Source organism: Agelaius phoeniceus, chromosome 5, assembly GCF_051311805.1.
Source record: "Agelaius phoeniceus isolate bAgePho1 chromosome 5, bAgePho1.hap1, whole genome shotgun sequence".
NCBI classification, from domain to species: Eukaryota; Metazoa; Chordata; class Aves; order Passeriformes; family Icteridae; genus Agelaius; species Agelaius phoeniceus.
Genome location: NC_135269.1, coordinates 69,239,959 through 69,526,125, shown reverse-complemented (window position 1 = coordinate 69,526,125; position 286,167 = coordinate 69,239,959). Strand labels below are relative to the sequence as shown.

The 286,167-nt window shown below is 43.7% G+C and overlaps 6 protein-coding genes across 8 annotated transcripts; 4 read left to right on the top strand and 2 right to left on the bottom strand.

Moving 5' to 3' along the window:
- The first annotated feature begins 2,757 nt into the window (after window positions 1-2,757).
- LOC129119794 (store-operated calcium entry regulator STIMATE-like) lies at window positions 2,758-39,216 on the top strand. Its single transcript, XM_054631983.2, has 8 exons — window positions 2,758-2,969; window positions 17,252-17,300; window positions 17,518-17,613; window positions 19,340-19,461; window positions 29,510-29,622; window positions 30,682-30,765; window positions 31,758-31,874; window positions 38,588-39,216. Exons 1-8 carry the CDS (start codon window positions 2,861-2,863, stop codon window positions 38,699-38,701), a joined length of 804 nt encoding a protein of 267 aa, XP_054487958.2. The 5' UTR covers window positions 2,758-2,860; the 3' UTR covers window positions 38,702-39,216.
- Window positions 39,217-41,465: 2,249 nt separating this feature from the next.
- ITIH5 (inter-alpha-trypsin inhibitor heavy chain 5) lies at window positions 41,466-89,976 on the bottom strand. The gene is made up of 14 exons (XM_054631815.2): window positions 89,766-89,976; window positions 85,969-86,013; window positions 80,612-80,775; window positions 79,136-79,243; window positions 78,085-78,335; window positions 70,532-70,701; window positions 69,795-69,911; window positions 54,483-54,654; window positions 51,669-51,978; window positions 48,406-48,959; window positions 47,991-48,041; window positions 46,820-46,936; window positions 45,147-45,524; window positions 41,466-44,132 (listed from the first exon to the last, which is right to left on the bottom strand). Exons 1-14 carry the CDS (start codon window positions 89,883-89,885, stop codon window positions 43,834-43,836), a joined length of 2,856 nt encoding a protein of 951 aa, XP_054487790.1. The 5' UTR covers window positions 89,886-89,976; the 3' UTR covers window positions 41,466-43,833.
- A 7,876-nt stretch (window positions 89,977-97,852) lies between these two features.
- Window positions 97,853-125,224, top strand: ITIH2 (inter-alpha-trypsin inhibitor heavy chain 2). Its single transcript, XM_054632060.2, has 21 exons — window positions 97,853-98,097; window positions 99,633-99,707; window positions 104,757-104,792; window positions 105,520-105,692; window positions 107,170-107,274; window positions 107,593-107,755; window positions 108,258-108,365; window positions 109,073-109,201; window positions 109,865-109,981; window positions 111,239-111,407; window positions 113,029-113,154; window positions 114,155-114,336; window positions 115,540-115,725; window positions 116,682-116,821; window positions 117,034-117,206; window positions 118,264-118,398; window positions 120,171-120,284; window positions 121,931-122,129; window positions 122,556-122,728; window positions 123,603-123,714; window positions 124,618-125,224. The coding sequence occupies exons 1-21, from the start codon at window positions 98,014-98,016 to the stop codon at window positions 124,763-124,765; spliced, it is 2,847 nt and encodes a 948-aa protein (XP_054488035.2). The 5' UTR covers window positions 97,853-98,013; the 3' UTR covers window positions 124,766-125,224.
- Window positions 125,225-126,465: 1,241 nt separating this feature from the next.
- Window positions 126,466-136,757, bottom strand: KIN (Kin17 DNA and RNA binding protein). Of its 2 annotated transcripts, none has more exons than XM_054632040.2 (13): window positions 136,595-136,757; window positions 135,924-136,018; window positions 135,052-135,095; window positions 134,819-134,941; window positions 133,584-133,765; window positions 132,654-132,702; window positions 132,236-132,293; window positions 130,193-130,316; window positions 129,660-129,710; window positions 129,219-129,287; window positions 128,625-128,724; window positions 128,266-128,366; window positions 126,466-127,406 (listed from the first exon to the last, which is right to left on the bottom strand). In XM_054632040.2, the coding sequence occupies exons 1-13, from the start codon at window positions 136,706-136,708 to the stop codon at window positions 127,344-127,346; spliced, it is 1,173 nt and encodes a 390-aa protein (XP_054488015.1). In that variant the 5' UTR covers window positions 136,709-136,757; the 3' UTR covers window positions 126,466-127,343. The 2 variants fall into 2 exon arrangements, with proteins under 2 accessions (XP_054488015.1, XP_054488016.1); XM_054632041.2 differs by having other exon boundaries at window positions 130,193-130,313.
- Window positions 136,758-136,765: 8 nt separating this feature from the next.
- ATP5F1C (ATP synthase F1 subunit gamma) lies at window positions 136,766-144,369 on the top strand. 2 transcript variants are annotated; one of them, XM_054631088.2, is made up of 10 exons: window positions 136,766-136,896; window positions 138,294-138,328; window positions 139,232-139,363; window positions 139,716-139,920; window positions 140,359-140,502; window positions 140,881-140,945; window positions 141,561-141,716; window positions 142,729-142,825; window positions 143,636-143,673; window positions 144,231-144,369. In XM_054631088.2, the coding sequence occupies exons 1-9, from the start codon at window positions 136,853-136,855 to the stop codon at window positions 143,640-143,642; spliced, it is 885 nt and encodes a 294-aa protein (XP_054487063.1). In that variant the 5' UTR covers window positions 136,766-136,852; the 3' UTR covers window positions 143,643-143,673; window positions 144,231-144,369. The 2 variants fall into 2 exon arrangements, with proteins under 2 accessions (XP_054487063.1, XP_054487064.1); XM_054631089.2 differs by lacking the exons at window positions 143,636-143,673; window positions 144,231-144,369 and having other exon boundaries at window positions 142,729-142,829.
- Window positions 144,370-146,289: 1,920 nt separating this feature from the next.
- TAF3 (TATA-box binding protein associated factor 3) lies at window positions 146,290-262,424 on the top strand. The gene is made up of 7 exons (XM_054631444.2): window positions 146,290-146,554; window positions 156,542-156,784; window positions 234,587-236,403; window positions 241,310-241,392; window positions 255,291-255,546; window positions 259,464-259,570; window positions 260,311-262,424. Exons 1-7 carry the CDS (start codon window positions 146,389-146,391, stop codon window positions 260,423-260,425), a joined length of 2,787 nt encoding a protein of 928 aa, XP_054487419.2. The 5' UTR covers window positions 146,290-146,388; the 3' UTR covers window positions 260,426-262,424.
- Window positions 262,425-286,167: the final 23,743 nt, after the last annotated feature.

The following is a 286,167-nucleotide window of genomic DNA, read 5'->3' as shown; positions in this document are numbered from 1 at the left end:
TATTTCTTATTTCAGTGATGTGCTGACTGAGTTGTGGAAGGACAAGGCTCCAGCCTAAACTGCCTGGCACTAATGACCTCCCCAGAACAGGGGATTCCCAAGCCCAGGAACAACACAATTCCCTCCTGTGCTGTAAACTGGACCTATTTGGGAAGCAGGCCAGCTCCCATGATTTTCTTTTCTCATAACATTTACTGCTGTTTCTAAGGCCATCCCTCAGAGTCATATGACAGGATAAGATTCGCAGCCTCTCTGGTTTTGTAACTGAACACAGGCTCCTACCCTGCAAAATCAGGGAGGGAAATTTCACCATGTGACCCCAGTGCTCCCTGAAGATGGCCTCAAGGGTATTGAAAAGAGAGAGAAAATGAAACCTGCCCTGTGGGGAGGAAGCTGTAGAGGGGGGTGGCAGCAGTGTTACGCAGAGGAGCAAAAAAAAAAACAAAAAAAGAGATTTGAGGCTGAAGTTTGAGACCACAACCCTATCAAAAGACCCAGGACTATCCCCAGCCCAGCACTCTAAACTCTGCTGGGATCCTCTCCAGCCTGGTGCCCCAAACCCTGCTGTGACCTCCCAAACCCAGCACCCCCATCCCTGCTGGAACCCCCCAACCTGACACCCCAATCTTGGCCAGGATCCCTACCAATCCTCCCCAGCCAAGCATCCCAGACTTTGCGAGGATCTCTGCATCCAGGGCAACCCAAATCCTGCTGGACCTGCACATCCTGCCACCTGAAACACTTCTGGGACTCCCTCAGTCCAGCATCTCAAATCCCAACAGGATCCCAACCACACTCCCCAGCCCAGCACCCCTGTCCCACCAGGACTCCCCATCCCAGCTCTCCAAACCTCAGCACAATTTCCAGCACCGCCATTCACTCCAGGGCCTCACATCCTCATCTCCATCATCCTCCCCACCTCTGTCTCTGTCCTCACCCACATCCATAACTCCTTTCCTCATCAGTGTCTCTGCCTGCATCTCCATCCTGATTTCCCTCTTCATCTCCATCTCCTTCCCTATCCCAATCCTCATTCCATGTCCAACCTCATCTACATCCACATTGTCATCTCCATCTCTGTCTCACCCATTTCCATCTTCATCCCCATTGCATCCCTGCCTCCCACCCCTTCCACATCCACCCTTCCATCTTAATTTCCATCCTCAACTCCATGCCTCTCTCTGTCTGCCTGTTCCCATTGCATCCCCATCTCCAACCTCTTCCCCATCCCCATCCTTATCCCCTTCCCTATCACCACACTCATCCCCATCTCTGTTCCCATTTCCATCCCTGTCCCCATCTCCATACCCATTCCCATGGCTGCCTCTGTCTCAATGTCTGTGTCCACTGTATCCCCATCTCCAACCCCTTCCACATCCTCATCTCTGTCTTGGTCCCATCTTTGTCCCTGTCCCCATCCCCAACTCAACTCCATTTCCATTCTTGTCCTCATTCCCCTTCATCTCCATCTCTGTCTGTCTCCATTTTTATCTCTCCATCCCCTTTGTATCCTCATCTCCAACTTCTTCCACATCCCAATATCCTCCTCTGTCCCCATCCTTGTACCCTTCCCCATCCCTATCCTGATCCTCATTCCCATCCCCAACACAGCTCCATTCCCATCCCTGTCTCCATCTTCATCCCCATCCCTCTGTGTCTGTCTCTCTGTCCCTTTTGTATCCTCATCTCCAACTTCTTCCACATCCCAATCTCTACCTCTGTCCCCATCCTTGTCCCCTTCCCCATCCCTGTCCTGATCCTCATCCCTGTCTCTAACTCAACTCCATTTCCACTCTCATCCCCATTCCCATCTCTGTCTGTCTCCATCATTATCTCTGTCCCCTTTGTATCCTAATCTCCAACTTCTTCCATATCCCAATCTCCACCTCTGCCCCCTTCCCCATCCCTGTCCTGATCCTCATGCCCATCCCCAACTCCATCTTCATCCCCATCCCTCTGTCTCTGTTCCCTTTGTATCCTCATCTCCAACTTCTTCTACATCCCAACCTCTGCCTCTGTCCCCATCCTTGTCCCCTGATCCTCATCCTTGTCCTTAATTCCATTTCCATTCTTGTCCTCATTCCCATCTCTGTCTGTCTCCATCTCAATCTCTGTCCCCTTTGTATCCTCATCTCCGACTTCTTCCTCATCCCAATCTCCGCCTCTGTCCCCATCCCCGGCTCCATCTTCATCCCTCTGTGTCTCTGTCCCCTTTGTATCCTCATCTCCAACTTCTCCCACATCCCCATCTCCATGCCCATCCATGTCCCTTTTCCTGGTCCCTCTCCCCATCTCCATCCATGTCCCTTTTCTCGGTCCCTCTCCCCATCTCCATCCATGTCCCTTTTCCCTGTCCCTCTCCCCATCCCCATCCATGTCCCTTTCCCCTGTCCCTCTCCCCATTTCCATTTCCATCCCCATCCATGTCCCTTTTCCCTCTCCCTCTCCCCATTTCCATCTCCATCCCCATCTGTGTCCCTTTTCCCAGCCCCTCTCCCCATTTCCATTTCCATCCCCATCCATGTCCCTTTTCCCTCTCCCCATCTCCATCCCCATCCATGTCCCTTTTCCCTGTCCCTCTCCCCATCTCCATCCCCATCCATGTCCCTTTTCCCGGTCCCTGTCCCCATCCCCACCCATGTCCCTTTTCCCTGTCCCCATCTCCATGCCCTCCTCCGTCCCTCCCCTCCCGCCCCGCCCCGGGCGCTGCTGCCGGCGGGGCGGGCCGTGGGGCGGGAGCGGCGGCTCGGGGCCGCCTTTGTGCGGGTCGGGGCTGTCCCATCCCCATTCCCACCCCCGTTCCCGCTTCGTCCCGGGCTCTCCCGCACCTCTCCGCACTTTCCCGTCCCACGGCATCCCCATGGCCGCCCCCCGGCCGGCGCACGGCTGCGGCAGCGGAGCGCTGCTGGGGCGCTTCGGGGTGCTGCTGCAGGCGCTGCTGGCTCTCTGCGCCTTCAGCACCCTCATGCGTGAGTAGCGGGGGGACCAGGGACACCTCGGTGGGATGGGGTGGGTGCCCGTTCTCTTAAAAAGCACCAAGTTTGGGTTGGGGAGGAAGGGACGCGCTGGGGATGTTCCCCAGCAGCAGGAGCAGCGCCAGATGCTCCTTCTTCCAAACTCCCTAATCTGATGGTAATGAAGCTCCGCGGAAAGCGAGGCTGTAATCTCTTAAAATTGGCCTCGCTTGTGTGAGCCATTGCTCAGTCGCTTAGAAAATTTTAATGAGGGGTAAAAAAAAGCTCTTGGTGTGACCCCGCGAGTGGCCGGGGAGGAGCTGATAAAAACGGGGCGGGTGTCCGACACGGCGCTGCGTGCTCGGGGGGATTGCATTGCTCTGTTATACTGTTTTTGTTGAATTTTCGCTCAAGTTTTAGGGCTTGAGCGGCTGGGGAAGGAGGTTACAGAGAGAGAACGTGTTTTTCTGGTTACTGGGAAGGGCTGGTAGTGGGAGAAATCAGCTGAGGAGTGAGAAAAATCACCCGGGGTGTGATTTGCAGAGCCAGAGAGAACGGCCCCAAGTTACGCTGTAGAAAGTTCAGAGTGGGTATTTGGGAAAAAGCTTCTTCCCCGGAAGGGGAAGGCATTGGAACCGGCTGCCCAGGGCAGTGCTGGAGCCTCCGTCCCAGGAGATATTTAAAATACGTGTGGATGTGGTTTGGTAGAGCACTTGGCAGTGCTGGGTTAATGATTGCACTTGATGATTTTAGAATTCTTTCCCAGCCTCGGTGATCCTGCGGTCCTGTGAAAAGGTGCGGAACGCTGAGGCTGAAGGAGCCGTGAAAATTCACTGTTGCTCTGTGCCGCAGCTGCGTCTTGCTCAGAGCGATGTGTGTGTGTTGCTGCTCTTCAGGGTTAAGTGGTTTAGCACAAGTTGAATCAACATGCCAGAACCCGATCTGTTTTCCTTGTTTGAAAGCCTGTGGTGACAGTGAACCGAAACTTCCAAGTTTTCTGGCTAAGTAGCTGCAGATTTTGAGGTTCTCTTGCCCCCTCTGCCTTTTGGAAACCGCTTTCAAAGGCTCCAGCGCTGCGGTTAACGCCGAGCTGCCAGAGAAAATTGCAACAAGTTCTTCCAGGGATAACTGATACCTTCTTCCAGCTGGAGCAGCCCAGTTGCAACATGCCGCTGCTTGTGTTTCACCAAATATTTTCAGTAAGAATAGTGGTAATTTCGTTTTCTGTTCCTGTTCCCCCTAGTGATGTGTGCATGTGGGTTAAAAATTCTCCCATAAACGCCATGGGGTGTCCCATAAAATCAAGGACTTGGGTAAATCATGTTGGAATACCTCTGGGGATGAGGCTGCATAACCCCTGCCAGAAAATCAGCAGCTCTGGGCTAAACGCTGGTGCAGGGGCTAATATTTCTGTGAACATTAACAGCCTCTTGGTTAATGGAGAGAAACTGAAAGCTGATCCTGTGTGGTTTTGTTGTGCCTCAGCTGAGGAGGAACTGCTGCCTGGGACCCCGAGGGCAGATGTGTTTACAGCCCTGGGATCCCAACCACAGCCCCTCCGTGGCTGCAGCTGGGCTGGTGGTCCCTGACCCACCCCAGCTGGTCCTTACCTGTGCCCCAGGCTCACACTTCCAGCTGGAGGCTCCCTTGGATCTGCTGGAGGGGGCTGTGTGTGCTGACTCCTAACCCACGGCGGTTGTGGGCTCACCAACAGTTTTGTTTTGGGCATCAACCTTCAGCTTTTGGGTTGTTTCTGTGGCACGTTCAGCTGGCAAGGAGAAGGCTCCAGTGCCTGGGAGGCGTGGAAGCTTCTGGAGCTGAGACAAAAAACTTCCTGGGAATTTTGGTTGCACCTTCATTTCACCCAGCCAGGCAGTCCCAGCTGGGTGACTCATGTAGAGTTTAGGATGACTAAATGACATCATGTAGATCCTAGTTTAGGATGACTCATGACATCATGTAGGATTTAGGGCGTTGCTGTTGTTGGAGTCAGCCCTTTGATAGTTCTTTCCTTCAGTACTTTCTTCTTTCCTTCAGTGTTTCTGTTGGTTTTATTACTGTGATTTCTTCTTCTCCAGAATGTTGCAGGCCATGGGTTAATAAGTGGAAACAAGGACCAAGAGGGTGGTGAGGCCCTGGAACAGGGTGCTCAGGGAAGCTGTGGCTGTCCCTGGATCCCTGGAAGTGTCCAAGGCCAGGTTGGATGGGGCTTGGAGCAACCTCAGATAATGGAAGGTGTCCCTGTCCATGGCAGGGAGGTGAAACTTGGTGATCTTTAAGGTCCCTTCTGACCCAAAACCATGGAACAGAATTCCTGTCCAAACTCAAACCAATGCCTTTCTATTCCTTCTACTTTAAAGTACCAGCTCAGCTATAGGAACACCTGGATATGCATGGAAAAAATTTCCAGATTGTGGAGAAACTGTTCAGAGCTCTTGAAAACATGCAGAGAAACTCAGACTAACAATAACATTTGGCATTCTGCAAAGTTTTGCAGGTGTATCTGCATGGATGTGCTCAGAGTATCCCCTCCAGAATGTGGATCCCAAGCATGGCCATTGCAGGGAGGATAAATTTGTTTTTATCAGAGCAATTCGTGTCCTTGAATTTGTGTTTTTTTGGGGCTGTGGAAAGATTCTCTTCTGCCAACCTGGTAGGAAAACCTAATGGAGGAGGAAATTAGTTTTGAATGATTGAGTGGGGTGGTTGCTCCCCATTGCTGTGGATTCTGTGAAATGGATTCTTTGAGTGGTGAAAACAGGACCCAGAAGTAAATGATGCCCAGCCTTGGCAGGGAGTCAGGACAGCTGTTTAGTGGGGTTTTATTGTTCTGTCAACTCCCATGAGCAATAGTGCTAACAGTTCATTTTAGCCTACAAACACTCTCTTGCTTTTCCAGCAAGGTCTTCAAGGCTGTATTCAAACCTAATCCCAGTATGACCAGAGCTTGCTCTGGTTGCAGCTTTGCCCCATTTGGGAGTCAAATGGCAAAGGGGTGTCACCCTTTCCACCTGCCTGGGGTGGCTGTGGAGGCTCTTTGGCCTTTGCCTGTAAGGACAGTCCTAGAATGATCACAAACACTTGAAGGCAGAGGCAGAGGAGCCCAGCAGCTGTGTGTGTGTGGCAATCTGTATTCCTGTGCAAGAACCTCCCCTGGGGAGGTCATGGCCCTGAGGAGTGGGGATCATTGTGCAATCCCATCTGAAGCGCTTTGCAATGCTTTTCCTTGAGCATCACTCAGCTGGGTGGGGAAAGCTCCTTGCAGTTACCTCAGCTGTAAGGACTGGGTGAGCCCCTGCAGCTGGGGCTATTCATTCTATTCTTTTTTTTTGAGGAAGGGGTTGTTATAAATGATCAAATCGTGAGCCAAAATTATCAAAAACTTAGCAAAGATTCATTAATTTGTCTGCGAGACCGAAGTTCGGGCTTCGAAACCACCACAGCCAAGGAGACAGCGTCGAGCCCGGGATCAGTGCCGGGTGAATGAACACGGATCTGACCTCCCGAGTGTCAGAGTGTCCCCCTCGGGTCACACATGGGTGGTTCACAAATGCTGCTTCTTGCAGTGAGGTTTTATACAGTTTATTCTGCCCGAGGCAAAGATGACCAAGTTTCCTTTGTGTCTCTTCACGTGCATCGCTGCTGTTTCCATGTGCAGAGCTGGACAGAGGCTGAGTCCAGGTGTGCCATTGGCGTCAATGGCATCGGAGGAGGAGCCAGGTGTTCAGGTGTGTCGGGTGGCTCACTGGCTATCTTGACAGATGCAATCAGCAAGGTGATAATTGCTCTTGGGTGGCTCCCGAGGAGAGAAACCGGTGATCATCACCCTGGAAGCTTCTATTCTTATGCCAAGGCATCAATCTTATCTTAACTTGTGTCATAACTTGTGTCTGGGAGCTAGTTGAATCTAAATCGACAGCTGCTTCTGGCCAGGGGGTCAAAAGACATGGTTTGGATTTCCATATTTTATACCATACATTAATAGCATGAATTATCCCTACCATATATTACAGGGCTCTAGACTAGCAAAAGTTGTCCAGGTTTGCACAGGGGACAACAAAACTCTTTGAAATGAGGGAAGATCTTTTCTACAAATTACATCCATAGCCTTCTTTGTGAATTAACTAGAGTGCAGGATTTGAGGAGCTCAAGAATTTTTGTCTCCATTGTGAATGGAAAAAACTTTTCCCTGGAGCTGGTATCCTCATTTTCTACTCTACCACAAACAGCATTGAGAAAATGCATGAACCTTTGTTTTTCTTCCAGCTTTTTCTGAAACTGGCTTGGCAGCCCTCTGAGCTGCTGGATGAGGTGTAGTAGCACTTGTGATGTTGGTATGAAAATAGATGTTGCTCTTGGAAAACACTCCTACTGCCAGGCAAGGAGTGCTGGACTGGACTGAGCTCCCACAGCCCTGTGGGAAATCTGGTTTTCAGCTTTACTTCTGAAAATGTCTTGATCCTGCCTCGTGTTACAGCAGTGTCCCTCTCTCCTCTTGCATGTCACTGCTGGACATGCTCTTCCAGCACATCTTGCCTTGAGCTTAGTCTTAAGAAGGCCCAGTTTGCATTAGGGACCCTGGTGCTGAGCCCCAGGCAGGAATTGGAGCTGGAGATGCTCTGTGAGCACCTGGGATGGTGTTCTAGACCCTGGTCCAAGTAGCTTGTCCAGAGGCAGAGCCACAGAATAGGAATTTACCAGACTTCCTTTAAAAGAAGTAGTGTCTCTGTGGTAGAAAACAGTTGTCAAAGAACATCAGAAGGATCCCCTTGATCTGTGGCCTGTGTTTTCCTGATCCCTGTGGATTTTCCAGCTGAGCTTTCAACGTTGATTTTGTCCTGGATGGTGAAATGGGAGAGAGCATCCTCGTGTTGAGAAGTGTCTGAACTTCAAGAGGGACTCATGGAAGCTGTTGCATTCATCTCCACCAGATAAATCAAACTTAACCCAACTTTTGTGACTTTTTACTGGGCCCTGTAGTGATAGGGAAAGGGGCATTGGTTTTAAACTGAAAGAAGATATATTTAGACTAAATACAAGAGGAATTTTTTTACAATGAGAATGCTGAAGCACTGTAACAGGTTGCCCAGCAGAATGATGGATGCCCTATCCCTGGAAACATTTAAGGTCAGGTTGGATGGGTCTCTGGGTGTAGTGGAAGGTGTCCCTGTCCATGGCAGGGGATTTGAATGAGGTGACCATCAAAGGACCCTTCCAACTCAAACCACACTGTGATTCTGCCCCAGTGCTCAGTTCAGGCTGGTACAGAGTTTGTTGTACACAGTTTGTTGTACATATGGTATTTGTACATAGTTTGTTGTAGATATGGTATTTGTACATATGCTTTGTTGTACATATGGTTTGTTGTCCATGGTTTGTTGTAGATATGGTATTTGTACATAGTTTGTTGTATATAGTTTGCTGTACATATGGTATTTGTACATAGTTTGTTGTATATAGTTTGTTGTAGATATGGTATTTGTACATAGTTTGTATATAGTTTGTTGTAGATATGGTATTTGTACATAGTTTGTTGTACATATGGTTTGTTGTACATATGGTATTTGTCCATGGTTTGTTGTACATATGATATTTGTCCATGGTTGGTTGTATATAGTTTGTTGTCCATATGGTATTTGTACATAGTTTGTTGTATATAGTTTGTTGTAGATATGGCATTTGTACATAGTTTGTTGTATATAGTTTGTTGTCAGTTGCTGTACATGGTTTGAAGTGAAGTGCTGTCTCAGGGCTTCAAAAGTATCCCAAGTGCTTTCTGGTTTGTGTTTTGACTTTATACTGAAAATACCTCATAAGGGTGGGTGAAAGTGCGAGTTCCTGCCAAGAAAAAGAAGAAGTAAATGCTAGAGCACTTGATCTGTCCAGACTTCCATTCTGTTCTGAAACAGATCTGCCCAAGACACAAAACCCCACTGCAGGCTTCCCCTGCCCAAGGCAGGCTCTGCTGCCTTTGCTTGCAGTCACACGAGTGCGTAACTGTGTGTGCTTTTAATTGTTCACACACAAGAGCATGCAAATTCCAACTTCACCCCTGTAAATGCTTTTCCCTCTGGAGAAAAACAAAGCCACAGAGGTTAACCGTGTCTGGCAGTGTGAAGCTTGGGTCCTTGCTGATTTACATGTAGGTTTGTGGGTTAAGCTGCACATGGCAGGGCTCTCAGCACGTTTCTCTTCTGCTTCAGTACATCTGAAAACTGGATGAGCTGGAGAACATGTGTTGCACTTTGTGGGCTGGAAGGTCTGTGCAGCACTCAGTGTGCTTCATTAAGCTGCACACAGCTTTCCACAAAGCTTTAGAATTGCAGCTGTTGGTTGCTCTGACCTCTCCTCGGCCGTCGCCCCTCGAGCGGCCGAGCTGAGCAGGGACTGGGAATGATTTATTAAAAAAATTATGGGTATTGATCTAGTACCAATATCCAAGTGTGATGGACAAAAACTCTCTAACAGTTTAGAGTTGGAAAGTGTGTGTTTATTGCTACAGGTGATCACAGAGTCCTTTTATGTATACAGTTATTGAATACCCAAAATACCAATACATTTTCATAACTTTGGTACATCCCATTCCCAATATGGATATTGATCTAGTACCTGTATCCAAAAACTCTCTAACAGTTTAGAGCTAGAAAGTGTATGTTTATTGTGGGATAGCTCCCAAATACACACCACAATTTACAGGTGATTCCAGAGTCCTTTTATCAATACAAGTATTGAATACCCAAAATACAAATACAGATTCACATCTTTGGTACATCCCATTCCCTGCTCCATGTGGTAATTAGTTCAAAAGCTATTAAGCATTTGTTCCTTGAAATGGGTCCGTGGTCCCTTTTATGGGGAGGGCTCCCAAAATGAGGAAGTAAATGAAGTCTTCCTCTTTCTGACCTTTCTACCTTTTCAGTGCAAATATGACAAATGAACCCTTGGTAGGATTCCCATTCCCCATCTTCAATTGTTTCAGAACACAGGAGGCCTACAATTGTCTTATGTTCCTAAAAGCTATTTATCAGTTTCTATATTCTTCATTATAAATCCAGCTAACCAAACATTGTGTTGACAAGTAATCAGTTATTCGTATTAAAACTACTAACTCTTAACTTCATCACAGCCTACCCATTTATTTTAATTAACTCCAAAAAAGTTTAACTAAAATCTTAGCTCCTCTAAAATCTCTAAATTCCTTAAAGTTTATGTCTCTGGAAACTCCTGGTTTCTGAGAGAACAAAGGCATTGGGGAAGATGGAAAATGAGCTGGCAGAGTAGAGCTCCATGAGAAGTTACCTGTGATCCTTCACCCTGCACCTTTCTGAGTTGGTTCTGCCACGTGTGGTGAGGAGTTGATGTTATGGGTGACTTAATGAGACAAAAATCTGTACAGGGAAATTAGTATTTTATAATTATGAGGTGGAGCATGCAAAGCTTTAAGGAGTCTCTTAAATTTACAGCTTGTTTTTTTAAACAGCATTTGTAAGAAAACTGTATGGCAGAGAGACTTTAATGTTAAAAGTTGAGTTGGGATAAAATGCTGTCTTTAATGCTAAAAGGGAGTAGAAAGAAGATGATGGTTAAGGTCCCTTCCAACCCAAACCATCTGTGAGTCTATAATAACTGCTTGTGCATCACTTCATCCTTCAGGTGGTCTTCTCTTAGTGATCTTGGATTTTATTGCCTTACTTTTATCCTTCCTTGTCTAAACTCCATTTTTCAAGGGACTGGCTTGCAATGCATTATATGGGGAGTCACAACTGCCTCCCCAGGATGCTCTGCATTGAGTTGGAGCCCAGCCTCAGTCCAGGTGTCCTGTAGGACCTGCTGTGTCAGTAAATAATATGTTCTGTTCTCAATGTGCAAAGCTGATGGTTGTTGTCTCACAGCTTTGCTTGGTGACCACCTGGCGCTTGGCTAAAATAACAGCTTTAAAAATCTGTGCAAAAATAAGACACAAAGGGTAGAGCTTAAGGCTGAGAACCATGGCAGGATCCTCTGTGGCCTTTATTTGGGGCAGTTGGAGTCTCCAGAAGGATGAGTGTTCCAGCTGAGGCTCCTGAGCCAGCCTGGTTTTGTGAAAGGGGTCCCTGCCCATGGCAGGGAATTGGAACAAGATGTCTTTAAAGACCCTTCCCATCAAACCATCCAGTGATTCCATGAGCACAGTCTCAGTTTCTGTTCCTTCCTCTGCCACTGTTGCTGGAGGTGCTCTCATTCTCCTCACACTGGTACCAGGCTCTTTGGGAGGGAATGCAGAATACACCCAGTGCAGACCTGAGGATGGAAGCCAGCAGCAGTCCGTGCCCTCAAACCACTGACAGCTGTTCTGAGGAGGAAAACCAGGACTTTGGCTACTCCCTGAACTGATGGGGGATATAATTTCACACTTTTCTGGCTGCTCTCTGCAAACAGTGGCTGCTGCTGCTTCCTCCCATTGTGTCTGGGGTCGAGCTGTCTGAGTGGCTGCTCAGGCTAAGAATAGTGCAGACCCCAGGGTTTTGGCTCTGTATCCTGAATGTTGGCTTCTTTCCTGCCTGGGGCTTGGAAAGAGCCTGGGAAAGGGTGTGTCCTGCAAAATAGGTTGAGATGTGTTATTGGAGACTGTACTGCTGAAAATAACACAGGGGTTGGGCAGGGGAAGAGCTTCTGTTTCCTCCCTGGTACAGTAGCTCCGAGTCCTTTTTGGCACAGGCCAGAAATGAAGTCCTAACCCTCTTGCTAGTGGGATGTGGCCCTGGATGTGGGGTTTGTGGCAGTCAGTTTAGTCCCCTCTTAAAAGCAAGTAGCAGTATCACCAGCTTGGGGTATTTCAGACTTTATTTTTGATGGACCTTTCACAATTTAGGTGTATTAATGCATCTAAAAGTGCTTTTATATCAGGTTCATCTTCAGTATCCATCCCCCCCAGGCCTGCTGCTGAGCTCAGTGGGGTCAGGCTTGGATCCCTGTAAATCAAATCCCAAAAGTTCTGTCTGTTGAGTCAACACCTCCCTCCCAAACCTCAGCTTCACACTCCTGTGGTTGGTTGCAGTAAGATTTGTCAGGGAGGTGGTCTGGCTCTCAGCCAAGCATGTCTAACCATATCCCAGGGAGATAAGTTTCCCCCTATAATTTCATGGAAACCTGTGGAAACCCATGGCACTGGGAATATTTCTGTGTCTGCTCTGGGGTGCCCTGACCCCCAGGGCAGCACTGACTTTGGCCCTCATTCATGGAGAAAGTTTCCCAGACTTCAAGATGGACTGGAATCCACAAAAGTGTGAAATAGATTATGGAGAGCAGTGCAGGTGTATCACTTGGTGAGAAATTTAGGTTTTGGGATTTTTAGTCTGTTGTGGATGGAAGCAAGATGGAGGGCACAGGGTGTCATCCTGGGTTTCTTCTTCATGCTTCTTCCTTCTTCTTCATGGGTTTGGGTGGCATTTTGTAATTGGGCAGGAAAGTCCCCATTGGAGGCTCTTTGGGATCAGTTATTGGGTTAAAAGGGAAAATAATCCAGGTGTCAGTTCTTAATTGGATAGTTTAGCCTTAAAAGCCCTTGTACCAAGAGATTGTTGGCCATTTTGTGCCTTCTAATGAAAAGCTGCAGAACTCACAGTAGTGAGACTGTTTTACTGATAAGAAATAATAAACAGCTGATCCTGAACATGAACTGCCATCTCAAGTGCCTTCAATCCAGACCCAGAGAAACCCACAACTGGGACCCCCACAGAAACCTGACTTGGTAGCCTGTTTTGCTGATCAGCAGCTGGTTGATGCTGCAGCTAATTCTGATTAAATTAGGGGTTTTTTTTACCTGTGCTGGTGCACAAATCTGCAGCAGATCTGCCTGACTGCAGTGTGGGGTCAATGGGGGATGCAGGGAGGATGTTCCAGCAGGGGTGAGGAACAGCACAAGGGCATAGGGCTGTTGTTGCTACTGTCCTTGTCTTAATTATTAGAATCAGAGAATTTGTTCAAAAGCAGAAGTAGGCTGTGGGACATTGACTGTGACAAGCTCTGGTAACTTCACAGCCCTTGTCTTGGTGTAAGGCAGGCAAAGCTGTCTGTCCCCTTTCTATTGCATCAAGAGAACAAACAACATAATGAATATTAACCTCTGTATTATACTGGAAAAAGAGTGAGGGCAGCTGTCATTGTGCTTTTATCTTTTAGCTTTCTGACTATTTCCAGATCTAGATTGAAAGACTCCAACAAATACTGTTTTTTTTCCTTTTAACTTTTCACAGGTTCTCATTCAGTTGTCAGCTTCCACCCAGCCTGGTGGCTCTGAGGGGATTTCAAGCATGTTTGATCTTTATTGTCCTTACCTGAAGAGGAAGGGCTGGGAAGCATTTTATTTCCTGCCCTCCCCTCTCTCTGCTGTGGTCAGGGGACCTCTCAGATTGTCCCTCATCTTCCTTCCCTTCTGCTTCAGCCTCACAGCTTTTTGTCTGCAGCAGCTGGAGCCAGGCAGGGCAGAGCCTGCAGAAGGCAGGCACCATCCCAGTGGTGCTCTGCTTATGTTTAATGGGACAGACCTGGCTCCCCTTCTCCTGGCTCCTATAGAACCTCAGTTGTTATCATTATATTGCAAAGGGTTCATATTCTTGTCTCCTTAGTGCAAGAGTTCCACACCTCCTTGATGTTTCTCATAGGCAGCTCCTCCAAGCACTAACTCTTTCTTCTTCTCACAGCAGCCAACTGACTCCAATTCCCCTTCAACCACCCAATCCACTCTTTTATAGCACTTTTTTTCTCATTGGCTACAGCTGTGGCCTGTTAAAAGTCAGGCCTGCTCCTAATCTTTAATAATTAGCCCAGCTGCAACTCCTTAGGGGTAAGATTACTTTCTGTACTACCTTTATTTTCTTATATTCTATCCTCCTACACTCAGTCACAGAATGGTGAGCACAGTTTGGATCCAATGGTGGATCCAGTGCCACCCCTGCCATGGGCAGGGACACCTTCCACTATCCCAGGCTGCTCCAAGCCCTGTCCAGCCTGGCCTTGGACACTTCCAGGGATCCAGGGGCAGCCACAGCTGCTCTGGGCACCCTGTGCCAGGGCCTCACCACCCTCACAGGGAAGAATTTCTTCCCAAGATGTGCAATAACATTGCTTCCTTGCACATGGACACAGCTGAGAAGGGAAGCAGCATTAAAATATTCAGTACTGTGGTTTTGGGACACAAATTCCTGATGCTTTCTGATCTAGAGCAGCTGCATTCCAGTCTCATTGTCAATCTAATTGAATTTGGGTTCTCTTCCATTTTGTGCAACTCTGTGTGCAGTAAACTGCATTTTTAATTTGTTTCAGGTGTTTTTATGGAGTTTCATTTGGTCATAGGTGCTAGAACTCAAATATCACTTATTTTTTTTTGTCCTTGATGTATGCATAACTTCCCTTAAAGTAAATATTAAGGATGGACTGGTCTGTCTGAGCCAGGGTAGCAAACCCCCCTACAGCTGGTGGAAAACTGAGTGATTTGAAACACATTTTGAGAAGAACAGAGGAGATTTTAGCCTTTCTGCAGCTTGATCCAGTTGAGCCTGTGCCTGTGCATGCCATGGCTTGGCTCTCTGCAGCGTTTGGAAGAGGGGAGGGAAGCTTTGCTGTTGCTGCTCATTCTCCAGAGCCCTGCTGTGCTCACTGAGCACAAAGTGCTGCTTCATGGAGGGCTCCATCATCTCCTGGAGTCTTCAGAGATGTGGTGCTGCTCCTGTGGATTTAACATCCCCCCTAACCCCGGGCCACAGCTACCAAACAACTCTGCTCCCTGTCTAAGCTCTGGTAATCTTGGCTGGATTTCTGGTTTAATTTGGAGCCTGCCTGCTGCAGCTCTGCACAGTAAATGCCCTATTAAGCAGTTAATTATTTCTCTATAATACCAGCTTTTATCTTTAATACAACAGTTTTACTGTCTCTGATAATTACACAGTCTCAGATAACTCTCTTAAATCTAATGAGGCATGACAAGCTGTGTTCAACAAGGCACCACACCATTAACTTCTTACCTCTTACTTGTCATCTTATCACACTGAATTACTGTGTTTCTAGCCTGAGTGGCTGTGGATACATAACATGTCACTTCTCATTAGGAAAATAATGAAAATCACCCCTGGTGCTGCTGTGGTTGGGCTAGTGGTCAGCTGGCTGGCCTGAAGACCCCTCCAAAAGCTTTTTTTCAGCACTGTGCTCTTTGCCCCCATGAGCTGAGGGCTGCTTTAGACAATTCTGGCCCCTTGGTTGGTCCATGGCTCTGATGCTTGTGGGTAGGTGAAATGAAAATTGGCTTTTGAAGGGCACCAGTGATGCTGGATCTTGTCTGAGCTGATGGCAGTCATTGCTGCAGGAATACCTCATGGTGGGATTCAGCTGGATGAGGGAAACTCAAGGATTTTTTCTGGACAGGAGTAGGACAAGCTGCTGCAGCAGGGTCTGGTGTGACTTGACTGGTGCTTTGTTACTCATCACTGGCAATAATGGGTCAGGTTGTAGCAGTGCTGGTTTTCTGTGGATTTGAGACTGGCACCAAATCCCTGCATGTGCCTGACTAAATCCTGGGATTAGGGGAGATCACAGGATTGGAGAATGGTTTGGGCTGGAAGGGACCTTACAGACTATCTTGTTCCACCCCCTGCCATGGGCAGGGACACCTCCCTTTGTCCCAGGTTGCTCCAAGCTCTGTCCAACCTGGCCTTGGACACTTCCAGAGGTGGAGCAGCCACAGCTTCTCGGGCACCCTGTTCCAGTGCCTCCTCATCCTCACAGTAAAGAATTTCTCCCCCGTTTCCCACCTAAATATCTCTTCTTCTAGTTGTAAAAATTTCCTCATTGTCCTTGTCTTTTCATCTGTTGCCCTGTCACCTTGCCAGTAAAAGCAGGACAAAGCTGCACTTGTGAAATGTCAAGGCTCCTGTCAGGGAAGTCCCTGCATCCTTCCATGCTGGGTCAGGAAGACATTTCCCAGGGGAAGGAGCCCAGGCTGCCCTTTGGGGGTATTGTATTTGTGGGGATCCTCGTGCCAGGAAGGAGTGATGAATCTGACTCCATGCTCTCAGAAGGCTCATTTATTATTTTATGATACTATATTATAGTAATGAATGCTATACTAAACTGTACTAAAGAATACAGAAAGGCTAAAAAGATAATAATTAAAACTTGTGATTCTTTCCAGAGTCTCAATACAGCTTGGCACTGATTTGCCAAAGAGTCAAAACAATTCACATGAAACCAATGAAACAATCCAAACACATTCCACATGAGCACAACACAGGAGAAGCAAATGAGATAAGAATTGTTTTCCCTTTTCTCTGAGGCTTCTCAGTTTCCCAGGAGAAGAAATCCTGGCAAAAGGATTTTTCTGAAAATATGACAGTGACCCCTCTGATTGGTTTGTTCCAGGCCAGAGAACAGAATCATGGAATCATTGTGGCTGGAAAAGCCATCCAGGACCATCAGATCTGACCATTAACCCGGCACTGCCAAGCTCACCCCTAACCTGTGTCCCTAAACACAACATCTGTGTCTTCTGGACACTTCCAGGGACAGTGATGCTACCACTGCCCTTGGCTTTGCTCAGCTTTAAACTTTCAAATGCTGAGGGTCCCGCGTCACTGTCATATTTTCTGAAAAATCCTCTTTGCCCAGGGTTCTTCTCCTGGGAAGCTGAGAGGCCTCAGAGAAAAAGGAAAACAATATTATCTCATTTGCTTCTCCTGTGTTGTGCTCCTTTGGAATGTGGTTTGGAGATTGTTTATCCATAGGTGATTGTTTCATTGGTTTCATGTGAATTGTTTTGACTTAATGACCAATCAGGGTCAGGCTGTGTGGGACTCTAGAGAGGGAGTCACAAATTTTCATTATTATCTTTTAGCCTTCTGTAAATATTCTTTCTCTATTCTTTAGTATTTATATTATGTTATATTATGTTATGTTATGTTATATTATATTATATTATATTATATTATATTATATTATATTATATTATATTATATTATATTATATTATATTATATATTAAAATATAATATAATATAACTATAGTAAAGAATAGAGAAAGAATTTTTACAGAATATTTATTATATTAATATTTATTTAATTAATATTAAATAAATAACATATTTATTATATTAATAAATTAGCCTTTTAAGAACATGGAGTCAGATTCATTCCCTCCTGCCACAAAGAACCCCAGAAAACACCACAGTCCTGCAGGGTTTTTGGGCTGCATTTGCAGTGCAGGTGGGTGCAGGCTGCACCCATGGAGGGTTCATCTGGGTAATGGAACCTCTCTGATTCTCTTTGCAGTAAAACGATTTAAGGAGCCAAAGGCAGAGCGGCGTCCCTGGAGGATATGGTGAGATTTTCTTTTTAAACTTGAAAAAAATGTGTTTATAATATTTTTTTTCTCTTACACTAACAATCTTCTAGCCCCCTGTGTATCCTGCATGACATTTAATTGTTAAATGAAATGTGCTGCTGCTTCCCAAGGAAACCTCCATAAAGTAGCTGGTGTTCCCTAGAAATAAAATTCCCTGCTTGACTCCTTCAGAAAATCTTGGTTTTTCCTGCAGGTTTTATGATACCTCCAAGCAAGCCATAGGTGCCCTCTTCATCCACTTTGCCAATGTTTTTCTGTCTGATCTCACTGAGGAGGACCCTTGTTCTCTGTAAGTACACGAGGCACTTGCCTTCCTATCAGTCAAAGGGAGAATTGTGTTGGGAAGGGTCATGAACAGTGGAAATGGATCCATCTGAAGCACTGCATGGGGATAAACTCTGCTGAGCTTGTTTTTTGTGCTCTGTGTTGTCTTTGCTGGTCCTGTTTGGGGGATTTCTAAACCAAACTCCAGAAACTAAAATTTTTTAAAATGCTGAAACTAAATTTTTATCTGTGTCTGAAGTAAATGTAGAAGTCCCACCTTTACTTCACACACTTTGCAGATAAAAATTTAGTTTCAGCATTAACCTCATCTCATTTTGAGAAATTCCTTCAGGCTTCAAAATTCTTCTTAAAACCTTCTGGCCCATCTCCTTTTTTTATATTAAAGTTCTGCACTTTGATATGTTTCTTTAAGCAGACACAAGTTTGGCTGGGGCTGCACATAACCTCTCAAATGATGTATTGTTGTTTTTTTTTAAACAGACAGTGTTTTAAAATAAACCCTCTCATGCCTATGCTGTGCCCTTTGGGTGTGTTGTTTATTTTTCATGTGTGTTTTATTTTATGTTTCCCTGCACTGCCTGACTTGTCATCCTGAAGCAGGCAGCTTAAAACCCTCCAGCCCTGTCCCTGGGCTTTGAGGCTCACACTCTGCCCAGAATAAACCACCAGAGCTCCATGTCCCTATGGAATGCTCTGGTTTTCCAGCAGCTGGAAACTGTAAAAAGCCAGCCTGAGTTTTTGGATGTAGAAAAACTTAATGTTATGCTTTCAAAGTGGATATCAAAAGCAGATTGTTGTTTGCAATTTCTTGGTTCAGAGGCAGAGTTCTGGAAAAGGAAATGTTCACTGCTGTAGCCTTGTGCTTGGCATTTTCTTCACCCTGTAGAAATCTGGCAGAAAATATTGCAATAATGGAAAACTGCATACAAAAACATGTTAGTCTATGTGATTTTTATGGGTTTTTTTCTGTTTGGAGTTCATTAAAATATCAAGCCCTGGATTGGAGCTTGGACCCTGCCATCCCCAGAAGGTCCCTGCAGGTCTCCTGCCTCTGGGACACTTCAGCATCCAGAGCTGCAGAACTCAAACCCATTGGGCCAAAACCTCCTTGCAGGGATGGGTTCAGCTCCTGGATCTGCAGTGGGACCTGAACTTGAGGGTTTTGGGACCTCGGGGCTCTTGCTGCTGAGCCAGGGCCCATCGCCTCTCCCAAAACCTCCCTCTCAGTCTGTGTCTCTGCTTTTGGGAGCCTCTTGCAGCTGCTCAGAAAAATGAACTTTGTGCCTCTTTTGCTGCCAGTTTGTAGAGCAGCTGTGGTGCCCCAAAAGCTGCCATTTTCTTGTGTGAAATTCTGGGAACAGTTTGGTTCTGTTTCCTCTGAAACTTGAGATTTCTTTTTTTTTTTAATTAGAAAAAAATATGCTGCAAGTGGAAAGTCTCCCTTTTGCTGGGGGTAACTTTTAAGAAGTATTTATTGCTATATGAATAAATGAGCAGTGACAGAGAGTTGGTGGAGCCTGCCCCTTCTCTTCTGAACAAGCTTTTAAACTAAGAAATTGCTGGTAAGGCTTAGGAAAATGCAATAAAAGAGAAAGGAAGCGAGTTTGGATTGTTAAGCAGGCTTATTTAAGACATTGGGGTCTTTAAATTCATTTCCATTATGAAATTAAAGATTTTGAATAATACTTAAGAACATAGAAGCTGAAACTTGAATTTTCCTCTGCTCTTAGCTACCTTATTAATTTCATCCTGGATGCCACGCTGGGGATGCTGCTGATCTGGCTGGGTGTGAAAGTTGTCTCCTGGATTGTTCAGCACAAGAAATACACATACCTGGTCTTTGGGGAGTATGGTAGGTGTCACCTGCTCTGCCCAGAGGGGCCTGGTGTGCTCCCACCTGGGAATGGGGACCAAAAATGGCAGGAGCTGCAGCCTGGGGCTGGAATGGGAGCAGCTGTTCTGCCTTCTTCAGGGAGCTCCTGAGGGTGAGTTAAATGCTGGAACCACCACTGGAATGCAGCAGGGTGGTGAGGAAGAGCTGAACGTTTCCTTGGGTGTAGAATATACCCCAGGACATCTGTGTGGTAAATTAGGATGTGTAAGGTTGTTTTTTTGGGGTTCTTATGTGGGTTTTTACCATATTCATTCAGAATATGGAGTTGTTCTTGCATTTGCCTTGAGCTGTCATGGGGATCAGCCAGGCACAGCGTGACCCCAAAAGTTGAGTTTTGAAGTGTTGCCTCTTTCTCTTTAAATTCCTGCCTTGAGATGGAGAAAATGTTCCCAAAAAGCTGCTCTCAGCCAGCCCCACTAGAGGGTAGCAGTTCCCTTCCAAAAGAGCAGAGCCAGCTTGCTGGAGAAGCTGTAGGAAAGGGAAAAATTAATGCTCAGCCTATTTTACATTACATCTGATGCACAGATGAATTCAGTACTATTTCAGAAAACACATCTTATTCATAAAAATTGCAGTCTTGCCATTAAGATGTTAATCTTGAAGTCTGTTCTGAAGTTAGTCTGGTTTTTTTTGTGTTTTTAGTAGCTGGTCTGGCATCTGAGCTGGTGAAACTTGGACCCAGGTGGGATCAGTTTGGAGACCCCAGTGCCCTGTGGATTTCCTCAGGCTGTGCAGATGGGTCATGGCAGAGGTGAAGGGAACCTGGCTTTGTGAGGCAGCAAAAGCAGCTGCACACTGGGAATGAGATGATGTGGGCAGGGCTGGCCCTCCTCAAACCTGAGAGGGGCTTTCAAGGTTGATCTCCAGAGCAGTTTCAGCATCCTGACAGCAGGCATGGGGTGGGGGCAATACCTTCTGGATTTTCCCTTTTAGCTCCTCCTTTATAATAGATCCCTAAACATAGATAAGACAGCAGAATCCAGATATTCTTAGTTCAGGAGCTGGAGATTTTCCCCTTTGGAGCAACAAGGACTGGAAGCCCAACCACCTCAGACACAGCTTCAGCTTCGTGTGCCACGTCTGCAGTTGAGCAGAAGCAAAAACCATGAAAAGTCTCTTGGCAGAGCAGGGATGAACTTCTGTTGAGCTGTAGCTGGCCCCTCATTAGGGCTGGCTTAGACCACAGAAACAGCTCAGTCCTTTGAGAAAATCTTGCTTTCATTAGTGAAAAACAAGTTTGTGTGTTGCTTGAATTTGGTTCTTGGATTGGGGGTTAAGTATCTCGTCCATCAAGTACAGTTTTTGGTGCAGGTCTCTGGCCAGAGTGACCCCAGTGGAAAATACAGGTGGGGAGCCAAGTGACACATCCAAGGCAATCCTGTGGCAGGGCTGGGGAAGGAAAACACTCCTGCCCTCATCTCTGGTGTTAAGTAACTTCCCAAACAGTTGGGAAGACGCTTGTAAACTTTGTACAGTTTGATGCAGGCTCCAGGAACATGATTCATTTTCTGGGCTAATTGCTGTAGCAGACTTCTGCTCCTCAGGAGAATTGAGGGAAGCAACATAAGTCCTGCAGAGGAGAAAGCCAGGAGAGCACAAAACCCATGTTGCAAACAGCAGTCAGTGCCATTGCTGCAGCCATCAGAACAGCAGGGTTGTGGTTTTGTCCAGTGGAGCCAGTACCCATCTTCCTGCATCAACCTGGAAGGGAAAAAAAAATAAATCTGCCACAGCTGTGTCCTTCCAGCAGCCCTGCAGATGATGCAAAGCACTGCAGTTGTCCTTTGGTGGGGGCTGCAGCAGTTCCTGCTGCTCTCTGGTTGCTTCTCCTGCCTCCACAGCCCTGGCTGGCTCCCCCTGCAAGAGCTGCAGTAATGGGGGAATACAGTAAAGTAAAGGGGAGGGAAAGCACCTAAATCTGTGCTGCTATTTTAAGCATCCAGCTGTCCAGAGTTGTTTAGAAAAATCAATTATTTCCATATTTCCAAAAAGCCAGGAACAGGCATTCTGAGCTCAGCCTCTCTTGTGCCTGAGCTCATGGCCACATTGCAGCCAGGAATGACCTGTTTTACAGCTAGTGAGGAATCAAAGGCTCCTGTTTCCTCATGGTCCTCCATCTTCTGCCCAAAAGCTCCTGATTGCTCTCTGAACTTGCCTCTAAGCACAGGAAACTGCATTTTGGAAAGTTCTGTACCTTCCCAGGATGCCTCAGGATCAAAGATTGGGAAGTGTGTTCTTGGCACAGGTGGGCTTTGGGGAATGAGGGTTGCCTCACACCTACTCAGAGCTAACAAACTCCTACCCCTGGAGGTGCTGAAGGCCAGGTTGGGTGGGACCCTGAGAAACTCCCATGGCAGGGGGTTTGGAACTAGATGATATTTTTAATGTCTGTTCCAAGCCAAAGCATTCTGTGATGATTCTGTGAAATTCCACCAGTGCACCATTGCTGTAGCAGGTCATAGGAGCTGTCCCTGTAGGGAACCATCACAGGGAGGAGAACAAGGCAGAGTTTAAGCTTCAAAAAATGTGGGAGATGGATGCCCAAGTTCTTGGAGGTGCTGTTGGGCTGGGACAGACTGAGCAGGGGATGTGCTGGCTCCAGTCAGGGTGTGCAGATCAAGCCTGACTGAACTTTGTGCCTCATCACTCCAGACTGCTCCAGCTCTCTTCTCCCTCCCCATGGCAATGAGCAGCTCCCTAGAGAACACCTTTGTATGGCTGCAGTGCCAATTTTAATTGTCCTCAGCAATTCTCCAGCATTACTTTAGAAATACCCCACTATTTCTTTTAAGTAAGCAAACGTGATGAATTTGCATTGAGAGAGAGACTTCCTGCAGCGTGCAAGTCAATTTTTCTAGAGGAGCATTAAGAAATGAGGGGGAGGAAAAGTGTTCTCAGTGGAAAATGTCCCTCTGGATGCCCATCTGGATGTTGACTTGTGGCTGTGGTCACTGGCTAGCTAAGCCTGATGCTTTGTTCAGTGTCTGGAAATGGAAAGGCATCTTGCTTGGAGGCCTTCAAAGTCTGTTTAGTGGCCTGTTGAACTCTGCTGGTCAGATTTAGTTGTAGGAGAATGTTCTCTGTGCCAGCTGCTGAGTTTAACTGAGGACCTGTGTAGGCTGCTTCTGGCCCCGCGGTGATGCTGTACAAAATTTCCATCACAAATATTCCCACATCCTGGAGCAGCCAAGGGAGCTGGCTGCTAATGCCTGAGGAAATACTGCTGGAAATAGCTCTAACCTGAGGGGCTGGCCTGTCCTCAGCCTGTTGGGCTTTGCCATCCCTGGGGCCAGGGGGGAAAAGCAATGAGAGGGCTGAGGGTCCTGCTCAGGGACTGAGTGTGTGCTTGGGTCCCTTGCTGTGATCAGGGGTTTGAGGAGAGGCAAGTGTTTGACAGCAGTGGAAGTTGTACTGGGTGACAAGGTGGGGGCAGAAAAAGTCAATAAAAACTTCTTAGGAGATATTCAAATGGTACCTCCAAAACCAAGGGATCCAATTATCAGTGCCAAGTACAAAGGGTAGTGTCACAGACATCTTTCATGAAAAATCCTTTCCTTAGGAGCTTTCCTCCTGAGAAGCTGAGAGGCCTCAGGAACAAAATGTAACCAATGGTTATCTGCTGCTGTGGAATGCAACAGGTGCATCTGGGATTGGGCTCATGGGGTTGTTTCTAATTAATGGCCAATCACAGCCAGCTGGCTTGGACTCTCTGTCCAAGCCACAAACCTTTGTTATCATTCCTTTCTATTCTTAGCTTAGCTAGTCTTCTGATGAAATCCTTTCTTCTATTCTTTTAGTATAGTTTTAATATCATATATATCATAAAATAATAAATCATCCTTCTGAAACATGGAGTCAGATCCTCATCTCTTCCCCAATTCAAGAACCCCTGTGAACACCATCACAGGGTAGGAAATAGCAGTAAACTCTGATTTGTATGAAATGTTCACTTGGAAGGCAAACCCAGGTTTTCAGAGATGGGAATGTGATGCATCAGAGTAGCCAGATGGGTCCAGTGGCCACCCCAGACCCTCTCTGGCATTTTCTGCACCTGAGCTAAACCATTCTGCACCTGACTGAACCAGAGAATGGTGTGGGTTGGTGTCAGAGCCCAGGAAATTCCTCTGGCTGCCCTGGAGGACTTGAGCCCCTGCCCAGGGGGCTCAGAGACCTTGGCACAGAGCCCAAGACCCCTGTGCCTTTGATTTAGCCCTTGGAAAAAACAATTACCAACCTTAATATGAAGAATTACAAGCCACAAAAGTTTAAGTAGAATGATAGTGAACTTACCACAAATTGAAAAATAGATTTTTTAGAGTTTTTAGCATAGAAGTTCAAGGAGCAAGACAGAAGAATCCAAGCGTGTCCAGCCTTTCTCCTCCTTCTTCTGGGCCTCCATCTTCTGCTCTGAATTTGGCTGACAGCAACACTGCTCCCTGCAGTTTGAATATCCACAGGGACCAAAGATGCAGAGCACTGGTGTGACACTGCACACTGGGGACAGACTCCAACTGTGCACTCGCTTCTCTCTGCTTCAGCAATGGGACAGGGGAGCTGGGAATGCCCCATCCCTGGAAGTGTCCAAGGCCAGGCTGGATGGGTTTTGAACAACCTGGTCTAGTGGGAGGTGTCCCTGCCCATGGGGTCCCTTTCAACCTCTCGGGACTCTCGCTGGTCAGAGTGACCCCAAGATGTGTTAGAAAGTCTCTTTTCCCAGCCCAGCAGTCCAAGAAGGAGTCAGAATTCTTCAGTTCTCAGTCTCAAGGTTGTTTATTGTTTCTTATCTATAAAATTCTTTCTCTTGTCCAGCTGAGGTCCGCTCAGCAGGACAGTCAGAGGCACTCTGCCTGCCCCCAGGGCAGTGTTATCTTTTTACACTAAAAACTACATGTACAATATTTACAATAACTTCCCAATACCTATCACCTATGTTAGACAGTGAACTTCTACTCTAAACCAATCCAAAAGTGCCAACATCACAGCAGAAGATGGAGGCCAAGAAGAAGAAGGAGAAAGGCTGGACATGCCCAGATTTCTCAATCTTGCCCCCTGAACCCCCATTCTAAAAACCCCAAAACTCTATTTTTCACCCTGTGATAAATTCACTATCATTCTACTTAAACTTCTGTGGCTTGTAATTCTTCATACTAAGGTTGGTAATTGTTTTTTCCAAGGGCTAAATCAAAGGCACAGGGGTCTTGGGCTCTGTGCCAAGGTCTCTGAGCCCCCTGGGCAGGGGCTCAAGTCCTCCAGGGCAGCCAGAGGAATTTCCTGGGCTCTGACACCAACCCACACCATTCTATGGTTCAGTCATTTTAGTTCAGGTGCAGAAAACGCCAGAGAGGGACTGGGGTGTCCATTGGACCCATCTGGCTGTTCTGATGCATCACATTCCCATCCCTAAAAACCTGGTTTTGCCCTCCAGTTGAGCATTTCATAGAATTCAGAATTTTCTGCTATTTCCTACCCTTTGTACTTGGCACTGATAATTGGATCCCTTGGTTTTGGAGGTACCATTTGTGCATCTCCTAAAAAGTTTTTATTGACTTTCTCTACCCCCACCTTGTCACCCAGTACAACTTCCACTGCTTTCAGACACTTGCCTCACCTCAAACCCCCTGAACCCTCCACTTTGGCTGTGATTGAGCTTTTTTCCTACCTGCTCTCTGCCCACCAGTCCCCAGAAGAGTACAAATAAAGCTGTCTGGCAGTAACACGTGGGCTGTGCTGACAGCTTGGTGCATTAGGCAGCCTGGATTAAAACTAATCCTGTTGTGTGCTAACAGCTCCAACACCTCAGGCACTGCTGCTCCGCTCCCCAGCACCACTGGGGTTTGAGACATTTCTGTGAGGTTGCCACGGGCTCCAGGGGTTCTTGGGCTGCTCCAAGGAAGTTCTGCTGGTGGTGGGGAGCGCTAGGAATGCTGCTGGAGGAGAGCAGTCAGGATTCAGTGGGTGTATCCCAGCAGGATGTTAATGTCTGTGAGGATGGGGGATGGCTGCAGGGAGGTTTTGGCAGAGGCTGTTCTCTGAGCTGGAGGGAGAGGTTTGTGATAGACTCCATGTGTAGAGCTGAGATGTCCTGGGTCACCTCCCAGCTAGACCCAGGGACAAGAACCTGGAAAGGCTCAGAGGGAGTATGATACATACAATCACCCAGCAGGTGTGATGTGGAGGCTGCAAAGGTCAGTCAGGCCAATTCCCCACCCTGCTGTGTTCAGAGTTTTCCTTTCCTTGTAGGAAAGAGGAGGACATCTGTTTTATTCTAATTTTTTTTAGCCTCCAGGTAGCAGAATACTTTTTGTTGGTTGGCACCATGGTGTGGCTGAAAGTCTTGTGGGCTCTGCTGAAGATTTATGTATAGAAACCCTTCCTGTAAGGAGAATCCTTTCCCACCCACAGATCAGAGCAGCTCTTGATCCACCAAAGACATCAGGCTGGATCAGGGATGCCTCTCACCAGCTTTCTGTAGGAAGGCAGCTCTTACATGAGCTCAGCTCCAGACTTCCAGCCTTTCCCTGTTGTCATTATGGTGCAAGAGTTTTATTGTCACTACATTGCAAGGGTTCCATATTGCTAGTTTCATGCCTCCTGGATGTTTCTTGTAGGCAGCTCCTCCAGGCACTGGCTCTTCCTTGTCCTCACAGCAGCCAACTGACTCCAGTTCCCTTAACCACCCAATCCACTCTTTTATAACACTCTTCTTCTTATTGGCTACAGCTGTGGCCTGTTAAAATTAAGCCTGTTCCTAATCTTTAATAATTAACCCAGCTGCAACTCTTTAGGGGGTAAGATTACTTTCTATACCACCTTTATTTACTTATGTTCTATCCCCCTACATTTCCCTACTGTGGAAGGAGATGGGGCAAATCTGTCATATGGGCTTGTCTAGGGACCACACCAAGGGCTTCCCTGATGAGGTGCCAGAAAATGTTGGTTTGAGCATTCCTGGTGTTGGTCAGAGTTGAGTGAATTCGTGGGGGCAGGTGGTGGATTAGTGGATGATGGGGTGGATCAGTGCTCCTTGGATGTCTCCACAGCTGCTGGGGTGAGAAGCAGAACAGCTGCATTCACTGGGGAAGTGGAAATGAGCTGCCCTTAAGGGGAGCTCTAAGTCACATTTGTCTCTAAGTCACCTTTGCAGCCTTTAAGGCCACGCTGCTGCTTTGCTTTCACCTTTGTCTTGAATCATTTTGGTACAGAGCAGCCTCCTGTCCTTGGGAGGTCAGGATGCAGTAAAAAATAACAATAAATAAATAATAACAGTTAAAAAAATCTCCCTGCTGGGTGTGGAAGTCCTGAATACCCAGGCAAGTCCATGCCTAGGGTGGGTTAAGAAGCAGGTTGTCTTTCCTAGGGTCTGTGTGTTCAGTGGTTCTTGGGCTGCTCCAAGGAAGTTTTGCTGGTGGTGGGGAGCACTAGGAATGCTGCTGGAGGAGAGCAGTCAGAATTCAGTGGGTGCATCCTTTGGAGTTGGGAAAAACGCCAATCACGTGTTTTTAAAATTTTAAAAGTTTAATAGTAATAAAATGGTCATTAAAATAGTAATACAATTAGAGTAATAACAATTTGGACTAATTGAATTAGGACAATATGAGACAATAGAAACAAAGAGTTACGGATGTCCGGGTACCTTTTTCTGGGCAGCATGAGCCTGAAAAAAGACCCAGGTTAACAGAGGGTTAACCTTTAAAAGCAATTGCCTGTTGCATATTCATACACCTCATCCATGATAAATTCGATGCATAAATTCCATTCAAACACAGGATTCTGTCTGGGCAGTGTCACCTTCTTCCTCCAAATTCTAACAGCACCTTTGAGGTGGGAAGAAGTTCATTTCTTCTGATAAGAGGGCAATAAATTCTTTTTCTCTGAAAGATTCAGGGGTCCTGTGGCTGCTCACATCTCACTGTGAGTCCTTTCTTTAAAAAAAGTATCCTACATAGCATAGTTTCTATTTTAACATTTTGTTATAACCCAAAACTATATTTAACACACTACTTAAGAGAATTAATATAGCATCACTTTCTAACACAACACATATAATGTTCATTTTAATATTTGCAAAAAGCCAATCATAAAATACATGCATTTTTCACAGGAGTGAAGGAGAATATTAATTTCTCCTTTCTCTTCTTTGGCCTGGTGAGCCAAAACCTGCCCTGAGCTGTGCACGGAGTGCAGAGCACAGAGCCATGGTTGTGGTGGGGAATGGCAGTGTCCTGTCCCTGCAGGGGGGCAGGTGTTTGGGAGAGATCTCAGTCCTGCTGCTGCTCTTTGGGCCAGCTGAGCTGACAGGGAGGTGCTGTCACAGAGAGCCAACTCACAAGGGGTGCTGTGGCTTCAGTCCTGTCCCTCCACGGGGGACACAGCACAGCTGACAACACACAGCAGAAGGCGAAGAGTTCAAATGCAGGAAGGATACAACAGATGTGTTTGTTTTCCTCTTTTGTTTGTACTCAGAGCTCTGATGGGTGCTGATAATGTGGGGCTTCCTGGGAGAATTGGTTTGTTTTGGGGTAAGGGGCAAAAAGCTTCACTAGACCCAACGTGTGTGCCAAAGGCGGCCAGGCACCCTAATCTAATGGGAGAGGCTTTTAGGAGGCTCAGAGCCTCTCTGACACCAGCCTGTGCTGCCAGCTGCTCCAACACTGCTCCCATCTCCTCCCAGACCACCCATTAAGCTGTTGCCTGCCAGAGAGCAGAGATTCCTCTCTCCAAAATCTCCACAGGCTCTGCTGGGTGTGCTTCCACATAACCTTCCTGACTCCCTCTTCCTGCCTTCCCTCCGTGCAGTTCCTGCTGGTTTGGCTCTCCCTGCTTGCTCTCCTCACCCCTGCACCCTCAGCTTCCCTCCTTCCCTCTCCTCTTCTTTGCTTCCTTCTCATGGCTTGAGCAATTAAGAATTTGGGGCATGAGGGGACCCTACCTTGGACACTACCAGGATGCCTCTGCTTTGTAGCTGTAGCTTTGCAGCAAGGCAGGTGTTTAGGTATGTTGCTAACAAATGGCAGAACAAGGACAAATATACCTAAAAACCCATGTTGCACTTCCTGGGAAGCTGATCCCCACAGAGCTGGGGCTGGTTGGGCACCAGCTCTTACCAAATCCCAGCATGTGCTGCTGGTTTTGGTGGCCAGAGGTTTTTACTGGTGTGGATAAATGTGCCTCTGCAGACTGCTGGTGTTGTTTTCCCCTGCCACATCTTGACGGAATTGTGCTGAAAAGTGGGGAAAAGTGGTCAAAAGTCTCTCAGCCTGCTGCCATCTGACCACACCAAGTGTTGGCATCTGTCAGTGCCAACTGCACAGGCTCCCTTGCACTGATGGAATCCCAAATTCCGGGCAGATTGTGCTGGGAACAAGTGCTGCCAGGGGTTATCTTTGTCTTTGAGTGGTAAGAGGAAATGCTGCAGCTTTCCTGAGCCAGATAGAGTAGCTCAGTTTTGCAGAGCTGAGATATTCTGGTGAGCCAGGGGAGGTGATAACCAGCTGGCAGGGTGCTCACAGAGGGCTGAAGCAAGCACATGAAATAGATACAGAACCATTATTGTTGTTAGCAGTACAAATATGCTTTTCCTTATTTCTTGGTGAGTGCCCCGTTGGAAACATTCATATTTAATTAGCATTGATTCTTTTTGAGTGAATTGCTTTAAAAGCTGGGGCGATGGAGCCCCTGTCTCTTGCTCAGACAGGATCACATAACCAGCCCTTCACTTCATCAGCACAATGAAATAACTCTGTTCAGGCCTGACAAGTTATGCTGCTTATAGTGAAAATGGTGACTTGACATTTTCAAACTGTTTCTGGTAACTGTGTGAGTAAGGATTGGCAGGGAGCACATTGCAGATTATATTTTTAATTATTTGTTTGCATTTACTTTATTTTATAGAAGAGTGTGCAGGTACTGACTGGTCCTTATAGAGAAGAGGGTCAGTATCAAGCACGAGGCAACTTTTCTGTCTCCTCCTGTCCTCTGTCCCAGATTTAATATTCTGTTTTTCCAGGTGACCCTCCACAAGCTGCTGCCTGGATTGGCCAGTGTATCCTCTATTTGCTGATAATGGTTTTTGAGAAGACTGTGATTAGCCTTGTCCTGCTTATCCCTGGTTGGACTAAGGTAAGCAGTGTTTTTCTAGCTGTAGCTGTTGTGGTTTCTTTTTGCTTTGCCTGATTCATGGTTCCCATTATTGAAAGCCTTTAATCCTCACACTTATTGACATCACTCTGTAATCATTAGATATTACTTAAATTTTGGGAAACATGACTTTTATAATTGTTTGGCTTCTGGTGCATTCTCTTGCTGGTCAAAAGCTAATGGAATAAGATGATGTTTTAATTTTCTTTCCCATTCTTGGAAGGCTAAAATGGGCTGGGCTGGCAGCTGAGTTCCTTCAGTTCTGCCAGAGGATTTCTATGTTATTCTGTCAAGTCAGTCCATGTAGGTGTTTCGTGATTCTCTGCTTAAACTGGGGGATTAGAGATTAATTTGAGAAGTGCTACATGTGTGTTGTCTTTTCCTGCTCAGCTGCTTCTGTATGCCAGCAGTGTTAATTGTGTTGATCAGAAGTTTATCTTTAAAAAAAATAAAAATAATAATAACCTGTGGGGCTTTTAGCCACTTACCTGTTGGCAGGTAGGTGTGATGGGTATAAAAATCTAATTCTGAGAGCTTGGAGTCCTCTTCCAGCAGGCTCTGAGGTGCCAGGCACTGTGTGTAACTTGACTGAGGAGTTATCTCCAGCAATCTGGGAGCATTTATCTCTTCAAGGGTTGTCCTTCAAACCCAGTAGCCCACAGTGCTCACACTTGGATGTGAACTTCTCCAGCAGCACCAGTGCAGATCCAGAGAAGCTGCTGGACTCCTCTCCATGATTACTGCCTGTCCTTGTTCTGCAGATGAGCTCCAGGGAGCCAAGGGAAGTCCCACCAGTTGTTGTCATGGATAGTTACACTGAGAGTCTTGTTTCTGTACAAAATCATGTGTTTGGCAGCTGGGCTAAGGGAATATCCTGTGTCATCTTTCAAGAGCTGGGTTGAAGCACAGGCTGCAGGGCTCTGGCTGCTCATGTAAGAGGACAAGCAGGTTTCATCAAAGATCTTGCAACAGAGCTGTTCAAATAATGCTTAAAGTGTTCTAAATAATGTTAAAGTGTTCTAAATGTTTTTTCCTCTGCAGCTTCAGCAGATCCTGCTGGGTTACATCCCAAACCCTCAGCTGGAGCTCGTCCTGGTGATGTTTGTTGTGCCTTTCATAGTCAATGTAAGTGGTGCCCCTGCAAGTGCTGGGTGGGTGGTTTGGAGATTTCAGTGCACCCTCATGGGAGGGCACAGGGACTGGCTGGGGGCAGCCTCAAAGTGCTGGGACAGGGTGGAGGGGTGTGCAAAGAAATCTGTCAGTCACAAATCTGTCACTGCCACAGCCTCTGGTTCCAATTTCTGTCCCTTTCTCTGAGCTGCTGTGGGGCTGACTCTTCACTTCTTGGAATAAAGCTGGGTCTCCTTAGGTGAGAGCTCATCTCAACAGCATGGGGATGCCCAAAACACTTTAATGTCCCATAGGATGGCTTGTGAGCTTGCAGTTGAGTCATTTGGCTGGATGTCAGATTGTATTACAGCAAGACAAGGTGCTCAGGGTTACCCAGAACTGTTGTTCTTCTCAAAACTTGTTTGACAAAACCTCTTGAAAGCTCAGCTCAACTTTCCTGGTTCCCCTGATTCTGGGTAATCCCTGAGCTGCTGCCCAGTTCCTGCTAAGGTGGGAAGTGGGAACAAGGTGGTAACACTCAGATGCTCCCTGGGCAAGAAGGGAGTTGAGCTTTGAGCTTTCAGCTCATCCCAGGCACATTTCAATGGATGCAGCACTGGCAAAGCTGGATTGGTCTGCCTCTCTCCACCATCCCAAGCTGCATTTCCACATTGGAAAGAAAATTCTGGTCCTCAGAGAGCTGACCAGGGACTGGTTCAGGCAGATGAGCTTTGGATGGAGCTTGGCTCAGGGGTTATGTTCTGGTGGAAACTCAGCCTATTGTGATTTTATTTAATCTGGAACCAATAGGGCTTGTGTAAGAAGGGACTTAAGGAATTGGACTCATCCAATCCCCATGGACACAATTGATGCAGGGCTGGTTTGGATGTGAGGTTGATGAAGGCTGGATGTCTGGAGAACCCAAGAGGAGAAGAAACACCTGTGATTGATTGACTCTGCATTTTGGCCTCTGCAATCTGTTGATGTTGATGTTCTTTCCCCCCAAGGCCATTATGTTCTGGGTTGTGGACAGCTTGATCATGAGGAAATACAAGCAGAAGGATGCCCTAGACATCAATGGATCCACAGAAACCCCTCGGGCCAGGAGGACTGAGGAATCTCAGGTAAGACCAGGGATGCAAACTTGGGTTTCAGACCAAGATGCAGAACTGTGGGATGGTCTGTGTGTTTTACCACAGCCCTGTGACAGGACATCACATTGCCTGGACCTGGGGTGGTTCTTCATGGATGTGGGTGATCACCCTGCAAAGTCAAACTCACTCTAACCATGAGCAAAGCTCAGGAAACGTTGCTGAAATACTGCCCTGGGTGATGACAATGTCCTGGGGGGATGAGCTGCCTTCTGCACTGATCTGTGTGTGCAGGCTATAAATGTCCCTCTGAGCTTTGCTATATTTAATTGTAATTAATTTTGGCTGGTTAGAGCTTACTTTCCTCTCTGTAATTATTAGCATCCCTTTTAGAGGACAAGGCTTAGCTGGGAATCCTATTTTTGTCAGCATTTGGTATTTTTTCAACCAGATTATTGTCCCTTAGCTGGAGGAGGCTGTGTTTTGTGTAGTCTGAGCCTGACAGTTGGAAGTTATGGTGGGGGAGGAAATGCTGCAGTTCCAGCAGACTTTGAGATGACTTTGTTCTTCTTAATCACGTGGGGTTTGTTGGGTAGGTGGTGTCTACTTCCCACTGACCTTTGGGCAGAGTCCACACTCTTGGTCCCTGGGAGGAATTCCTTTCCTTCTCCTGGCACCCAGGCCTGGTTCCAGTGTGTTCTGTGCACAGCTGCTGATATCCTGCAGCCCACTGCTGAGACTCACCAAGATAAGATAATTTCTGGCAATCCCAGCCCGGCTGCTGGAGGAGCTCCTGCTGAGGAATTTGGGATGAACAGAAATAGCTCTTGCTCTCTGAGAGTCCTTTCATAAGGAGTAACTCAGCTCTTGTGCTGATGGATGGGATGGCCCATCACTGGTGACACTGCAGCACCCACAGAGCTGGGAATGCTTTAACAGGGGGTGTTTGGGTCCCAGGGGTGCAGTGTCAGAGGGGCAGGGAGGGCAGGCAGATGGGAGCAGCTGTTGGGACAAGAGGGTCCCTCCTGCTGGCCCTGCCTCTGGATGAACAGCTCTGGGGAGGTCCCTGCTGGCCAAGCCCTGCCCTGCTCCCTGGATGTGCTTCTGGAGGCCCCAACTCTGTCAGAATTACAGCAGCTCAGGAGCAGAGCTGAGGAGGTGACATCTCTGTTTGGGACCAGGACCTCCTTCACAGCTTCTGGAACCAGACCTGGCAGCATCCAGGCTCACAGAGGGTGCTGGGCCATGGATGTGTCACAGATGGTGTCACAGGAACTGCTGCACCATGGAGGTGGAGCTGCACCTGTGCCTTGCTCCAAACACTGCAAGTCTCTGGGAGATCTCTGGGACAGCATGAGGGGCTGTGAGGATCAATCCTGAACATATTTTCCCTTGTGAGCGAGGGAAGTGTTGTGATGTCCTCTTCAGAGCTGTAAAAAATGGAATTTACAGTCCACGACCTGCCTTTGCTCTTGGGGCAGCAGGAGCACAAACTGTTTTCCCATGTCCTGTTCTACTGTATTTAAAGTCTGTGGTTAAACTCTCATTTCAATGTGGGAGTAGAAGCCTGTTCTTGCCTCCTACCAAGTGTATAGAGACTAAAGAACATCAATGACCTTTCATTTTCCACTGAAATCACTTATTCCCAACTTATTGTTAACTGGTGAGTGGTTCTTTCAGTCCTCTGGTAACGTGAGCCTGTCCAGCAGCATAAAACACACACAGCCTTAGCTCCAAAGCTTGTTTTTTATCTTTGCCAAATGAAAGCTTCACTGCAGTGTTCACTGTAAAATATTTATTGTGAAATGGATAACTGGAAGGAATATTAGATGCTAATTTCCAGATGCTAAGAAAGCCTCTTCTGGCAGGTCAACAGGCAGGAGATTTCAAGTAGTGGAAACAATCCCCACAATCTGCCACTTTCTGTCAAAGGTTTCTCTCACCTTCCAAGGACCTGACTGCTTTTCTCTGCAGACTTCAGCAAGAATTCAACAATGTGCAGGTCATCTGTTCATCCTGAAACCTCTGATCCATCCCTGCACTACCAAGGGGACTGGTTTCTCCTCACAGCAGTCTGCAGGCATTGCCTCCTTCATGCTCAGACACGTTCCTGTGCCTCTGGGCAACAAATATTTTGGGCAGAGAAGGAAGTTTATGAAGAAATACAGAAGTGGGTGACCTGTTTTCCAGCTCTTTCTTGGCACTGGGCCTTGAGGAATAGCCTTAAGCTCCTGCTTCAGGTGTCAGCCTCTTGAGCTGTGAACTACGGATCATGTTGACTGGCTGAGCCCTGCAGCTGCATTGACTGGAATTTAGGCTCAGAAGCAGCAAATGAGCATTTGCTGGGCTTGTTGCTGCTAATCAGCTGTTCAAGTGGGGGAGTTTCAGCCCAGGGGAGGAGGAAGGGGGGCTGAGCAGAGCTGATGTGTACCCCAGGTTTATCAGCGTTCATCGGGACTGTCTCGCTGCAGGCGCCACCAGCTCCCAGCTCACTGCTGGCTTCAATTTCAAACCTCTGCCTATCTCACCAAGGCAGTGTCATTACTGTCACATGAACCAGCAGTTTGTGTCTGGAGAGGGAGGGGCAGAGATAGAGTGGGCTGGAGTTCACCTTTTAGAAGCCCACGCTCTGTGCTTTCCCCAGGGCAGCAGGAAAGCTCAGCTCTGCCCTTGGCTTGGTGGAGCAGCTGGGCAGCCAGAGGAAACCCAGCAGCAGCAGCAATCCTGGAGGAGGATTGTAGCCTCCTGGAGGAGGCTGTAGCCAGGTGAGGATCAGTCTCTTCTCCCAGGTAACAAGAACAGAACTAAAGGGAACGGCCCCAACTTGCACCAGAGGAGGTTTAGGTTGGCTATTAAAGAAAATTTATTTACTGAAAGGGTGGCACAGGCACTGGCTCATCCTTTGGTGAACCAGAGGATGAGCTCTTGCTACTTCTTTTGCACTGAATCCCTGAAAGGGACAAACTCCCTCTTCTGGTTGGAAGAATTTCATCCTTCTTTCCTTCCACATCAGTCTTAAGCTTTGTGTTGTTTCAGTCTCCTGCCCTGCCTTGTAAATGTTCATGCAGTAATTTTTTTTCTCCTCTTCTGGGATAGAAAAGGATCTCTTGAATGCCAGTTTGCTGTTCAGCCTGGGGAAATTATTTCATCTGCAAGGCCCTTATTTTTGCTTTGTATGTGTCCTGCCCTTGACCCAAGGCTCTTTTCCCTTGCCCTTGTAACTCCCATGAACTTTAGATCTTATCAGTGATTTCTTTGTTTCCTCCACTCAGGAAAACAAGTCAGTTTTAATAATGTTTTATTTGATCTTTTTTCAGTTGTTTTTCTTTTCCCCAGGGAGGTGGATGAGTTTCTGTTCCTTTCCCGAAGGCTTACATTTTTAGAGACAACCCTTAAAGCAAAAGTCCACTAACAGTGGTACTTGTTAGAAAAATTAAGGTGAAATTAGAGGCTACAAGGAAAGTTAATATACTGCATGAGGTCAGGATGGAGTTCAGCACCTGTCCTAATTCCCTTCATAAGGAACTCTGTATTTTGGCAGATGAACTCTGTATTTTGGCACTCTTTAGATGAAGATGCTGCTAGACACCAATATGGTGCTGCTTACTTATATTGAGACACTTAGAAAGTCCAAGAGCAAGTTGGATTTGCTGAGAAACAATTTTATTTTTGATTATTTTTTTAAATTTTTAATTAGCTCAAACTCGTGGTGAGCTCAGGTCCCAGGTCATTACAGGGAAGATAAATGGAGGTGGACCTGGAGATGCTTCTGGAAGGAAACTGTCCCACCTCACAGTCCTCCTGACTGGTGGCAAATCCCTCTGTGGAATGTGAGGTGTTTGAGGGCTGCTGAGTGAGACAGCAGCACATTGTCCCAGGATGGGAAACCATGTCCTAGCTGTGTCACCAACCCTCTGTGACCCTGACCTGGATGCACCTGCAGGGAAAGAGCCTTGTCCAAGCTGTTCTGAAAACTCCCAAATTGGAGTTGGGCTTGCAGATGATATCTGAGGGTGTGTCCTTGGCTGTCTTGGCAATGAGGGGCTCTCTCGTGGTGCTGCTTCCTGGGGGATTGTGGAAAGGTTCTGGGGGACTGTTGCTGGTGTAGCTTCCTGCAAGTGAGGTGTTGGGGCGTGGGTTGGACTTGATGATCTTGAAGGTCTCTTCTGTGAATTCTGTGCAGTGTGTGGTGGGCAGGTGGCAGCCTGGGTGGGTCTGGATGCACAGCACTGTCACCATCCCTGCTTGGGGATTTGAGTTTTCAGCTCAAATCCACCCAAATCACCAGTTCAGCAGGCCCCACAACCTGCCTGTCAGAGCTCAGTGAGTTCACAGTGCTGCCTGTGAGTAATTACACATTTCTTCAGGTCCAACAGCATCACGATATTAATGTGATGAACAGAGGAAATCTTCACGTGAGAGAGATGGAAGCTTGCCAGTGTGTGTCCTGAACCAAAAAAAAATTCCTTGAGACCAATGAGGGGGACAACAAGAGAGCTTAATCCACTCTGCTGCTGTTCTTTGGGTGTCTGACTGTGAGGAGGAGGAGGATGGAGGGGCTGGGGTGTGTGTGAGGGTGGGGAGCAGGAAATCTTCCCCTGCGGCTCTGCTGCTGCTTTGAAGTCACTGACTCACTGGAGTTGTGTTTTTCCTGTTTGGTGGTTTTGTTGCTGTGGTGACTGGCCCTGTGGTGCTGCCTGAGTGCTGACAAGTGGAGGGCATGTTAATTCACAGCTGTGTATGGAGACAGAGATAGGAGTGATTCCCCCTGCTCCTGGTTTTGCCCAAGGGATCCTGAGCTCTGTTGGGAATGGTCTGTGGGTGAGCACTGGGCTGAAAGTCCATGAAAGTCCATTCCTTGACTTGGGTCTTGGAGCTAGAAGGCTGCCGAGTCAGGCACAGGGAGATTTCATGGTGACAATGCAGCTTCCCTTGCTCAAATGTGGGTGTTTGAAGAGATAGGGTGGGATGGGGTTGAGCAAAGAGCCTGGTCTGATGAGGAGCAGCTGAGGGAACTGGGCATGCAGGAGAAAAGGAGGCTCAGGGGTGACCTTGTTCCTCTCTAAAGCTCCCTGAAAGGAGATTGTAGCCAGGTCTCTTCTCCCAGGTAACAAGAACAGGACAGAAGGGAACGGCCCCAAGTTGCACCAGAGGAGGTTTGGATTGGATATTAAGGAAAAATTCTTTACTGAAAGGGTGGTCAGGCACTGGCACAGGCTGCCCAGAGAAATGGTGGAATCACCATCCCTAGAAGTGTTGAAGAAGCATGTAGATGTGGTGCTCAGGGGCATTTAGGTTTACTGGTGAGCCTGGCAGTGCTGAGTTAATGGTGGGACTCAGCCTAGGAGGTCTTTTCCAACCTTGAGGATTCAATGATTGCAACCTGCCCAGCCATGACAATTATCCATGCACACTGCTGGCTGGCTAGAATTGGGTTTCAGCTCTTCTGCTGAAACCCAATGCCAGCCATCTCCTTGATAAAATCCAGCCTTTTTCCTCTTCCAGAGGATGTGGCTGAAAAATGCCCACATGTGGCTCTGTCTGCATCTTGCAACAGTTCAGAGCTTGCCAGTGTGTGTCCTGAACCAAAAAAAAATTCCTTGAGACCAATGAGGGGGACAACAAGAGAGCATAATCCACTCTGCTGCTGTTCTTTGGGTGCCTGACTGTGAGGAGGATGGAGGGGCTGGGGTAGCCTCAGGTGTGGAGTTAACTGCTGAGGGTGTAGGGGCTCCTTTGGGTCCTCCAGCAAACAAAAAAAAAAAAAAAAAGTTTTTTTTTTACCTCAAACACCAGTGAGAGGTGTCAGTGCTGTGCTTTGGCTCCCACAACTCAGCCTGAGCCAGGAGCTGCTGTGCCAGTGGAAATGAGGTGCTGCCAGGCTAGGACACTGCTCCTGAGCTGGCTCCATGGCTGAGGCTGAGCCTGGAGCCCTGCTTGCCCTGCTGGCTGAGCTGTGGAGGTGACAAGCAGCTGGGGGCCTGGGAAAAGGTCTACATGGGGTGCAGCTGTTCCCCAAAATATGTGGCCTTGTTTTTGTGCATCTCCACTGAGGCTTCAGCCAGGCCTGGACATCCATGTGTGAGTTCTGTCCCATGGGGTCAGAGCCTTCAGCTGCCCATTCTGCTCTCAAGGAAGGGGCTGGGACACCAGATTGTTGTGGTGCCTGTGCCCAAATCTCTTTGGCTGTTGTTGGAGAGATGGTCTAGATGACCTTGAGGCCTTACCCATCTGCCAGAGTGTAGCCATGATATTTTCTGAAAAATCCTTTCCTTGGGATTTTTTCCCCTGAGAAGCTGAGAGGCCTCAGGAACAAAGTGTAACCAATGGTTATCTGCTGCTGTGGAATGCAACAGGTGCAGCTGGGATTGGTCTCATAGAGTTGTTTCTAATTAATGGCCAATCACAGCCCAGCTGTCTGGACTGTCTTGGTCAGTCACAAGCCTTTGTTATCATTCTTTCCTATTCTATTCTTAGCTAGCATTCTGATTAAATCCTTTCTTCTATTCTTTTAGTATAGTTTTAATATAATATATATCATAAAATAATAAATCAGCCTTCTGAAACATGGAGTCAACATTCTCATCTCTTCCCTCATCCTGGGACCCCTGTGAACACCAGCACACCAGAGAGGATTGGATCTGGCAGCAGACCCCTCTGTAGGAATGTCTGACTCGTTCAGCAAGCAGAATTGAGAAGCTCTGAGACCTTTGACTCCATCAGCATCTGTCTGTTCTCCTTTCCAGGTATTGCTGTCTCCAGACATGGATTTTGATCAGTCTGAAAGCGACCAGGATATTCCAGGGCTCTGGGGAACCAGCCAGAAGATGAAGCAGCCCAGCTACCAAGTGGTCATCTGAGAGCAGCAGGACAGTGGAGGTGGAGGAAGGAGCAGCACTGTGATCCTTGAGCTGGCCAAGGAAGGGCAGGGTGGGGAAAGCTGGGTGACCCTTGTGGATCTACAGAGATCCTTTTGCCTGCCTCATCTTAGAGCTATCCTGCAATTGTGGATGCTGTCTGTGCATCCTGTACAGGCTTGAGCAGTATCTGCTTTACCTGTCTGCCCCACACGCAGGCACGTTGAGGTTGGGGATACAGGGATGGATTTTCCCTGGCTGGACAACTGGGTGTGACTTTTTTTTTTCTTTTTTCAGGGTTAGAGACTGAAATGAAAATATTGTCTGGTTTTTTAATAGAAAAAGAAAGGAAAAAAGCTCTATTCTGTAGTACCTGAACTGTGACACTTTTATATGCACAATGCTCAAAAGAATTGGTTTGCAATATGTATTTAAATGGCTTGAATTGGGAAGCTTGTCCCAGTGGATCTGATTCTTTTTACTGTTTTATAAGGAATCCAATAAATCTTTGACCTAAAATTGCTTCATAGATTAAATGCCTTCATGTGCTTAATGTTCTGCACAACCCCAATGCTGTGAAAGGGAGGAAGGGGAGCTGCTGAAATCTTTCCTGACCAGGGAAGAGTCTGTTTTTGCAGCAGGGCTGCTCTGGTAAACCTAAAGATGAAGAACTTGAGCCACAGAGGTTGGTTTGAGTTGCAGGAGCTGCTTCAATGCAAAGCCCTGATGCTGCAGCCCCAGCCTGTGCTGGGCTCCAGAGCAGACTCAGAGATGGATCCCAGTCAGCACCTTACAAGGGAGTGTTTACTGGAAGCTGACAACTCCCCTTTTCCTCAGTTTAAAATAAACAGCTGAAATGTCTGCAGGATCTGATTCAAGCTGTGTCTGAAGCCCCATTAGCCAGCCCTGTGTTGGGGGTAAGGAAGGACCTGGGGTGGTGCAGCTGCTGGAAAAGACCCCGGCTCACCCCAGGACTGGCACTTTCTGCTCCAAGTGTGAAGTGCAGGGCTTTGCCCTGTTTGCCTTCCTCTTAGCAAGCTGTATTTGTCCATAAACACAAAAATGCAAAACACTTTGCAGCTGTCCTGGGGAGAGAGGGAGCACAGAGCAGCTGCACCACCCCTCTCCCAGGCTGGATGCAGAGACACAGCTGTGGAGGGACCCAGCCAGAGTCCAAATGGGGGGATAGTCCTTGGAGCAGGGATCCACTGGGCTGCTCTCCCTCATGGAGCCTTAGACAGCCTTTGCTTCTTGCAAGACAACTCCCCTTAAGTGATGGGTGGGAATGTTCTTTTATTTTCACTTTTTCCCTTGTATTTTTCCCCAAGAAAGCAGCCCTTATTAAGGAGTAAAAATTAAAGGATTTGGATTTTCTAACTTGGATGGATTTAGATGTGAAGGCTGAGCATGAGAAGATATTTGGTGGGGCTTTTTTTTGGGGTTTGGTTTGTTGTTTTTCTCCTGACTTCAAAGTGGTTTGAAGCCTTAGATGCAAATCAAAGTCTGGGATGCCCCTCAGTGAACAAGACACGCTTGGCTACACTTGCAGCTGTGCAGCTTTAAACTGTTTTTCTGGAAATTAAGTCCTTTTTTTTTTTGTTTTTCTTCCTTAATGAAGGGTCAAAATCCTACTTCTGCTGGCACATCAAAAGGCTTTTGGAACACATGGCACACAGCTCTCTGAATGGATTATTTATATTGCTCAGTGCAGTTGGTTTCACAACACAACTTCTGCTTGTCTGGGGGGTTCTGCACTGGTAAGGGTTGGAATAAATCCTGTGCTGTGCAAGGTTTTGACTGGAAATAGGTGAAAACAGCTTCCCTATTGGAAACTTGCTCCCTGTTTTGAGGAATACTGGTATTTTGGAGTTTTGCTCTTGCTATGGGGCTGCACAGTGCAATCCTGCAGTGGGTGAAGAGTGCAAATTTGGCCAAAGCAATGTCCTTGTCCTAAACTGGGTTGTGAGTGACATGATCTTCATTTTAGCTCTTAGCAGAGGCTGAGAAGGTTCACAATCAGCAACAGCAGGACAAGTAAGATGTGGGGTAAGGTTCTCCCTCTCAATCCTCGCGTAGCCAGTGCTGTCCCAGCAGCCCTGTTCCCTTCTCATCTCTGAAATGGTGCCATGCAATTGTTTCCATTGCACTCCAGAGTGAGTGCTCAGCCTCATTCCTGAGCTGTCTGAGCAATGTGCAATCACTGGGCACATCCCAGTGAATCCAAGTGCTCTGTGACACTCTTGGAGATGAGAACAAATGCAACCTCACTGCAATGGCTGCACAGAGGTCTGGGAGCTCTCTGGGACAGCATGAAGGGCTGTGAGGACCAAGCGTGAACATATTCCCCCTAATATTCTCAATATTCTCATATTCCTCCCCATATGAGAGAGGGAAGTGTTGTGATGTCCTTTTCAGAGCTGTAAAAAATGGAATTTACAGTCCATGACCTGCCTTTGCTCTTGGGGCAGCAGAAGCACAAACTGTTTTCCCATGTCCTGTTCTACTGTATTTAAAGTCTGTGGTTAAACTCTCATTTCAATGTGGGAGTAGAAGCCTGTTCTTGCCTCCTACCAAGTGTATAGAGACTAAAGAACATCAATGACCTTTCATTTTCCACTGAAATCGCTTATTCCCAACTTATTGTTAACTCATAGGGGGTTGTTTCAGTCTTCTGGTAACGTGAGCCTGTCCAGCAGCATAAAACACACACAGCCTTAGCTCCAAAGCTTGTTTTTTATCTTTGCCAAATGAAAGCTTCACTGCAGTGTTCACTGTAAAATATTTATTGTGAAATGGATAACTGGAGCCTTCAGGAGACCTTGAGTATATTGCCCCAGGTGCTTCATTGGACTTGATCCTTGTCATCTTCAGGACCTGAAAGAAATGTGTTTCCTTGGCTGGAGGAGGAGAAAAGAGGAGCAATGATGAATTATCAGCAGTAGGTGTGTGTTTATATATATTATATACATATCTATATACAGAGGAGATGAGGGAGAGCCTGAGCCTGTCCCTCCCTGCAGCAATACACGTGGACAGCACAATGTGGGAGGAGAGGGGAGGTTTCAGCAAGGACAGCATGGAGACACCTGCCAAACCCTGGGGTGTCCAGAGATCCCCTGCCACTTCCCTGTTTGCTCTGTGCCAGTGAAAGGGGAGCTTGTTTGGGTGTGGGCCCTGGGTGATTTCCTCCTCTCTTCTTGGGCAGAGATGTCAACTTCACAGCTGTTCCTCCTCATCTCTTCCTGGCCCACAAGCAAACTGCAGAGCATTAAACCTTATTATGATTATTATTTAGTGTTATTATTCCACACTCAGGACTGTGCTGAAGGCCTTGCCTTCAGCTCTCTCTCGCAGGGGAGGTATTTCTCAAGATAGCAGGGCCCAAAGCAGTAGTTTCTTCTTTATGTTCTGTTCCAAAGTACAAGCCTTGGCACGGGTTTTGTGCTAACTGAGCTCTCTGTAAGGATCTTCCAGAGTGCAGTTCAATCTTGCTGGTGCTTTTTTGGCTGTTTCCAGGCAGCACATGGTGTGAGTAAAGAAACCATGCTTGCCACCTGCTCTGCTGCCACGGTGCTTGCAGCACTAACGAGCTGATCAAGCAACTGGAAAATCACCACCCCACCCCCAGCAGCTGGAGCTCCAACAGCAACAATATGATTTAATTGTTAAATATGAAAAAAAAAAAAAAATCAGTCAAGATTGAACCTATTTCTGTAGGTCCCTGGCAACTGTTTTCTCCTAACACATGGATGTCATTTAATTCCTGGAGATGCTTCCACACCCAGCCTCCCTCCTTTTCAATTCTGGAAAGGCAGTGTATTCATGAGCTCAGTTTGGCCTTGCCATGTAAATGTCTTTGTGGTTGTCAAGTCCCCTTTGGACAAGTTCTTTGCTAAAACTCCCCTGTGGCTGATCTGTAGCATTGCTCAGTCATGCCTCACTTTAAAACACAGCACAGCCTTGCAGTTTTGGGTTTGGAGCACCACCTGCAGTGGGGGTGGCTGGCAGACCCTTCTGTAACCTCCTGCTGCCAAATTCCTGCTGTGCGCAAATTCCTGCAGGGTAAGGAAGGAGAAGAAGCCAGGGGAAATCGGGATGAAAATTTTTTGACAATTTGGAATAAATAAAAACTTCCTCCCTGATTACAAAAGCAGCTAGAGTTGTCTAGTAGAAATTCAAGAGGCTGCTTTGTAGGCTCACAAGCTGTTGTGGGTGCTGGGTTGTCACCCCTTAGGAAGTTTTAATCTTTGCTGAGCAGAAGGGGTGTAATGCTCAAGGACAGCTTCCAGGTCTGCTGGAAGCTCATGGTGGAACTTTGTTTCTTCCTGAGGGAATCAAGGCTCAAGAAATCACCAACCCTGCAATGTTATTTAAATTGAATTATGCTGGATTAACTGCTCCATGGAATGGGAGCCTGCACCACTGCTGTTGCTGCTGAGGACCAGAGGTGCTTTTTAAGCACACAGCCTGTGTGCCAAGACAGCAAGAAACCCCATCAAGGTTTACACCACTGTTTTAAGGGTTTGTAGTGATTCAGGGAATGTCATGTTAAGTGCCAAATCCAGACCTCATCCCACTAACCAGGAAAGCAATACCCTCCTGTGGCCTGTTGATTTAAGGGTTTGATTTTGTTTGATGCTAATGGGTTGCTGCAGATGAATATGCACCCACCTCTCCTCTCTTTTTGTCTTTCTCTCCTTTCCCCATGGACCAAGGTTGGAGCAGGTGCTCCAAGTCACTTCTTTGCAAAGCCTATCACCTCAACAGGCACTGTTCTGTATGATTTGCTTTTTGTGGGGTGACTCACCAGCCCCAGGGGGCATTGCATAGATCCCTGCATGGGTTTATTTTAAGGCCAGCAGCCTCTGCACTGTTCACTGGCTTATTTCTCCCCCCTTCCCACTGAGAGAGCATCAATTATGCCTTTAACCACATCCTTTCCCCCAGCCTTCTTTTTCTTCAGGAATTTGATGAGCGTTCATTTAGCATGAAAGACAGACAGCTGATTTCCAAGGACAAAATCCTTGGTTTCTTTGGCACCAAAAGGTAAGGAAATACTCATAAGTTGCCTAGAACAGGCTTCAGAAGGGCCCTGCTGTCCCACGTGCTGCTGCAATGCATTGCTGTGACTGGTCCTAAAGGCTGTTGATTGTCCCAAAGCTGGTCCCCGTGTCGAAGGGATGAGAAGCCAAATAGTCCTGGTAGCTCCCATCGATCAGTTTGTCCGCGTTGTTTTTGGCAAACCAGCACTCGACCTCCTGCTGCCCATTGTAGATCCTCCTCTGCTTCCACACCACAGGAACCAGCCTCCCCTTCACCTTCAGGGTGTTTGTAGGGTTTGCCTTCAAGGCCTCTGTTTGGTTCTGCTCGACCTCCTGATGACTTGTGTTTAGGGATTCCTGAAGAAGTTTAACTTCATGGCTCAAGAACTGACCTGCAAGGCAAGATAAAAGAAGAGTACATGACTGGCTGATTTGTGCCTGTTTATAAATTGTTGTGGTTTGGTGGTTTGTTTGTTTTTTGGGTTTTTTTTGGTAGGATGCATTTGAGGATTCTCAGCCTACGGATCTTCTCTGCAAGAGCAGGATGAATCTTGTTCCTGTGATTCATTTCTAAATCCCACAAACACAGAGGTTAGAATAAATTCCTATTTATTTTTTTCCCATGGGTCACTAAAGAGCTAAAGAGGTTTTTAAGCTGCCAGTAGTAAGTTCCCTTCTGTGGGACATGGTTACTAGAGGTTAATAACCCACACAATGTCCATCAGCAAGCAAAAAGTCCCAGGCCTGAAGGTTCAAGTTCTGTTCCCTTGCCTTCTTGGGAGAAAGTTCTTCTAGGCCAAACCTAAGTGTGGATTTAGAGGTTTGTCAGTGAGAGCGGCCTGAGTGGAAAAACCTCACTCCTAAGGGACCATCTCCTCCTTCACCTGGGGCTGTCTGAGAGGCACAGAAACTATGGCAGAAGTTTTAGAGGTCTGCTCCTGTACATGACCAAAAACATCAATACTTCTCATTGGCTGAAGGAACACAACCATCTGGCCATTTGCTCAGCCTACCTAAAGCCTAATTCCTTCAAAAGGTAGGGCTGGCTCTTCTTTCATTTCACATTTGAAAAAAGGGGCCCCAAAAATTTCTTGGGGAAGATTTGGTTTCTCTCTGTACTTGGGAGCATCAAGCATGTGTATTCTAATAGGAACTGTACTGAACAATCATTAAAAGGATGGAAATGTGAAAACCAGGCACAGCTGGGATAGGGAGAGATAGCCCCTACAGGAAAAGACAGGAGAGGAATTGGAGGTACTAGAAAGAGAGAAGTTGTTTGAGAGAGGATGTGAAAGTCTCACCTGTGAACTTAATCCCCACCTGCCTTGCTCCTTCCCTCCTGTCTCCACTCAGAAACACCATTTTTGTCTGATTTACAGCTCTGAACCCGAGAACCTGCCACCTACCCAGTAGCCCATGGGAGTCAGAAGAGAGGCCTTTACTGTTGGAGATGTAGAACCCCAGGTGATTCCTCTGGTATGGGGCTGGCTTCTTGTAGTGGTGGATGAGGATGACGAAGCTGATGGAGTCCCGGATGGTGACGGTGATGTTGGAGAAGGCAGAGATGGACACCTCCAGGCTCCTGCTCCTCACGACAGCACTCCGGCCACAGGACAGGACAAGCCTCTCCCCATCATCCAGGATGACCCTCTTGGGTGTGATCTCCAGGTAGGACCTCTCTGGCTTGTTGCTGAGGATGGTGATGGTGCTGAAGTAAGTCCGCTGCTTCTTGTGGCCGTTGGGCGGTGCAGGAGCTCCGATCAATTGTCCATTCACAGTTACACCTTGCAGGAAAACAATCAGTAAGTGAAAGCTGGAACCCAGGATCACAGGCCCACAGAGCAGCCTGAGCTGGAAGGGGCCCAGCAGGAACATGCCTATTGTCTCAATGACACAAGCCTTGTGACTGAGGACATGTAGGCTCGCCACCTCATGCTCAATTATTTCACTTACCAGCATTCAAACGAGTATAATCAGTCTGTTATGGAATTGTCACCTCATACAGAGCACATAAATTTACCCAAGCTCAGAAATACTGGCCTTCTCTGCAGGCAGGTGCCCCCAGTCCCATTAATCACAGTGTACACAGTGCCACAAAAAGAACCCCTTTTGAGTATTCTAAGATGCAGATCCCAATGAGTCAATTAAAGCCTAAAAGTCCTCAGTAAATTTCCCAGTCATTTTAATATTTGTTGTGACCTATTGTCCATAAGACAGTGACTCACTTCCCACAAGCCTCTGAAGACTGACAATTAAGGAGGAGGCTTGTTGCTAACCCAAGCTAAACCCAAGCCATTAACACTGAAATTAAATGTCTCCATATCCCATTATTCCTGATGAGATCTCTCATTTCTGTCTTCAAAGATTCAGGGTTCTAGTGCTACAGAGTCTGTTTTCCTCAAGCTCATTCTGCATTTGAGCCACAAAATCATTCAAGCAGTAGCACAAACAGCCTGTGAAAGAAGTTGAAGGGAAACATTGCCTGGAGCTGTATTTTGTATTTTTAAGGCACACATTAACAGAAATATGGGGGCTAGACGACTGCCACACAGAACAGAATCTTACAAATTTATTGTGGGGTTTTGTAAAACAAGCCTGTGAATTGTCTCTGGTTTTGACACCCCTTTTCTCCCACTATTGCCCTGAGCAGGACATAATCTGCTTATTAGCTGTCCTGCTTAGAATTCCAGATGGGATCAGACCATGCTTTGGCTCAGATTGGCTTGGGTAAAGCAGATCCTGAATCATGTGGTTTTTCTCAGGACTGTCATGACTCTCCAGCCAGTTTGGTGGATTCTTTACTAAAAGAGCCATGGTGCTTAGGTACTTTGCTCTGTCCTAAACCAAACAATACTGTGAATAAAGAGGGAATTTCCCACAGCAGAGCAATTTTGTTGAATCCAAACCTTTTCTCTGCAAGCTGTGACTTTGTAACTGGGTGAAGTTGAACCACAGAAGAAACTTGTTCTAATTTCCTATCAATTCCTCGCCTGAGGCACCTTGGTGCTTGGTCTGCTGCAAGGCTTGGCCTTACTCTTTGATTTTCCTCCACAAGAAACTGCTTGACTTGGCTGCTCACCAGATTCCTTGTGATCAGAGACCAGCCTGAGAATGTCCCCTGGTTCTCCATCAATATTGAAGCAGACAGAGAACTTGCTGGAGGGAAAATCAATGACGAAGTGAGGGTCCCCATCCGCTGAGAAGAGACAAATGTGGAAAAAGAGACAAATGTGAGGGGCTTACACAAAACTGCAGCATCCAAGATTGCAACAAAACTGCTGTTTAAAGTGTGTTTGTCCCTGTTTTTTTCTAAGTCCTCCTGGTTTGTTGTTTTTAGAGGGTCAGACGGAGTTTGCCAGGAAATGCCAAGTTTTGCTTTGTTTTTCGCAAAGATTGTTTTGTTTTTCTCACAGATGAGGTTGGATTTTCAATGACAACTCAAAACCCAAAACAGTCTAGATGAAAATCAGGATATTTTCTTCCTGGAATATAATTTTGGTGATTTATGGGAATTATCATGTAGGTGTTTTGAACTCTTCTCCATTCTTTTTTGGCAAGCTACATCCCCACAGCACACAGAAATGTACTCTCTGACCAAGGGCTGCTGCATGGCTCCACCTCACACTGACCCCTCCTGGCCCTCAGTATCATACTGGAGCAGTCAACAGCAGCTGTTGATCCTACAATCCTAATTTTTCAACAATCCTTGACCTACCATCAACTATCATTCAGCTGCCATTAATAAGGCAAGCCAAAAATGCTATTTTCTAAGGTAAAATTGACCCTATCAAGAGAAATTCAAGTTCTTGATCTGGACTTATTCTTCAGTGTTTAATGCATGTAAAATTAAGCAAAGATGCAGGACAAACAGGAAAATTGTAAAATACTACAGAACTTTCTCCTTTTTCTATTGTCAACAACTTTTTTTTATATTTCAGCATTATTATTTTTAAAAGGTTTTTTCACTATTTCTAGTACAGAGAGAATGTGTTTCTGCTCTACCCTAACCTGCAGAAATCTCAAATATGAGGATCAAGAGTTATGGATCATCTGCCTTGCTCACAGTCCTTCTCGTTACTGATCCTCTCTGTATTTTGGGTTTGTTTTCATTTTTCTCCCTGCTCTGTAGGCCTGACAAACAGAATTTTGTAACCACTTGGATGGTTATACCACAGTGATATGCATCTGAGGTTTCCATAAATCAGTCACTATTATTTTGCATTATGAAAGGCATGAAGACAGGCACTGACCTGAAGTTTTGGAGATTTTAATCCTCTGTTTATCTTGCCCTCTGCGTATACCTAGAAGTGGGGAAGGAAAGCTGTTACAATTACTTACTGAGCAGCAGAAAGAAACATATTTTAAAAATGTTCCCCAAATATTATTCAGAGAGGTTATGGGATATATTCCTGCAGCCACTTTAAGTTTCATGTAGAATACCAATTTTTCTCCAATTGTTTCTACAGAGCAGTAAATGCTTCAAGGGGGTGAGGGGCCTAAAAGTTTTGCTAAAGACTACCCAGCCCACAATTAGCAAAATTAGTATGAAAATCTCAGCTTTACCCCTCAGTTCATTGTCTAGATCACCCCTGTGCCAAAGTTAGCCATGAGATATTGCCCAGAAAAAGGATTTTTTACCAGAACAAGGTGATTCTTCTCTCATACCTGGTGGGGCCTTGTGCCCCTGCAGGCTCTGCACCTTTTCCCCGATGCCATCAGTGGAAGGGCTGATAAACTCCTCCTGAGGTGGCTCCGAGTGGAGTCCAGCCTCTTTCATCTTCAGAACAGTGAAGGGGGTAACAAAATTGTAAGCCAGGGCCATGGACTTGGCTTTCTCCATCAATTTGTCCTTTTCCTGAATGTCATCACTCTTCAGCCGCGAGTTGAGCAATTCCTTGATGGTGAGGTAACTCCAGGCCCTCTCAATGTAATTATTGTCACCTTTGCCATCCTCCAGGCCAGGGACACCCCTGATGTCATTTCTGCTGGGCAGGTCAATAGCCACATCTGTTTTGAGCAGGATGTACTTCTTGGAATTGCTGGCAGTCACCTCCACGTGGAGTTTATCCGAGGTGCGGTTGATGAGTTTGCCGGCAATGATAATTTCAGAGCCATTGAAGTAGTTGGGGAAGAAGTTCTGGGTGACCTGCTCCACATCGTCTTCAGGGTAATCAACACGGATGTCAGAGAGAAGGGGAGTTCCTATTTCATCATAGAACCTTAAAGCAAGATAATTTTTCACTGTTAGAACTGTGTGAACACACTCTTGCACTGGTACACCAATAAGGACACAGTCAGGTTATCTAAAATGGCTCATAAGTCATTCAGGGGCAGTCTGAGCCATCAGAAACCAAATTTAACTACCACATCCACTCTAACTTGGCCTAGAAAAACAGGGTGGTGGGTCTCTGCCCCTAGGGCTTTTCAAATCCTGAGTGGGCAAAGCCCTGAGAACCCTCATCTAAACTTGAAGTTAGCTCTTCTCAGAGCAGCAGATTGAATTACAGGATCTCCAGAGGTCCCTGTCAACCAAAGTTATTCTCTGCCTCATTTAGATTTTAGATGTTTAGATGCCTGTTCCTTAGGCATCTAAACAGAATCTCTTAAGTATGTTCAGAACCATCCCAGCATGGCCTGGGAGTCACTTCAGCTGTGGTTCCAGATCTCTGCAAGGAGATATTTGTGAGCACTTAAAAGTAAACTATTGGCTTCCAAGATTCACAGCAAGCACCCCAGTTATTAAAAAATGTACTTAGATGAGGTGCTGTTACCCACAGGTTTCTAGTGGTGTTACACATGGTATCCCAGAGCCAGAAACTGTAAGGCCAAAATGTTAGGTCCACCAAAGCTGAAGAGATTGCAAACCAAAGCCTCTGAATCTCTGAAAGACCCCTAGATTGGGTTGGTCAGTGTAGGACAGGCAGGAGTACAGTTTTCTGAGGGCCAACAGAGAAAGAAAATCAAGAAGGAATCTCACCATGCCCCCATAAATGAGAACATTTCCAAGGAATGGAGGAATTCTAGCTGCTATGTACAGGCACCCTGGCACAAGGGAACTCACTTCTCCCTTCCTCCTGGCTGATTTTCTGTGGGAGCAAGGCATGGCTTTCCTGGCACCAGGGAGGTTAACCCTTTAGTGCCTTGTTAACGTGACCAACCACACTTGTGAGAACACCTCGCACCAGGCAGCCAAGAAAACCTTCCCAAGGCTCAAAGCCCAAGTTTACAGTACTGTGTTTTCCCTACAGCAATGTGCTTTTGAAGGTTCCTCCCAAGCTGCTCCAAGAATACCACATTTCCCATTCAAATGCCAAACTGCTCATCTCTTGGCAAGTCATTTGAGTTTAATTTGGTAAATAAACAAAGAATTGGCCTCAGCCCTTTTTCTAGTTCAAGCTGCATTTATTTGACACATCTGGTTAAACAGACTGTCTGGAAGCTAAAGTCACACTTTCTGCTTTATTCTCTCTCCAAGGGAACCCAAAGCCTGAATTGGTTGACTTTCTTTTAAAGTCTGTCTGAGCACTCATTGTCTTTCATGCAGAGACCTCACCAGATTTAAAAACATGACTAAATTAAACTTGAGGACACTCTGTAAATTAACTTCTGAGTTGTAACAAATGGTGGAGATACACAACCTGTCTTAGAATACAATTCAAGGAAGCATCTGTATAAAAATACAACCCGCTGAGCATAAAAAAAAAATTACATTGGCATCCATTTAGCTTTTCCCTCCAAGTGAGGCTTGAGTTGGCCTCCAGCAGTGATTGTGCTTTTCTGTATAAATTTGGCACCAGGTGCCAAATGGGTTTGCCATGACTGAGCTTGATAAACAGGGAGCTGCTCATCAGAGAGAGGCGTTTGAACAAGTACTTGCAGCACTGGGCTCTTGCAGCCCAATCCATCAGAACATCCTCTCTCTGCCAGGGAATGCCACTTGCTATCCAAAATACATGTCCTGGGGAGGAAATGACATGGGTGGAATGACAGATGCATCTATAGAATTTAGTTTAGAAGGAATTCTTGTACATGCATTATTCCACAGAAGGCAAAGCCCTGGTGGAAAGTGCTTGGATTTATTGCTCCAGAGGAGTTAGGCATGAGCCAGGAGAGAGGTCAGTACTCAATAACTGTCTTTTTTTTTGGTTTCTGTGGTTAAAACACTAACATTTTGTGAGCAAAAGCCAAACATTTTTATTTGGAAACATTGACACATTGCCAAACATTTTGGTCAGAGATGTGGTCACGCATCTTTCTGCTGTTCCTTACCAGGAACTGATACTTACCCTTGGACTACAGCTCCCTTATCACAGAAGAGCAGCATAATCTCTGGTCCTACTGAAGCATGAGGATTTCAGGAAATTTATGAGGAGTTTGGGTCACAAAGAATATGGAAATTAATGGTCACAAAGAATGAGGAAATTAATGACTACATGGCTATCCCAGGAATGATCTTAATGTATTTTTCCAAGTCAAATATTTCAAATCTTGGGCAGAAAATTATCATTTTCAAAAAATAAAGAAATAAATTTTTTGCTCCAAATTGGAGTCTTCATTCCTGATCCCCTCCATGCTGTTTATGTTGTTGATTTGATGTATGAAATGCATCCTTTCCTCCTACCATCTCCCTGTGAGGACTTGGGACCTGTGCCCCCCCGCTCTCTGGGTTTACATGTCCAAAAAAATGATCTGAATTAGGGAAACAAATTGTTGTTCTGAGGGGCTGGGAGCTCCAGTACCTTTCAGGGGGTCTGCTAAGAAAAAGGGAATTTTTGGGTAGCCATTCAGAGTATCCAATCACACTCTGCCTCTCCCAACCAGAGCTGAGCCTCAGGGAAACTCCAATTTCTCGCCATATCTCATTAAAGGATTTTCTATCCCAAAATACTTTCCCAGAGACCCCAAAGAACAGAAAAAGCAGAACAAACCCCTTGAGGTGGCTGGCTGCATCCTCATCCTCCTGGAAAAGCCTCGTCATGCCGCAGTTCTCCAGCGCCATCCTCTCCAGCAGCTTGTGGTCCACGTCGTTGCCAATGCCGATGGTGAAGAGGCAGAATTTATCCCTTATGGCCTCCTTGGTGTTGCTGAGGATTTTGGAGGACTGTGTTTCCCCCACAGTTGGCCTCCCATCCGTGAGGAAGATGATCAGGGACACACTCCTGGCGTCGATGTCGTTCTGAGCAATGTAATCATTCAGCAGCTTTGCCCCGGTCTGCAGGGCCCCGTTGATATTAGTCCCTGGGAAGGTACCAGAATGATTAGAGATCATTTCTTCTGCTAAGAGTGGTGTGAATAATTTCCCTGAGCTCCCTTCAGTGAGGTGACAGCTTCTCTGGACATCAGGATGCCCCTTTTCTCCACATGAAGTTGCTCTAGCCCTCGAATTCAGTTCAGCTCTGTTACTCAGCATGAGTTTGGCACAGCTGTTTATGGTCTTAAGAATTGAATTATGAATTTCAGTTTGTCATGTGGAATTGCTGTTGAATGTCTCAATGTACAACAATCAGCCTGGTAAACAGTCATACTATGTCTGGCTGGTACAAACAAAAATTGTTAAACTTAATTACAGGACTCTCCCAGATGATATCTGGACTAGGAAAAGTTCTGCCTTTTTTTTTTTTTTTGAAGGGCACAACACTTGGAGTCAGGAAAAAAGCCTTCAAATTGGAAAACAAGTGGATGGGCTCCTTCTTCACACCCCAGGGGATAGAAAGTTTAAAGGGAAGAGCTTGGTTAGCTGAGGAGTGTGTTTGCACAAAACAACTGGCTAGCAAAGAATAAAACTGCCTGAAGTGGGGTGGGAGGGAGAAAACAAAGTAAATATGGGAACAGATGCACATTAGAATAGGCATGAAAAGGATCCAAGCCCACTGTGTTAAAAAAAAAAAAAAAAAAAGGAAAATGAGTACAAGTATTGCCTTTCTCCATGTATTTCTAGTCAAAGCACAGAGGGATTGGCTGTGGGACCTTTGCAAAATCAGCACATCGGGGTTAAAAACAGCTCTTAGGAAACAAAGCAGGTGAAATGGGTTAAGAGCCATACACAGCTGACTCCTGGGGGTCTGGAAAGGGAGATCTACGAAGGTTATCAACAGGATGTGATAGAAAGTCAGCACAAACCTAGAAACTCAGTGTGCACAGCTCCAGTGACTGCAGCAAGACAAAGAACAGGAGAGCAGCAAAGACTTCTTAAAAGTCCTCAATATCCTGACTGTCTTCTGCACAATCGCTCTCAACCAAAAAACATGCACCCAAATATTCTAACTTTCTCAATCTCCAGGCAGATCCAAAATTTCAGAAAGAACTTTTTCCCCACAACCAGAAGTAAACTGTGTCACATAGCAGAGTGTGTAATTTAATACTCAGTTCTATCTTAGAACTACCAAGCATTGAAAACTGCCTTTTGCCATATCCTCAGGTATTTAGCAGCATGATTTTTCTCCTGTTTCTTTGGTCTGTAAGTACAACACAGGGGTGTAACCACACCATGTTCTTTGTGTGTGTTCGTGTTCAGTGGAAGATATTCAAGGAATAGCACCTTTATAGGGAAAACAGAAAATAGAGTTAGCCAAACCTGATAAAAACCTGAATTACCTGTGGTGGAGAATCGCCGTGGAGAATCACAGTCAATAATTTCCTTTTACTTTTGTTCTCTGGCAGGTTCATGGGCAAACCCAGCTGGTTCCTGCACAGCTCTCTTGGCACTTCAGGAGTAAAAAGCTTTGTTCTCTGAGTTTTGTCCCAATTACTATTGGTCATTGTTTAACTGGGCAGGTCCCTTCACCACTTCCTAAGCAATTCCTCTCACAACACAAGCAGCACAGCCAACCATCCTGTTTGCTGTGTTTTTCCATCAGAGGGTTTCCTCTGCTAGGAGTGGTCCCTGCTCAGGGGCAGCCATGGGAAGGCCCTCCCTGACCTTCAACCAGCTGTGACCACTTCCATGGGGAAGGGTTTGAAAAGGTCATTCTGCAGCTCTCTGGGCACAGCTGCTGGAATATGTTTGATTGCAACCCTCACTGTAGTTTGAGATTTTTTATACTACTGTCCATAGCCTCACAGGAGATCTATGAATCAAATTAAAACTCACACCTGCACTCTGCCACTGTTCTGGGGTTTTCTCTGCCCACCTCCCTCCAGACAACAAGGCACAAGCAAAAAGGGCTGAGAAATTCTTAAAATATAATTTTGGTAGAGACAGGAGGACAGTACTGGGTGAGAAACTAAATCCTGCAGAAGGCAATCCCACACCCCACAGTGTGTGCTCCATCCCTGGGGTTTCCAGCCCAGACAAAATCGTGACCCTGCTTTCACAGAGCCTTTCAGAAACTACACAATACTGGCACTGTGTGTTCTTTGCCAGGGTATGTTTTCATCTGTGTCCTCAAGAAATAACCTTGGAGGCTTTCCCATTCCGAGGGTGTCACCAGATAAGCGAGAGAATGGAATCAAATTTGGTTTAATGAGTGTATGGAATCACAGACTAATTTTGGTTGGAAGGAACATTGAAAGTCCATCTTGTCCAAACCCCCTGCAATGGGCAGAGTCTGAGAAAACCTTCCCACCATGTATGTTAATAAAGAACACATAACCTTGAGTGGAGATGAAGGGAACCCTATGTCCCATAACCTAAATCCCAATGCCTTTTTATTCCATATGCTCCAAGACCACATTTCCCACTCTTTGTTCTGTTGTAGTTAACTGGATAGCACAGTTAATCCCATCTGTATCTCTGATCATACCTCCAGTGGGTGACATGTTATGGATGTACTTTTTGGCATCCCTGATGTTATTTGGAGTAACTGGCACCAGCCTGTCCTGCTGCCAGACCTTGATTCGGTTGGAAAAGCCAATGATATTGAAGTGGTCTTCAGGCCTTAGGTCCTGGAGAATTGTGAAGAGAGCTTCTTTGGTCTAGAAAGAGAAAAGAGAGAGCTATTGGTTTCTCTGGGTCTGGATTGAAGGCACTTGAGATGGCAGTTCATGTTCAGGCTCAGCTGTTCATTATTTCTTATCAGTAAAACAGTCTCACTACTGTGAGTTCTGCAGCTTTTCATTAGAAGGCACAAAATGGCCAACAATCTCTTGCTACAAGGGCTTTTAAGACTAAACTATCCAATTAAGAACTGACACCTGGATTATTTTCCCTTTTAACCCAATTACTGATCCCAAAGAGCTGCAATGGGGACTCTTCTGCCCAATTACAAAATGCCACCCAAACCCATGAAGAAGAAGGAAGAAGAAGCATGAAGAAGAAACCCAGGATGACACCCTGTGCCCTCCATCTTGCTTCCATCCACAACAGACTAAAAATCCCAAACCCTGAATTTCTCACCAAGTGATACACCTACACTGCTCTCTATAATCTATTTCACACTTTTGTGGATTCCAGTCCATCTTGAAGTTTGGGAAACTTTCTCCATGAATGAGGGCCAAAGTCAGCCCAGCTCCCCTGGGGGTCAGGGCACCCCAGAACAGACAGAGAAATATTCCCAGTACCCTGGGTTTCCACGAGCAGCAGACACAGCTGTCAGTGTTTTAGTGGGTGAGAATTTAGTTTCAAGATGTTTACTGATCTTTTGGATATTTCTACACTGCCATTTTGGCTGATGAATAAAATTGGGATGTCCTTCCCTATCTCAAAGCCTGATCTCTGTGGTGCCAGGGGCTGGGCAAATATGAGATGAAAAACAACTTTTGCCCAAAAGTTCTTGTGAGGCACATCTAGACCTAACTAAGCTTAAAAATCAGGCATCACAATTAGGATAAAAACTCCAAGTGACTGGGAGAACCATGTTCTGAATTAAGAGATAGTGAATAATAATGACTAATAACAAACTCTTAGAGTTTGTCTGACACCCTCTAGACTGTCAGTAAGCTGCAAGTGGCATATATTTAAAATAGGTAACTTATAAGTTAAAAAACCAGTAAACATGTCAAAGGATGCACATTCTCTGTTCATAATTAGGATACTATTGCTACATGTGCACTCTACTGAATAGTTTCAGCAATGAATAAATGTTTAGGTTAATATATTCAATTAACTAGATATAAAAAGAAGTCCTGACTAGTCATTGCAGATTCTACCTGCCAGTCAGTTTTGTCCCAGGCATATTATTTTTCATCAATATGCCAACTGTTCATCATCCTCTGTAAACACAGGCAACCAGAGTGAGGAAAGCTGGTCACAAGATGAGTTCTTAGCAAAGGAGGTTAAGGATCCTGGCTTCTGGGAGAGCCAGACCACTGAGGAAAAGGCAAGAGGGAGACTGCAGAGGTGTCCAGCTCCCCACAGTGAGACCAGCTTGGATTTAGCAGCCATGCAGCTGGGTTCACATGGAGACAGACTTCAGCTGAGTAAGACATGGAGAGGTTGCCCAAAAGCAGCCTCTGGCCATGCAAACATACCCTATATTTGGATGCAAAACACATGGGAGGAATATGAGGCAATATCTAGGCAGAGGAATCAGCAGATTCTCAGCTCAGCCCCTTCTTGGCCTCCATTAAGCCTTCAAATTCCAAGGAAAGCTATGCAAGAAATTATATTGTGTGCTCACCAGCATTTAAAGGTTCCTCTCATGCCTGTCAGGAAAATACATGAAGGGCTTGTCCAGAAGAAATGTAGGAGTAATCAGCAGTGCTGGAAACCACATAAGCCTAGGCCTGATGTTGCTATGTAAAGACAGTTTGGAAAAGGGCTCAAAGGACTGATCAAGCTGTGTCATCAATATCCCCCTGGATTCTGCATGGCAGATGATGATGCAATGATGCAAACAAATCTAATCCTCACAGCTGGTGCCTTGGCTCCCAGTCCACCTGGAATTAAGGGGAATATTTCCCATAGCTTCAAACATTCTGGAGCCAGGTCTGGAGACTCTCCCTGCCTATTTCTGTCCTCTGTACAAATAATTTTGCTCTGCAGGGATCTCAGGCTTAATCCCTCCACTTGCTTAGCTGGAACATTCCTCCACGTCCCACCACTGTTTCAGAGACAAGAATATAAAAGCAAATGCTGGTGGAAGAGATTCTTTCAAAGAGAAAGCGAGATTCCCATCAGGTTCACATCATGATGTGCACCAAACACACCTTCACAAAGGTGAATTCCTGCCCCAAACATGGAGGCTGCCTCCAGTCTAACAGTCCATAGAAAATGGAAAAGTTGGGTGAAATAATCAGCTATTTGAAAAAGGATGGAAGGTTTTAGTCTCTCTCATCTGCTCTTTTACAACACCCTTTTTATTGGAAAAATGCTTTAGATAATGGATGACATCACCCTTCAGAGACACCCTCCATCAACATCCCATTTTACATGGAGGAAAACCAGGCTGCTTTTGTAATTATGTCAAGGTCAGAAAGTGAGAGGTTCCCAAAACCTGGGGTTCCCAGCCCTCAGTTCAGTCAGCCAAACCATCCCACACATGCACAGGCAGCAGTCACACAGCGGAGAAAAGGACTCTTGGATTATTAATTCCACAATAACAAGGTTGGCCTGAGTATTTGTCCCTCAAAAAATGGATCAAAGTAAGCAGAAAGTTAAAATGGAGACCCTCCTATCCTGTGTGTGAGCAGGCCTCAGTGCCAAGCTCTCCTGAGGGAAATTTGGGCATGTTGAAGGGTGTTAAAGGGCGTTAAAGCGAGGAGCAACGAGACCCCCACAACTCCTTACATACACATCCCCCCCTCCACCCCAGAAAGGAGAGAAACAGAGGTTCCTAGAGGCAATGATTTCAAGAAAACCTCCCCAAATCTCATTATCTATATTACAGCTCTGATTATAATTAACACTGCTTGACCTCTCCCATTACAAAACCCCTCTCTTCAGTTTTTTTCCAATTCTGTGAAACTGCACTTTTCTCAGAGGGATTTATTGGGCCCAAATAAGCTCTGCTGTTTCTGAGAACAAGGCAAGAGGAGAAATAATCTTGCCTTGGCCTACTTGCAGAGAGGCTGCATCTCACTTCCCTTGTGCTCACAAATTCCTTTTGACATTCTTGCCTGTGTTCAGCCAAAAGAAAAGGAAAGGAAAAAGTAAAACAACACAGAGCAGAAGTACCTGGGTGTATACAGCATCCAAGCTAGAATTGCAGAGAAGATCAGGAGGGAGCTGAAACACATTCCCAGAAAACCCAGCACTTCCCCACACCCTCATACAGGGGCCAAATGTGGGGCTGGGACCATCTCTCCCCTTCTTTCATTTCCTCTTTGCTTTTTGTCTCATTTTCGTCACTCCACAGAGTTTGAATCAATTTTTCCCAGGAAAAAACTTCTGCCATATTTTAATGGATATGCACTGACAGCCTGAATTCTGGCATCTGTATCCTGTGCTTGCCTCTGCAGCATAAATGAAAACACTTTGAGTTTATGTGACATGCACACAAACATATGTACAAGTGTGCGTGTGTGCACATGGGTTTGCTCCAAAGCAAACAGAGTGAGGGAGGCCATATGGTTCATTCTCCTGCAGCTTTTACTCCATCCTCAGCACAAAAAATAAAGGGTGGGATTCAGCTTTGCCAACTCAGTCATCAGAAATCTGGGCATCACATCTAATCCTGCTCGAGGAAGCCACCACCAGGGAATACTCCATCCCATCTGTTTTGGACAGGTTTTAGGGTGGGCTGAGTCTGGAAGTGCCTGTCTCCAGGCAAGCAGAGAAAGTGGGACTCACCTCAACAACTAATCCTGCCCATCCTGAGCATTCTGGTTCTTGCTGGAGCCAAAAGGAGCTGAACTGTCTCTCCACCTCTCCCAGAGTGCTCTGAATCCCCTGTGCCTTCCTGTTTCCATCTCTCTTCCAGGTATGTCCTAAAGACCACACTCCTCATGGGGTGGAACAATGTGCTTTGAAACCTACCAGCCTTCCTCACCCTCTAATGGTTTATGGACTTCCCTCAGAGTGCTGGATATGATTCAGCAGCTGGCAGGCAAAACCAGCTTTTAATAAGGAGAATATCTTGGTAAAAGTGCACTGCTTGAAATCCTGAAGGACTCAGCCATGGCCAAGTGCAGTTGGTGCCCAGCCCTCTCCTCCCATCTCCACCAGAGCCCAGGCAAGGCTTTGCAAAGCTCTTCTGGCTGCAGCTTCAGCTGGGATTCAGGCTTCTGCTTCAGTCCTAGCAAGGCCACAGCTGGAACTTCTCCTGGCTCCAAGGAGCCAAGAGCTGTGGCTGCCATGGGATTCCCAAACTGCTCTGCTGCCAATGGGGTCCTTGCAGTTCCACTCCCACCTGGCCCCACTGAGTCATTCCACTGAAACTCCTGACAAAGAGGCAGAAAATTAACCATTTCTACCCTGCTGAAGGCCAGGTTGTTCTTCCATGGCTGTGCACATGACACTGGTTCATTTTGGAGATAAGCTGGACCCACTCACACTGAGGAAAAATGGTTTAGGGGTCCAGTGCCTCTGTGCCAGGTGTTGCAAGGTGAAATGCTGTTCCCAACATGTTTGGACATGAATTTGGAGCAAGGATTAAAGCAGGGGATGGCAGGAAGTAACAACACAGAACAGCTGAATAAAAATCCATTTTTACCATTTGGGAATGGTTTGTACATGTCAGAGTCAGGTTTTAAATGAGTGTTTAAAAGAGAATAACTTGGTGGGGGAAGATTCCTGCATTTCCCTCAAATTAGCATGGATAAAATTGAGGTGAGAGGTGCAGACTGAATTGCCACTGCATTTGAGATGAGGAATTGTGCTGGTGAATGAGCTGCCAACACAGCTGGAACCCTGGGACTGAACCAGCCACCTCCAGGGCTACGAAATGTCACCCTCAAACCTGGAGCAGCACAACCCTGGTCTACAGCTGAGGACAGGTGAGGTGACCATGACTGCCAGGGAGTGAGCACAGTTCATGTCTGTGCTTTGTGAATGATGAGAGAGGGGAGGAGAGGAGCTCACACTGCCTAAATTATTGATGTGCAAACAGTGTCTGCTCAAGCCTACAAGGACAGAGACAAGCCAGCTCCCAGCCACCACTGTGACCTTCCTTGTCACGTCTGCACTGACACCTGGACATGCAATATTGTATTTGTGGGGTGCCCCATGGCAGGAAGGAATGATGAATCTGACTCTATGTTCTCAGAAGGCTCATTTATTATTTTATTATATTATATTATATTAAAGAATACTAAACTAAACTATACTAAAGAATACAGAAAAGATACTTACAGAAGACTAAAAAGATAATAATGAAAACTCGTGACTCTCTCCAGAGTCCAACACAGCTTGGCACTGATTGGCCAATGAGTGAAAACAACTCACAGCAGAATCCAATGGAACAATCACCTGTGGTAAACAATCTCCAAACACATTCCACATGTGAGCACAACACAGGAGAAGCAAATGAGATAATATTGTTTTCCTTTTTCTCTGAGGCTTCTCAGCTTTCCAGGAGAAAAATCCTGGGCAAAGGGATTTTTCCAGAGAATGTGAATGCCATATCACAACACAGCTGCTGCCTGTCTGGTTCTTGCTTGCTGCAGGCCCTGCATCACAGCCAAGGTGATTCAGAGCTGTACCAGCCCCAGCAATAGCAGGAGGAGCAAAACTCCCTCAGCTACACTCGAGTTTGGCTGTGATTTGTCCCCCTTGTACCCAGCCCTTGGAGTTACCTCTGACAGACCTCATCTTGCTTTAACACTGGTGGAGCAAAGCATGGGAAGATACACACTCTTGTGAGAAAGCTGAGAGCCTACAGCCTTTTTTGGGGTCAAAGATCTGCCTCAGAGACATCTGGGATGATGTCAGACCATCTGGGCACCTTTGAGGAGGAATCTGACATTTCTTTCACAGTCCCTTGTTTGTCTGGGGAGCAGGGCGAGGGTGAGGCCTGGCTACCCTGAGAGCTGTGCAGCTCACAGGGACACAATATGTGGTTGTTAGGAGCTCTGGCACTGCCAGACATTGGCCCTGCTGGCCAGCAAGGGGAGAATTCAAGCACCTCATTAAAATGCATATCCCAAGCCCACGTATTCACACTTTCCATTGCCTTAGCAGCACTTCTAAGTGTTTCATCCAGCCACCCTGGCAGCAGCTGGGCAGCAGGACTCCATCACCAGTGACACAGCCTCTCCCAGCTCAGCCAGCACCAGGAAACTGCTTGGACTTGGGATCAACCAGCCTAAGAGCACTGCTAGCAGAGAGGAAAGCATTCCCAACCACAGCCTTTGGAAAACAGGACCCACTGACAGGAGGAGAAGCACAAGAATGGCCTGCAGAGAGCAGACCTGGGGCCATCTGCATCCATGTGCTAAAAGATCTGACAACTAAAGACAAAATTTAAGCACCCTTTGTCCTTCCAGATCCCTTGTGAGAAAGCAAATTTGACCAGAAAGGAGCTAAGGCACAAGATGTAAGCTCAGAGGGAATTAGGAAGCCATAGCTCTGTCCAGGAATGAGTCTGAGAGTGCAGCAGTGCAAGGAAGGGCTCAGAAATGAGATCTACAGCAAAAAGGAGAAAAGTACAAGTGAATATATTGCTTGGCAAAAGATTGCAAGGAAATACAGGGAGAAAAATCAAAAGAGCTCCTTCTTCCCCTTCAACATCCTCTGTGCTTTGGTTCTTCTCTTTCCCTTTTCAAACATGCAGAGGCAGCTGATAAAAAGAGCTGGGTTTTTCAAACAGCAACAACCAAAGCTCATCCTGACCCCATGGTCTGTCAGAAGGATAAATTAGTACTGTGACTTAAGGAAAGGCTGGCATCAAAGTCACACCTGAAATGGTGCAAACATGGCCAGACAAGGTGCTGCCCTAGGGTTGGTTTGGGTCCAGAGCCAGGGGGAATGCAGTGGGAACACCACTGCCACATTACAGGGAGCAGGGAGAGCAAAGGTTTGGGCAGTGCTGTTCCTGCTGAGGTTGGAAGCCACATCATTGCTTTCCTTTGTGTCCCAGTGTCCTTTCTGCCCACATAAAATGCTGCTCACACCTGCCAGTGTGACCGTGTTCAAAGAGGTCTTAGGATGAGGGAAGAGATGAGGATCTGACTCCATGTTTCAGAAGGCTGAATTATTATTTTATGATATATATTATATTAAAACTATTCTAAAAGAATATAAGAAAGGATTTCACCAGAAGGCTGGTTAAGAATAGAAAAAGAAGGAATGATAACAAAGGCTTGTGGCTCGGACAGAGAGTCCGAGCCAGCTGGGCTGTGATTGGCCATTAATTAGAAACAACCCCATGAGACCAATCCCAGATGCACCTGTTGCATTCCACAGCAGCAGATAATCATTGTTTACATTTTGTTCTTGAGGCCTCTCTGCTTCTCAGGAGGAAAAATCCTAAAGAAAGGATTTTTCATAAAAGATGTCTGTGACATGCCAGCAACAGGGACTTCTGCACCAAAACCAGGGGTTAACCCCAAAGCCTATCCCTGGATTGTTTCACCTTCCTGCATCCCACTCTCAGAGAGGACAATTGGCCCTTTCTGCCTCCACAGGGAATGTCCTGCAGCTGAGGAACTGCAATGGCCCTCTCCCTGTCAATGTATCTTTGTGTTTTTCTTCCTGGCAGACAAGAACAGCGTAACCAGGGAAAACTCCTTCGCAATCCTGCACAAGAAGCATTTTGTTCAATACTGACACAGGCCTGTCATGGAGGGAGTTTGAATATGGAGTTCTGGACAATAAAGGTCTGTCTACAGTCCATGGTCCAGTCTCCTCCTCCTGAGCATCCCAGATCCTTTGCTGGTCACTTGAACATTGCTGACTCCCTACATGGCCTTAAAAAGTTGTTTTGTTGTTTCCCAGGCTGAAAAACAACCATCCTCTAGAACAAATGTTTGTTCCTATTGCCTTTTCTGAAAAAGGTTTTCTACTTAACATCGAGTAAAACACTTAGCTCCACACTCATCCAGGACACTTAAGCACTGAATTTTTTGCTCAGTAGATGATAAAATTGTCTTCAAGGATGTGATCACTTGTCTAGTAATCATGGTGATAAATACATGAAAAACTAATCTGAAGATCAAAAGCTGATCTGATTTCTCAGGAGCTGGAGTTCCATGGGTCCAGAGGGCAGAGTAGATGCTCAGTCTTTGCACTCTCACAGCAGCATTGAGGATGTGAATAAATGCCAGTGTGAAGATTTACAGAGGCAAGTTCTAATCAGCACCAAGCATTGTTACTTGAAGCCCTTATCCCAGTGCAGAATGGATTACAGTTGGAGCAGTGAACAATTCTGTACTGTAAATAAGGCAAAGGGAAAAGCTCAAGGGCTGTCCCACAGTGTTACACTGAAATAACCCCACTGGAAAGAACAGGGCTGCAAGGGCACACAGCCAGACTGACACAGCAATGTCTGAAGGCCACATTCTTCTCCTAGCTCATTTCTTCATTCCTCTTCATTCTTCTCTTGTGCTTAGCTCATTTTAAGTGGAATCAGATCCCATAACATGCCCATCAGACAGTCAAACCCCCACCCTACCAGCATGATGAAACATTTCCATGGAGATAGCAGCAAAAAGGTCAGCACCAAGGGAAAAATGCCTCATGCCCTCCATGCAGAGCTTGACATCTCTCTCTGCCCATCCTCAGAAGATGGGAGTTCATCCCAGGACACAGGAACTGTTCCAATAATTGGGTACTGTCGTTTTCTGTCACAAAGATCATCCCCAACACAATGCTGGGAAGAGCTGGCACGCCCAAAAGCTGCCCAAAACACATCCCCTCAATTTCAGCAATCAACTGCTGTGTTACAGAGCAGGAATTGAGCTGAGGCACAGCTCATCATGCTCTTCATACTGATAACAACCATCTATCCTTCATCATGCAGCCACTCTGCATAACCTCAGGCCAGAAGCCTGCCAGGTTTGGAGCTCTGTAGCCCCCACTCAGAACAACCCATCCATGGGTATGATCTGCTGGGAGAGATGTGCTGCTCCTCCCTTGGGGCTTCCCCATTTTCATTTCTTTCCACAGGACATGCAGTAGGGATCTTACAAGAGGATGCTAGTGACAGGACAAGAGGGAGTAGCTTTCAACTAAAAGAGAAGAGATTTAGGTTGGATGCTGGGGAGAAATTCTCTGTGAGGGTGGTGAGGCCCTGGCACAGGCTGCCCAGAGAAGCTGTGGCTGCCCCTGGAAGTGTCCAAGGCCAGGTTGGACAGGGCTTGGAGCACCCTGATGTAGTGGAAGATGTTCCTGCCCATGGTAGGAGGTTGGAACTGGATGATCTTTAAGGTCCTTTCCAATCCACACCATTCTGGGATTCTCTCATCTCCAGTGAGTGAAGGTGGTGACAATGGTTTGTTGGTTGAAGCAAAGACACAGCACTTTTGCTTAGGGTTAGCATTAAGCAATGCAAGACCACTAAATAGTTCCTTTAAAAAAGCAAATTTGCCAGTTTTTCCACCTAAGAGTGGCCACAGGCCCTCACAGTCCTCAACACCTGCCCCCATCCAATTTTCACCATTTCCGAACCCCTTCAGCATCTCCAGCTGCAGGATCCCCACTCTCTCCTGCACATCTCTGCCTCCAGCCCTTCCCCTGCCCATTTCCATCCTAAGACACTGCCTCAGGCATGAGAAGAAGCCAATTCTTCACCCAAAACTCTGCAGAGAAGAGAGCAGATGTTTTGGAGGAGATTATGTCACTGCATCAGGCGTAACTATCCAAGCAAAATCTCCCCCAACCATGACACAGCCTCACATCCCTCACTCCTAAGGGACCTCAAATTACATCATGTGGACCTCAGGGCTGCCTGTGGACACTGCTTGATGACAGCAGCACAACCTGGAGGAGCTGACTCCAGCAGGATTCCACGAGAGGTGCCACAAGCACTTCTGAGCTTCAGCTGCTCTCCAGAGCCAGAAGCAAAAGGTCCCAGTTGAGCAACTTGTGGGACACACCCTGGTTTAGGGGCAAGGGGTATTTGCCTGGAAACAGCAGTGTTGCTGCAAACAGTGCTAATCTAATAACCTCAGTCTTGACAAAGGTCTGCTGGTGTCTTTTAGGCTTGGGGGATCTTTGCACAGCCATAACCCAGACATGGGTTTGCCAGCTAAAGAGGCAAGACTCTGCAAAGAGACAAGCACAGGCAAGGAAAATAACCTGCCTAAATTCACATAACAGATCCATGATGAAAACACATGTAGAAGCCAGGTCTGGCTTCCAGGTGTTGCTCCAGCAGCTGGAAAAAAAACCCCTTTAATTCCAGCTTGGAAAGGACTACTAAAGAAAGATCTTTCACTTCACTGACTTTTATGCATTTGCCAGAGCCTTGAGGATACCAAGAGGCTTTAATGGCTCTGCCCAGCCCCAGCTGGGGCCTCCACCCTCTCTCCTGCCTATTTAAGCACCAGCCTGGGCCCTCATCCCAGTGTCAGACCAAGAGCTGTGCTGTCTGTAGCTGTTCTCCATAAACCTCAATGACCCCAATCCATGGAAAGACTTCCCAGCTTCATTCAGCCACTTCCATTTCACTGCAGCTTTGTCTGAGGGTCACTGGGCTGTGTCTGGCACCTGTTTCCAGTTCATCCTTCGATGAACTCAGTGATGGTCCAATTGAAACATCTGGGAGAGCTCTCAGCATCTTCATGAGTTTTCAGTTCAAGCCCCAGCAGCATTCCCATGCAAACTGTGCCCTCACCTTTGCATCCTATTTACTCCAAACTCAGTTAAAGGACTTGCACTTTATAGGTGGTCTGGGATCTTCCTGGGAATTTTTGTCTCTGCTTCTACTGCCCCAGCATGAAGCAAAGTTGGCTGTTAGTGCTAAGACCAGAAGCAGTTGCTCTGTGTCCTGGATACTTGAGAGCATCTTGCTCTGAAGGCTGTTTCTCTGTATGACCCCACCATTATTTAGTAGTTTTAGGGTTAGGCAGACTATTTTGCTTTGTGACAAGTACTTGCGTTCCTCTTGGAGGAGAAATTTTATTATTTTCTTTGAGCAAATAAAGGCTACATAGATCTGCTGTCTTATTTACTGTGGTATTTCTTATATCCCAAATTCACACCTCCAGAGAGGACTGAGATGACACTGCTGTGGTGTATTCCTGGGCAGGAGGCAGCTGCATGGGGCTCCTGGCGCTGCAGGCAGCTCTTCTGTGTTCTCTGGGATTGTTTCTTTCCAGCAGAAATGGAAAACCTGACAGAACTTTCCTCGTCACAGTAGCTTTGAACGCTCTGGAGGCTGTAATTAGAATTAGCATTTTTTCCAAAGCTCCCTGGTGATTTAAGGTTGTTCTCCTGGGCAGCAGCTGTTACTTGGACTGACAGACAACAGGCTCACAGCCAGCTCTGCACCAACCAGCAGAAATCAGAGGAGTTTGGAAGGAGAACATTGAGTGCTCAGGTGCTTTCTGCTCCTTCACCACCCTGAAACTCCTCAGGGGTGTTGATGCTGAGGCTCAGAGGGTGAGGGTTGGGCACACAGAGCCCTCAGATGGGCTCCAGCACTGTGGGTGACTCAAAAATACCAACAGTGCCCCTTGGACAGGCACAGGCAAATGAACTGGAGCCCTTGCAAATCCCCAGCAGGTCCCAGTTTCAGCTGGCTTCCTCCTGGAGCAATTAACCTCAGAGAAAATTACAGTCTGGCACAGCACCACTGACAGGTTGCCAGGCTTGTGGTGAAGCCAACTGCTTAACTGAGTGTGTGGCATTTATTGCCTGTGGGAAAGGTAAGGTGAAACTAATCTGTGGTTGAAACAATTCTATTTTACAGCTGCAAAATACCTGCAAACTCATCCTCTTGTGGACATATTCACAGCTTGGAACATTCTTCTTCTCTTTTCTCACCATGTTCAGTGAAGCTGGGTGCAATGATGGTAATCACAAGGTGGTGAACTTATAACTGGCCCCTTTTTCTCCTGGTTATACCAATGTAAAGCTGCTGTATCCCCTTCTACCTAGCCAAAGGTACCATAAAATCAGCAGGGTGGACTGTTCAAAGGCAGTCATTTTGCTTCATTTTTGCAAATTTTTGTCATTTCTGCAAATCATTTTGCTTCCCAGTAAACCCTGCAGATAGAAGCTCTTCCCCAGGTTCTCCTGGCTGTTAAAAGCAACTATTCCACACAGAACTTGCTGTCTCTTTGCAAAGGAAGGAACAAAGTTCATGGGGATTGTCCTTGCCAGTGGGACAGCAGTAATGATGTGCAAAGCCTTGAGCACATTAATATTTTTTCCCTCATCATTCTCAAGAATTTTCTATTCATGAGCTTCATCTCCCTGCCAGTGCTAAAAGGAGACTGAAGCAAAGGCTCAGATTCCCAGAGGGGTTTGACTGCTGCAACACATCTGAGTCTGCTGGACACCACCAGAGCTCAGAGGCTGTGAAAACAGGAGAAAAATCTTCCCCTCAAAGGTAATACATCCCTTAGGTGATGTGAGGAGAATGTTTCAAGGGTCCTGATCACAGAACCAAAGAGCTGTTAAAGCTGGAAAAGACCTCTAAGATCATCAAGCCCAATCATTAACACGGCACCACTGTGTTCTCCACTAAACCATGTCTCCAAGTGCCATATCCACGTGCTTTTAGAACACCTCCAATGACTTGATCCAAGCTGATCAACCAGCCTCACTCTGCGTGTTTGCAACTGGATATTGTTGCTTCAAAGACTGAGATATCTTAGGAAAAAAGGGATGGCAAAACAAATGAAAATTCATGTTGGAAAAGGAAAACCTTGGGAGAGGAAAAGATAAATGACTCACAGCTGGGTTGTGGGAACTGCAGGATGAAATCCTGACCCCACTTGAGTGACTTTGCCATTTGCTTTGTGAAGGCAGGTGACTGAAGAGTCCAAAATCTCCTCCAGTTTCTACAGAAAAAGGTGCACAGCTGATGTTTCCCATCCTTGCTTACACAATCCTAAAAGCTGTCCTTTGCCACAGTCACTGGAGCTGACCCACTGGAGCACTCTTTACAATTGCTCACTGTATTTTTAGCTGACCTTGCACGTGACTCAGTAGAGAGAAATGAGGAAAGACAGTCCCATGGGATTTCCCAGCTCTCTACACAGCACCAGAGATCACCACAGCTGTGAGAGTCCAAGAGAAAAGACAAAAAGGAGACATTTCCTCTGCTCAGATGTATCCTGCCACCAGGGAATCTGTTTGTAATTTAATAAGCATCTCAATGACATCAACAACTGCTAAAAAGGGCACTGAGCAGACATGGCTGTAACTGATCACACTTTCCTAGAGAACCAAGAGAGGTTTCTTTTTCAGCCAGACCTAGATTTTGGTCTTTCTTGATTAATATGTGGGGGTGTTTATGATTTTGATCTTAACTCCATAAAGTTCTATTTTTTGGAGCAGCTGGAATCAAGGGAAGATAAGTGCTTCCATCCCATAGCACTCCTCCATAATGTACCAGTGGTGCTCCATAAAAGGAATATACTGAGATAACAGACCAAAAGTTGGGTGTGGATTTTTTGTTTGTATTTTTTATTTTGGTTGAGCTTGGGATTGAAGGTACTTGAGATAGTATTTCATGTTCTGACTCAGGAGTTTATTATATTTATTAGTGTAATAGCTTCACAACTATGAGTTTTGTAGTCTTTCATTAGTAAGGCACAAAATGGCTAATTATCTCTTGTTACAAGGTCTTTTAAGACTAAACTATCTAATTAAGAAATGATACTTAGATGATTTTTTTTATTTAATAACTGATTCTTTGAAGATTGTAGTGCAGACTTTTCTGTTTAATTACAAAATACTACCTAAACTCATGAAGAAGAAGGAAGAAGAAGCTGAAGAAGAAGAATTTGCCTCTGCTCTAAAACTTTCATCTTGCTTTATATTTATGACTATATTCTAAAACTCTAAGTTTTCTACCCTGTGATATTATACACTTCTAGCTAACTATAGACTCATAATTTTAGGGCTTTTAATAAATTTTGGAAGTCTTCTCTACAGCCTCAGGTTAAATGTAGTACTCTCTTGTGAGTCTGTGCCTTTCAGCACAAAAGGTTTAAAATTCTCAGCATCCAGGATTCCAACAGTTGGGTACAGCCTCAGCAAAGGCTCTGGGCTCAGAGGAACCTCTCAGTAGCTGATTTGCCTGAGATCCATGTTTAGCAGCACAAACTGCCCAGGCTATGAATTAAAACTTTAGGGGTTAATGGCTGTGTTGTTTTTAGTAGGTGCAATGAAAAGAAACTCTGATACCCAGGAGGAGAATAAAAGCTTTCATAGTGCAAGGTTAATCTGCTGGCTACTTGTGCAGCTCACTAAAGCACCAAAGCCCTTTGGAGCTTTAATCTCCCTGGTTCAGCACGTGGTCACTGGCTGCCTGCTTCCAGCCTGCAGGACTGGGGGCATTTGTGCCAGAATTGTTTATTCTGAGAGGCTGGGTGGTCATTTTTCAGCAGGAGGATAACTGAAAGCCAAGGGGCCAAGCTCTGTCCATGAGGCTTTTTACAGATTCAGAGGCATCTTGAATTGAGACCTCATTCAGGACAGGAATAGGATTGCTTCTTAACAACTCTTTTGATGAGTTATCTTCTTCCCCAGTCACTGGGGAAGATAATTTGAATCCATAGAATCCATATTCCATTTATATTTGATGTCCCCTTCAGCTTGGTATGGTGGCTCACATTCAGGTCTGTGCCCTGGAAAAATGTCTGAGATTTGTTCTGAAAGACTCAGATTCCCAAAAAGGACAAAATGACTTTTCTTTCAGCAGAGCCTCTTGAGTCATACTTCACTGAGTGTTTTGCCAAGGTAATTTAAAGTCAGCAGTGTCTCCTCTGTGCTGTTAGACTGGATACAGGGTCTGCTGAATGCACTTTGCTGGCAATTCTGCCTGATCTGCCTCTCCTCAAACTGCTCAGAACAGAACCACCCTGGACAATCCTATGCTCAGTTTTGTCAACACTGACCTTCACAGAGTGATGAATCCTTCTACATTCCTCGTTCCCATCCCATCCCCATTGACACGATCGTTTCTCATTGCAGGTAGATCACCTTGCCTTGAGGTGACTTCAGAGCCACCTCTCACCCCAGACACAGCAAACATTTTGCAGAGGAGAAGTGGTGAGAGAAATCTGAGCCAAGCTTTGCCACCCCAGGGCTGAGCAGCCCAGAACAGACACGAGGAGGAGCTCACCTGCTTCAGCTTCGTGCCCACCATGGAGGCGCTGCTGTCCAGCACGAACACCACGTTCTTTGGCAGGGGAGGGAGGTCTGTGGGGGCGAAGTAGTGCACAAAATATCCATTGAGGATCTGGGGAAGAGCAAGGCAGTCAGGAATCAAAGGTGGATCGTGGTGCAACCTTCTACACACGTCATTATGGGATATCTGGATATTTGGGTGTTTTCGGTGGCTGTGTCTACACTGGAGGTTGTGAATGCTCCTTGGAATCCCTCTTAATTCTGTTCCCAGATACCCTTGGGATCCCCTCCCTTAATTCAGTTTATCCAGATTGGATGAGCCAACTGGAGCACTCCATGGAGAGATCCATGGAGATCTCCTTCCATGGTTGACATCCAAATGCAGTTTGAGTCATCCAAATGAGTTTCCTTCCAAATGCAGCAAGGATGTAACACACGTGCCCACAAATCAGAACCACAACATTCCCTTGAAAAACTGGCCTTGTATCCAGATATTTACAGCCAGCATACTGAGAAACTGAAAAGCAGACACAAAAAAGAAGCTCAGTGAAGTTGGGGTTTAAGTCCTTCTTGTGGCTGCTAACTGACTGGTTTTATTTTGGATTGTTCTTACAGGATGGAGGAGTAGCCTTCACTTGGAAAGCATTTTCTAGGAATTTGGAGCAGGCAAAACAATTAAACCATCTTGAATACAGTTAATAAAACAGAAAAAATGAATCATGTGTACAGTACCTGAACATCCCCAACACTCAGCTCCCTGCTGACATCATATCTAATTATGAAGTCTCCCAAAATTCCATTTCGGGCGATCCTGGTTTGCTCAACAACACTGGGGTTGAATGTAACCTTAGCTAAGGTTTTGGTGTGCCCAATGACAGTAGAAGGAGGAGGAGACACATCACCTGTTGAGATAAAACCACAATATCACAGGTTTTTCCCATTGCCTTACAGATGTCAAAGAACAGCACAGGTGGTGCTGCCATGGAGCCAAGTCAGGCAGCAGAGTGACTTACTGGGATTGAAGATTCAGTGATAAAAAAAGAGAGAAAAAAAAAAATTAACCTGAAACTTTAAATTGAAACCCATCTTGCAATGCTCTCAGGGATATAAATGTTTGTAGCAAATTCCTGAATTCAGTTCTGTTTGGCCAAACACAAAACCTCAAACATGCAGATGCTGTTCACTCCAGCCAGCTCCAGACATCCAGGACACAGATCCTACACCTGAGATCCTGACAGTCAATGCAGGTATGATTCATCTGACCAGTTTAAACATTTATTCCAGGATTAGATGAATCACACTGTAGACTTTTCCTAATTGATTGTAAGGAATTCTTGAGGTGGCTTGTTCAGACATGCTGCAGGCATGTGGGGTGGGATTGATCTGAGTGACTGATCCCTTGGTCTGACAAGTGTCTTATGTGTAATATCCACCTTTTAACAAGTCTCCTTCACTGCCTTTATGTTCAGCAAAAGTTATCATCATAGTCACTGCAATTTCAGTCTAATTCAGACAAAATCCAGCACTGTCAGTGCAGTCACACAAATTGCATCCCTAAGATATAACTCATCCTGAACTCTGAAAACCCTTCCTGAATCAATAAAGAGGGATGTGCCTGGCAGAGGGCACCTCAGATAAAGACAATTATTTAGGTCTGAGTCACCCTGCAGGAAATTCTCCTTGTATTGTTATCTGTGCTCATTCTCTAAAAGCTGAGGGATGTGGAAGTTCCCTGTTGCCTCTCTATATAAACAAAATCCCACCTTACCCTCTCTTGGTTTGTCAGCTGTTTCCCTCTTAACTCCATCCTTACATGAGATGGATTTGGCCCCTGAACTTCTCCAGATTTTGAGGGCTTTCACCCTTTTCCTAACTGGCTTTTGAAAACACAAAATATATATTGTCAGCTGAAGCTGTTCTTGGGTGCTTTAGCTCTCACAGGGATTATTCCTCTGAGGCACAGAAGTTCTATTATGTTTGCTCCTGATTAGAATTGGTAGGAATCAGCTGCTTAATTATACTCTGAGGGGAAATCTCAAATATTTTCCAAAAATGCCCAAAAATCTGTGGTATGACAGGGAAATTAGGGATGGGGGAGGATCAGTTTCAGTTCAGGTGCACACAATACCAATACCTACATATAAGTTTATTTTCTAGATTCCACTATGCAAATGGAGATCAGGTCAAGAGTGTCAGAGATGAGGGTATGATACATCTGTCCAGACAGACATCTGCTCCAGGGTAATTTTAATTAACAATAAATTAACAATAGTGATCCAAATGAGAAGGTGCAGGCAGTCTGGGAAAGCTCCATTCCAGGGGGTCCCAAAACTCTGTTTATGTAACGAGCGGTGGCACTTCACCTCTGTAAAGGGCTTTGAGCAGCTTTAGGGAAAGGCAATGTGACATCTGTGAGCAACAATGAACACAACCTCACATCCAGACCCCACTGTGCTTTACAAAACCAAAAAGATGTGATTATGTCCATTTAACAAGTAGGAAAATGGAGGCATGGGGTGGTTACCTAATTTACCTAACAGGTGAAAGTCCATAGAAATGCCAGGACTGGAGTCCTTTTGGGTTTATGAAATGAGTAGCCAAATCTGTAACTTTTACTCTGAAGTGCCATGTACAATCTCGGTTCCTCTAGGTAAAGGAATGAGAGTAAGATTCATAAATCAACAGCACTCTAGGATGTTACTGCCAGGATGATTTTGCCTTATTTCCACAGCTGTCCTGGGAGTGCATCTGAAAAGATGAGGCACAAGGCTGTTCTACTGAGATAGGGAAGGGTTTTGTCACAGGCCAAATTTTACACAAGCAAATTATAGCTAGAGCACCAGGACTGTAAAACAAACTCCTCAGCAAAAGCCTTGCCCATGGAGACTGAATGACAGAGATCACTCAGTCCCAGTAAAATCAAGAACTGACTCTGCATCACAGCTTCTCTGGGAGAACTCCTGTCCATTCATCCTGATGGAAACAGAGAGGGAGGTCCCAGCCAACACACTGAAACCACAGAAGGACACTAGTTTTGTATCTTAGAAGGGGCTTATAAAATGATTGCCCAGAGCTTTGATATTTTTTAAATCCATGTACAGTTCCGATTTCTCCTGGCAAAGAAAAGTTATAAATCAACATTGCTGTAAGATTTTACCTCAGTCTTGATCTGTTTTTATTTTTATAGCTGCCCTTTGATCTGATGAACCAACAGACACAATATGTTTTTAATACAAAATGCATCAGATTTGCTTGTATCTGCCTTCTTGAATTTTCCATCTGTCTTCTATTGCTTCCAGAAATCCCATTTAACTGCCAGTGTGGGAAAAGCCTAAAATACATAGAAATGGCTTTAAAGTCCATTTATAATTTCTGATCTGGAGGTTTCACATTACTTCTCCTCAACTGCTGAAAGGAAAGCCTGCTGTGGGTTAGGCTGCCTGGTCATTCACACCAGGGTCAGTGAGAAGCTGCCTCCTTATTCCTCCTGCACATCCATGTCCGTGGCCTTTGGGCAGCACTTCCAGGTTTCTCTGCCACAAATACAATGATGGGTGAGGCCAAGGAGCTGTGCCACAACAGCACAAGCTCCAGTCTTAACATTTCTCTGGACTGTTGGAAATCAGCTGATTTAGGCAGCAACTCCCTGCCTCACTTTCCCCACCTGTTAAATGAGCATAATCACACATAACCCATTTTTTAAAGCAATGTAGAGTCTAGGTGGAGTACGTGGATCACTTTGCCTCCCTCTATTGCTCCTCAGAACACTCTCTGGAGGTGATAAATGTCATCCTTTCCAACACAGACAGTGCTTTGGGGATCTCTGCAGAGGAAGTTTCCAAGGCTGTCTCACACAGCCATTTGAAGTGACAAGAATTGCTGAGGAATCTCTCCCCTCCTCTTCATAGCCTCTCATCTCCATCCCTGGGACAGAAGTTAAAAGCCAAAAAATGATCTGATAGAAAGGGTCCAAGAAAACTTTTTTTTTTCTGGAAAAACAAAAATCAGGTCTGGAAGGTAATTTATCTAATTCATCCCATGTTCTCAGACTGAATCCCTTCCTACTTAGTTTTTTTATACAATCAGGAAACACTCCAGACCTCCAGTAATGGAAACTCAGTGCCTGCATTTGCCAGTCCTTCCTAGAGCTTCAGTTTTTTCACTGTTGAACATTTTCAATGTCCAATTTACATTTTTCCTTGTGGATTACAAACCCATGACTTCTTGTTTTTCCAGTTATTGACAGAGAAGCCACAGTATCCTTTTCCTTCTTGCCTTTTATATTCTTGAACACAGTTCCTATATCTTCCCCCAGGTTTCTTTTTTAGGCAGCACTTGATATCTGGATCACAATTAGTCTCCTTTGTTTATTGGCCTTGTTCTTTTTAAACAAGTGGCAGAGAGAGAAAAATCTGTGAGATATTTCAGAGTCCAGAGCATGGATGAGCTCCAAATGCCTGGGCTGGTTTGTGCTCACACTGAGAGAGAGTAGAGCCTTCAGACAAACTTTCCACTAAATTCAGCTAAAGAAGTAAACAGAGCAGGAAAAAGCATTTTCCAGATGAAACTTTCGTCCTCACAGGAGGAACAGTTAAACCTAAATTATTTTGGAGTCTGGCAGATTCAGGATTAGAGCTCAAATGCAAAGCTCGTCCTCCGTTAACATGTGGAAATTTCCAGACAGCTGTTTTAAGAAATAAAAAGCTTTCTGAGACCTTTGACTTCAGAAAGACACAGTCATCCTCAAGCAGCCTAGTGTCTCCTGCCCAAGCCCATGGCTAGTTCTCACACAGCTACACTGGAGGAACAAGATGAGGATATTATCCAGGACATCATTCAGAAAGGGGCTCCATTCTGAGGTCACCAGAGAAGGTCAGGATCATTGGCCTCAATGCCTCCTGTTTTGGGGTTTGTATGTGACAGAAAACACCTGCATATGCCAAAAGATCATTTTCCAAAACTCACATGCCTTATGCCTTCCTTTGGGAAAAATACAACTCCCAGATGGAGCCATGTGTGCAGGAGTTACCGCACCAGGAAATATCCTAGAGAGATCTGTCATCACATTGTCTCTGCCCCCTGTTCAGAGAGGATGGACACAGGGCTTTCTGAGAGACAAGAAAAGGACATAGCCACAAGTGAGACTGGGAGAGACACTGGGATGCTCAAACACTGGGGGGGAGCTGCTATGGGCAAAGCACCCACACAGGTACCAGGGGCAAGCTCAGCCCAGCTCAGGCTGCAGCTGGTGTGGGACCACATAAGGAAAGAGGCAAACCCTGGGAGGAGAAACTTTGTCCTTATCAAGTGAACTCAGCTGTGATAACTCCTCTGCCCAGGGCAGTGCTGGGATTCACACAGAGCCTGAAGGTGCTCACTCTGCTGATGGGCCATGATGAGACATAATTGAGAACAGCTGCTAATTTATCAGGCAGCTGTATCTTGTGAGAAGGTGTAAAAGACTCCCCAGGTGTCCCATGATCCACAACATTCCATCACTCAGGTGTCCTTGATCCACAGCATTCCAACAGCCATTACAAGCTCTCCACCCTAGGCAGGTACCTGGGCATTCCCACCTGAACCTGAGTGAATATAAACCCAATAGAATGTGCATTCTGTGGGTTTCCCTGTAGGATTTTCCCCACCACATGATGGGTCTAGCCTGTGATCACCACTTTGACCAACAAACATTGACATTGCAACAACCAAGTCTCATCACAAGCCTTTCAGGTGGTGAGATCCTTCTACACTTATACATTTTCTCAAGTGATATCTTTATGGTTTTATATTGTCATATTACTGTAGATAATAAGAACCAAAACATATCTGTTTTCCTGTGCAACTAGGTTGTTCTAAAATAAACCTAAATATGTGTATTTCCAACCCTGATGAATGAGTGTTGTTTCCAGAACTTGGCTTACCCTCACCTTTTGGAGTGGGTTGTAACAACCTGATAGCACAATACATTTCTCTTCCATTGCTCTCAAGATAATTTATTAATACTTCTCAAAATCTCATATTTTATTATTAACTGTGAGATAGTTTAGACATAGGAAATAGAGGAAGAGAGCTTTAATGACATATTCAACCTCAAACCAGTCAGGCAGTACCATTTTCCAATGTTCCAATGTCCAACCAAGTGGTACTGAAGGGTTTTAAGCTGTGGGGATCCAAGAGAGAGCAGATACTTTTTTCTGGTTTGCATTTGAGCTCTAATCCTGAATCTGCCAGAATCCAAAATAATTTATGTTTAACTGTTCCTCTTGTGAGGATGACAGTTCCATCAGGAAAATGCTTTCTCCTGCTCTGTTTACTTCTTCTGGAGGTCTCACTGGATGTGCACCCACTTTTTGGGTGTCATATGAGCAAGAAGGCTCCACAGGGAGCAACTAATGGCTGTGATATGGTTCATTTTTGGATCCATCTTGAGAGGTGACAGTCAGCTGGAATATAGTGGACAACCACATGGGATGATTCCAGACAGAAAGGGTGTGAAATTGAATTCTGAACACAGATAAAGCACAGGGAATCTGAGCTTCAGTTGCATTACCCGTCCTGCAATGGAACACATAATTTATATACATTTTACTGGCTAGGGAGGATTACAGAATCCAACAGCTCGGGCCCATTTTTATATGAGCTCTTTGAAATCTGAAGCATGATGCCAAGAATGTCAGTGCTCCCAGATTGCCATTTGGATAGTGACTTACACGAGTTTTCCCTGTATGTCATTTACATATAGCAATTTCCATCCTGTGCTGGACCAGCAGTGTGTCTGCTCTGCTCAGTCTGTCTCTACCCTTGATCAATGCCAGATGTCTTGCAGGAAACCACATGCCAACAATTCCCTGATAGGTGAAAAAGGCTTCCTGCCTCTCCTGATGAGGAGCAGAGCACATTTATCACTTGGCACGTGGATGTAGGACAGTGAGACTAATGTGGCTTGACCTGAAGATAGCCCAAGTCACTGAGAGCCTTGGTTTCATGTGATTTGGATGAAATCAGTAGGATCCCACTGAGCAATCAGTTTAACTCCACTTCACATGCATTAGGATCTTTTAGTGGCAGATATGAGCAGCTCCACTGATTTTGCTGGCACTGTGTCACTTGGAGTCACTTGTGTGACTGAGGGTCAAGTCCCAAAAGACTCTGCATCCTCCATCCTTTTTTTTTTTTGTGTTTTTTGACAACATGCAGCAAACACAGGATCCTGAGCTGTTGGTTTACACCAGAAAGAGTTATATTTACACTGTCTGAACAGTGAGCAAGGATGGCTAGGGGTAAGAGCAGATGCTCAGATAGCACTTAGCACTTTGGCAAAATATGGATTTTCCTCTTGGAATTTCCCATGTTCTGAAGTGCAGGATTTCCTATCTTCCTTGGCATGGATGGATGGAAAAAACAATTCACTTAAAATAAACAGTTCCCAGGAGATGCAGAGGCCAGGGAAGAGCCTGCTCCAGTGCTGAGCACAAGGCCTGAAGGCCCAGTTCAAAGCTCTTCAAGACAATAGCAAAGAAAAAAAACCCTATTGAGATGAATGGGATCAGCCCTGTATTCATTAAGCTTCAAAGTCCTCACAGGCTGAGGCACAGATACCACACAGACACAGTCATCCAGAGAAAATAGACCCAGTGCTGCCAGGCCCCACAAATAACCATGAGAACCATGGGTCATAAAATCTCTCCTTACCTGTGGGGGTACCAGTTATGGGTTTCTCTGGGTCTGGATTGAAGGCACTTGAGATGGCAGTTCATGTTCAGGCTCAGCTGTTTATTATTTCTTATCAGTAAAACAGTCTCACTACTGTGAGTTCTGCAGCTTTTCATTAGAAGGCACAAAATGGCCAACAATCTCTTGGTACAAGGGCTTTTAAGGCTAAACTATCCAATTAAGAACTGACACCTGGATTATTTTCCCTTTTAACCCAATTACTGATCACTTGAAGCCTGCAATGTGGACTCTTCTGCCCAATTACAAAATGCCACCTAAACCCATGAAGAAGAAGGAAGAAGCATGAAGAAGAAACCCAGGATGACACCCTGTGCCCTCCATCTTGCTTCCATCCACAACAGACTAAAAATCCCAAAACCTAAATTTCTCCCCAAGTGATACACCTACACTGCTCTCTATAATCTATTTCACACTTTTGTGGATTCCAGTCTACCTTGAAGTCTGGGAAACTTTCTCCATGAATGAGGGCCAAAGTCAGTGCTGCCCTGGGGGTCAGGGCACCCCAGAGCAGACACAGAAATATTCCCAGTGCTCTGGGCCTCCACACTTACCTTCAGCTTTCCCATTGCCTTTCTGCCTGCTGTTCCTGAGGGGAGGCACCTCCAGGGACACGATTCCTGAGTTCTCCAGGATGTTCACCTCCACCCTCAGCCTCCCCACCAGCTGCTGGGGCCGGATGCTGACGGTGTACTCGTATTTCCCCAGCCTCCTCTGCAGGAGCTCCTCGTAATGCAGTGTGAACCTGGCCTGCATCTTGCGGGGGATGAAGACAGAGGCCTTGAATGTCTCATAGCCATTCTCCCTGGAAGGAAAATCCAAAGACAGCTTCACATCCCATACACATCACACATTACCTCCTTCACCTCCCCACCCCGATAGTTTTGCCTGACCCTGTTCCCTGTAAATAATCAACTGAACCTTCCCATTGAATCTTGTTGAACTCCTGTTGCATTACTGTTATATAAATCAGCAAAATTTTGCTGATTTATATAAAATACACATAAAATACATTAATGCTATAAATAAAATATTAATATTATAATAAATATTAGAAATATTAATAAATATAAATTGTATTATCATTTACCAAATTCATATTTATTTATAATTATATTATTGTAAATAAATATTAATATTAATATTTATAATAAATATTATAGCTAGAAGTGATATTATTATTTACCAAATTTATATTTATTTATAATTATAACATTATAAATGAATATAAATAAAATATTAGTATTTCTAAATAAAATATTAATAAAGTATATTCTTTCTCCCCTCTTGAGTGAAGTGGATGACTCTGCTCATGACAACACCCTAAGTTTCTTTTCTGTTATTCAGGAAGCAACAATAATCCTTCCCTTCAGTAGTACATCCTGGAGCTTCTTGAAATTTAAAAAGTTGTGTGACAGAGTTAGAAAAGGCCAGACACAATTTTTCACGGCTTGGAGTATAGAAATGACACCAGGCAGTGCAGATAACATTCAGTTTAGCTGCTCCTTCCTATAAATCCATGGATGGGTACGCCAAGGCAGCCAAGATAAAGATGGCAGGAGAGGGCATCACCTCCCAGAACACAGCCAAATGCACAACACTCACCTTCCTTCTGTGGGGCTTGGAGGTTTCTTGTGCCTTTCTTTGTCATCCGTGCTATTTTTTTTTTCCTTCCCCGTGACTTCTCCATAATAAGTCTTGTTGCCAATGCTCCTGGAGAGATCAGAGGTGTCAGCATGGTCACCCTGCACCCAAGTACAGTGACAGGTGTACATTTGCTGCAGGTGCATTCGCAGACTTTGATGTGAGAAGAATCTCAGAGTGCTGCTGGTGTCACTCTCCTGAGTCCATCCAAGTCTCTGGGGCAGAAGCCAACTCACAAGTTCCCTGGCTGGAAATATCAGCCCAGTACAAAGCCAAAAGTCTCTTATTCTTCCTATTCACTCTAAATGGAAGTATTTCTTAAAGAGTGGGTCCCCTATCCCCTTTGGTCAAGTCTGAAGCTGTGGCCCCAATATCTATCCGTAGAGAGGATCTGAGCATGATCAAACCAAATATGTTTGAGACCAAGAGTTTAATTTATTGGTCATTTCACTATGAAGTTTCTCTCTATTTGGTTTATCAATCACACCTCCAGCAGCCACTGAACCTCTCTGCTGGCTGGATAGGTTGACTTCTGCTCCAATGTGGAGAACATGAAATAACAAGAAGATTCTTAGGCATTACAGTCAGTAAGGTAAGATAAATATATCTGCCAGCGTTGCTGAAACTTTCTCTGGAAAGGTTTTTAAGGTCTTGAAGAGAGTTTTCTCATTCAAATCAGAGAGAGGAGGAGAAGGAAGTGGTTAAAAGACACTCAGAGGGGAAATAGAATAGTTTAGAATAGTTTCCCTCCTTGTTTACACTGAGGATTCAAATTTAGTATTGTGGCATCCATAGACCTGCTCTGTGCATTACTTCTCAGGACTTCTGCTGGTCAGAGTGACTCTGAGATAGGTACAATTTCCCAGCCTGGCAGTCAAAGAAGGAGTCAGGATTCTTTTGATCTCATTCTCAAGGTTGTTTATTGTTTCTTATCTATAACATTCTTTCTCTGACCTGCTGAGGTCTGTCTGGCAGGTTGGGTTGAGGCACACTACCCATCCTCGGGGCAGTATTATCTTTTTATACTAAAAACTACATGTACCTTATTTACCATAACTTCCCAATACCTATCACCTATGTTAGACAGTGAGTTTCTACCTTAAACCAATCCAAAAGTGCCAACATCACCAGAAGATGGAGGCTAGGAAGAAGAAGGAAGAAGGGCAGGGCATGCCCAAATTCCTCCATCTTGGGACCCCAAGCCTCCATTCTAAAAACCTCAAAAATCTATTTTTCACCCAGTGACAAATTAACTATTATTATACTTAAACTTTCACGGCTTGCAGATCCTCATACAAGGTTGGTAATTTTTTCCATGGGTCATAGTCAAAGTCACAGGTGTCCTGGGATCTGTGCCATGGTCTCTGAGCCCCTTGGCAGGGTCTCGAGTCCTCCAGGGCAGCCAGAGGGCTTTCCTGGGTCCTGACACTTACTTACATGGTAAAGTTGGAGATGAAAGCTGCAGCTGGGATCTGCATCTCAAACACAGCTTCCCGTGCCTCGGAGCCGCTGTTGACCATGGTGCAGGACACGGTGGTGAAGGCGTAGCGCGAGATGATCGTGGACCTCACGTGGAACTCAGACATCCGAGGCCTGGTTTCCTGTGGGAATCAAAAAGATCGCCCCTAAACAGACAGCAAACTCACCCCTTCAGTGTTTCAATGGGTTTAAGATTAAATGTGGACTACAAGCTCCCACCCAATGGGTATTAGATCTCTTGACAACAACAGGCAAGGTGGGCTTGTCCTCAAAATTTCAGGTGAGCTGCAAACAGAAAATCAAGAACGTGGTACTCCCTTTGTTCATGCATAGAGGCCACAGACATTGTCCCACAGTGCTTGGGAAAGGTCTGAGAGCTGTGCTCATGCCAGCCTTTAAGTTGTGAAACACCCTGACAAAATCCATCTGTGTCCTGAACTGAAGCTTTCAGCTCTGACTGTGTGAGAGGATCAGGATTATTCCCTTGTGGCCTGGGAAGAGAAGCCCAAAATATGTCCCCATGGGGTCCAGAACTGTGTCACAGACCCTGCTCTGTGCACAAGAGCAGATGGAAGCCTTCTTGAAAGACTGACATCACCATTTATGAAGAAGCACCTTCAAATTCATCCAGTCAGATCCCTGAGTTATGTAAACAGAGAATCTGCTGTCAATGGAGTCAACTGAGTCCTCCTCTGCTGAGAATCCATCCTGGAATTCTGCACCAATGGATGAAGAGACTTAAAAAACATTGACACTGTGACATCTCAAGCAAAATATTTAAAGCTTTTTAAGCCCACACTGGACTCCTTCCAGCAAAGAAGCAGCAGAGACAGCAGTGAATGACACATGATGTAGCAATGGAAGCTGAAAGCCAATTTCTGCTTCTTGGGAATGTGTTTTCGTGCACAAGTCCTGAGTTGGAGCATTTCTCCAGACTAATGTGTTTTTTGACAGCAACATCTCCATGGAGCTCAAATGTTTTCTTCCTGGAATACTTCAGTATACTTAACTGAAAGCAGCCCTTGAAAAAGAAAAATCTGTGCACTGACTTACACAATCAAAGACCAAACCCTCAAAAGCAGAAGGGGCATAAAGGGTAAAATGCACTGTAAATACAGAGCAACCTCACTGAGCCAAATACAGTGAGACTCTTCCTATTGAGGTTGGTAAAAGCTCACAGTCACGTAAGAGTTGTGAGGACAAGAACAGGCTCTTCAGCTGCATGTCCAGGCTTTCTTTCAGAACAAAAATAATTTTGGCAAACAGCTTAAAAAAGGGAGCAAGTGTTTGTCTGAGTATGGAACAAGAACATTTCTGCAGTAGCTGATGGCATCAGAAGTAACTGAGCATCCAACTAACCAAGCTGCTGGGCTTGTGAATTCCAGGCAAATGGAAGAATGAGGACCCACTGCAGGATCTAACAAGATCTGCCAACAGACTTGGCACAAAGCCCTGCCTGCCTACACCTGCAAGGCTTGGAAATACTGATATAATGTGTCTCAGATGAACCTAGTCATGATAGATATCTTTAATTTTAGGCAGATCAGTGCAATGAATCTGTGGATCTAGGCTAGAACACCCCTGCACAGATCTAATGTCCCACCCTTAGACCACTGCTTAATTAATGCTGTTAATTAGAACTAGATCCTGCTGTTCTTATGAACTTCCCTGATACATAGACATGGCATTCCCAGTCTCATTATCCTGAAGGTGGAGAAGGTGGGGAGTTTTGATTGAAATAGGGTACTAGGAATGTTTTCAGATATAATGAGCTGATGCTTCACTCAGTCTTCCATGCCACTAATTGCCCATGGCATAGCAAGGTACACAGAGGATTTAATAACATAAATTACAGAAAGAATTAGAAACTACAGCAAATTCTTTGGTGTCAGACCTTCTGCATTCACCCCCACGTGCTGCAGCTCATAAAAATCTGTGGGTTTATATGTAGCTGACAGATGAACAGCAAAAGAGGATCAAGCCCTTAGCCTTTCCCTTGAGACACAAGTGGCTCTGCAGTGACCTGTCTGACGCTGAGAATGCACTGATGGACTCACAGGAGCTCAGGAAGTCTTTCAAATGTGACAGAGAGCATGAACTTGCCTTTGTTATGACAACAACAGGAGAATGGTTGTGTTGGGTGAGAAAAAAACCAGTTCTAACCCTGTAGCCTGTCACTGGCAGAGACCAACAGCACATGCTTAGAGGAGAGTGTAAAATTAGAGTGTAAAGTCCAACCTGCACTGATACTACCCTGAAATATTCTCTCAGTTTTCAGTCATTTGTGGCTGAAGGAACTCCAGGGTCAAGGGTGGTATTTTTGTGGTATATTTGTATTCTGTGGATTTCTCTTCTATTACTTTACACAGCTGTTTTTGAGTGCGTGTAAACTTTCAGCATCCACAACATCCTGCTGCAAGTTCCACAGCTCAGTTGTATTTTATATGCAAAAAAAAAAAAGTCACTTAGGGTTTTTTTGCTAAAAACACTCTTTTCTGGCTTAGCTGATCTCTGTTATAGAATCACGGAATGGATTGGGCTGGAAGAGACCTTAGGGCCCATCCAGCTCTAACCCCTGCCATGGGCAGGAATACATTCCACTAGACCAGGTTGCTCCAAGCCTTGTCCAACCTGGCCTTGGACACTTCCAGGGATGGAGAAAATATCTCTATTCCACTGAACAATCTCCAGCTCTGATATCCTTACAATCTGAGGAATGGCAAAAAAACACAACAAAAAATGCTATTCAACATCCCTCCCTCTTCCTGGTGGATGTGAGTTTCTGTTGGGAAAACCAAACACTGAATAAGAGCCGAGGTTGAAAGAATTGGTTCACCTTCCCATCCCTGGAAGGGATCTGCAATTTTCTGTATATAGAAAATATAAATGGTGGGGGCACAGGCCATTTCCAAACAGGTTGCTCAGTCAGGCTGGGCAGGCAGCCCAAGTTCCACTCTGTGATTCCTGTGCTGCATTCCCTGGACCTCCTTCACAATCCATCAGTGCCTGGTGCCCTGATTTACAGCTGCACAAATGCCTGTTTGTTTTCTGCACTTTTTAATGAGGGTTTCTCTTATGTTGGAAATAGGGCTGTGCATTCTATTTCCATCTGTCAGAGCTGGGGCAGTTCTCTCTGTTCATGGGGCAGGTTTTACTTTCTCTCTCCCACAGCCAATCCTCCCTGCAGGAGATCTCTGCTGTCCATGGCCACTGAGTGTCCCTGCAGGGCTGATCCAATCCCAGCATCCCATGGGGAGATGCTGCATTGCCCAGGGGAGGAGCCAAGCATTCCTACCTGGATCCAATCTGAGCCTGGGCACAGCACAGCAGCCTTTGCCCAGTGCATTGCCAGAGGAGCAGCTTCTGCTGCCCTGCATGGCCAGAGGGAGCCCAGGCCCATCTCCAGCAGCCCTGGAGCTGCAGAGGAAAACTCCCCCATTGTGCAGGATCCCTGCTCCAGCAGAGCCACAGCTGGCACTGCAGGAGGGCTGAGCCCCCATGGGATGGGGCTGGGCCACCCCCTGACACACAGGGGGCAGCTCCTGCTCTCACTCTGACAGTGGCTTGTTTTCTGTTTGTACTCTTGCATTTGTATTTTTTTTAATTTTCCTAATTAAGAACTATTATTCCTATTCCCATATCTTTGCCTGAGAGCCCCTTAATTTCAAAATGATAACAATTCAGAGGGAGGGGGTTTACATTTTCCATTTCAAGGGAGGCTCCTGCCTTCCTTGGCAGACACCTGTCTTTTCAAACCAAGACAGCCTTCAGAAGGTAAGAGGCAGCTCAAAGGAAAAAAAAAAGCAAAACAAACAATTTGTTTAATGTTATTATTACCATGACTTATTATCCCTATTAAAAATTTAGTGAGGGAATGCCAAGGCAGCAGATTAGCACACTGCCATGAGGCATGTTGGCTGGATGCTTTGTGGAGGTGTCCTGGTCATGATGATGAACTGGCAGCTGAGATTTTCTCACCAAACAAATTATTTTATGCTCATTTATATGAAATATTTGGAAGAACAGAAAAAGAGCTGAATATATGAAATCCATTCAGTATTTTTGCCTTTATCAGTTACTTTCATCAAAACAAATTGACTGTCTCTCAGATTAGAAGCAATAAACTGGTAATAAGCCTGAGAGTTTTTCTCTAGGCTGCTGATTCCAATTTGTCAAAGATGAAGGGGACCAGAAGCTGTTAAGGCTGCTCAGTGTATGAAATGAGTTGCACACCAGTTCTCAAATGGGAAGTTCCCCAGAAAAGCCAGAAAAATAACTGGCCATGAACAGCAATTCTACTGGCTGCCTCTCTACATCTAAATTTTAGATTTCTGTGCTGGAAGAAGGATATTGGCTTCCTTGTTTTCTTCCTTTCTCCAAGAGATTTTGTCAGAGAATGACAGAGATCTTCAAATTCCAAAGCAAACTCCCTTTCTCTTCAAACTCAGTGAGATTTCATCAGGCTAATATTCACTGTGTTGTTAAGGTTGGTAACATTACATGTTCTTCCTCCAAATCTGGGCTTGAGAAGATGGATTGGGGAATATTAGAAGAACCTGTACCTGTTGCATTGATCAAAATGAAGATTTATTTTTTCCTTACCCAGAATCTCACTCTACCATCAAATAGTTCATCCCTGGGCACAGGGATGTGTGGAAACCCAGGGTACTGGGAATATTTCTGTGTCTGCTCTGGGATGCCCTGACCCCCAGGGCAGCACTGACTTTGACCCTCATTCATGGAGAAAGTTTCCCAGACTTCAAGATGGACTGGAATCCACAAAAGTGTGAAATAGATTATAGAGAGCAGTGTAGGTGTATCACTTGGTGAGAAATTTAGGTTTTGGGATTTTTAGTCTGTTGTGGATGGAAGCAAGATGGAGGGCACAGGGTGCTGTCCTGGGTTTCTTCTTCATGCTTCTTCCTTCTTCTTCATGGGTTTGGGTGGCATTTTGTAATTGGGCAGAAAAGCCACATTGCAGCTCTTTGGGATCAGTAATTGGGTTAAAAGGGAAAATGATCCAGGTGTCAGTTCTTAATTGGATAGTTTAGCCTTAAAAGCCCTTGTAGCAAGAGATTGTTGGCCATTTTGTGCTTTCTAATGAAAAGCTGCAGAACTCACAGTAGTGAGACTGTTTTACTGATAAGAAATAATGAACAGCTGAGTCTGAACATGAACTGCCATCTCAAGTGCCTTCAATCCAGACCCAGAGAAACCTACAACTGGTACCCCAGCAGGGATGCACACAGACACACACATATCCAGGGAGAGTGTAGCTCCCATGAGGTAAAACAAAGACAGGGTGTGATACATACCAGCCTCTGCAGGAATTTGGCCTGTCTTGGGACGCGCCGAGCAACCTGCAAAGAGTTCAGGGAGTGAGTGGGGTCTGTTCATCTTACAGCAGACATGTCACTTGTTTAATCCCAGACACAGGGCTGTGTGACTGATCACCCACAGCCAGGTTCAAATGCTCCTCTGGTTAAAATTAAAACCTGAGTCTCTTCTGTATTAACAGGCCCACTGATCAAAGCTCAGCAGTGGAATGTGGCTGTCTCGGGCAAGGAGGTGCTGGGTGTTTGGCCAATGGTGCTTGGCAAGGGACCCTCTGTACAATGGCTATTGTATTTGCAGGGTTCCCCAGATGGAGGAAGGAATGATGAATCTGACTCCATGCTCTCAGAAGGCTAATTTATTATTTTATGATACTATATTATACTAAAGAATGCTATGCTAAACTACACTAAAGAATACAGAAAGGATACTTACAGAAGGCTAAAAAGAAAATAATGAAAATTTGTGACTCTCTCCAGAGTCCCAACACAGCTTGGCACTGATTGGCCAAAGAGTGAAAACAACTCACACCAGAATCCAATGAAACAATCACCTGTGGTAAACAACCTCCAAACATTACACATGTGAGCACAACACAGGAGAAGCGAGTCAGATAATTATTGTTTTCATTTTTCTCTGAGACCTCAGCTTCCCAGGAGAAAAAAAAGAAAAAATCCTGGGTGAAGGGATTTTTCCAGAAAATGTGAATGCCACATGATGGCAGGAAGGTCAGACTTTAGCCCTTTCCCTGGATGCTAAGAACATCCTTGCAAGTACTGAAGGCCAGGCTGGAAGTTGTTTTGAGCAGCCTGGTCTAATGGAAGATGTCCGTGCTCATGGCAAAAGTTTGGAACTGGATGCTCTTTAAGGTCCCCTCCAACCCAAGTCATTCTATGGTTCTATAACTTGTTTAAATTAATGCTACAGCTTCAGCTGTATGAATATTATCTCAAGAGCAGATCTGTTGCCTAAATACTCTCCACAGCTACTGTGTATTTTTTGTGCAGTGACAGAAAAGCACTGGTTATGGGCAAATCAGGAATAAAGATGTAGAAATTCAGCCACAGACCTTATTATGAAACAAAGTGCTTCACCTATGACAGTGCAATTGTACTCAATGTCTCACCCTTGTCATCAACTCCTCTGACTTCTTCTCACATGGTTGCTCAACAACATCTCCAAATCAAGCCCCTCCCCAAAGCAAGGCTTTTGTCAATGAGGGAAGCCAAGTGCCATCTGGAAACGTCAGTGGAACCCCAGAGAGCAGAAGAATGCAACACTATGTTTTACCTGGTTTGCCCTTTCAGTTTATTTACTCTGAAATAGCAGCAGCCCTTGCCAAAGAGATTATTTTATGTCTGTTTATATTGTGCATTGAAAAGCTCAGGAATGCCCAACGGGGAAATTAAAGTTTCATCCACGAGAATCTTTACTATTTCCTTCTGCATCATTTTAGCCAACATCTTGTGAAATTAGAACCAAAGGAAAACAGCTCCCTTGGGAGGAGAGGAGAGGAGAGGAGAGGAGAGGAGAGGAGAGGAGAGGAGAGGAGAGGAGAGGAGAGGAGAGGAGAGGAGAGGAGAGGAGAGGAGAATCGTTTGTATCTTAAGTTTTGGAAGAAACTTTCTGTCTGGGTCTGTTATCTCAGACAAATAAAGCCCCTCAGGAGCCTGCTGTGAGAGGCTGCAGAGTCTCCATCACTGCAGGTTCTTTCAGAACAAGACAAATAAATGTCTGTGAAGTTGGCCCTGCTTGGAGCAGAGGCAGGGATGAGAGATCAGTAGCCCTCAGTATTTTTTTACTGAAGGTTTACCTTTTGGAACAAATCCACCTGTTGCTCTGGTCACAGGGGTTTTTAAGGACTAATCAGTGAAACTGGAAACTTGGTTCCTATTTTTATCTTTCCCCACCAAAACCCATTTTGTTTGCTTGCTGAATTGCATAAGAAGACTCTGTGTGAGTTCAAGAACCACCTTCTAAATTCTTGGTGATACCCAGTGGATGTCAGTGAGGAGCTAAGGATCCCCAGACAGCAGTATCTTGTTTCCTAGGACTTCGTGGCTACTGCCAAAACACTGCTGCAGGGTTTGTTATCAGCCCATTGGACTGTTCCGATCAGGCAGCTTCACTGGCATCATCTAATGGAACCATTTCCAAATTACCATCAACTTTTAGCTTTAAAGCTTTCCAACACCCTCATTAAAGCCAGATAATTGCCAGTAGTGACCCCATAACTCAGTGCCAGCTGTTAGTCCCAGCGTGGTGTATGGGATATAAGCTGTGCAGTGGATTTGTTTCTAGGGCAGTGTCTCGATCCAGGGGAGCACCTGTCTGTTCTCAGGTGTTCAGTGAGGACAGACAGATGTCCTCTTCCAGATCTGGCTGTCCCAGGGCACCACAGCTATTCACACATCACTGCTTTTCTGGTGGAAGTGGCTGCTGCCATTGACCTGGCAGCAGCTCAGCTCCTGAGAAAACACCCTCAGGTGCCCCCGGCAACATCAGCCAGGCTACTCCAGCACTGTGAGCCAGTTCTTTGAGCTTTGCAGCTGATTTTTCCCCCTAAAGCAGGTGAGTGGTCCCAGACACCACTCCACTGGCAGTGGTGGAGATCCTCTCTCCCACTTTGTGAAACAGTGTTGGTTCATGGCTGAATTCCCCAAAAAGGAATATGCATCCATAGCAATCAGGATTGAAAACAAAGTTTTTGGTGTCCCCACAGAGGAGAGATGTGGATGCTTCTATTCTTTCTATTCTTGGAGGGATAAATACAGATATATGTGAAGAGTCTCACTCTTCCCACCTGCTGCATGGCAGAAGATGCCAAATACAGACAATTACTGACATTTTAGCCAAATTGGATTATCCCACCTGACCTCCAGCAAGGCACAGGTAGTTCCTGCATTGTAGCTCAGGCCCACATGGGTGCCTCAGGTGCTACAGAGCTCTCAGATCTGATCAAATTTAGGTCACTGATGCCCTAAGTGACCCAAAGTCACACATGGAAACTTGTGGACCTGATAGATGTGAGCACAGACCTGAAGATCTCTTTTATAGAATCCAAGTGGTTTGGATTGGAAGGAACCTTAAAGATCACCTAATTCCAGCCCCTCTGCCATGGGCAGGGACACTTTCCACTCGAAATAGATCACAGCCTCCCAAACCACCACCCAAACTCTTGCAAAAAGTTCATTGCTCTTTCAACTCCATTTCCTTAGAAAAGCTAAGCCACACAATGACACAACATAATAGCCCTCCCTCACTTGCAGAAATTTTTTTTCCCTTTCATTGTCAAGAAGCCTTTTAGAAGCTGAAATTCATGTGCTTTGTTTCATGAATTAAAAATGTTACAAGTTAAAAACACACGAGTTAAAAATCAAGTACAGTAACACCATGGGCAGAAAAAAAAACCGATCCCCCGAGCTTGAAATCCTCGGGATTACTCAGACTGGAGCATGGCCAGGACACGGCTTTATCTCCGCTGTGCCAGTGAAAAGCCTGGTTAGCACAGCCTGGGGATGGATGGGGGTCAGACCGAGCCGTGCCGGGACAGCAGCACCAGCAGGGCAGGGTGATGGCCAGGGTGATGGCCAGGGTGATGGCCACGGTGATCTCCAGGCTCAGCGCCTCCAGCACAACCCCGTGCTGGCTGCAGCACCTCGCACGGAGCTCAGCCGCACGGACAGGTGGAATAAACGCATTTTTACCAGCCTGCCCCGCTTGTCAACACTGCCGCGGCCACCTGATGCTCCCCAGCCACCTCCGCCTCCAAACCTACCTGCTCCACGATGCTGTAGTCCGCCAGCAGCTGCTCCTCCAGGTACCTGGCCATCAGCTCCGAGTCGGGCTGTCCCGCCGAGGGGGAGAAGCCCCAGCAGAGGCACAGCCACAGGATCATTGTGCCCGGGAGCGCCGGGCTCCTGCCCCGCCGTGAGCGCACAGCCTGCCGAGCCTGACAGGAGACACAGAGACCCACCCTCTCCTCCTCCTCCTCCTCCTCCTCCTCCTCCTCCCCGGCTCGGGACCGGCCCCTTTTGCACGCAGGGCGGCCTCCTGTGCTGCAGGGAATCCCTGCAGGGCTCGCTTCCCTCAGAGGGGTCCCGCATCCCTCAGAGGGGTCCCGCGTCCCTCAGCCCTTCCCGCATCCCTCAGCGGGGTCCCGCGTCCCTCAGCCAGGGTCCCGCGTCCCTCAGCCAGGGTCCCGCATCCCTCAGGGGGGTCCCGCATCTCTCAGCCCTTCCTGCATCCCTCAGCCGAGTCCCGCATCCTTCAGCCGGGTCCCGCATCCCTCTGCCCTTCCTGCACCCTCAGCCCTTCCCGTATCCCTCAGCCGTACCCGCATCCCTCAGCCAGGGTCCCGCATCCCGCAGCCGAGTCCTGCGTCCCTCAGCAGGGTCCTGCGTCCCTCAGCAGGGTCCTGCATCCCTCAGCCCTTCCTGCATCCCTCAGCGGGATCCCGCATCCCTCAGGGGGTCCCGCATCCCTCAGGGGGTCCCGCATCCCTCAGCCCTTCCCGCATCTCTCAGCCCTTCCCGCATCCCTCAGCCGTACCCGCATCCCTCAGCCGAGTCCTGCATCCCTCAGCGGGGTCCCGCATCCCTCAGCCCTTCCCGCATCCCTCAGCCGTGCCCGCCGCGCTCTCCCTCATCCCCCTGTTGTCCCCTGCAGGACAGCGGCGGTGCTGGGGGGTGCCATTTGTCATTTCGGCACCTACAGCCCCTCTGAGCGATGGGGATGCTGAGGGGACAGTTCCTGCAGCTGGCTGGGTGCCGAGGAAGGGCCAGAATGGTGCCCCAGCGTTTCCTACCCACGCTCCCTTAGGAAGCACAAGCCCGGGAGATGCTTCAAGGCTGGGGCTTTCCTCAGGGGTGGTAAAACCTATCACCAGCCAGGGGCTGTGTACAAATCACGAACGGGATGGGACTGCTGAGGAACACACCTTGAGCTGTTTTATTTCCCAGCATCAGTCCCATTACATGGTTATGACAATGGGAAGATTCCACCAGCTCACATCTCAGGCAGCAGAGCTCCAAGTTCTTCTTGGCAAAACCCTCTGGTTCCACCCTCTGGGAAGGGAAAGCTTCTCTTACTCGCCATCTGGGGAGCCCTGGCTGGTTTAGAAAAGCTGCCCCCAGGGCAGGGCAGGGCAGGGAAGGGTTCCCTCTGCACCCTCACCTTGGCAGCCACCTGAGGCAAAGGTGGCCAAGACACCAAATTCCACCTCCCTCTTGCCACCCAGACTGTGTTTGTCAGCCGGACAGAGCTGGGGTGACCTCCTGCCTTTCCATCCATTTCCCAAAGTTAGAGCCCTCTCCTGCCAGACCAGCCCCAGGTGAAGGTGGACTCTGGTGGGACAGGCTGGGTTCTGCCTGGCAGCTGCCAGGGACACTCCTGGGGCAGGACTCTGCCAGCTGGCACCGATCCGGCAGCGCTCACCTCCGGGCGCTGGGAGCTTGTGTTGGCAGGGCTCACCTCACCCCAAATCAGGCGTGTTTGCCACTTTGTTTTCTGTGACAGCAGTTACTTCTCAAACTAGCTGGCACAAACTTCCTCTTGTTGCTTTGTTTTGGTTTTTGTTTTGTTTTGGTTTTTTTGTTTGTTTGGTTTGGTTTGGTTTTTTGCTTGGGTCTCCTCTTCTCTTCTCTTCTCTTCTCTTCTCTTCTCTTCTCTTCTCTTCTCTTCTCTTCTCTTCTCTTCTCTTCTCTTCTCTTCTCTTCTCTTCTCTTCTCTTCTCTTCTCTTCTCTTCTCTTCTCTTCTCTTCTCTTCTCTTCTCTTCTCTTCTCTTCTCTTCTCTTCCCTTCCCTTCCCTTCCCTTCCCTTCCCTTCCCTTCCCTTCCCTTCCCTTCCCTTTGTCAATGCTCAGTGTCTCTCTGGCCTTTCTGAAGTTTTGTGTCCTCCAAATCTCACAAGTGTTTTTGAGATGCTCCCCTTTCAGAAGGGAAGAGGGCAGCTGGAGATGGAGCAAAGGGAAGGTCATGGTTATCTTTGGAGCTCACTTATCAGCAAATCAATGGCTCAGACTGAGGCTGAGGTGACACCATGTTCACACACGAGGCCCTGCTGGCATTGCCAACAGGAGAGAAAGAATCAAAAACCTGTCCAATCCTTTTCCCACTGGGACCACTGCCAGCTGCAAAGGCTTCTGTGGTGGCCACACCTCAATGGGAGCTGCAGAACTGGGCAGCACTGCAGGGAATGATGGAAGGCTGATGTGGAGGGGAAGAGAAGATGCTGCCAGAAAGCTGGAGGGAGGCTGGGACAGGATGGTTCAGGTCCCCAGAGACACCCAAAGTGGTTCCTCTACTGATTTGATCCCTGCCAGAAGAAGCTGAAGCATTTTCTTCAGCTCCTCACCATTTCAAATTGTGATGGAAGAGGTCTCAACCATTCATTTGGTAATCAGAGAAGACACTGTGATGGTTCAGACTGAGACCTGGCTTAAGAACACACCATCAGGATGGGTTTTTTTAAGTATTTTTCATCTGTTTCCAGTTATTCCCACATGTCTTGCCCAGCTCAGACAGAGGAGTGCATGGGAGCAGTGTGGGAAACAGGACTGCAGCCTCCTGTGCCCTCACTACTGACATTAGGGTGGTCCCAACCTGCTCTGTTTCACTACCCTGGGGTAGATGTGCAAAAGTCCTAGAGTGAATGTTTAGAAATGCTGAAAACAGGCATCCAAACCAAAACACATGGCATGATTTTCCTCCTGCTATGGAAAACCTAAAGGCAATCAAGACCCCTCTGTAAAAGCAAGCCAAAATCAGCCTTCTAACCCAAGGGGTAACAGTAGTTTCTGGGCAGGAAGGGGAGATGTTTGCCAGTTTGAAATGACCATTGCACAGCCAGGAGGCATTTGGAATACCATCCAAATCTCACCAGCATTTGGCCACTCTGCACCTCCCACTGCCCAGGTGGGGATCTGAGGGCCAGGAGTGTCAGAACAGTGAGACTCTGCAAAGATGCTGCAATAAAGCTGAGCCTAAGCACACCTGGTGAAAGGAAGGTATTCAAGCCAGAACAGGATCCTCCAGCAGGTACAGGATAACCAACAGGCATGAGAGAGTGGGCTGGGAAAAGCACTGCCCTTCCTAAAGGGATTAGGAACAGCCAGTTCTGCTGATGCTCCCCTCAGCAAGGGCAGGTAAGGACACAGCTCACAGTGGGTAAGACCAAGGTGTGTTTTTAATGTGGTTCAGATGCAGTTAGGCTTGCTGAATGAACATTGAGCCTGGGGTCCTGATTGTTCACATTATCCCCTCCTCCTCCTCCTCCTAGGAATACCTTCTCCTGGTGTGGGGTGTGAGCGTGGCAGGCACTGTTCTGGGATGCTGCTGCAGCCCAGGACAAGCAGTTACTCAGGTGTGCTCACATCAGGCATGTTCAGTGCTGACTTTTGCAGACTTAGCAAGATGAGCAGCTGTTCTTTGGATGGGGGCTCAGCAAATTAAATTTCCTGATGTGCCTGCAGCCAGCATGAGCAGAGCCAGCAGAGAGAGAGGCATGATCCAACAGCTGAGCTCTCACACACATTTCACCTGGAAAAGATCATTTTATATCAAGGAGTCTCTCTGTGTTGACACACAAACACGAGCACCTTGGTGACCTCCAGCAGGGTTAAATGCCCAACCAGAAGTGTCTGAAACAGCAACTGAAGGTACACAAAGCACCAACAAACTGTACCACTTAGTGGCATTCGAAGCCAGCAAATGGATCAAGAAATTGGCAAGAGTCCCAAAGGGTTACACAGGTGTGGTCATAGAGAAATGTCCAGAGGTAAAATTAATTACCATGAAGTTCAGGGAATTGCATTCCATATTTTCCTTCAGGTCTTAATTTAAGCAATCTCCCCTGAAGCATCTGGATGTGATCTGCTGCTCTCCAATTCTGGCACTATTGAGAGGTGCCTGTGTTCCTGAAAGAATCACAGAATGGTTTGGGTTGGAAGGGAGCTCAAAAATCCTCTAGTTCCAACCCCCCTGCCATAAGCAGGGATGCCACCAGCTTGCTCCAACCTGGACTTGCACACTTCCAGGGATGGGGCACCCACATCATCTTCTCTGGCCATCCTGTTCCAGTGCCTCACCATTATCTGCAAAAACAATTTCTTTCTAATATCTAATCTAAACATCTCCTCTTTTAGTTTATAACTCTTACCCCTTGTCCTGTCACTAAATGCCCAGGTAAAATTCAGTCTCCCTGTTTTCCATAAGCTCCCTGTAAGCACTGAAAGGCTGCAATAAGATGTCTCCAGAGCCTTTTCTTCTCCAGGCTGAACACCCCCAGCTCTCCCAGCCTGTCTCCATAGCAGAGGTTCTCCAGCCCCCAGAGCATCTTTGTGGCCTCCTCTGGACCTGCTCCAACACATTTTTGTCACGTTGAAGGCTCCAAACCCGGATGAAGCCACCCAGGCAGGGTTCCATGAGGACAGAGAAGAGTAGAAAGGTATTTTCTGGGGTGCCAGGGTCTGCTGGAATCCCTGCTGCCATTAGCTGTGTGCACCATGGCCCAGCAGAGCATTTCAAAGCTTCCAAATCTGGTATTACTCTGATGAAAATCTGGTATTATTCTGATGAAAATCTGGTATTATTCTGATGAAAATCACCCAAAGTCTTTGCCCAAGGGCCTTGATTCTGGGGGTGTCTGACTGTGTCTGGTGCACTGCTGTACATCCATATCTGTAATTTCCCAGAATGGCTGGAGTGTGATGGGATTAATGTCAGGGCAGTCACACCAAATCTGTTCCTTGCAGGTACACCCTGTTCTTACCTGGATCACTGGAAATTTCCAGATTTGAAATGCAATATGAGAAGAGGATGCTGGCTATCTCATCAGACACAGAAACTGTGACATTTCTCCCCATTTCGTGCAAGCCAAACTAGCAAAATTCAATTATTCTGAGAGACAGGCTCTGCACAGCACTAATTCAGGTGGTTCAGGACAGACAGTGCATTAAAACTTCCTTCCAGAGGAATCCCAGTCATGAGAGGACAACTCATGGAGGAGCCCAATGGACACCTAGCACAAAACATCCTCCTGAGATCCTGTCCTCCTCAGGAAATCCTGGGGAGATTCACCTAAATTGATGGTAGGGCTCTGAGCATCCTCAGCGCTTGTTTCTCCAGTGTAACGCCTGCAGTTTGAGAGGTTTCAGCTTTTTGGGCTCTTTTGGGCAGTATACTTGAGCAGTTTGTGCCATCTAGTGGTCAAACTAATTTCCCAATCGATATTTTTACCAAAAAAAAATTTTAAAAAAATTAAAACATATTTAGTGGTTAAGAGATGACAGAAATAAGGGGTGTAAAACTTGTTTTTTAAAGTAAACTTTGTTCTAAAGGATTTTTAAATCTCTTCAGAGCAGCAGTGATTTGTCTAAAGGCCCAGATGACTCCAGAAGAGCTTTGAGTTTCTGATGAGACAGGACTGGTCACCCTAAACTAGGAGCACATGAATAAAAAAATGTGAATAAAAAAATAGAAATAAAAACCAAAAAAAAATCAGTTTATATACAAAATTCAAGCTAAAGTAGGTACCATCAACACAGCAAAGACTGGCTGCCCTGTCCTGCTGCTCTTGCAGCTCTGCAGAAGCCCTGTCAGCCACAATTGCACTTATTGAAGGTTTTCCTAAGCTAACTTTGAGGTAGGTAACTTAAAAACTGAGATTGTACCACAGATAATGGGGTCAGCAGGACAAGGCAGTGACCATCCCCCTGAATTTGTCAGTGGTGAGGCCACAACTTGAATCCTGGGTTCAGTTTTGGGCCCCTCACTGCAAGAAGGAAATTGAAGTGCTGGGGGTGTCAGAGAAGGGAACTGAGCTGGGGAAGGGTCTGGAGCACCATAAGGGAGCTGGAGGAGCTCAGCACGGAGAAAAGGAGGCTCAGGGGGGAAGTTCTCACTCTCTACAGCTCCCTGACAGGAGGGTGCAGCCAGGTGAGGGCTGATTTCTGTTCCTGGGTAGCCAGGGATGAGAGAAAATGGCCTCAAGTTGCACCAGGAGATATCCAGGTTGTACTTTAGGGAAAATTTCTTCACCAAAAGTGGTGCCAAGCACTGGAGCACTGCTCAGGGCAGGGGTGGAATCACCATCCCTGGAAGTATTCAAAAACCGCGTGGATGTGGAAGTTGGGGATCGCTGTGGTGGACATGGCAGTGCTGGGATAAGGGTTGGGCCAGATGGTCTTGAAGGTGCTCCAACCTCAACGATTCCAGGATTATTGGAAAACCCTGCTCCCACCCCCTCTGTGCCCCTCTCCCAAACACTGCACTCCTCCCACCCCTCTCACCTGGCTGGGAGCTGAAAGGCTCTGCTGGCATTCCCTGTGAGCCTCTGGAGGAGAGCTCAGGGCTCAGACTGAGACACGGTCAGAATGGAAAAAAAGGGAGGAGTAACAGCAGACCTGTGCCACAGAAATCTTCTACTGAAACATAGAAGTGTAACATAACATGAGGGAAGAGAACAGAATATTGTTAGTATTATATGGTGAATATCATATAACACAATATAGTATGCAAGATAATGTAATGTACTGTCATGGGATAATATAATACAAAATAATATTAAATAATATTATATAATGTGATATAATATAATATATAATATATTATAATATAATACATGTTATATACATAATATGATATGATGTGATATGATATAATATAATATAATATAATATAATACTATATTATATTAATTCTATTATATTAACTATATAATAGTTAATATATATTATATTATATTATTATATATTATATTATATTATAATTATAATATTATATTATTATATTATGTATAATATAATATTATATTATATTATTATATTAATATAATAATATTAGCATTATCATTAATATTATTATAATATTATATTTAATTTATATTAAATAATAATATAATATAATATAATATAATATATTAATATTATATTAATTATAAAATATTATATTAATTATACAATATTATATTATATTATTATACTACATAACATAACACAACATGACATATGATATAATATAATGTGATATAATATAATGTAATGTAATGTAATATAATGTAATATAATTACAACACAACACACCACAACAACATAAGTATCATATTATGATATGATATGATATGATATGATATGATATGATATGATATCATATCATATCATATCATATCATATCATATCATCATATATATTTGGCTGCTGTTTTGTCCCAGAGTTCACACAGTAATTCTGTCACTTGCATTGAAGCTGCTCAGGTGCCTCCAACAATCCTTTCCTTGTGAAAGAGTGGAAGGGATACCCCAACAACTTTTCCCAAAAGGCATCTTCCTCCCTTCTTTCCCCCTTTTTCTTTGCTTTCTTTATCCCATCACTTTAACCACCCAAAGAACCAGAGAGGCAAAAAAAAACCTGTTTCTAAATCCCCCAGGAGAAACATGCACCTGAAAATATCAGATGTTCCCATGTGACTGATTTTGGAAAACTGGAACTATCACACCATCAGCAATGATTTTTTTTTTTTTCCCCAGCAGAATGGAAAAAGTGCATTTGTGTGGGTCAGGATGCAGCCCCAGGGTCTCAGCCAGCCCCTGGGGGTTGCTGGGTGGGAGAGCCCTTGGGGGAGCCCAGCTCTGCTTCCTCCATCATGCTGAGAGCCAAACTTCACCTCCTTTGCTATAAACAGGCAAGCTGGAGCTCTTGCTGAGATCTTTTGAAGTTTTTGGACACTGCAAGCTCTGTGCCTAGCAGGAAATTAGTCAAACATCACAAAAGCAAGGAGTGAGCCTATCCAAGGCAGGGCTGTTATCGAGTGAGGACACTATTTGGATAACCCTTGCTCAGGCACCACAGCTCAGGCTTGTGTTGCAAGGCTAATATTTACCCAGGGCCTAAACAAAGTCAGCATTTCAGAACTTTGCTCAAAATGCAGCACAAACCTGGGCTGTTTCCTTGAACTTGTCTCAGAGAAGGGAAGAACTTGTGCCTGTACCTGTGTGAGCTGCTCTCAGGAGGAAACAAGCGGGGAAGAAAATGAAGAATCTGAGCAGCTTCTTGGTTTTGTTCCTCGTTTCTGGAGTCAGGAGCTTTGATCTGGTGATTGGGGACATCCCAGATGTGAGTATTTGGAGGCAGGGCCCAGGCCTCCCTTCCCTGCTGAACTCTGGATGGAAGCAGCAGTGGGAGCAGAACTGGGTCACTGCTTCACAATTCTCTTCTACTTCCAGCTGTAAATATTTCTGATGGTTGGTCTTCATTTGTCATTTGTAATGTTTTATTTAATATTATTAAATCTTATTATTATTACTATTTAATATTATTAAAGGGAGAGTGTGAGCATAAGTCCAAATTTCAGTCCCAGCAGTTTCATATTCTTACTTCAGTGTTGCCTTTTCTGGTGTGGTTTTAACCTTTAAACATTTAAGTGGGCTTCTGTATTCAGACCTTCAGCATATTTTATACCCTGTTTCCCTGGAATAAACAGAAACAGGGCACCTAGACATCTTTGTGAATTGAACCTCTGTGAATTTCAGCAAAGCTTTGTATGGAATTGGGGTTTTGTTAACAGGAATTCAAATATAGAGTGAATATCCTATTGACTTTACATTCCTCAGCAGAGGGATGAGAGGATTTATAAAAGACACCATCGGTTATTGGGATAATACTATGATGAAAAGAAGTATAGTTATAGCTTTGACTCTGAAACTGAGTCTAAATTAAAACCCCCAGGCTCAGGTGAACTACACCCATTTCCACATTGTAGTTTTGAAATATTTCTGTGAAGTCAGCAGGGATGACATGAGGCTTTCTTTTCCTTTGCAGGATCAATAAAATTCTTCAGTGAGCTGGGATATCCTATTTTTCTTTATTTTTACAGCCATTTTCTTGATTCAATGAGATTTTAATACTGGGTTTGTAATTCCCAGGAAAAATATTCCAGAACTGTGTTTCTTTCTAATTGTAGATGCCTTATCAATTTAACATCAATATGCTCAAACAATTTAAATTAATTTTGTGCAAACCTTTGTGGCTATGCTATCACATATGCTATCACATGGGTTCTTGGAAAAGAACTCATGCACTTAAACTTCTTCTATAAATTAAACTCATAATAAAATTTAATTAAGAGTGTTGCTGTGGTGTGACCCACACTTCTAAATGAATCAGTTCAGCTTTGCACTTGGAAAAGACCTGATATTCTTCTGCTGTCACTGGGGGAAATTTAGTTCTCAGGTATGTTGGTGTAAAACCAGAGAAAATTTCTACTACTTTGAGCAGAAATTCTCTGAACTTGCTTTGATATCAGTGTCTGAAATGCTGTAATTTCCATGGCTAGACCCATCCTGATGATAATAATCTGCCTCTAGCTCTTTGTGGTCATTTTATGTTAAATATTACTCCTTGTTTCAGAAGGAAAGGCTGTAAAATGATGGTAAAGGTCATGATTTTACAGGAGTTTATAGAACTGGTTGGCCACTGAGGGAAACTGAATGTGTGAGGATTTTGGTCTGAGATGGTTTGTGCTCCCCATTAGCATCCAGGGGAGGTAAATTCCCTTTGGAACTGTCCTGTAAAGTGCTAATCAATAATAAATCAAGAGATAAATCAAACAGTAAGGCAGCAGCAACTCTTTCTTCTTCTCCCTCCTCTAGGAAGTGGAAAACCTGATTGATCTGGAAATGGATGGATTTCCCTCAAGCTCCAAGGCCAGAAATGGCAGGTACCAGGTACAGTACCCAGAAATGCTTCAAAGAGGAGGGAAGCCAGAATGCCTGGGAGCTCTCTCCAGGGGTCTTTTCCCATCTCCAGGGTTGTGAGGGTATAATCATGTGGGACCAGCTGGTTTTTATAGGCATTTATCTGGCATTGAGACTTCCATGTCTCTGGCTGGAACAAGAACTGCTGCTCTCCCCTAAGCACAGCAAGGCTTTGTTCTGTCTCTGTGCTCTGAGCTGATAAACAATGAGATATTTGCCTAATTTCGTGTCTGGGGAAAATCCCATTGAAACAGGTGAGGTTTTTCCATGAGGAAAACCTCAGACACTGGCAAGGGCAGGCTGTGAACATCCAGTCCATGCATTCATATTTAACTCTGGTCAGAGAGTGGCACTCAGTGATGAGCTGGTGGCATCTGAGACCTGGGAAGAAAATCTGTCTGCAGCACACTGATGGGTTGCAGATTATTTTAGTCTGTTGGCTTGGGAGACAGGAACATTTAGAGCAGCATTTCGAGTTTTTCTGTGTTTTACTTGGTAGCAATTAATGATAATACTCATTAAATCAATTGTTTGAATGTATTAAATTTTTCATTACACTACATTAAAGAAATGATGATCAGAGTGGACCTTGTCCTCCACCAAGCTCTGGTGCTGCTTTTCTTGAGCCTGTTCAGTATAGTGAAAATGAAAGATCCTCTTGAGTAATGTTGGATTTCCCAGAGTCTTTGAAATCACACACAGGCAAACCTGATTTTCCTTTATCCTAAGGCTTTGGATGGAACTTATTGATACCTAAACCCTGCATAACAGTGGAAGAAAATGGCAGATTTTAGCATGAGTATGAATCAAGCCTCATCACACTTGCCAGTCCAGTATTTAAATAATTGAATCATGATCCAAACAGAAATCCCTCCTAGCTGCACTTCTTCAGGGCATCATTTCTTTCCAATATGTCTGTATCAGTGCCATATGTATTATGTTGCCTCTGTTCCCACAATTTCTGGGTACATAGAGGCACAGACATATGCATGCAGTAATTTACAATTCCACCACTGGTTTCATGATACCAGTTATTGCTTTTATTCCCATACATTATCTCCCATCTTTTACCTATCAAATAAATCTTTGCAAACCAGTGGAACGAAGATCTCAACTACTCTTATATTAGTTGAGTCACAATAAAATATAATAAATTAGATTAAACAGAACTGTGTAAGTCATCTTGAGACAACAGCCCTTGGCCAGCAGCAGGCACACAGTTATGTCCTGCTCATCACTACAGGAAGGCTGTCTCCCAAATTATTTTTTCAGCACTATGCTTTCCTGTAAAGAGCTCACCAGCCCACTGGCAACAAGGCAAAGGAGTTCCCTGCAGACCCCATGGACTGGCTCTAAACACAGAGGATGGTTTTCTAGGTACAGAGAAGGTATTCTGCTATTCTGCCCCTGAGTAATTCCCAAATGCTGTGCCTGAGGTGTGTGCATGGCCCTCGTGACCACAGCAGCAGAGTGTTCCATGGGCTGGAATGCAGCTGACCTTGTGAACCTCCATATGGTGGGGCACAGCTCTTATCTCTGTTTGGGAGACAGATAAAGTGTCTAGACCTGTGAGGCACCCTGTGAGGTGGGATGTTCTGCAGCACATTGCCCAGACCTGGGTCTGGCTGTCCAGAGGTGGGTGAGATCTCACCTTTTTCCTTTTCTGCCTGCCCTCCTCTCTTGGGTTCCCCTCCAAGAGAAGCAGCACTGGAAGGATTTGTGGAAAGAGATAGGATGGAATGATAGAACCATGGCATGGTTTGGGTTGGAAGGGAGTTCAAAGCTCATCTCATTCCAACCTCCCTGCCACGGGCAGGAACACCTTCCACACCTTCCACTGTCCCAGGGTGCTCCAAGCCCCACCCAGCATGGAACACTTCCAGGCATGGGGCAGCCACAGCTTCTCTGGACATCCTCTGCTAGGCCCTCACCACCCTCACTCTGAAGAATTTCTTCCTAAATCAGCTGGTTGGAGACTCCCCCAGCTGCCAGGGTGTGAAGGGAACCAAACAGACAGGATCCATCTGCAGCACAGTGAAGACAAACTGTCTTAGATCTGGAATTTCTCTTCTTGCACCTCACAGTGAGGATGCCCTGAAAGGAGTGTGAAGAGGCTGCCATGGATTTGGAATGTGTTAAAAACTGCTTAGGAAATTACAGGAAATTAGGTGAATTATGAGGGAACAGCACCTCAAAGAACTGTAAGGGCATTCCAGGTAGATCATAGAATCACAGAAACATGGAATGGTTTGGGTTGGAAGGGACCTGAAAGATCATTTAATTCCAGTCCCCTGCCATAGGCAGGGACACCTTCCAGTGTCCCAGGTGGCTCCAAGCCCTGTTCTTCCTGGCCTTGAACACTTGCAGACACCTTCTCCTTTCTGGTTTCTCCTGTGGGGCATCTGCTTTTCAACATTTTTCATGCCCCAGTAGAAAAGCAATTTCTGTCAAATGCAGAACACCTGTGACTGTGCTTTCCTTATTTTACTTAATAGCTGCAATATCCATGCACAGTGATTTGAACAAAGATCACTGTGAAGGGTTAAATATCCATGTCCTGTACAGGTTTCAGGAGAAGATGCATCTCAGTATCTGAAGACAGAGCCCAGCATCTGTCCTTCAAACAGTTCCTGAGGCACATGTTGTCTTCATTCTGATCAGGAATTTGGCATGCATGAGATGTGGCTCAAGATCCTCTTTTTGTGCAGTGATCAGCAGGTCTGGATGTGGTTTTAAAGCCAGGATCAGCCATGAATCCTCATGCTGGAAATAGTCTCAGGTACCACAGAAGTCCCTGTTCTCAATAATCACATCAGCAGATCCTCAGACCTGAAGTAGGATTTTCAAGGCCAGGTTGGATGGGGCTTGGAGTAACCTGATTTTGTGGAAAGTGTCCCTGGTCATGGCAAGGGAGGTGGAACTAGAGGATCTTTAGGGTTCCTTCCAACCCAAACCATCCTGTGATTCTGTGTTTCCATGATTCTGGGGTTCAGGTGCCTGAAGATAAAGGTACAGCTCTGTCCACCTCTGAGTTCCCAGGGGTATGGCTGGCCCAGCCCATGTCTGATCTCTAACAGCAGCCCTGGCAGTCACTACATGTGCAGTGGAAGCTCCCTCTCCTTCAGATACCCCCTCTTCTCCACAAGGAACCATCAGGAGGGAAAGCTGGGCATCCTGAAAGCTTTAACCACCATTCCTGAAGTGGGTCAGGAGCCCTAAGCTGAGAACCAGAAAAGTATCCCCAATAAAACAAAACCCCTGTCTTCTGAGGTCTTGGTCTTCATCTTTCCAAAATTAAATTTGTTTCAGTTAATGTTGGTTTAATCTTAATTTGTATTCAAGCTGCTGATGTTCCCTGTGCCAAGGGTATGTGTGGGGCCAAAAATGGTTGGATCCTTTATCAGGTGTGAAAATCCAATTCACTGTACAGTGAAGATTGTGAGGTGTGACAGGATCAGTCTGCAGAGGGTCTCTAGAAAGCCATAAACTTCCATATCCTGAAATCCCAGTCTGAATGGTTCAGAGCCTTTAGAGCCAGAAAATGAAAACCTGCATTTGTTCTCAGGCAGGGAGAAATCCTCTCCATCTGTCTTTAAAGGGTCCTTAACATGTCTTTAACATGAACTTGCTATGGCATCATCATCTCTTATACAGCACAAGATTTCCCTAGAACAGTATATTAATTAGCTTCAAGTGAATTTAACAATTGCAGAGCAATCTTGCTGTACACCATGGAATTAAATGATGTTTTCATGAGCATCTTCTGTGTTTTGGGTCCTCTTGACCCTGGACAGCTGAGCTGGCCTAGATGTGATGATAACCCAAAAGTAGATCTCTGCATTAAAAAGTTGCATCTAGGTGAGCCAAATTCCCTTTCAGGGGATTAATAGAAACATTCCTTATGTGGGGGAGATTTTTTGGGGAATTGAACAGAATTATTTGAATGGCCACAAGATGTCAGCACCTTGCCATAGAAATTTCCAAATGGAGCAATTCCTAGAGCGGGGGCAAACCACAACCATTAATGAGCAATTTCGTCTAAGTAATCCATGCATAACTAATTTCCATAGGCACAAGCATGTAAATGTAATATCGATTACATAATGGTTTTTTAATTTATATATAGTGCATATAATACATAAATATTTTCTAATGTAAATGGCTACAAGGTGAGCTAAAGAAGTCTGGGGTTTGAGGTTTTTTCACCTTCATAGAAAAACAAAGAGAATTTTTCTGTTAAAAACAAGGGTGTCTGAGGATGACTTTCTGCCAGCATGATTAGCTTTCAGGAAGAATGTTTTTCTAAAAGACAATGTTTTCTTTAAAAATAAAATAAAAGAGGAAGAAAGCTGTCCTGTTTATGATAGGTTCTGAGGCACAGCTGGGAAATCACATGCTCCAACATCGCATGTAGAAATACATGAAATAAGACAAAAGGAATATTCACACTTTTCTGGGAACTCAAACTAATTCTCATTCATGTCCAGGGAAGGGCCATGGAACTGGGGAAGGTTCTGGAGCACAAGTCTGAGGAGGAGCAGCTGAGGGAGCTGGGAAAGGGGCTCAGCCTGGAGCAAAGGAGGCTCAGGGGGGACCCTGTGGCTCTGCACAAGTCCCTGACAGGAGGGGACAGCCGGGGGGATCAGGCTCTGCTCCCAGGGAACAGGGACAGGACAAGAAGAAATGTTGTGCAAAGGGAGGTTTGGATTGGATATTAACGAAGAATTCCTCAATGAAAGGGTTGTCAAGAATTGAAACAGGCTTCCCATGGACATGTTGGAGTCACTATTGATGGAAGAATTCAAAAAATCATGTGAATGTTTAGTGACCCTGGCAGTGTTGGGTTAATGGTTGGACTTGGTCTTAGATGTCTTTTCCAAACATAATGGTTCTGTGATTCCCTATGATTCTGTGGTTCACAATCTTAGAAAACTGTTTTTAGGCACTGCTCCCTGCCTTGAAACAGCCAGTCATGTTTTAGCTTTGCTGAAATCTCCCCTCCATATTTCTCTTTTCCAGCGGAGCGCATCTGACTGGGGGTATGATGGAGATCTGGTGAGTATTTTTCTTCCTCTGTGGTAAATATTACTGAACAAAGTGTTTTTCTGGTTAACCATTTTTTTTGGAAATCAATCCCTCTGTTTGTTCAGTTCCTTGTTTTTACTGCTGGTTGGGTATTAACCTATTTTCTTTAAACAGGGTGCTGTTTGCACAATACTATTGATATATCTGCTCTTGGAGGGAGAAGGGTATGGTAAATATGAAGAAATAAGCATCAAAACAGATTAGAAAAAGGCAATGTCTTAATAAAACACTTAAATACTGTTATCCTCCTGCTGTGGTTTAACAATTTACAACATTAGGTCAGTAACCAGTGCTTCAAGTCTCCTCTATTTAGGACTTCTATGGAAAATGTGAGCTCTCTCCTCCTCATGATATGATGTTCAGGATTACTGTGTAGCTTTCCATGCTGGATTGCACTCTTAGAGTCATTCCAAGGACTGGTTGCAAGGTGAAAAGCAAGGAAAACCTTCCAGCTTAAAAAATGCCCTCTTTCAGCTGAAATGTTACAATGAACTGTATTCAGGTGAATATCCTGCCACAATTTCCAGGTGAAACACAGAGATTTCCTGACCCTGAGCTCATGTCCCTTCTAGCTGCCATATTGTAAGGAGCAGCAATTAAAAAGTAGCACTGAGACTATAAAAATGGTTGATATTGTCCTCTAGGACATTTTTTCCAGTGATGCCCTAAATTTATAGAGCAATTTTGTCAAATGCAGGTGGAGGATGATGACAAGGTAGGTCTTTACAGCTACAAGGTGCAGTCCACCATCACATCCAGGCTGGCCAACACCATGATCCAAGCCAAGATGGTGAACAATGCCAGGAGGCCCCAGCCCATCATGTTTGACGTGCAAGTCCCCAAAGGAGCCTTCATTGACAACTTTACCATGTAAGTAGGGGTCAGGTGGTGTTAGAGTACAAGGCTCTCTGAGTTCCTCAGAGAGAGAGAGATGAATACAAGAGTTAAATTAAAACCTTTAAAAAGATTAAGATATATTAAACCACATAAATATGAAGTAAAAGTTTAAATTTTAAGTAAATAGAAATATAAGTTATAATTTTAAATAAGTAGAAATATGTTTTAAGTACCTTTAAAAACTGTGTTAACTAAAGACCCTAAGGCTAAGTTTAAAGTTCAATAACTTTACTCCAAACATACCAAAAACATAGCAGAACTTTACTTACATCTCTAAAATAGATAGAACTATATGCATAAATAAATAGAACTATTCACATAAATAAATAAACTTATATACATAAATTCTAATTAATTACAGAAAGAAATATTATATACATAGTTTTTAAAGTAAAAACTAATACTACTTTCACACATTAAAATTAAGTTCAGATTAATTTAGAAAGAATATTTTAGAATCGTGCTTTTAGCTGATTACTTGTTTTATGTATAAAAATCCCCCTGTATTAGAAAAAAAGAGCAAAAAGAAAAAAAAGAGAAGAAAGAAAAAGAACAAACTATAGTTCTACTACTAAAACTATAGTTACTACTGCTGAAAACATCAGACTCTATACCAGAGAACAACTATTGCTACTACTACCACTGTTCCTTGGAACTCTGTACCAGAAAGTTTTTAACACAGACTTTAATGCCTTCAACTCTTTACCTTCAAAACTAATCTATTCATACAATAACCAACTTTATAACAATTAATTAACTACTCATGTCTCTTTGAAGATCCAAGGCCCAACTAAAATTAAAGATATCAGCCTCATCTTCTGGAAGCATTCAATGGGCTGGGAAGGAAGTATTTGTGAACAAAAAAAGCTCTCCTTATTTTCCAAGTTCAGTGTATTTTTTGCAGGCTTTCTCAGGAGGTTCATGCATCAATCTGCCTGTCTGTCCAGGTCCTTCTCTCCAGTAATTACTGAGACATTGGTCAATATCAGCAAGAATGGACAAAAGTCTCAAACAGACTAAGCCCCCACCTTGCCAGACCAAAGGAGAGAGACCCAAATCAGAGCCCTCACTGAACAGAAACTGGCCTGGTTCAGTATCCATTCAGAGAGGCAGCAGCCAGGTTGCTGGTCAGGAGATGTCCTGATTCCTGTTCCAAACAATCCATGGCATCAGGAACTGCCTTCCCTGCCCAAAGCATGGGGAAAGTGTGAAGGAGCTGGAGGAGAGCAGATCCTCCTCAGAGCACAATGGTGCTGGCTACTTGAAATAAAAATCAGGTAGGGAAAAAGATAGAGCTCTAGTGAAAATCAGAATTCATTACTTTGGGGTTAAATAAGAACCTTGTTATTTCATTTCCCACCAGCTTAGATTTCACTGATGTAAACTGAAGAAACAGTCCTCAATTGTAAAGTTGTTTCTTTTGCAAGCTGACTGTGTTTCTCTCTCCTAGGGATATCAATGGTATCACATTTACCAGCCATATTCGGGAAAAATCTGAAGCCAGAAAAATGTATGCTCAAGCAAAAGCCAAAGGCAAAGCTGCTGGAATAGTCAGGTATAAACACTCTGGCATATGGGTTTTGTACTGGATTTACTCACAGGAGAACTGAGATGACCCATCCCAGGAGGGGATAGATGAGGGGGAATCCTGCAAAGGAGAATGCTTACTTACAGCAGCTCTGCTATTTAATTGTCATGGACTTAAACTGTGTTTCAGCTTTCAGCTTGCTAAAACACCCTGTGCCAGCAGACAACTGCAGCTCCCTGACAGAGGCCACAGTTAGAATCAAAAGCCTCAATCTAAACCAAAGTGCAATGAAGCTTTTCCTTCTCCTTGTATTTTCTCCAAATAACCCCACGGCTGATTTTTCAGGAGCAATGCCTTGGACATGGAAAACTTCCAAACCGAAGTAAACGTGCCCCCAGGAATGAGGATCCAGTTCCAGCTTCACTACCATGAAATGATCCGAAGGAAGCTGAGCTCCTACGAGCACGTCATCTCTGTGAAGCCAGGGCGCCTGGCCAAGCACTTGGAGGTAAAGCAGAGCTGGGGCGTGTGGGAAGAACCCCACAGATGAATCCTTGCTGAGAAAGCACCCACAGTTTTCAGGGATGTGTTCCTGTGCATGGCCGGGGGCTTGGAACTGGATGAACTTTAGGATCCCTTCCATCCCGAGCCATTCTGTGATTCTAAGACAAATCATGGCTCTGGAGGGACAGCCAGAGATCATCAGCTCTCATAGGACACTACCTCATGAAGTTGGGGTTTTTGTGAAAAGCACTGTTCCAAATAAATAGCAAGTACTGTTTGTTTTCCTCCAGTCAAGTTTACACAAGAGTATAAAAATGTCAAAGCTTGTTTGGTCCTGACGTGAGTCAGTCACGATTCAGGAGATTCTCAGCTGTGTTTACAACTGGGGACAGGACACATACGTTCCTCACTAGACCAGGTTGCTGCAAAACCTGTCCAATCTGGCCTTGAGCACTTCCAGGGATGGAGCACTGCCCACAATAAATGCCCTCCCTTCCTGCCCTTAGGTGGATGTCCGCATCATTGAGCCGCAGGGACTGCGCTACGTGCACGTTCCTAATTCACTCGGAGATCACTTCAATGGAATCACCACCATCTCCAAGGGAGAGAAAAAGGTAACCAGTGACAGACTGGAAAAAACACAAAATCTTCCATTTTCACGCTTACTCTGCACAGTGCTGGCAATTTTTTGTACCTGCTGGAAACACGCAAAAATGTGGGAAAATCGGTCTTTAATTCCATAGCAATATGTCAGACAATATTGTTTCCTGATATTTAAATTCACCCCCATTTCCCAGTTTAGCAAATTATTTCAGAGGTACCATGTGTCTATATTAGTCTTCTCAGGAAATTTTATGTTATCCAGTTAAAACAGAAAAAAATACCATAAAGTCAGCATAATCAATCACATGACTAATGAAAATGTTTCCTACTACTCAATTCACAGACAAATGGCAATCCTCTTTGTTTGGGGGAAAAAAGTCAATTGGAAACCTATTAAAAACATTGATAAAATTGTGGATAGTTTCAAGTAGGAAAACGTTAATAAAACCCAGTGTGTTGCTTAATAGAAATGGTTTGCCCAGCTCTAGTTGAAATTCTTGGTGCTGTAGATGGGTCATGGGATTTGTGTCACAGTTGCTACTACTGAATCAACATATCCAGGCAAACCTCAGTGCTGTTTTTCTTCTGAAGTGACAAAGTCCATTTTCCACAAATAATGAAAGCATGAAATCAGTGAAAATCAGATAATTCATGAAGATGTGGAACCACCCCCTCTCCCACAACACCTGGCTGACTGATGGTCTCTCCTCACTCCAAGGCTCACGTTTCTTTCAAGCCAACAATGGATCAGCAGAGAAAATGCCCCAAGTGCTCGTCCACGGCCGTGGATGGAAATTTTGTGGTGCAGTACGATGTGAACAGAGAAACCACGGGGGGAGAGCTGGAAGTAAGTGAGTCTGCTCAGCTGGGACCAGAGAGCTGTGAATAAAGGAATTGCTGTCCTTCAGCAAACTGTGCTAAACTTCATCCTTCAGGGAAATAAGCATGAGGACAAGCTCTGTATCCAATTGAAAGAACAGAGGGATTTTAAGTGGGCAGAATGGATTTATTTAATTTATGACTAAGACATGGGCTTACATATAGCAGGAGAAGATTCCTGTCGTGTCCAAAAGCCAATGTCTTTATACCTGGCAGCACTCTGGTGATTTAATGTAGAATCAGAGGATGGAGTCATTGGATGTTGTACCAATACATCACAAGGAGACAACCAGAACATCACTATTTTTATGTTAACATGAAGCTGAGTTATGAGGTTGAATTATTACAGGCAGAACAGTCTTTTTCAAAGCATTTTTCATTCTTCCCTATGCTAGGGCATAGAAGTTGTCTGAGAACCAGGCTCTGCTTTTATTGAGTAAAAATTGTGTAAGGCTACAGAGACGTGCAGAGATGAAAGTTAAAACTGGCCAATAAAGAAGAGAAAAAGACAAAAGGGAAAAATAATTAGCTCATTAAGAGAATAAGAATTTTCTGCTCTGTCGCTGTCTTGAGTTTTCTGAAACCTTTGCTATAGCTCATTTCACTGGGATTTTTTTATTTTATTTTACAGATTTTCAATGGCTATTTTATTCACTTCTTTGCTCCGGAAAATCTTGATCCACTGCCCAAAAATATTTTATTTGTTATAGATGTCAGTGGCTCAATGTGGGGACTGAAAATGAAACAGGTAAGTGTTTGACCTCTGGTGCAAAATGATTGTCCTGCCAACTTTCCCCATGTGCTTTACCATGCAGTTTTGCAGCACACTGGCACACAAAATTACCAGCTTAATTTGGAGAATATTTGGAACCAAAGATTTCATGATTTTACCCCATTATTTATAATGCTTTTCCCATGTTTTAAGGAAGAGGTGGTGCCAGATTTTAACTCTAAATTTAAATTTTAAAGGACAGATCACAAAATATTTTGCAAAGGCTCTGACCCCTTTTTCTCTAATGCTCCATACTCAATTCTGGGAAATTCTCAATGGGGATACTACATCCCTGCTTTCCAAACATGGATGAATTGTTGACAGCCCTCTGAAGACCACTAAGGATTGTTTAGACAGCATAACCCATAAAGGGGAAAAAATGTTAAAATAAGATATTTTAGTCTGCAAGAGAAAATGCCTCAAGAAAGATAATCAGCCTCCAAATATGCAAACAATTTTTCTGAAAGGGAAACTCATCAACTGACTTTCATGCCCAGACAGGGTGGAATAAGATGGAATCAAATGGATTTGCAGCAGGAGAGGTTTATCTCATATATTAGGGAAAACCCTGTAGGTCTGAGTGAGGAGTCTGGGAGATTGTGTATCATGTGTCACTGAAGGGTTTTAAGAACTGACTGGACAAACATTAGCTGGGGATCATCCAGGTATATTTGAATTTCCTTCAGAGCACAATAGTAAGGCTTGGCAGATTGCTTCCTTGGGGAAATCAGTGCTGCAAAACTGGGATTCAGGTTAATTGTCTCTTGTTTAAATCACACATCTTCAAAGAGATGTTACCCAGCCTGAAACAACTGCTTTGCAGACAGAGCTAGGTCTCCTGAGCTGATCTCAGCAGTTGCTCTCTCCTGAACCACAAATGTTTCTCCCTTTCACTTCACTCTGTGTTAGCAGGAGTTAAGCAAGTTGAGCCATGAATTTATCCTTCCTAATTGCAAACTGAGCCATGAATTTATCCTTCCTAATTGCAAGCTGAGCCATGAATTTATCCTTCCTATTCGCAATTATTCGGTGTTTCTTTGGTGAAAATTTCGACATTATGCAAGAAGTGCAAAAAAAATTTTAAAAGAGAGATTTGGATAGCAGATTCTAACTTGGATTTCAGTGCTCATGCGCTTATTGCTCATAGGCTAATATTTTCCTGTGGTCACAAGTTAAGAAGAGGTTTTCATAAGCAAGAAGGATAAAGCTGTCTTCTCTTAAACTTCTCCTCAGACCATCGAGGCCATGAAGGCAATACTGAGTGAGCTCCGTGCTGCTGACCAGTTCTCCCTCATTGACTTCAACCACAACGTCCGGTGCTGGAGGGACAATCTGGTCTCAGCCACCCCAGCCCAGGTGGAAGATGCCAAGAAGTACATCCAGACAATCCATCCCAACGGGGGTATGAGGTTTTGATTGCAGGGCGCTCGCAGAAGTTGCATCTGACAGGAATGAGTGGCTCTGACAGCCTTCATGCTGCCAGAGTATTCCTAAAAAAAGAGTCTGATTCCCAAAATAGAAAAAGCATGCCTAAAAGAAGAGCAAGAATTGCAGTTTGTTGCATTAGGGGATGGGATTGCATTCCTTCTATGGCAGATAGAACACCAGCCACAGAACAGCTGCCTTTAATCTATCTTACCTCCCACCTCGGAGATCCCAAACACCACAGAAAGATGAAGTCCATCTCATAGGCCTGGATGAACAGGCAGATGAAATATTCCCTAAGCAGGGAATCACAACCATTTTTCCTGGTCTGGCAGGCAGGTGAGTGTGAGCCAGCAGTGTGCCAAGTGGCCAGGAAAGCCAATGGTGTCCTGGCTGGGATCAGCAGCTGTGTGGCCAGCAGGACCAGGCCAATGACCCTCCCTGTGCTGGGCACTGGTGAGCCCACACCTGCAGTCCCGTGTTCAGTTTTGGGCCCCTCTCAACAGGGAGGACATTGAGGGGATGGAGCATGTCCAGAGAAGGGCAACAGAGCTGGGGAAGGGGTTGGACCACAAAGAAACAGCTGCAGGAATTTAAGGACATGATTTAGTGGTGGACTGGGGTTAATGGTTGGGCTCAATCTTAGAGGTCATTTCCAAACTTAAAGATTCAATGATTCTATGAGCTACTAAATGCCATGTGGGCAAACTGTTTATCCTCTTTGTGCCTTCATTCCCTGTCTGATAAACAAGGACAGATGCCTTGTTCAGCTGCACAGTTCTTTGGAAGGGGCTTATGATGATTTTAATCTGCCACTCTCTGAAGCGCAGTTCTGGATTTGTTGTTCTGTTATTTGTGCATCAGTAGTGTGGAGCGACTCCCCCTAATATCAGAGCCTTCTGGCGCTGCGGTAGCTTCATCTCCAGAAGTTTTCACTACAATGAACATGAAGTTATAGACTTGTCCAAAATCATCAGTGGATTGGAAATAGGAAACCAAGCTGGATATATGAGTGGCTGACTTTTTTACCCCAAAAGAATTGACAGATAAGCTTAGAGATCAGCTCCCATTCAGCAAAGCCAGTTTAAATGCAGCATTTTATTGTCTTGTCTCTGGAGCTGGTGACTTATTTCTTTCTTGACCAAAAAAATACCTATTTGCTGTCTGCTCAGCCTTCAGGTTTCTGTTCCTCTCATCCTGATTTCTTACTCTGCTCCTTCTGTGTCACAAATCAAACTTTAGATAAGCTCAGCAAACATATACCTCTCATTGTCCAAGGAACGGGCTGATGGCCAAAACAGGAAGTTTTTCCATTCTCTCATTCAATCACCTGCCTGCAAGCCCAGTAATTCTTCCCACACCAAGTAGTTCCCAACATCACAAATGGTCACCCTGGAATTAGTGAGGGGGAGTGGAGGAGCCTCATGAAGACGACAGCCTGGGATGAAAAAGGGAACCTGAGTGCAGAAACATCAGAGAGGAGGACTTTTTGCTGCTTTGATCTCAGCTCTTGTCCCTCTTTACTCCACTAGAATCTTAGAGCTGATCTGGATTCAACAAGAATAAAAAACTTGTTTTCTTCATTGTGTCTTTGACAGGCACAAATATCAATGAAGCTCTTCTCCGAGCCACTTTCATCCTGAACGAAGCCAAAAGTTTAGGCATGTTGGACCCAAACTCAGTTTCCATGATTGTACTGGTATCTGATGGAGACCCGACAGTAGGTAAGGATCCTGCTTTGGGTGAGAAGAAAGGCTGGTGGGGTAAGCCTGAGAAAAGCAACAAGTAGACAATTTGGCAGTAAGTTTAAAAAATTCCATTCATCTTTCTTCCAATGCCTTCTGCTGCCCTTTTGCCAAGTGCTAGAAGTGCCATGGGGCTTTGCACAGAAGGTTTCAAAAGATGAGCAGCTTATTGTGCAGGTTATGATTTTTTTTGCAATTTACAGAAGTGCACAAGTCCTGTAGGACTGGTTATCAAAACAACCTTAGAGAAGTTGGGCTTTTGAGCAACCTGGTCTAGTGGGAAGTGTCCCTGCCCATAGCAGGGGTGTTGGTACTTGATAATCTTTGAAATTCCTTTCAACACAAACCATTCTATGATCCTATGATTGTACAAAAATTTCCTCTTCCTCTCAGCTTAGCCCACACAGATCTGTGGAGTCACAAGGATAACATCACAAGCAGGAAAAGAGAGTGGAAAACAAACTAATTTGGATTGAATTTGGTACAGGTCAAAGCAATTGCTGACTTGAAGATGTCAGGTCCAAAAATCTGCCATTAAAAATAAGCCTAAATGTTCTCTGTCATCCCAATGATGACAGAGAACATCTTAAGTATGAGAAACAAAGTAAAGTCTTCATGGAGAGGTCTTAATTTGCAGAGAGCTTGAATTACTAATTTTGGGAGAACGCCAGATGTTCAAAAATTTCAAATCCCTCTAGGACTGAAAGAGACTAAGAGTCCTGAACATACAATGAAAACACATCATAAATCAAAAAAAAAGTGTCCAAAAGGATCATCTTCAGTGCAAACACTTTGTTAATCTCTATCCAGGAGAAGCTCAAACATTGCTGTAGGCAATGGAAATCTGGCATTGAGCTGGCTGCCTGGATTTCCCTAATGTCCAGAGAGAACCAGAGACACAGGGAGAGCAGGAACGTGCTCACCTTGGTGGAGACTTTCCTGTTGCTCAGGTGAATGTCACCCTTTCTGTGTCTCCAAGGTGAGCTGAAGCTGACAACCATCCAGAAGAACGTGAAGCAGAGCATCAAGGATGAATTCTCTCTCTTCTGCCTGGGGATTGGGTTTGATGTAGATTACGATTTCCTGCAGAGGATCGCAACCGACAACCGCGGCATGGCCCACAGGATTTTTGGAAACCAGGAGACTTCTCTCCAAATGAAGGTGAGTTTCTGCCTCATCTGAAGCTCTCCTGTTCTGTTCACAGCTGTAGCTCCACTAGCAAGAAGTTCTCAAAACCCATAATTTCTTCTGGAGAGTCCTGCAAGATATCAATCATATTTCAGCTCAAGTGGTCCTAGTTACAGTTTTAATAATATCTATAACACATACTTTGCTTCCTTGTGTAAGATTAATTTCCATAAAACAGCCTTGACTACAAAAAAAGATTTTCTGAATTAAAATTAATGCTTGGATGTTACTTTAGGCCATTTCATCACTAACAAAACCCTAGATATAAATGCTAAACGATAATCCAGACTTAGCCAATGCAAGAAAAAGTTCAACTCTCTCTCTGGCTCCAAATCAGTGAGAGGGAATTGCTGCTGATTAAACCCTGACATCCTTATACTGTAACTGTTCCCTGATTTCACCATCTACACAAGAATTAGGTGGGGAGTAGCTGTGTGTCTTACAGAGTAGCCCAGAGCTGTGTGTGGGATTCAGGCCCACACACATCTGTGCTCAAGACTTTTAGGTCTGGGAACAACAAAACCCATGGACTTCTGACCATCCTTTGACTTTCACAAGACTTGGACCAGATATTCTTGCTCTACCCACTTAAAAGTATGCCAAATATGAAGTCTGCATTCAACGAGATGAGGAAATTTGTGGTATTTGCTGGGTCCCCAGGATGAATGAGGAAATGACGAATCTGACTCCATGTTCTTAGAAGGCTAATTTATTATTTTATGTAATTATATTATATTATATTATATTATATTATATTATATTATGCTATACTAAAACTATACTAAAGAATAGAGAAAGGATACAGATAGAAGGCTACAAAGAATGACAATCAAAACTCATGACTCTCTCTTCCAGAGTCCCGACACAGCCTGACCATGATTGGTCATTAAGTTAAAACAATTCACATGTTGGATAAACAATCTCCAATCATATTCCAAAGCAGCAAAACACAGGAAAAGCAAATGAGATAAGAATTATTTTCCTTTTTCTCTGAGGCTTCTCAGCTTCCCAGGAGAAGAATCCTGGGCAAAGAGGATTTTTCAGAAAATATGATGGTGACAGAAATTCCCTCTTTCTCCTTAGAGCTCCATCTTTTGTCGCCTGCTGTCCTTTCAGTAAGAGTGGCCTTGCAAAAGAATCACTTCAAACTCACTTCTCTGCCTCCTTCCCTCTCAGAATTTCTACAACCAGGTCTCCACCCCACTCCTGAAGAAGATTCAGTTCAACTACCCCCAGGAGTCAGTGTCAGACGTCACCCAGAGCAGCTTCCACAACTACTTTGGTGGCTCAGAGATTGTGGTGGCCGGGAAGGTGGACACAGAAAACCTGCAGCACTTGGAGAGCATCGTCACAGCGACTGCAGTGAGTGGAGGTGTCCCTGGGACACCTGCCCAGGGGCTTTGGGCTGCTCCATTCCCTCCTGTATGCAGTGTTTCTGCTGAAGGTCAATGCCCAGTGGAGGGTTTTTCCCTCTTGGGTTCTGGGTGGGAACATGGGGATACTCATGGGGAGATTGTTCCAATAGTGTTTCACAATAGCTTCAAGCACAGCCACTCCCTGCAGCCTGCCAGAGGAACTTCCTGCTGATAAATGTACCAAAAAGATTAGATCCAGACAGTATGGATTTTCCTTCATGCTTTGTGGAGATGCAGGAGTCATCCCCTAAGGTAACTCCTGTCTGAACTTCCCACCGTCAGGGAGTTCAAGCTGGTGGATCTACAGCATATCAAGACCTAGCACTGCCCTTTTATGTGTGATGAGCCTTTCCCCATGTTTTCAGGGCTGCTCTTCCAAGTGGAATGGGATGGGAATATTACATTGAGACCCTTCTTTCTGAGGAGGAGCAGAATTATCTGCACTCTTACAAGGCTTAGGAGTTATCATTTGTCAGCTGTTGGAGAAAACCCAAACATCTTCAGTATTTTTTCCTGCCAAAGCCCAGTGCAGTCCAAGGGCCTGTGTGAGAAAGTAGAATTTGGTTGGTGTTCTTCAGTGGGACTGGATGTGAAAAAGCCTGAGGAGAGGATTACAGAGCTCTGTCAAGAGCCTCTTCTTTTGGCATGAGGTAGCACCTCTTGGGCTACTGTTAACAGCTCCTTGAACTACCTTAATCCACTGCCACAGAAGTGTCTTTAGCAGAAGGACCTCCTGCTGCACCTTCCCTCTCTATTGCGGTCAGGCCAACAGTGCTGGGGCTTTCTGATCTAGAAGTGACCAAGGGCAGAGCCAGAGTGGGTCCTTAACACCAGCCAGGAGGGGAATTCAAGGCACCCCATTCTGCTGGCTCCAATCCCTTATCTTTTTCTCTCTCTGCACAGGCAAACGCAGAGCTCGTCATGGAAACCCTGAGAGATGTTGAAGAGCTGGATGGATTCATGAAAAAGGACAAATATGCAGATCCTGACTTCACCAGGAAGCTGTGGGCCTATCTGACTGTCAACCAGATGATGGCAGAGAGGTGAGGAGCAATGTGCTCAAACAGGCCTGGCTGTGGGGCTGAGGGAATGAAATGATGGGGATTCACTTTATGAAGCCTGAGAGCCATGGAACAGCTCAGGGTTAATCCCCTCAGCCTTTCCCCCTGGCTCTGTGACCCCTCCATGACAGAATTGCCCTGGCAGCTGCCCTGTAGAGCTTCTAACCAGGGGTTCTGCTTCTGTTTCCACCCAGAAACGCAGCCCCCACCGCAGCTTTGAAGAGGAACATCACCAAATCCATCCTGCAGATGTCTCTGGACCATCACATCGTCACCCCCTTCACAGCCATGCTGATAGAGAATGCTGAGAAGGATGAGATAATGCTGGCAGACCAGCCCAAAGACCCCAGGAAGGGCTGCTGCCCAGGTCAGTGTCTCACTCTGACCATTACTGTGTCTCTCATGTTGTGTGAAACAGCCTCTGGTCTGAATTAGGGACACAAGGATGAAGATGCTGACAGAGGTGTGACCTTCAGCCCTGCTGTTCTCCCCCAGCTCTGGGGGGGGATAGAATGTAAGGAAATGAAGATAGTGCAGAAGGTAGTCTCACTCTGAGGAGCTGCAGCTGTACTGATCACCAAAGATTAGGAACAGGCCTGCCCTTAACAGGCCACAGCTGTGTCTAATAAGGATAAGTGCTATAAAAGAGTGGGGTAGCTGGGTGAGGAGTGGCTTGAAGTTTGTTGGCTGTGCTGTGGGCAAGAAAGAGTCAGTGCTGTGAGGAGATGCCCATGAGAAATCACTGAGAAGGTATGGGAGCTGTGCAATAAGATACCAACATGACTCCTCTTTCCCCTTACTTCTCTTCAGAGCAGGGTCAGCAGATGTGAATGTCAGCCCAGCACATCAAACCAAGTTTCATGGGTTGGTTAAGATTGTGTTGCTTTATGAACTGAATGGGAGAGAGACAGGACAAGTTACTTTGTGCTGTCTCCATCATGGCAAAGGCAGAGAGTGCTCTAGTCCAGAGGAACATGGTCACAGATATTAAATTATTGCACTTCTCTGAAACCTTTATTCACATGGGTTATCCCAGAGCAGGCAGGAAGAGACCTGCCTTTTCTCAGGCACCTCAAACTCAGGACCCAAGTCAGCTTTTTTTGTTGGCAAAACACTTCAGCCCTTACCTTGGAGGCTTTGCTGAAGTGGGAGCTGCTCTCATGAATGAGAGATAAAAAGCCAGGCTCCATTTTTTCACTGCTAACTTATGGTGAGCTATCTACCCTCATTAGTCATATTTCATCGGTGAAGATACTGGAGCAAATCCATCCTTATGGCATTACACAAATCCATTGCAAACGGTGTTGCACCTACTTTAGATTGGTATAACAACATCAGGCTTTTATCTACTGCAATGCTCTAAAAATTACACTATTAAATATGTCAGCACTTACAGAACCCTAATTGTGACTGTCATCTAACAGGAACCCTGGGATTAACTCCAAATGCACCCAATAACAACAAAGGGATCCCAGCCTGGGCCAATGTCTCAGCTGTGCCAGTCAGCTTCATGCCTGAGCAAAGGAGCCCACCAGTGTCCTCTCTGAGCATCAACAGAGGTAACACCTACAGCATTTCTCTGCCAAGAATCCCAGACACACCAGTACTCATCACCCAGCCACTCACCACCATCCCTGGAAGTGTTTCAGGCCAGGCTGGATGGCATTTGGGCAGCCTGGCCTAGTGGAAGCTGTCCCTGCCCCTGGCAGGGGGTTGGAACAAGATGCTCTTTAAGGTCCCTTCCAACCCAAGATTTTTCTTTATAAATCATGGAGTAATTTTGGTTTAGAATAGATGAACCTGTAAAAATATGCTGTAAGCTACAAGGATGAAGCTATTTTGGATCTTAATAGGACCTAAAGTGACCTCATAAGCTCCTGTGTGCCTCCCTGATGCTGGGGCTGTTTGCTGAGCTTAACTTTAGCTTCTCTGCAGTCGCAAAGTTGCCTCCATTGTAAATGACAGATGAAAGCTATTGTGGAGTTACTGCTGTTGTAAATGGCAGATAAATGTTCTGTGGTAGATAAAAATCTCTGAGTGCACTGGTGACTGATGGATCCTGTTAACTCTTGGGCCTTTGCTGCAGTTTAGTGGCAGTTTATTTGAGCAAGCCAGGCTGTGAGAACCACTGCCCATAAACACGGTGTTGCTACAATAACTCTCTGTGAGATGTGTGTATTTATGTAGTGATTTCACAAAGAGCTCTCAAACTCCTTCTCAGCACAGGGAAATGCCAGACACCACCAAGCCAGCAGGAGCTGGGCAGAGCTCTGCACTGCAAGGCAAGGCAGGAAGCAGCTGCCTTCAGTGATGTTTGTCTCTTTTGAGGCGAATTTTAAGGAGCATATGAATTTCTGAGGGGCCCAATCCTATCAGGTTGTGTGAAAAATGCATGTATTTTATGATTGGCTTTTTGCAAATATTAAAATGAATATTATATGTGTTGTGTTAGAAAGTAATGCTGTATAAATTTTCTTAAGTAGTGTGGTAAATATAGTTTTAGGTTATAAAAAAATATTAAAGTAGAAACTATGCTATGCAGGATACTTTTTTCCTAAAGAAAGGACTTGCAGTGAAATAGCAGCCACAGGACACCTGAATCTTTCAGAGAAAGAGAATTTATTGCCCCATTATCAGGAGAAATGAACTTCTTCCCTCCTTGAAGGCACTGTTAGGATTCAGAGGAAGCAGCTGACACTGCCCAGACAGAATCCTGTGTTTGAATGGAATTTATGCATCATGGATGAGGTGTATGAATATGCAACAGGTTATTGTTTTAAGGGTTAATCCTCTGTTAACGTGGGTCCTTTTTCGGGCTTATTTTGCCAGGAAAGGTACCCGGACGTCCGTAACTCTTTGTCTCTATTGTCTCATATTCATTCAAATTGTCTAAATTATTATTACTCTAATTGTATTGCTATTTTTATGACCATTTTATTACTATTAAACTTTTCAAATTTTAAAAACAAGTGATTGGCATTTTTCACAGGTTGTTAAATATACTGTGAGAACCAGTCCTGGATTGTATTCCTCAGTGGGATTAGCAGGCAGGATGTGTTTTTAGCTGGCATCACTGCATTTGGCAGCTCTCAAACCAGGAATGTCACTTCCTTCCCTTAAACCAGGGAATTGTATGAGGAGGAAATGTCTGAGGGCCTTTTGTGAGGAGCATCTGAGAACTTTCTTAGCTACCTTAGGGTGGAAAGGGCCCTCATTTTACTATGAGGAATCCTAAAAACTGCTTCAAAATCCTTTTGAGAAGCTTTTGTGTCTCTCCCCTCCAGTGCAGGTGCTGACCTGCTTCTCACACTTGTTTGTTTCTGTGTTTCAGTGGACAATGACCCACATTTCATCATCCACCTGCCCAAGAGCCAAAGGAACATCTGCTTCAACATCAACTCAGAGCCTGGGAAGATCCTAAACTTGGTTTCTGATCCTGGCACTGGTAAGGGAGTAAAACATGGCTTATTTTACAGCACAAACTTTTTCTTTTGGGTCTGAAAGGTGTTTGGAAGGACCAGGGGAATTGCCTGTGGAGGGGATTGTGTGCTGGCAGGAGTGTGAGCAGCAAGCTGAGGAAAATGGTTATTTCCCTCTACATCTGGATTATTGTGTCCAGTTTGGATCTTGCCAGTACAAGAGAGATGTTGAAAAACTGGACTGAATTCAGTGGTGGGCATCAAGATTTTGGGGCTGGAGCAGAGGACAGAGAGGGAGAGGCTGAGACAGCTGGGTTTGGTCAAACTTAGGAAAAGAAGTGGTGAATCCATGGTGGGTCTTGTTGGTGCTCTCAACCTTGTGATCAGAAAGTGAAGCCTTGCACATCTCCAAGGTGCACAGCTAAGGGACAAGAGGCTGCAGAAACAAGGTGAAACTCAGAGTAGAAATGAGCTGCTGGGGAAAACCCTTTCACTGTGAGGATGGCCAAACACAGGGAAAGGAGCCAAGATCATGGAATAGCAGGACAGTTGGAGTTGGTGAAGACCATAAAGATTATAAAGTCCAAATTTTAACTCAGCACTGCCAACTCCACCACGAAACCATGTCCCCAGCCATGACATCCACAGGATTTTTTAAGATTTTCAGGGATGGTGACTCTACCATTTCCCTGGGCAGCCTGTTCCAATGACCACCCTTTCAGTGAGGAAACTTTCCCTAATATCCAATCTAAACCTCCCATGGCACAACCTGAGGCCACTTCTTCTTGTCCTATGCATCCCTTACCCTACACCTGAAGGGCTTTTGCTCCCACTCCCAGCAAGATCTAACAGCAATTCCCATCAGATTATTGTGCTAAGGGGTGTCTTGGGTAGCTGGTTGTTAATTGCTGCTCCAAGATGTGCAGGATGTCTCTGAAGAACGAGTCTGGACTCTTCACTTTTCAGTCTTGAAGTTGTTTATTAATTCTTATCTATAGAATTTTCTTTCTGCCTGAAGGAGCTCTGCTCAGCAGGGCAGCTACAGGCACTCTGACCACCCCCAAGGCGGTGTTGTCTTTTTATACTACAAACTACATATAACATATTTATACTTGATTCCCAATACTTATCAATTATGTTAGACAGTGCACTTCTACTCTAAACCAATCCCAAAGTGCCAACATCACTGCAGAAAATGGAAAAGAAGAAAGAAAGGCTGGACATGCCCAAGTTCCTCCATTTTGTCTCCATAACCCCCATACCAAAAATCCTAAGATCTACGTTTTCACCCTGTGATAATTTTATTATCATACTATTCAAACCTCTGTGACTTTCAGGTCCTCGTACAAAGCTGGCAACTTGCTCCAGGGGTCAAAATCAAATCCCCAGGTGTTCTGGGCTGTGTGCCAGGGTCTCCAAGCCCCCTGGCGGGGTCCTCAGCAACCCTGGACACCCAGAGGGATGCACTGAGTTCTGACAGGGGTGAACAGTAGCATCAGGAGGCAATTTAATAAGTTATTCTCTTCTCTTGGCTGGAAAAATGAGAAAAACAGGGCATCAGAAGGGTTCCTGTTTCTGTTGATCTCATGGTGCTCCCTGTTGAGATCAGAACTCCAAGTCTCCAGGCAGTGCTCCAAGACTGAGGCAACGTTTCCTTCTCTGCTCTTCACAGGAGTTGTGGTCAATGGGCAGCTCGTCGGGGCCAAGAAAGCAGAGAATAAGAAACTCAACACATACTTTGGCAAGATTGGGTTTTATTTCCAAAAGAAAGGCCTGAAAGTGGAGATAAGCACGGAAAAGATCACGCTGAAAGATGGCTCGTATGCCATCACACTGAGCTGGGCTGACACAGGGCACATCATCCGCAAACAGTGAGTTGAGCGTTTTTCACCTGCTCCCACTTAATTCTGTTTGAGATACCCTCAGGGTTCCTGCCATGCCTTGACTCACATCATCCAGGAGAGCTTCCCCTGCAGATTAACAGCTGTCAGTCATGCTGGACACCCTACAGCACTGTTTAGGCAACAGGACCACATCCAAAGTCTGTATTCACTGCAGAAAGAGTTCAAATTTGTAGGGGAAATGAGGTTGCCTCAACATGGGGGTGAAGTGTCTGTTTATTAGGCACTGTCCTGCCAGAATGCTGGCTACCACTCCCAAGGCTCAGGGCTTTTAATGGATCCTCTGACATACCTGCCATCCCTGTGGGATTGTTCTGGATGGGTGAATCTCAAAGGGTTGGGAGCTGTTGTGTGGGCAGATGAACTGACCCTGCCCTTTTGGTCCTTCTCTGCCAGGCTCCTCATATCTGTGAAGAAAGAAAGCAACGTTACCATCACTGTGGGGGAGGAGATGTCCTTCATGGTTTTGCTGCACCGTGTGTGGAAGAAACACCCAGTGAATGTTGACTTTCTGGGGATCTACATTCCCCCAGAAAACCAGTTCTCTCCTGCAGCCCATGGGCTGATAGGTAAGGGCTGGGGAGTGGGAATGGTGGGACATTAGGAAGGGGTTTTGCTAGATCTTGGAGGGAATTTTACAGAATCACAGGCATAAAATATCCTGAGTTGGAAGGGCCCCACAAGGAGTCCAGCTCTTGCACAGGACACTTGCAAGAATCCCACCATGTGCTTGACAGCATTTTCCAAATGCTCCTTAACTCTGGTTTGGTGCTGTGACCACTTCCTGGGGAGCCTCTTCCAGTGTCCAACCACCCCCTGAGTGAAGAACCTTTTCCCAATATCCAGCCTAAACATCTCCTGGCGCATCTTCGTGCTGTCAATTTGTTGGTGACTGTGTCCTAATGGAAAAGCTGTGGAAATTATTCAAAATATCCTGTAATGTCCTGGAAGCCCCAAGGACATAGTGGAACATCAAGGACCAGGAGATTATTCCTTATTCCAGCTGGGGGTGGGGGGGTGTTTTCAAAACAGACCTGATTAGACTTGGTGACACTGAGACAGGACTTTCCCTGCTTGGCTAAACTGCTGCACGTTGAAAATAAAAAGACTGAAACAAACTCCTCAAAACTTTCTGAGGAGATTTCTGTGCAAACATCTGTAATCAGCTCTTCCCTAAATGACAGCCCTTTCTGGCTGTGGTATAAAACAAAAACAAAGCCTCAGTTTTATAAGGCAAATCTACCTTCTGATTCCTGGACCCGTGCAGAACTCCTTTTGAAGAGCAGAGGTTGTTTTCCCAATTAGTGAGAGACAGTGCCCCATGATCCATGCAGGATTGGTTTGCCTGCTGGAGCTGGTTTAATTTTCCAAAAGTGCCTGGCAGCTGCTGACATGGAGCTTCAAAGGTCAGGGCACACAAACAGCTTTAAACTCTCCCTGCAGGTCAGTTTGTGTCTGAACCAGAAGTGTCAATCCACCATCAAACACCTGGGCAAGCTCCAGAGAAACCACAAGCCATCATGGAAGTGAAGGGCAACAAGTTCACTGTTACCAGGTAGGAATCATGTGATTTATTGCTCTCTTTCCAAATCAGTTCTGTCCTTGGAGTTGCCCAGCCTGGAACCCCCCAGAACAGGCCCATGAAGTCACAGAACTGTAAAATTAATTGCATTTTGTGGTTATTTCCACTTCCTGCTGGGGAAGACACCTCTCCCCACTTTAGAAGAACAGCAGCAATATTGAGCAGTCTTGGAATTTCTGCTGGTCAGAGTGACCCCAAGATGTGTTAGAATGTCTCTTTTTCCCAGCCTGGCACTCAAAGAGGGAGTCAGGATTCTTCTGTTCTTGTTCTCGAGGTTGTTTATTGTTTCTTATCTATAACATTCTTTCCCTGGCCTGCCAAGGTCTGCTCAGCAGGACAGACAGAGGCACACTGTTGTCAGTGCACCTCTGTGTTGACAGAGGCACCTTTGGGGTGGTATTTTCTTTTTATACTAAAAACTACACGTACATTATTTACAATAATTTCCCAATACCTATCACCTATGTTAGACAGTGTGTTCCTACTCTAAGCCAATCCAAAAGTGCCACCATCACAGCAGAAGATGGAAGCCAGGAAGAAGGAGAAAGGCTGGACATGCCCAGATTCCTCCATCTTGCCTCCTGGACCCCCATTCTAAAAGCCCCAAAATTCTATATTTTCACCCTGTGATAAATTCACTATCTTTCTACTTAAAATTTGTGGCTTGTAAATCCTCATATAAGGTTGGTAATTTTTTCCATGGGTCAAGATCAAAGGCACAGAGGGGTCTTGGGCTCTGTGCCAAGGTCTCTGAGCCCCCTGACGGGCTGGAGCCATCCAGGAGAGCCAGAGGGCTGTCCTGGGTTCTGAGAGAGCAGGATGTCTCCATGTCTCTTTGCCATGTTTGACCCTCCTTTGGGTGTCCTCTCCCTGCAGGGGTGTGCAGAAGGACTACAGGACAGACCGTGTGCTGGGGACAGATGTGCTGTGCTGGTTTGTGCACAACAGTGGCAAAGGCTTCATAGATGGCCACTACAGGGATTACCTGGTCCCCCACCTCTACAGCTTCATGAAGGAACCCTGAATGCTCCAGTTTAGTACAAAAAATTCCCATCTTCTCCTTCATGCTCAAACAACTCCTCTGAGCAGCAGCTGTCACACCAAGCTGACTGAAGGCAACCCCACCACTGTTTGTTTTATTGGTGTTTTAAAGACATGTAAACTCCCTTTTCTGCTGAGAAATTAAATCTGTAATAAAGTGACATGCTGGGTTGGACGAGGTGTCTTCCTCTTGCTGTGTCTGATTTAATGGGCTGTAAATTGCATTAAAAATTTCTATTTTCTAATATCCATTTCATAGTAGAGTTGTAACAGTGTTGTGGCCCCTGCAGTGTGGGTAACACACACGACCAGATTTAATATGTATTTAATATAATATTTAATATGTGCTTAATACTTATACCTTTATGTTTCCAGACCACTGGGGAAAATATAAGTTCATACAATGTTGGACTGGGCAAAAAGAAGGATGTGCATTAAGTAAAGGAAATTTAACAGAGAAGGAACATGGGGCTGGAATGGGTGTCATGAGCTGTCTCCAGTATTTAAAGATGGATTAACCAGTGGTGAGGAGGGTCCTTGAAATAATTGTTGCTGCTATATTGGCAAGAAATTAATTAGATGAGTCTTAGACAGCTTCCAGCCCTTTTGTGAAAATTCAACATCAGAATGGGGCTTCACATAGATACAAATCTTTGAAAGTGGGAAGCATTGACACTATATAGAAATAATCATCAGTAGTAAAAGTTTCCCTTCCAGGGGGCTTAGCTCCCAAAAGATCACTTACTTTTCAGGAGTATTCAGCAATGAATGAGATCAGTAGTGAAACAAATATACCAGTGTGTGTACCAAAAGCTGGATTTAAAACTCTGCTTTTTGAACACCTTATTAAAACACATTGGCCTCATCCTTGTCAGCAGCCTTAATTTAGGAAAGGAACTCAAGTAGTCTCCTTGCCCTTCCCAACTTTGGTTTGCTTCAGTTAGGCACTAAAAGCTGGTACAGGATCTTTCTTGCAGCTGTGTTAGGATCAATGGTTTTGAAATGTCTCTTCAAAGTTCCTCTTGAAGTGTCAGAAACTTCCTACAAATAATTTATTGCTTCTTTCAACTCACCCATCAGTTCTGGCCTCCACAACATCCTGCAGCAGCCACTTCAGTGAGAGACCATTCTCTGGTCTTCTCCATACAACTTATAACTTCTCCACCATATTTACTCTAATTCATCAGGCTGCAGAATGTCAAGTGTAATTATTTTCAGTGACACAGAAGCTGCTCTCTTCTGTCACTTGCCCTCATTACCCCCCACAAACCTCCTCTCTCTCACTACCTGTTCTGTGGGAGAGAGCAGTGCTGTAAACAGCCCAGGCTGCACAGAGAGCCTGAGTTTACAGACAAATGTTTTGTGCCTCCAGTTTCATAAGTCTCTGCACTCTTTATGCTGATGTCCTGTGTGAGGCTACCTCAGACAGCAGCTGTTTCATTAAACCTCTGCAGACTTCCAGGTTTGTGTATGCTTCAGCTGGAAACCAGAAATCAACCTTTTGAGGCAATGAAAAGGAAAAGGTTCCAGAGACACACAATCTCCAGGTAATGGGTTTTAGTTTGCCCAGGACCACTCACATGGTTTTTTTACCCAAATAATGTGGTGCACCAACCCAGCATTTCACTGTGCTCTTTGGTGGACTTAAATCAACAGCATTGGAAAGGTTTGTAAGAAACACACTGGCCTAAGAAAGGTTTCTGTTTATTCCTGAAGTGCCTTAGAAATTAAACATTGTACAAAATGTGACACTTTTAAAAAAATAAAACAAGTAATGCTATATCATTTAGCATGAGTAACATTACTCATGTAGCACAGCAGCAATGGAAGAAAGGAAAAGGCTTTGGAAAATCAAAGGAGCAACCCCCAACTCATATCTGCCCAAGCTTCAGCTGGCATCCCAAGACACTCCACAAGTAACATCCATGAGCAGCTCCATATGAAGATGAATTCCATATCAGTATTATCAGGAGCCCTGACAAACCTGCTGGAGGAGCAATGACTTGCATTCTACTATCACTGCTGTGCTGATCAAAAATAAACTGGTGACTGCACATAATAAACCAGACCATTCTTACAGCATCCAGGAAATAACCCCTTGCAGCACTGGAATCTTCCTGCTAATTCCCTTAATCCTTTGCCTTGGTCATGCACTCAGAAGTCCATTTTGGCTCTGGACTGCAAAGTGTGCTGTTTAAACTCCTCTGGCTCCAACACACTCTGCCTCCCTGTAGCTAATTCTCTCTTCAGAACCTGCCCACATACTCCAGTTTGCAGCTCTCTGCTACATTTTACAAAAGGAAATTGAAGCAAATATTATAACTTTGATATAAAATCGGATGAAAAATTTCCACTGATAGTATTTCCATAAACATTTTATGTAACAAATTAATAGCTATCTTTAAATAAATCAAGTTTGCTGTTTTTTAATACCTATATACATTATAAATACATACACACACAATTAAAACCCTGACATGGTAGAGTCTTGTGTCTGCCTGAAAGATGTCAGAAAGAAGGTTTTGAGAACCAAAATCTTCTCTGATGTATAATTTAGCACCTCAGGCAAGTTTGGAAACATCTTCATACTGGATATCTTCAACTCTGCGTCCTTTTAAAGGTCCCTGGAGAATGACAGGAAAAAAAATTACATCACAACATAAAATTGTTTCTTGAATTCCCAGCAGGGAGATTACAGTAGGAGAGGTAAAGAGGATTTATTCATAATACAGTGTTCCTTGATTCATAATTTTGAGCCTGGCCAGAGAATGTGACAGGGCTTCAACACCATCCCAGAAATCCTTTCAGTTTGCTTTTAGTACCAAAGTTCCTCCTCTCATCAGGGCATCTGCACAGTCTCTTCCCAAATCCTCCAGAATCCAACCTGGGCTGAGTTTGCACAGCCCTTCTTTGAATTGCAAGCTGTGTTTGGGAAGTTTGACTTTGAGCCAGTATCATCTGTGCTTTATCAATCAGTTTAAAAGATTGGTTTTGCAGAGCAGAATAAAGAAAGAGCCACACAGACATGGTGGCATGGTCTGATTATTAACCATAATTGTTAACCATAAACAAGACAACAAATGAGCATATAAAGCCCCACATCAATCTGGAAAAGGCAGGAGTAAATTCACATCCTTGCATATTCTGCATTTTTTACCTTCCCACAAAACAGTACCACAATAGCCATGTTCAAAATAAACACAAAAAATATTTTCCAAATCTCTTTCAAGTTCAAAACTTGCTAAATTCAGCACCCTATCATCTTTTTGAAGATTCTCTGCAAACAGCAAAGAATAAGCCTGTGATAGGTGGGAATATGTGGCTATTGATAGGTGGAGGGTGTCCACAGAACTTTGCACACCACAAATCCCACCTGTAAGGCAGGAGTAAGGATAACCAATAAGGATTGGTTCCTTCTGAAAGCTCTCTGTGTACAGATGGAAAGCTCTCTGCAAACAAGAGCTTGCAGTGTTTGATACTTACTGAGTCAATGGTTATTGTCACTGAAAACTTCTTCTCATTGATGGATTCCAAAATGCCTTCATTTCCCCTGTACCCACCATTTAATACCATCACTTTCTTGCCTGAAATAAAAATAGGAAAAGACTTGCACAACAGGGTTCCAAAACTCTGCTGAAAAGTTTTCCCCCATCTTTCTTATAAACCCCCTTGAAGTATTTGAAGGTGCTCTAAGATCCTCACAGGCTGAACAACCCCAACTCTCTCAGCCTGTCTTCTCAGGAGGCGTTATGGTACTTTCAAGTGGATGAATTATAGTTCAAAAGAACTGAAACATAAATTTTGCAGTGGCAGAAGCTGAAAACAGAAGGAAACAGCTGTACCTGGTGCTGGTATTACAGTTTCTAGATGTGTCTGATCAAGCTTCAGCTTGTCCCCAGAGTCAATCACCTTCACAACTGCTGTGTATTTGTCAATCACTTCCTGTTTGGAAAGGCAAAACCAATCAGAAATACCAAACATTTTTCTCTAAATTTACATTTCAAAGTTAAGAAACTTTGGCATTGTGACTCTGCAATTCTGCATTTTCAAAACCAGCAAAATGCAAAGGCTCCAGCCTGGAGATTTTGTGTGCAAATGAGATCCTGCAGCTTAAAATATCAGTGCAGAACTGACTAGTCTTGGGTTAAAGTCTGACTGCACTGCTGTTATCACATCCCATGGACACAGGGATTATTCTCCCTGTATACAAAGGACAAAGCTATGCTTAAGAAAAGATCACTGAATAGATGCCCTTAAACCAATTCAGAGGCTCACTGCCTGTCCAGAGTAAGTCCCAATAGAGGTGAGGTGACATTTTAGTCCTCAACAGTGTTGTCTTAAGGCTGAACAACCTGCACAATGAAACAAATCTTCCTAAATCATCTAATTCCAAAAAAGCCAAACCAATGCCACATGTTCCCCATGGCCCACCTTACCTTAACAACTGCCTTCTTCTTGTGGTATTTCTCTCCAAGCTTTTTTGTTACAATTTTTACAATAATTTCCTGGGAGATTTGAAAGGAGAGAAAAAATAAAACTAAGTTCCAAAACATGCAAACAACTCTACAATCTAAATTAACAGCACAGTGCAGGAAACAACAACAGCAAAGATGTGGCTTTCAGGAATTCGTGTATATTGTCAAATTACTGGCTCAAAGTAGCATCCCTCAAAACTTTTTTGGGTTTCTTTGACAAATACAGTTATACTTGAATTCACCATCTAATGTGATAGCCCACAATGGGTCAAGAGCAGGAAAGGGAAAATAACTGTGAATTTAGTTTGCAATCTGCTTTTGGATTTTTACACTAATCAAAAATGGCTTTAGAAATGCAGAATTGGCTGTATTTGGTAGAATACTAATTTTTAAGTCACTTACAGGCTGTAACCAGTAGTCTCTTCGAGATGTTCTTTTCTTCTCCTCTTCAAGCTAAAGAACAACAAATAATCACCATTTACTTCCTCCTTCCACTGCAGCTTTCCCATGCCTTGGAACAGCTTTGAACCAATCCTCCAGCCCCATGTCATGTGGGGAACAAAAACAATCCCCAAACCCTAAATTAGGGTAATTCAGTATAGTCTTGCCTCATAAATCCATTGGATGACTCCAGGAACTCATGACAAAATGATGGTATTTGTATTTTTTTTTTTGGCAAGTTTCTAGGTGTTTTCTTCTCTTGCAAAATCTGTATTCCTTTACTTCCCCACACCTCAGTCATCTGGGGAATAGGCAGAGTTGAGCAGCCAGTTTTATGAAGAAATGTAACCAGTTTTATAGGGAAATTATTTTGCCTGGTAAGATGTGAAAGTTGGAATTCCACGTGAACTGAAGGTCTGAGGTCACTTCAAAGGTGAAGTGGACATTATCACATGCACAGGGGCACACAGAAACAGATCCTGCATGATTATTACCTCCATGATCTCATCCAGTGCAGATTTCTTCTTTTTCTCTTTGGACTGACCAGAGCTATGAGCTACTTCTTTTCTTTTAACTGCCCCCTCCACCATCTTCAGTGCATTCTGTCCAAGGACACTGCTGAAAAAGTAACATGGTGTTTTCACAGCAGATCTTACATTTTTTTTCCCTCTACCAAGATGCATTTGAAGAACTGGTTGGGCTGCTCTGCTTGATTTCAGTTGTCCCAGTCCTCTTGCAGACCCTACACAGCTCCTCCTCTAGAACTGGTCTCCTTGGGGTGCCAACTCCATGTCCACTGAGGGTCACTGCTGGCAGTCCAGCAGAATGGACACAGCCCCATGACCAGGTCACCACTGCACAAACAAAAAGCTGATCAAGGTCTTGAGTTCAATAAAGAAGACAAAAGCTGGTCTGCAAATAAGGTTTTCAAATTTGAAAGCACAAACTTTAGAGAAGCCACCTGGACAGAGGAACTCTCAGACAGGGCAGATATCTAGAATTCCTTCCAGACAGAGATATTGAGCCTATCTGGCAATGGGAGAAAACACCCTGGAATCTATAGAAAAGAGCTCCACACTCAGCAAACAAATGTCACTTTCATAACCATATTCAAAACAGGCAAACAGCCTAACTGTGGAGAATAAAGAGCAAGCAGCAGAAAAAGTTACATCTCAGGGATCAGGGAACATGTAGGTAAAGTGAGAACTGCCACTTTTATAACAGGCATTTGAACACAGTAAAAAAATTTAGGTATTGTTTCAACCCAAAAGATGAAGGCAGCTGCTGTGAGGTGAACAGTGATGCAAAAATTAACATGGCCTTAGGACAAACTGCATCCTGTGGTGAGGATGTTGGATATACTCCCACGGGAATGAAGAGACAGGAATTGCAGTAGAAGCAACTTTAAGAGAAAAACTATATTTCAGAGAAAATCTGAATAATCAAAATTGCACATTAAATCACAAATCAAATAGCAAGTACTTAAAAAAATCTCATAAAGGGCAATATATAATTAAAACATAACTGCAGTGTCCATATTTAAGAAGATAAACATATCCAGCTGTGAACTTACTACAGTACCATTTCAAAGTTTACAGATAAGTATTTAGTATATGCTGTGAAGAAATGAGACTACTTGATATATGATTTCACATTTGGCCAAATTTTAGCAAGGACCTGAAGTATTCCTCACTGAAACTATTCAAGTGAGAGTCTGGATTAAGTTTCAGAATCATCTTAAGCACAACTCAATGCTTAGGGATAATTTACAAGTTTTCCTTAAAGCCTGCAATCTGTCTCTATTATTGCAAAGAGCTGCTTTACTGTCTCATTTTCTGCCTGGCATATATCCCATCAGATACCTTATCTAAGAGCTGAGTGAGATGAGGGAAAAGCTTTCTTTTTACCTGGAATACATTTAATTACAATATTGCCTTACATGAGAAGATGTACTGCTCATCAAACAGTTCCCCAGGCTGCTGTAAGTCAGTATTATTTGCATTATTGATCCCTTTTGTCCTGCATTGCTTGTGGTTACACGATGACAATTAAATTCCAGAGCTCTGGGAAGATTTATTTCAGGCAGATTTAGCTGCTTAAACGATGACCAAAGAAAGTATTGTCTCCAATTAGACTGGGCAATCAAACCTTTTAGGAACCAAAATTAACCAGTCAGGAATATCCATTCATAGAAGGCAGCTGGGAGTAGATGGCATCACTGCAAATGCTTTGGTTGGATCCCCTTCCCACCCTCCACAGAGGAACCTGTAACTCACTTTTACTTTATGGGCATCTGCCACGAAGCACAGAGAATTCAAGAAGGCTCCTCACAGCTCACATTTAAGATACACCCACTCATCCATTTCAAATACAAAACCAACCATGAAGTCACCTAGTCACCCTTCTGAATACCAAGAAAGGATGAGAGATTAAACTCCAAATATCTCAGGACAAGACAAACCTTCCTGCTCATACAAATTCCATTGTCATAGAAGTGCTTTGTAACAGTAGAGGTTGGCCTTAAATTCTTTTCTCACCTTGTTTTAGAAGATGCTGCGACTGAAGTACTTGCTCCTTTGTTTAAATTAAATGTAACTAAAAAATAAAGAGACATTACTCTATTTCTATCTTTAAAAATAACTGCATTGAAGGATGTTAACAATTTTTAAAATCTGCAACTAGAAAAGAATAACAAATTTGAAAATATTTACTAATCTATATTTTGGTTTAGCTTTTAAAGTAAATTAAATTTTGTAATACAGAGTACTCTGCATTTCCACATTCTAGTGCTCTTTAGAACTGATCTCAAAGCACTTTATGAAGAACCAAGCAGGCTTCAATGCTCATTTCATTTGAATCAGCTCCAAAACTTCACAAAATTTTCTGATTTTCACTTATTTCACAGAATCAGTTCTAGTAGGTTCTAGAAAATTACATCCATCAAAATCTAGTTACCTTTTTCTTCTTCGTTTTCTCTATTCAGTTCAGTATAGACTGGCATTTCCTGCCAAAAAACACAAAGCACATTTAAAGAATCAAACAGAAAAATGAGTCAAGATATCATAATCATTGATTAGCTCTCAGTATTACAGACAGTAACTGTAATATTCAAGCTGGCTTGATTAGTGAAAGATTAAAATTGAAAACATCATCTCATTGCAGGCTTAATAGAGGTGCTGCCTAAACTTGCTCAATTCCAGCATAAAAGGCAACTGGCCTTGCTGCAGCAGTTTCTTCTACCTGAACCAGCATGATCTAACTGGTTTCTGGACAGACTGATAACTCAAAGAAGGAAATTCTGGTATCTTTCCAATTTTTCAGCACCAAAGGCTCAGACCATTTAAATTTCAATTAGTTTTAAATTAAGAAGCAGGTAATTGTTTACAACAGCATTTAAATGTACCCATCAATACCCAGGATCAAATGGGAGATTTTAGGCCCAGGCAACATGTATGGGGGTCATGGCATGATGCCAAGTAAACAGATCCCAAATAACCACACCAGCACCACCAAAATAGAACTTTTCACTATGTGAACTTGATTATGCCAGATCCCCCTGGTTATGTGTCTCAGCCTCCTCAGTGCACCAGGTACTTGTTATCTGCAGCCCTATTAGCTGTGAAACACCATAAATGAAGACATAATGCAGCTTAATGGATTGTTTGCTCCCCCTTCCTAAACTCAAGAGTGATTTTTAAATCACTAATCACTAGAAGAGCAGTAATTATTACTTCCTTAATACTACTGCAAGCTGGGTACATTGTGACTCCAAGTTAGGAAGCAAAGGAAATACCAGTCAAGGATTCCAGCAGCATCAAATTCCCCATTGACTTAACCACAAGGAGCTTTGGGCTGAAGGTTCACACACAGTGCAATTTTTCTCACCAGCTCTTTCCCCTCCAAACCTCTTCTAACTTGCTGCTCAATGAATTTAGCAGTCTTTTCCTCATCATCAAGGTCCTGTTTCTTCTTCCTCTCTTGCTCTTGCTGCCTGCGAATGGTCTCTGGGTCCCTGTCGATGTACTGAATGTACCAGCCCTTAGGGGTCTCATCAACCTTGCAAAGACCTAAAAAGTCAAGGCAAAGCAAAGTGTTAACAATATCAAGATCATTTTTTACTCCATGTTCGTGGGAATCCTTAAAATCAGAGGGTTTTGGGAAAGCTGCAAAAGGCAGGCCTTAGAAACAGCAGAATTGCAATTAGAGCTAAGCAGTAGCCATAAGATTTGTCAGCAGAAAAGTTATATGAGATGTAGAAAGTAAGGACAAATAAAACTGTGTATTAATTTGTTCACTGAAGCAATGTAGATACTTCACCAGAGACAACACACCCCTTGCTGGGCTACTAAAACTGACTTTGAATTATCTGTGCCATGTGTTTCTGCCCTCAGCTGCCCAGATCTGTTTGGACACAGGCCAGTGTACATCACAAAGTGCATGGAGTGTTTTACAACACTTTCCTTATTGAAGGAAATGTTTCCTTCCCACTGTTTTAACAAGGAAGAAGACAGAAATCTAACATGTACAAATGATACACGCTCACAGTATCACACTAAAGGAAATATTGCAGCACTGTGCTATTGTTACTGAGTCTGGCTAGAGTGACTTTCCAAACACTCTGTAACTGCTGGATGTATCCTGCAGAACAGGGGCATCCAGAGCCAAAGTAAACTTTCTGTCACACCCCAGTGCCATTTAATCTCTCTTCCTCCCACTAAACACAGAACTGCAGCTCTCCAGCTTTAGCCCTTCCACTAGGCCAGGAATGAAAATAACTGCTTGCTTCTTGTCAGATGTGGAGAGAATCTGTAATTTTTAAATGGCAGGAGCAAAATGTTAGAAGTTGATTTAGAATTTAGCAATGTATCCAGTAAATACAGACCAGCAGATGAAAGAAGGAAAGGCTCACAACTGATGTACTTATCCCAGACTTCTGACATTTTCCACAAGCAAACTCCTAATGGTTAGCACAGAAATATGTTTGGAAATCTTTTCGTGTTATATATAGAACGGGAGGGGAAGAAAGAAAAAGAATTAACATAAATATTTACTGATCAATTATCAGGAATTCAATTACCCAATAATTTTAAGACTTCCCAACCCTGAGCAGGTGCACTTACCTTCTCTCCCCAGCCATTTTGTAAAATCAGTCAGGGTCTCCCACTGTGTGGCATTCATGTGGATGTGCTCTCGATGGCTGATGTACTCATTGTACACAATATTATTGTGCACTCTCTTTGTTCCTAAAATACAAATTATTATTATTATTACTACTACTGCTACTATTATTATTACGTGGCTTGCACTGAACCAACAAAAGACACTAAAAACAAACAAACAATAAAATATTTACCAAATCGCCTCCTGAGCAATTCTAGGAAATCATTTCGGAATTCCCTTAGAAAATAAAAAAAAAAGTATTTTTAGTAAAATTTTAACAACTAAGAAGCAATTTTCTGTTGTCATTAACAATTAAATATCTGCAGTATAAACCTGATCATTCTTTTGAGCTGAGCATGACCAGCTCAGCTCATTTCCCTTTTTCAGGATTAAATACAGGATGAAACACAATATGATACATGCACACACTGTAAATGTCCAAGAGAGGCCTCTCAAGGGGATAAAATGGAGCAGAGGAATCTCAACACTTCCCACTAATTGCTGGCATTTGGTTACCAGGTGTCTTCCCAGGCTGACTGACACAGAGCACAGGGCAGGACAAAGGGCAGAGGAGTGGATGGGGCAGATGGATCACTCATCTCCTTGCTAATTCCAGGGCTGCAGCATAAAGCCTCACTTCAAACTCGTGCTGAGGACAGCTCCAGTCATCCCAGCTGTCATGTAGGTCAGCTGGACAAAGGCCAGGGAGAAGCTGGGGGATGTCAGTCCCTCCCCTGACTTGTTCTCTCTCTGTTATGGCTCTTTTAGCTTGTGTGTGTGGCAGTCACTCAGCAGGGACAGAAAGGTGATGTATTTGTAACACAGAGCAACTTTAAACAGGATTAAAACATGAGACAAAACTGTCAAATTTTACTAAAATTTACTTGAAATCTCCTATTAAAGTTTAAAGGTGGCATTGCCTAAATTTTCAATTACAAGAAGAGCTGACACTAACATGTATCACGATAAAGTGTCTTCAGTGGGGCATTATTGGGCCTTAGGGGTGTGGCTGTGCAGACCTGAAACAGGGATGAAGATCTGGGTAAGAATACACAGAAAACTTACTCAGAGAAGTAATCCATGAATTGCTGAGGATTTTCAGAAGCCAGCAGCAACTGCCTCTGGTGGGACTCAGACATGCAATGACACTTGAAGCCATTCTATAAAGCAGAAATAAATACTTGGCTTGTCTTTCTCTCAATTTGCAACACTCATAGAATGAAGAGAGTACTAAAATCCTACAAATAAAATCCTACAGATGTGATCGCAGCTCCCACAATGTTCCCCTCGATAGCACTGGGGACATTTACAAGGGAGGCTGATAAGACGAGGGACGACGGCTTTAAATTGATAGAGAGCAGGGTTAGATTAGATATTGGGAAGAAATTGGGAAGAAATTCTTCCCTGTGAGGGTGGTGAGGCCCTGGCACAGGGTGCCCAGAGAAGCTGTGGCTGCCCCTGATCCCTGGAAGTGTCCAAGGCCAGGCTGGACAGGGCTTGGAGCAGCCTGGGATAGTGGAAGGTGTCCCTGCCCATGGTAGGGGGTTGGAAGCAGATGATCTTTAAGGTCCTCCCAACCCAACCCAAATCATCCTGTGATCCCATGAAATCGGAGCTGTCACAAGAGCGGACCCCAGTCAAGGGCCCCTGATCCCGGGAGAACCGGGACTGGGCGTCCTCAGACGGAGACCGGAGCCGCCCGAAGGACCGGGGACCCCCAGCGCGCCCCCAGTTACCTCATCGCGGCACTGCTTCTGGCACATCTGGCAGTACCAGCGCAGCTTCTGCAGCCCCTTGGACTTGATGCGGTTGGCGATGGCCTTGGGGCTGAGGAAATCCGACTTGCCCATGATGCCGGTGCCGTACCCGGTGCCGCTCCCGATCCCGCCCCCTCCGGAAATGGCGGCGGCGCCCTGGAAGCGGATCCCGGCGGGGCGGCGCAGGCGCGCTGCGGGCGCGCTGACCTTCAGCGGGGCTGTGGTGGAGGCGCCGCCATGTTCGCCCGGGGCGCCGCGGTCGTGCTGGTCCAGCCGCAATGGTACCGGCACGGGCTTGGACGGGCGCTGTGGGCACGGGGGAGCGCGTCCCGATGGCCGGGGCGGCTCCGCGGGGTGAGGGGGGGGCGGCTTCCCTCGGCCGTGCGGCACCTGGGGGCGGCGGGGTCGCGGCCGCGGGTGGCCCTGAGGGGCTGTGGGCTCTGAGGGGTGGCGGTGGAGCCGGTACCGGGAGATGAGGGCAGCGGAGACCCGCAGAGATGGAGGGTCCGTCCTCGCTGGGCGGGAGCGCTCGGCCGCGGTGGGTGAATGGGACAGGCGAGGGTTAAAGGACAGGTTTGTACATGGCAGGAGACCCTGCTTTGGCCAGGAAATGGTGCAGCCTTCTCTGCGTCGTTTTTATAGTCTTTAGGAACGAATTGCGTTGCGTGAAGCTTTGTCTAAAATGATTTTATTTCTAATTTGCCCTTCCAATGCCCTCGTTTGCCCCGTGCCATTAGCCAAAGGGAGTGGGTAACGCGTTAAACCTTCCTGTGTACTCGGCACTGCTGGCCTCGAGTCCTGGGCCAGTCCTGGCCCCTCAGTTCAGGGGGGACATTGAGGTGCTGGAGCGAGTCCGGAGAAGGGCAGTGGGACTGGGGAAGGGTCCGGAGAAGGGCAGTGGGACTGGGGAATGGTCCGGAGAAGGGCAGTGGCACTGGGGAAGGGTCCGGAGAAGGGCAGTGGGACTGGGGAAAAGGGCTGGAGAAGGGCAGTGGGACTGGGGAAAAGGGCTGGAGAAGGGCAGTGGGACTGGGGAAAAGGCCTGGAGAAGGGCAATGGGACTGGGGAAGGGTGCGGAGAAGGGCAGTGGCACTGGGGAAGGGGCTGGAGCCCAGGTCCCCTGAAGAGCAGCTGGGGGAGCTCAGCCTGGAGAAAAGGAGGCTCGGGGTGACCTTATCACTCTACAACTCCCTGACAGCAAAGTGCAGTCAGGTGGGAGTTGGCCTCTTCTGACAGGCAGCCAGCGGCAGGACATGATTAACACAGGTTTAGGTTGTGCATTAGGAGTGCATTACACTTTCTTCATAGAAAGTGTAATTAGGCATTGGAATGAGCTGCCCAGGGAGGTTGAGGAGTCACCGTCCCTGGAGGTGTCTGAAGAAAGACTGGATGTGGCACTCAGTGGTTTAGTTGATAAGGGGGTGTTCGGTCATAGGTTGGACTTGATGATCTCAGAGGTCTTTTCCAACCTAATTGATTCTGTGAAATTACACAGGTAGGGAAGGATGAAGGTGTGCACACAAGCCACAGGTCAGAGTGGCTTGTCTCTGCCACAGATCTTTTTTAAGAAACAGTAAATCTTTGAATTTTCATCACTCTGAAAGGGACTTGCCCTTGGGAGGTGTTAGTTTGTGGAGAGCTAGTGAATTATCCTAATCTCTCCTTCATCTCTTTTCAGGGGCCAAGTCAGGAATATGGCAACGCTAAAAGACAGTACGTAAAGGTTTTGTCTGCTCTTGAGAGAGGGAAAATGTTGCAGAAAAAACATCTGTTAAAATATAATTCTGTTTAGCCTCTGTTGGGTAAAATGATTGTGATATATAACAATGATATATAGGCCTGTAGTGCTAATTACATTAAGCAAGTGTCCTTCAGAAGTGGTTTTAGCAGTAATTTAGATGTCTTTTTATAGTTTTACTCAAATAGATTTAAAAAATATTTTTATCATATGCGCTAAACCAGATTTCTGCTCGCTTCTAAGAGTTACCTTAGTTTCTCTTTTGTTTCTTTCCTTGTGCTTTTATGAAGCATTTTGGGGGGAAAAGGGATTGACTGAATGATTTTAGTGTGAGAATGCTTCCTTAAGCCATCCCTCATAGTTCTTACACAGGGATATTGCCTTGGAATTGTGCTTGTCTATGGGATACCTGTTTTGGTTTCTTTTTCCATTTATGTTCTTATAAATGTCATTTTACCACAGTCTAAATAGAGGAGGAAATTTATTCTGTCTTCATACTATGGGGACTTTTTTGTTTATTTTCCCTGCTTGTCATCTGTGAAAAAAGACATTATACCTCAAATAATCTATTTGTGAAACATGTAGATTTGGAAGCAAAGAGAATAGTAAATAGACTTCATGTTGGGATAAATATTAAATTAATGTTATGTCTGAAGAAAAAACATCTCTATTATAAAGATGAATTTGTGTTAGCTATGTTCTTATTGCAAATACCCAGGTCTCTTAGGAGGTTTATTTGTGCACTGTTTGTTTATTTATTTCTTCTTCTTTGAGGAACAGGGCAAAATGTTTTTGGATGGCTCTTGCTGGCATTTTGTTGTTTGGGTTTGAGTCATTATGCCAGTACAGTCTGTGACCTTGAACTCTTAACCTTGCAGTCACCAGGCGTTTAAAGTCCATCAAGAACATCCAGAAGATCACCAAGTCCATGAAGATGGTTTCTGCAGCCAAATATGCAAGAGCTGAGAGGGAGCTGAAGCCTGCAAGGGTCTATGGAACAGGAGCTCTGTGTGAGAGAAAAATCTTGCACTTAATGATGGGGGAGCAGAAGAGGAGGTTTTCATACTGGTGATAAAATGCCAAGGCTTTTTAACCTTCCAATAGTCTGTTTCCAAAAGAATTTGCACAGTGAACTTCACTGATCTGATCAAAGCTGTGATTGGCTTTGAATTTTTTCTTGCTCACATCTGGTCTGACCATGTGCAAGCTTGGAACAATTGCAAAGGAAATAAAATTAATCTGGCTGAAATCTGGAGGCCCTTTGGTATTGGTTTTAGTTAGAATAATTCAGAGCATTTTTTATTACTTACTTGCTTTTTTGGCACCCTTGAAAAACGTGTAATGATCTTTTTTTTTTTTCAGCTCTTTATGAGAAAGCAGAAATAAAGGCACCTGAGGACAAGAAGAAGCACCTCCTCATTGGTGTGTCCTCTGACCGAGGCCTGTGTGGTGCTATCCATACATCTATTGCTAAAACCCTCAAGAATGAGATTACCAACCTCTCAAATGCAGGGAAAGAGGTTATGGTGGTTGGAGTAGGTGACAAGATCAGAGGCCTGCTTCAAAGGTAAGAAGGATGGGGCCCAAAAGTTCAGTTTGGAGTTTTGTTTTCTGTGGTAGAAATTACAAGACTGTAAGATTGTGTGCCATTGGCAGGAAATTGCATTTAAGGGAACTGTGTTAAATTCAAGTTCCTGTAAAAAAAAAAAAAAAAAAAAAAAAAAAAAAAAAAAAAAAAAAAGAAAAGATTTAGGAAACTGCTACAGAGCACTATTATATTCTTGAAATAAAAGTCTGAAAGCTGGCAACTGATGCTGTTACATATGTGTGTATTGTGAAGCTGTGGTAATTTAATTAAAAGCAAAGTTTCTTTCAGACCCTAATTCAATAAAATGTTTCATTCTAAACACTCCTAAGTTACAGTCAGTTAGTTCTAGTAAGTCTTACTGCTCCTTGTACTTTAGAGCATCCCCTTGGTTCTAACACAGGTTTGTTGTTGCTGCAGGACACATGGCAACTATTTCCTGCTGACATTCAAAGAGGTGGGACGGAGACCTCCAAGCTTTGGAGATGCTTCAGCCATTGCTTTAGAGCTGTTAAACTCTGGGTATGAATTTGATGAAGGCTCTGTCATCTACAATCGGTTCAGGTAAGGTTGAACTGAAACTTCACTGGAAAAATACTGGGCAGAATGCTTCAGAGAGCATATTGGCCCAATGAAGTTGTATGAAAGCTGGCTGTGATTTGGCATATTCACTTTACTTCTTGATTTTGTTGTGTGTCAAGAACTGGGCTGTTTTTTTCTAGTAGCTGTGGTTGGAACTCCCTTTTAACTTGTGTATAGCTGTTATATTTACAGTCACCACATCATTATATCCACGTGTTATCCAAGATCTTTTCATCAGGGTTATCCCAAAACTTTGTGGCATTGGAAAGCCAGAAGTTGTCTATTCTAATTTGATTTGAACCATTCAGTTTAGAGTCAGTTCACTTGAACTGAAGAGCCTATTTTGCTCTTTTTGTACAGGTCTGTCATTTCTTACAAGACTGATGAAAAACCAATCTTCTCCTTTGAAACTGTGGCTGGCTCTGGTAAGTAGGGAGCTAGAAACCACCAGTTACATGCAGTGATAAGTCACAAGAAAAGCACTCTGAAAATGGGAATATGATATTAAAACATCTTATTATGGTGCTTGTATCATAGTTTAACAGATGATTTTATCTTGGCCAGGATCAATCCAAGGCTGGCTCACAAAGGTGCTGTGGGTCAAGGAGGTTAAAAGGAAAGGTACTAATTCTGGTTTGAGATTCTGTGTCAAGCAGGAATTATGCATATGTAAATTATGTCAGTTCCAAAATTTTCATCACTGAATAGTCTGAGTAGTGAGTGACTTTTCACTGCTCACTAAAAATACCCCAGAATGTTTCTGCAGCACTGTATGGGAAGGTTAAACATAATATGGCAATAGTGTATTTTGCTTTGGTCTGACTTTCCTAATATTAAATTAAATTAAAACACATAAAATAGTTAACAGAATTATAACTAGCATAGAGATTCTAAAGGTACACATAATATGTTCAGAAAATCCCTCTGTGCTGCCTTAAGTATTGAACCAGCCCAGCCAAGTCATCTTCTCCGTGTCATTGTATTTTGCTGGAAGTAGTGAATCTTGGCTGTGTCTAAGCTTGCTGCTGCATGTTTTGCAGAAAGCCTGAGTATCTATGATGATATTGATGCTGATGTGCTGAGGAACTACCAGGAGTTCACGCTAGCAAACATTCTGTACTACTCCCTGAAGGAATCCACCACCAGCGAGCAGAGCGCCAGGATGACTGCCATGGACAACGCCAGCAAGAATGCTTGTAAGCTCCTCCTTGGCTTTCAGTTGTTCAGCAGGAAAGTGCTGACCTTCCTTTGTGTAATACTTCACCTCAAAAACCAGCTATTTCCTATCTTAATTCCACTTCTAATTGTTTGGGGTTTTTTTTGAGCCAGTTCAAGAGATTCTGTTTCAAACATGAACTGTATTTAGTCCCTGGAAAGAGGGGTTGCTGCCAAGAAACAGGCCTAAGACTGGAAGTGAAATAACAGATCATTTAAAAGGCATATGAAATACTAAACTAATCTTGTAATGGCTAAATATTCTCTATGCTCCTTTCATTTGGCTGCTCTGAGGATTTCCTGAATTTTTATAAATCTATACTTGTTCACCAAATATAATTAGTGCAGTGCAATTTTAAGGTGGGGAAACTTGAACAATAGTTAAATACCATCTGTCATGGAGCAAGTAAAGAATATGTAAGTGTGCTTTGGAAGGATACTGGTGATTGTGTGAAGCTGATATGATGTGCAGCTGGGCTGCCTGCAGTGGTAGGCATGGCTCTCATGACCAGCTTGAGAGAAAGAGGTGATACTGCTGTGTTTAGACATGATTGAGAAAATAATAATTGAGAAAAACCTGTCTCCTTTTGCCACAACTTGAAGGAAAGAACAATGCAGTTAATTGACAGTGAAATCTAATTTCAAAGCTAATGATGCTTGCTTATGCTATGTTACAATAAGCTATGTCATGCCTGGTATTTACAAGTCTGCCAGCTGTTCTGCAGATGTTTAGCTGACAAGCTGAATTCTCATGTTTCTAGATTGTTTACTGTTAATTTTACCTGTAGGGAAAAAATGTCAGGTGCACTCTGGTATTTGGCACTATTTGACACTTGCAAATACCAAGAGGCACTAAGCCTTGTATTGGTACTTGGTATTTGCAGTAGTTTACAAGCCACTTGGATATTGTGACCATAGAGCCTCTCTGTATGTGCATTTATAGACATTTATACACTGATTTTGTGTTTAAACTCCATTCTTGCCTCATTCCAGCTGAGATGATTGACAAGCTGACCTTGACCTTCAACCGCACCCGCCAAGCCGTCATCACCAAGGAGCTCATTGAGATCATCTCTGGTGCTGCTGCTCTGTGAGTATTTGTGGGAAGGTGCACTCAGAGCTCTTGCAGTCATGTGCTGCTTGTGTGCCAGGGGAACAGGCAGACTTTGGGATTCCCTAAAACCAGAGGGAAGGCAGTCCTTGGCATGGCTCCCAAGCTTTTCAGCTTTTGCAGTTCTACTAACCAGAGAGAAGTTTGGCAGTTTTTTCTGATCAAATGTAGTTTAAAAGCTGCTAAAATAGATCTTCAGCCTCACCATGCATCCTTGCCTAGAGAGGTGAGGGTTTTCCTCCTGGCCTTTGGTGGATTTCCCCCCTCATCCCTTTTACCTGGACATTTCCTACTTTGCCTGGTCAAATAGCCCAGTAGTGTTGAGTGGGGGAGAGCAAATGGTGTGACTGAACTGCTTTTGGATAAATCAAGTGTTCAGAAGCTGAGAGTTTGGAGCTGGGTTTGCAAGGAGGGAATTTCCAGAATATTTTCCTATGGAATATGTATTTTACTTGAAGTTCAGCATTTTGCTTGTTTGCCTGAGGATGAAGTTTTGTGCAGGTGTGCTGCAGGTTACAAATGTGTGGGCTTAGACCACAATTTGTAACTGCATGTAGCTCATGTGTATTACTGTAACAGTTAAAAATTTCTGCTCTGTATGGAAATACACATTTTCATCTCCTGTGTATTGACAGAATGCCTGAAATATGTATTTTATATGATTTTGGTGCTGTATTGTCCTCCTCACAATACATTTGTGGTCAGAAATCCGTGCAGAGTTTTGCCTGAATTTGCATGAGTTGCTTCTTAACCTGCTTGTTTTGTTTTTTCTCGTAATACCATAACCAGGGATTAATCGGAAAAAGAGGTTCAGCCAAATCCAAGAGGTAAAGTTATGTCACAGAAACTGGATTGTGTTTTAAAATGAATTAACACAGGAAATATGGAATCAGATGAGGAAATCAGAATTGAGTGTCTTGGTCAGACAGAAACTTTTCTTCCTAAACAGCTGTGAAATTGGACATTTTTAGTTTGAATTTTTCCAGACAAAGTGTTCTTAATTTTCAGTAATTTTAAGGAAAATGTGTCCATGGGGGCATTATCCCATATGAATTATAATTTTCTGTGGTTTTTTTTTTTGTTCTCCATTATTGGATTAATTTGCAATTACTGTTTGAATTTTTGCATCGTGGCCTGACTTAATGCAATTGCTTAAAAATGTCTGCATATAAGACATACCTAAAGAGGTTTCTGTACTAACATGAACATATTCAAAATCTAAAATGTAATGAAAATTTCGAAATTTAAAATATAAGAAAAAAATAGATTTGATGGAGAGTTTGGGGGGTGGTGAGGAATATTAATGAAGTATTCAAACTGGGGAAGATAACAGTTTAAAAAAAATTGATGAAAGGGTTTTAATTTGTTTCAATCTTCTTTACAGATGAAGAGGAGCTCTTCTGAGCATATGTGGTTTAGCCTGCCTGTGTCTGTGTTGACAAGACTGCTCTGTTATCTTGTGAAGAAGTGAAAAGCCCCAGAAATCTGTAAATTCTTAAAATAAACCACCTTCATGAAACAGATCCTTTTGGTTGTCTGTGGAGCAAATGCTCTTGGAGTCTAAATATCTGGGTTGGGCTTGGGTGTGCTTTGAAACTTTATTTTTTAAAAGTCTGTGCTCTACTCTTTTAATTTATTTGCCACGTGAAACATCTAAATGGATGGTTTTTTGAAGAGTGGAAGAGATTTTCTGACTTCACCCTGGTTTTGAAAATGAAGTGACCTATTTTGGGAGGTACATTGCATTGTGGGCTGAAGGAGACTGGAATAACCTCTGCATCACACAGCTGGAACACTGATCTCTCTTATTTTCATTTTGTATTGCTACTGTTTGCAGATGTTGAATTTTTCAAATTAAGTGATGTGATTAGGTGAGTCACTACAGAGGTTCAGAATGCACAGTTTATAGGATGGTCAGTGTGTGTATAGAAATGTAAATATCAGAGGGCTGGGGCACCTCTGCTTGGAGACACCCTGAGAGTTTTGCTCAGCCTGGAGAAGAGAAGGTCCCAGGGAGACCTTTCAGCATCTGAAGGGGCTCCAGGGGAGCTGGGAAGGGACTCTGGATAAGGGCATGGAACAACAGGACAAGGGGCAGTGGATTTAAATTAATGGAGGGCAGGGATGGATTGGATATTGGGAATAAATTGTTTACTGTGAGGGGGGTAAGGCCTTGGCACAGGGTGCCCAGAGGAGCTCACACTGGTCCCAGTGTGGAGCCTTGAGGGGCACCACCCTCACCTTGAGCTGTTAACCAAACCAGGAGCTTCAGGACTTTGTTTGGGATCCAGGTCATCTTCAGGCTGCAGATGGGAGATGTGACTGTGACTGATACAACAGCCTAGTCACAAAGTAAAGTGCTAATTTATGAACTAATTGGGTTTTCATACTGGAGTTCTGATATTTACAGTTCTGTCCTCCATGCTCTGATTAGTTATATGCAACTTAGTTTAGCTCTTGTGTGTCTCCACAGCCACCCCTGTAAGAGCTGTGCTGCTCCTCCCTGCACCTCCTGCACCACTCAGTTACTGTAAATTTTCTTTCTGGATCCTTTTTGCCACCAGAGTTCCATCCTTTTCCTACTTTTTTTTTTTTTCCCTAATTAAACAACTCGCCCAGAAACGCTTTTCCCCCATTGCTGCCAATTTGGTGTTCCATCCAGCTGGAAAGAAAACAGGAAAACAACCTTCCTGGGCAGCCTGTTGCAGTGCTCTGCCACCCTCTGTGTAAGGAAGTTCTTCCTCATGGTGAAGTGCAACTCCTTGTGATTTGGTTTTGTTCATGGCCATTGCTCCTCATCCTGTCACTGGACATCACTTAGAATTCTGAGTCTGGCACCATCCTCTTGACTGCTGTCTCTGAGATATTTCTTGAGAGATATTAATTAGATAAATAGATTAATTGAGATATTTCTTTAGAGATACTGAGATTATTTATAGAGATGATAGAATCACGGGATGGTTTGGGTTAAAGGGGACATTAAAGATGACCTGGTAGCACCCGCTGTGATGGGCAGGGGCACTTTTCACTATCCCAGGTACTCAGAGCCCTGTCCCACCCGACTTTCAATACTGCCACGACTAGGAACAACCCCCCCTGGGCACCCTGTGGCAGCGTTCCATCACCTCCACAGTGCAGAATTTCTTCCCCACATCCCATCTCAAACTCTCAGCTTGAAGGCATTCCGCTGTCCTGTCACTCCCTGCCCTTGGAGAGAGCCTTGTCGCATCCTTCCTGTGAGACCCCTTCGGGCACTGGGGGACATTTAGCGGTGCTGAGGTACCGATATTTATACATTTACCTTCTCCCGCCCCCAGCGAGGTACCGATATTTATAATTTTACCTTCCCCCGCGTGTCCCCTCAGCAGCGGGACGCGGCCCTGGGGCGCTCCAGGCGCGGATCCCGCGCTCCGCCCCGCTCGATGCGCTCGGCGCTGGAGCGGCGCTGCCTGGCGGGGGCGGGGCGGCGCCAAGATGGCGGCGGCGATGGCGGCGGTGGCGGGCGGTGCGTGAGAGCTCCCGCGGCGCCCGGCCCCGGCGGGATGTGCGAGACCTACTCCCGCTGGCTGCTGCGGGTGTCGGTGGCGCAGATCTGCCAGGCCCTCGGCTGGGACTCCGTGCAGGTCTCGGCCTGCGACCTGCTCACCGACGTGCTGCAGCGGTACCTGCAGGGGCTGGGCCGGGGCTGCCACCGCTACTGCGAGCTCTGTGAGTGCGGGCTGGGGCTGGGCCGGGGGGATGCGGCTGGACAGGGCCCTCGGAGGGCTCTGTGAGGGGCCCTGCTTGAGCAGGGTGCGGGCTGAGTGAGCTCCATGAGCCCTGCCGGACTCGGCCATCCCGCCAAGGAAACAGCGCTGGGCACTGCTGGAGCAGGGCAGGAGCACGGGAGGGGGGATTTGGGCAGGGCAGGAGGGCACAGGGAGGGGTTTAGGGCACTGCTGGGCCTGGGGGTCAGGGCAGGAGCGCACAGGGAGGTAGGTTTGGGCAGGGGTCTGGGGGGACAGGGCAGGAGGGCACAGAGGGGTGGGTTTGGGCAGGGCAGGGGTCTGGAGGACAGGGCAGGAGGGCACAGAGGGGTGGGTTTGGGCAGGGGTCTGGGGGACAGAGCAGGAGGGCACAGAGGGGTGGATTTGGGCAGGGGTCTTGGGGGACAGGCAGGTGGGTTTGGGCAGGGGTCTGGGGGATAGGGCAGGGGGTTTGGGGTACAGGGAGGTGGGTTTGGGCAGCACTGGGGGCCCTGGGTAGGGGGCTGTGGGGGAAGGCTGTGGGGTAGCATTGTGGAGGTGTGGGAGGGCAGCTGGGAGCTGCTGCTTGTCGGGCAGTGCCAGGAGCTGGGGATGCTTGGCAGGGGAGGGTCGTGGAGGTGTGGCCATTTGGGCAGGGTAGGAGGGTGCAGGGAGGTGGGATTTGGGCAGTGCTGGGGTCTTTGGCTCAGTGAGTGCCAGGTGTGGGTTTGGGGAAGATCAGCCCGTGGGCTGGGGGCTGTGGGGAAGGGGAGCTGGGATGTGGAGCAGTGCACAGGACTGGGAGGATGGAAGGGAAGCCATGGGGCAAGGGGGTCCTAGAGCCAGGGAGGACTGTAGGGCAGTGTGTCTGGGCATGGGTGAGGAGTCGGGACTGTGGGGCTGGAGTTGGAGAGAAGGAGGCTCTGTGGCAGTGGGGCTCGGGTGTGGGGACATGAGGGTGCTGTCCCACTCTCTCTGGCTACAGAGTGCTGGGGAAGGGGGAGACACAAGTACAGGAGGGGGAGAGGGGACTGTTGGCCCCATTGCTGGGATGTTCTGAGTCTGGGAGGGGGATGAACTGGAGGGAGAAGGGGCAGCCAGCCTCTTTTCCCTGCTGGTGGGATGTGTCCATAGGAGGGTGTGGTGCTGTGTTCTCGGGGCTCATCTTTGGGTGCCAGTGCTGAGGGGGCTGTGGGGGCCCACTGCAGGTGTGGGTGTGTGTGGGGTTCCCTTTCCTGGCACAAGGGAAAGTGCTGAGGATGGAGGGTGCAAGGCTTGGCCTCCCTCCTGCCTGGGGAGGGAATGGTGTGCCTGGAAGCCCTGTTGTTGGGGTGCTCTGGGAATGTCTGTCTGGAGGGGGAGGCAGTGGTACTGTGGGACTGGGAACATGTGTATGGGGAATGTGGGAAGGCAGGGATGCACTAACATGTGTTTTGGGGGAAGTGGAGCTGTAGTGAACGGGATGTGGGAGTGTGGCAGGGCTGCACATGGGAATTGTGGAGTGCAGGAGGGGTGGGCTGGGGATAATTTAGTGCACATGGCATGAAGTATGGGTGTCCTTGTGTGGATGCAGAGGAGGAGGTTTGGCTGGATATGTGGGGGACTGGAATTAGCCAACTCTGCCACTGAGGTGGTACAGAAGGAGCTGGAAGTGATGATGGGGGCACTGGAAGTGATGCCCTGGGCCTCAGTGGGTTTGGGGTGAGGTGGTGTGGGGTGGGAGCATGGAAGGGCTGAGTTTACAGCAAGTGGGAGAAGAGAAAGAGGAGAGGCCTGGGAATCAGTGCCAAGGGCTGCTGGCTGGGCCAGCCAGGAGTGTGGGATGTGGGTGTTGATGGGACTGGGCAGGGAGCACCACTGCTGGCTCTGGGCTTACAGCAGGGCATGCAGCTGTGTGTCCCTTGGGGTTGTCAGTGTCCCTGCAGAGCCTGCAGTGGAGGGGATGGATGTCCTGCTGGTGCCTGCAGAACATGGGGGGTTGGAGAGTGGCATGTCCAGTTGCTTGTTTGGTCAGTAATGATGCCAGAGGGGCTGAGAGGGTGCTAAGGGGTGTGCTGAGTCTGGGAATGTCAGGAAAAGGTGGGGAGGTGACAATGTGCCTGCAGGGTGAGGGAGGCTGTCAGGGTCACTGCCAGCTGTAAACACAGGAAATGTGGGCAATGAGGAGCAGGGCTCAGGCTGTGGGTGTGGTTAGGGGGCCGTGGGTCTGTGTGTCTGGAGGCCTTTGCTGCCCTACATGGGGCAGGGAGGGGCTCATGTGGCAGAGATTTGTGTGCAGAGATGGGGCTGCCAGTGCTCCTGCTGCATCTGTGAGTAACAGGAAGGAAATGAGGAGGGATCTCCATAGTGGAGGGGCTTGGAGGAGCAGGGATACCCTGGAGAGGTGGATGTAAGCTGTGTGCCTGGGAAAACAGGGCTGCTTGTGCCTCCTGTGCCAGGAGGGACATGTTCCTCCTTCCTTTGGCATGCTGGAGAACTGTGGGTTGTGGGCAGCTGCTGCTCCATGTGTCCTGTACTTGTGGAGAGAAAAGTTTTGGAGAACCCCTGGGGCAGAGGTCAGAGCAGTTGGGTCTGGCAGGGGTTGGAGCTGGGATGGATAATTTCCTGAAGTGCTGGGTAGGGAGAAGGTGACTCACTGGTGGTGGATTTGGGGGCTGCTGTGGCCACCACAAGTTCAGAGATTGTTCTGGGACCTGCAGGAGGTTGCTGAAGAGGTAACAGGGATGGGAGCCCTGAAATGCACCACTGGGAATGTTTGCCAGTACCTCTGTGCAGGCTGTGGGAGCTGTGCTGATGAGAGGAACATCAGAGGCATGTTGCTTTCAGCTGGTGGTGGATTCCATGCAGCAAGATCCAAGGAGCTGTGAGGGCTGGGTGTGTTGAATTTGGGTGAATTTGGAGAGTGTGCAGAGCTGGGGAGCACACTGTGAGTGGCTTGGTCAGGAGAGGAGCAACCACAGCCTGGAAGTGCTGCTGCTGGAGGTTGTGTCCCTTCTCCTGAAGAAAGGAAGTTCTCACTGCTCTGGGGATCCCCCATGAAGCAAAGTGACTGTACCTGGGCCTGGCTCTGCTTCATCATTTCAGCAATAATTGAGATCGAGTCTGACAGTGACAGTGTAACCAAGCTTTGGAACAACAGTGTGCTGCAAACTGGATTTCTCAGGCTGAATAGGTTTACTTGTACAACTTTCCCCAAATTTGAGAGCAAGTTAGTCTAGAAATGGTACTGTGCAATATTGAGCCATATATCCCAGCAGCACAAGTGCAGCTCTGAAGTTTGTATCCCAATCCACACAGAAATTATCATTAAAGCAATTGAAGGGGACAACAGAGAGGGTTTAGGAGGATGGAGTTATGAGGTGAAAAAGCAGCTCACCTAGGTTTGGCCAGAGCTGTCCTTTCATAGGGTTGTTACAAATTCTGGGGAAGATTCTTGTGCTGCAATGTTTCTAAGACTGGGAGGAAAAGACATAGAGATGATGCAAATAAAATTTTTTGGTGCTGAGGATTGGAGTTTGTAGAGCTCAGGTATACCTCTCTTGCTTTGGGTTTCCTTACTGAAAGTGGGGAAAGGCATTTTTCCCCTCTATGAATGGGGAAGGAAGTACTACAAGTATCACAGTCTTTTTGTTTGGTGTTTTTTTGTTTGGTTTTTTTCTTTGAGGAGAAGGGGAATATGCTGTGTTTGTGCCAGTGATGTGCTGGTTTTTGTACAATGTCTCTTAAAACGATCCCTGTATTTCTTTCTTTAAAAAGGTTTGTAAAAGGACATCTTAATACTGAGCTGACATCTCCCTGCAATTTCAGAATTGTTTCCTTTTGCTCCTGAAATAAGTTACTGTACAAACCCAGCTCTGGATGAATGAGCTTAATTCTGCCATGGTTTTGCATAAGTAGAATTAATTAAATTCCAATTGTAGCATCTTCATTGTCAGGGCGTTATCTCGGAGTCAGACCAGTGGGGTTTGAGTTAGCAGGGCTGTCAGCTGAGGGACATAATCTTTGTGTTCCAAACTGAATAGATTTACTCTGACAGAGTTGAGACACCATGGTATGGCTGTGAAAAGCCTGTCATCGCTGCTCACGTGTTCCCTCACTTGCACAAGAAAATGATGCCTCTCCCAGCTGGGTTAGATCTTTGTTCCAGCTGTTACATCCCATTAGGAGAGCTACATTCAAGATTTTCATTACTTTTCTGCTGTTGTTTCTTTGCATTTGCTGTAGCTGTAGTTGATGGGAGCTTCTGTGGCTGCAAAGAGAAGGCAAAAGGATTTGCAAAGAGGGTTTGAGATGTGTTTGATGCCATGAAATGCTTCTGAATGCTGTGTTGGGGGCTGGAGGAGAGGCTGAACTTACAGGGAGAAAATCAGGGTTTTCCTCTTAAAGTACACCACATTATGCTGCTCAAATTTGTGGAAAGCCTTTCAAAGGAACACCATTCAATATGCTGCGAGCTGTTTTATCCTCAAATTTAAATTAAATATTTGAAAACCGGTGTTGGAGTATGTAATTAAGGTATCAGGCTACAAAACAAACTGATGTAGAGTGGTTTCTGAGAGCAGAGTCCTGTGTTGTTGTTGGTTTTAAGCAGGGGTGAAAAGGGAAGGGCTCCCTGTTAGGTGCCACTTGGTTTTGCACTCTTGTTCCACGTGGTTTGATAGAGGGGTTGCAGAGCTGGTCCTTTGATTGATCTGCTCTGGATTGTATGGGTTGGGTTTTTTGTACTGGGGAGCTGTCCATGAGGACAGATCAGAATCTGCTTTGTTTCCCACTAATTTAGCTAATGTAGCTTGGCAATGGGTTATAGACATGCAGAATATGTCATTTTTACCTCTTAACACATCCAGTGAGGGAGTTCACTTTCCAGTCTATTTGTGTGAGTGGTCCAGTTCATGGGAGGGATGAGGAGGGGAGCTGTTGTTCACCCCCCCTAAAGTCTCTTTTTTTCTCTTTTTTCTGGTACATTGCTCTAAAAACCAGTCAGACAGAAGCTACTTAACTTCTGTCATCGAGGGCACCTGGGCATATTTCAACAGGACAAATTTAGATTATCTGCTGCTACAACTTGAAGTGTAATAAGCTGGATAATTAACTTTTTGAATTCAGAGGTGGATTTTCCTCTGCTTTACTTCAATTTTCAGTGTTGAGCTTATGCTTGGATATACTGTGGTTTTATGGTTTTCCTCCTGAAATTTGCTAACAGTTAGGAAATAAAGTTTAAAAGTTGATCTTTAGTTTCATATTGTTTCACTGCTTTTTTGAAGATTATTTTTATGCAAATATAGAATTGTAGAATATCTCAAATTGGAAGGGACCCACATGGATCATTGAGTCCAAGTCCCTGTTCCTTGCAGGACTACATATTAATTATATATACACATAAAAATATTAAAGACTATATTGAAAATGGTATTATTAATGCAGCTGCATTTTTGTTGAAAGGCAGGTTTGATCTGATGAGAGCAGTATTATTACTAGAAGGAAAAATTGCTGATATTTTCAAAATGTTTTCCAAGGCAGAACTGTTCCAATGTCTGCACAGTCTCTCCTATAAACTTCATTATAGCAAAGGGAGAATGCAAGCAGCAGACCAATATTTTAATTGGTAATTACCACAGAGGAGAGAATTTGCCTGGCATCAGCCAATTTTTTATTTCTTTATAATGTCAAATTTATCTCATATGTTTTCTTTGATTCTGTTCTTTTTTTAGTTCCTTCATTCTTAACCACTATACAGTAATAATCTCTATCAAAGGATTAGATTGTTGATGATCAGCTTAGATGAGCTGATTCTCTCTACTGGTCCTTGAATGACTTTATAACAAGGATCTGTCCTGGGCCTCTAACATTGATTATAAGTGTGCATTTTATGTCCTGATTACCTTAAATATTGATGCTTTTCAGCTAATTAACTTCTTACTGGCTGCTAATATAATGAAGGACAATGTGGTTTCTTGCTTGATGTTTCTGAAGTTACTGGGAAAAGGAGCAGACTCTGAGCACCAATAGCAAGAAGATGCTTTTGCCCTGACTGGTAACTACATTAATAGGACCCTTTCCCCCCAACTTTAGTGCATTTAAGTAAGGTATCTAAACTTATTAAATAACCTATTGTGCATACTTATGAGTTAGCTGGATAGAAGCTGTGTTGTCTCCATGAAACAGTTATCCTGGAGTAACTTTGTGTGACGTGCTGGAGCACAAGGAATCTGTGATAGAGCCTGTAATTAAAATACCAAGGAGCTATACCTAATAATTTGCTGGTTAAAATAAAATCTAAAAAAAAAAAAAATCTCTTTTACAGCAACCATGAGGGGGAATGCTGAGCTATTTATAACACGTGTTCATGTTGCATGGGTGGTGACTCATTAATTCATTAATTTTTCTCAGTATATTTATTACAGAACTGTAGTTGCTTCCTTTAAGAAACCTGGCATGAAACTAAAAGCTCTTCTGTTCTGTGCTTACTTGCCTGTTAAATTTTCACTCATTCATACAAACTTTGGGCCAGGAAGGAGGAGGTGGAGGGGGTGAGTTTGACAAAAGGAGATCAGCTATTCCTGAGACTGACTTTAAGGCAAGTAAGACAATTCCCTAACTCCCACAGAGCCCCTCACAGTGCCTTTGGATGACATGAGCACTGGCCAGCTTGTTTGCTGGAGGAATTCTTGGACTTTTGCAAAAATAACTTGGCTTTAGGAGCTTCTAAAGCTTCCTTTTGCCCACAACCCAAACCCTTGTTTGTAGGACACTTTAGTGCTCCATCCCCGTTCTATTTGATTTGGTTTTCCTTGTGGATGGGTTGGTTCATCTGCAGGTGATGCTGAGCAGTGGGGCTGAGGGCTGCATAACTTTCCACACAAATCCTCTGCTCTGCCTGGCTTCTCTTTGCCCATCACTTCAGTCCAGGACTTTTTTGGGATGCAATTCCATGTGCAGATTCCTCCTCACCTGGTGCTCCTTCTCATGCCCAGGGAAGCTGAGAGTATCTTAGCAGCACAGCCATTCCCAGGGTTTCTGGTGAGCTGTTTTGGGACCAAATGGTCTTAATTTAGCTCTGCTGCTGCCACAGCTTTGCCACTTTTGGAGCAGAGTTCCCATTCAGGGAGATAGTGCAGCTTAAAATCTTGTGAGAAAGGTATTTTCCTAGCTCACTGTTCATGGGGCATAAGGAGGAGAGTTGTAACTTGCTGGATAAACTATTCCCACCTCCTTCCATCAATGAACAATGATAGTATTTAAAGTGTTGTGGTAAAAAGAACAGCAAGAGGCTGGAAACCAAAGCTCTGAAGTGTCTGTGATCTGGCACTGACTTGCTGTGTGACATTAGGTTAATTATTTCACTGGGAGGCTTCAGCATCTGAATTTTTAAACTGAGGATAGTACAGATATGTGGAGAATATTGAGATAAGTTCAGTATGCACAGATTAAACTTCTTTTCTTGGCATCATTTGCTCACAGAAAAAAGCCTAAATGAAACAGCAGGAGAGAGTGTGTTACATGTTTGTCAGCATTCCCTTTCATGTGTCTGGCTTCTGCTATTTTACTGATTTTTTTTTAATTAAGCCAGAGAAAGAAGAGAAATGCTAAACTGTTGAAATAAAAGTGTAAAGTCTTTATTTGATGAATAACCTGAAAATACACTTAATGCATTTTTGTGCTGTCATAATTTCCAGTTGATAACTGGTTTGATTTTAAATACAGATAGGAATACAGACCTGAAACTTTTTTCAAACACTTTTATCACTGAGGACACTCTCTTGAAAAGAAGGGTTAACTGCTGCATCCTTTCATCCCTCTGACAGTTGCAGGTTTAAACATTATTTTTAGCTTTCAATCAAACTTTAAACTTGGCATTGTCTCTTTGGAGGCAAATGTCAAAGCTGTGAGAAAATTGAATCGTCTTTGGGGTTTTTTGGTCACCTTTTGAACCCACTTTCTAATACACATAATTGTTTCATGATACAGTTGTTAAATATTTCCATGCTTCAGTTACACATAGTAGCTGCTTCTCTGCCATGTGTTCTTAAAAAGCACTTGTAGAAAGAATTCCTTTTTAGCATTTATCACTTGCTAATCATGTCAGCAGACTTTTCTGGAGGTTGGAAAGATCATGTGCAGATCTAGGAAAAGACCTTTGAAAAGTTTTCCCCAAGTTTTTCTTTTCAGCTGTCTGTCAAACTTGTACCTGTTAAATCTTGACACCTTAGAAAATGCTTCAGTGAGTTCACAGGTACCTTCATAGCCTGCAGAGCAACTAAAAGCAACAACACAAAGTTTCTTAGTGGTGTCAATTGCCTGAATTTAATTTTTTAACCATAAAACACACTTTTTTCCCCCCTTAGTTAGTATAAGGATCACATAACTACTCTGGAGTGGTGATATCCTCATGTAATTATGTGCATGCAAGCCTGGAGTTTGCAGAGCAGACTGGTATTGCACTTATACAAACACACAGGTATTACACAAACAAACTGTGAGGTGCTTTTCACCCTGCAGAGTTCACATTCCAAATACAGGAGGGTAAAACTGGCAGGAACTTGGTCTGCTCTCCCTTTTAGCTGTGGAAAGAATTAAAACACAAGGAAGACTTGCCTGGAGTCACACAAGAGGCCAGTGTTGGAGAGCTGAGAATCAACCCCATAATCTGAGTATTATCCTTATCTTCACCACAAGACTTAAGAAGGGAAATTCTAGAACAAAATTCTCATTTTCTAAACGTACCTGCAGGCGTGAGTTGGCTGGGGGGGTGGAATTCATGCAGTGATGTGAGAACCAGCTGCCTTGGCTTCAAGATAAACCAAGAAGAGATTAGGTTAAAGGACAAACAAAAGAGCATCCCCCCATTCTCTGGAGCCAGGGCTCCACAATAGCCATTGTGTTCCTTCAATAAGCACAGGCTGCTTTTCCATAATTACTTTTTAAAGTAAATCACAGCTTATCATCATATAGGGATGTAATATCTTCATAAGCCAATTCTACAGAATTGTAATAATTCAGTATATCATTTTATTGAATTAAAAATCATGTTTGGGGTTTACAGCATTGTTTTGGGGTTTCTGTTATGAAAAGTCAGGAATAGACTCGAGGTGGTGGTGCCTTGGCTGCCAAAGCCAGGTGCCCAGTTCTCCCTCTGGAGGCCTTTTGAGGGATTTTCCTCTGTCAAGTCAGGGAAACTGAGGTACCTTGACTTCTGCAAGTGTAATTTAAAGCTTTGAGCCAAATTAATTGTATAGCACAAGCTGCATCTTCTGTTGGACTGTTTTCTTGGAAATCCTATTAAATAAAGGTCCCAACTACCTGGCCAGTGAGGTTTCATTGTGCTTTTTGTGAAGAAAGTAAGATTTTTGCTGGAGAATCAAACTTAAGTTGCCCCCCAGGAAATCAGCCCCTGAAATATGGTATAAAATATTCTCTCCTCATTAGACCACTGCTTAATATTCCTCTCTTTTATCCAGGAGGTGTAGCTAACCAGTAGATGAAGTGGCTCATAGTTTATGAAGCCTGTAGATTTCATCTGGTGGAAAGATACTTTGTGAAGGGTTTTTTTTTAATCAAGAGACTCTTTTTTTCTTTTCTCTCTGTAAACTACAGTCAGTTCAAAAAAATGAAATTGTTCCTTTTCTAGGTTGAGACATAATATTTGATGTGTTCCAACTGATAAAGAGCACTTTCTGCATATGGGGTTGTGTGGTGTTAATTGACTGTTGCCAGGTAAAGCTGCCTGTTGTTGCTCCCTCCTTTGGGCTTGGTTTGCTTCCTGGAGTGCAGTTTTTCAATGCTATGAAACAAAGGATGGCTCAGAACAAAACCCTTCTGAAAGTAAACCTGCTAGAACTGTGGGGCAGTAAATCCATTTCTCTTACTGCTGGTGAGCTGGGGGACTGCAATCTCAAAGCATCTTCAGGTTGAATTTTTTAACCTGGATTTCTGTGAAAATATTGTTCTTTTGTTGGTTTTTTTGTTCCAGATGGCCGCACAGATCCAATTTTGGATGACGTAGGCGATGCCTTCAAGCTTATGGGGGTTAACCTGCATGAGCTGGAAGATTACATCCACAATATTGAACCTGTCACTTTTGCACATCAAATCCCTTCGTTCCCTGTCAGCAAGAACAATGTCCTCCAGTTCCCCCAGCTGGGGAGTAAGGATGCAGAAGAGAGGAAGGAGTACATCCCTGATTACCTGCCACCTATTGTCTCCTCTCAAGAAGGTGGGAAATCAATCCTTTGCTTTCACTTTTGGTGTGTTTGGGTGTTTGTGGGCATCCCCCAGCAGCTCCAGCTTGTGGCTTGTGGGGTTTTACCAAAGCAGGGTTGCCAAACAGGTAGCAGTGCTGTGACAGGTTTGTTCACTGTTTTTACTTCCCTTCCAGATTAACTCGTGCCAAAAATTCACCATGTTATGTCATGTTTCAATAATTCATTCTAAATTTTAAGTTTTCAGGTGACAATAGGAATAAATGCTTAGCATCACTTTTTATGTCTTACCTTCCCTGTTATGCATCCTGCAAGAGCTCTGTAAATTGTTGAAGGTAGAAGAAGGAAGGCTGGTGAGACTGGCACAGCATTTTCTACTCCTGATACCTGTTTCTCCTTACTTGTAATAAATTTCACCAAAAAACCCAAACCCAACAATACAGAAAAACCTAATTTTCCAAATAAAATGAATTCAGCTGTAAGGTATGTTAGTAAGAGTACTTGGGAGGCATTACACTGGCTTTTTAAATCTCTTTGCTAATATTGATTAGGATTTCATCATCACTGTTCCAGCTGCTCCTTCCCTTTCTTGTCCCACAGAGGCAAAGGTTGAGGAAACAGTGAAACCAGCTATACAAGTACTATGAGATGCAGCTGACCTGAAAATTTTAACTGTGGCAGTGGAAAAAGCATATTTGTTTTCTATTTTTCAGCTATATGAGACTTGATTGCTAATAAGATAAACCTTTAAGAAACATGACCTAGTCTGACTTGCCCTTTGAATAGTGAACAGCACACAACTGTACTTTGTGTGGAAATAAATATATGTAAGATTGTGGATTTAGAAGTTCCAGACAGAAGAACTTAATTTTCCAACAGAGTGTAATGAACAGGTGCAACCTGCACAAGATACTTAATTCAGAATTTTGTGGGGACAGGAGGGATATCATGCTCTATTGTGCATATTGCTCTTTTTTTTAAGAATTAAGGGCTCAAAGTCTGCTTGGTGAAATAAAACTCTGCCCATGTGAGGATGAACATGAGCAACATCACCATGTTGGGCAAAGAAATCCATTGCTTTGCTACAAGTGTGGCATGGGGCAGTATTCCAGTGATTTGGCAAGCTGTAGGAAGTGAATGTTCAGGCTTTCTTGCTTCATGTTCAGCTAAAGATGCAGTTGCTGTGTACTCCAGTTAGAGCAAGTGAAATTGTGGTCAGGAGCAGGGATCTGAGGAGCAGGTGCTGGGTTTGGTGTGTTCTGAACAAATATGCTCATTCCAGTAACAAGGTGAGGACTTATTCATCCTGGTGAGTATTTCTGAAGCTCTGTAGACTTGAATTTTCTGTTTCCTTTAGTTGTTTTTTATATATCAATAGCATTTCAGTGTTTCTTGCTTTAATACAAGGCAGGAAATGAAACTGCTGTTCAAAACAGAAATACTTTCTTAAATTGGTAAGGAGATCCTAAAGTCTCACCCTTGTGAAGTTTGTTAAAAGGGTTGCTTTAAAAATCTAACAATGCACTCTCTCAAACCAGGAAGAGGCAAACAAAATGTAAATATCATCTCTGTAGACAGCATATATAAAAGAAGAGTATTGATCAAGAAGACTTTGAGAAGTGAATGAGGATTTTAGCTGCCCTGTTCTGGCTACTTGCTTTAGCCTGGTTCTTCAGGAGGTAAACAAACACCATTCTGTCAGAGAAATCCGGCATCTTTGAAGTGTAATAAGTTGCCCAGCAGTGTTGTAGTTGTTTTGTTTTTTTTTTTTTTTTTCCCTGGGAAAATCATACTTTAAAATATGCAAGAAAGTCAAATCCAGCAAGGCTCAAAGCAGCTGCAGACAAATATCTGAGCTTGGGGAGGGAGAAAGGAGAGTTACAGACTCAGCCTGGCAGTACACGACATACAAAGAGAGGCTAAAAATTGAAATGGGGACAGTTGTGCTTTTTCTTTTTTTTCTGTATGTAACTTTTTATACTCTTTCTCTTGCAAGTTAGATCCAGGAGTTAGATTTTAGCAGTCCTTATAAATAATGTATGAATCCTTTTAACACCTGAAGCAAGAAGATATTATTTCCAAAGTTGGATGAGAACCAGGAAAACTTCTGATGCCTAAGGGTAGTGTATCAGAGGACCTATAGACACACACAACTTGAAAAAATGAATAAAATATTTTTTAAAATGGAAATTTAAAGGAAGCATTAAATACAGTTGCTGAATGCAGATTTGTTATAGTTGATTTAAAATATTGACAGTTGAGAACATTTTAATTTTGAATTAAGTGTTTTCTGAAAATGGTGTTTGTACTCCGTGGTTTATTTTTGAAAGGGATGAGGTGGATTATAAAACTTCTGTGTATGCTTTGTTCTATATTATTTCAAGTAAAATTTGGGAGAAAAACTTACTTTTGAAGATTAAAGGAATGCGTGGTAAAAATACTGAAGAATTGCAGAAGCCATTTAAATACTTTGCACTATTTTATAGTGTAGGGAAAAAAAATGAGGCTACTCAGATTGTTCAGTCCAAAATATTTGAGTTGCTTTGAGTAGGCAATAATTAGAAATGGAGGAAGGCTTTGTGCACATTAAAGTGTGTGATGTAAATCTTTGAGTGACTTTAAGGAATCATCATCATCAGGACTCCTCATGTCCTGTTTTATATCAAAGGCTAGAGCTCAGCTCAGTTATGAATATTTATTTATTGTTAGGGGTCAGAAATTATGAGTGCTGATATATTTTAACAATATTGTAGCCACGACTTTTAGTAAGAAAAAGCTTTTTTCAGTACTGTTAATTTAAAAACCAAACCAAAGCAGTGTTCAGTCTGCGCCACGACCAGTAGGTGTTGCTGCCCTCCTTCCCAAAAGTCCTTCAGTTCTGCACATGTAACCAACTCTTATTTCAACTTACTCCAGAGCTGGTGGTGGTTCAGGCTGTGCAGGGGCTGCCCAGCAGCTCGAGAGATCTCTTAGTTATCATTGCCAGAGAATCCATAGGAGCAGAAAGCCCTTCCAGCCTGAGAGGAGCCATCTCCTCCATTGTGCTCAGCAGTAAGGAATTCTGAAAGAGCTCTGAATTCCTGAAGCTGTGGGGGAAAGGGAGGAAGGCAAATAAGTTTTCAAGATCCATAATTTGTGTCGGTCAGAAGTTCAGTTCAGTGATGCAGGTTTTGTTCCAAGAAAGCAGAAAATGTTTTCTTGCCTTAAATATGGAGTGCAAGCTCTAACCAAATGCTTGAGCTGTGAGGATCTGCATATATAATTCTATATATTATAAAACAATCTGACTCAGTATTGCCATGGAAAATGTTGGGTTTTTAGCAGTATTTTTACAAAGGGCACTGAAGGGATAATTTTATGCCAATGTATCATGATGTTCGCTGTCTGCCTATTTTTAATTAGTCTCCTTTTTGTTTTTGAGTTAGTTTAGCACTGTTGTCACTAAAATGTCATGGTAAACTTGTAAGACAGATTAAAAAAGGAGAAAAAAATAAATTAGTTACAAAACATGATGGTCATGCTTTATTTCTTGTGCTTTAATGCAAGAGAACATACATTTTGCAATAATACATCAACTTCATAGAATTTGTTGATTGCATTTGAAGCAAAACAGTATGTGCTGAAACTAGGCCAGCTGAGAAAGCCCAGATACTTCTCCACAGCTAATAATAATCACTGTTACATTTTGGGCAAATGTTGAGAGGCCTGAGTCCTGATGTTGTAGGAACATGTACCATTCTCCATGATTAAAACAAAGAAAAGTGAGGTGTGAATCCTTCATGTACCACAGGATCCTCATTTTTAAGCTTCCTGGAATTAATCTCTACCTGCACTTCCTGCCTCTTGTTATCACTTCATTTTAAAAACATAATAATTATTTTTTTTTAAATAATCACTTTATGTCAACTGCTCTTTTTTTTGTCACTTTTTGAAGTCACAGGCAATCCATCCCTGCTTCTCTGTTGGAGAACTAAAGAAAACACATTGTTTTTGTGTGTGCAGTCCTGTTCAGTCTGTGGTATTTGCATTAGACCCCTGTTCCTCTTACACTCCAGTTGTGCTGGTGCATGTAAGCAGGATATGAGGGAGAAGACAGGAGAGGCTCTTCCCATAGTTTAGATATTTTGTGGGGAGAAGGGTAGCTTTTAGAGAGTCAGACTTTCTCTGCAGTTCTAGCTGCATTTTTTTCTGTCCTCTGCTTCATACCACTTCACTCCCACTCCTCAAGGTTCAGCTCCTTTCCCTTGAAAACGATCTGGGAACAAATGTAATTTTTACCAGGCATTAAATTTTGTTGTCTTTCATTCCTGGTAATGTGTGCTCAAGAGTGGCATTGTATTTCTGATCATTGAGTCAGGACAAGTTCTTGGCACAGTTTACAAATTCAGATTTATTTGTAGCCTTTTCTGTCAGAGCATTTTATTTCCCTGTCAGATCAAAGCCTAAAATTGCTGATCTTCTTACAGTCCTGCCTTTTCCTCTCTCTGCTGCTGATGTGATGTTAGGACCTGTTACCTACCAAAACCTGATGCTTCCAGCCACCTGGAAGCATGGAAACCCAGCTGTCAAATTGCAGCTCATCTCACCACATCTCTACTTTGTTTTTCATGCCGTGGTAGCTAATCTCAAAGACATTGAGATTAGCAATCTGCAAATCTCATTTGAATTGATGAGAATTGGGGGTGCTGGTGTAGCAAGGTGCTAATCAAAAGAACACATTTTTGTATTTAGGTTCTACCAGTGCTAGAATTGTATAAAGCATTGAACATCAGTGTGACAAAAAGCATTAGTGGTGAGCTCCAGTGGGAAATAGATCAGAATTTAAAAACTGTCACTGTCCCTTCAGGCTGGCAGTGCTTTCTGTGGCCGGGGTCCAGAAGGGAATGTAGCAAGCTGTGGATGTCACACCAGGGTGATTTCAATCTCTGGTTTCTCCAAGGGTTAAACAAAGCCAATCCTTCTTTGTAAATCAGAATGTGATGGGCTTTTAAAGGGATCCTGGGGTATGCACTTTGCCTTTACATTTTGGTAGCACAGGTCTTGCTGTTGTCATTTTATGACCTTTCCCCAGCTCTAGTTTAACCCCACTCTCCCTCATTCTAGCAGCTGCACCAATGATTCTAAAGCAGCAGTGTATCTTTTCAACAGAGCTTTTCCAGTATAGTTGGTTAGGAAACCACCACTTCTCAACAAAATTTAACTTTTCAAGCAGTCTGAAGAGTTAAAGCCCTGCCAGAGTGTGAAGATTTTGCTCCTGGCTGCTCCCTGTGCCTGGTTGCTGATACTCACAGGCATCCTTTACCTGTGTGTGCAGTGCCCTGAGAGTCAAACTCTGATCGCTTTTGTGAGGAGGGATCCTCACGTCTGCAGCAGCCCAGCAAGGAAGGAGCAACAGGAGAAAAGGACAAAATGAGAAAAGCAGCCGAGCTTGAGATGCAGCCAGAAGAAAGGCATTGGGAAGGAGCCAATAGGAGAGGCAGGTTTCAAAGGGAAAAAGGAAAATGCGAGACAGGAACAAAAAAAAAGTGTGCAGAAAATGTGCCTGGTTTAAATCTTGCCATTAGACAGAAAAATAATTTTTCTGCAAGGCGTGCTGATAAAGCTGTAGTTGGGAGGACAACTGTATCTCTGCCTTTTCTTCAGAAGTTGTATCATAATTGAAAGCAGAATTTCCAGTGAAATCCTGCAAAAAAGGATTTAATGAAGTTTGTTTTTTTTTTTAAATGTGGGGTTAAATAGATTTTTACAGGAGAGCTTCTTTAATTTGCAGCACTTGGGAAAAAAAATACAATATAATAAGTGCCATAGTAAAACTTTTTCTGTGACAGGAACTAACTCACATAGCTGGGATCTGTAGGCTGTGGAGACAGACACATGCACTATTTTATATTGTCTAAGAGACTGGTACCTAACTTCTAATAATTCATGTCTTTGGAAAAAAGGCCCAAAACTCCTGCTATTTTTTAAGAAACTTAATGGCAGCTGGAAGTGGGGAATGGAGGACATGGATCAAAAATGGGGTTTTTTTTAGTTGTAGGAGAGGCTTGTGATGAATTTTCATGTTTTTGTTTGTTGGGATCTTTTAAGTGTTTTATCCTTCAAAATAAATAAACCAAGTGGAACCTGGCTATACATGAAGAAGCAAATCAGTAAATAAATTTTATAAAGATGCTGCCTCCATTGTTTTACAAGTAATAGCAAGGAGTTAGTAAAACTAACTACAAAAATTGTGAAAATTTATTTGTTCAGTTTCTTAAGCTATCTAGTCTTATTTGCTGCATATAGCAATTGAAATGAAGCTAATGTGACTTCAAGGGGATATCATCCTTTTAAAACCTTCTCACAAAGATTTTTCTGTTTTTCAGACCTGTTTAGATAACTTACAAGTTAGTGATTCTTAAGGATTCAGAAATAAAAACTGCAAAACACAGAAGTTGCCTGATAAAAGCCAGCCTTTTGCAGTAAATTATTTACATGGAATGGGAATGAAAGTCATGGATCCTTTCACTGCATTGTGATGTGCAAATTGCAATTTTGGTTCGAATAAAACTGGAGGAGAAAATGGGACTTTGTGATAAAAGGATTCTATTGTCTTGTGTATTTTGAACAGAAATGCTGTCATGATTTTAATTTCCTACTGATCCTTTTTCAGCAAAACTTTTGTCACTTGTCTTGACTCGTCACGTCAGATCAGTTTTTTCCCTTTTCTGACAATGTGTGACTTTGTTTAGTGCCTGTCTTGCTTCCTGCACTGTCTACTGCAGCTATGCTCGAGGATTTTATTTCAGCTGGATCATCAGACACCTTTGTGCCTTTGGAAGCATAAGTTTCAAATTAGGTTATCATCTGATAGCTGGGTGTTACTGTTCTTGGGCCTTTCAGACTTCCCCTAACTGCTCTGAGTGTTTTTGGGGACTTGAGGGAAGAGAGTGGGAAATGGAAAATCTGCCTGATTCTTCAAGCAGGATAAAAGAGAAGCACAACTGGCCTATTTTAAGGGCTGACCGTGTAACTTTATTATTTTCAGTGTTTTCCTTCATGCAGGAATGTTTCCTATTTTTCTTTAATCAAATGCTTTTTTTTTCTTTCTCTGTCTTCTGCCACCGAGGATGCTTTAATTTAATGAACGTGTTAGTGATTGCTAACAATTCCTGGCACTTGAAAAACAAATAAAAATAATTTTAGCTGCTGGGAGCAAAGCCACAAATTTGATCTTTACCTCCCTGAGTGGGAATTTGTGCCAAACTTCTGGAGAATCGTCTCAGTCCAAGCAAGCCTTAATTTTGTACAAGGATGCTGAATTACAACATGTTGGTTGAGACCTCCTGTGTGTGTCTGATTTTGAGACATGTGGCCTTAAGCAATGCCAACATCCTCCTGCTGCTTATTAGCCATGGTGGCATTTACATGGACACAGGGAATGGTTCACACCTGGAATTCAGGAGCTGGCCCTCCAGGTAGTTGTTCTGAATAACACAACTGCCCAGAGAACTGTTGCTTGCAGAGTAACTTTTCTCAGTTTAACACCTCTGAAGTGTCTGAAATGTTTCTTACCTCCTGCAAAAACTATCCATGCTTGGAGCTGTTTGGGAACAGATACTGCTTGGTATTTTGTGCACATTTTCAAGCATAGATGAGCCTAACCTTGATCTCAGCATCAGAAAAAAACATTGTCTAGACAAAGATCATGGATTACAGGACCCTGTATCTCTCTTGCATTAATCAGGGGAATGACTCATTATAAGCTTCTGCGTGTGGTACAGTCCAGGTTAAGTCTAAGGAATTCTGCCTTCTAATTTTTAAAATTATGACTAAGAAAGCTCATTTGAGCTCTTTTGCCACGCACAGATAAGCACTTTACCATACAGCTCTTGACTTCAGTGTCTTCTTAGAATTAGGGTTGGAAGGGACCTTAGAGATCATCTTCTTGCAGTCTTCACCTTTGGTACATGCTTCTGTTTCCTCCAGCTCTCAGCTAAAGAGAATGCTAGTGACTGGGTAAGTCATTAGGAAGGGATAACTCATTTTGGTGTGTAGGCAATTCTGGTTAATTCTGGAAGACTTGGAGAAATGCAAAGTTGGATGGATAACAGGGAGAGTTCAAATGCAAAGGCATTTGGAGACATGACCCTGGTTCATGCAGCCAGATGTTTGGATAATTAAAGTTCATCTTTAGCTGCGTTTTTTCGGAATCTTTCATTTTCGTAATTGCACTCATTAGAAACATTAATGGTTTTCTGATGACTTGACAAGACAGTATTTTTCTGTATTTCTCTAGTTTGGATTCTGTTTCTTTGAACAGCGTGACTGGGTAAAATGTAACCCCGTGTGCATGTTGTGTATAAATGTGCATTGTTTGGGTCGGTTAAGCAAAGCCTACCATAGCATACCTGTGTTTTTGAGGAGCAGTGTTGAACTTGAGCAGGGCTGGATCTGGCTTGTACTTAGCCCAAGGCTGGAAAACAGTGGGTCTTCAGGTGGTAACACAGTAAGTCACAAATTTCTCTGACTTGGTTTGAGATTAATTTTTTGGTGGTGGTTATAAGCGATGACGCCACGCTGCCAGGGGAGGTATTTTATATGGAGAGATAAACTGAAATTCAGCTCTGTGTGTGTGTATGTTTGAAAGAGGTCGATAACAACTTAAATGGCCTTTCTTCTGGCCACTTTTCAATCTGCAGCATTCTGCTTAATTTATTTTCTTTGGTGAACTTGTTTGCCCTCTGCATTCTCACTGTTGATGTCTGCTGCTTTCCCATTCCAAAGGGTTGTGTTAAAGGAAGACTCTGTGTTTCATGTGTATTCCTACAGTTGGGATGGAGCATATTTTTCTTCAAACGTTATGAGCTCTTTTCCCTGAGGGGAGGAGGATGGTACAGATTCTGGGTGTCTGAGCAGTGCAGCTTAACAGATTGGCCAAATAATCCATCCTGAACTGGAGAGTGAATAATTTTAATACCCCTTATCTTGCATAGATTTTTATGGATATTCATCTCAGCAAACGAACTTTGCATTTCTAAATATTTAGAGCAGCATGTTCGTTCAGGCACAGCATATTTGAATCTTAATATTCTCAGAGTTTCTCCACGTTTCTCTGGGTTTCTGTGCATGTGGGACTTGGGTTCCAGGCTTATTTAAACACATATTTTATGCTGGCGTGTGTGCAACACTAATTACGTCTGACAGTCACAACTGGGAATAGCAAGGAGGAAATAATAGTTCTTGACCAATCACTAAAACACAGGAAGTCCTGGTGCCATAGGAAGGGAGAGAAACTCACTTCTCATTTCCTTTGGAGTCCAGTGTGTTCAGATTAACTTTAAAGGGAGCTGAGGTGCAGCTCTGAGGATTTAGGCTTCAATCGTGTGCTCCCTTCGTGTGGAGCCGTCTCAGCAGGCAGCAGGGCACCAGCCAGGAGAGCTCTCACAGCTCAGCTGCTGGGGATCCTATTGCAAATTAAATATGAAACAAGGATGCATTGGGTTTTGCATGGGAAACTTTTTAGCACAGTCACTCATGGGGCTTTCGCTCTGCTCTGAGTATTTCAAATCACAGTACTGCTGGAGGTGATAGCTCATTTGTAATCTTTCAGAAATAACTTGTTTCTTTTGCTGTTTTAAAGAAAATCGATGATTTTTTACCATAGAGTTTTAGTTTTTTGTATTACAGGCTTTACCATGTTCAGAAAAGCAAAGTTTACATTCAGTTACTTTTTATTGGGGTGTGTATAAAATATTCTACGAATATTTTTGATGTGATCAAAACATGTACATATGTTCTTTGGGGTCTTTTAATATGAAAAGTACAGTTAAATCAAATATCTTTGGACAGGGATCTTGAGTTGGGATATCTTGGGGGGGATTTTAAAAAACTTTAGAATTACAAGTGAAAATCTCTCTGGATTTTGGTGAGATTTAGCCATCTGTTTTTCCTCCTTGTAGCATCAGACCTTAACTTTTCTTTCCAAAGCCCTTTAAATCATGATATTAAATCAAATTGGTTGTGATGAGCTGAAAAAACAAGGTGGAATTTTATTGTCATGGTGTTGCTGTATAGTTCAGTTACACTTATAAACTCCAGCATGTGAAGGGTTTGTCACAATGTTGCGTGTATTGACACAATTCAGGATTTTTTTAGGACTCTTGGGAAAGTAACCTTTGCGTGAATTAAAACGTGATGAGTATCTTAATGCTGATATTGCAAACAACAAACTTCCCTCAGATGAGCTGATTTTCACTGAGTACAGTTTATGCTTAGTATCTGTTTAAAATTTCCAGTGATTCAGGCTGAAACACTGAGTTTCCTCAAAACCTCAGTTTTAGAAGGAGCACATCTATTTAGGGAGCATTTCCTTCACACAGCTATTCCTTCTGACATGAGCTCACCAAGCTGAGCTCCTTGCATGTATGTTTGGTTATCTCTGCTGAGATGAGCTCCCATCATATGTCCTAGATCCCCTGGTGGAATGTCACATGGATGGGATGCCTGGGTACAGGTGGGGTCCTAAAATCTAGCCCAGCTGGCTGGCCAAAGGCAAAAAGTTCCTCCTGGTGTGGAAAGTGAAGAATGTCAGATGAAATTGGAGGTTGAATTTTGCGGTACCAACGATCCATATGCCCTGTGTGTGGGATGTCTACTGTGCCCTGCTGTTATGGGCTAAGATTTTCCTAGGTCACAGGCTAAGCCAAGCAGGGCTGCTGCAGGACTAACAGGAGACATCCAAGGCAATCCAGAGAAGCAGGAAACTGTTGATTAATAGATGGCAGTCTATAAGAGGCTCGGTCTGCTGTCGAGCCTGGCATATTTCAAATGAGATGAAAAATTAAGTCCTTGCCACTTGTGGTGATTAAAGCCTCGGTGGCTCACTTTTCAAGAGCAGCATGTGAACCCTGCTGGCATGGTTCCAGTTGGGTTATAGAGTTCTGCCAACCTAAATGCCCCAAGCAGTTTCAAATTCATGGAGGAGAAACAGCTCAGTGCTGTTCTGTGCCGCCAAGTAGCCGCCACATCCTCCCACCACAATTCCTGTGTTTCAGCAGCAACTGAAGGGATGCTCTGCTAAAGGCAGTCCCATTCACTGAAAACATCCAGCAAGCCTCTATTTATTTTTTTCAGGGTAAATCCAGCACTGTATATGTGTTTTCTAACTTGGTGTTAGACCTTTATGTGTGAATGAAGATAAGTAAGTGCAAGGTTTTTACGTTCTTTAACAGGGAGTAGAGCCCATCCTGGTGTCAAATCTGTGTTGGCAGAGGAGAGAACTATATTTGATCCAAAGGTGCTGTCATGACGAATAGAAATGCTTATTTTTTTAGTCTCAATAATTTCCTTCCTTCCTTCCTTCCTTCCTTCCTTCCTTCCTTCCTTCCTTCCTTCCTTCCTTCCTTCCTTCCTTCCTTCCTTCCTTCCTTCCTTCCTTCCTTCCTTCCTTCCTTCCTTCCTTCCTTCCTTCCTTCCTTCCTTCCTTCCTTCCTTCCTTCCTTCCTTCCTTCCTTCCTTCCTTCCTTCCTTCCTTCCTTCCTTCCTTCCTTCCTTCCTTCCTTCCTTCCTTCCTTCCTTCCTTCCTTCCTTCCTTCCTTCCTTCCTTCCTTCCTTCCTTCCTTCCTTCCTTCCTTCCTTCCTTCCTTCCTTCCTTCCTTCCTTCCTTCCTTCCTTCCTTCCTTCCTTCCTTCCTTCCTTCCTTCCTTCCTTCCTTCCTTCCTTCCTTCCTTCCTTCCTTCCTTCCTTCCTTCCTTCCTTCCTTCCTTCCTTCCTTCCTTCCTTCCTTCCTTCCTTCCTTCCTTCCTTCCTTCCTTCCTTCCTTCCTTCCTTCCTTCCTTCCTTCCTTCCCTCCTTCCTTCCTCTCATATGTATAATGCTGATTCTATGCATAATATAGAGAGTAATGTCCATGTGGTATTTTTAGCAGCCAATGTATAGAAAATGTGTGGACTCATAGAGCGATTAAATGCAAAGAGCCAAGCAGAGGGACAGGACAACTGGTTACAATCTGCTGTGAAAGAAAGGTGTGGGATGTGGGAAGGTGATGCTGAGTGCCACCAGAAGAATGCATGTTGGGGTTAAATAACTTCCAGTAGGATTTGGATAAAATGGAATTGTTCTTATCAGCCCCTGGTGGAACGGCCAAGGCTTGTGCTGCTCTCAGACTCCAGTGTTACACATGTGCTTGTGCTGTGCAGTAGCTTTGGCCTTATCTAAATGGAAAACCCTTTCCAGCTTGAGAACAACTTACCAACTTTTTAATATCAAAAAGAGCACATTATGCACAACACGTGTACAAGACTCAAAGGAACATGTATGCTGCCTAAAGTTTTTGGAGCTGGCGTGTGTGTGCACGCTAATCTCCTGAGAGTTCATTGCTCCAAGCTTTTATCGGGAGCAAAAGGAGGCAGAGCTGAAGACTTCTGTGCACTGCCACTCCATCTGAAAGAACCAGCTCCTTTTTCCTTAGTTCAAGGCAAAGAAGTGTGTGTACGTCGTTCCTATCAATGCAGTCACAGGACTCTGACTTCCTTTTTAAGTGGAAATAAATGAAAGTATTCTCACTCTCTATTGTTAAGTGGCAGAGGAGCTTTCTGCTACAGTCTCATTGTCTTAGATCTGTTTCTCAGTGCAGCACATCTTTGCATTAAGCCGTTATTACCTTTTCATGTCATTTGGAAGAGATGAAATATACTGGTAGTGTCTCAAGGGGAAGACTCTAGATACTGGTTTTCTGAGGAAAAGCTTAGATGTGGATTAAAAACCTGCTTGCTTTTTTGCTTGTCTCAAGCTGACTGCAGCTCAGACTCCTCGGAGTTACTGCAGCCTCTCCATGTCCAGTTTTGCAGTTTCTTTGCTGCCTTAATTGGTGTAAGTTTGGCTTTCCCAGATAATCTTTTCTGAAAGGACAAGTGAGATGAGGGAACAAGCGAGCTCCAGAGGGAGAGATCCCAGCACTAAGTTGTGTCCACTTAGTATCAATTGAACAGGGGGAGGACAGGACAGTGATCAGGTGACACCTAAACACTGTTCTCCAGAATTAGATGACTTTGTTTCCTTCCCAGCATCCTGCAGAGGTCAGGGTTGTTTTCTGAACAGCTGCATTGGTGCCATTCTCTCTGTGAAGAGTAGGTCATTCCTTTCTGTGGCCCTAGGAAGGAGCTGTGACCTTGTCATTTTAATGAGCCAAAGCTTTGTTAAACCTGGAACCTTTCCTGGCCAGAGGTACATGGTACATGAACATATCTAAGGCAGTTCAGTCTCTGTAAGAAAGTCTGTGAGGAGACTTGCTTCCTCATGCAAAGAGACAGATTCCTAATTACCACAGAGCTGACAAAGAATGACATTTGGCAAAAACCCAGAGCAATATTCAGCCTCATTGCCTCCTGCTGCAGAGTGAGGCATCTGAGCTGTCCTGTCATCACTCTTTCTGATGTAATTTAGGGAAAGTTAGAGATATAAGTGGAGAATTTCAAGATTTTTTTTCCCCTCACACTTCTATTGGAGAGCATATTATTGCTATACTTACCAAGAATTCTTTAATGCTAGCTCTCTGTATTGAGCCACCTACCTACTTGCACTGTGCTGTATCAAAGCTGCAACTTTTATTCTGCAAAACCCAAGTAATTCCTCTCCAATTTTTATTTTGCCTTTTATGTTCATGTCTCATTGGTAGCAAAATATGTGTTCTTTAAGTAACAACAACATAATCTGGTTACATATGGCAAAGGAAATAATACAAATGAAAAATCTAGACTTTCCCTAGTCTGAGTCCATGTAGCATCATACATTGCTATATGTTATGTAGCTATAAATTGCAGTGCACAAATTGATTATTTTAAATTATTATATATATGCAATTAATAAATTATTAGCCATTTTTTAAAATTTAGAAGCACTAAAAGATTAGTAATGTTAAATTCGTTTTAATTAAAACTAATTAAATGTGTTGATTTCTAAGTTTACTTGAAATTGCTTACTAGCACTCCAAAAGAAAACAAAGGAGCATATATCCAGAGGGAGGGATTACTTGCTCTCAGAATGGAAACTTCAGGAGGGAAGCCGAGAGGAGCCAGATGAGCCCATGCAAGGAAAATTAAATGTTTCAGGACAGTCTGAGCAGTGGAGATCAGGTAACTACACCCATGGTGTATCTTCTTGGAGGTGCTATTAGTAGTTCCTCTGCAGTGATCTCTGCTGAAGAACAAGAGCTTGGTGTGTGATAAATGAGGCACAGTTTGGAGCACGAGGTCCAGGGGTTTGCTCCTGGCAGTCCTTGGGAGACATAAAAATGAGAGACACCACAGTGGAGCCACAAAGGGGCTGCAGCAGGTGCTAGAGTTTGGGGAAAAGGAAAATAACTGAAGCACTAATCCACCCTGTGGAGTTGAACCAGAGCCATCAGGGCAGTGTCAGTGCCCTTCCTGCTGCAGCTCTGGGAAGGGCACAGCACCACAGTCTGTCCCCAGCTGCACCCTCATCAGTTTGGGGTGCCCAGGATGTTGTGATACTGGGTGATAGGAGTTGAGAGAGCCTTGGAGAGAGCCAAGCTCTTCCCACAGACTTGTTACAGTAGTGCATGTCAGGATGGCTGCTTGGAGCTCGTTATTCAGAGGCTACATCCACATTTCTTGCTCAGTTTTCCTTTCTGGATTACCTAAGGAAGAGCAGGACTCTCTGCTGAGAAGCAGAATACATCAGTCCGGGTGGAGTGACGCTAAAGGGCTGCTAGCTGAGAAAAAATTTAGGATTCTGGGACAACACTCAGTTTAAATGGGTTTGCAGATGTCATTTCTCCCTGCAAAACAAGGGATTTGGTCAGTGTTAGGAGTCTTTGAATGAGCCATTTGCACAGAAAATCTCTGTTCCACTGTTTTTTCTCTTCATCGATCTTCTAGATATCCTGGAAAATTAGATGTTTTCCTCTTCCCTCTTAAAACTCAATCAGATGAGATTAGGTGTTTTCCAAAAACACAGCTGTGGTTTTTTCACCCTAGTTGTTATATCTGATTTGCTGCTTAATGCAAATTCAGTGATCATATTCCTTCATTCTTGTACCCTGAGTTTTAACATCAGTGTTTTAACAGTAATATTTTACAAATCACTGCAGAAAGGTGTAAGGTTGCAATCTATTTTCAGAGGAATTTCCAACTTGAAAGTGTGGTGAGCTTTTTATGAGCTAGAAAATCCCAAGGTGTAAAAGCCTAAAAGGTCTCTATCACTCTTCTCCCTTCAGATACCACACGTGCAAAAATTTTACAGCATCGTTCCAAGCCTCAAGTTGAGAGAAGTTCATGACTTTAGGCTATTGGACATGGAATTTTCAGACAGCTGCAAGTTCTGCTATTTTTAAACCCTTTTTAAAATGTGCAACAAAAGGCCTGGTTATTATGCACAATGACATATTCAATAAACTTTGATTTAAAACATTTTTTTATATTTTAGCTGCATTTAGGTAATAAAAAAAAGAATGTGGAGGAAATATCTTGTGAGCTTGAATAGCTTAAGTTTTGTGGTAACTTTCTTCCAGAAATTCAGCTTCTAAATGGATTCCAGGCATAAGATGTTGTATTTCTGATAGATGCAGTTTTCTTTGGGTTTTTTCCTCAGAGAAATACAAATGTTTGAGGCATGATTTAAAGTGGAAATAGCATCGGAGCCTTCACTGTTGTGCCACTGTGTAATTCAGGGAGATGAAATAGATTCAGTGGAGCTATCAGATAGGATCTCACAGCCTTTCTGTTTAAATGTGCTTTACTCCTAATGCAAAGAGAGCACTATATGTGTGCCTATGATATTAAAGAGACTAAATACTGTTGGTGCTCAGTGAGTTTTGGTTTCTCTATTAACCTATGTTTTTGCAAACCTCATGTATTCTTTCCCCCATCTCATGGATTACTTTGTGCAACTGGGATGTTTAGGGGCTTTTTTTTTCTCCCTAAAAGTTCAGTCTTTCCACCATCTGGAATATTTAATTTTCCTAAGCTCCTTCCAGTTTGTGTGCCATTTTCCCAGCTGGAAGTGGAACCTGGTTTTGACAAACAGTTCTATGCTGTTTCCATGCTCTGTTGTGGATCTTCTAATAGTGACTGACCTAAATGCCTTGGTAAAATGTGCTCTGCCTTTTCTCTGCCAGAGCCTTGTACCAGTACTTTTCATTCCTTCTCATTCCTTCTCATTCCTCATTCCAAATCAAGTATTCCCTGATTCTCTTCCTAATAAACAAGTTTCTTGAAATACACTAAATATCTTTGTTCCTGCATGCCAAGATCACCTTACATTGTTCTAAGCATGGTAGTTTATTTATACATCTATTTCTCAGAGCTGTCTTTTTCTGTGAACATTTGTGCCAGGTTTGCAGTGTGACACTTTCTGACAAGTTCCATTCAGTGGGATCACCCTTGTTTTTGGAATATGCCACAATAAAGCCATACCTAAATCATATTCTTTCAGTTCCTTCCTAGCTCTCCCCACTTGTTCATTACCACTTGCCTGCTTTCTTTCAGCATGTTTAATTTTTTGTCCAAGATTTTTCAAGTAAGATTTTGTGATATTGTCAGATGTCGAACTTTAAAGCTTCTATTATGGTTTCCAGTTATCTATTATTTTTGTAGTTCTTTCAGAACAATCTGAAAATTGATCAAGTTATCTTTTTTTTTTTTTTTTCCTAATCTTGTAGTGGGTTTTTTTTTCTTAATACGTCCTAATCTGTTGTGGGTAGAAGTGGTAGTTGTTAGGGTCATTCCTTTGAAGTATGACTATATTCTGGACTTATTGATAGTAGTAATTAGATACATGTAATAACAAGTAGCTTTAGTAATTAGTGAACTCCTGATAGAGACAGCACAATAGTTTGAGACATTAATTGTCTCAAACAGAAAGACAAAATGATCCAGATGCTCTTTGTTTCGGTATTAAAGGAATGTTTCAGGCTATGTACAAATTTCTTGAGTTTGGGATACACACATGTGATACCAACTGGCTGTTCATAATTCTGAAATTTGGTAGTGATGATTAATATCTCCAGCTACTGAGAGTGAATAAAAGGTGAAACCAAAATAAAATATGTTGGTTTTATATCACCGAAAAAGCTTTTCTTCTCTACAAGTTTTATTACAGAATTGTAAAGGTATCAATAAGTGAGCAGAAGCAGTTTTCTCCTGAAAAGGGAAACTGTTCAAGAAGTTCTGAAAAGTCAGCATAAGGTGCAGAGAAAGAAAGAGGCTGCAGTTGTTTGCAGTTTGTATTTCCATCCCTCTTTGCTGTTGGGGGAGCTTGCCCTGGGTTTGTACTTGGGACCAGCTGTGTGTCGCTGTAACCCGTGGCTGCCCTTGCATGGAAATATTATTCTCAACAGTTCTTGCTAAAGAATAAAGAGAAAATAATTTTCAGTCCATTTTCATTGGAATTTAATTTTATTTCCCTAGTTTATGTTTGTCTGAAATGGTAAAAGGGTTTTCCTTGCAGAGCTGGAAAGTGCAGGAGTCTTTAGCTGTTAATTTTTCTGTCTGGTTTTACACCCAAACTCGATGGCTGCAGTGGCCCAGGTCTGAGAAGTTTGAATGTTTATGTTTCCTTAACATGAAAAAAGTTTTGACATGGATGTTGACACACTTGCATCAGTGCTAACTGCATTTTTAAAAAAATCAAACAGCAGATTTACTATTATATCCTATTATTTTCCCCTATTAAATGTGCTTATCTTGGCTTACATACCCCTTATCCTTTCAGTAAGATTCATCAGTTTCCTTAGTAAAGCCTGATGTGAGATATTGAGGATACAAGGAACAAAACTAACAAGGAAGAATAGCTAAAAATGCTGAAATGTCATTTTTACTGGAACTAAAATGTTGCAGCAGCAGATGGTTTTGTTGTTTTCTTGTTCTTTTGGTTTTGGTTGTTTTTTTTTTTTTAATGAACATCTGGCTTAATTTTTATCAGCAACTTTGGTGCAGATGGGTAGAAGGAAAGAAAAATGTGACGACTTTGCCAGTGGAGCAGTGTATTTAATCACCTTGATCAGGTCCTAGATGAGCTTTCTGAGGCTTGGGTAGTGAGAATGCAAAAAGCTGGATGTGTCCTGCAAAGATTGATTTCACCCCTGGTGCTTATGATCTTCCCTGAGCATCTTTTCTTGCTGTTCTCACTGCATCTGCAGTGCTGAGAGGGGTTTGCTCTGATGAGCAGACTCTTGTTAACAGCATTTGTTACTGCTGGGTGTAAATCTAAAAGGACAGATATAATATTAAGGTACTAAAAAGGGAAAATGTTCATAGTAAGTGCTTCTTAAAGTTCTCACAGTCACAATTAGTTTTCCCTCTTCCAGTTGCTTTTTTATATTTGTGATGGTTCTTTGTTTTCTCAACTTTCAGATTTTTTTCTGAATCTTGTAGAAATCTTGCATAGAGGAAAGATGCAGTTTGGATCTGTTTGATAGCCATCACTATTTGGCAAGAGTCTTCTACCTATATGTGCAAGTTATTTATACTCTGAAATGAGCATTTTTGGAGTTATATTATTTTCTGAGTTTGGCGAATAACTTAATTTGAAAATAATAAGCTGTTCTAGTTCCTTTTTATTTGGTGTCCTGTTTTAGGCTGAGTTTTTTGGAGAGGTGAAATTCCAGTGCATTTCAATAGTTTCTAAATCACCCAACTTAGAGCATCTTTTTGGGCTAAAATTCCATACATAGAGAAAATTTTCTTTTCCTTACTGACCAAAGTTTAAATGTGCTGACTCCATTACCTTTTACAGGAGCAATCTGTGGGTAAAAAGTTCTCCTTTTAGTGCTTGTTAGTGATACACTGTTTTGGGAGAAGTTTCTTATATTCCTCACTGAAATGCAAAATTATTTCTTGAAGATTAACTCTAATATTGATTTCCATGTTGTAGAAAATGCAACTACAAATTAGTTTGAGGCAATGCATGAGTCTCTGGTAAAAACCTAAATTTACTCATGGAAAAAGCCCTGCTTTTCATTTTTAAACCTGACTTTTTCATCCCAGTAGATATTAATCACAAAAGCTACCCCAAGTACATCCCAGCTGTTGGCAACTGGCTGTTTATTGAGATAACTTACACACAGAAATTAAGGCATTCTCTCATTTTCATTGAGCAGAGAGCCAAACATCCTGATTAAATGCTAAAAAAACCACTTTTAGGGCAGAGGCCAGGATTTTTGAGACAGGGAGAAAACTACTTTGCAAAGTGCCTTTTGTGTGCTGTGAAATCTGTGCCGTAGGCGCAGCAGAGTTTGTGGGGCACTCAGGGGAAGGTGGATTTGTACTCCCCAATTTTAGCTGGCTTTGACATCTGTACATCCTCTCTGCCTTTTCATAGGAATCTGTGGACAGAATTGCTTCTGAGTAAAATATGATTTCATTTTCTTTCCCCCTAATTAAAAAAAAAACAGAAAAAAAAAACGTTTTGTTTGGGAGGGAAAAGAAAAAAAATTGTTCCTGAAATGGGCTCCCTTGTTCTAGAAATGACTTGAATTTGCAGATAGCTTCAGGTTTGTTTGGGTGGCACTGATAATTTAGGGGATGCCAGGCACTGCTGCCTCATTCTCCTTCCCCTTTCCTCCCCTCTGCTGCCTCCAGAATTCCTTTTCTCCTTATTGTATTGAGGAAGGGAGAGAGCCTGGTGTCTCCTGACATGGATCTCAAAGTTCAGGGAATGTCCTTCTGTGGCATCTGAATTGAAAATTCCTGAAAATCTGGATTTTCAGATTAGTGAATGGATAGATCTATAGTAAATTGATTTTTTTTTCTGTTTTGATTATGCTAACCTGCTTAAACTCTCTGTGGGGACAAAAGGTAGACAGATCTTCCCACTTCTAGCAACCATGTTGCTTAAAAAATTCCTAATTTAACCCCAAGTGGAAGAAAATGGTTTTTGCCTTTATTGCCTGCTGCATCTGTGTATTTTTCACCCTGAAATGTCTTCATTATTGTGATTATTCAGAAGATTATGCAGTTATCTCTGAAGATTTGTTGACGAGGAGATGAGTTTATGCCAGAGAACTTCTGTGAATCAGAATGTGCTGGGTTTTCTTAGAAATACATACTGAATTTAAAAGTCTCCCTTTGGGGAATGAAAAGGAATAACTTAATGCAGTTAATCACTCCTGGCATTACCTGTCTAAAACAACTGGCAGGCAATGGATTGAGATTTTAGATTGTACAACTGTCCTGCAAAATTAACATTCCTTTTAGAAAGCCAAAACTGAGCCACCTACAAGCAGGATATTGCTTTAAGGCTGCAGATTTAAAGAGGCAGAAAATGGACCTTTAGGATCCAACAGCAGCAGTAAATCTGCCATCATTTGCATTGTATTTTGAGTAAGCAAATTGTTAAATGTTTTTGTCTAGCTTGAACTTAGGGTAATGTTACATATCCTTGATATTGCTTTATTAATATGTGTTTTTTTATTGTTGTTACTGCACTGATGTGGCTTGAAGTAATTTTATCACCTCCATGTAACCTTTGGTGTGTATTACTCTTAAGTATATATATACTGATATATGTGAGTGTATATATAAAAAAATATATATTCTTATATATATTTAAATATATGAAGTGAGTGAAGGCTCACCTGCACCATCTGTGCAGTCATCTCTCTTGAGGGGAGTAGAGAGATTTATAAAAATTAGGCTCACAACACAGATTTGAAATTGAAGTGGTGTGTGAGGAGAGGTGCCAGACTCCTGAAAAAGACTCACTTTTGATCTCAGCCTTTTCTGTACTACTGTGTTTAAGCAGCTAATTTTTCAACACAGTTAAACAAAATATTTCAGCTTTGCTGACATAAAACAGAGGCCGAACAGAGGCAGAGCTGGATGGAGGAAGCCCGGAGTTTGTCACAGAGTGTAGTAAATAAAAAGGCTGTTGGGATTGCTGAGAACTCACATATTTCTTTGAAACCAGCAGCACCTTTAGGTACTGTCAGCCCTGGATGTTTACACCCAGTTTTAGCAGCCTGATTTCGAGCTGCCGTGCTTGATAAATGTTGGGGAGATCAGTGTCAGCGGCTGAGCGAGCATCCCGCTCCTCTCCTCCAGCATCACCAGCTGGATGAGACTCTGATCCTTTGCCACTTCCCAGGGGACTTGGGAGCTGGTGGAAAAAGTTACTGTAATCTGCAGGATGTGCTAAAAAACCTCACCTCAGGACTGCCAGCCTGCGTTTGGTTTTTACACTGAACGCTCCCTGTAATTTTAAAAGTGTAAATTTATCATTCCTCAAAAGTAGGAATTTTTTTTTGTTTATTTCTAATTTAAAAATGAAAGGAAGATACCCCCCAGATTTCTAAAGGGTGTCACTGAGGTAGAAAGATGTGAGTTTTAACTGAGTCTCTGCCTCTTGCTTCTCTGAGCAGCCGGAGAGCGCAGAGCCTGCTGCTGAGAGGAGCCGAGTTCCAGGGAGCTGCTGGTATGAAACAGCTTCATACAATTCATGGCCATTTTAGCATGTCTTCTTCCTGCAGCCATAAAATTATCTAAATTCTATGGCTACAATCTAATCTGAAATATCTAGGCACTTGTGGCTGCAGTTTTTTTCAGGTGATAAACTATTTGCCAGTTAATTATTAGAGTTACAGAATAACTTGTGAATTTGGGGAAAAGGCAAGGCTCAGACTTTCAAAAGTGTGGTTCATTTGTATTAGTGAAAATTTTAAAAATTTGGTCAAAGAAAACATAATAAAGTGGAAAGAAATAACTCTTTTCTATTTTTATTCTCCCAGGTTAAGGTAGGAAAGCCAGGGGGTGACTTAAGAAAAAAACAATTGTGTTTTCTTTAGAAAAAAGCAAGGGTGAGGGAGCTGTGAGGAATTTCTATATGCTGCACTTTTCAGTTGTGCTAAGATCCTTTGCCTCCTGTTTTCTTTCCCCTTTCCTTTTTTCACTTGGCCACCTGAAACTGGAGTTTTGAAACACATCATCCAGTCTTTTCCTCGGTGCCTAGGACGGTGTTTAGTTCAGTGCTTTGTTTTCAGGAGCCAGACAGCAATATTTTGGGATACACTTACCATCTGAAAAAAATTCATACTAAGATGTATTGAGTAACGAAACAGATTTTTTTATTATTTCCTTTTGATTATTTCGGAGCCTGTTTGCTTTCAGAGGTGTTTCTGGTATCACCCAGTCATCTCTGTCACAATGCAGAAGCAAACTCAGTTGGATTTTAAGAATAGCAATGCATTAATACCAAATCCTATGCAGATTCATCTTTGGGAATATGTGTTAGATGGGTCTTGTGAGTGAGACCGAAGCGATTCAGACCTCAGATGTTGCTTTTTGGATGTGTTTGAACAACCACAGCAATCTTTGAAATTATTTGTTGCCATCGCACTGCAAAGTGCACCATGACTGCAGTGCTGCACTGCATATGTGACATATTCATCCTGCAGGAAGCTGGCTGAATTGGGTTTAGTGAAGTGCTGAATTTTAGGCAGAAACAGTCCCAAACTAGAGATGCCTGCTTGTGTGTGGTGTTTGGAGCACTAATCCAGCACTATTTGGGAGCCTCGGCAGAGGGCACTGTTGGAGCATTAAAGACACTTGAAAGGCTCATCTCCAGCTTTTCTTGATTTTTTTTTTTCCTGTTTGGAAAGTGTTTAATGTTCTCCATGTAATTAAATTCAGTTCCCTGTATAATTAGCAATGGAGCCTTATTCTTTGTGCCACTGCTGTGGATAGTATTATTTTTGTCTCTATTTGCCCTCAGTCAATGCAAAATACTGTTGCCTATCAAAAGGTAGAAAGTTTTGTTGCTATCTCCCAAAGCTAAGCAATATTTAAAGGTAGAAATAGAAAACTATGGAGCTACTTTCATTTAGTTGCTCAGAGTAAATATGAAACCTTTAAAATTCCTGCTCATGGCCCGGGAAGGAGCAGAGTTAATGCACCACGATAATTTTACATTTGTATCCGAATGTGAATTATAGTATTTTTGAATTGTCACTACTTGCAATTTGTCAAAAATATATATGAAACATGTAATATTTAACTCTGTATGAAACCTCTTGATTTTATTTGGCAGATTTTGTTTTCTTCTTTAGTTTGTTTTCCTTCGGATCTTTGCAAGAACTTGTATTGGTGCTGTTTAGCATATTGAAATATTAATTAGAGTGATCAGGCATAATTATTTTTCATTAATTGCAAATGCAAAGTAATTGCTGTGACCTAGAAATAGTTCTCTTGTCCAAATTCCTGTAAACACCCTAATTTTTTTATAATTTATGAGGACCAGCTACAAAACATAGTGTCAGAAAGAAATAATTTTCTGAGGTACTAGAGTACTTAACACTGACATTACATTAGACTTCTCTTGCTGCTTGTAAAGGAGAGATATTTGGAAGATGGAAGTCTGATGTGTTTGGCTCTTGAATTGGCAGATACATAGAGCATTAATTGCAAGAAACACATTGTAGGTTTCTCTCAGAAAGTGCCTCTTGTCCGTAACTGGTTGAGTTACACGAGCAACCTGGAGAAGTTTGCGTTAAAGATCGAGGGATACGCTCTGCTGCCGACTGGCAGGACACTCTTGCATTAATTTCAAAATCAACCACAGAAGACATCTTCTCCAAAAATCTCTGTTGCCTTAGAAAGAGCAGGAATATTTTTTTTTCCCCTACTTGAAAATGTTAATTAAGTTGTCGGCAGCTGAAGGCAGGCGGATTGCAAGGGAAGGAGCACCAAGGAGTTGGAAATGAAAGCGTTCGGTGTGGGTCCGTACGGCTCTTGGCTTCCAGGGGAAATCCTGGGACTGCAGCCTGATGCTGATCCTGGTCCTGATCCTGGTCCTGATGCTGATCCTGATGCTGATCCTGATGCTGATCCTGCTGCAGGCTCTGTGCCTTGCTGGTGTTGCAGGATCCATAGGGATGGCAGTGCAGGGTCTGTCCCTGCCTGCAGCGGGATTCATGTCTCGAGGCCAGTGCCGCTGTCTGCAGTCACCGCTGGGATTGCAGCTGGAAACAGCAACTTTAACAAAGGCAAAAGTTGGTTGGGTTCCTTCTTAGTGCAGTGCAAGACAACTGGTTTGGACTTTCAAAAAGAGAAGTGGTTGCCTCCAAAAAAATAAAGCACACTCACTAATACTGCCATGCAGCAGGTTGTAACCATCTCTTGTCATATATTTTCTAAGGGGACTAATACAGTGCCCGAGAAGACTCTAATTAAATGTGCATATTTGTTTTTTACAGCCTTCTTTCATATCATTTCCTATTAGTGTCTCCTTACATGAGCTCGGTAGGGTAATATGCAGGCAAATTTCTGTTTTGTCTGAAACATTAATACTGATGTTCTGCTCCTGTATCATCCCTGTAGCTGTTATCTGCTGTGTGTTTTCCCCACGAGAGGCTATCGCAGGTTTTTAGTCCAGACTGTTTGTATTCGACAAGGTCAAGATAAGTTTTATCTCTATAGATAAGTCAAGTGCATTAGGATCGATACAGTTACAGTAAAATACATTGGCAATATTTATTGCCAAGATCCTAATGAATTTTTAAAGCTTGGAAGACTCTGTCAGTGGAGTGAGGATGCCCTAAATGGTCGTTTATAGCAGGGTCTATATAATTATACAGTTAAATACTTTTGAAAATAAAGTATTGTACACCTTCATGGTTTTTGACAAGGTATGGTTTATGCTCTTCCTCACCCAAATCCTAACAGATTCTTAGGACACCATCAAAATAAGTATTTACTTTCCATTCACTGGGATGTCTGTATATGGATTTATGAGGCTTGTCCCCTACTTACTTGTTATGATCATAAAATTGCTCTTTTTTTAGCACACTAATAGGGGGGGTTTTTGAATTTTACCTTCAATTTTTTATTGATTAGAGAATTGTCTTTGTTTTGGCTTTGACAGAGTGGCTTTGGCCAGTTTCATTTGTGATGTAAATTTCCCTAGGCACATATTTATGCAGTTAAATCAATAAGTATTTCATAATCTCTCTAAATACTTATGTAACTTAATAATTCCAGCCATTATGATGCATCTGCTTAAATATGTATTTTATGTAGGGGCATTTAAAAATGCAAATTATAGGGATTATTTTCCTTCAGGCTTTGTATTTTTCTGTTGCATCAGATAGAGAGTAAGAAAATTAACCCACAAAAAATCCTCCTAAAGTAATAATGAAGATCTGCCTTCTATCTGGTAAAGATAATTTGTTGATAAGACTTACTTCATGACTTGCTTGAACTCATTTTGCTTTCTCTGCTTTCTGTAGTTGATCTTTTAAGCCACACGACACAACCATGGTAAGGGCTAAGTTAAGGAGAAAGTTTCAACCTTTACAGAAGCCACCTCCTTTTGGGTCTTTTATTAATCTGTCATCTTTCATAGGTCTGTTTGCCACCCTTCCTGTCTCCAGAGCACCAGGGACTGCTTATTTTTATTGTAAATACTTTGAGATTCAGAATCAGGATTGATAATACCGTGTTGGGGAGCTGCTGTGTAGCTTCTCTTCGTCTTTACCACGGAGGTTTGATACCTGACACTTTTAATTTAATTTAATTAGGGAGGCAGAACCCCATCTTGGTGTTCATTAAGGGGATTATTCATCAAAGTTATTGCTTCCTTGATGGAGAATAACAATATCACTCGCAATGGCTGCTGTTGCTCTCATAACTGTATTACTTTCTACTATTTTTCTCTCCAGGGCTTTGTATTTAGTCTCTTTATTTGAAAATTTTAAATTGAGGGAAGCATAAACTTCTGGTATAGCAAATTCACCAGGGTCACATTTATTTTGGTCTAGTAGCTTTATGTCATGTAAATGCTTCGCAGAATATTTTTTTTTTCTTCTTTTTATTGGTTCTCTGCACTGTCTTTAAATATTTGTATTTCTTTCAAGCTTAGCTGCACTTCAGCTCAGGGCCTGAGGTTTCTGGCTGCCTGTTTGCTGATGTAGCTGAACTCTGCCGTGCTGAAATCCTGCAGAGATCGCTGTAGGAAGGAAGCCTCCACGGAGCAGGGAGTCACCACGGGCTTTGCTGGAACGGAGAGGAACTCTAATGTAAAATTAATAAGGGGGGGGGTTGGGGGAGAGCAGACTGTTTGCAAAAGTTATCTTTTGTAAAGCAGCCCTAATCAAATATTCAGAAAATGACAGCTTTAAAAATAGAACAATTGTCCTTTTAAAACATGACTAGTTTGGTTAATTTACCCCCAAGTATCCGGTGTCTGTGACTGAAAAACCCTTATCTACTAAAGGGGGGAAAAAAGAGCACTGCAGAAAAGGTGACAAGTTTTCACCTCTTTCCTCAGAGAACATTTTAATTCCACTTTAATCAGCCTGCCAATAAAAGAGTACTTGGCTTTCAAGGGGAAACAAATCAAAATATGCATTTATCAGTCACAAGGCAGAATTCAATCGCTCGCAACTGATGAACTCCAAAAGGAATGAAACTGGTACTATCACGCTGCCTTGGTGGTTTGCTTTGTACTATCAAAGAACTGGTACTATCTTTTCCTGCCACATCCACTGTTTGTCTGTCATCCCTAATTATGGCCTTTCAAAAGCAACGCTTCATAATTGCTGTTAATGATGAAAATAAAAAAAATTTTCGCATCTAGATAACTAAACTGGTGTTCTGCAGCGTGCAGATTTGCGCGTTCTGCAGCTGCAAAAATAACCGAAATTTTAAAAAAATTATCCAGAGATGAGGCAGAGGAAAGAGAAGGAGGTTGCCAAGTTGTATTGTCAGTGTTACCATACAGTGCTCCTACAAGGGCACGTCACAGACCTGGCTTATTAAAATAAAACTTTATTTTCCACTAGGAGAGGAGACTGAGGTTCACGTTGCGCTGCACAGGTGGGCTCTCATTTCAGACTGCTCTCTGCCTCTCTGCTCTGGTTAAGAAAGAAGAGCCTGAAGTGGAAAGAAGGGTTTTTTTGTATCAAAGCAAAGTTGGATGCTGTTTCACGTATGGGTGTTTCTAGGTTGTGGGAATTGCTTGCTCCGGGTTTTCAGCTTGTTTAGCATGAGGTGAACACATTGCTCACTTTATTGATATTAAACAGAGCTGTCCTGATGGTTCCAGTAGTTAGACTACAGCATTATACACAAAGCTGAATCTTTCTGGTGAGAGAAACTGCATTCTTTGGGCTTATCTTGCTCCCTGCGCTGAAATTTACATGCGTAACTACCAGTGCATCAAGATGAGTTTTTTTGCCTTTGTGTGGTTTGCATCTCAATGAGAGTGGAGAAGTGCAGTCTATTTAGCTTTCCTTCTCCCTGCCCTGAAAAATGCTTAAAACTCACCTCCTACTTTATTTATGCTTTGTTCCATCTGACTTCTCTTCTGCAGCTAAGGATTTATGAGGCCAGAAAGCAAGAGCCACACAGCTCCTGTGTTTCATTTTCTCCATTCTCGTCCTTGTTTGATTTCTTGTCGATTTTTTGTGTCCTGGCTGCAGACCCCTTTAGGGGCAGGCTTGGGCAGCCCCCGAGATACTCAGCTCCCCTAACACAGCCCCGTGCCTTGTTCAAATCCCAGCCTCCACTCCGGTGTCCTGGGATTGCAGCCTGACACTGGGAGCACAAAATACCAGCCTTGGCTGAGTTTGATGTGCAAAACCACCAGGATCTGACCTCTAGTCTCTCCTTTTCCCCTTCCTGTGGTTCCACAGAATCTCACTTGTGTTGCCTGGGTCTGGGGAGCTTTCTGCTCTCCTCTGTCCCACTGAGCTCCATCCTCTCTTCAGATCTCACCTCCTGACCTCCTTTTTTTTTTCCCCGGGAGTCGATTAGACAAAGGAGGTACGTTGTCATGTGGATGGGATATACAAATAAATTTCATTGTATTTTTTTTTCTCTTTTACGGTGGTTTTTTTAATCCTGTGTTTCAAAAGGGTGCTGGTAGCAGTTTCAGGTGAAAGAAATATAAAGTAGAATTGTTCAAGTGCCTGTCTGGGTCACGAATTTGTGGAAATGAATGTGCTGGTATTGCTTGAATAGACAGCACAACTTGTGATACTCTGAAAATTAAAAAGCAGGGAGAAACAGGGTAGAAGTGTGATGGGGTGAGAAACTTTCTTCTTCATTCAGCAGTGGTTACATCAGTCATAGTGTGGTAGGAGTAAAGGGGTTTCTGTGCTCAGCCATTCATTTCAGGACTGCTTATATTTAATTGACATGACACTAAGTGTGCTTGATTTAAAATGTATGTTGCAAAGCTTTGGAAAATGAAGTTTAAGAAAACCAAGTAAGACTAAATAACAGTAAGTTTATAAAAATACTCTAATGGCTGCAGATAAATGATTTAGGGTTATAGCTTGCTGTTGCTTAAATAAACAATTGATCATGCAAACAACAGTACGAAAAACCCAAAGTTTTCAAAATAGCTTTTATTTTTAAGTGAGAGCAAAGGACGATTGTGAAGCTTTGCATGGAGCTTCTCACATTTCACATATTCTTGTGTTTTCATGGTTTTGTCAGACAGACCTTCACATTCTTCACACTCTCATACATGTTGCTTGAATTCTTGCCCCTGTTGTCCAATTTCCCAATAATGCACTGCACTCAGGAAATATTTATGCACTCACTCTGGGAAAACATGGGAGCATTATTTGTCTTTTAGGTTATTTTGCTCTGGGAATAATTTGCTGAAGGTGGTCCTGTGTTATGACCTGAAACACTGAAATGTTGTACATACAGGCTACTAAATGACAAAGTTCATACTGCTGTGTATGATTATAGATAGTTCTGTGCTTTCCAGAGAGCTGATCAGAAAAATGATAAATCATTAGGCAGAACTAAAGAAGGTGTGTTGCATGAAGGTTGGAGGAGGAGGAGGAGGAGGAGTAGGATGTGAAGGATGAGTCAGAAGCCAACAATTTCTTCAGAATTTGGTAATTAACATAAGTGAAAATAGGAGTCATCAGGAGCTGGAATGACAGAAATCTGTAACTGCTTTTAAGAATGCAGAAATCCAGATGTTGTAATGTTGGGTCTGTATCCTCATAGAGGATTTGATGTGTTACCCTCTGTGTGAGGGGTAAATTCCAGGTTTATCACAGAACAGTATGAAATGTCCTTTGAAAGGCAACTGTAGAGTATCCTACCCCCCAAAATATGAGTGTTTTCCTCAGTAAGGCTTGCTGAATCATAAGGACCTAGAAATTTTCTTTTTATTAGAGCTTTGGCTGATCTTACTAAATATCTGAAATTGTCTTCAAGTTTTTAATGAACCTTAGAGGTTTTGGCAATGAATTTCCTACATTTAGTAGTATGCTTTTGGGATGGGGGAATTAAAAATGCATTTTTATATTTTTGTCTTTGGGAATTAAATGCCTAATTTTGCTTTATCTTCTCTATACTTCTACCTATACAGCTCTTCTTTTGTCTTTTTTTTTTTCTAAAGTAAGCATGTAAGAGGACCTATTTTACTGCCCTGTTTTCTACTGTCATGTAACACTCACCTATTTTTTTTTTCCTGACCCTCCTATAAGGAGAAACCACAGTAATTTAAGTGGCCTCTGATTCTGCAGCCCTTTCCCTGGGTGTGTTAGATATGTTACTTTAGTATTTTTGGGTAATTTTTATGACACTTCTCATGGTCAAATCTTGTTTTCTGTAAGATCAGTAGGAAATGTCCCCCTTATTTCTTCAGGGTTCAGATCATGCTACTGTGCATTTATAACTTCAAAGACAACAATAAACCTCTGGTCCCCATCACTGGAGCAAAACCCACTTGGGGTGAAAGGTCAGAAAGAGGTGGAAATGCTAAGAAATGTCTCTGAATGTCAGAATCAATTAAAATATTACTTTATTTAAATTACTGATTTCATGGCATTATTCTCATTCACACAGCCTTTAAAGCCATGAATTCTTGTTGGAAATATTAACACTAGAAAGCATTGGGTGCCTGAAAGCTGTGGGTTTAGGGTGTTTTATTGCTTTGTTTTTTAGGAGATGAGGGTGTCTAGTTTGTGAAAGCAAAGATGTAAGTCATGAAAGGCAGACTCAAGACCTTGCTGCTTTCTAATCTGCTGCCCTTACTGTACATTCTTAACCCTGTAAGTAAAAACAAGTTGGAAACTCAGCTATCCCCTAAAAAGGAAAAAAAAACCACCAAAACCAACAGCTTTGATGCCTTGGGTTTCAGCAAGAGACACCCCCAGCATCACCTGCAGTGTGGTGGTAACCTGGGGGTCAGGCAAACGTGAACTGCAGCATTAGGGCTGTTGTGAAGCCCATCAAGCTTTTCCTGTGAGCTGGTGCTCCCCAAGCTCCTGCCTAGGGCTCCTGTGCTGCTGCTGCTGCTGAGTTTTCCAAACAGCTCCTTCCTGGTGTGTTTGGCACAGAAGAGAAGAGGGAAACTTCATCACCCGCTGGATTTGCCTTCTCTGGGCAGAAGGAGCTTTTACCTTCTTGTTTCACACCACTGACAACTTTTCCTGAGCTATTGAGATGGAAGTAATGCCATTTAAAGAGAGAGAGATGTTTAGGCATGCCAGGTTTCTCTTACCATAGGAGTTGCTATGTGTAACATTGTAGCCTGCTTTTATCACGGACTAAAAAACTTGATGCAACTTTTCACATTTTATTTGATCCAGAAAACACATTTTTGGTGCTCACTTAGTGTTCAAATCAGCTTTCTCTAAGTAATTGTCTGCTCTTAGCCTTATTCTTCTGATTGTGGTGCTCCATACTGCTTTAAAATACAATCTAGTCTTTGCAGGAAAGCTCTTTTACAGCATCCATTTACTAAACCCATCCTTGGTTCAGAAAGGTATTTGAAAAACTTGGGTGGTAGCTGGCCTGGAGGACAGACAAATTGTCTTTTTAAGAATTTCCCCCAGTATTGCTATTTAGGTTTACTTAAAACTTAAATTAGACAAGAAGACCAATAAAAAAAATAAAAATTTTGTGAAATTTGAGCTTTGGTTTTTGAGCATTACAAGCTCAAGGAGGCATTTACACTTTGGATTTTACAGTTGTGATAATGCACAGGGTGCTTCAATCAGACTGAACCTGCAGTTGGTATCATGGGGCTGTTTTTTTAAGCCAGAGGAATCATTATGACATTTATTTCAACCTTGGGTATAACAGGCTGTAGTTTTCTCATAAGCTTGCTTTGTATGGAGTCCAGGATGTTTAGAATTTTAAATCTTATTTTCCCCTCTAGTATTGCCTGTGTAAGCTCTTGCAGCAGGCAAATGCTTTCCCTGGCAGGGCAGGCTGAGGAGCACTTACTGATGAGGAAAATGGCAGTGAACTTCAAAAGAAACCAAACATCAACCCCTAAGACACACAATGTTTGGAAGCCTGACCTCTGCTAACCTGGCCCTCTGTTTCAGGGCATTTTGTTTGTTTTGGATGCCAAGGGGTGGCTGTGGGTCTGCAGCAGCACTGAGCGAGCACCAAACCCCATAACTGAGAACTTCTCCGGGATTGTCTTGATTATTGGACAATATCTTGATTATTTTGTTTATCTTCCTTTTTGAAATTCTGGATGTGCTTAAAGCACATCACATTGGTAACTATGAGAACTGGGAAGTGCACTGACAGCCAGCATCACTCATTCAGTGTCACAGACCTGCACAGAAAGTCTAGAGAGCAATGCAAAATACCCCTTTTAGGAAAAAAAAAAGTGGGAAAATGTAGAAAATGCCTTCTATGCTTTTTTTCTTTCCATCTGTTATTTCCCTTGATTTCTGGAATTAGGAAATTTGGTTGGGACAACTATATATGACTTGTATTTGTAATATTCTAACAGACCATTTACAGAATCAGAGAATGAATTAGGTTGGGAAAGACCTCTGAGACCATCAAGTCCAACATAAGATTGATCAAACTGAATCTGGTACTGACTGCTACATCCAGTCTTTCCTTAAACACCTCCAAGGATGGTGACTCCACCACCATTCATGCCCTTCCAGGGATTTCTCAGGAATAGCCACCCTCCTGCAAGTTATTTTGGGAGAAATTTCTCCTTTCTAGCTATTGGAGCAGGAACTAAACACAGATCCTCTGCTTCTTGCTGCCTTTTTGCTCAGCAGTGTAGGGAAGGACCAAGAATGAGAGGGAGAGGAAGCAGCTCAGGTGTTGGAGCAGGGGATGGAGGAAATACTCAGTGTGGTTCCAACCATAGGGAGGGTTTGGGTCTGAAACCCAAAATGCTCAGCAGCAGCACCAGTCTGGTTACTTCTTCTGCCTCCCTTGTGTGAGGGTGTTTTATGCAACAGTTTGTTTAAATGAAAACAAGAGCAGCATTTGGTAAAGCTGGAGAAAGGGTAGTGCTGTGTAGCAGGACATCAGACTAGAAATTTCTAAGTGTCGTAGGTAAAGGAAGTGCTGGGGGTGCAGGTTGCCCAATCTGCCAGAGATCTCAGAGCAATGCCAGTTGTGTTTGGGTTTGTGTTTGTGTGTTTATTCCCTGCATTGTCAGATGCCTCTGCTGCTGTAGGAGCTTTAGAGAGGTATGAAAAACATTCCTTCTAAAAATACTGGGAAGCTCCCTCCACCCCCATTGTTTATTGGAAACTTTTCCCCCGTCTTAAGATATTTGATTATGGTGTAATGCAGCTAATTTAAGCATCTGTTTATCACTGCCTGGCTAGACTGAATGTGAAATTTCAATTGAATTACCTCCCAAGAGAGCTTTGAGCTCTGAGGGTAAAACAAATCATTTTCTCTCCATTCCCCTGGGATTGTCAATAAAAAGAATTCATCTAAATAGTTTACATGCGTTTTGAAATGTTGCATCTACCAGACTTGGGTTTGTTGTTAGTGGAAAATTGCCAGTGTGAGTGGAATATTGGCTTTAACTCGACTATGGCACTGTCGTAGCATGGTGGTACATGGTCTGGGAAGGCTACAGCTGTGAAATCATTTGCATTTAATTAATATTTGATCAATAAATGTGTGTTGGCTCAGTCTCTCTGCGAGCCTCTCAGTAACCCTGGGCCGGTCCCGAGTCGGCAGACACCGGGGGGCAGCCCTGACACAGCAGGGAGACACTGTCTGTGTGTGCCCCTCTCTGTGCCCCGAGGGTGCTGAGGGCACCTGGGCTGGGGGGAGACACTCTCTGTGTGTGCCCCGAGGGTGCTGAGGGCACCTGGGCTGACAGCAGGGAGACAACTCTGTGTGTGTGCCCCGAGGGTGCTAAGGGCACCTGGGCTGGAGGGGAGACACTCTCTGTGTGTGCCCCGAGGGTACTGAGGGCACCTGGGCTGGGGGGAGACACTGTGTGTGCCCCAAGGGTGCTGAGGGCACCTGGGCTGGGGGGAGACACTCTCTGTGTGTGCCCCGAGGGTGCTGAGGGCACCTGGGCTGGGGGGAGACACTGTCTGTGTGTGCCCCGAGGGTGCTGAGGGCACCTGGGCTGGGGGGAGACACTCTCTGTGTGTGCCCCGAGGGTACTGAGGGCACCTGGGCTGGGGGGAGACACTGTCTGTGTGTGTGCCCCGAGGGTGCTGAGGGCACCTGGGCTGGGGGGAGACACTGTCTGTGTGTGTGCCCCGAGGGTGCTGAGGGCACCTGGGCTGGGGGGAGACACTGTCTGTGTGTGTGCCCCGAGGGTGCTGAGGGCACCTGGGCTGGGGGGAGACACTGTCTGTGTGTGTGCCCCGAGGGTGCTGAGGGCACCTGGGCTGGGGGGAGACACTCTCTGTGCCCCGAGGGTGCTGAGGGCACCTGGGCTGGGGGGAGACACTCTCTGTGTGTGCCCCGAGGGTGCTGAGGGCACCTGGGCTGGGCACCTTTGCAGCACAAGAGACACCAGAGACATCAGTAGATGATAAAGGGCCGACTCTTAGCAGGGGTTAATCCAAGGTTTTGTTCTAGGAGTCCCAAAGGAGCTCCTGCACCTCAGGGATCGTCCTGCTGAGAGCCCTGGGAGATGTGCCAAGGTTGCATTTAAAGGGAGGTGGAAACCAAAAGTAGAAAACATTTTACCAACCAATGAGTGACCCTAAGGGATGGGTACTGGGGGATGGACATTTAGGACAGCGTATGGGGCAAGGCTTGGGGGGCTGACCCCTGGCCTCTGGCTGATCACTCGATGACTTGGACTGAAACTTCTGCATGGAGGGGATGGGAGGCTGAGTGATTGACGAGAGCCAGGGTGGGGGTTTGGGGATGATCTCATCCAGGGAGAGGGATAACACAGGTAAAGGGAGGGGGGTACAGTCTGGGATAAACCATTTGGGAAAAATATGGGGATACAAAAAAAACTACTTCAAAGTATTACAAAATATAAAAACACACTACAACAGTGTGTGCTTTATTTTAGAGCAGAAGAGAGAGTATAAACCTATTGCAACTTCAGGCAGAAGACATCACCAGCCCACAGGCTTAAAATCATAAAATATCCTGAGTTGGGAGGGATCATGGAGTCCATGGATCATTGAGTCCAATTCCTGGTTCTGCACAGGACAGCCCCAGGAATTCCATTGTCCAAAGGCTTCTTGTGCTCTGTTAGGCTTGGTGCTCTGACCACTTCCCTGGAGCACTTCTTTGGGTGCCCAACCACCCTCAGGGGAAAGAATCTTTTTCATACTATCCAACCTGAATCTCCCCTGACATCTCCATGCCATTCTCTCAGGTCCTAAGACTGGAAAGACTTCTCCAGCCTTTTCAGCTGATCTGTTACAGTGAAGTGAATTATTGCTGTGGGCTGCTGGTGGGGCATGGGAAGCCCCTCATCATCACCACAGCTTTGTCTGCTCCTAAATATTTGTGTGTGCACATGCTGTTAAACATATTTTCACTTACACAAGAAACAGTAGGTTTTCTTTTTTATTTGTCATCATGTCAACAAAGATCTGGGAGAGTGCAGAGTACAGGTATTTCTTGCTCTGCAAAAAGAACCCTCACTTTACATCTTCTCTGTTATTTTGGTTGTGCGAAGAGAGGAGATTTTCCTTCTCGTTTGCATTACTTGGATTGGAAATGGAAATCTGCTGCCATCCACCTGCAGGAGACCTGCAGGTCTGATCTGTAGGTGCTTTTACCTTGGACTAGGATGCTCTGCTTAGGGGCAGGTGCTGCCTTCACTCCAGCTGGGATGTGTGGCCATGTCCATGAGCTGCAGGCAGCAATCCATGTGCTGGTGATGCCCCAGTGCTTCCCTACTGCTCTCCCTGGAGGACAAACAAGTTCCCCTCAGCTGATTTTGCTGACTGGGCAGGATCCCGAAACTCTCAACACGTTAAAGTCTGGGCTACATTTCCAGATGCAAAGGAGGACACAAAGTTTTCCTTTTAGAAATATCCACACCAGCCTTTGTGCCCTTCACTTGAGACTCACCAGTGGAGTTTATTTGGAGCAGTGTCCAGATTGAGGGTAATTGGATACAAGGAAGAAATTTTTTTTTTTACAGTGGCAAGGCCCTGGCACAGATTGCCCAGAGAAGCTGTGGCTGTCCAGTCCCTGGAAGTGTCCAAGGCCAGGTTGGATGGGGATCTAAACAGCCTGGTCTATTGGAAGGTGTCCCTACCCATGGAACAGGGTTTGGAGTGGATGCTCTTTAAGGTCCCTTCCAATCTACATTCTTCTGCAATTCTCTGAGTTTCATTCAAGCAGGAAAACTGCAATCCAGGAGTCAAATTGAAATTAAATTGAATAACATTGTGAGTGTTTGTACCCCACACCAGCACATGGGTAACCTGCTCAGTGAGCAGACTGAAAGGATGGCAGAATTTGTCTCCCTGGCACTCTACTGTTGCCAACAATTCAGATCTGAGTTCGAAGAAGGTCCAGGTGGTGACAGGAAGATGCTTCACCTTTACACCAGGTTATCTTTTATGATGCAGATAACTTAAGATTTGCTCTTATACAGATATTTTAGCAGTGAAAAAAACTTCTTTAAAGATCGTATAGTAGTGATAGTGGAACTTGGAGGTGGCTGTGCAGAGTGAATGCCTGTTGATTCCTTTGGAGTGGAAACGTGCTCAGACCTGCAGGAGCCAGCCAGGTGAGCAGCTAAACCATGTAATTGCCCTGTCACTCTTTCAGACTCCTGTCCTAGTTCTGTTTCTATTGGTGATAAAAAAACATCTCTTTGTGTTAACTCAGATAATTTTAGATGACGCAGCAGTTGGAATGACAGTCAAAAATCACAGTCCAAAAATCATACAAATAGATGAAAACTTTGAGAAATTTTAGAGTTCACTTGTTCAGGAGTTTGGTGTTTCTGTGGTCATTCTTATAGTTGGTCATGTTTAATGGCAAAGCCCAAGGAACTTAAATACCACATATGTAGGCAGTACATTTTCTGACAGCTATAATCAGCAGTAGTTCCTGTAGTCATCACAGGGAGGGTTTGAAGAGAGAGGCACAGTATTGCTTGTTTACTTGTCAGTATTTTCTTTAGTGTAGGGGGCTGACTGTTTAAAGACCTTGTTTGCAGAAGCACTAAGTTATTCACAGGTTGCAACAGCATGGGAACGATTCAAGTTTTAACTTACAGCAACATTCATTGTAAAGAGCAAAAGCATAATTGTGGCAAAGATAATTCTGGACTTTTATTCCAAAACAGTAGTAGACCAGAAGTCTGTAGGTAAGTTGAAGCTTTGGCCTGTGTTGTGAGATGCTAATAGTCCATATTTCCTTTCTGGTTCTAAATATGGAACTGTTTTGACAGTTTAAGTATACTGTAAAGCGATTAATCCTGACAGGGTTGATAGTAACTCAAGAAAAATATTTTTAAACCCCAAAACTGCAGTTTATCTTAATGAGTCGCTCACACTGTCAACAGCAAAGCCCTGTTCCTGTGTGTAATAGGGTTTAGAGACTATCATGATGAGAAAGGACAGGTCTTGTAATTTGAAAATACACGACTAGAGGTAGAGATAGTTCCTTCCTCTGAGCCTCCAGCCTGGGGTGCTTCACCTGTGCCTCTCTCACCTTGCTTCTAAACAATGTTAAGAGCAAATTTATTTTTGAGATCCTGGAATTAAAATTGTCATCTCTTAGGAGAGGTGTGTAAAGATACCAGCTGCTTAAGATAGAATAAATGCAGGAGTTTGTGTAATGTTAAAAGTGAGCACCTACAGGAGAACAATCTTGGAGCGTTTCCAGTTACAAATAAGTCCTGTGCCACAAAAAGTCAGAAGTCTCCCTTGAATGAAGATCATTACCCTCAGGGTGCATGTTGGTCACTCTTTAAAATTCTTATAAAAACAAAGAAATTAATTATCCAGTATAAAAATGGGACATACGTCTCCTGGCAAACATTCAATTAACTTTTTAGTGCTTGCTACTTAATGTTGTGTTTGACCAGTGGAGCATTGAGAACGACTTTCCTTTGAGAGGGAGCTGGGGTGGAACGTGGCATTGGGCTGGAGCTCTGCTCCGCTGGCCAGTCAGGGCTGCTCATCAACATTTTTCCCATGATCGTTGAGTGTGGAGCTAGTTATGTTTTACTTATGCATATGAGATGTAATTTGCTTTGGGACAGGGTTGGTTTTGGTTTGGTTTTTTTTTTTTTTTTTTTTTTTTTTTTTGCAGGCTGGATGATGTTTTATTGAGAATATAATTTAGCTAGTTTTGCAATCATAGACTGGTTCGCAGTGGTTGAGCATGAACTACCAATTAAAAGCAACTGTATAATACTTGTAATTCCCATGACTAATGGGCTGAAAATATGGAGCTCTTTGACCTGGATCCAGTCCAAGCCAAAGATGAATTATGCCACATAGATCACATTTTCTACTGTTAAAATATCCAACAGTGCAAGTGTAAACCCCAAACTTTAAGAAATGTTGACTTCTGAAGGAAGAGCTGACATGATGACGAATATATTTTAAGAATAACGCATGAGAAGAACTTGAATAACTGTGTTTTTGTAGAACTTTTACCTATTCCTGTGTACATTGATATAATTTATAATCCCCTTTCATCATTAATCTCCTGCTGCTTTACTAGCAAGTGATTATGTACTGAAACAATTGGAAGGAAAAGATTCTCTGGGATTTTTATTGTGTGTGTGATGTTCTTTAGATTGGCAATAAAAATCTGCTACAAGGTAAATATACATATTAATTTTTTCAAGTGCATCCGGTGTGTAAAGATTCTCAAATTCATCTTTGATTGTTGTACATGAATTTATTTTTTTTTCTCAAAGGGATCAGTAACGTTGTGAAATTTGGCATTAAACTAAATAGCTGAGTTTTGTTGTTCTTGTAGCAGAAGAAAATTAAATATCTGTGGGTTAAACTTATTTGGTTGAGCTGCTAAATGATGTATAAATATGCAGGGGCCAAAGCTGATGTGAAGGAAAGTGCTCTGCTCGTCAAACGAGGGAGTGATTGTGTGGCAGGGCAGTAGGAGTTCTCTTGGAAACAGGGGAAATTATCAGAGTACCAGGACAGAATGCAAAGGTCGATCTGCTGAATACAAATAAAGTATTGAGCACCAGGTTCTGCCTCATGGAGCTGGCGCTTTTGGAACCGCTGTGATAAATGCACTGATAAATTCAAGGGAATGAGTGCTATTGCAAAAGCCTGATGAAGGCTAGAAAGTGTCCAGCTAGTAGGAATTGCACTGCTTGGTCAGGCACAATGAAATTAAATAGAATTTGCTTTAGTGAAATTGCATCAAGGATGATTAAAGGTGCTGCTGGGAGAAGGTGGCGATCACCTTCCACTGAAGCCACTTCAGTGACTCCGTCGTTTACTCCTTACGCTTTTTGGCTTTTTCTCATTTTTTGCTCATTTCCTCTGACTTCAAGGCTCCTCTCCCCCCTCCTGGTCCTTTCCACCTTTGTGTTGTGTCCCTGCTCCGAGCCTGAAAGCGACACCAGGCTGCTTCAGAGAGCAGGGAGCTCGTCAGCACCATGCCTTGGGTGCATGAGTTTGCTCAAATACACCAAATCCTGCACCCCCCCTTACCCATACACAGCCTTCTCCATTCTCCTGCTCTTTGATAATTATGTTTTGGGTCAAGATTTGGCCTTTTAGCTCCAAAGCTGATGCATGTAGTGCAGCACCGTGTTCCCTCCTCAGCTGGGTGAAATGGAGCTGTGCAGGTGGGAGCTGCTCCCTGCTCTGCCACAGCTCTGCCATCAGGACCTGCAGTCAGGATTCCACTCTGTATCTCATTTTCCAGCTAAGTTTCCAAGCAGTCTCTGATCCTGAGCTGCTAAAACCACCCTGGTGTGCTGTCACAGGGGTCTCACCTCAAAGACTAAACTGCTCATTGGATGTTTCCTTGATATGAAAGCCTGCAGAAGAGTCTGAGTCAAACTCCCCTTGGTTTTGCTTTGGTATGTTTTGCATTTTGCATTAGTGTTTAGAGGCCTTTGGCCTCATGGGTGTTTCAAAATGAATTGTAAGAGAATTGACAACTTTCCAGTTGTTTTACTTTCCTAAAAAACAGCAGCAGAGCAGTGCCCAGGGCTGCAGGCAGCACCGAGGCCTCGCTGTGCCCTGCTGTGCTTGCAGGGGAGCTGAGGTACCAAATGTGAAGTTTGAGTGACTTGAACGGGATCTTTCCCCAGATGGGCTGACAGTGTAACCAGTCTTTTATGGTAAAATAAAACATGTGCTTACAGAAATACACACACACATATATATAACCACATGTAACATCCCTGTGTTACCAAGATGAGACCATCTCATGACTGTTTTGTTTCCATTTGACATTTAAATGATCCTCTGGCAGTGGGACCAGAGTTCCATACTCCAAATAAAAAGAGACATCATCAAATTCATATAAGAATACCTCAGCACTGGAAGTGAAGCTTATTTCCTCAGTGTATATATTTTCTTGAAGTATTTGTCATTTTACCCCTTCTGCTGCTGGTTAATGCTGCACTAAGGAGTGTGAGGAATGTTTTTCATGATTGCAGTTGTTGGAGCAGTGCATGTGCAGAGCTGTGTTCGGTCATTTATTCCCTCTTCATTTTTGTAGCAATTGTAGCATGAACTAATTATTTTCTCAGCTTGAGATGTGTTGGAGTTGCATTTGATAACTGTTTATTTTACAGAAAAAGCTTTTTGAAGGAGTGACCTAAGCATGGGCATGGGGTCCTTTGCCCTTCCCCCTTCAAAGGCACAGGGAAGATTTGCCAGGGCAAGAAAAGCTTGGACAGTAAATTGAGGCACCTCCTTTATCCATGTTTGAAGATCCAGGTTTAAAGTTAATGCTGCCACAAATGAAATCAAATTTCTCTCTATGCTGGCATGTCCCTTGAATTGCCCAGACCACAGCAGTGGTAGCCAAATGGAGCCATGTGTCTTAGAGGAGGTGTGGGAAGAGAGAAGCAAAGGTGTTTCAGCAAAGAAATCAACATTCTATTGGATTTAAACCATTTCTCTTTGCTTATCCTGGGAATCAAAGCCACCAAAATGCCACCTTCTCTCTGCCATTTACTCCTTTCCAAAGGATTCGCTGTTAATCTGTATGAAGGGACCTTGAATACACAACAGAGCTCAAAACTGAGCTCAAAACAAAGCTCAAAACTAATAATAATAATAATAATAATAATAATAATAATAATAATAATAATAATAATAGAGTTCCATTTTCCTGCAGATTGAAACTGGCCCAGTGAACTTGACACCACAGTTATCTTCTGAGGTGATAACATATCAGATTACACTGTCTGGGTATTTTGGTGGCATGTCAGTAATATAGAAACTAATATTCTGTATTGGCATTTCAGAAGGTGTTTCTTCAGAGGGTGGAGCTTTCAGTGAGGATTTGAAGACTGTTACTGTAAATGTGCCCATTTTGTGTATTTTTCATTACAGGCAGTTGACTACTATTATAGACAAAATGTTAACAGTTTAATATTTTGGTTTAGAATTAGAGGTGGTAGAGTTTTCGAACATAAATAGATGTTTTGTATGGCAAACAAAAATTAGAATAGCACTTGAAAGAGTTCATTTTTTCCATATTTCCATAACTTCATTAGTTCCATAATTTAATGCTCCAGCAGTGTTTGCTGGGTGCTTTGTGCACAGAAAGGGGCAGTTTTTGCCCTGAAAGCCTCAGTCTTAGGGCATCAGATGTTGGATTTGATAATGCAGGAAGCAGTAAACAATGGGCAATTGTGAATTGTTTTAACTGTAACAGCTGGTTAAAAGTTTTAGTCTGTTCTTGAACAGCAAATTAAGTTCTCAATTGCACTAATACTTTCCTTGAAACAGCTTTTCCTTTCTGTAGAAAACTGCCTTTTGGTGGTAGACCAGAAAACTTTTTTTTTTCTCCTTATAGGGAAGAGGTTTTGCATAAAACCATTTTCTGACCTTTTCTGGGCTTTAAAATGCAGAGATAGCAAAGACCACTTAGAGTTTTTTTCTCATCGCTCCTAAGGAAACGAAATGCTAAACTATCACCATTCTGTGAGCTTTACTGAAAGCTAGAAAAGGTCCTTGCTGTTTTATCCTCTCCCCATACCCCAGAAAAGGAAGAAAATGAAATAAAATATATATGCCAGGGTATTTTTGCCTCCAGGCTTGCTGGTGAGAGCTTTAGCTGCTTCAGTGCTTTCCTGCCTGCTGTCTGAAGCTGTGCTTGTTGGTCCCACTTGCAGCAGCAACCTAAAACGTTTAAAAACATGTGTGGTGAGAGGAGGGGAAGCAGGAGGAAATTATATTGGCTTTTTCCAGGAAATTGTGAGTTTTGCCAAACATTGATACAGCAAAAGCTTTTCACAGGAGAAACCAGTTCCCATTTGGAAATGCTGCTGTGATATTGCTGGGTCCGTGCCTTTTCTTCCCCACCTGGGTTCTCTGCATGGAATTCATTCCTTTCCTCTCACCTGAGCTTAAAGAGCACAATAATTGGTGTTTTCTTAGGGGTTTAATAAAAAAAGAAAAATTAAATTGTGTATTTTTTCATTTTGACAGTCATCTAGGTCAGAGCCTCTAGCCCAAACAAGCAAAATCCAAGTTATAACAGATTAATCAACTTTTTTGATGTTCTGTGATATTGGCAGCTGCTCTAGCAATGGTCTGCCACAGATTTCCCTCCAGTGGCTCTGGTGTGTGCCTGCTCTCCACATCCACATCCAGCCAGGCTGGAGCTGTCTCCTGCCTGGGAATGGAGATGGGAAAGATATCTTAGCTACACATCACCATAAAATTGGGTTTTCATGGTGCTTTGGATGGTGAGAGGTATATGTCTGTGTGTTTGGAGTTTTTTTTTTCAGTAGCAGTACAAAACATTAATCAATTCCTAGAAGTTTGGAGTTAGGGATAACTCCAAGTGAGGTTTTTTTTTTGTTACATTATCTCTTGTCTGGCTTGTGCCAAAACAATGTAGTTCTGTCACTGTGGTGGAGGAACCCTGTTTTGCAATGTATTTTTAAGACAGCAAGACTTTTTTTGAAGGGCAGAAGGAGAACTTGGAATCCACTTCCTTATTACTAACCTCAAAGTCTCCTCTCCATGAACATTTTGATGGCATGGGGTGGTTTATTCCTTCTGGCTCTAAAAAGTGGCTTTTCCTAATTTTTAGCCAGTTTTTCACTAATTTTAAACTGTGTAAGTACTGGCTGCTCATCATGCCTATTTCCCTGCTCACCAAGCAATAGCTTTTCAGGTAGCCTTCCAGATCTTTCCCCCCAGTGTGAAAGGAGCATGGCTTTGGAGTGCCCAGCACACCAAAATTTTCCCCATCTGTGTTTATTTCAGTGTGTGAGGACATTCAGACAGAGCCTGTGCCTCCATTCCTATTTCATGTTGCTCATTCAAATAAATTAGGTCAGAAGAGCTGATCAGTAGGAGGTCAGTCCCTTCCTTAGACAGGAGGAAAATTGATTATTAACACAATGCAGTAGAAATACAGAGACAGAAAAGGCAGGAAATGGGGCTTGAGTTTTTTGGTAGCTCTTTTAATTTGGCTCCATAGTTCATAAAATGTCCACAAGTTAAATTGTGTGCTTTGGTTGTAGCATGAATATGGATTTTGGTACACCAGACTCTGGAAGTCTGGTTTTGGTTGTGGGAGAGCCATGCACAGAGTACAAAACATTGGGAATGGATAGATGGGGATGTGCTGCCAGTACAGGAGAGTTCACGTTGGAATTGTACTCAAAAACTAACCCAGAACAAAGTAATTTCTGCTGCAAAGTGTATTTTCAGGCCTTGGTATGGTTTCTTGGCTATAATCTCACTAACTTTTAAAATTAAACATGGAGGCAGACTGAAACTCTGACTTTTATGTCTAAATATTAAAAAAAAAAGAATCAAAATGGAGGGGGTTGGTTCAGGACCCACTTTAAACATGTATGGGAATATTTACACTGGCTAACACAGATACTGAAGTTGTTTGGCAAGTCATTACAAATAGGAATCAAAGATCCTTATAAATCCATTGAACAGACAGGCAGACACCTCAAGGAAGATGATTCAAAATGCTGGATATCTAAACTGGATGCCTAAAGAAATTTATATAAATGCCTTGAGTTCTCCCCTCTTTTCTTCTCCACCCTGCTCTTCCAACAGACATTTATACTAATCCATTAGTTTAAAAAAAAAGGGAGGCTTTTTCCTACTTAGTTTTGCAGATGGTTTTGGCCTTAAACAATCTACAGAAATGCAATTATTTAAGTCTTCGTTTTTAATGTGGCTCATCATTGCTAAATTGAAGAACCCAGGATTAAAAAAAAGCACGTAATGTGAATTAAATGGTGGTGGTGGCCAGTGAGTGTTTGTGTTACAGCAATAGTATCACAGGTTCATTTCCTTTGTATATCTTACTTTGGTTTTGCAAACTAGGATGGGGTTTTTCCAGCTTTTTCTGTATACTTTTTCAGGGCCTTTTGTTTCCAGAGATGTAAATTGAAAGAGATGCCATTTCCACGCAAAGAGATGAAATGTTTATTTTAAGAACACACAAGGACTCTGTTACGATATAACTTGTTGAATCCTTGATGCCAGACTGGCTTTCCTTGGAAGATGAATGGGAATTTGAAAAGGACCCTGTCAAAAGAATTGGGCTTTACAGTTACTCCTTTTAGCCAAAGCTTTGCTTCATGCTCCTCTGTTTTAAGCATGAAGGAGCAACATGTAAGAAAACAAAATGTTTGCAGCCTTGGTGCATGTGTTGGGATATTTTTGTGGTTTATGTACCATTTTCAAGCCTTTCCCTGTGCCCTCTCTCCAAAACAAGGGAACAAAACTCTCCATACAAGCAGAGAGGGAAGCAAAACGAGCAAAATTGGGACGAGTTTTCATTAAAGTTTTTTTTTTTTCCTGTGACAATATTGTAGCTAATTTCCAGCTGGAGCAGCCTGTGGGGAATTGTGCTGAGCTCCCTGTGGGTCATGGATGGGGATGGGGATGGGGATGGGATGCTGGGACTCACGGGGTTGGGCTGCAGGTCCCTGGCTGGGCTTTCGGTCCCCAGGCACAGCAGAAATTGGCTCAGTTGTGCTCTCAGCTTGTGTAGAAGAGGGAGCTGGTTGTTTAAAAGAGACTGCCATGATTTTCATGATTTTCATTTCGTGCTGTGCCTTCGTTCTCTGCCGAAGTTTTCCAGAAGCAGGGAGTGAGAATATCCTCCTGCCGCCTTTCCGAGCGCATTTCTAAACCTGCACGTCAGCGTAAATCGAAGAGCAATAAAACAAGGGAAAGGAGCAGTGCAAGGTTCAGCTGAGCTACAGCAGCAACTTCTGAGGGTGCTTAACCTTGCATATTTTATTTTCTTCTGGTCTGATTGGTGTATCTGTAGCTGCAGACAGTGTGCTCTTAATAAAATTAAAGGTGGGAATTAAATATGGTAGTACAAGGTGATAGGGCAAAGCTGAGAGTTTCTCATGCAACTTTGCTTGCCTCTGATCTTTTATTCAGCGTTTAGAGATGGCAGATCTGCCGTCCTTTCCCTGGCGTATTTTTTAATACCAGTATGCTTCTTGCACTCCACTTCCCTGTTTGGATTTCTATACTGCTGAAATGTTATGTGGGCAGGCAAGGGTTCATAAATATATATATGTTCCCTGACGGTTTCAGTTCCTGCATGTGTTAATGAATATATATCCCTCGCTGGAGTTTCAGTTCTGCGGCAGACGCGATGGATTTCTCCCTCTTTATCAGTGGCACCATTAGTAGAGATAGAAATGGAAACTTTTTCAACTAAAACCAGCTGGGATATCATTGATCGAGATACAGTCTAACCCAGGAAAGTGGGGTGTAAGTAGTAATTGGAGCTGTAATGCAGTTCAAATGATGTTTTTCTTGCTGTTTGTTTTTAGGATATTTCATGACCTATTCGTTCATTCATTCTCTGTCTCTCTTTTCCCTTAAAAATATGGATTTCTCGAAGCTGACGATAAAAAAGGGTTTAGTGCTGCTGCAACAACAGATAGAAATATCAGAAATATAATTTTGCTATTTTAAAAATATTTAAAAGTGTGTTACAGGTGTGTAAAAGAGAGGTAATATGACACTGTAAGGAATTTTCAAGTCCATGACATCTTTTCCCTTTAACGTGTTATACTTAACATTGCTGTTTAAAAGCGTGGAACAAGACTTCATAGGTTTGTGTTTAAAAAAAAACCACAAACCGAACCAAAAAACCCCAACCTTCCCAAGACACAGGATTTACATTTAAAAAAGAAAACAGGTTACAAAGACCCTGCCTTTAAGTGTGCAGAAATGAGCATTTGATGATGGGTTTCAAAGGAAGCAGATTAAGTGATTTACAAGTGCTGTGGCGTTTGGCACATGTGGGGATTCGAGCAGTAAGTCAGAAAGGCACAGATGAAATGCTGTCAGGGACCCGGCTTTGTTGCATCTGTTTTCATGATGAAGATCTAATTTTGAATTATTTTGATAAACTAGAAATACAGCAAATATTTTTTCCATCAAATTTACAGTCTCAGGCAGACAAATTGACTTGCCTTGACTGTCTCCCTTTCAATACTTATTCTCCACAAATAAGTTCTGGAGTCAGACCTGGAGACTGATTGACTTCGCTTTTGAAAACGCATTTTAAAGACAAACCCTTAACTGTATTAAATATTTACATGTCATCAGTCACTGTAATTAGCACAGTGGTTACATTCTGTCTGGGAGAGGGGAGGGAGGTGGTCATGCAACAAGCATCAAGAGGCAGCAGATATTTAGGGGACAATTTCTGTCATAAGCGTGATCACCGTGGGAATACGACTCTGAAGCAAGGAAATTCTTTTTCCAGTCAGATGCATTTTATTAGAAGATTCAGTCCTCGATCCTGCCTTGCACTTCTCCTTTCTCACTTGGCTGCTTTGATGTTACTGGTTTTCACCACAGGTTAGCACAGATATGGCCCAGATTTTCCCAGTTTCTACCCTCTGTGATTCTTTCCATTCCCTCCTTCATCCCAAGTAATTCTTCCCTGGGTACACCTATGCTGTGTGTAGGAAGGTGATATTAAAACAATATTATAGCAGCCCCTAGTAAATGTGGAGGCTGTGTGTATTGGGATTAGTGATTGCAGATGTGCAGACACTTAAAAAATAATTGTTGTACATCTCTGGCCACTTGACCTCGCTGCTGATCAGTCTCCCGTTGGATTTGTAGTATTTAAAAGTTCTGTAGCAAATTCAGAAAGTTGAGTTTTAATTACTCATTATTCTGGAAACAGGAAATTTTCCTATCTTTCTCACTTGATTTTAAAAAGATCTTCTGCAGTTCCTCCCCTCTGATGCAACAAAATCATGTTCATTCCTAGAGCAGTGTTCAGGGTTTGTGTGTATTCTGACCAGACATTATATGGAAGGGGTATGAAGCACCAAATTTAAACTTGTTTAATTCATGATGTATCAAACAACTCTGATACACCAAAAAACCTGTTTTCCTTTAAATGAAAATTTTAAAAAAATAAATTGTAGCAATGCAAAAAGTGTTTCTGTCTGTTAAAAGTTTGACAGTGACATTTGGCCGTGAACAGCTAGGAGAGATTTGAAATGGTCTGAATCTTTATTTATTAAAGCTGAAGTATAATCTTTATTTCTAAACACAGACACACAGCATCTTAGTTGTATTTCAACTTTTAATTTCACCCCAGAAAAATGCATTCATCTCACACCAGGCCAGGAGAACTGTTGCACAGGTGGTTTTTATGTGTGCATTTGCAGACATAAATCATGCACACAGTATTTTGGTTTTATGCTGAGGGGATCCCAAAGCTCCTGGAAAGTCACACCTGAGGAGGTTACATGTAGAAGCAACAGAGTCACCCTATGAAAAGGAACAGGGAGGTGATTCCCAGCCCTTTGCTAAACTCTGTGCTCCTGCACAATGGCACAAAGAACTTTCTCTTACACACCCCAGTGCTGTGAAAATGGCAATATTTTGAGCAGAATAAGAAAACGTATTTATTTATGACTTATTTGCAGTTCCTTCACTCCTACCTAGATGCATCAAGCCCTAGGGCAGTTATCTTGAGGGTGAAAAGCAGGTTGGGAATCCCATTAGGATTCCACACGGGGGTCTCTGAGCACTTCCCAGCAGCAAAAAAAATCCAACATTTCATCCCAACCCTTGGGATTGCGGAGGCAGCGCCGCTCCATGAGAGAAACCCTGGGACCCCGAATGGTTGTTCCACATACTCTGAAGTGAAGGAGAAAGAGATTTTTTTGGCCATAGGAAATGCAGAACCATGAGATCAGATAATTGGCATTTGAAAGTATTGCCAGGATCATGTAAAATAGTGCTTTATTTTCTCATTGTTCAGAAGAATTCTTAATTTAATTTTTTTTTTTGTTAGAATGAATGTGCTAGTATTACAAAAACTATAATAATATATTGAATATATTGTTTATATGGGGAAACAGCTCCAGAGGAAATTATGGTTTGATTTTGTGCATATTTTCTGCCGTAAACATTTTTGGCATTCCCTTTTTTTTTGTTTTTTTTGTCTCTCTTTTTAATACTTTCTTTTTCCTGCTTGGTTTAATGCAGCATAACCTCCTCTAAATTTAGTGGGAAGTGTAAATGTATGTAATGCTTTTTCTGTGGTTAGAAAATACATGTAGCATTAAGTTATTAAAGCTTGACTTTAAACTATGTCTTGGGCTAATGATTTTACAGTATAATTGCTTTAGTTAATTTGAAGGCAGGTATACATACAGCTTATTCCATTTTGGCACTATAAAGTTTGCCATTGGTATTATACCTCATTTTTTATATGATTTACATAATTTGTGAAACAGATTTAATACTTTGTATGTGAGCTAATTAGTTTCTGGTTTAGAGCCTTATTGTATGTTCATTGGGTTCTGAACACCTTTTACAGTAGCACAGAAGGTCATTGTTGGATCTAAATTCTTTGTAGAGCAATCAATCCCCTTTTAATAAAATAAGTTGCATAATTTTAAATGTAATTAAATTGGGTTCTGCGGAATTGTTTTCAGCTGTAAATTTGCTGAATTGGAAGAAATATGTGGTGATGTGTTAATTACTGAGTTGTGCTCTTTCCCTTGTTATGGCATAGTTTGAGATTACTGGACTTTACATGAGTGTAATTTTACATTTTTATATTTACCTCTGAGGAGCTTGTAAGGGGTATCCAGCGTTTTCTGGTGGAAGAGGAAAAAAAAGAAAAGGAACATTTCTCTTAGAATTTCAAGAACTTCCTGCCTAACTTTCAGAATATTCCATGTTAATATATCCCCTAACATTTATTACCAATTGCCAGATGACAGCAATAGCAGCACTTGCCAAGCACTGAACTCTTCAGCAGGTGACGATGACCAGGTTGGGTGGGTGAACTAAATGTCCCTTTTCCAGGGAAATGGAGCCCCTTCGTGCACAATAAGCATCTTAAAGTCACGTCACACGCCAGCCCAAAGAAGTTCTTTTCCTCTGGAATGTGATTTTTACATGAGGGCACATGCTGGCTGTTTTCCTCTCCAAGGAATTGTTTTCTTGGCTGCCGCCATCCCGTGTTGAACAGGACTGTGCAGCTTTAACGGCTCCAGCCTTATTAGGAGTCTAAACAGTCTCCTGTATCCTTTGTGTCAAAATGAGTGAAGGCTTTGGGAATCATTTTGGGATTCACTGAGCAGGAAAAGGAGTTGCTCGAAAGAGGCAGACCCTGCAGAAAGGCTGGCTTCCCAAGTTAAAAATGGACAGCAGCAATTCTCTTCTGAAAGTTTTCTGCATCCATTCCCAGTGCTAACTCAGACTTTTAACTTAATCAAATAATTTCTGTAACCAGTTATTTCTAATTTGGGTTTTACTTGTCTGTTTCTACCTCACTTTTTCCCTGTGTAGCTCTCACATGCATGCTTGTGCTTTTTAACTTAGTAAAGTAGTTGCATTTAGTACAGAGATAAATTAAAGTTAATGAGACAGAACCAGAACACGGCACAGGTATTTACCTTCCCTGTGTTTGTGTGCTGTTAGGAACTGGTTCTGGGATTTTTGTACTCTGTGTATAACCCTGATCTGCTAAACATGTTTTGTGGGAGAAGCAAATATCACCAGTGCCTTCGTGCTCTTGGCCGAGGCGCAGCTGATTTCATTTAACAGCACACACAAAGTCTCTTATGCAGAACCACCATCGAGGGGGTTTGATTATTTAAAAGAACCTCTAACCAAGGCAGTGTTTTTCTGATGTGTTTACACGTATACATAGCTATAAAAAAATGAAGAACAGGAAAAACTGACTTTTTATTGTTATATTTGCAGCCGTTCTTGCTCAGCGTAGAGCTGTTAGACTCTTGCAGTACAATTACACCAGTGGAAGCCTTTAAGGCATTTATTTCTGAGTGAGAATACTGTTTCTCCTACTTTAAACAATTAGATGAAGTGTAATCTCACTTTCTTCCTGTGGAATGCCACACTTTTATTGCTATCATTTATCAGTAGCGAGATGCAAATAAGACGTAAGCTTAGGAGCCTGGCTCAAATAAAACCAGATTGTATTGATTCTTGTGTGGTACAGAATGAAATGGAAAATCATCCGACAGCCAATCAGTGCTCATCAAAGCAATATTTAAAGAATAAAAGCTGAATACGTACAACATAAATTCCTTATCTTGTTTACGTGATGTACGTGTGCAGTTTGAAAGTCAGAAACCTGATAAGAATTGTACCTAATTGAATGAGATACTAGCAGTTATTTTCATTAGGGGTCTAAAATGTGAGGTGTGGCTTGGGCTAAAAACAGCTTCAGAGCACACAGAAACTTTGGAAATCATAGAATCGTAGTCCTGAGTTGGAAGGGACCCACAAGAAACATAAGAGTTCAACTCCTGGCCCTGCACAGGACAGCCCCAACAATCGCACCGTGTGTCTGGCAGTTTATTGATGGACACCTCAAGATGGAGGGGAAAAAAACCAAACAAAACCCCAAAACTTTCACATCACTGACAGCAAATGAAAGAGACTGAAAAACTGAGGTTTTGTCCATGTAGCAAGTTAATGATTTTCTTTAAAAAAAAAAAACAACTTTCCCCATCCCCCTGCACTGCTCAGGAGACAAGACGGCTGCTGATTTCTTAAAGCCTTAAAGTTAGCTGACCTCCTCGCTGAACCCGACTTTAATGTAAACATTTTCTTGAGATGGTTCGTAGCAGGGCCAGCAAATCTGGAGAATATTAGTGGCGCTGTGTTTGCGGGAAGCAGGAATCCCTTGGTAATTCTCAGGAGCTCTTTTCCAGGCCAAGGCAGCCTGAGACACAGTTGTGTTTTCAGTTTTGCAGGGTTCGTTGGTAATGCCCTGTGTATCTTTCTAAAATGTAATTAGTAAAACACATAATTAGTTTTTGCTTTGAAGTCCAGTTTTTCTTCCTTGCTTTCACTCCGTTAAAACTCTTTATCTCCCCCCACCAAAGGTAAATAATTTGATAGCCCAATATTGGCGTCGATTTCGTTGTCGGCGTTTTGGCGTTGGTTTATGAATCTAAATAGAAGAGAGAAATTAGAGCAGGGCTTCCTCCAGATCAACTCTTTGCAGGAATATTAAGTTCCTTTAAATGCTCCGTGCTTAAGTGAAACACACAGCTGCTGTCTCAACCCTGGTATTTTGAAAGAAAGATTTATTCTTGCTTGCATCCCTTCTGTACAGTAAGAGCTAGTTACAACGTGTGTCACCATGTGGAGTATTTTGCAGGTAGAAATATTGCTGCTGAATTTCTACATTTTCCTTACCTGTGTGCTTTTTTTTTTTTTTTAGAGATACATTGCATTTATCATAAGCTTGATCAGCTGCTGAAATAAGATATAATACTTAGCAGTTCTTGCATTTCAGCTTCAAAGCACTTTTCACGCATTAACTGATCTCCCCAGTGTCCCAGTCTGCCCAGTACTCACTGCTGTACAGCCTGCCCAGAGTGGGTGCACAGGTGGGTAGCAGCCTGATGGACATTAGTCAGCAGTGCTTATTATCCCCTAGCATGTGTTATATTTCACTAACTATAAAAATCTTATTTTTACCTGCAGAAAAAAAACATGTTTGCCCATAAGAAACCTGTGCCTGATACGGGCAGTCCTTGCTGTCACCGCATGTTGTGTGTTAATCTGCTAATTGGGCTCAGTCTGTTTTCCCAACAGGTAAAAAACTTGAGAGAGTAGACAGACTGATGAAAGGAAACTCTGTGTGTAGTTGATTTTTTTTTGTTCAAAAAAATACTTCAAAGTTGCCTTTTCGTTTTGGAAGGAAACTTTACAGTTCTGCTATTAAAGCGTCTGAAATCCGACTTTCACTTTCAGCACAGGGCACAGAGATTCAAAACTCCCTTTAGATCTCTCATTTAAATTATTGAGAAAACTTGCAGAAAGGAAAAGGGAAGAGGGAGAAAGTAAAAAACTGATGTTTTCTGCTTTTACATTTTAATTTAGAGACGTATGTAAAAATTCCCATGAGCAGCACAAAACTGGTGCTTTTACAGAGGTAGAGTAGGACCCTGCCAAAATGTTGCCAATATTGGCTGGTTTTCCGAGATGAGCTGCATCAATTAATTGTTCTTTCACCCTTCTACCCTCACTTTCTGTAGTCATGGACTGTGTCCCACATTTTCTGGAGCAAGGATTCTCTTCATTTATCTCTTTTGAAGGTTGTAGGGTACGTTGAGCACACAGGACACTGTTTGGAGCACGTGCAACTTCCTGAAATACAAATAATAGTAAAGACTATATTATTACATAATAATTTGGTTGGCATTTCTCTAAGTTGTTTTTTTCCAGGTTTTGATCACAGATATCTTTAATTGGTGTTAAAATTGGCTGTTGTGTGTGTTGGTTGTTGTGGCTTGTTTAATACCTTCTGTTTGCAGTTGTCCTAGTTTTACCATCTTGAAAGATGGTTTCTATTTAGTTCCCTTAATGTTTGCCACAGTTTGTTTTAAAACCCACAAATTTAGCTGAAGTGTTTGTTTTTTTACTTAAGAATGTTAACTTTAGAAATAAAAGATTTCCTGTTTATCAGCAAAAGTGTTTCTTCCCACTTGCTGGCATGATTTCGGAGACGGATTTTTTATTTCCTTCTCTCACACCGCATTTCTTTCTTGTGCTAAACATAATAAACCCTGAGCTATGATAAAGCTTATTTAACCCAAGTATACCTGCCTCACCTCAAATAAATACAAAATAAATTGGGCAAAAGAAAGAGGTAATATTTTTGAATCAGGACACAAACATCACTCTCTGTAAGATATTCATTGTACTGCAGTAAATGGGGAAAATATATTGAATTTATGCACACATGATTGACTTTTCATACAGTGAACCCAGGTTAAACATCTTGAATATGGAATATGAATAGAGCTAACATTTTCATATGAAGCAATAATGAAAATTAACAGAGCTCCATTTCGACTGATAGCAAAGAACATTTGATACTCCAAGGCATAAAAAGTGTTTAGTACTTGGGTTTTGTTAAGCTTGACAGAAGCCAGGAAACGGGACGGTACAACTGCAGCATAAAGGCTGCTTCTGTACCTGATGACAGGCTCGAGGATGGAGTTGGGGGAGAACAATAACACCACCCAGCCACCCCTCATTCCTTACAGTAAGAGGAGAAGGCATTCATGGCTGTGTGTCGTCAATGGGATCGTCTCTGACAGCATCCGTCCTTGGGACCTGGGTTTTGTTCCCTGGCGCCAGGCTGCAGGCACAGGAGGGGAAAAAAACCCTCCTCCTCGTGGATTTTACAGGAACAATGCATCTGCTTTTGTATTTTTTACCTTGTTTTGTTCTGTAACAGCCCTGGATGAAATGGGGTTTATTCCAGGTAACAGGAAGGATATCCCGGTGCTTTCCTGGTTTTGGGAAGTGCGGGGCTTGCAGAGCAGCTGCAGCTGAAGGGGAGGTTGAGGCATTACCTGCTCTGGGTTCCTAAGCCTGCTGCTCTGTCCTTCTCCCTCACCATCAGCATCTTCTAGTCAAGCTACTCCAACACAGGACAACAAACCTGCACTTTGAGGACATTTTTTCCTGCAGAGATTTCAATCCCTGTTGAGAGTTACTTGTTGAGTCTGTATGTGTGACCATTTGATAGGCAGAAAAATCAGAAGTCAAAATGCTCGGGTCAGGCAAAAACAGCCAGAAACTTTCTTTATGTTCCCTTCCCTCCCAGCCCTTTCACCTCCAGCAGAAGCTCAAGTTGCTTTTCTCTTGCACCCATATAAATGCACTTGTTTCCTTAGTTGTAGCCCTATAAATGCTCTTGTTTAACATGGGCCGTGTTTGAAGAGTTGACCTTTTATTTGGTTTTAGTGCTTTAAATTAGAAGTTTAAAGGTACCTAAAATCATTTTAAAGAAAAACGTGGCCCAGCAATTAAGGTTTGACATCTGAGCCTCTCCAGCTCCTGTGTACAACTTTCCTGAAGAGTCACACAAGGGAGAAATTCCTCTGGTCACTGAATACAAGACCCATAGCCCTGGAGGAAAGCTTAACTTCCACTCTATTAAAGTAGGTTCTTAATTGGCCCTGTGCTAACCCAAAATGGGAGTTTTTTGCTTTCTTTAAAGGAAATTGAGACAAAAATAAGTGAACAAGGACACCTGTGAGCTTCTAGGCTATGGGTGTTTTCTGACTGTCTGCTGAAAGGGTTTTGTGATGCTTATGGTTTAACCATCCATAATGATGATTTACACTAGCAGCTTATATCCCAGTGAAATCATAACTAAACCTCTACCTAAATTCCTAGGACTGACCTAGAGTATCTTGGAATTGTGTATTTTACATACAAATGTTGTATTTAAAACATTAAAAAAGCCTACTCAGCATCCAGGAGAGTTTAGAACCACTTGAAGGGGCAGCTGCTTCTGCACTAGCCTAGAAATTATCTGTTTTGCTGTTCTTCATCATCTTCAGCCAGTGTAAGTTGAAGGTCTTGGAACAGTTAGCTTTGCAGTGACTGTTTTCTGTTGTGTGGAACCTCTTAAATGAATTTTAAACAGGTTTCTCTGCACATCTTGCAGGTTTATTATTGTGAATAGAATCTTACTTCAAGAGCTCCTTGAATTTGTGTCAAGCGTTCAGCTGATCCAGCAAACAGGCTTCTTGTATCGTTTAATCTCAGTTTGTTCACCTGTGAAATGGGTGTTTTAACAGCCTATGTGATGTAATACTTCAAAAATAAAATATACTTAGTGCACCAGTATATCCTGCAAATTAATAGAATATTATTAGAGAGAATTTGCTGTTGGGTGGTAGGACAATGGTATATGTTAAATTTTTTGAACACGGTGTGGAAGGGACAGTACAGTTGTGTTCTTAAGTATTGTGTGAGAATAAACCTTTTTAATCCACCATGAAGGATAATGTACCTCATTTTGAAAGTCCTTTGAGGTCCTGCACAGACTGTTGGAGCTGTGCTTTCCTTGCTGTGCCAACTCCTCACCTCAGGAGGAAGACAAAGAGCAGTTTGCAGTTAATGGACTGAGATTCGGGACATGGGGTCACACTTGCTTTGTGACCTTAGCTAGGTCAGTTCCTCCATAAATCAGTATTATTACAGTAATATTTCCTGTCCTTCAGCTTAGCCATGTCTTCCATATTTGATTTGTAAACTGTTCTGACTGAGGGCTTTTCAGGTTAAGTCTGGACAGCATCTACCACAACGGAGTTCTGTTGTTAGCTGGGATTTCCAAGATGCCTCTTTAATAAAAGCCATCATAAATTCAGTCATACTACTATGTTACATCCATCTTCTAAACATTGACACATATGAGGTTGCACTTGTTGAACTCAAAAATGTTCTGGTGAGGCTGGACATAGAATCCTCACATGTCATTGCATGACGGTGTTACCATCACAATTTATTTTTTCCAATGCACTGTATCATTAATATTTGACTTATCCTAACTCTGCAGACAGGAAGTGATGGTGCATGAAGTTCTGCACTCAGAGCAGTGATTTGCTGGAGCTTGCTTTGGCAAATCTGGATCTACAAAACTACAGTGTATTAGGTTGGCTTGGTATTTACATCCTAATATCTACTTTAGTACTGGGTGTAGTTTTGTGGGTACTTGTGCATATGAGATTTTTGTCTCCTTGCATTTTACTCACTTCTGATATTGTACTTTACATGTACATTTACATTATACTTTACAGTCCATTGTCAAAGCTCCTCCAGTCTTTCAAGAGTTAGCGGACATCCCTGTCACTGTCTTGGGATGGTTTAGCTCTAAATTTGTTGAATGTTTAAAAGAAATATATAGAGAGAAAATTAATTTTAGCTGCACGCCAGCAGATTGTCTCTTCTGTACATGGCCAGAGTTGTGCCTTGCATCAAAGCTTGAATGGGTGGGGAAGGGGCTTACTACTGTAGCAAAGTCCATGAGTAGGAATTTGTGGTCCAGAAAACGCTGCCCCAGATCAGTTCTGCAGAGTCCAGTTGTGTTCACTTGTGCTAGATAAGGAGCAAGGCACAAATCCCAAAGCCTTGACTTTTTGAAGTGGGAAATCTTGTTTATTTATGGAAGTGGGGCCATTTAATTTACATCTATACCTGGTACAGCACAGCTTCAGCCAAGGCCAGGCTGGATGGGGCTCTGAGCAGCCTGGTCCTGTGGAAGGTGTCCCTGCCATGGCAGGGGTTGGAATGAGATGATCTTTAGCATCCCTTCCAACCTAAACCTTTCTAGGATTCTTGGACGATGGTGCCTCTCTGTTTCACATTGCTTTGACAGTCATGTCAAATTCTCACATTATTTTATACTTAATCAAATAACATGAGTGGATTCAGTGACACCATACCTAGTTTTCACCAAAAATCTCCAAAGCACCATTAAGAGAGGGTGCTCAAGTGTTTTTATACTTAATCAAATAACATGAGTGGATTCAGTGACACCATACCTAGTTTTCACCAAAAATCTCCAAAGCACCATTAAGAGAGGGTGCTCAAGTGGTTTTATCTCTGCTTCATCACCAGTGGGGCAGCAAAACTGCAGTTGCTTCCACTTCTTTTGTTCTGCTTTTCCATGATTTGAGCAGGAGTGAGCAATGTGGCCTAAACTTTTTTTTTCCTAAAGGCTATGACAGGCCAGGCCTGATAAATTTTAGCATGATAGAGAGGGAAAGCTATAACCTGCTGACACTGGGGCATATAATTAAAATGTGTAGGCACCTTGAATTACAGCTGTTGCTAGTGTTCCAGCTATCTTAATAATTGAAGACCTTTTAATAATTTTATATTTTCTTTACTAGCTTGGCCTTGAGCTTAGGCAGGACTTCAGTTTCAAGATAATTTTCTTGTCCTCAAAAGTTAAATTGCTTTCTTTAATATAAAGCATACAATAAGGAGTGCAATTGAAGAGCTGCATGCCTACTGAACCTGCTCTTTCAGCATGAGACTCCACTTGTTCGAAGCAGATCCGGAGGAACAAACACTCTTTTATTATTAGATGATAAATCCCTGATGCCGTATCACTGTTTTGGCTTTCAACCTTATTGAACTTTCAAGAGAAATGCCTCTGTTTATAACATGAACTGCCCAGTAGCATCCAAGGATCTGTCACTGCACTGTGGACTTGAATTTTTATTTGGTGAACTGTACTGTGCTGTGTTGTTCATAGTGTGTCTGGTGCTGTACAGCTGAAGTCTGGCTCGTGCCCTGATGAAAAGCTGCAGAATGAGATGTGGGGGTTACTTTTGTTACTTACTATTTTTGTTGCAGTATGCTGATTGCAAGTTAGAGCTTTTAATAATTTTTAATTAAAGGAGTTGACAAATTAAGGTTTTTTCTAAGTAAAACATAAAAAGTAGTATTTCTGCTGAAAATTATTGGGATTCTTAGTCTTAATTTACTGATGTTTGTTGGGCTTTTTTCTAAAATATCACAAAATGTACATAAAGGGGGCTTATAAGAAAGCTGGAGGGGCACTTCTCACAGGGGCATGGAATGATAGGACATGGGGAATGGCTGTAAGCTGCAGAAGGGTAGATTTAGATTGGATGTGAGGAGGAAATTCTTTACTGTGAGGGTGATCAGGCCCTGGCACAGGTTGCCCAGGGAAGCTGTGGATCTCATCATCCCTGGAAGTGTTCAAGGGCAGGCTGGATGGGGCTTTGAGCAGCCTGATCTAGTGGAATGTGTCCCTGGCCATGGCAGGAGGATTGCAAATGGATGATCTTTAGGGTCACTTTATAGATCCTATGAAATGCTGATGAAAGTATGAGTTCAAAAATATCTGTGCTGATGGCAAAAATTCCCTGTGCTTTAGAAAGTATTATTTATTACCACATAGAAACATCTCAATAAAATGTGACATCTCTAGTACCTAACTTTGAATGGAAAAGCAATTTGCATTTCTGCATGTGTATTTGGCAAATGATGTTTCTGTGTTTGACTTTGAATTCACCATTCTTAAGCAGCTTCTCCAGCCTCTAAAAGTAGGGAACTTGAGGCAAGGATCTGCATTTATTTTGCAGATGACTTAGTTTAGAGGTGGCTGTAGTGAAGCGAGGATAAAAGCTGAAATTCACTGTCTCCTGGATCAGTGTCTCAGGCAGAGTTCCCGAGTTTTTTGCTTCCAGAATTTCCTTTGGGATACCCAGCCTGTTGCTTCAGCAGGAATCTGCTTTTGATCCAGCAGTGGGGTATTCTGCCAAGAAACATTGTTTGATTATTAATATCTTAGCCCACAGCACTGCATTTGTTTCATATTTGGTAAGGTCTCAGCTGCAACAATCAACTAGCAAAAGTTTTCTTCTCATGGGAGCTTTCTAGTGAGTTCTAGGACATGGTGAAGATCTGAAGTTTTGTAATGCCAAGATGTGTAGCTAAAAAGCTTTATAACCTATCAGGCTCTAAGTGGTGCTTTCTCCTGCAGAGTATCAAATTGATAGTCAAACATAATTTGGTTTTTAAGTTTGTCTGTTGAATGAGTCCCAATTTGTATAGATAATATATTGTGTGTTCAAGTGAGTGCTCTGCTTTTGTACATTCCCTTCCATTAAGAAGATGAGACCTTGGATAACTCAGAGTTTGAGATAATGTGGAATCAAATACTTTAGCAAGTCGTACTGTAACAAATCAGCACAATGACTATTTTATGTTTGAAGTGGAGATCTTGTTTGGAGTGCCTGTAAATGCCTTGTTGGAAAAATCAATGCTGAGCATCTCCTTTCTCCACATTTTGATTCATTTTACCTCAAATGTATTTTGACACTGAAGTTTCAGTCTGCCCACATGCAGGGTTTAACTCTCCTGGCTTTGTTTGAGCTTACTCTAGGGTTATGCCACAGTGGCTGAAAACAACATGTGATTTTGAAAGGCACATTCATAGTGCTTAATTACTTTATAGAATCATATAGTTGCTAAGGTTGGAAAAAGCCTTTAAGATCATCACATCCCCCTGGCATTTGACTGGTAAAACAGCCTAAGAGAAACATGCACAGGAGGCAGCTGAAGATGAAACTAAGCAACAAATCACACTTCTTGCTTTCTCAAGTTATCTCACTAGACCTCAGACTCCATCTTTTTGGGAGACTTGCACCACGTAGGGTAGTGCTGGTGGGATTGACAGAGCTTGTCTTATTTGGAGCAGGCAAATGAATAAATTAAGGCTTCTTGGTACACTCAGAGAGCTCAAGGCACTTGGGGAAAATATCAGTAATCCCCATTGGATAGAGGGTGGGAGTCAGGCATGGAGCTGTGTCTTGTCAAGCACTGCCAAGCTGGTCACTGGCAGAGCAGGGCCTTCAAATCTGCTTGAAATGGGAAAGCTGATGAGACAGAGAGATATGGGAGGGCTCCTCCAACCCTCTGAGTCAAGGAGAGGGTTTATAGAGAGATGTAACACGTTCCTTGGTTTGATTTATTTTTCTCTGCTAAGGAGAGAGTCTGCAGTACACAACATTGGATAGTCTTTGCCCTGAGTACACCAAGCTTTTGCATTTTCTGAAGGGATATATTGGTAGTATTGTGAAAATGTGACTGTGACCTATTTAGACGGGTTAGAGTGGGGTACAAATCTCTGCACTAGGAAGAAGTATCATTTTCCAGCTGGGCAGAAAATCCCATTTATTCTGTAATAGAACACAAGAGCTCATTGAACACCGGAGTGGAGTGGCTGAGCCCTCAGCGCTCCACCGGGGGAATGAAGTCTCCGCTTAAATATTCCATCAGATAGCAGAAATCCTGGGAGTCCGAAGAACAGAATTACTGCCTTCGCTAGATGACCAAAAAGTTCTTCTTTCTCTCAGGAGAGGCTGCTCAGCTGCAGTAGAGGATTGTTTTTAGTGGAGCTGCAAGACACTTTCTGTATGTGTTCTCCTTGCTGGTTGTCAAGGGCTGAAAATAAAAAGGAAATTATTATACATAGGCATAACCCCGGTCTGACGAGGAGGTGACGTGCAGAGATCTATGCACATTTAAATGAATCTCTCTAAGAAACAGGAGAGAGATCCATGCACATTTAAATGAATCTCTCTGAGAAACAGGAGCTTTTGAATCAAAGGCTTTACTTTCTCAGAAAATCAACTCTTTGACCTAAAAGCTCAGAAGTTGTAGGGGACTACCCAAAATTGTCAGGGCTGGAACAGTCCAATATTTGTGTTGTTAATATTGCAGCCAGGATCAGGCAGTTTGTAGGAGGAGGTGGAATCTCCTCTTACACAAATTATTCTGGTCAGATAAAAATCAGCAGTACATGAGTCTCTGTCCTGGCAAATAGTTTGTGCATCCAAAATGATGTCTGACTTTTCCTCCTTACGAGTCTAAGAGGAAATTGCTTCCCCTTATAAACCTAGAATTTGCTGCCTTTCTTCAAGAAATACTTAAAAACGATGGATTTTTTAAATTTCTTTAAAGAAGCTTCACAAATTCACACTGTAATAAAAATATTAACATGCAGGACAGTGAGTTTGGGCAGTGCCACTTTGTTAGGTTTGTGCAGGTGCTCTGAAGTGCTTCCCAGTTATTAAATTCCGCAATGCGAGATGGGCAAATCTTATCTCTGCCTCATGCCGGCCTCACAGCAGCAAACTTGTTGAATTCCCCTAAGTTATGGAAATACCTGGTGTAGAACCTAAACTGTGTATTGCAAGTTTTGACACAACTCCTTTGCAGCCAATGGGGAACACATATTATTTTCTGTCCTTCAAAGCTGCTTTTCTGTAGAGATAACATTGGCAAGGATAGCTCCGAAGATAGGCGCTCACTCAGCAGAGGAACATTGCTGTATTACTCACCAAGATAAGGAGGTATTAAGAACTTCCTTGGAGTTCTTACCAAAAATCAATTCTATCTTTTATAGTTCTCCAGAGATAATTCGTCCCTCTCCCCATCCTAATCCGCGCTGGGCGGGGATGGAGGCAAGGAGAAGGATGTGGTGCAAAAACCAAAGAGTAAAATCTCACAGTCTAAATCTTTTGGGATTTATTTTGAAATTAAAAATTACACCTTTTCTGGATGGGCATCAGCCATAAAGTGATGGTGATTCCCAAATCAGCCTTAAGTGCATTACAAGGAATTAAACTGCTCTTCCTGCCAGGAGAAACCAAGAGTTTCAGTGGCAGGAGGAGCCTCCCTCTCCTAGGGAGAGATGCAGGATCATAATGCAGATGAACAAGGTGTCTCCCCTAATCCAGGCAGCAAGAGACATGGACTCTTTCCTCTTCTGACTATATCTGATATTGAAAATATCTGATTAGCCAGATTACACCTTTTCTAAAGTAAAAGGTGAGCTGGTAGGTTCTGAATTTGATTTCCAAACATCCTAGACTTTGAATTTTCATCCTTGCCATCAGTATTTTGTGTGACAATGACCATGCATCAATAGCTTATCATTTCTGAGCCCTGCCTGTTTTTCCCTCTCTAGATGAGACCTGTGGTGTAGTGGAAGGTGCCCCTGCCCATGGCAGAGGGATTTGAACAAGATAATCTTCAAGGTCCCTTCCAACCCAAACCAATCAATTCAATGATTTTGGTTTTCTGTGCAAATTCTTTCCCATCTGTGGATGCAGAGTCTGTTAAAATATGTGGCCATGCCCTGAGCAAGTTGTCCTGAAATACCTGGTCTCAGTAACAGAAAATTCCCCAGACAGTGATTTGGCAAACATCTTACTCCTGAGTAAGAATGAATTTAAACTTTTATTCTGAATTGGATATCTTGTGTCCCTAAATACCTGCTATTCTTGAGCAGTCAGAGAGCTTGTTAATCATATTGCTTATGATAAATGATATTTTTGGCCACTCTGTCATTCAGCATGTCTGGTGTATGTCAAAGGTAATATTCTCTTGTGATGCTGTAGCATATTTAAAATGGAAATAATATCTTTACAGTTTCTCAGGTATCCTGACTAAAATTGTAACTTGTCTTTTCTCCTCCCAGTACCTTATTCTTTTGACCATCACTGACTTTTTTTTTTCCATTTTAATTTGCAGAAGGCACTGATGCAAGTCCTGACAGCACACCCTTCTTACTTAGAGGATTGAGACAGTGTCCTTGTTTATGCTTGTTATGCTTATATTTCTTTCTCCCTGTAAAGGCATCTAGGTTTTTTAAACAGCTTTCTGTGCAGATAAGTAAAATCTTAGATTTAAGTAGGAAATCTTAGTAAATCTTAAAATTTTTGTAAGAAACCTTTATTAGCCAGAACACAAGATATTTATCCTGTGGTAGCAGATTGTGGCAAAAGGAAACAAGTTGTTACCGTGTTAAAATTCCTCATGCTTCATTTTTCTTGTTATTTCACCCCACGGTTCTGGAGGTCATTTTAGTCGAATTTAATGAGTTCCTGAGTGTACACAGAGCACACCAACCTTTTGGGTATATTTCTCTAGCCCAGAAATGGTGGAGGAGGGAGGAGCTCCAAAATACAACAAGAATCTGATGTCTGCCAGAGTCTTATTTAGAGCTTGAAACAAATTCAGATCTGTTTCTGGATTTGAAATTCCTTATAAAATGCTCTTTAGCTCCCTGCAGAAGAAGTGGTGGCAGGTCTTTTCTGTACATTTCATTGATATTTTATATTTGAGAGAGATTCCTAGGCATTATCTGAAGCTCTGCTGTTTTTCTTGCCACTGGGAGCAGTGACAGTTTGTTGTGGGGGAGAGAGAGGAAAGGGTTTGCCATTTCCCACTTTATTGGGAAATAATATGGTGTAAAAATAATCATTGTGTCATAGAATATTCTGAGTTGGAAGGGACTCATAATGATCATCAAAGTCCAACTCCTGAAGAGAGGAAAAGAAAAAATTTAGAAGGTGAATTGAGGAGTGATCTCTGCTGAGTCAGAGGTGCCATATAAGAGAAATAAATGTATATCCTACCCCAGCTGGAAAAAGAATCCTCTGCCACACTGCAAAGTCAGAGATCTGAAATCTTCTACTTCTTAATAATTGCTGAGCTATGTCACATATGAGCAACTTTTTATCTAGGAGTATCCTCAGACATTTTTTAATTTTTCTGGATGTACACAAGAAATTAAGCCCCAGTAACTACAGTGACAGGTGTGAGATGGAAGAACTCAGGAGTGAAGAGACCCTGCCTAAACAAGACCCTGAGGACCAAAACTCACAGCATTTAGCATCATGTTATGGAAAAAACAAACCAGCAAACAACTGCAGCCCATTTACAGTCTGGTTTGTCCCACAGCCACTTTGAGCATGTGTCTACAACATACCTGCTTGTCCCATTTCCTTATTTTGGACTGGAAATGTTTATTTAGTGTAACTCCTCTTTACCTCCTCTTCCTCTTCTTACTGCTTCTTATAGTTCCATATTTCATGGGCTTTTTGAGTGTTTTGTCCTTTACCTTTTGCTTTGGCCATCAGTCTCCTCCATGAAAATATCCTGAGTAGCACAAAAAGCAAATGTGTTCTTCCCTCTTCTAGTTTTTATCTTTCTGCTAAATGCAAGACAAAGAGAAAGCTCAGGATAGCTCAGAGTGAGGGAAAGGAAAAGCAAAAAACTTCTGTAATACAGAAAACCTGTAATTTTCTGGGTTTTGGAAGGAGCAGGTAATGGTAAAAACACAGAATCCTGGTATGGTTTGGAAGGGATTTTAAAGATTGTCTAGCTCTAACCCTCTGCCACAGGCAGGGACACCTGCAATGAAGAGATGGAAAAGAGAAAAATGCAACAATGAAAGAAAACAAAATCAGAACAAAAAGAAAAAAAGTGAAAGAAAATCTTCATTGTTTTTCTGTTCCAAATTTATCCAGGCAGCAGTGTGGATGAAGTCCCTGCTTTACAATTCTAATTCAGGTCCCTGTCCCATGAACTTACAGCTTGAATTGGGAAGTGGGAGAAATGAATGGGGAAAACCTCCCTCATTTCAATTTCTTTCTGTGTAACGCATCCCAGAGCATATTCCATTTTGGGGAGAGGAGGGAAATGACAGATTGTTGCTGCTAATAGGATTTGGGTCAAACTGCTGCTCACTGTTTGGCACCTAACTAAATTAAGAGGAGGGTGTTCTCAAAAATGACATGGCACAGCAGGATGATAATCCCCTCCCCACCCAATTCTGAGTCCCCTTCATCAGCAGAGATGTTTGGCTGTGTTCTGCAACAATTTGTCCATTAAAACTCGAGCTTCCCCACCACTGCCTTTAATCCTGGCTCGGAAGGAGCTCCATCGCCACGGCTGAGCGCGCTTCGTTCTGCCTCAATCCCAACAATACCAACAGTTTGTGCTCACTCCTGAAGATAAATCTCCCCCCCACCCTCCAAAACTCACGAAGACGGGGGTGGTAAAGGCCTGAGTTTATGGAGCAGGGGGTTAGAAAGAGTGGCAACGAGCAGCAGAGCAAATAAAGTCACGGATGAACTGCGTCAGCTGCAAATGCTTTGGCAAGGTTTCACGAGTAAGGGGAGTTTTGTATCTGGAGATGAAGAAGTTGTCTTCAGTCTCTGCCTTCTTTGGGGTCTTTGTGGACCATCAGCTGGTGTCCCTGGGAATTGCAGTTCCCTCTCAGCAGGGAGTCACCTGGTAGTGAACCAGCCTGAGGTCCGTGAAATGGGAAGGTTACATGGGAATCCGACAGCTCTGAAATGAAGGGGTGTTGTATTTTTTTATGTCTGAGTGGAAAGTTAATGTTACGTAAAACTGCCTACTGAAGCCAATTCCTTCACTAAATTTGTTTTCGTTGGATTTTTTTCATTCCTTTCGTGTGTCCAAGAAAAATATTACTTAGCTAAAAGGCATTAATTCAGTTTAAATCAGAGTATCAAGCCTTCTGACTCTAGTACTGATGTGTGCACAAGTTTCTTGTTTAAATTAAGCCTGCTGGTTACTGGCTTGTTTGTTTCTCCACTATCCCTGCTTTCCCTATATTCAGGATGCTTATCTCATAAACTAGAAAAATAATGGCCATGTAGAATTTTTTAAATAATTCAGATGTAAAAGCAGTATCCTGCAGAATTTCTGTAATCAAGTATGTACCCAATCCAGCTCGTGTGGAAACTTGATCAAAATAGATCCTTAACTCCTGGTTAAGCCTAATTAGGATACAGAGTTCAATACAAAGCCACTTCTCATTTTCCTTTGCAATCAGCACATCATTTTTGTTTTGTTAAAGGACACAAGTTGCATCCCTTAGATAAACAGCTTGGGCAAGCTCTGCAAAACAATTAGTGCATCTTGCACATGGTCTAAACTTGATTGAATAATTACTCAAATAATGGTCAGTAATGGAATACATAGGGTTATCTTCTGGCTAATCCTCAGGTAATGGAGTTGGTGTATCTCTGATTTTTCTCTTAGCTGTTCCCAGTAAACAGGAGACTGAGACAAAAGTGATTATGGGAAGTGGAGGGAGTCACTGGAGGCCAGCAAGGAAAAGGAGGCCTTATCTTAAGCAATTAATCAAGAAAACTCCTATTGTGGGACAATTATTCAAAGCTAATTCTAAAATAGCTTTAGAGCCTGAGGTCCTGAAGGTTTTTTAGTGTGTTTTTTTTTCTGTTTTGTTTTTGTTTTGTTTTTAAGAGTTTTGCCAAGGTCATTGGGAGCATAGGGGCTGCCCTTGCATCCAAATGAAGGCTGCAGCATAAAAAGGAAGTTGAATCTAATGTGCAGCATTACTCAATGTGGGCCTTGAGGTCCTTGTCAGAGCTGTGAGTTTTTATTTTAAAAAATGGGTTGGAATGTTTCTAAACAGAGGCAATATTCTAAAACTAGCTTAATGCTTCCACAGAAGTCATAGACTCAGAGAATGATTTGGGTTTGAAGGGATCCTGAAGCCGGTCTTGTGCCACTCCCCTGCCATGGACAGGGACACCTTCCTCTATCTCAGGTTACTCCAAGACCCATCCAGCCTGGCCTTGGACACTTCCAGGGATGGGGCAGCCACAGCTTCTCTGGGCAACCTGTGCCTGGGCCACCCCACCCTCAGAGTAAACATTTTCTACCCAATATACAATCCAAACCTCCTCTCTGTCCGTTTGAAGTCTCTCCCCCTTGTTCTGTCACTACATACTCTTTTAAAAGGGTCCTCTCTTACTGTGTGTCCTTTGCAAGTGACACAACAAGAAGTGTATCACAATTATTTCACATCCTTGCCCAGCTCTACCTCTACAGATGCAGGACTCTGATATCTCTGAATCTCCCTTTTATTTTTTGTTCTGATGTTTTTCACTGCTTTTTGCTTAGCTTAATTGTCCTACAAAGTCTTGCAGCAACCTCAGAAGTGCAGGATTGTTTTGTGGCTGTGGCCTTTTAAAAGCCCACAGGTTGTCTCCCCAAAAAGCTCTTGCACAGTGAGAGCATCTAACTGACTCCTGTGCTGTGTTTTCAGCCTCTGAGCTCCCATGAAAGTGAGATTTATTTGAAGATGCTGCTGTGATCCATGAGGTCCTACGGAAAGAAGCAATAGATTTTAGCAGCTGTCCCTGAAAAATTATAAGGTCACCGGAAAAAAAGCAGAGGTTTTAAATTGGATGTGGTTTAAATTTTCCTACAGCCTCCTGAGTCGGGCTCCTTGCTGGAGTGGGAAGCTGCCCACAGAATTATTGCTCAGCACAGTCACCCCATGCTCTCAGAGCAGTTTTTCCCCAGCAGTGCTGACAGCAGCAGTTTGAGCCCTGGGTGCTGCCCGATCCGGTTTCCCGTGGCTGGCGAGCGTCGCCGGGGAAGCGCTGCTGGCTCGGTGATCACCCTGCCCTGATTAACTCTGCCTATGGGCACCTTTGGCAGGGCAGGGGAACGGGGAGAGCCTGGACACACGTGTGCTCCCATACAGAATAAAGCAGAGAGGCTGGAAGACAAAGAGAGTCACTAATTGGATTTGTAGCTGTAAGGAAAAAAACTCTTAAAGTAAACATTTCCCTGTCTTCAAGTCTCCGTGGCTTCTTTCGTGAAGACCGCTTGAAAGTATCTGTTTCGGGGGTGAACCCTTGCCAGCAAATTTAATTTTGAGGCTTGTCAAGCTTTATTAAAACCTTATCATCAGTGATTTCCTTCTCTGCTAGATCAAGAAGATTGTATTTGTTATGGGATTCATATTGTGGCTCAGAATTCATCCCAGCAAAGGAGTGGGGGGTTCACAGATGGACCAGGACACACCAGTGCCAGTTCTGAAGCAGTACCAGAGCACTGAAGTCCTGGGATAAGTGTGGTCAGCACATCTTCCTGAAGGCTTTGGATGCTGTTTGGACACAGTTGGAAGCTCTTGTGTTTCTGAGTTAGCAGCTGTGGATATAAACTCATTTGCTCTGCATGGCAAAAGCATTCATGATTGCTGCTGGTATCATTAAAGAAATGGGATCCCAACATCTGAAATATTCCCAACCCATTCCCAACAGCTGGAAGATTTGGTGAACACTTTGGGGCATGGTGTGCTTACATTTATTAAGGGAGAGAGTGAACATGTGCCTTTTTTTTACTCCTAAGTAATTCTGTTTACATTAGTGCGAGTTTTCCAGTCAATTGCAGAGCTTTTTAATTTATTTTTAATTCAATTTCTGTGACTTCTCTTAATTTGTGCCACTATGGATCAATACCAAAGATCAGGATTTCACCTAACAGCATAGACAGAGCTTTTTCAATTTATTCTAGAGCACAGGCCCTGGTTAGCTTTTTCTATACCTCTCAATTCATCTATTGAAAATAAACTTCTCCCTACCCCAGCCTTTCTCTTTTTTAGAAAATGTTTTTGAATTCTTGAGAAAATACTGAATTTCCCTTTTTGACCTAATGAAGACAAAAAAATGGATGGAAGAGTCTCTTAAATACGTGCTCTGTTTGTTTTTCTTATAGTGCCAGAAGTAACCAAAGCACTTTGGAAAACACAGATACAGTTCTTGCCCTGAGCAGCTTATCTCTGGGATTCAAACATGCCCTTGCAATTGCAAGTGATGCACAAGAGGAGGAGGAGAGGCAAGGCAATTAATGGCCAAATGAGTTGTTGAACTAAAAAGTTACTTGAAGGTGATTTGAACACTCAGAGCCTTTTTTTACAACAGCAAGATTGCATTTGTCCTGCACAGCTGAAGTGATGATGAGTTGAGCCAGGACTTCCTTCTGGGAATGCATTTTTGCAGAAGCTCCCTCATGTGAATAAGGAATATAAGAGATTAAGACTCAGAATAGCCCAGGTCTACTTTTGAGGGAGTAAAGGAGTCAAAGGCAGATGCAGGTAATTGTAGCTGATCACACACCTTGTCTGCCAGAGGAATTCTCTCTCCATGTGCATTTTGTGCCCCACCTGGCAGTGCCTGTGTTTATCCTGTGAACTTGGAGATGAGCTCATGATTTAATAGGACACCACTGTCTTCATGTTGCCATTTCTTCCACACCAGACATCTTCCCTGTGCTGATCAGAATGGCTGTGAGCTCCCCTCCCATCTCTTCTACCTTGGCCACAAAACCAGTGACAAGTTGGGTCACTCTGGGCTGAAGGACACCTTAGCTATTTTTAGCAGCAATATAAGCACAAATATGCTTGTTAGTACAATCTAAAATAGCTCATTGTGCCATCTGCCTCTTACTTGCTGTCACTGGAACTCCTGAGGATGAGAAATGTGACTCTTCAATTCTGAGGGCTTTAAACCACATTTCTGCTCCACAGGTGCATTACACAAAAAAAACCCAAACTCTTGGGGGTTAAATTTTGAACTTCTGGGGAGAAAGAGTGGGATCTGAAGTAATATAGTGAAAGAAATATGTGATGTCTATGAGACAGTCACGCCTTCTTGTTTCTGGAGTTCTTTAGCTCAGTTGCAAAATAAGACATTAAATAATCACAGTATTTTCTCACTGCTGAATCCAAGTATCCAATATACATGTAGGTTCCAAATCTGTGAAGGACTAAAATTCTGCAATGCCAGGTAAAAATTATTAATATGGAAGAAGTACAGGTACCCCAGTGCAATAAATACCTAGTCTGTTCCTTTGCCAGGAGGTACAAATAGTTGCTTCCTAAAATATTTGTAAAAGCCTAGGGATTTTCAGCCTAGGATTTTATTGAAGGTAGAACAGTATATTTTCTTATACAAGACTTTAGTATAGAAAAGGAATAGCACTGTAAAAATCCTTCCAGATGTTTATATAGGTTCAGTGTTTTTGTTTTTAGTAAGATTTGTGATACTTGAAAAGCTGGTTTGGAAAGCTCAGCCAGGAAGATTAGATACAGAGGTGCAAAGTGAAAAGACTGATGGTCTGCTTTCCTTTTCTCAAGAAAAAAACACATATAAACCCCTCTTATTATATCTGAGAATTATTAGATACAGATAATACAATGTGGATTTTGAGTCTTTAGATGGTAAATTTGATCTTTGCAAGAGGAGTAGTGCTGAATCTCAGTTGTAACAGAAATTCTCATCCAGGAATACTCCTGGGAAGATTATTAAAATACTACAGGTACTGACATCGGCTACAAAGATCTACTTGTGCATATTTCTTTAAAGGGGGGAAAAAAACACCTTAATACACAGTATTACCATAGCTAGGCCCTATTATACCATTGTAATCATAGCTGAAGCAAGAACGGTGATTAACGATGGCAATTTATTGTATCTGACGAGGGGAGAAAATAGGAGATGTTGTCGTTATCATAAATCATATCATAAATAACCAAAGAGAAGCACTCAGAAAGCTTGTGTGGTGTCAGCAGCAAGCCCTTTCAGGCACGTTAGCCCAGGATGTAGCCATAGAAACCCCAAAGTCATATTGTTATCTTAGTCTTGCTGCAGTTATGTGATACAACAGTATTAACATATAGATTAGGCCATTTATAATACTAGGTGTCATTTCAGGTTGGCTTGCTTATATAGCATTTTAGTTTTTTTATTGTGCCCAATGTTAGGGAAACGCTGCATTTTTACAGGTCAGTATAGAGCCATTTATAATGTATCAGCTTCACACCTCTGTCAGTCTTGCTAATGTACTCTGTTATTGATTGGTTGTACTCTATGAATTGTCATTGCCTAATTACCTTGTCTTTGCTAATAATTTTATTTTTTAGAAGTCAAAATGTTCCTTTAAAGAGAAAACCTCTGCACCTGCACTCATATTTTGGGACAAGTTCTCGGTTCTGTTAAGGATCAGACATTCCAGAGGGAGTAAAAAGTGAAATAAAAATCATGGAGACAAAGCCAAAAACTTGTTGTAGAGGTTTTCTGTCCCTGGCTCCATGTTTTGATCTAACTGCAGTGGTTTTCACATTACACTCTGCAGAGTTCAGGGGAGAGACTCAATCCCAAGTAATTCAGAGCAACACCAAAGTGACTGAGCCAAGGCTGCCCTGCTGACAGGGAGCTGGCTGGATCTCACACATTTCTCATTCCAACACTTCCTAAAGGTGCTTCTGGGGTTGTTTCTGCTCTCCAGACCCATTAGCCCAGCACTGCTGTGTGTTCGTGTATTTGTGCATGAGCTACAAAAAATGTTGAGCCGCTGCTTAAAAGTCAAAGCAAAAATAAAGTCTCCCTTGTTGTATTTAGACAGAAACATGTTTTTGCTTGCTGTAGCAGCACAAATTCTGGACTAATATTTTGTCAGGTCAGACAGAGATTGAGGGTGTAGCAGATAACAATCTGCCAACTCAGTTTTTCTGTCTTCAGCAGGGAACTAGCTGTGTCATTTTAAGAATCCTGTGTAATTTGGCTTCATAAAATTCCATATTTTTAAATAATATTAGAATGAGGGCAGCCACTAGTAACTACTTAAAAGTGTTAACTCTCATTGCATTTGGTATTGCATTGGAAGCCAAAATCTCACATTATATCCTAAGCCAAGATCTGATGCCCAGAGTGATGCTCCTCACAACTTCCCCCTTTTTTTTCCACTCCCTTATGCCTGTGTGATCCTGAGGTGGGTTTTTTACTTTGCCAGTTGGACATAAGAATACTTTATCTTTGTTGTTTTGTTTTTTCCTTCCACCCTCAAATATATTTCCATTTGAGTTATCCCATTAGGTCACTTCTAGCCCAAACCTGCAGATAATCTTCCTTATTTTAGCCTCAACTAGTTCCTCATTCTCCTGCACAAATGCATGAACCAGGACCAAAAAAAAAAAAAAAGGATGGGACAGTTTCCATTAAATGTAGAACTACAGGTTTAGGATTTATGGTTTTTTTCTGGAAAACTATAAATACTCTTTTCTCATACTGGTGCTCAATAATGCATCTCCAATGATTTCACACCAAGATGGGGAGGATGGAGAGAGAACTGAATCATTCTGGAAACTTTTGAGTCCAGAACCTGATTATGGCTATGATACATATTTCCAGATGGTTGGATGTATTATGTCCTCAGGGATGGAGGGCTGTTTTGTTGACCTCTTGTAGCTTCTTGGACAGGTTAATAAAGACTTCTGGAGTGATTGATAAATGTATGCACCACGTCTCAGTCCTGCTGAACACCTCGAAGGTCAGTGCTGGCTGATAGTAAGGACTGAAGGCACCTCCCAGCCATTTGGGACAGACTTTCCAGGGTGATTAATGAATTGAGATGGTTAACTTCAAGCACCTTTCATGTCTTCCTTATAGTGTTCTAGTTATTAAAGCTCTTTTTCTTTCTTTCTTTTTTTTTTTTTTTTTTTTTTTTGTAATGTATTGGTGGGTTTTGCATTTGATAACACACTGAGAAGGCACTGCAATGAACTTGCTGACAATGTCAGTGGAAAAATCTGAGGCACGTGGAAGATGAGCACCTTGGGGGTGCTCTCCTCCCAGCTCTCTTCCCATAGAAAGTATCAACTGGAAAATGTCAGGGTTTGGTAATAGGTTGGTTGATCTTTATAAAGTAAAGGAGAAATCTGTTGTTTTATTGTCTGTTCAGTAAACAGGTCACATCAGTGATCAGTTGTGTTCATACAGCAGAGAAATTATAATACAATTACAAATATATATATATGTGTGTAAAATATGCACAAGTATCTATATAAAATCCAGTATTCTAAGCCCCACATGTGTCACAGGTATCTCAGTGTGTTCATTTTGCATTAAGGTATCAGGATATTGGCCTGTAGGATATCAGGCTTGAATTTTGTCCCTCTTCCATTAATTTCCTTTATGGACTACAAGCACACTTTCTGTTTGTTTTGGGAAAAGGCCATTGTTATTACAAGTTAAAGAGATAAAACATATCATGGCACAAGAAAAAGACTTCAATTTTAACAGAAATCAAAAGCTCCTGCTTATTAGGATATGATAGGGATGTAAGCTCCTGACTTAATGACTTAAAATTTCCAAAAACTTATCTTTGGCTTCATCTCATGCTTTAACTAGACAATAGGAAAATTATTCTGGAAGTCTGCAGGAAGATTTCTTTCAATTTTTTTTTTCTCACTAAAATGTTTCATATGTTGGGTGGGAACAATCCCTTCCTTCCTTACATTTGAGAGGCTGAGCTGGCTGTGTATAAAGCCATCAGCCTTGATATCCTTGTGGTCCTAAGGAGGATATGCTTGGAAATGAAGATGGATTGAAGATTTCAGTGCAGGCACTGCCAGATCACTTCCTTTCCCAAATCCTAATTTTCCTTAAAAACCCTGATGCTTCCAACTCCCATTCTCAGGTACTTGGGACCATGCAGTGCAGAGGAGCAGAGAGGCTGATCTGAACAGAAGTATGTGTGAAAGAATTTTGTGATCTCCTGATCTTACTTTGGTCATTTTGCATTCTCTTAGAAAAGAAAATGTTCAAGTTCTGTTTAAAAAGAAAAGGATTATGGAAGAAATTTAATAGTTGAAAATAGGCATGTATGAGTTGGATGGAAACATCTGCTTTTTGAGAATTGTATTCTTAATGGGTTTGCTCTGATAGCTGATCCTGTTTATCTGCCATACTGCTGTTAATATCAAATGCCAAATGCCTAAATCTTACATTATTATAATAACAAGGGTTGGCTTCCACAGGAATTGTTACCTCCCAGAGCTTTGTGCAATTCATACATTAGATGTAGCCTTGGAGGCAAGAGCTGCTGTTACTAAAATCAAGTTACTCTTTCTTCAGCAAGTGGTGTCCAGCCTTAGCCACCATGTCTGACTCTGCTTCATCTTCCACATAAGAAATATTTATTTATTCTTAAATCTGCATGTCTTACCCAGATGGTTTTATCCTGTCACCACCCTGTGACAGACTGAAATGTTAATCCAGTTTTCAGAAGAGAGACTGGAACTTTACTTAAATTAAATGCCAGCCAGCAGACAGGGCAAGTTTTTGGCAGGGTCAGGAGCTGAGCAGAGATTTTGTCTGTCCCAATCTGTGCCATGTTCTCCAGGACACCCATTTAGCTGTCAATGCTTATGTTTTCTCACTGAAGCTACCAAGTAAAAACTCTGGTAATGACCAAGATGATGACAATTTTAATTTTATAGGTGTATTTCTATATTATAGGATTTCTTGCTTGAAGAATGCCCATGCATAGGTGCATTTCTATTATATCAGATGAGTTTTGCAGCTATTTTTCCTGCCATCACTTTTATCTGACCTGTAGTGCTGCATCCTCTGACAAGGCAGCCAGGTGAGCATGATAATGTGGTACATGTGATTGCACTTCTTTTACTGCAGAAAGGCAGAATTTCTCTTCTTTGTACCCTCATGTCAGTTTCAGGGACAAACAGTCCCTCAGTTTCATAAACCTGGAGATTCATTACTGAAGTGTTGGGTATTGCTGTCCTGAAACTAAGCCGTGGCTAAATTAATTAATTTATATTCAATAAACCTTGGGTCAGAAGGTCCCTCCTGTGCTACAGGGACATGATATACCAAGGAATAGAGTTTGAGCTTCTTTAGTGTTTTTTCCTTAAAAATGATAAAGAAATTTCAGTTTCTTGCCTGAACTGTTCAGCTTAAGAAATTTTCCAGCATTTGAAGAGGTGACTGATCCCCATGGTTTGCATTTGGGATTCTGATGCTTTCTGTCCAGATGCTGCATATTTATCAAGTTCAGCTTTTCCAGCACCTCTGTGAGATGGAATTGTGATCATTTGTCAGGTGGAAAGGCCGCAGGATGTGGAGTGACCTGCCCCAAATCACCCTGCAGACCTAGGTCAAGAGAAGCATGGATTCCTTCCTCCCCTAACTTCAAAATCATCCTTTCATAAAAGTGAATTTGCCTTCTGACATAGACCCAGGTGATGTTCTCACCCATTGAATCATTTAGGTTGGAAAAGCCCTCTGAGATCATCAAGTCCATTTACCCAACACTGCCAAGTCACCACCAAATCCATGTCCCCAGGTGACACATCCACATGTTTTTTGACCAATTCCAGGGACAGTGATTCCACCACTTCCCTGGCACAGCCTAATATTCTCAAGTAAGAAATGCTGCCTTTCTAACCAGATTTCTCATAGGCAGCATGCTGACAGCTTTCAGCTTGTTTTATTTCAGTGATGGACAAATTCAGTGCTGCAATGGCAGAACTCATCCCTCCTGTAACCCAGGCTCTGCACAGGGGGCCTGCTGACATAATAAACAATTGCTCTCTATAGCTTTAGTAATGTGAGCATTAATATTGATCCAGCACTGACTTCTCTAACGACCAAAAAAAATGTATCTGTTATCTTGAGAAACCTCCCAAACAGCTCCAGTCTCCTTTCATTACAGGGGAGAGTTATGAGGGCAGATGGTTGAGGTGATATCCATTTGACCTATAGATGCTAACTCGGGCTGGATCATTAATAAAGGTGGCTGGAGATGGGGAGAAATGGCAGTAAAGAGAGTTTAAAAGCAATCCTGTGCACAAAGGATGGTGCATCCAGAAGTGCAGGGTGGCAAACGAGATGGACAAGGTGAGGAAGTGGCCACGTGGTTGTAAATGCTCATCACCAAGTCAGGCAGCAAACACTTAAAATCTGATGTTTTTCCATGTTTAGTTCCTGCTCTGGTGTGAATCCTTTGGGAGGAAAAAGAGCCGTAGGTCTTGAACTCAAGATAGAAATTTCACTTTCTCTAATTAACTAAACCCCCCACCACCACCAAAAAAAAAAACCAAAAAAAAAAAAAAAAAAAGTGCTTCATTGTTTTCTGCCACAGCTGTGGTGGCTCGGGTTTGAAAGCTGCTGCCTGGCAGAAAACCAGTCCTTGCTAAGGATCAGACTGTGGCCTTGTTCCAAGAGAAATTTGGATTTCATTTGACCACGATAGGATTCCAGATTGTCATCTGAGCATGTCTGAAAAGTGGTGAATGTGTGTCAGTAGTTAAGTGCTCATGAACTTCCTTAGTCCCTGGATTGTTCAGGACTGACCCAGGCAATTTTTTCCAGATGTTTTGGGGAATCCAAGTCCATATAAAAGGGATGGTAATGCTTCTGCTTCCTTACTAAGTTATCTTTGTGGCTTGCAGGAATGTGCATGAAAGCTGGAGCCAAGACACCCCGATTTCTTGTCTCACCTCTACAAACTGCACTTTAACCTTTCTGCCCTTCCCTGGCACCTCCACACAAGATCACAGAAACTTTGTGGGCCCGCTGCAAACTTTACTTGGCCTTATTAAAAAAAAAATAAGCATTGCTCTTTTTTTATTGTACAGAACTCCGGTCCCTGTTCTCCAAAGCTCCTCTGAAATTGTTTTTTTGCCTTTGATCCAGCAGCTGCTGGTATTCTGCAATCCTGAGTAGGTAAAATATGAGAAGCACCTTGGGATGGGAAGGAGTTATAAAAATATGAAATATTGCAGTGCCCTTCTGTGAGATACAGTATAAGAGGGGCTGTTCAAGTGGACACTGGGCAGAAATCTTTTTCTAGTAAATGTAAATTTTTCTAATAAGTGTAAATTTTTACAGTAGTTTATTTTCCACTTTATTGACTCTTTTTATCCCTGTGTTTCCTGTATTAAAATGGTTAATATTCCTATCTCTATTCTAATATTCCTTTTCTATTCTAAAGTCTGTATCATCAAACCCTATCTTTCCTAATATTTTAATTTGGCTACACTTTTCATCTTGTGGCTGAGGCAGAAGATTTCTCTAAATCCCAATTTTAAAGTATGATGTTTGTTTTAAATTTAATCTCCTACTTTTAAATGAAAACAAACTCTCAGTTCTGAAGTAGGTGGAATGGGGTTTGGAGGGAATTTCTCAGTAGCAAGCAATACTGTGTGACATCTGATGAATGCTCATTCTTCATCCCCAAAACCTTCTGAGCGGGTGAAGGCAGCTGATTTCTGCAGCAGCTTAAACAGAGATTGAAATTACTTCCATGATGGGGAAGCAGATTTTTTTTCCCCCATAGCAGGTGCAGGCTCAGTCCAGAGTGATTTCTCAGTTATACTCTAACTTTGCAGTTTCAAAAATTCAATGTCAGTGCCCAGCCAGGCAAAACCTAACTCCCTAACATTTCTGTTTTTCACGGAAGGCTAAGACTTTATCCTCAGGCGAAGTCTCCTCTCTGGGCTGGCTGCTGTAAATCCTCTGGGCCCTGGCGAAAGCCAGACTTGCTAGCTCATTTTACTTAATTTGTGATGCTGGCAAGATTTGTGCTGCAGCCCAGGGCTCTTGACTCAACTCTCCTAAATCAGAGCATTGACACATTACAGTAGAGAAACACCAGCGCAGAAAACCTGAAAATAAATTCCTTGAAAAGAGCTATTTCAGAAAGATGCTGTCTTGCTGAGTTTTAAATAGTGTTTAGTGGAATGTTTCAAGTTTCTTGGTGCTTTTTTCATTAAAGCCACCTGCTCATTAGGAAGTTGGGTTTTAGCCACTGTCCTCATAAATGTTTTTTACTACATATTTCATGTGAGAATCTTGGGGCACTGGATATCTTTCCTCAGAAACTCTGATAGACAAAATGTCTTGAGTTTTTGCAGGTGGGTAAACAGAAACTTGGGGTAAAGTGAAATGAGGTTGTCTGTGTAGGAATGTTAACCAACAGAGGTGTAATGATGTAATTACTCCAAATACAAATGTGTCAGGTTAATGCCTGTGTAGACATTCTTATTCAGGACTAAGAATCCTTTTTCCTGCTCGGATAATTCCATTTTGAAAGTGAGGAAGTGTATCAAAGAGGATAAAGTGCTTGGCTGTGGTTGTGGAGATCAGAGGTTCTCTTTTTAAATCTACTGTGGATTTGTTGGGAGATCTCAAGTGGATTTTCTCCTTTCTCTGCACCATAATGTCACGTGTGGCTCTGAAGATGGTGTTGTATGTAGAAAAAAAAAAATTGTTATTAAACAAAAAAGCAGAGCAATCACACAGGTGGTATCCACACTGGTTTGGAATAGTTGATGTCTGATGTCTGCACTGTGTAGATTTCAGGTTTATCTTGTTTTCAAAAGCTGGTTTTTGGTCTCATAGCCTGAATGCCCATTTGCTCTGAAGTGTGCTAGGTGAATTCCTTCTTCATTTTGGTTGCACTGCTGCAGGAAGCTGGCATATGCACTCCAGGATTGTCCCACAATGCAAACAAAACAACAGTAAGGGAGATGATGGGAAAATGCATTTCAAAGGCACGTTCCTGATCTGAACCAACACACACACACAGTGCTGGGGCGTTCCCATAAAGTCATAACAGATAATGTCCACCTGCAGCAGCTCTTGAGATGGTATCAGAGACAGAACCTGGCAGGTGAATGGGGCTTAGTCCTCTGCTTTAACCTTCAGCCTGTGCTGCTTCAGGAAGAACAAACTAGGTTTAGGAAGATGTTTTCCTAGTAGTTAATCTGCAGTGAAACGTGTGTGATATATAGGCAAGAAAAACAGTTCTGTGTAATTTTACTTCAACACTTTGCTTTGTCACTGTGTTACAGCAAAAAATGCTTCAACCTCTTTCCCTTCATTTAAAAATGAATGAAGAGGTTATTAGCGTGGTTTTGGGTAGAACTGACACTTTGGGCCTGCCATTGGTGAGCTCTACCCTCCTCTCCTTTGCTCATGGGTTCAGTGTTACGCTGCAGTGAGGGCACCTGCCAGTTCTGGTGGTGGCTGATGTGACACAGGAGGTGCCACACGTTCCTCCAAGCAAACCAGTAAGAACGGTGGCCAGTTGTCTCTTCTGGGCTGAGCTGCCCGTGTATATTTGTTGTGGTGCTTGTTTGTTTATGTAAGACACATTTCAGTTATCCTAATGCTTTTCTAAATGTTCTTTGTTGCAGAAGAGGAAGAGGAGCAGGTTCCTACCGATGGAGGTACATCTGCAGAGGCCATGCAGGTCCCACTGGAAGAAGAAGGAGATATGGAAGAGGATGAGGCAATTAATGATGAGAACTACTTGAGCAAGAGACCATTAGAAAGTCCTGATACTGAGGAATTCCCACCTGTGAAAAGGCCAAAACTGTCTGTTTCCAAAGGGGATGCCTTGGATGGAACTGTGGAACAACGTGAGCCTCTTAGCTCAATAAATACACAAAAAGTCCCACCAATGCTTTCTCCAGTTCACGTTCAGGACAGTACAGACCTTGCTCCCCCTTCTCCAGAACCACCGATGTTGGCTCCCATTGCAAAACCCCAAGTGCCCACCCCCAAACCTTTAGAGGCAAAGCCGTTCGTACCCAAAACAAAGTCCAAGACAAGTTCTCCAGGACAAAAGACAAAATCACCCAAAACTACACCCTCACCAGTGGTAGCTGGGAGTCCCATTCGTTCACCAAAACCTGGATCCAAAGAAAAAAAGTCACCGGGTCGCGCCAAGAGCCCAAAAAGTCCCAAAAGTCCAAAGGTTCCTGCTCACGTTCCACAACCACCTGTGAAGCCTGAACCACCGAGTAGACCCCCTCTGGTTGCATTGAGTGAGAAGATAGGAAAGGAAAATATCCAAGTGAAACAGGGACAGACACCACCTGAGCCTGCCCCCAAGCCAAATCTGGACAACCAGGTGAAGAAAGTGCCGGTCATGGACAAGACCATCGATGATTCAATCGATGCCGTGATCGCTCGTGCGTGTGCAGAACGAGAGCCGGATCCCTTCGAGTTTTCCTCTGGCTCTGAATCAGAAGGGGAAATTTTTACCAGTCCTAAAAGACTTTCTATTTCAGAGTCTACAACTCCTAAACCTTCTGTTCCTGCCAATAATGCAAATAAGGCGGGAGCAACTCCAATACCTGCCTCAGGTGGGACTTCAAGTTCAGACATTTCATGGACAATGGATGACTCAATTGATGAGGTCATTCGGAAGGCAAACATGGGGACACCTTCTAATCCACCTACCAACTTCACTTATTTCTCCTCTCCTTCTGCTTCACCTCCAACTCCAGAGCCTCTTCTCAAAGTCTATGAGGAGAAAACCAAGTTGGCTTCATCGACAGAAGTGAAAAAGAAATTGAAAAAAGAGCTGAAAACTAAAATGAAGAAGAAAGAAAAACAAAAAGAAAAAGATAAAGAGAAAAACAAGGAGAAAAATAAGGAGAAGGAAAAGAACAAGGAGAAAGATAAAGACAAGGAAGGAAACAAGGAAGCAAAGTTTCAGTGGAAGGAACTACTTAAAGAGGAGGATCCTGATCCGTATAAATTCAAACTAAAGGACTTTGAGGATGCTGACACAAAAGTAAAGTTGAAAGATGGCAATACCAAAAAAGAGAGAGAAAAACATAAAGATAAAAAGAAAGAGAAAGAGAAAGGCAAAAAGGACAAGGATAAAAAAGACAAAGAGAAACTCAAAGATAAGGGTAAGGAAGATAAGATAAAGGTGCCATCAGCACCTCTTGTGTTACCTCCCAAAGAAATGTCCATGCCCTTGTTCAGCACACCATCTGCCATGAGGCTTCCCAGCATGTTACCTTCCTTGTCTCCCATGCTGCCCGAAAAACTATTTGAGGACAAAGAGAAACCTAAAGAGAAGAAGAAGGACAAAAAAGAGAAGAAGAAAAAGAAAGAAAGGGAGAAGGACAAAGAAAAGGAAAAGAAGGAGAAGGAAAAGGAGAGGAAAGAAAGAGAAAAGAAAGAGAAAGAAAAGGAGAAACACAAACATGAAAAGGTAAGCTGGTTGGATGAAGTGAGATGTCACACTTGCTTGAAGAATCCACATGGATTCCTGTGTTTGCTGCTGAGCACTGTCTAAGAGCTTTGAGGAGAAGTGTGGTTACAGGATTGGTGTTTCTTAATGATAACAGCTCCAAGGAAGGCATCCACCAAGAGCTTCAGAGATTGTCCCACATCTCTGGAAAAGAAAACAGTGGAATTCTAGTTCTGTGAATTTGAAATGTCCTGGCTTTTCTCAGCCTTCTTTTCACCTGGAAAAGCTGAGGCTCAGACACAACAACAACACACACAGCAAAGGGATGCAGTGTTGTGCTGCAGAAAGTCTGTGGGTTTCCACTAGAAGGGCAGCAGCCCTATACCTTTCATATAAACTTTTAATTTTGTTTCCAAAAATCTGCTGTTTTGAAGTTTGTAGAAGCCTGGAAATTCCCAGGTGGACAGAAATGAGAAGCAGACTGCCTTCAAATAAATGTTATCTTACATGCTGAAAAGAGTTGCTGAATCTTCCCTTAGCAAATCTGCCCCCTTGTTGCTCCAATTTGTTTGAAGCAAGAAAATTATTTTCAAATTATGGTCTAAGTGTTCAAATGTCACTTTTCTTTGGAGTCTTATGCTTGAGAGACAGAAGGGGAGAGCTAATTTTCAAGGGGTTTGAGCTCCTTCCATTCCTGTAACTCTTACTGATTTACATCAGCCAAAGATAATTTCTTCTCTCCAATATCACCTAATCTTGAGAATATATTTAATATTTAAGAAATGAAACCAGCATATTTGCATGTTATCAGATTTGAAATCCCATTAGAAGCAGCTCCCCTAATTCAGGATTTGCTCTAATTTTTTTGTCACTTCACCTTATAATACGCATTAAATTGTTAACATTGAAAAGAAAGAAGAAAAGAAAGAAGATTGTCTTCCTGTGTGATAACCTTGGATACAAGAGTTCCTAAATCTCTATCCTTAGCCTCAGGAAGCACTGTGTGAGTCCCAGTTTTACCAAGATGCTCTTTACATCCTGCTTTGAGTGTAATACTCGGTTTGTACAAGCTCAGATTTGGGACATTCCTCATTCTCCTTTTGTTGCCACTCTTACATTACCTGCTGGACTTGCAACAAAGTGCTGATTTCAAAACTTGATATATTTTTTAAGTTTACAAATGGTTTTTCCATGCAGAATCTGGCTGATGTGGAGAACTAATGTTTGTCTGCTGTGGATGAATTTGTGATCAACAGAGTAGTGGCCCAGTTGTCCATGATAATTTCATGTCTGGTTTTAGACTGGAGCAACATTTTCATAGATTCCATATTTTGTCTGTCTGCCCCTTCTGCCTGAGCAGTTTTGGCAGTATTTTGTTGAGAATTTGTGCTAAATGTGGGTGTATGTAAAATAGAGGCAATGAGTTGCTTGTTTTCCATACCTTCAGTTTTGCATTTCTTCTGCAGTTTTCTGTGTCAGGTTTGCTTTTCGAGTGATAAAAAGACACATAAACAAATACAAACTGGTAAAGATTCAGTATAGACTCACCATATATATATATTAGGAAAAGGAGTTCAACACTAATAAAAACTTGGACAAATTAAATTGACAAAGCTGCCCCATTACCTTGGCAAAAAGTCCCTGTCAAAAGATAAACTTTAAAGCTAGAATGCATGAAAGAGTCCCCAGATAGAATTAAAATTTAAACTGATTCTTGAGAGATAAGCTTTTTTTAAATCCACCTCTTTGCTGCAAGTCAGGATTTTAAAAATAAATTTCCCCTTTAAATCTCTTGAGCGATTTTCATTTTTTGCAAGGCCGCACTGCTGGTGTCCTGGAAAAATGGAGAGTTAGAGCTTTATCAGTTGGTGCCCTGAGGTATGTGGCAAAGAAGCTAAATCCTTGAAGATTAGCAAAAAAAATGCAGCACATGGCAATAAGGGGCTTATATGACTACTAGTATTAGTTCAGGTGAAAGAAGTATTGCTTATACATAAAACTGGACAAATCCACTGACAATGTATTTTTAGTTAGCTACAAAGGAGTCTTATATTGCTGGACTTTACCTCTTTGGTGATTTGGGAAGCTTAGTAATCCACTGTAAATGCTCTTCTGCTGGCCCCAATTCCCAGTATTACTCCAGAATGCTGCTCTTTCGTTTTAACCCCTAAAAGTACATGTTTCCTTAATTTAGCTTTTAGATCACACAATGACTTATTTAGGCAGCAGTTGTGCTGCAAGAGCAAATGATCAAGTTACAGCTTGGACATTTAATCTGCCACAGTGCATCCACCTCGGAGGTGTAAGCACAGCCTGGGAGATGAGTTTGTGGGCTCACTGCAGTTTCAGCTCCTGATGGCCAGGAGGAAATATCAGAGTCCCATTTCTAATATTGCTGTAGTTAAACAAAAACTGACTCAGCTGTAATGTTCCCATTTTTGAGCCTTGTTGTAGTTATTACCTTTGTGCACATCCAATCCTGTTGGGTGATTGAGGCTTTTTATCAAGTTTTTCCTGGAATTTTGCCCCAGGCTGCTGAAAGGTACAGGGCAGCAAACAGAGCACTGCATAAATGGCAGAAAACAGAAGCTGAAGGCTTCGTGCTGGGCGTGTTTGGTGATGGCACCAAGGAGGAGAAGCTTTGTCTCAGGGCTTGCCTGCAGCTCCGTGCCCTGCAGTGGTGTTGGGTGCTGCCCTCAGAGCCAGAAAAGGAGATCTGGGGCACTGCCTTGTGAGCTCCTCCAGGTGAAAAGCAAACACTTGGAGCAGTTACACCCCATTTGTACTCCAGAGATTACCAGGCACGCTGTAGGAGTGACTGAGCAGCTCAGGGAGCAGCTGCTGACCCAGTTTCAGCTAACCTTAATAAGCTGAGCTGGAAACTAAAGTAGTTGAGGAACTGCTTCATGAGAAATGGAGCCATCCTTGCATCAGGGCAGGGCTTGCCAGAGCTGCCCCAAAGTGAGCTGCCCTTGCTCCTGTGTCAGAATCCTGTCATCAGTGTACAGGAGGACCAAGCTCTGCAGGATGAAACTGTGAATGCTGTTCAGTTTTCTCTCCAGTCTAATGATGTAAACCCTACACACAAACTCATGTTGTAGAAAGATGCTTCCTGTCCTCTTGTATCAAAGGAAAAGATTTAGCATTCTGGTGGAGCCCTGTTTTCCTCTCCTGGCAGACTGTGATGTTGGTGTCTGAGCACAAAGAAGTGGTTTATGTGCTTTTCTTCTGCCCTGTGAGCCCACACCACCACAGTTTAGAATGGACCAAGGACCTTTATAAATGGCATGGGCATCTCTCTGTGCTGTGTGCTGGAAGCTGCAGCAGCAATGCCTGTCCTGAGATGTTTTGTATTCAAAACAGGCACTAAAGAAGGAGGAAAAACCTGCAGGAAAAGAGGCAAAATAGGCTGTGCAAAGCCATAGTCCTGAGCCTGCAGTAGCCAGGGTTCAGTTTCAGTCTCTAAGCAGTGGGTGATGTTACAGGTTAAGATGCTGGGAAAACAGAGAAAGGACTCACCTGTCACCTGTGGAAGATGGCAGTGAAATTGTTGGAGGCATTTGAAACTTCAGGGGAAAAAAGCTCTTGCAACACTCCAGGGGAATGACGTAACAAGAAATGGTTCTACATAAACAAAGAGTGCAGAGGGGCCTGTGAAATCAGCTAATCCATATCCATGGAGAGCTGCATTGCAAAGCACAGTTCATTGTGTCAGAGCAGGAACACCACTCAGGCTGCTCTCTCTCTCTCTGGCCTAGACATCTCCTGGAGAGCAGCTCCAGTTCTTTTGCCAAAATGCATGAGATTTTGTCATCACCTTTCTCAAAATAAGTCCCACTTGAGCCCTTCCACTCTGGCCTGCTCTCTCCCACACTGCATTCTGTGCTTTGCATTGGTTGTTTGCCCTCCCTTTTTCTGTGAAAGGTTTATGAAACTGGAAATCTGATCAGGTTTCCATTTAGTTGTATGCATATTAGTTTTGTCTAAGCTCCTGGAGCAGATTCAGCCAAGTGGTTGTTTTATGAAATATGGTGACACACATGCTCAAAATGAGATCAGTCTCCATCTCTGTTTTTATATGTATATCTCTTTCTATATAATGTATATATATTTGTCATATATGGACATAAGTTGAGTAATGAATGCCTGGAGAATCATTACAGTGTCAGCTGTAGCATCTGTGGTCATTCTGGACAGGTTTTGCAAACCAGTAGCTCAATGGGAGTTGGTAATTTTGGCATATACTGGTTCCATAAGTTCAAGGACATATTCAAATGATCTAAACTCTACCAGATACCAAGATTGGAATCCCAGGCCACTTGAAAAATAGTCATTAAAAACCTCAGCCTAATTGCAGTAAAATGCAGGGGCTGTTATGCCTGTGTGGATAAGAACTTTCATAAAGTATTCAGTGTTGGTGAATTCACCTTGGAGTTTATTTGCTTCCTTTGTCTCTCCTTTTGATTCAAGAGACTCATGGTACATTTATGTGATGAACCTGGGAAATAACTGAATTTAAATCTCAGAAAAATGTGCAAACACCAATGGGTGCCTGACAAGTTTGAGCACTAAGATCAAAGCATTTCATGACATTGTTTAGAAACAAACTGGGAAGTTTCATGTCTCTAGAAAAGTACTTAATCAGGAAGATTTGCTAAGAAATTGGAGGTACAAATGGAGCAAAATTTGAAGTTGGTTTCTTTTAGCTTAGGGTTTGTATTTGTGAATTTCTACAGCTGGGTCTCCCTGCAGACTGAGACCCATCCACGCCATGGGACAAAGTGTAAGAGAGCAGTGATTAGTCTGTCATAGTTTTGTTTCATTAAGGTGATATACTCTGGTTAACTCCATCAGTGCTTTCATGTAATTAATATATTTTGGGAGTCTGCTTGCAGTCTTTGATTGATGATTGTGTTCTCCTGTACAGATAAAGGTGGAACCAGTTGTTCCAGCTCCATCTCCGGTTATTCCTCGGCTGACTTTAAGAGTGGGCGCAGGCCAAGACAAGATGTAAGTACAAATAAATCCATCTGTGAGGTGTGTGCTCACCTCTGGCACTTGTGGGAGCTCTTCTTTTCAATAGGAAAAGCTTAAAAATTAGTGGCAAATTACATTTATACAGCAAAGTGAGACTCATCACCTTCCATCCATCCTACTGTGTGTCCCATTCCATGTCTTTCTAGGGCATGGATTACAGGACTCCATCTGGGCTGGCATGATGCTTCCAGTGACATTTAGTGAGGTTTCTGTAATGGATGCTTATCCAGAGTGTAACCTACAGCTAAATTTCACAACACTCCCCAGCTAACAGTTGTTTTATGCTTTAAAACATAACAGTTGGAATTCCTTTATACACATCTGTTTTATTATAACTGTTGATGATTATTCATGAGTGTGCCTAACGCATTTCAAGTGCTGCTTCATTAGCTCCCTAATTACTGGGTGCTGTTGTACAAATAATAGTTACTTTGTACTGGATGAGCATAAATAGGGTGATCCCTATCCTGAGATCATGCAGCATAAACAGGAGGCTGGAGAGGCTGGGGAAACCATGCGTCACCGGGCTTCTTAGGCTGCTCCTGTCTTGGATGTGAAGGGTTTCTTTTAATCAGGTTTTTCGTGTTGATTTCATGGCACAAAGCACACTTTCATGTCCAATGGTAAACATGAGCACACACAGATCTTTCATTTCCATCCCTCACATTAAATACTGCTAATGCAGTTGTTTCTCTTCTAGACCCATTATGAACCAAACCCCCTAAAGATTCATTTGTCTGCTCTAGAAGTCAAATGGGATTTTGATGATTATTTTCTTTTTCTCTGCTGTCCTACTTTGCCCCAGTAGCTAGCCCTGGCTTTTACTGGTTTGAAGCTGCTAAGGGACTTGTCATTCCTTGTTTTCTAAGGGACACTCACATCCCAGTTATTGACCATTTTTGCTTTCTTCCTTTCACAGTATTTGAGTGTGATCTAAAATTTCTGTGCCTCAGGTTGTACAAAGTTCCAGCTCTCTCAGAATAATTGTCTGTCCTGCTGAGCATCATTTGAATGTGCATGGCTGGACATGCTGTCCCTTGAAAGCCCACAAATCCATTTTCCTCCTTGAGGAGACATGGATACTTTAAATTTCTTCTATTCCAAGGACTGTGGAGTGTTTATATGGGGTAAATTAACTCATATTTTCAAGGCAGAACTTCTGAATTAAAATTCTGAAGCCATATTTTAGCACCAGTTATCTTTCAAAGTTACCTCACTGCAGTTTTTCTCATACCCACACACATTTTGAGAGGGGACTTCAGGCTCCATCTGTTTGCTTCAAATCATGTGGGTGCATCATTGTCATCCCTGCCAGCCCTTGGTCTGAGATACTGACATCTCATTTCATGGGCTTTTGGGGAACTCAGTTTATTTCCAGATTCATTTTTACATCTTTAGTGGCACCTTGGCCCCCATCTGAGGGCCTCATAATGGGCAGAAATAAATGCTTTTTGATGTGTTATAGTAAGGGAGAGTTAAATTTATGTTTTATCTGTGTTGCTAATGAGCTTCTAAATATCTGGCAATTATCATATAAAAATGTTGTGTTTCAATTGGCCTGTCTCTGGAGTTAACTGGCATGGGATTGTTTAAGGACACCATGAATATCCATAGAAAAGTGCAAGGAAAATTTTTAGGGATTCCTAGAATTTGATATGAGTAGAAACTAGATTGAGAAATTGGTCATTTCAGTTTTTCAGTTTCTCTGTTAGAGAAAAAAGCTGTTTGGAGGCTTTTGGAAGTACCCAAGCACCTGTTCAATTGGAAGTTGATTTGTTTGGGGGAATGTCATACAGAACATCTTTAACAGAAGCACTTACAGATCTTCATGAGGCACAGGGCTGTCAGGAATCTGAAGCAAAAGTGTCAGATTGATGGTGCATGGACTGGAGATTCACATCACCCCATAAACTCAGCACAGCCCCAGCACAAGTTGGCTGAGTAACACAGCAGCAGTGAGCAAAATGCCTTTGCAGTGCAGTGAGCAGCTGGGGCTCTTCAGCCTGGAGAAGGGAAGGCTGTGGAGGGACATCAGAGCCCCTTCCAGTGCCTAAAGGGCTCCAAAACAGCTGCAGAGGGACTTCCTACAAAGGCATGGGGTGTCAGGATAGGGGGGACTGGCTTCAAACTGACAGAGGGCAGGGTTAGATGGGAAATGAAGAAGAAATTCTTCCCTGTGAGGATGGGCAGGCCCTGGCACAGGGTGCCCAGAGCAGCTGTGGCTGCTCCTGGCTCCCTGGAAGTGTCCAAGGCCAGGCTGGACAGGGCTTGGAGCAACCTGGGACAGTGGAAGGTGTCCCTGCCCATGGCAGGGGGTGGCACTGGATGATGTTTAAGGTCCCTTCCAACCCAAATGATTCTATGATTTTATAATTTTACTTCTTGACTCCTCTGCTTGGTCCAGTGTACAAAGCAGTGATGGCAGCAGCAGGAAAGTCTTTTCTCTTGTGTTTGTGAATAAAAGTCCATATTTTTCCCAGATTCAAAGTTAATACCTGCATTCAGGCTTGTCTGGAGTGCAAATGTTCTTACAGCATGCATCAGCTCAAAAGAAGTGGCTATTAACAGCACTGGGTTAATAGACATGAAAATGTATTATTGCTGATGGATGGACAAACCAATATTGGAAAAACTGTCCTACTTAAGAGTTTTTTTTGCAAGTGTTTTAACTGCACAGTAAAACAAGAAGAAAGTAGATTATTATCAAAGCATTTCCATCTTAGTTGTAAACAATTACAGCAATACTTGCATGGATGCCACATTAGAAGAAATTTACTGGATTCCATTCTAATGCAATTAGAGCTAATTTTGTTCTTTAAATGAATAAAAGGTCAGCTAGTAAATCTAGTTTATCTCAAGTCCAGGCTTCAATAAATTGTTTTATTTAATTTGTTGTAAAAGATCTTATCCTTAATGGGCCTTGCTCTTATTGGTTTGCTTGGGTTCTAAAATATTTATGACCACTTTTTTAGATATGATTTGAATGATATGTTGGAAGGGTTTTCACTTTTTTTTTTTTTCCCATTCCAGTGTTATCAAGGTAGATTGCTAACTGAGTTAGTATAGGAAGGAACTGGTGATGCTATCTTTTTGCAAAACAAAACAAGCAAAACAAAAAACACAGACTTTTAAATTTTAAATGAACTGCAAATGATGAGTAGGGTTTAATACTTTTATTCAATTACATCATGGCTTCTTTTTGTCTTGTTATTTTTCCTAAGCACTATCATTTCTCATACACATAAGTTTTTTAAAATCATAACTATTGATAAGGTGTTGACATTCCAGCTGCTACTGCAGCTGACATAAACTTCAGCAAAAGTACATGCTGTAATGTTTGATACTGCTGATAAATTTATGCTCCATTTAAATATGGCTTTTAAGAAAAAACACATGGCTGCTGACACTAATGCCAGACCACAAAGCACAGAACTACTCACTGGGTGCTGTTTCAGTGCCCTGGAAGCAGGATATATGTTTTTTGTGAAATTAGGTCTCTAAATTTATCTTAAATTTCAGACTTTTGCTCCAGACCCATATCATAACTCTGCCATCAGCAGGGACCCTGGAAAGCAGACAGGAAGAAGGGGAAAGACAGGCATTTTAACAATGTTTAACTGGTAAACCTGACCTGCTGCTCTAATGAAATTGCCCCTTGTCTTCTGTATTTTTAAAGTGAGTAGATACGTGACTTTCTCCAAAAACAAATCACACACATGCTCAGATACCTATGTGTGGATGCCTATAAAAATGTATATTAAATAACCTGTGGATTGTAAGATAAAATCCTAAAAGGATTAAGGGATGCAAAAAATTTTGTTACCAAGATACTTAATTGGACCCACTAAAAATTTAATTACATTGTAGGATATTATCAGTCCAAGGCCAGCTTATTTTTGTGTGGAGGCTCATTCAGCTGCATGATAAAACCCCCATGACAAAGGCCACGAGCAGAACCAGCTACATCCTGTGTAGAGAATCTCAAAACCAAGGGTCTAGATGGAGGAATTATCCTGTGATCATAGATGTGACCTCACTGTGTAACATCAGTGACCCAGAGGAATATTTTTGGGACTAGGAGGACAGGACCTAGTTTATTACACCAAGTTTCTTGATTATATCTTCATCTAAGAACTTCTACAACCCCCACAAGGAAGAATTTTTTTCCAAATATCCAATCTAACCCTGCCCTCTTTCAGTTCTGTTTGCTCAAGAATTTGTTAAGTGCAGCATGAAATTTTAGTTAATCAGTTCTCCACTCATACTTTTTGAAATCCCACAGAACTATAGAATGTCACCTGTAGCATGCAGAGTGCCACCAAGTGTATACTCACCAAAAAAGAGATGCCTTAATGAGGCATCTTCTATCTACAACAAGCTTAATTTACAAAAGAGTTGAGTTGCAAAGTCTCCAGAGATTGAATTTTCTTGGGAAAACTGCACACACATATCCACAATCAGACTTTGAAAGGCCATGGCACCAAGAAAGGAAAGAAGAAGAAGAGGGTTTTAAATAATACATCCACATGCTTCTTACTGGCCTGGCTGAAGAAAGAAATTAGGCAAGGACTGTGTTGGTGCTCCCCAAAGCTCACTGGGGATCTGAGTTGCTGCTGTAACATGAATATTTGTTCTTTTAAAAATGTTCAAGCTCTATGTGAGTTTGGGAAGAAAAACTGGATATCCAAGACTTTGCTGCTAGTTTGAGTTAAACTAGAATCCTGCCCTGTTCAGTTTCCAAGAATGCACCTGATTGTTACAGAATCATCTTGGGTGTATATTCAGGAGCTTCAGTTTTTAATAGAGTTGTTCTCATACAGATAAATCAATGAAGAAACTTTTGAACCTTGGGTGCTATTTAGTGGTACACTAGTCAGACTTTGATAATTTACATTATTGTCTTCATAGTGTTTGCCCACAAAAGCTGAATAATGGGGTTCATTAAGCTCCCTGTGCAGGCATATCCAAATTGTTTGCCTCCAGCCTTGGCTCCCTACGTGTGGCTGGGCAGGGAAGGATTGGCTTTTTATTGACTTGTCAAGCCTTAGGTTTGCATTACCAGCCAAGTAGCTCATGACCCATTCCATTTATTGCACTGTTTTGTGGTGGGGAAACAGGTAAAGGAATCCTGCTGGCAGCCCCTCCCTGTGCACGTTTGGATGAATAAGGGCAGTGTTTGGAGCAGTTCAGGCACCGTGACCAAAGCCCTGGACAGACAGAGTGGCAGCAGCGTGGGGCCATTGTGGGACACAGCTGTGGGCAGTGTTGGTTACCCTGTGAGACATTGCTTATCCAGGGGAGAGCTCCAGAGGAGAATTCATTGAGGAATTAAAGAGGAGGCGGGGGGGAAAGAAGGAATACTTCAGAGAGTTTGGTGTTTTCTGAGACCCCCATCGTTGAAAGGAATGATGAATCTGACTCCATGTTCTCAGGCTAATTTATTCTTTTATTAATTAATTTAATATTTAATTTAATTTCATGTATTTATTTATTTTATTTATTTATTTATTTATTTATTTATTTATTTATTTATTATCTATATTACATTAAAGAATACTAACTAACCTATACTAAACTATACTAAAGAATACAGAAAGGATACAGACAGAAGGCTAAAAAGATACTAATGAATCTCGTGACTCTCTCTCCAGAGTCCAACATAGCTTGGCCTCCACTGGCCAATAAGTGAAAAACAATTCACATGAAACCCATGAAACAATCACGTGTTGGATAAACAATCTCCAACCACATTCCAAAGCAGCAAAACACAGGAGAAGCAAATGAGATAATATTGTTTTCCTTTTTTTTTTCTGAGGCTTCTCAGCTTCTCAGGGGAAGAGTCCTGGGCAAGGAGATTTTTCCAGAAAATATGACTGTGACAAGTGGAGAAAAATGGAGAAGGGCTAACCATTGTTTGGGAAAATTAAACAATAGAGCACAAGCAGTAAAAGTCTGTGTTTATTGCTGTGCTAATGGCATCCCAATTATTTTAGCAGGGAAGGGCTGTGTTAACTGTGCATTGACAGAACTGCTGCTCTGGGTGTCAATCCAACTTGTGCTGTAAAAGAGCATGTAATGGTGAAATCATTTTTGATATGATCAATAGACCACCTAAGTGAGGAGGCAGAGTAATGAAAAATGATCTTGCTCCTCTCCAAGGTGTGCTGAAGGAATTCCAGTGATCTTTACAGCTTTCATCAATCTTTGTGAGTGTATTTACTGACATACCCACATTTCTCTGTTCTGTGGTCTTTTAAATTATAAGAGCTGGAGGACTGATTTTTGGTGCCTTTTGAAATGCTGAATGTATTTTAATGAAGATACTGTCTCAGCTATGATTCATATCCCTTTCCCAATTGTTCTTTTTTAGTGTAACATATTGGCCCAAATCCTGCTGCAAAATCCCCATGTGTGGTCCTGTATCCATCCAAAAAAGGCTCTTTCACTTTGGTGGAGGTTCCCCAGCCTCTCCCTTGCTGCAGGATTGCAGCTTTTACATGGAGGAAAAAAAAAAAAAGTGAAGAATACCATATCCCTTTTACCAAAGCAAGTAGATGATCATTTTTGTTTATATTTCTAGAGGTGATTTAGCACAGCTTTTTCTTCCTTGAGCATGAATTAAATTTACAACTTCAGATGTAGTCCTTAGGTTTTTTCTTCCTTCTATTTTATTTAATTACTGAAGCCACCCCAACTAATTATTCATCCTGTTTATGGTAGGCAGTAGTCTGTGGCAAATTATTTTCATTTTGCTGCTGGCCACATTGAGTGATGACTCTAAAAGTGAATCCATGAAAAGGCTTGAGTCATTAGAAAACAAAACAACTTACTGTGAGATTCTTTGATTTTGCTGCTTATTGCTCAAGAGTAAAAAAAAAAAAACCAACTTGTATACTGTATACCACAATTAAAAAAAAATACTTCAGGCAGGTTTAGACACATGAGGGAATTGCTTGTGTAAATGGCCATGAGCAGCTGCCCTTATGAAGCACAACAGAAACTGATCAAATATGTGTGAAAGATTAGAAAGGCAGATGGGTATTTGTTTCAAAATTAAACTTTCCACAGAGGATGACTGCAAGAGAAAGGTACTGATTTGTTCTTGACTTAGACAGAGTTGCTTCTTTTTATTCACTCTTTTACTGAGGTTTTTAAACAAAAGTGAGGAAATTCCATAGACTCAGGGATTTGTGGGATGGTTCCTGGGAGCTGGATGTGGACAAGAAGACCATAAAGAAATAGCCACAAAAGAACAGATGGTCCTACCTGAATTTAGTGAAGTTGTCCTGCTAGGAGTTGATCTTTAGCTGTACAGAGTCTCCAAGTCCAGGACCATCTGTCTTACTTGTTTCTTTCAAAAACAACTTGGTAACAAGCTGAAAATTACAGCTTTAAAGATTTTCTAAACCCATACTGGTACAACCTTCTGGTAGTTCATACAATTCATGTTCTTTACCAGTTCCCACCAAAAAGGGTGGATATAGGACTGGTTTATGGGCAAACTCCTAGATCATGCATCCCATAACATTTCCCAAAACAAATGACAATAAAAAGCAGTTTGCTGGGAACACAGAAGAGAAAGTTTGCAAAGAGCTCATTGACATAAACATGTTTTACCAGGTTCTGGTTTTGCTCTTGAGAACTCAGCAGAAGGGGTTGGTGCCAGGTGGTTTTAACATTGAAGATGTTTGTTATTGATGATAAGGGAAAAAATAAGATGAAAGATACCAAGACGCCACGCTACCAGCTCAGTTTTGTTTTGTCAGACTGGCAATGAACCATCCAGAGGTGTAAGTCAGAATGGTGAGAAAATGGGAGGGAGATTTAGGAGTCATCAACTGAAAGGTGCTTGTGGTTGTTGGGAGAAATACTCTGGGTGTAACAGATACAGAGGCTGAAGGCCAAGGGCAGAAATCTGTTTCGCTTAAAGTAATGGGAAAATAAACAGTAGAAAACCTGTAATTTAATTTCAACAGTGCATGTGTCCATAAAGCAAAGGAGTTGGCTGGAAATGTCAGCTGGACTGAATGTCCAGGTGTTTGTGGGGCTTTGCCATAATGTTAGAATAGTAGAATCATAGAAAAATTTAGGTTGTAAAGGACATCTTAGATCATCAAGTCCTACCATTAACCCAGCACTGCAAAGCCCATCACTGAGCTGTGTGCACAAGTGCCACATCTACGTGTCTTTTAAATCCCTCCAGGGATGAGTCACTCCACCAGTGCCATGGGCAGCCTGTTCCAGTGCTTCATAACCCTCTTTATGAAATAATTTTCCCTAATATCCGATCTGGACCTCCTCTGGCCCAACTAGAGGCCATTTCCTCTTGTCCTTTCACTTGTTACTTGGCAGAAAAGAGCAACCCCAACCTGGCTGTACCTCCTGTCAGGGAATTCTAGAAAGTAATACAGTCCCCCCTGAGCCTCCTTTTCTCCAGGCTGAGCACCCCCAGATCCTTCAGCTGCTCCTGGGCCTCCAAATCCTTCCCCAGCTCCATTGAAATGGAGAATGAGCTGTTGATCTCATGTGCACCACTGAAAGTCAACACACTTTACCTGGGAGAGGCAGGCACCCAAAAAAGTGGATGTTATCTTGGAATAAGTGCTCAAAGTTCATTTTCCTTGATAGAGAAGAATACCACATGGCAGGTGATGTTAAAGTGCTGAGGTCTTTTCACTTGCAAAATTGCTTGGGGCTTCCTTGGAGGTTTGGTGCATTCTGGCATTCCACAAACTCACAGGTTGGTCACAGCTTGTGCTTGTGGAGCTTCTGTTTGCCAATATGACTTGTTTGCACAAAATAAAATATTCAGCAGGGCATGAAACAGCAAATAAATTTCCCTTTGTAAAAGTAATATGGGAATTAGCCTACATTACAGAGCTTAAATCACACTGATTCTCCTCCAGGGCTGGAATAAAATTTCCAGAATCACCTCTTATCTTCGAAGAATCTAAACCATATGGAAATTTCCTGATTTCCTTAGGTGTTTTTGACACTCTTACCCATAGGTCTTAGAGGGTTTAGGGTTTTTCTGGTGCAACAATCTCAGTTCCAGGTGTGAGATTTTTCAGTAACAAAATAGTTACATCAAGGAATTTATATCCATAAGGGAATATCAAAGCTAAGAGATAATATGATGATTGATAATCCAAGTAAATTGCACCAGTTTCAGTTATGTCAGTGCAGTTGTGTCATTTTCCTAGACACAGAGACCCATTTAGCTCCTTCTCCTTGCTTAAAAATGGGTCATGGGTTCAGAAAAGAATTAGGACTTTTCAAATGTTAGTTTTTTCCCTCTGGGCAGAGAAACAGCTTCGTGGGAGCTGAAACAAAGATTACTGTGATTTTTTGACTAGGCCTTTCAGAAGACTGATACAGCATTTTTTTGGAGCTCATTGCCCATAGCAATCATTCTGCCCTGTGGCCCATATCCTGTTTTTGAAAAGCCATTTCTTTTTGGTGTACATCTTTCCTCTGTGTTTAGGTGAAGCAGTCCATGGGGCTTTCAGCCGTAAGGATCAGAATTAAATCAAATAAATTACTTCCAAAGATAGGAAACCATTTCACACCTTGGAGCTTCATTTTGCTCCAGATGTAGCATGTTACAGCTCCTGCCACTTAGAGCTGATTAGAAACCAACTGACCTGTTGCAACACTTCAAATCTTGGTAGAATTTGCCCTTTGCCTGCAAGCTGACACTTGGTGTTCATCCTCTTTGGGTTTGGAACTATAACTGTGAACAGGGTGATTGCCCTGGAGTGATGATTAGAAGGGATTTTTATTCACTCTGCCCTCCTGAGAAACAGAAAAACTTCACTGAAGTTTTCTTTTCTTCCTTCCCCTTGGAGCAGTGTTGGACACAGTTTTAAACCAGTAGATAAGCATTGAATCTTTACTGTGGGGGTGGTGAGACACTGGCACAGGCTGCCCAGGGAGGTGGTGGACTCCCTATCCCTGGAAGTGTTCCAGGTCAGCTTGGATGGGGCTCTGAAAAACCTGGTCTAGAGGAAGATATCCCTGCCCATGGCAGAGGGGCTGGGGCTGGAAGATCTTTAAGGTCCCTTTCAAGCCAATCCATCCTTTGATTCCATGAGATCTGGCTCCTCAGCTGAGATTCAGATATTTCACACTATTGTCTTGGCCCCAGCACAGCCTTGATGTGTTTGAGCAGAAACGGCAATGGAAGATCTCATTAAGTTCTGATATTGGGTTGAAATGCTGTTTGCACTGGTACAGATTATGAGAAAGAAAAATAACTTCAAAATGCCTTTGTCAGGAAGCTTTATGCTCTGCTCTTTCAGCAAAAGGGTTATAAAAAAACAACATGGAAAAATAATTGGCAATCATGGTATTTGAGGATTTCTCTGTCCTTCCACTTTAAATTTCACATCCCTTAGGTTTTTTCCCCTTTTTATTGTGTTTAGATGTTTTCTTGGTTACTACCAGGAACTCTGTGACAAATCAGTGCATGTGTTCAGTGATAAATACACTGAAGCTCTGTCAGCAGGACAGCTCCTGCTGGCATTTAAAAAGAAATCCAAAGTGAATTCAGGTTGGACACAACCAAATATGCAGTGTTTACATGAATTCTGGGGTTTTTTTCAAAGGGAATGGTAACTTGTAGTCACGATTTATGGAGGCTCTTATTACCACATCTATTCCAAAAGTTTTCTCACATCTCCTTTATTTTGGAGGAACTGGTTTGATTCAAAAACAACTTTTAATTGACCTTTTATCTTTCAGTGTAGAATCTGTTTGTGGTACATTGCTAGGCAGGCAGTCTGCAAAGAAATTCAGTTCTTGTCTCACGACTCTGATTGTGGTGGTGGTGGTTGATGTTCATTTGTGTTTGATTTCTCAAATGAAAAATACTCATTTGGCCTCAGTTTTAGAGTTCTTGGATTGGTGTGGAGAAGGAGGAAAGTTTGTTTTATGTAGGATTGTACTTGCAGACTAAGTGATGATTTTGGACACATGAAAACACATTTGGGAAAGAAGGTAACAACATGTGTGTGGTAATGTCCCAAGGAAGAGTTTAAATCCCAGCAGGTCTCAGGTACCAGGAGGATCGAGGCTCTGCTGCAGTGAGAGCCGCCTACTTGCAGTGAGCTCTGTGCCTCAATTTTCCTGTCTATAAAACAGAGCTCATAAATCTTGCCATCATTTACATAGTGTTTTGATATCAGGTTTCTCTCCAAGTCTGAAGTAACAGTAATTATTAGTCGTGGGACTGCTATTTCCCTTTGATTTCTCCCCACCTCCATATTCCGTGTGTGCAGCCCCTTCTTCAGGACAGGCTAAACCACCCTCGCTGAGATTACTCCATCACCTCTAATGGTGCAGCACAAAACCATTCATTTCTCCACTCTGGAGTCTAAAGTCTCTGAACTCCATTAGCCCAAGGGAGTGGTAGGCCCAAGCGTGCTCCGAAATGCCGATCTCCTGTTTTGATAACTGAGCTCTAAAATCAAGATAAGCTGCCCTATATACTGAACATGTCCTAATTGCACACTTGAGGCACGCCAGCCAATTGATGAGCGTGTGTTGCTCCCTAATGAATATTTGTATTTTTGGAAGGTTTCACATGTGGTGTTCCTTGCTGCTTCTGCAGTTATGAGCAGAGTGGCTTCGAAGACCCTGTGCAGGAGGAGAACCTGGCTTTAGACCAAGAAACTCTGTCATTTAATTTCATGTGTTAGCTGGGCATGGTCACTCTTATTCAAATTGTATTAGCTAATACTTCTTTCGAACTGTTTACACTGTGTGCAAAGTTGTGTTTAAAGCCCTATTAGCTAATACATCTCCTAGTCTAGACTTGGGGAGGGTTGACTCCCTGGAGAACTCCTAGCAGGATTTTGTTTACTTGCAGGAGGTAGGAGAGGGAGGCAGGAAAAGAAGGGGCAGTGATGTTTGAAACCACCCAAATTACTTCTGCTGTGCCAATATTTCTCTATCAGTCCCTATCCCCACTTTTGTTATAGCTAGGAGTTTGTTTATTGAGAGATGGCTCTCCAGTCATGAGGATAACTTTGCAAACCAGGGGAGCATTGGCACCAAGCAAGGTCTTAGGCGTTCAGCATTGGGAGCCAGAGCTGTCTGTGGAATGGGGAAGACACAGAAGAAGCATCTGAGTTGGGTATGGCAAGTCTGGCAGGAGCCCCAGGAGACTTTCACTGAACCAGAAAGACATCATGAGCCAAAGAGAAAACTTCCTTGGTGAGAGATAACAGTGGGATTTTGGATGTTCCCCACTTAACAGGAGAAGGAGGCTGGTTTTGATGGCCTGATAGAACTTCCTTCCTTCTGCAAGTCACAGACAACATAAATTAAGACTCCTGTACTTTGACTCACAGTCTAGCACCTTGCTGACACATATACAGAGCCTGAGCCCCAGTTTAGGTACCTGCAGCAATCACTGGGACATATGTACTGTGAATGTCTTCAGTGTTGTTGATGGAAGAATCATCTATCACCCTTTAGATACATACCACTCTTTTGATTTTCTTCTCCTGTTCATTCATAGAAGGTGTGATGCTGCAGCTGGGGGTTAGGCAGGACTACCAAACTCATTGCTCTTGCTTCCTTTTACCAAGTATGTTTTTACTGTAACAACCCACAGTTCTGAGTTTGCAGTAAAAGTGGCATATCTTGTGAGGAAAAACACCATTATCTCAGCCAGGCATTACATACTGTATTATTCCAAGCCTTTCTCAAATGATGGTTTGGAATTTTATTGACTTGAAATTCGGACAATGTCTCCAGTCATAGTGATACTGCTTTGGAGTTGTAATAAACTCTAAAGTTGAACTTAGAATTCACATTGACAGTGGAACCAGACATTCCTGGTTCTCAGGAGTCGTTGCAATTTGATTTTTGTCATGGTTTCTCTACTGATGTCTCAATTTTTTACCTTCTTAAATGATCCTTGCCCCTGGAATGTCTAACCTTTCTTTAAATCACCCTCTTTGTACAGTCCTGTCACAAATCAATCACACTCCTACAGTTACCATTCAAATATAAATAAATTAGTTAAATGATTTACCAGAATGTGGTAAAACAAATCAACCTATCCTGTGTTTTGTTTGAGGTTTTAGTTGGTTTTTGGGTTGTTTTTGTTCTGTTTTTTTAAAACATCCTTTTCCTTTATGTTTCTAACCTAGAGCCTTGTAGTAAGGGCTTTTTCTGGCTTGTCTGTGAAATTGCATGCACATCAATAACACTGTGTATCAACAGTCATTAATAAAGGCTGGGTCCTCTATGTATCCCCCTTCCTGGGCAAGATTGTTCTATACAGTGTATTTACTAGAGCTACATCCTGTCTACTTCAGCTACTCGAGTAAGTAGCAATATTTTAACTGCTGAGTGTATAGTGTGCGTCATTTATTTGTCCTGACTAGATCCACTGCTGATTTCATAAACATTTGGGCAAAGAAATACCAAACTAGCAAATATTTGCAGAACCCCCTAATGTAGGATCTTAACAGGATGATATGGTCTCTCAGTTGGAAGATTAAAATCAGTGCTGTTCACAGCTGATTAACTTTCCTTTCTAATATTTCCCACAAATTGAGCTAATGCAATAAAACTTAACGAAACAAGGTTTAGTAAAGCCACAGAGAATATTTATAAGACAGTGAGGTACAGACTGGCTCAGGGTGTCCTGGCATTCACTTTGTAATGGCTCTGTGCTTTATCCTGTAAATGGATGGGTGCAGCAATGACAGCAGTCCTTGTGTGGGGTTGAAACAGCCTCTGTGGTGACTCCAGGCTGACATGAATTAGCTGCTCTATATTTTCTTTCTCTCTAATGGGTGATTGATCATTGCTTTCTCTCCCATCAGCTCTAACAATGCTCAATGTTGCTCCTACAGAGTCATCAGCAAAGTGGTGTCAGCTCCAGAGGCCAAACCTTCCACTCCCGTGGCGCGGCCCAAAACGCCTCCGCCTGTGCCGTCACCGGTGCCAGCTCCTGTTCATGTCACCCCTCCTCCAGTTCCAGCTCCTCCTCCTCCTCAGGCCACCATCTCACCTGTCCTCATCCCACCACCCTCCCCAGCCGTGTCAGCAGCTGGAGGCTCCAAAGCTCCCGTTCGGAGCGTGGTGACCGAGACCGTCAGTACTTACGTGGTAGGTGACACGTGCCATGCTCTGTCCCATGCCAGGGGCATTCCTCCCTGGAATTGGTGAGCTCATTGTCTCAAACTGATGGTTCCTGGATTCCTGATGTTGCTCTCTGTTAAACTGCTGTTTATCCAGCTCTTGTTTCCACACACATGTTTTGAGGGCTTAAAAACTTGATTGAAACGCTACAACTTGGACTGAATTTTTCCTTGGTTTCCATTTCCAAATTTAAGTTCCTTCTAACAAGTCCAACTATATCCCATATGATATTTTCTGCTAACTGAGCTAGAGCACTTTTTTTTGGAGGTAGAGGTTTTTTATAGGTGCTTTCAAAAGTGCTGAATTGAAACCTCAAATGTCAGACTCACCATAGATTTTGCTGTCAGTCAGGTAAAGTACAAAACCCTCATACAACATCAAGAACTTGACTTAGCCCTCATTTGAAATGTGTAGAGTCCACTAATCTCTTTCCTGGTTTCCTTGACATACAGAAATTGCAATGTTTGTGCATCTCAGAAGTTTGTAGATTGTTCATTAGTCTGCACTTCATTTGTGCGTTTGACACGTGCTCTGAGCTTGGCCTGTGTCTGGCAGCATTCTTCATTCTTTTAGAAAAGTCTCTTGAGTAACATGGTGTAGGAACTGCATTCCCTAAAAGAATGTGGATATATGTCTGGGTAGGACAAGGCTTGCTGTGCTGCTGAGAATTTCTGCTTTAAATGCTGTGTGAAATGAAGTCCTGAGCGTTCCTGATGCTTGAAAAGCAACACAAGGGTAGCAGTGTTGTTATCCTCCCCATCCTGGCTGAATTCCAGCTTGATTGGTGACACCTTGCTTAGCTGCAGTTTAAAAATCTCACCATTTAAAACACCTAAAGCTTACTTTTATTACAGAGTTTGCTGTGCTTGAATTGCAACATATGCATGATTTTTGAAATTTTTATGAATCTTGATTTAGTATTGATTTCTAATATAAATCCACCCTGCATTTCTAATGGAAAGGTGCTTCCCTGCTGGACTTAAACTGCTGTATCATGTTACTGCTCTCTATTTAAACAGCTGCTACATTTCACTCCTGAGTTAGTTACAGCACTGGACAACATCACACAGGCTCTGCATATCCTTAGGGTAGGACACAGCCTCACCTCTGGTATCACAGTGTAAATCCACAGTCACTCTTATTATTACAGTCACTAGTATTGTTGTCATTGATATTATTACAGTAGTGCACAAAGGTTTCAAAATTTACTTTAAGAGAAAAACACTTCCTAAATGCTCAACTACATCCCATGTAGTAATTTTCTTCTGTAATTGTGAAAAGAAATAATTGAGAGATTATGTTAGTTTCAAAAAGAAAACTAGTACTGTGCCTAGGTACTTCCAGTGGTAACACACTTAGCACCTTTATGGAGAATTCAGAGGATATGGAGGCTCCAGATCATTTTTTGCTTTTCACAGAACCATAGATTATCACAGAATAGTTTGGAAGGAACCTTAAAGACCATCTTGATCCAACCCCTCTGCCACATGCAGGGACACCTTCCACTCAAGCAGGTTATTCAGAGCCCCATCCAACCTGGCCTTGAACATTCCCAGGGACAGGAAGTCCACCACCTCTCTGGACAACCTGTGCCTCACCACCCTTATTGTAAATATTTTTTTCCTAATACACAATCTAAATCTACCTCCCTTCAACTTAAGACCATTCCCTCTTGTCCTATCACTCCAGGCCCTTGTGAAAAATGATGTTTTACAACATTAGAGGTGAAACCAAGGCTTTACTGCATTAGGACCCAACTATGGGCACAAGCAGGGAGACACCTGATGTGACAGATTTATAAGTCAAAATGCTCAGAGAGAGGTTGGGGTAGAAGAAAATGATTAATAACTATTAGCCTCTTGTATGAAGGAAATCCAGGAGACAGAATCATTTTGCTCAGATCACATGGGAAAGCTGTTCTAGAGATAAGAGTGGAGCCAGTGTGACAGAGGTGCCCAACTCCCTTGCGCAGGGGAGGAGAGGAGAGTGATTTTATAGTTCAAAAAAGAAAGGATACACATCTCCCTGTTGGATAGCATCTCAGTGCATGTGCTCTGCTCATTAGCTCTCAGTGGTTTGTACTAGCACAGCAATCAGCAATCCCACTCTGTGCCTCCTTGCATGACCCTTGGCTCATTAAGGAATGAGAAGTTATGCAATATTTTTAATATCCTTATTCAGCAGCCCAAGTTCTTGTTTAACAAACAGGCAGAGGTTTCTGTGATTATAGACCACCCTGCCCCTCTCCAGCCCCTGAGAGCCTGAGGCAGGCATTCTGCAGAGGAAGAAAACCCCTGAAAAATTAAGTTTGGAAAAGTTAGGGTGTCTGTTTTCTGATGGGGTAACATCTGGCAGTGCTGCCTACACCCAAAACAGGCAGCACCAGAAATGAGGTGCCTGTGCTAGGGGATGATGGGGGTGCAACCAGGTGTTCAGGCAGGTTTTAGAGCCCTCAGCCCAACATCCCACAGCATCCCTTCTCTGCAGCACTGTGGCACAGCATCCCCTCTCTTCCCAGCAGGGTTATCCCACCAAAATGCCTCTGCACCTCTTCACTCTGAGCCCAGACACTTCATGCTGGGAACAGATGCTTCTCCAGCAACTTAAAATGACTTTGCAGATGTGAGATTAGATGGTAGATAGGAATGATTATTGCAATCAATCAGCTTGGAAATTGAGTTAATTTTATGATGGTGCCTACTCCATATCTCTGTTGGGAAGGGGATTGTTCCCTGGTTAGTATTTCAGGGACTTGTAGTTTTGAGTTTTAAACCACAAAAACATTCAAGGCTTTAAGAAGAATCAGGGAAGAGTGATGTGTTGGTTGCAGCTCTGGTACGTTCCTATTGATTTTTCAGGAAGTGGTGTAAGATGTGCAGACCACCGTGTAGTGGCTTTTTTTTTTCTTACTAAGAACATTTGGGGCTTTTCATCTGCTACTTTTTAATATTGTGTTTGTAAGCTGTACAGATAGCAAAAAGTTATTGCCTGAGATATGTGTAAATGCACAAAAGCTGAGAACAAAACAATTTCTGCTTTTGAGATTCAGCGATAATGTGCAAATCTTCATAAAGGAGCGATGGAGTCAGGGTAATGCCCCAGACATTTTGTACTTTGTGTTGTTAATTGCACTCCTTTAGGTGGATTCTGTGACATTTTGCTTGTATGTTTTTAGCAAAAAGCTGTTCGAGAACCACTGGAAATCTAAAAATACAAACAATGGGTCGAGCAGGATATAAACATTAAAAAATGCATATGATGAACCCAGTGAGCAGCTGCCCAGTACTGTAAATGATCTGCCTTTCTTGTTTCATTTACCCTTTAGTAAATTGTACTGCGACATAAATGTCATAAGGGGAATGGAAAGTTACTCAGTAACAACTTTTTTTATATCCTGATCTTATCAGCTCGTTGGAGTTGAAGACTTTGGCTAATAAGTAATGCAGCAATACATACACACGGCGCTGTATATTTTACATGCACATAAGAACTGTTATCTTACGCAGGAGGCTGCCGTGGCTCCTGCTTGCCATTAACAGGGTCGAATTTTAAAAGTATAGACAGAGAGGGAATTGTGTCCTTAAGCTCTGGCTCTGTGTGTGAATGCCTGTGCTTAGGTTGGGTGGTGTAACTGGCTTTACTGGTTTACAGGACAATGCAGGAAAATACATGATTTTGTCGTCATGAGCAGTGTAGGAAAATCAATTAAGACGTAACACTGAGCTCTCATGATCAGAGAATTCACACATAACAACAGGGGCTGCTGAATGGCTTAGCCAGATAAGCAAGAAACCTTTTTTTTTTTTGGTGTTTTTTTTTTTAATGTCAATTTTCCTGCCTGCTTAGCCCTGAAAACCAGCTAACTTTGCTTTTCTTTGCACCAGATCCGAGACGAGTGGGGTAACCAGATCTGGATCTGTCCTGGCTGTAACAAGCCAGATGATGGCAGTCCAATGATAGGTTGTGATGACTGCGATGATTGGTATCACTGGTAAGTTCCTCTCATCCATCCTGCTCTGCCAGTGCCTGGCAGATTGGGGCTATATTATTAAAAAACCTTTTTTTCCTAATAGTTCATGACGTTGGGAATATTTAAATAGCTTTACTGTGTCCAATTTAATAATCTGGAAGATATTTTTATCTCTGTTGCTCTGAAATTTGAAAAGGCAGATTTTAAGCTGTGAAGGAGAGTTACTTTTTAATTAATGGGCATTGGTGATAACGGTTGTTTTTGAAACTGCTGGGAAATATTGCTGATTCCGGTAATTTTGTGAGAACTACAGGATTATGAGCACAGTGTATACAGATAGACAGTTCAAATTATGAAGCATTGTATGAACAGTAATATAAATGTCAGCTCTTATAAAAAGGTTAGGGGAAATTAATCACTTTTTAGGCAATTTTTTTTAAAAGCTACATAAAATCATAAGGGTTTTTTGCAGATGCGTTAAAGAAGCATTTGAAATTATTTTCAGTCTAGTCTATTACACCTGAAAGTGCATTCATATTTTCTACTAAAACAACACTTTTTATCTGAGTATCCTTTTGATACTTCTCTTTTGTTTCAAAGGAAGAGTTCTTAGGTTTTGATCATTATATTTGTTAAGGTAATTGCTGTATTAATTCAAAGGCCAGATCCAGTCTTCCACTGGAAAGTTGCATTTTTTGGAGCGAGAAACAAAAGCAACGTTACTCCACGGAGATGATGTGATATTTTCCTGTCCTTCACAGGCCTTGCGTTGGGCTTACGGCTGCACCCCCAGAAGAGATGCAGTGGTTCTGCTCCAAGTGTGCCAACAAAAGGAAGGATAAAAAACACAAGAAGAGGAAGCACAGGGCACACTGAAGGCTTGGCAGGGACTGAAATCGTGCGGTCACCGCGGCACCTCCCGCCCCGACTCGGCTGCAGGAGGAACCCACCCTGCCAGGGTCGTTTGTGTCCCTGCAGTGAATCAGGGGCGAGGAGATGCCATTGCTCAGGGGCTGTTGGGTTTCACAGACAGTCCGAGCCCAGGGCATTGGATTTTGGTACATTCTGATGCTGTTTCTTCCCCCTGGCAAGGGGAGTTTGCACAGAGCGCCGCGAAGGCTTCGGTGGTTCCCGGGACTGCTCCTGCTCCTGTGGCTCAGCAGCAACACGGATGAATGTTGTAAATACAGATATCTGTCCTATTCTTTCTCAATTTGTTATTAATCCCTCTTGAACCTTTGCAGTAAGGTGCTGAGAGGAGGAGAAAATGTAAATTGCAGTAAGTTGTAAACTGAGACAACCTTCTGGAATGATTTCTGTAGTCTGGATACAGTTCAGCCTCGACTCTTGCTGAGCCAGATAATCATAATGTGGAAATAAAAAGTGGCTGGTAAATATTTTTGTGATGAGAATATATGAAGCTTTTTTCCTTGATTTTTAGTACTAACATAAAATAAACATGTTCAAGCTTTTGTGATATATCTTCTATTTTTTAAAAAAAAAGTTTCTATTGTGTCAATTTTTTTCTTCCGTGTGAATTTCTTTTGGTGGACCTGTAATATATTTTATACATTGATTTTTAGTTTGTTGTTGTTTTTTTTTTTAAAGTCTTTGTCAACATAACTTTTCATTGCTTGTACATTTCATCAGTGTGTAAAAACACTTCCCATTAAAAGATTTTCACACATGTAAATAGCTGATATTTATAAAGTAATTTTTTTTTAATTATTTTTTAGGGCTTGAGGATTTTTGTTGTCGTTTGCCCGAGAATACAAACCTAGCAGCTACTAAAAGCCCGTGTGACAAATGCCTGTCCTCATGGCTGTGAGGGATTGGTGAGCTCTGCCCCAGCTGTGTGTGCACGAGGAGGTGGCCAGCACCATAATTAGGCCTTGATTCAGATACTTAAACATGTGGTAACTTCTTAAGAAGTGAGTAATCCTATTGCCTTCAAGGAGCCTGTTCCCACACTTGGTTGTACATGTGCTTAAATGCCTTCTGAATTGGGAGCTTAGGCCAGGGGGGCTCTGCACTTCTGGTGGCAGCTACAGCATGTTAATCTGTAGCTGGAATGGACTTTTTTTTTTTCCCTTTTTCTCTTTTTTTTTCTCCTTTTTCTCCTTTTTTTTTTTTTAAACAAGTGGTTAGTGAGTTTGCCAAAAGCATCGTATTTAGGTAGAGGAGATGCAGGTGTGTTCCTCTGCTTTGTGCATCCCCTTGGAAAGACCAGTAAACTGGATCCCAGACACATTCCCCCTTGAAAATGGGAGGGGAAGGTGCAGAGAAACTGAAATAAAAGTCAATGTTAGATATTGTAGTGCAATGGGTCTCAGAGCTAAATAAGAATAAATCTTGAAAACAATTTATGCCTTTTGTTTTCTAATCAATTTTAGTTTGCATTGGTTAATTTGGGGATATTTGTATTTTAAACCAATGCAGTGAGAACGTCTGATGTTAGAGAAATATGACCCTTTAGCCTGTTGTGCAGATATAAAGAGTTATTTTTTAAATGCATCCAAATTGATATGAATGAGAGTGAATTAGTCATGTTTTTAAAAGTACCAGTCTAGTTAGGGAAATTAGGCTTTGCTGATAGAACTGTTAAATTGCAAATCAGTGGTGATATGGATGAAATTGGTTTATTAAAAGTGCACTGTTACCTGCTTTGTTCAATGCCATCTCGTTTATATTCCGTCCCTGTTAATTACCAGTCAAGAAAGTTCTTGGGTTTGATTTTTTTATTCTATTTTATTTTGAATTGTTGGATGTTGCAATGCTGATTTTTGGTTTTTTCCACATGTAATGTGCAGACATACAAAATACGCCGTCTTTGGTCATTTCTGGTTGCAATAATAAAGAAATTAGCTTTTGGTAAGTTGTTTATGCATTTCCTCCTCCTCTCCATGAATCAGAACTTCTCACATTTAATCAGCTGAATTACTCAGGATACCATGGGAGGGCTGAACGTGCCCTGTTGGATGGCTGTTCAGCTCTTTCTCTTCATGCTTGGCCTTGCTGCTGCTGGGTTGGTTTCTTAACCTGGCTTTTATGATTTTATAAATGACCCCTGTGGCAATAAAACCAAAGCATCATTTTCAGGAGGCTTGTGTGGCTGAGGGGATTAGTAACAGGAGAAGGGGCCCTTCACCTCCGGGTCATTAGTTTGAAGCCACACTTGGTGCTGAGCCTGCCTCCCTTTCACTTATGCTGCTGTGGATCAGGAATCAGTGGCATTAATGAATAATCATTCCAGAAATGGTTATCCCTGAGCAATGTGTGGCTTGGACCTTCTTTACAGCCCCTGGCCCCACCCAGCACTGAGCCAGCCCAGTTCCTTCCCCAGACCTTTGCGTTTGCTGCTGGTAACGTCACAGGTTGGGTGTCTCTCCATAAACTTTGTGTATGGAAAGTGAGGGAGCAGTTGGGGCTGCTCCCTAGAGTCACTGCTTGATTTTGGGGTTGGGATATGAGTCCTTTTATGATTTGTGTTTTGGACACCACCATCCATGAGAAGAGGGCACGGTGGGTGGGATGCAGGTTGGTTTGCTTGCTGCATGTCATGGGAGAGCATCCAAGTCTCTGAATGGTTTTCCTGCCTTAAATGCAGCTTCAAGGGAAGCATCAGTGGGTGGTGTGGAGTTTAGAAAGTAAAGAATTAAAGAGTTTTCAGTGAGGAGACGCCTCACCAACTGCTACACTATAAAGAGTAGACAGGTACAATTTTCCCCCTTTATGGATGCACCATGTGTAGTGGATTTAAGCAGGACAGTGAGGATGGGTCGTAAATATTCAAGAAAAGAGCACAAAAGCTACTCCGTGAGAAAAGCTTGTTGAATCCTGCCGCTACTCTGGGGCCAGATTTTTATCTGGAGTCAGCTGGGAGTCAGTTGGAGCTGTGTCAGTTTACAGCAGCCCAGGAGCTGCCCACTGGCACGGCCGGGGCTCAGCTCCATTTGGACAATTTTTTATCCTTTTTATCCTTTTAATGTGTTTTATCCAGGGCAGCCTGTGCCTGTGGGTCGCTATGCTGGGTGCTGGCTGTGAAGCAGGTTAGTCATTAGGCAAAATTGCAGCTTGTTAATGAGTTTTGCATCCAGAAAAAAACATGGAGTTGATATCGAGACAGTAAGCACAAAGTTCAGAAATGGAAGAAACTATCTTGACTACTGATTTTTATTGGAGGACATAGATATAAAAGGAGAACATCCATCCCTGGAGTAATGGGAATGCCCTTTTCCCAAGATAATCTTCCTTTGGTGCTGTATGTTATGCTCAGAGCATCATTTCTCTGCTTGACAAGGTGTTTCTCTTCTGAAGGTGTCCACGGCTAAGTACAGTGAGGATCTTTATGCTCTGCAACTGATTTGTGATTCCAAATGTCCTGGAAGAGAAAGGGAATTTAAAAAAAACCCCAAATCGGAGGGTATCAGAGCCTGCTGACTTTGTCTGGGCTTTAGAGAGATAAAATATAGTGTATTACTTCACTGTATCACCTAAACCTTCTTTGTTCTCCTTTCAATAGGACGATTAAACAAAGACCTACTAACCAAATTAAAGTATAAAATGAACGCTGAGATATGGAAACCTTGCCAGGAAGAATGTTAATGAATGAAGTTCACTAAAGGCATGCTGGCTAAGTTTTCAATACAAATAGTTTTATGGCCAATCTCTTTAGATCATAGCAGTTTTCTTTAGAAGTTTTAAGTCTGAAAAGTAGATGAGTTTCCTTCACCGGGGAATGAATTAGATAATGCTCTGAATAAACTCCCTCTTCGCCGTCTTGTCAGTCATGCCGCTTAGGAAACTCGCCCTTTCTTCTGGGGACTTTTGGATCAGCTGTAACCTCAAAAGTAGAAAGCTGCTATTAATCCATGTGTGCTGGATGGCAGAGGAGGCTGTAACGGGAGATTTGCAGCCAGCAAACAGCTCTTGTACCTGGCTCTTGTGAGCAGAAACCATTAACTGTGAGCTGGGCCAGCCAAGCCAAGGGTGCTTTCCCTCCAAGGTGCTGCTTCAGCCTCTTCCAGGTTTGCAGTGGGTGAAGGAGGGGGTCAGACTTTTTATTTAACAGGGTCTGTGGTGGTAGGACAAAACAAAAGGAGGGTTCATTCAGATTAAGTGTAAGGAAAAGGGTTTTTATGATGACAGTGGTGAAATACTATATAGCAGGTTACCCAGAGGGGTGATGGATGCCTCATCCCTGGGAACTTTCAATGTCAAAGTTGGACAGGGCTTGGAGCAGCCTGGTCTAGTGGAAGGTGTCCCTGGACATGGCAGAGGGGTTGGAATGAGATGATCTTTAAGGTCCCTTCCAATCTAAGCCATAGGTAGGAAGGGACCTTAAACCATAGACCATAGGGTTCTATGATTCTAAGATGTTTATGGAGTGACCTTTTGCACCATGACTTTAAATCCTGTGATGCTCCTCACAGGGAGAGAGGAGAGCTGAGGGCTTCCAGACCATCTGTTCCCCCTTGGCAGTCACCCCTTAAATTTTCCTTCTAGTCCTTGTCTGCTCCAAAGTCGTGGCCCCTTAACTCAGGTGTCAGGTGCCAAAGCCAACACAGCTCAGCGGCTGCTGGGTGCCCTGAGCAAGTGTGGACTCCGTTCCAGAATGGTGACACCAAACGTGCTCAGAGTTGAGGTTTGGTGCAATATTGGTTGGAAATAGATGATCCCTTCCAACCCAAACGTTTCTGTTGTTCAGTGATTGCTGCCTCAAGCTTTGATCAAGAAGGCAAATTTCCTTCGGAAAACAAAATGTGAGGTAAACCTGGGATAGGTGGAAGATTTTCCATGCAATTTGTAAAACACAATGAGAAAATAATTTCATGTGAACACAACTCCCTGTTATGTTTTCAATATGAATGCTCCCATAATGACTATGAAACAGCTTTACAAAACCAAAGAGAAAACAATTTGATTATTTTATTGCCTAAACGAGGAGGTGACAGAGAAGTAGACTTGGAACATATTTACAAAAATTTAGGTTTCATCACCTATCATGAGGAGGAATTTGGCTTACAAATTCCAAAGTCTCTCCTGTCAATTCCTCCCTAAGCCAGCATCTCTCTGTGCCTGTCATTTGCTTGCTGTGGGACTAATGACAAATGTGATGGCATGTCACCAGCCCTGGTGTCACCTGGGGCCTCCAATGCCACTGCTGCTTAACTGTGCACAGGTGACCTTCATCCTTCTTCCTTCAAGGTGATCCCTCCCCAGGTGTGGGACTGGGCACTGTTTGCAATGGATTTTTTTAAGTTTGGCATCCAGATTTGAAAAAAAAATAGAATTTTTATTTTCCTTTTACATAAATTCACTAGAAAATAGCGACAGGAGATAGTGAGCAGTGGTTTATTTTTAACTGAGCTGTCATCTACAGCGCTTTTTGATAAATGCTGTCAGAATTGTCTTTTTAGGGATATACCTCTGCTTGTGGGTTTTTCTTGTCCAAATGGTCACCACTGCATGGATTCAAAGGGAAAAACTTGGTCTTGCTACCAAGGAAGCTGGGCACAGCTCTCAGCTCTGCCGTGGTGTGTTTAGGCACAGGATCAGAGCGTGTCCCAGTTTCCATCCACAGGAGGAGGATAACGTTTCCTGCTCTGTGAAGCCCAGACCTTCCCATGGTTTAAATAACAATAACACCCTTCACAAGGGCTGGATAAAACTACAGAGCCATTGGGAGCTTCCCCAGTGACAGAACTGTCCTTGAACCTGCTCCTCAGCTGAAAATGTGTTTTTATTGAAGTTGGGAACTGGAAACCATCTACAGCCCTCCAGAACCAAAGAGATCCTTTGGCTTTGCAGGCTTTACTTGACCCTCTTCCAGTAACTTTTCCAACATGAAACCAACTCTCTTTTCCTCCACTAATTTCAAGCTTTTCTGTGAAAAGAGCCGAGCTGAACTCACTTATTTTCCTACTAGCTCTTCTTTGCTTCCAGGGATATCTGGTGGAGTTTATCTGAGAAGCAGCTTCTTGCCTAAAATTACTTTGGGGATGTCAAAAAACGCCTCTCATAATTTGTACAATAGCTGCCTTCTCTGGGCCTTGTGGGCTGTGAAATGCCTGCATTGGTGCTTGGAGCTGGCACGTATTAAGATGCTGTGGATGAAGTGATGCTGTTGTTCTCTATATTTTCTGCAAAGACAGATGCTCAGTCAAGCCCAAAATCCAGGACTTTGCCTTGATATCTAATAACCCGACCCAACCATTGGCTCTCAGTGCCACCTATTTTCTAAAAGGCTGGATTTGCAGTGCCACAGCTCAGGAGGAACCACATCTCTCCAGCCCTCACAGTCTTGGCTGGATAAATGCTGCATTTTTTTTTGTTTTCAGGATTTCTGACCAAAAAAAAAAAAAAAAAAAAACCAAAAAAAACTTTCCCAAAGCAAGGGTGTTCATTGGTTTCATGCTGAGGACTCCACTGAAGGAGTCGTAGCTCTCTAATATGAGATGATTTTTAGGGAATATAACCATGACCTGTGATGTTTAGGGAATATAATCATGACCTGTGCAATGGCTTGAGCTGAGCCAGTGAGACAGTCACATGAAAATGCTTGAATTTGGTGACAGCTTGCAATGGAGAAATGTCCAAATTCACTGAACATAAACTTCATGTGCCACAAGCCCATCCTCTCTACCTGGAGGTTCCACATAAACATGGCAAAGCTCAAGCAGCCATTGCTGTGCACCCACTTTACCTTTATTAGGACTTAATTTACTTATGTTAATCAGAGCATATGGATCTATTTTGCAAAACCCTTATATCCCTTAGAATTGGGAAAAACATCTGCCTACCAACCTCTTTAGATGCCAGTCCTGCTCCATTTGATTCTCTATGAATGTGGTTTCTCTTATCTGCAAATTTTGGCTACAAATACACTTCTGTGGGGGCCATAAGGATGGATTTTGCCTTGTGCACCCAAGTCACAGTGATTCCAATTCAGATGTGTTTAAGATAACTATTTAGCTATTTGGAAGATCACAGAATCATAGAATGGTTTGGGTTGGAAGGAGCCTTAAAAATCATATCATTCCAACCCCCTGCCAAGGACAGGGACACCTTCCACTATCCCAGGGTGCTTCAAGCCCCATCCAACCTGACCTTGAACACTTCCAGGGGGCAGCCACAGCTTCTCTGGGTAACCTATGCCAGGGCCTCAGCACACTCACAATAGAGAATTTTCTTCCTAGTAACTAATCTAAGTCCCTCCTCTCTTAATTTAAAGCCATGTCCAATCACTACCTGTGTGTACATTTGTCTCTAATTAATCTAATCAACATGAGATATTTTCATTCTTTCTAAGAGCTTGTATGGGAATAGGATGAAGGGGAGAGCAGAGGGTGAAATGTTTTAAGCTACTGAGAAAACACAGAGTAGATGTATTTGTCCAGCTTGATTCCACCTTCACCCCTCTTCACCTCCATTTCAGGCTTTGGTGTTCATCATTTGCCAAGTGCAGGGCCAGACCTTCCTACCCAGCATCTTTGGAAAACTTAATTCTTTGGAGTAAAAACAGGAGCAGTTTGCAACTTCCTGCACACACCTCCCAGGGCAGATCCGCTGCTGCTAATGCCAGCGAGGCCCAAGGTGAGCTTTTGGCTGGTATCAAATCCTCCTCTCAAGCCAAGAAGTTCCCACTACTAGAGAGCAACACTATGGTCTACTTAAGTTTTGTAAGCCCTTAATGAGTCACTTGATATCAGGCGGATCAGCTGGCTTACATGGAAAGGGCTCCTGTTTCTCCTGGTGGCGTTGGCCGCGGCGCGCGGAGCTCCAGTGACTGATCCTTCCTACACCCATTGCACAAGGATCCACACAGCGATGGACTCATCTCGGATTCCTGCAGGAGGTGGTGACAGAGCTCCACCTTAATGAGTTCATCGCCCTGCCAGCATTCTTCCCACACCCAGGTGCCCGTGTTGGCACAGCTGTGCTGTACCAGCTCGCTGGAAAGCATTCCCTGGGATTTCACAGGGCACAGATCTCGGGATATCCACCTGGCTCCTCGTTTTCAGTTGCTCTTGGTTGGTGGTCTGCTGGTGTTTATGAGCAGAACCAAGCATGCTGGTTTGGTGTCAGGGAAGGAGGGTGGTGCAGAGACACAGGGGGGGACCAGATTAATTTCCAGAGCTCCGACTAGGCCAAGTTTTGTACAAGCCACTGAGTATGCAGGTGGGTGGAGGGAGGAGCCAGTGCCTTAGCCCGTGCCTGAGGCTCTGGTGAGTGTTAAACCCGCTCTGTTTACCAAAGCCATGCTTAAATGGCTGCAGAGCTGCATCACATCTTTGTTTTTCTTCTGGCTTCTGGATGGCATGCACTGGTCATGGAGTTAACACTTGCCAAATCACATTGCTCAGGCCTCTGATATGAACCCGGCCTCAGATGCGCACGTTGCAAAATAGTTTCAGAGCTGAACACGCTCTTGGCATTGCCTCCCCCAAGGTATTCTGATTTTCTGCAACAACGTAGTAATTTAGCTGTTTACTTCCATTTTGGGTTATCCTTCTCTCAATCAGAAGTGTCCTGCTGCTTGCAGTGGGTCCCTCACTTTCACTTGTCTGACATCACATTTCCCCTCTGTGCAGGACAAGTGCCTGTTATCATTTGCTGGAGATGGATCTTCCAAACTTTCTCTCCTGAAAGAGAGTAGATTTAGGTTGGATATTAGGATATTATTCTTGACTATGAGGTTGATGAGGCACTGGAACAGGTTGCCCAGAGTAGCAGTTGATGACCTATCCCTGGAAGTGTCCAAGGCCAGGTTGGATGGAGCTTGGAGCAACCTGGGATAGTAGAAGGTGTCCCTGCCATGGCAGGAGGGTTAGAACAGGATGATCTTCAAAGTCTCTTCCAACCAAACCATTTTATGCTTCTATTACCCTAGCTATCCAGTCAAATTTCCCATCCTGGTGCAGCACATCCCACCTTGCCATTCCCATACGTGCATTTGAGCAAGGCAGCTGCGTGTCCCTGTGATTGCTGGGAGAGGGTAATAAAACCAGGTAACTATTCAGGGTTGGTATTTGTTTAATGGCTTAAGGACTCAAAAGCTGTGGCAGTTCCCATCAGATGTGCCTGGAGAAATCCTGGGGCTGGGCGAGCATCACTCACTTTCTGTGAACAAGGACTGATTTGTTTTCTGCTGGTGTTTCAAGTAGCGAAACCAAAGCAGGGCGGTGATGTGATTTGTGCCAGGTCACAGAGCACATCAGGGGCACAGCCAGGATGGGAACAGGCCCCTCTGAGCTCCCCACAGCCAGGATGGGAACAGGCCCCTCTGAGCTCCCCACAGCCAGGATGGGATCAGGCACCTCTGAGCTCCCCACAGCCATGATGGGAACAGGCCCCTCTGAGCTCCCCACAGCCAGGATGGGAACAGGCCCCTCTGAGCTCCCCACAGCCATGAGAGGAACGGGCACCTCTGAGCTCCCCACAGCCATGAGGGGATCGGGCACCTCTGATCTCCCCACAGCCATGAGAGGAACAGACCCCTCTGAGCTCCCCACAGCCAGGATGGGAACAGGCCCCTCTGAGCTCCCCACAGCCAGGATGGGATCAGGCACCTCTGATCTCCCCACAGCCATGATGGGATCAGGCACCTCTGAGCTCTGCACAGCCATGATGGGAGCAGGCCCCTCTGAGCTCCCACAGCCATGAGAGGAACAGGCCCCTCTGAGCTTCCCACAGCCATGATGGGAACAGGCCCCTCTGAGCTCCCCACAGCCATGATGGGAACAGGCCCCTCTGATCTCCCCACAGCCATGATGGGAACAGGCCCCTCTGAGCTCCCACAGCCATGAGAGGAACAGACCCCTCTGAGCTCCCCACAGCCATGATAGGATCAGACCCCTCTGAGCTCCCCACAGCCATGATGGGATCAGGCCCCTCTGAGCTCCCACAGCCAGGATGGGAACAGGCCCCTCTGAGCTCCCCACAGCCAGGATGGGATCAGGCCCTCTGAGCCCCCCACAGCCATGAGAGGAACAGACCCCTCTGAGCTCCCACAGCCATGATGGGAACATCCCCCTCTGAGCTCCCATTGACACCAAGCTGATGACTGCTGCCAGAGCTGTCTGAGGCCAAGAGGGTCAGTGTCTGCACCTGATGGCACAAGAAGGGAAATTTTCTTCTGCTTCCTAAGCCTGAGGTCCCCTCAGCAGCTGATCCTTGCTTTAATAGTGACATTTGTTGCAGAATACACCTTTGAGGCTCCTTTATCCTTGGATACCTGCCCAGATACTTTTCCAGGCACCTTTATATGAACATGTCACTGGGAGCACAAGTTTACATTGAGGTTTTATCCCAAAAATAGGGCTCAGCAGCCAAGATCTCCCTGTAACAGACATGCAAAAGTCTGGATCCCTCTGCAAGGTCCTTCCAAACCAAAGGCACGGGGAGATGTCTGTGCATGGGCTCCCCCTGAGGCTGCCTGACGCACCTCTAACCACAGCTGGGATACTCTGCAAGTAGAGCTCAGCAAAACCCTGGCAAGACTTGGGCAGGAAGTGGTGATCTGGGGTAAAATCAGGTTTATTTCTTCCTGAAGGAAAAGATGCACTTCTGCAGAGAGCCCAGTTGCTTTGTCACAAGTGTTTACACAGACAGGACTCTGGGCTGGTGAGCAAACTGGAAGTGAGAGTCTCCCAAATCTTTGCAATAAACTCTTATCAACACATATCTGAGAAAGGCATTTCCATTTCTGTGGTCCTGGGTGAGGATAATGTGTTTCTAAATCCACACTTGCTTTTTCTTTAGGTTGTTGTAACCCATCTCTGAGTTGAAGTGGTTTAGCTGCCTTCACTGGGTAATTTTCCATACCTAAAGCCTTTGGATTTCTTTTCTTAAGTCTCACCTTAACTCTAAATTTATTCAGGTTTGTTTTTGTTCGTATGATAATCATAACATTCTTTTGATACATTTTTTTGTCAGCCTTGATTTACTGAGATTTGCTTGCAACCTTCATTCCAGTTTACCATTTTTTGTGCGTGGGGATATTTTAAATGAATATAATTATATTTAATAACATATGCAGGTACTAAAGCATCTTTTGATTTGAGTCCTAACTTTCGTTATTACCCCCCACACACATACACACCTTTTTAGATATTCCCTGTTTAACCTATGCCTAGAGATTAATTAAAGTGTCATTAAAATGCCTTTAGTACGTTTTGTGTCCTACATGCCTGGAAATACTTTTTTCCCACAGTCAGAATTGTTGTGCTTGTACCAGCAATAACTGGCATGTGGCTTGTTTTGTAGATCACCATGAGATATAACGAGCACTCCTAATTAGAAGAAAACACATTCATTTTTTTGGATGCCTGTTCAAAGTTGTCTAAGGAAGATCCACTAGATTTTCATTTACATCTCTCCCTCACTCTGGGCTGGCTCTGAAGCCCAGCACAGAGTGAATCCCACATTGCATGTTGTTGTGAAATGCAAATTTAGGATCTTCCCCATGAGTTATGGGCAGAGTTTCCACCCCATCCATCAATTTCCAAGCTTTGAGTGTTTAAATGTGTATAGTCCAGCCTTGAGTGCAAAGTTTCCATCTTCTTCCACTATTTCTGCTTGGGGCTAACTGTAGATTTTTCTGGATTTAGAGTGGGTTTGGCATGGCCTTAGTTCTGAAGGAGTAGAAATTAGCAGCTTGGTCTCTCCCTCTGCAAGGAGCAGGGCTAGTCCAGGTATTTTTAAAAATAATTCAGGACACCACACACACAGAGTTTAGTGCTTTCTTCTCCAGCCCTTCACATCTCCTTAAAAGTTTTAAAAACCCTCAACAAATAAATACCCATGTGAGCAGCTGGGATAGAGAAACAAAACCCAAACTGTACAACCTCCTCACAGATTCATCCCGTTTTTAAGTGAAAAGCAGGACACTGAGCTCCTCATTCCCACTTCCTAGGGAACCAAAACATGACAGCCAGCTGGGCATCAGAGTTTTTGTGCCAAACTAGCATCAGCTTGGGGATGCCATGGCTGCTTTTTGCTTTCCCCTCCATCAGAACAGGAGCTGAGAATCACAGCATCCCAGAGGTTTTCATCCATGGAGTCAAGCTTGAAGCCTTCATCCTCCCCTTCCTCAGCAGGCTGCACCAGGAAGGCACCAAGGGTCATGGGTGCTTTTAGCATCAGCCCAGGGCAGCTCCTGCAGCCTCCTCTCCTAAAAGTCACGAGAAGGAGGAAGCAAGACATGAGACAAGTAGAAGAAAAACAAAAGGGGAGCAAATTACTGACTTCTCAGGGGAGATGGTGCTGAAGATACTGTAATTATAATCCTTTTCAACAGCTGAGAGGAGTTGGGGTGTTTCATGGCCTGGCTTCCAAACCTGGACAGGTTTTGCAGCTGCAGGCTTTGGAAGCCTGGCTGAGCAGCTCTCCCCCTGCTGGGGATCTGTCCCTGGCCTTGGCAGCTTGGAGCATCCCTGGGGACATCTTTGGGACACCACTGGGGAGCACTGAGGGCAGACCCCGTGGCTCCTCTCCTCCAATGACTCAGAGCCCCCCCTTCACCCCTCAATAACAATTCTGTCTTTTGTAAGAGGGCTGGCAGTGACCCACCTTGCAATTAGCAGGTGGTTTGGGGAGAAGTGCTAATAAGCACCCTGGGCAGGCAAACCAGGGAGGGAGGTGGGTGCTGCCTTGACTCAGCATCCTCCTGGGGTGGGAGGAGAAGGATGCTTGGGATCTGCTCAATGGGATTTTGCCACACAGCCTTGCTCTCCCTCCATTTCCAAAGATTCTTGGGGCACCCCATCCCAGATGAGCTGGTGAAGAGTCTCAGAGGACAGGTCACCACTGATCTTAGTCTGGTGCCATCCAGTGACACCCTCTCCTTGTAAATTTTCATATTCTCTCTGCCCTCCTGCTTCCACCAATACCTTATTACCAACATCATTTTCATTCCCTGCTTTTCTGGTGGGTACCACTTTGCTGGGATGTTGCAAAAGCCATAACAGGCCACTGTCAGTTCAGAAAAAAAAGGGTTGCCACCCACAAAAATAATCCCAGGTTTTCCCTCCTGTAGCCTTTAACCCCTCCATCCCCCCTGACAGGTCAGTGCCTTGGGTTGGCATTTGTGCTACAGTAGCTCCAATCAGGACCTGGGGTATTATTTATCGCACTTAGTACCTGCCATCAGTCATGAAAACTTAACAAAGGCCCTATTTGGTTTATCTATAGGCAGCTAAACAAACGTATCTTGCTCTCCTGTTATCTTCTTGTTAACAAAACACTATCAGGATGTTCTAAACATCAGCATTTACTGTGCAAGAGCCCTTTATCTGGCATGATATATAGAGAGCCCATCAATTAGTGCAGGGGGCTTGGAAATACCTGCCACGCTTCGCTCAAAAGTCCCAGCACCATCCCAGGGCTGCATCACAAGTGATTATCCTTGTTCAGTTCCTGGCCTCAAGCATCCTTGAATGAGATAGGAGAGCTCATTATGAGCAGAAGTCATGATAAATATTTCTTTCACCCTTTTTTTTAATATCAAGGCACATATGCAGGAGACTTTCCTTGAAAGGAGTGATGCAACAGCAGCTAAGGTGCTGGATGGGGCAGGGGTTGGGGAAAAGGGTCTAACAGGCAACAGGATTTTATTCAGAATGGCTGGATATGGTTTGGAAATTCAGTATGGGAATAGGATGAAGGGGAGAGCAGAGGGTGAAATGTTTTAAGCTACTGAGAAAACACAGAGTAGATGTATTTGTCCAGCTTGATTCCACCTTCACCCCTCTTCACCTCCATTTCAGGCTTTGGTGTTCATCATTTGCCAAGTGCAGGGCCAGACCTTCCTGCCCAGTATCTTTGGAAAACTTAATTCTTTGGAGTAAAAACAGGAGTGAAAAGTGCCATGAGACAGTGCATCCTCCTGAGAGCAGGACCTTGTCTGCAGCATCAATCCCTCTCGGATCCCCCCACCAATGGAACATCTCAATTCTCACTCTGGCTCCACATCATCTCATAAAGGTGGAAGTGACAGGCCTTGGACACCAACACCCGTGGATCCAGGGCAGCTGCTTTCTTCTTTCTGCGCTAAATCAGCCCCTCAGCAGAGGAGCCACTTCCCACCATAAACCAATCTCCTGTGTGCCAGCTGGACCAGGGGTGTTTCACCCCTCTGCAGTGGTTGTACCTCAGTGGGAAAGTGCTTCTCCAGATAAATGGCAGATTGGGAGATTTAACCCCAACTCCTGTTTGTCTCTGACTACTTGAATGTCTTGCAAAACAGACACTTTGTAAGCAAGCACAGGGGCTGGTTTGGAAACCACTGTGGCTGCCTCCAAGTGATGGTTACTCACAGAAGGTGTTTTCCTTTAGTTGCATCTCCAAGCACAGGACTTCACACACTTGCAGAGGTTGGGCTCTTGTGGACTTCTCATTTATTTAAGCATCTCCATGTATCTAGGAAAGCAAACTGAATGTTTGAAGGTTGTCAATTTATAATTTTTTTTTTTAAATTTCCAAATTGAAAATAAAGGGAGGAGCAGTGGAATAGCCAGGGCTGGGCTTTGAAGAGGCGGCATGGAGCATTTAAATGAAATAGGTGCTAAAACCAGTGAAGCCAGTGATGGGAGTCAGAGAGGGCAGATGGGATCAGGGCTTTGGGGCAGGTCAGTGCAATTAGGAGTGTGTTTGCACCAAGCTGAGCAGCACTCTGTAGGAGGGAGGCCAGAGAGGTGCAGCAATACAGAGAGATAAGAGCCCAGAGCAGAGCTGGAGCTGTCTGGACAGGGAAGAGTAGGAGGCACCATAGAAATTTCCTGGGAGCTTATCACCGTGGGCCATCTTCTCCTCCTCTTTCACATCCGCAGCAGCCCTGGTGCCGCGGGACTGTCCAAGCAGCCCAGCCCAGGCTGCAAACCCACCAGAGCAGGGGGTGGGGCTGAGGAAACACACACTCCAGGCATCTGTAACATTGCTGAGGTTGTCTCCAGTGCTAAATCCATGAATCCACCACGAGGCATTTGTGCCTCCATCCGTGGCCCTCCCGGTGGGAAAGGGCTGCTGGCTAAAAGCCGTCCCCAAGCGTCGCCTCGTGTTTGGTCCCCAGAGGAGAGGGATGGGGCTGAAATAAAACCCAGCAGCGTGGCCCCATATGGGCAAAGCCTCACTGGTGGGGAAGGACACCTCAGCTTAGCAGGGAGCCTTTCCAGCAGCACTTTAACTCTGTTATCATAGAGCCAGAGCTGGCTTTTAATACCCTGGGACCAGCTCCACAAGATAGACCCCCTTCAACTTGTGCTCCTTGGTAAGGAGCCAGGTAGAAATTAAATTAAAAGAGGTGGTCACTGCTGATGGTTATTTGGCTTTGGGAGGTGCTTGGTTGTGCAGGGCAAAGCTCTGTGTGGGTTTTACATTCAAATATTCACCTCACACCGCTCTCATATCATTGCTGTCGGCTGTTTTTTCCTCCAACTGCTATTAAAGTTGCTATTTGATAGGAGAATAAAAGACAAATAGGAATCATTGGTTCAAAACCTCACCATCTAAGCATGATCTTTCTAGACCAGGAACTCTAAGCCCCTGATCTGTGTGATATAGACTTTGGGTACAATAATATCTGCTGCAGTTATTATTACCTATATTACAAAGATCTAAAAAAAAAAAAAAAAAAGTGAGAGATATTGTACATATGCTGGCTAGTTTCTCTGTTAGGGGGAGGGAAAAAAAAAAGAATAAAAGTTTAATAAACGTGTGCTGTGTTGTGGATGACTTTGTGGCGACCTTTGTTGCAAATGGCCTATGCATGCGGAATAATGGTCTCCGTGCAGAGAGGGAAATGGCTTAGTGCTATCATCGTTGCCTCGGTAACCATCAGAGTCTCCATCTAGCAGAGAGAAATGAGTTATGAAAAGGCTTGAGTGAAGAAGGGATTAACACATGATCCCAGGGACAGCATGTCAATCAAAATCAGCGGAGAAATTACACTGCTCTATTTGAGAATGTCTCCGGAAACGCAGCCTCGGTGGGTGGATGTGTGTGGATGGATGCAGGCGTGGTGGAGGGACCCATGGCTCTCAGCCTCCTATGGAATACATACATATATATATGTATAAAAACCACAATATATCTGGGATCACTGCTGTGCACGTGCACAACCCCCCTGCACACACATTCCCTGTGCATTTGTGTCCAAACACACACATGAGGCACCTCTCTGCTGGGCCACACTTTTGTGATGTCTTGCTGGGCTCCACACTGCCCCAAGCAGCCAAGTCAATGAAACCCATCACAATTTTCTCTTTCTTTTTTTTTTTTTAATAATCTAATAATCCAAAATGCATATTTGATCCTGACATTTTCTCATCCTCTCTCCTGTCCTTACCAGGCTTCATTGAAATGTCCATCATAGCATCCCTTGTCCTTGTAGGGGACTGAACCCCCTGAAATCTCTCTTGTACCTCCAAAAGGGAGAGAGGTGAAGGAAGAGTTTCCCCTATAATGCATTCAAAATGCAAAATCCAGGGCAATATAAAGACTCCAGCATTATCCTGACAGTCCCAGTGGCTTCGCCTGAATTTCTTCCTCCAGTGCCACACTCCTGAGCTCTGCACCTTGTTGGTGAAGGTCATGGGAACTAAACACTCTTGGTTTTAGCTGCTGCAAACTCTGTGCTGGTTCCAAGGGCTGGTGCTGCTCAGCCCTGTGTGGCTGTGCACACATTTCCTGTGGTGATTGTTTGCCTTGGTTCAGATGATGAGCTTTACATTACCTGGGACCAGAGCGAGTTTTCTGCTAATGTCAGGGGCAAAATGTGATTGCTGGGAAGGGAGGACTTGTATGGCCTCAGAGCTGAGGAGTGTGGCTGGCAAAGGCCTTGAGTATTTGTTCTGTTCATTGGCCACTTCAGTAATAGAAAAGGTTTTCTTCCAGGAAATTCACTCTCGATTTTTTTTTTTTTTTGTAATTTTGAGTAGATGATTATTGCAGGCAAAGTAGTATTTTGCTTGGTTCTTCGCTGCTTCCTGTGCCGTCAAGAGCACTCAGGGAAGGGATTTGCCCCCTGAAAACATTGCTGGGCCACCCAGCTCTTGAGAGCCCCAGGTTTTCCCTGTGCCCATCACCCAGCACGTCCCTCTCACACCTGGCCCCTCACACTGATCCTGCATCCCTGCAGAGCTCATCCCACACCCACAGCTACAGCCATGGTCACTTCATCACTTTACAACCATCCCTCTGTGTTCCATCTGTGCATGGACTCTTCTGCTTCATCCTGCCATTCCAGCACCACAGGAAAATACTCCCGTACATCTCTCTTTTTCTTAACACCCTGATGGTGCTGTCCTACCTGGCATTGTCCTACCATGCCCAGCATCCCCCCCAGGAGCACAAACCCCACCCAGGCTCACCCTTTGCACCTTTGCACACCTTCTCAGCTGCACCTGTGGGGTTTTCCCCCAGCACAAACTTAGTGTGACTCCCCCCCAACCACACCCTACAAAATCCCCCATGTTTCCCACCCCCTGTGGCTGCACCCACTCCTCTGGGGTGCACCCACCCACACCCTGCAGCTTCCCACAGAAAACACCCAACGTGGAAAAACCCAAACGTGGATGCCATCAACACTCATCCATCACCCAAATACTCCCAAATATTCCCAAATAATGGACAGGGACACCCCATAGCAGCCAGGGCCACCACCAAACCCTCCACCCAAGCTTTCCACAGCCCTCCACCACGCTGAAACCCCTGACCCTGGCGTTTTTGGGGGGCTCTCTAAGCCGCCACCCTCTTCCTTCCCCCTCCTTGCTTTCACTTCTCTCGGGTTTATTTCCCCTCCGCTCCCGCTCCTTCCCCCCTTCCCTTCCCTCCCCCCTGCCACGTCCCAAGCCTCCCACACAAGTTTAAAGCCATCAGCCCAGCCAACGGTTAACCAAATCGCCTTGACCTCTCTGCTATTTGATATTCGCCTTCTTGACACTCATTTAGGAGCGCGCAGCGGTAAAGCAGACATTGGACAAGTCCAGCCTGAAACCAAAGCCCTATGAAAGGAGGAGAGAGATCAGAAGAACCTGATAGCTAGGAACTTGTTCTCTCCAAAGGCTTTCTGGACATTTTAGCCTGGATCAGGGGTCCGTGGAGCGCCAGTTCGTCGCCAAGCAGGGTGTAAACGTTAAATGTTAGCTATTTGTTCCAGAGATTGGCATGAAGATCGAGCCTTTCTGCCTCCTCTCCCCCCCGACCCCCCTCCCGCAGTCTCTCCAGCCCGTCCAGAGTCTCACAGACACTCATTCATTAGCGGTTTAATAACCCTCCCGACGTGATAACATCCTTTACTCCCGGCTCTGCCAGCGGAGGTGACCCTGAGGGTGGGCTGCTCACTCAAGGTGCTCCGGGGGAAGGGGGTCGGGGGGTGCCGGCTACTCCCGACCCTGTCGTTGGGTGAGGAGAAGCATCTTTCCCGCAGCATCTTTCCCGCAGCATCTTCCCCACAGCATCTTCCCCACAGCATCTTCCCCACTGCTCCCCCCCCCGCACCATGCCAAAAAAAAAAAAAAAAAAAAAAAAAAAAAAAAAAAAAGCTAAACTTTGGTGCTCGCGTCCCTAAAAGTCGGCAGAGCGCCACCCCCGGGGTGCCCAAGCCTGGAGGGGACACGCACACGCTGCCACCCCCACCCCGCACCCCGTGTCCCCTGCCCGGCCCCGCCGCCGGAGCCCCCGGCGCCCTTCTCGGGTGATGCGGAGATGCTGGAGATGCTGGCGGTCCCTCACCTGATGGAGCCCTGCGCTATTTGAAATGGCTCTAATTTCACCATTTATCTCGTTTGGCCCGTAACTGCGGATTCAGGCATCTGAAACAACCTTTGGAAACTCTGATTAGTTCGGCTTCGTTCAGTGCCTTTTCCTCCCTCTCCTTTCTCCCCGTTTTTTTCCCCCTTCTCACTCCCTTTCTGCGCGACTTTCATGCGCTGCAGATAAGATATAAAATGCTCTATCGGGATCCTGTAATATTAAAGATCAAAAGTGGCATCAATTGAAGACCAAACGCGCGGAAAACAAAGGGGAAGGCTGGGAGATGTTCATCAGCTAATTACAACTGCAAATATTATGCAAATTTATCTTGGCACAGAAATGGAGAAAGCGAGTTTAAGTGTGGAGATAATGCTGGAATATTGAATGTTCAGCTAAGGGTGGGACGCGGTCCAATAAATTCATCTGAGGGAGAACTGGTATTATATATATGTATATTCCTATCAAATCATCTACACTCCAGACTGGGGGGGGGGAATATAAAAAATTGCGGTTATAATTGATACTTGAAATTCCTTGACAAATATTGCACAGAATACACGGGAGGGGGAAGAGTAAGGAAGCCGAGATTAGCGTTTGGATGGGATTTGTGAAACACGGCGTGTGAAAGGATGAATTCTGCAGCGGGGAGGGGGCGGCGTGGGGTCCCCCCCACCCCAGACCCCGGGTGGGAACCTTTCCCTTTAGGCAAAGGGGAAAAACAAGTTATTTTTCAACCTCGTTTTAGAAGCGGCTCTGACTTCCTGGAAAAAAGGACCGTGCTAGACCTGGTTAATGATTAAACACCGTCCCTGTGCCATGAGAGCCAGGAAGGGATGAGAAGGAGCAAGGGAAACTTAAACCAAGGCAGAACAGAGCTGCCAGCACCTGTGCCCAGAAATTTTAGCATCAGGAGTGGCTCCACACAAAGGGGAAAAAAAAAAAAAAAAAAAAAAGAAGGAAAAAACCCACCTAAAGCAAAAAACAATCGAGACGCAGCAAAGTGACCACGAAGAGGATTTTAGGCACCATTTTCTCAGAGGCGGGGATGCTCTAGCACGGGTCGGGAGCATCCCCCAGCCCCTCGCAGGGTTTTGGGGGGGTTATCCCAAACCCCCTCATCGGGTTTGACCCTTGCGGTGATTTTTGTTGAGATCAGGTTTTGGGCTGAGTTGTTATTGCTGTGGGAATCCCTCCCTCCTCCCCTCATCCTTCGGAATGGAGCAAAGGGGGTTTATTCGCCACGGAAAATGTTTGAAATGCAAACATTTCATTTTCCCTGCGCAGGTGAGGAGGCAGAGCCCGGCTGCTGCTTCCCTTCAAGGATTCAAACGAATGCATTCAAATCCAGCAAAATATCGGCAGATCTTCCCCTCCTCAGGCACACGAATATCAATAATTTCAGGTGGCTGTTTCCCCCCACCCCGCCCTCCATCCCCTATTTCATTTCTGCAGCCAGAAACACAGCGCAGCGTTCATTTGCATACAAAGCAACACGCGGAGTTTCTCCAGTTTATGAGAAATGCCTAAAAAAAATAAAAAAAAAAAAAAAAAGGAGGCAGAGACACAGGAAGAAAGAGGGAAGAGACTCCTCGCAGAAATCTTATCGATTTTTTGCTATGCATGTATTTATTCGGCAACGGGGCGGGGAGAAAAAAAAAAAAAAGAACATTATTGGCAGCCCTCCCTTTCAAAATAAAAAAAAAAAAATGTGGAAAAAAAAAGAGATGCAAATTGTGTTTTATCTTAACCCGGCTCCGTGCTTTATTCAATGTTTATGATGCATTATCTCCAACCTAAATAAAAAATAAATCATGTAAAATTAGGATCTCGGAGCCACCGAGAGGAGAAGCTCCGGTCGATTTTCTTAATTTCAGACTGAAAGTGACACACTAATTAAAGCGCCTCATCATCCCCTTCCAACTTCTTTTATTATTATTATCAGATTTACCTTATATTTTCCCAATTAAAAAAGAAAAAAAAAATCAGTTTCGCTGCCCCCAGGATGAAACTAAAACTAAAATAAGGACCCACGAATTTTTTCCCCCAACGTTGCCCATCGCTTTCCGCCATCAGATTCATTGTGATGTATTAGATGCAATAAATTATCCCATGTAACAAAACATTGGGAGCTGAAAGGGTGATAATCTGGAAAGCAGAGATAAGGATTCATTATTCCGAATCATTATGAATCCAACGTTGCCTCTGACTTCTTTCTTAATCAGCTCCTCTGATCCTGGATATGTGAGCAGCACAGATAAGGAAAGAGTCATTTATAATTCTGTACCTCGTCTAATATTTAAAAAAAAAAAAAAAGTCAGAGGCAAGAAAACGCTATAAAACACAAGCAAGAGGCGGGCTCCGAATGAAATATCACTTCGATGTTGTTAGAGCCGCAGTAAGATTTAATTAAAATTCTCCTCTTCCACGTGCTTTATACATTTTTATAAATATATTTTGCACCTTGGTTGTAACGGATAGGAATTTACAATCGCGGCTGTTTGTTGGGGTCTGGCTTTGACTTTTTATTCCCAACTCCCTGATCTGGGTGAATGGGAGATGTGGACGAAGGGGGAAAGCGGGTGGGGAGGGGGGCGATTATTTTAATTTCCGAGGGTCCCCCCCGGCCCCTCTGTCCCTGCCCAGCGCTCCCACAAAGTCATCAGGGCGATCCCACCGATGTAGGCGGCCGCGTTTAATGGAAATCGTTTTAAAGCGAATATACTCGGCGCACACAAAGCGCAGGATCAATGCCAAAGCGCCTGATTTGGGGAGATCAAGACCGAGGGTGCTTTCTTCCCCTCCCTGGAAACGGAGATTGCAACAGTGATATTAAAAAATAACCTCTCCGAGACTGTGTTTTCACAGCCGGAGAAGGGGGAATTATTGATTATTGGCAACTTTTCCCCGGGGTGGGGGCAGAGAGGGTGGGTTTTCTTTCCACAACACGAGAGGCAGTTTAATTATAGCAAATAAAACATCCCCAACCTCCTCTCTGCAGCCGGCAGAGCGGTTATCCCTAACAATAACGTATGGATTTTATTTAGGGAGGGTTCCGCTGCAAATCTTGGTTCAGGCGGAGCCGAAATCGATTGTGTGTGTGCGCGTGTGTGTGGAGGTATTTATTTCGGTGCATACCCGTCTAAATGTGTGCCAGGAGGAGAGCAAGAGGTGGGGTCAAGCACATGCAGTGGGAGAATCGCAGGCTCCCCTAGCAAGTTAGAAAACACAAGGAAAAATTATTTATATATATTTTTTTATATATTTATATATGGAATATATATATATATATATATATATATATATATATATATGTACACGCACACCATATAAATAATCCACATAGGTTTATTGCATATATATATAATATTATTTTTTCCCGTGTATATATATATACATATATATATGTATATATATGTATATATATATATATATATACACACACACATATATATATTCATATATATACACGGAAAAATGTGTGTGCATTTTTTTTCTCGTGTATTTGTTTATTTAAATGACCCCCGGGTGTCCGACTATTGCTTTGAATGTATATTCGGACCTCAACTGCAGGCATCGAGGCGGGTCTGTGATATTTATGATAAACCCCGGGTGCCATTTAAAGCCTCATTAGTTATGTTTAACCTCTGAATCACCGGCCGCCGTGGCTGGAAATGAACTTGGCGGTGCGGGGTGGGTGCGGGAGGGGGGATGCGTGTGGATGCGCCTGCGCCTGTGCCCAAATTCCCTCTGTCCCCTCCCGTCCCCCAGCAAGCCCCGGCCGGAGGAACAGAGACAATAGTGCGGGGTCTCCATCTCCGCGGTCCTCCCGAGCGGTTTTTGCAGGAGGGTCCTTCATTTTTCGTTTCTCCACCTCGCCCCCCTCCAGTTCCACGATGCGCTCAGACAGCCCGGATCCAGCTCCCTCCCCCCGCTTTTTTTATTTTTTTATTTTTTTCTGGGCAGTTTTGGAGGGATCCGGCATAATCTTCCAGGCTGATCTCGTCTCCCTCCCGCAGCACTGTTTTGGGGAGCCGAAGATTCCGCAGGGATTTTCCCCAGCCCTATGATGAGGAAAACACCCCCTGAGTGATTTCAGCTGTATTCTCCTTCATTTTTTTTTTCTTGTCCCGCACCCCGCAAGGATTTATGCCCGGCTCGTCCACACGGCTCAATCCAAACCACACAAGCCTCGTGGCTTTAAAATCCTCTTTTTCGAAGCCTTTCCTTAGCAAAATGCACATTTCTTGTCGATGGTAGATGGACTCATCCCTCCTCCCCCCGCCGTTGGGGTACCCGAGCTGTTTTCATCGGTGCTTGGCGCTGGGAAGGTTCCCTTCGTGCCTCTAATGAGCTTTAAGTTATTACCTTAATTGAATGTGTTTTCTAAAGATAGAATTGGGAGGCGATCGCGTTACCTTTCACCTCACAGAGAGTCACTCTAGAAGCAGCGATAGCGAACTCCCAACGTCAGCAGAAAAACCCCACAATATCCCTCCAGGACTAGGAGGGTGTGTACATACATATATAGTTATTTTTTCCCCCTAGGTGACCAATTTTCGCCCCATTTTCCGCAGCGCCGGGATGTGCCCGGGGGGTCTCGGCCGGGTACCGCGGAGGGGGCCGGGCAGGGCAGCTCTGCATCCCCCCAGGGCAGCTCTGCATCAGCTCTGCATCCCCCAGGGCAGCTCTGCATCCCCCAGGGCATCTCTGCATCCCCCCAGGGCAGCTCTGCATCCCCCCAGGGCGGCTCTGCATCCCCCCAGGGCAGCTCTGCATCCCCCAGGACAGCTCTGCATCCCCCAGGGCATCTCTGCATCCCCCCAGGACATCTTTGCATCCCCCAGGGCAGCTCTGCATCCCCCCAGGACATCTTTGCATCCCCCAGGGCAGCTCTGCATCAGCTCTGCATCCCCCAGGGCAGCTCTGCATCCCCCCAGGGCAGCTCTGCATCCCCCAGGACATCTTTGCATCCCCCAGGGCATCTCTGCATCCCCCCAGGGCGGCTCTGCATCCCCCCAGGGCAGCTCTGCATCCCCCAGGGCGGCTCTGCATCCTCCCAGGGCATCTCTGCATTGCCCCAGGGCAGCTCTGCATCCCCCTAGGGCAGCTCTGCATCAGCTCTGCATCCCCCCAGCACCACCGGGACCCCCATTCCTGGGGCCTGGGATCTGCCTCGTGCACCTGGTTTAGCCCTGGAAGATAAAGCTTTATCCCAGGTTTATTCCCGGGGAAGCATCTTCACCCCAAGGGGTTTTTTTACTCCTCCCCACTTCTCCCGCTCGGAGGTGCTGCCCATGCCGGTGGGTGAGAGGGGCCATTCCCGGACGTGTTTTCCGTGGATAATCCCCCTCCCGCCTTCCCCAGGCTGGTCCTGCGTGTCTTGTCCGGTTTTGGTGGCAGGACACCCACCCGCCCACCCCGAAATGAGCACCCAGCCCTAGCGAATAAAAACATCATCACTGAAACCTGGGGAAGTTTTCTTGTAAGAGAATCGAGGATCGAAGCCAACGGGGGAGAACACTGAGGTTTGGGGGACACACATGAGTGGGGGGTTAAATATGGAAAATCAGAGCCCCCCGTCGGTTCTTCCATCGCGGGAGATCTGGGGCATCCCCCGGAGCCTGCGGCGTGGCCACAGCCCGGCTCCCCGGCTTCTGCTGCCCCTACAGCACTTTAGGGGGGGGTGTTCATCTTCCCTCCACCCCCAGGGCTCCAAAACCCCCAGGTGCTCCCGGGAAAGGAGGCTGAGGAGCGGGCAGGGGGCTGCAGATCCCCCCGGCCCGTCCCTTTCGCTCTGCATCGGCCCCGGGTTCAGCCCGTGCGAGTCTGAGGGGACAGAGAGGGGAACACCCAGGACCCCAGGGCTGGGGCTGACCCCTACAGTCTCCCTGTAAAGGTGCTGAGCCTTCCTCGTCCCGAGGAGGAGTGGGAGAGAGGGAACAACCCTCGAAGCGCCAGGGGATGCATGTCCATAATTATTATTATAATTTTTTTTCTGTCTGTATAGCGAAGCCTTACACAGATACAAATTCAAAATAAAATTTAAAAAACAAACAAACAAAAAAAAAGGAGAATAGGGTCATTAAAAATCCCCCGGGGAGGAGAAGGGGGCACGGAGGAGAAGAACCAGCCCCTTGTCGCCAATGTCACCACTTTTCCTCGAAAGCTTTCGATGCAGCGGAGCGAGCCCCGGCGTTATTTGTATGATCATACGCTTAATTACATTTTCCCCCCTGTGTTCCCGGCGTTCCCGGCTCCCGGCGCTGCCAGCAGCTCCCGGGACGGGTTACATCACGCTCACACCGCTGTACCTGGCGCGTCCCCCTGGCCCTGCCCCTGTCCCCCCCACCTCCGCCTCCCCGCCCCATCGATGGGTGTGTAAAGAAATGGCCCATCATATTCCTCTCACTCCTGCTCTGCCCTTTCCCAACCCGGAAGAGCTCTGATCTTCAGCCCAGCCCGGAGGAGGAGGAGGAGGAGGAGGGCAAGGGTGGGCGTTCGGAGGATGCGGCTCCCCCAGGTTTTCCCCCTCGGTGAGAGCTTGCGACATGCCAGCAGCGGCTCCGCTCCTCCCGCACTCCTGCTCTGAGCGCTCCAGCCGAACCGGACAAAACCAAAAGCATCTGCCCAGGTCAGTGAACGCCGATTTGTGTGTCCCCACCATGCCACCCTCCTCCTTTTTTTCCTTTTAAATTATTTTTCTTTTTATTTTCTTTTTTTTTTTTAATTTTTTAAATTCATCCTCCTTTTACTCCTTCTCCACGTGGAGGGCGTTAGGACGGGGAGCTCGGCTCCAAGGATTCGAAACTCAGCCCCGACCCCTCTTTATTGCTTGGGGTGGACGGAGGGGAGAGCCGAGTTTTCTC

What these genes read in the sequence shown, in the direction of transcription:
- KIN (XM_054632040.2), bottom strand. Translation starts at nt 136,708, where the DNA reads ATGGGCAAGTCGGATTTCCTCAGCCCCAAGGCCATCGCCAACCGCATC. An exon ending in GCAGCATCTTCTAAAACAAG is followed by an intron (nt 130,317 to 132,235) that starts GTGAGAAAAGAA and finishes TTACTTTTTCAG; the next exon opens with CAGTGTCCTTGGACAGAATG. An exon ending in AGAAGAAGGCAGTTGTTAAG is followed by an intron (nt 128,725 to 129,218) that starts GTAAGGTGGGCC and finishes CTTTCCAAACAG; the next exon opens with GAAGTGATTGACAAATACAC.
- LOC129119794 (XM_054631983.2), top strand. Translation starts at nt 2,861, where the DNA reads ATGGCCGCCCCCCGGCCGGCGCACGGCTGCGGCAGCGGAGCGCTGCTG. An exon ending in CGCCTTCAGCACCCTCATGC is followed by an intron (nt 2,970 to 17,251) that starts GTGAGTAGCGGG and finishes TTCTCTTTGCAG; the next exon opens with TAAAACGATTTAAGGAGCCA. An exon ending in GGAGGACTGAGGAATCTCAG is followed by an intron (nt 31,875 to 38,587) that starts GTAAGACCAGGG and finishes TCTCCTTTCCAG; the next exon opens with GTATTGCTGTCTCCAGACAT.
- ITIH5 (XM_054631815.2), bottom strand. Translation starts at nt 89,885, where the DNA reads ATGATCCTGTGGCTGTGCCTCTGCTGGGGCTTCTCCCCCTCGGCGGGA. An exon ending in TAACATGTCACCCACTGGAG is followed by an intron (nt 51,979 to 54,482) that starts GTATGATCAGAG and finishes GTACCTTCCCAG; the next exon opens with GGACTAATATCAACGGGGCC. An exon ending in GGGGCACAAGGCCCCACCAG is followed by an intron (nt 48,042 to 48,405) that starts GTATGAGAGAAG and finishes CCCCACTTCTAG; the next exon opens with GTATACGCAGAGGGCAAGAT.
- ITIH2 (XM_054632060.2), top strand. Translation starts at nt 98,014, where the DNA reads ATGAAGAATCTGAGCAGCTTCTTGGTTTTGTTCCTCGTTTCTGGAGTC. An exon ending in GCCTGGCCAAGCACTTGGAG is followed by an intron (nt 107,756 to 108,257) that starts GTAAAGCAGAGC and finishes TCCTGCCCTTAG; the next exon opens with GTGGATGTCCGCATCATTGA. An exon ending in GGTTTCTGATCCTGGCACTG is followed by an intron (nt 120,285 to 121,930) that starts GTAAGGGAGTAA and finishes TGCTCTTCACAG; the next exon opens with GAGTTGTGGTCAATGGGCAG.
- ATP5F1C (XM_054631088.2), top strand. Translation starts at nt 136,853, where the DNA reads ATGTTCGCCCGGGGCGCCGCGGTCGTGCTGGTCCAGCCGCAATG. An exon ending in GTGCTGGTCCAGCCGCAATG is followed by an intron (nt 136,897 to 138,293) that starts GTACCGGCACGG and finishes ATCTCTTTTCAG; the next exon opens with GGGCCAAGTCAGGAATATGG. An exon ending in ATCAGAGGCCTGCTTCAAAG is followed by an intron (nt 139,921 to 140,358) that starts GTAAGAAGGATG and finishes TTGTTGCTGCAG; the next exon opens with GACACATGGCAACTATTTCC.
- TAF3 (XM_054631444.2), top strand. Translation starts at nt 146,389, where the DNA reads ATGTGCGAGACCTACTCCCGCTGGCTGCTGCGGGTGTCGGTGGCGCAG. An exon ending in TATTGTCTCCTCTCAAGAAG is followed by an intron (nt 156,785 to 234,586) that starts GTGGGAAATCAA and finishes TCTTTGTTGCAG; the next exon opens with AAGAGGAAGAGGAGCAGGTT. An exon ending in AGAAACACAAACATGAAAAG is followed by an intron (nt 236,404 to 241,309) that starts GTAAGCTGGTTG and finishes TCTCCTGTACAG; the next exon opens with ATAAAGGTGGAACCAGTTGT.